This window comes from Plectropomus leopardus, chromosome 6 (assembly GCF_008729295.1).
Source record: "Plectropomus leopardus isolate mb chromosome 6, YSFRI_Pleo_2.0, whole genome shotgun sequence".
NCBI lineage: Eukaryota > Metazoa > Chordata > Actinopteri > Perciformes > Serranidae > Plectropomus > Plectropomus leopardus.
Genome location: NC_056468.1, coordinates 24,789,353 through 25,074,730, shown reverse-complemented (window position 1 = coordinate 25,074,730; position 285,378 = coordinate 24,789,353). Strand labels below are relative to the sequence as shown.

At 38.5% G+C, this 285,378-nt stretch overlaps 17 protein-coding genes, 2 long non-coding RNA genes and 1 pseudogene across 35 annotated transcripts in view; 12 read left to right on the top strand and 8 right to left on the bottom strand.

Annotated features, from left to right (window-relative positions):
• sh2b3 (SH2B adaptor protein 3) overlaps nucleotides 1–2,716 on the top strand; it is a 67,982-nt gene extending 65,266 nt beyond the window's left edge. For all 3 annotated transcript variants that reach the window (XM_042487671.1, XM_042487672.1, XM_042487673.1), the window contains exons 6-8: nucleotides 106–320; nucleotides 633–810; nucleotides 1,449–2,716. In XM_042487671.1, the coding sequence (XP_042343605.1) occupies nucleotides 106–320; nucleotides 633–810; nucleotides 1,449–1,819 (764 nt within the window). In that variant the 3' untranslated portion in view covers nucleotides 1,820–2,716. The remainder of the gene's footprint in view (nucleotides 1–105; nucleotides 321–632; nucleotides 811–1,448) is intronic.
• Nucleotides 2,717–8,596: 5,880 nt separating this feature from the next.
• atxn2 (ataxin 2) lies at nucleotides 8,597–39,821 on the bottom strand. 8 transcript variants are annotated; one of them, XM_042487664.1, is made up of 26 exons: nucleotides 39,302–39,821; nucleotides 37,217–37,247; nucleotides 36,776–36,835; nucleotides 36,275–36,346; nucleotides 34,663–34,813; nucleotides 32,982–32,996; nucleotides 29,582–29,706; nucleotides 29,299–29,390; nucleotides 27,933–28,121; nucleotides 26,833–27,005; nucleotides 25,493–25,741; nucleotides 23,257–23,442; nucleotides 22,368–22,547; nucleotides 22,079–22,186; nucleotides 21,915–21,985; nucleotides 21,443–21,807; nucleotides 21,068–21,131; nucleotides 20,802–20,948; nucleotides 20,063–20,080; nucleotides 19,356–19,425; nucleotides 17,923–18,116; nucleotides 15,774–15,900; nucleotides 14,821–15,012; nucleotides 14,518–14,729; nucleotides 12,662–12,839; nucleotides 8,597–8,934 (listed from the first exon to the last, which is right to left on the bottom strand). In XM_042487664.1, exons 1-26 carry the CDS (start codon nucleotides 39,409–39,411, stop codon nucleotides 8,906–8,908), a joined length of 3,408 nt encoding a protein of 1,135 aa, XP_042343598.1. In that variant the 5' UTR covers nucleotides 39,412–39,821; the 3' UTR covers nucleotides 8,597–8,905. The 8 variants fall into 8 exon arrangements, with proteins under 8 accessions (XP_042343598.1, XP_042343597.1, XP_042343601.1 ...); XM_042487663.1 differs by having other exon boundaries at nucleotides 19,350–19,425; nucleotides 39,302–39,820; XM_042487667.1 differs by lacking the exon at nucleotides 20,063–20,080.
• A 2,869-nt stretch (nucleotides 39,822–42,690) lies between these two features.
• mapkapk5 (MAPK activated protein kinase 5) lies at nucleotides 42,691–64,656 on the top strand. The gene is made up of 14 exons (XM_042487713.1): nucleotides 42,691–43,610; nucleotides 45,877–45,950; nucleotides 53,550–53,625; nucleotides 54,620–54,717; nucleotides 54,846–54,954; nucleotides 55,285–55,374; nucleotides 55,734–55,829; nucleotides 55,957–56,037; nucleotides 56,852–57,039; nucleotides 57,207–57,327; nucleotides 57,701–57,831; nucleotides 58,433–58,548; nucleotides 58,936–59,040; nucleotides 59,312–64,656. The coding sequence occupies exons 1-14, from the start codon at nucleotides 43,575–43,577 to the stop codon at nucleotides 59,404–59,406; spliced, it is 1,416 nt and encodes a 471-aa protein (XP_042343647.1). The 5' UTR covers nucleotides 42,691–43,574; the 3' UTR covers nucleotides 59,407–64,656.
• Nucleotides 64,657–65,910: 1,254 nt separating this feature from the next.
• Nucleotides 65,911–77,636, bottom strand: ostf1 (osteoclast stimulating factor 1). Its single transcript, XM_042488636.1, has 10 exons — nucleotides 77,487–77,636; nucleotides 72,646–72,692; nucleotides 72,005–72,055; nucleotides 71,641–71,704; nucleotides 71,485–71,538; nucleotides 71,199–71,306; nucleotides 70,823–70,872; nucleotides 68,270–68,348; nucleotides 67,956–68,054; nucleotides 65,911–67,060 (listed from the first exon to the last, which is right to left on the bottom strand). Exons 1-10 carry the CDS (start codon nucleotides 77,518–77,520, stop codon nucleotides 67,002–67,004), a joined length of 645 nt encoding a protein of 214 aa, XP_042344570.1. The 5' UTR covers nucleotides 77,521–77,636; the 3' UTR covers nucleotides 65,911–67,001.
• A 961-nt stretch (nucleotides 77,637–78,597) lies between these two features.
• nmrk1 (nicotinamide riboside kinase 1) lies at nucleotides 78,598–84,300 on the top strand. 2 transcript variants are annotated; one of them, XM_042488898.1, is made up of 8 exons: nucleotides 78,598–78,690; nucleotides 80,196–80,286; nucleotides 80,378–80,426; nucleotides 80,985–81,150; nucleotides 81,827–81,898; nucleotides 82,076–82,182; nucleotides 82,392–82,475; nucleotides 83,743–84,300. In XM_042488898.1, exons 1-8 carry the CDS (start codon nucleotides 78,662–78,664, stop codon nucleotides 83,751–83,753), a joined length of 609 nt encoding a protein of 202 aa, XP_042344832.1. In that variant the 5' UTR covers nucleotides 78,598–78,661; the 3' UTR covers nucleotides 83,754–84,300. The 2 variants fall into 2 exon arrangements, with proteins under 2 accessions (XP_042344832.1, XP_042344833.1); XM_042488899.1 differs by lacking the exon at nucleotides 81,827–81,898.
• Nucleotides 84,301–85,482: 1,182 nt separating this feature from the next.
• Nucleotides 85,483–89,676, top strand: LOC121944931 (gamma-glutamyl hydrolase). 2 transcript variants are annotated; one of them, XM_042488897.1, is made up of 10 exons: nucleotides 85,483–85,609; nucleotides 85,696–85,751; nucleotides 85,854–85,968; nucleotides 86,395–86,445; nucleotides 86,547–86,631; nucleotides 87,460–87,598; nucleotides 87,852–87,958; nucleotides 88,571–88,664; nucleotides 88,757–88,894; nucleotides 89,204–89,676. In XM_042488897.1, the coding sequence occupies exons 2-10, from the start codon at nucleotides 85,703–85,705 to the stop codon at nucleotides 89,320–89,322; spliced, it is 897 nt and encodes a 298-aa protein (XP_042344831.1). In that variant the 5' UTR covers nucleotides 85,483–85,609; nucleotides 85,696–85,702; the 3' UTR covers nucleotides 89,323–89,676. The 2 variants fall into 2 exon arrangements, with proteins under 2 accessions (XP_042344831.1, XP_042344830.1); XM_042488896.1 differs by having other exon boundaries at nucleotides 85,484–85,751.
• Nucleotides 89,677–92,054: 2,378 nt separating this feature from the next.
• Nucleotides 92,055–118,696, top strand: rnf122 (ring finger protein 122). Of its 3 annotated transcripts, none has more exons than XR_006105876.1 (9): nucleotides 92,055–92,405; nucleotides 100,256–100,412; nucleotides 107,529–107,574; nucleotides 107,665–107,706; nucleotides 107,855–107,937; nucleotides 109,828–112,537; nucleotides 116,139–116,280; nucleotides 116,996–117,108; nucleotides 118,620–118,696. XR_006105876.1 is itself a non-coding variant. In XM_042487466.1 (6 exons), exons 1-6 carry the CDS (start codon nucleotides 92,381–92,383, stop codon nucleotides 109,940–109,942), a joined length of 468 nt encoding a protein of 155 aa, XP_042343400.1. In that variant the 5' UTR covers nucleotides 92,055–92,380; the 3' UTR covers nucleotides 109,943–113,158. The 3 variants fall into 3 exon arrangements, 1 of the variants encoding a protein (XP_042343400.1); XR_006105875.1 differs by having other exon boundaries at nucleotides 109,828–112,554; XM_042487466.1 differs by lacking the exons at nucleotides 116,139–116,280; nucleotides 116,996–117,108; nucleotides 118,620–118,696 and having other exon boundaries at nucleotides 109,828–113,158.
• A 179-nt stretch (nucleotides 118,697–118,875) lies between these two features.
• LOC121944169 (chondroitin sulfate N-acetylgalactosaminyltransferase 1-like) lies at nucleotides 118,876–126,474 on the top strand. Its single transcript, XM_042487872.1, has 9 exons — nucleotides 118,876–119,238; nucleotides 119,329–119,429; nucleotides 119,550–119,728; nucleotides 120,683–120,899; nucleotides 121,190–121,291; nucleotides 121,954–122,135; nucleotides 124,931–125,025; nucleotides 125,120–125,201; nucleotides 126,191–126,474. Exons 1-9 carry the CDS (start codon nucleotides 118,876–118,878, stop codon nucleotides 126,472–126,474), a joined length of 1,605 nt encoding a protein of 534 aa, XP_042343806.1.
• A 2,336-nt stretch (nucleotides 126,475–128,810) lies between these two features.
• Nucleotides 128,811–135,661, top strand: LOC121944885 (annotated as a pseudogene).
• A 6,578-nt stretch (nucleotides 135,662–142,239) lies between these two features.
• LOC121944834 (ATP synthase subunit alpha, mitochondrial-like) lies at nucleotides 142,240–146,393 on the bottom strand. Its single transcript, XM_042488750.1, has 11 exons — nucleotides 146,259–146,393; nucleotides 145,718–145,793; nucleotides 145,256–145,425; nucleotides 144,804–144,977; nucleotides 144,334–144,500; nucleotides 143,912–144,212; nucleotides 143,522–143,746; nucleotides 143,297–143,404; nucleotides 142,831–142,975; nucleotides 142,569–142,719; nucleotides 142,240–142,446 (listed from the first exon to the last, which is right to left on the bottom strand). Exons 1-11 carry the CDS (start codon nucleotides 146,316–146,318, stop codon nucleotides 142,368–142,370), a joined length of 1,656 nt encoding a protein of 551 aa, XP_042344684.1. The 5' UTR covers nucleotides 146,319–146,393; the 3' UTR covers nucleotides 142,240–142,367.
• A 1,780-nt stretch (nucleotides 146,394–148,173) lies between these two features.
• On the top strand, nucleotides 148,174–165,231 carry rnf165b (ring finger protein 165b). 2 transcript variants are annotated; one of them, XM_042488039.1, is made up of 8 exons: nucleotides 148,174–148,419; nucleotides 152,582–152,909; nucleotides 154,367–154,498; nucleotides 156,068–156,197; nucleotides 156,378–156,482; nucleotides 156,879–156,974; nucleotides 157,542–157,645; nucleotides 161,566–165,231. In XM_042488039.1, exons 1-8 carry the CDS (start codon nucleotides 148,359–148,361, stop codon nucleotides 161,681–161,683), a joined length of 1,074 nt encoding a protein of 357 aa, XP_042343973.1. In that variant the 5' UTR covers nucleotides 148,174–148,358; the 3' UTR covers nucleotides 161,684–165,231. The 2 variants fall into 2 exon arrangements, with proteins under 2 accessions (XP_042343973.1, XP_042343974.1); XM_042488040.1 differs by having other exon boundaries at nucleotides 148,175–148,419; nucleotides 154,370–154,498.
• Nucleotides 165,232–168,030: 2,799 nt separating this feature from the next.
• loxhd1b (lipoxygenase homology PLAT domains 1b) lies at nucleotides 168,031–196,500 on the bottom strand. The gene is made up of 43 exons (XM_042488945.1): nucleotides 195,822–196,500; nucleotides 194,578–194,692; nucleotides 194,346–194,357; nucleotides 193,964–194,044; nucleotides 193,634–193,818; nucleotides 193,293–193,391; nucleotides 193,028–193,176; nucleotides 191,528–191,651; nucleotides 190,974–191,083; nucleotides 189,750–189,890; nucleotides 188,945–189,080; nucleotides 188,079–188,239; nucleotides 187,903–187,989; nucleotides 187,300–187,435; nucleotides 187,048–187,202; nucleotides 186,665–186,825; nucleotides 186,489–186,565; nucleotides 185,429–185,625; nucleotides 184,432–184,624; nucleotides 183,865–184,025; nucleotides 183,188–183,509; nucleotides 182,202–182,353; nucleotides 181,031–181,164; nucleotides 180,809–180,951; nucleotides 180,533–180,637; nucleotides 179,843–179,971; nucleotides 179,604–179,768; nucleotides 177,981–178,162; nucleotides 177,784–177,900; nucleotides 177,407–177,569; nucleotides 175,961–176,115; nucleotides 175,666–175,875; nucleotides 175,414–175,540; nucleotides 174,761–174,969; nucleotides 174,329–174,514; nucleotides 174,094–174,221; nucleotides 173,642–173,759; nucleotides 171,963–172,140; nucleotides 171,650–171,835; nucleotides 169,295–169,465; nucleotides 169,024–169,156; nucleotides 168,593–168,748; nucleotides 168,031–168,511 (listed from the first exon to the last, which is right to left on the bottom strand). Exons 1-43 carry the CDS (start codon nucleotides 196,498–196,500, stop codon nucleotides 168,031–168,033), a joined length of 7,209 nt encoding a protein of 2,402 aa, XP_042344879.1.
• Nucleotides 196,501–197,941: 1,441 nt separating this feature from the next.
• Nucleotides 197,942–238,955, top strand: LOC121943991. Its single transcript, XR_006105886.1, has 5 exons — nucleotides 197,942–198,007; nucleotides 198,661–198,770; nucleotides 214,733–214,819; nucleotides 234,084–234,187; nucleotides 238,883–238,955. It is a non-coding gene; the product is annotated as an uncharacterized LOC121943991 (long non-coding RNA).
• On the bottom strand, nucleotides 216,037–220,833 carry ptger4a (prostaglandin E receptor 4 (subtype EP4) a). The gene is made up of 2 exons (XM_042487627.1): nucleotides 219,781–220,833; nucleotides 216,037–219,080 (listed from the first exon to the last, which is right to left on the bottom strand). The coding sequence occupies exons 1-2, from the start codon at nucleotides 220,567–220,569 to the stop codon at nucleotides 218,511–218,513; spliced, it is 1,359 nt and encodes a 452-aa protein (XP_042343561.1). The 5' UTR covers nucleotides 220,570–220,833; the 3' UTR covers nucleotides 216,037–218,510.
• On the bottom strand, nucleotides 235,109–244,476 carry mrps27 (mitochondrial ribosomal protein S27). The gene is made up of 11 exons (XM_042487628.1): nucleotides 244,392–244,476; nucleotides 243,560–243,637; nucleotides 242,584–242,654; nucleotides 242,397–242,455; nucleotides 241,654–241,768; nucleotides 240,402–240,480; nucleotides 239,369–239,484; nucleotides 239,111–239,213; nucleotides 238,868–239,010; nucleotides 236,967–237,128; nucleotides 235,109–235,587 (listed from the first exon to the last, which is right to left on the bottom strand). The coding sequence occupies exons 1-11, from the start codon at nucleotides 244,462–244,464 to the stop codon at nucleotides 235,339–235,341; spliced, it is 1,248 nt and encodes a 415-aa protein (XP_042343562.1). The 5' UTR covers nucleotides 244,465–244,476; the 3' UTR covers nucleotides 235,109–235,338.
• A 4,803-nt stretch (nucleotides 244,477–249,279) lies between these two features.
• On the bottom strand, nucleotides 249,280–259,331 carry znf366 (zinc finger protein 366). Its single transcript, XM_042487625.1, has 7 exons — nucleotides 259,195–259,331; nucleotides 255,913–256,962; nucleotides 255,661–255,828; nucleotides 254,634–254,784; nucleotides 253,979–254,170; nucleotides 251,338–251,512; nucleotides 249,280–251,251 (listed from the first exon to the last, which is right to left on the bottom strand). Exons 2-7 carry the CDS (start codon nucleotides 256,953–256,955, stop codon nucleotides 250,569–250,571), a joined length of 2,412 nt encoding a protein of 803 aa, XP_042343559.1. The 5' UTR covers nucleotides 256,956–256,962; nucleotides 259,195–259,331; the 3' UTR covers nucleotides 249,280–250,568.
• A 2,778-nt stretch (nucleotides 259,332–262,109) lies between these two features.
• On the top strand, nucleotides 262,110–263,912 carry oxt (oxytocin). Of its 2 annotated transcripts, none has more exons than XM_042488129.1 (4): nucleotides 262,110–262,171; nucleotides 262,271–262,395; nucleotides 262,772–262,976; nucleotides 263,680–263,912. In XM_042488129.1, exons 2-4 carry the CDS (start codon nucleotides 262,276–262,278, stop codon nucleotides 263,823–263,825), a joined length of 471 nt encoding a protein of 156 aa, XP_042344063.1. In that variant the 5' UTR covers nucleotides 262,110–262,171; nucleotides 262,271–262,275; the 3' UTR covers nucleotides 263,826–263,912. The 2 variants fall into 2 exon arrangements, with proteins under 2 accessions (XP_042344063.1, XP_042344062.1); XM_042488128.1 differs by having other exon boundaries at nucleotides 262,122–262,171; nucleotides 262,274–262,395.
• Nucleotides 263,913–265,536: 1,624 nt separating this feature from the next.
• On the top strand, nucleotides 265,537–266,409 carry LOC121944747 (fatty acid-binding protein, liver-type). The gene is made up of 4 exons (XM_042488635.1): nucleotides 265,537–265,647; nucleotides 265,845–266,017; nucleotides 266,151–266,243; nucleotides 266,326–266,409. Exons 1-4 carry the CDS (start codon nucleotides 265,581–265,583, stop codon nucleotides 266,374–266,376), a joined length of 384 nt encoding a protein of 127 aa, XP_042344569.1. The 5' UTR covers nucleotides 265,537–265,580; the 3' UTR covers nucleotides 266,377–266,409.
• A 1,937-nt stretch (nucleotides 266,410–268,346) lies between these two features.
• On the bottom strand, nucleotides 268,347–277,917 carry smyd1b (SET and MYND domain containing 1b). 2 transcript variants are annotated; one of them, XM_042487454.1, is made up of 10 exons: nucleotides 277,665–277,917; nucleotides 276,053–276,229; nucleotides 274,322–274,535; nucleotides 273,251–273,381; nucleotides 273,034–273,072; nucleotides 271,364–271,559; nucleotides 270,225–270,317; nucleotides 269,375–269,538; nucleotides 268,758–268,926; nucleotides 268,347–268,663 (listed from the first exon to the last, which is right to left on the bottom strand). In XM_042487454.1, the coding sequence occupies exons 1-10, from the start codon at nucleotides 277,784–277,786 to the stop codon at nucleotides 268,499–268,501; spliced, it is 1,470 nt and encodes a 489-aa protein (XP_042343388.1). In that variant the 5' UTR covers nucleotides 277,787–277,917; the 3' UTR covers nucleotides 268,347–268,498. The 2 variants fall into 2 exon arrangements, with proteins under 2 accessions (XP_042343388.1, XP_042343389.1); XM_042487455.1 differs by lacking the exon at nucleotides 273,034–273,072.
• Nucleotides 277,918–280,679: 2,762 nt separating this feature from the next.
• Nucleotides 280,680–285,378, top strand: part of LOC121945064 — an 8,631-nt gene continuing 3,932 nt past the window's right edge. The window contains exons 1-3 of the long non-coding RNA XR_006105937.1: nucleotides 280,680–280,829; nucleotides 282,814–282,873; nucleotides 285,206–285,378. The exon at nucleotides 285,206–285,378 is cut by the window's right edge and continues 167 nt beyond it. This is a non-coding gene — a long non-coding RNA (uncharacterized LOC121945064). The remainder of the gene's footprint in view (nucleotides 280,830–282,813; nucleotides 282,874–285,205) is intronic.

The window sequence follows — 285,378 nt, the reverse complement described above, 5'->3', positions numbered from 1 at the left end:
AAAACATTGCTCAGGTTTCAAAGAGTTAATATGAAAGTATTGATTAGACTAGCTGTATGATATATAAAAATCAAACCATTTTATTTTTCCGTTTCTCCGCTCTAGGCCCTGCTACCTTCACCCTGCCCGAGCTTGCTGTCCAGAAGGCCGATCACTTCCTGTTCTCCTACCCCTGGTTCCACGGGCCCATCTCCCGCGTTAAGGCCGCCCACCTGGTTCAGAGCTCTGGACCGGAGGGACACGGAGTGTTTCTGGTCCGACAGAGCGAGACACGAAGAGGAGACTACGTCCTCACGTTCAACTACCAGGGTAAAGCAAAGGTACGTCTCCTCACATCGTTTACACCAACACTTTACTTCACAATCTGAAGTGGTTAACCAAAAAATGTAGTAATATGAACCCACATTGTTCCTATTTTCACCTGCTCACGTCAAACTGGTGACAACCTCGTTTCTTCACATTGGTAAATATTTGAATGAGGAAGAGTTATACAGACACGCAAAAAAGTGTGAATGCTGCCCTGCAGGAAAAAGCAAAAAACAGATCATGCTCTGACTCGAACTGTATAAAAATGTCTTTTCTTGATGTTTTTCTGAGCTCACGCCTCTGTGTCTCCGTCTCTGTCTCTGCAGCACCTGCGCCTCTCGCTAACAGAATGGGGTCAGTGCAGGGTGCAACACCTGCGCTTTCCCTCTGTTATGGACATGCTCAGCCACTTCCGCCTCTTCCCAATCCCGTTAGAGTGTGGAGCCGCCGGTGCCGTCACACTGTCCAGCTTTGTAGTGGCGGGCTCCAGCCCTCCATCACAGGGTGAGACTCTGCCACTCTGTTTACCTCATTGACTGTTTGGGTTTTAGTTTGGGTTTGGGTCAGTTTTAGAGATGTTGATATGTTCTCAGATTTCAGCAAGTAAGTTAAGTTTGAAACCTGAGCACTTGATTTCTTTCAAAATCAAGGGAGGAAGGCAATAAGCAATGTAAGAAGAAATTTCCCAAAAATTGGCAAGAAATTAGTAAAAAGGAAAGGAAAACAAAAAAAGACATTTAAAAAAATAAACCAAAATAAGGACATTTTTATTTTTTCCCTTGACATTTCCCCTAGCTTTTAAAAAAAAAATAATTTTCTAAATTTAGCAATTTTTCAAGTACTTTGTGGAACATTTTTTACCTTTCTTGCCTTTTGTCCCATGTTTTTGAGATCAATCACACCATTTGCTCAGGGTTCAAAGGTTTAAATACTTGTGAAAGGCATCTGAAAGCCGCACAAGGAAAGTGATGTCACTCCAGGTTTCAAAGAGTTAATATTTCCAAAAGTAATGGAGACTAAAATTACAAAAAAGAAGATTTAGAGTCATCCTTTATTAATGACAATAATGACAATCTCTGTGTTAAGTTCCTGCTTAATGTTAGTTACCAAAACTTTAAATTCCTCTGTTTTTTTAATCTCAGGTCAGCTCTCAGGCGCTCTCCTCGTCCCTTTCTCCCTCCATCGGTGGAGCTCTGAGCCCAGCTTGGCTCACTGCAGTCTGGTCCGCAGCTCCAGTCAGCCCCGCTCCTCCTGCTCCACTAGCACCACCACCAGCACCACTTCCAGTCCCAGCTCTGTGTCCCAGCAGGGAAGCCGCCCTTTCACTCGCACCAACCCCGCCCCTGACCCTCCTCCGCCAGCCCCTGCTCCTCTCCGTCGGAGTGAATCTGTGGGGAGGCGACCCCTGCTGCGCCACCCAAACCCTCACATCCCTCAGCGGGACTCAGACTACGAGCTGGAGCCTGACCGAAGTCGCAAGCGGGCGATAGACAACCAGTACATGTTGCTTTGACCCGCTGACTCCTCCATCATTTCTGACAGACAGCTGTCACCTGTGACACCATCACACACACGTGGTACACACACATTTTGTTACCCAGCTTCACACGTGTGTGAGACTCTCAGAGAGTGCTGATGCTGACGCGATTATAGCAGACTCATGAACATGAGCCAATAAGTCTTTGCCAAAACACACTCACACTCACTCTATCTGTGCCGGGAGTGTGTTTTCCAGCATCAGACACCACAGTGAATGTATTTTTGGGAGTTTTATAATAGGTTTTAATATAATGATTATTCTCCTTTTATTGATGTTGAGGTTCTGTGTGAGAGAGGGAGAGCCACATGGTAGCTGTCCTCGAGCCCGGGCAAAAAAAAAGAAAAAGATTTGAGACATGTTTCTACTCATTTGAATTTAGAGGCGCGCTTGATCAACTTCTTTGGCAAGCTGGTTTAATCAAGTGCTCCTTTAAAAATATTTAAGACATTTACCCTTGACACACAGAAGTTTGTGTGGAGTAAACTCCCATAATTTTACACAAACACAAACGAGAAAGCACTCTTATTTTAGAGTGCCGACATGCTCTATTAGATATTCCTCCTCTTGCGTATTATTATATATTTAAGTGCACAACGCTTTCAGTGCACCTTGGAAACAATGTGTATTTTTTTCTATACACAGATTCTTTTATAGAAAAATTTAAAAAATAAGTAGAAAGGGGAAAACTTGGTTAAAGTCAGCTGGGAAGCTCTTATTAAAAAAAAAAAAAAGTAAAACCTGATACAGAGAACCATAGGAATTATTCACACTTTGCTTTCATCAGCACTGTTCTGTCGCTGTTTGGTGTGTGTGTGTGTGTGTGTGTGTGTGTGTGTGTGTGTGTGTGTGTGTGTGTGTGTGTGTGTGTGTGTGTGTGTGTGTGATAATGGTGAGTCCCAGTACACACTGCTAGCTTTTCCAAAATCAGCATCAAGCGTCTTTGTAGTTTCACAAGTTGCATTTCAAGCGCCAAAGGCTTTATGTGCACAAATGAACTTTTAAGTGAACACAGAAATATTTACATTTTCTGCCACAAAATCAAGGAAAATGGAAAAATATCATAACAATTAAATTTAAAGTCCCACTCAAGACACAAATATACTTAAACTAATAATGATTTTGTTGTTGGTTAACCCACAGAACAGATACAAAACTGGATCAGTCAATCAGATGTATGAGGCAACTTTTTATTTGATGTTTGGTGGCTTGTTTGGTAACTGGCGGTGGCTGACACACTAATCTGACAATAATATCTGTTACGTCAGGTTTTGGTAGACAGTGGAGGGAAGCTGCTCACCACCATGTTTCATCAAAACTTCCACTATGCTAATGCTAACTGCTCTGTGAGAAGTCCGCTCTGCGCTGAGATTTCCGGTTTCTTTGCAGTTGTTGTATTGAAGTCTGCTCCCCTGTCTATATACGTTTACTGTATTAGATGGCGACTGGCTTTTGTATTAGTGACGTACATCATTTAGCTTGTACGTTTACATTAGAGATTTTTGGGAAGTGCAAAAACTCCTCCAGCAGAGTAATGTTAAAAACATCTCTAGAGACAAACTTTGCACAAATACACTCCAGTATTGTCAAGGTCCAACATTTTATGAGACATAAACATTAAAGAAAAAAAATTAAGTGGATGGGACTTACACTATTTTTACCATCTTTTATACCATTGGTATAAAGTCAGGTGTGATAGATGAGCAACCATCAGGAAAGCAGATGATTTAAGCTTTTTCTCTGCTTCTCTCTTCTTCTTTTTACTATAATAATTTCACTCCCTTATATTGATTTTGTGGCATTAAAAGTATTGTGTCAACAAAACGAGCACCACCAAGTGAAATTTTGGACACATAAAGCTCACGCAAGCGGCCATCAGAAAAGGTAAACTTGAAAGGCTTCACTCCAAAGAGCGAGAGGAGGAAACACTTCATCTACACACCAAAAACAAGGACGGACTGAATCACTTGGAGGGTCAAAGCTCTGGAAACTTGGGCCCAGGTTTCAGATGAAATAATCTCACATCAAACCTTAAAGGGCTCCTAAAAAATAGAGATGGAGATGTGATGAAACTCCTGCGAGACAGAGGGACACTGAAGTCACAAAAGTGCCTCTGTAGATACAAACATGTATTTTCTTACAGCTTCTTCAGACTTCGTGATTCTGGGAGTAGCATCATGTCTCCAAACATGCTCTTTCACTCATAGCATTAATTATTTTTCTTAGTATTTTCTGCACAGGTTAACAACTGCAGCCAATAGAAAAAACATGGAGGGACTGGGAAAATAGTATGTTTTTACAGGATATATAATAGAACATCCATGTTTTGAATTAGGGACTTTTTGAGGGAGGTTTCGTCTCAGTCAGCAAAGTGTCCAAATGTGTCCTGACATGTTAAACAGCAGCCATCAGTCTTTATCGTCTAGCTTCATGTTTCTGAGCACTTTAATTTTTATGACCAATCAATAATTTTAGGTGCCTTCAGAGTTTGTCATCATACTTTTACAGGTATACTATGCAGGATTTCTTTTTCCAAAAAAACAGTGTTAAGACTCACACAATAATAGGGCTTATTTTCGTTATCAGTTACCCTTATGGGGTTTTTTTTAGGGCTTATTTTCGTTATCAGTTACCCTTATGGGGTTTTTTTTTTAACGATGAATCAATTAGTTGTTTAAAATGTGAATCACAACTTTCCAGAGACCAAAGTGACGTCTTCAGATTGTTACTTTTGTCCAATCAATAGTCCAAAACCCAAACACTTTTCATTTACTATCGTGAAGAAGAAAAGCAGCAAAAAAAAGAAAGAAAATAACTGAAACAACTGACTGATTATCAAAATAATAGGTGATTAATTTTCTTATGATTGACTAATCGTTTATCAACCACTGGTCGCAGGTCTTAAACGAATGTCATCTGTCATCACTGAGGACCCACGAGAAGTGTGTGTTTTTATCTGCAGAGACTGCCTCTGACTTATTCTTATTTTCTTTTTACCGCACAGAAATCCTGCATCCTGCATATTATGTCCTTTAAAGGTTTAAACCACCAGTTTTAAAGCTGCACCGACTATAACAGGCGTACATCTTTCAACTCACGTGTGAATTTCGTTGTCAAGAGCTGAGATACATACATACAAAGGAACACGTCCAAAAATCCATGAAAGTTGCATGTGAGATGTTTCTTCTCATCCACGACCACGTCTGAATTTCCTCAAAAACACCTAAAGAGCTCATTTGTACACCAAAATGTTTGTGTTTCTGACTCGTAAACCTCGTCTCTCCTCACAGAAAAACACTGAATATCCCAGAAACAGTGACATGTTTTCCTCATAAAATTAGTAGTTTGATGCCACTTTCTGTAATTTTGTTTCAGTAGCTGAAGCTTCTCTTGCATTAGTGACAGGGTGCGTCTTGGAAATAGTTTGCTAGGAATTGTCTGTCTTCTAACTTGCTTTAACACTAACTTAAGCAGTTGATTAGCCTCAGTATTTCTGCGTTTAACATTTGGTTTAGACCTGATTCTCTCTGCGCTCTCTCTCTCCTCCGGTGTTTTATTTTTATAACAGAAATACATAAAATCCGCTGTGATTAACTCCTCTCGTAGCGCAATAAGTCAGCTTTTGTCTACCAAAGGAACATTTTTACAATGGTTGTGTAGTTCTCTTTGATCATGATCAAGACTGACATCTTTAAAATGTTTATAAGGGGAACAAAAACAAGGATGTTTTTGGCAAAAGTACGGTTGGTCTTCCTGCCTTTATGTGCTCGAGTCTAAACAAACCCCTCATCACTTCTCTGTTTTATTTCTGCTAAAGGAAAGCAACGGTAACAACTGTTTTGACTATCAGTCCACTCTCTTTGCTGATTTATATATATTTTTTTACTTTTAGGGAGAATGACTGTGCCTTTGCCAGAAAGCTGCTGTTGCTTTTCCCCTTTTCGAAAGCTCAGGGTGTGATGTGGTGCAGAACTTGTGTAGTGCAATATCAGAGAGACGCTCCCAATTTCACACCTTTTATTTTTTTTAATGTATGAAAGAAGCGATCTGAGGTTTCCAGATGGATAAATTTAGTAAGAATTCAATGTTTGCACCTGCTCATAAGACCGAAGAAAATATATTTGATGAATGCCAAAGTTCCCAGAAAAAAATGCAATATTTAAAACCAGGGCTACCACATTTTCCAACTGCTTTTTGTTTTGTGTCATGGTTCAATCTAATTTCTCTGCAAGAATCGAGTTAACGCTCAAGAAGATCTCTGTATAACTCAGGTGTGTTTAACCGTCAACATCCGCTCCAGCAACACCTTTGGGCTCCCCCGTATGTTTATTTTAAAAATTTCCAGTTGGTGAATGTAATGTGTTCTCAATACTGTTCATCCTGTTTGTTAACTTAGCACTGTAAACATTCCCAATCAACCTGACACCACAACTGCTTTTTAAAACCTGTCATTGTGTTTGCATACTTTTCAGTTAGAAGTATCTAAATTATATTAAATATATATCAACTGTATATTTGACTTTTTGTAAAATAAACCTAACCAAAAAAAAAAGTGACTCACGTGATCAGATTGTGATTTCCGTGTGCAGTCTCTCTGAAGTCTCGGCATCACGTTGATCTCCAAACACCTGCTGAATGAGGTCACAGGTAAATGATGCTGTTTTAAAGGGACAGTTCACCCAAAATTTAGAATCAACATTTTTCCTCTTACCTGTAGTGCTGTTATGTCTGTTGCTGAGTGCTGAGATATCAGCTGTAAAGATGTCTGCCTTCTCTTTAATGTAATGGAGCTAGACAAATGGCACTTTGTGGCGCTTAAAGCGCCACAAAAACGCATTTGAAAAACTTTTTCCAGAAATCACAAAAGATAATCCACAGACCTTGTTGTGAGCAGTTTGATGCAGGAACATATGGTCACTTCTGGCTCCAAAAATCCAAGACATCAAAACTTGAACGGATACTTTTAAACCAGGTCTGTCGCAGCGGTGTGCAGACTGCGTGGAGAGATAAAAAGTTTTAAGGTGTTCCCGAGCTCCCCGGCCGTCAACAAACCAATGAGGGACATCACGGTTATTTCCTGCAGTCTGTGGTTTGGATCTTTACAGTGTGCGTGTTTCTCTGTGCAGTCCTCCCACTGTCTCAGATGATGTCCTTGCCAACTTCATGCAGCCGCAGGCCGACACGGGAGCGCCGTTACCTTGATTAGGCTCACCTGGGCCTTCCAGGCTATAAAAGCTGCTGCGGGTGTTGGCTCGCTCTCTCCCTCCCTTCAGCAGGTATCCGCCCTGCATTAATGCTTTTTGGTTTTGCACCTTCTAGCACCTCCGCAGCACACCTGACACACGTCCATGCATATGTCATATGCATGTCGACTGTTTAATTCGCCCTTTGAAACCTGCATCATTACTTTTCTTGTGCAGCATTAGAACAAGGACATAAACAAGTATTCATCAATTGGGTTGTTTTCTTTTGAAAACACAGAAATAAAGACAATGAGCAACTTGGCAAAAAGTGTTCAGCAAATTGTGAGAAATTATTGGATTTAGAATATTATTATTATGTAAAAGATAGAGCTAGAGAGAGATAAAAAAAGAAGCACATTAAGCAAAAATTTTCCAAGTAATTTCCTTGTTTGTTTTTACCTTCTTTTTTTTTTTTTAAAAAAAAAAAAAAGAAATTCAGTATATTTTTGGTAATTTTGGATTATTGAGTGATTTCTTTTTAAGTTGCTCATTGTCTTCTCCCCGTGTTTTTGAAAGAATCAAACCAATTTGCTAAATAAATCTTTTGTGCAAACACCCTACTTGTCACAATAACAGAGCCAGTTTGTAACTTCACCCAACAGCAAACTGATATTCACCCACACTGTAGAGGCATTATATCTAAAACTCATGTCTACAGCATGATTTCTGACTTTTCTCCACCTATTTAAGTCCAGCGGGACAATTTCTACTCTTTTGTCTCAGACATAATTTTGTACATCCTCAGTGGAACCAGCCACGATACATCGAGTACACTTCATATATTGCCTACCACTACTTTACTGTAATGCAGCCTTTAAAACCAGGAAAAAACACATTTATTACAATATCCAAAATCTACAATATTTACACTTGTATCATGATATTGATGTAATATTTACATATTGCCCTAATGTTAACATGTTCTATAAGAAACCCAAAATACAAGCATGAACCTAAAAACAAGCATAATATAAGAGCTTTGGACAGAACTTTAGTGCCTATGTTCATGTAAAGAAGCACCAGATGCAATGCAACCACAGAGCCATTCAGTTTTTAAAACTTTTTTATTGTTTTTAAATTTTTTTGCTCATTTTTTAAATTATTTATATTATCTACAAAGTAAAAGTTTTAACTTAAAAGTTACATAAGGGTCAGGTGAGAAGTGGGATCTGATCACCTCAGCCATTATAATTTCATAAATAACGTTTCTCCTGTCCTCTCGGCTGCCGAAAACGTGTTTATTTCACAGGAAGCTTCTTGTCATGTTTCGTTTTTAGTTTGGTTAGAAACCTGTCATGTAGTCTGGAAACAAACGCAGCACATAGCAGCAGCAATAAACAGTAAGATTAATACTGTCTAACAGTTGGAAGATTTTTTTTTTCTTCAAAACAAGGTGCAGACAAAATACAAGTTCCAGTTGAATTTTCTTATTCACTCTCACTGATTAGTTTCTCTCATTCTCTCTTTCACTTGGCAAGCTGACTCATGTTGCAATTTGGGACCCCTGTATGTGTGTGTGTGTGTGTGTGTGTGTGTGTGTGTGTGTGTGTGTGTGAACAGGGGCTGAATAAGAGGAGTCTTGCCCATTGAAACTCTCTAGCTCGTTAAAACATGTCACTGCATCAACCTGTTAACATTCTCTTATTGCCTAGTCTGGGAGGGAGGGAGGGAGAGAGAAAAGCTGATGTGAAGCATGTCTGGTGAGGATGAGGAAAGAGAGGAGAGGGAGGGCTCTCATTCTCTTCATCGCCTGGTTATGAAGGCTCTGGTTGAGAAGCGGGACACAGAGCGGGTCCCTCGGCTCGCTGGCGCCCTCTATCTACAGCTGCTGCTGATGATGAGGTTGCACTGCAGGGACGAGACAAAATGGGGGAAATGTGAAGTTAATGGATTGTTTACAATTACACAGTAAAGGCTGGGTTCCTGCAGCTTCAAGAAAGGTAGATTTAAGACTATTTTAGCACCACTCAGAATTGAGTTTAAGGCCAATTTTCTAATAACCAAACTTGAAGGGCAATTTTATTTTGCCCAAATACTAATTGTAACATAAAACATGACTTTTGAAAAAAAAAAAAAAAAAAAAGTCAGATTGTCTATGTCGAATGCTGGAAAAACAACCCTTAGAGTGGAACACATGCAAGACAATGAACAAACTACATTATCATTTAGTTTACAGACAGAAGGACGATTTTCTGGGAAGTTTTGTGTTTCTCAACCTGCATGTGAGATTCCACTATTTGGATTCCCACCATGACGAGTTTAAGAAAAAGAATTTCTTAAATTATTTAACAAAAAAAATAGATGTCACCAATTCTTTTGAGAAACAATGCAACAATTTATAAAATCTTACTTCCCATGTATGAGCATTTCTAAGACTTTTGAATACCATTTATGGTCTTATTTTTAGATTAATGAATTCAATGCCGATACTTTTTAAGAATCTACAGGAACCCTGTAAAGGGTAATGTATGCAAAAGATAAAATTTGGGGGGCATTCACTTTATGGGATAGATTCTCATTTTTTAACGTGTCTCTTAAGGTAATAGCAGGGTGTGTGCGGGTATCAGACACTTAAATCTAAGGCTTTTGAAGACCCTTTGAAGACACTTTTTACCCAAATTTAAGACGAATAATCTTTTTCTTAATCAAGTATTGCAGGTAGGTATAAAGGTAAGTAAACATGCTGCCTGTGCAGAGGCAGGTTTTCTGGAGGAATATGGTTACTTCAGTGAATAAACTATATTGTGCAAACAGGTCAGTGCAAGCCTGAACTAAACAGACAGTGTATGTCATGTTTTAGTGGAAGGTAGGAAGGTATTTGTAATATCAGAAATGTGGACTTCACGAAGAAGAACCAAACAAATTTAAACAAAAATGACTCAAAAGACTGATCAATAATCCTTTTTCAAGCATACATGAAAGCTGGACTTTGACATGTACCTGAAAGATTAACCATGAATTTTAGGGAAATTAAATTGTCACTTTTACCATCATACACATATTTTTGCAATTTTTTATATTACTTTAATTTTTAAATGTTTGTTCTTGTCTTGGTTTGGATACTGATTTGATTTGCAGTATTTGTTTTGTATTGTTCCTGTTTTACCAACTACTTTTTTGTTTCTTCTCCACTGAATGAACTACATATTTACATCTTTTCTATCTATTCAATAAACAGATTGTGGAAAAGCTGCAACCCGATGCCCAACACTTGCTGCAGCTGATGAGCTACAAATAAAAGTTGAACTTGCTTCGACTTTTTTCAGCGCTCCAATGATGCTGACACTCAGCAAGCTTTATGTGCATTGTGGCACACGCAGGGCGACGAAATATCATATTAAAATGAGGCACAGACAGTGATCAAAAGCAAAGATACTTTTCTGATTAAATACAAACTTAGATGGCTTTCGGTGCGTTGCTTTGTGGTAAGTAGCAGACACACTCAGCCCTGTCAAGACTTGACTACATTAACAAGCGTCTGAGCGACACATCAGCTGCAACTTGGTGATAATGTAGCCGGCCATGCTGTTACTGCAGTGTGAACAAAGCATAAAGCTTCAGCAGCTTCAGTTCAAAAATTAAGTGGGCCTTTAGCAAGATTCTCTCTTTTTGTTTCGTAAACACTGTCTGGAGAAACAGAGGGAATTACACACCATAAATACAAACTTTGGGCAGTGGATATGGACAGATTGTCAGAGGAGAGTCCACCCACAGCTTCACCTCTTGATAATATCTCGTCAATAAATACTGCCAGCACAAATTAGGCTTTTTTCAGTCTGTTCCTCTGGTGGATGTGATTGTTAGATCCGCTGTGAGATCCAGTTAGCCATCTGGAGTCACAATGGACTCATAAATTGTGGCTGATCAGCATGGACTGTAAATTTCTTCTTACTGGGACTGTCAGGGCTTAATTTTGTCTAATGTAAGGGGTTTGTCTATATTTCAAATAACGACTGCGTCTATCCAGGTCAAACCATCTAACTGACATCTGTATATTTATCACATGAAAATAAAGTAACGAGGGGCATTAATGACCAAGCATTACTGTTCCACATGACGAGAGCGGTTTCAACCACAGGTGCTTTTTGCGTGCACATTTGTTTTCTGTCTCCATCACTAGCACCCACGACTGTTTCTCGTTGTCTGAGTCGACCACACAAGGTAGCCTGAGGGACCTCAAGTTTTACTGCTGCATCTCATTGGCTTGTTCTTTTTGGCAGTTTGTCTAACGGCTCAGACACACCTAACCAACTTTAAAAAACTAGTGGTGACAAAGGCTGACTGCCTCACATCTCCTGTGTCACGGCCAAAAATTGGCACCTGAATACACCGCAACCACAGCCAACAGCCAACTAGTCTGTATTTGTCATTCAAAAAGAGAAACAAGACGACTGATAGGAGGGATTCAAGATGCTAGTTAGCCAGTTTGCACGTTAAATCACCTTTTGTTAAATAAAACCAAAACAAACGCATCTCATTTAACAAGTGTGTTTTCATCTCACATTAGCTGTTTGTTTAGTTTCCTTACTTCTACTTCTCTTATGTGCTGAGTGTAACTACCAATCAGACTTATCTCTCTCAAGCCTCATTCCCACTGCACAAAAAAAACACCCACGAACATCTGGTTTATTAATGCAATCAGCATTCACACCCAGGTCAAATGACTCTGCAGCAGACACGGTTTTTATCGCCTCCAGCTCCGATCGGCTTTGATGGGAACATAACACCCAGATGAACGCAGTAATTTTAGCTCCTTAACTGAAGAGATGCAATGATGTGCTGTCACTAATTACTGTCCTTCTCCTCCTAAAGCAGTGCTAAAAAATCGATCCAAATATATCTGCACCGAGTTTGCAAGGGGGACGAAGAAAAGAAACCACTGAAAGGTTTTCAAAGATCTCTGTTCCTGCTTCTTTCTACTGTTTACTTGTTCTCCTGCACGTCTGTGATGTCGCACAGACAGACCAACAAAGCAACACACACACACACAGGCCAGCTAACAGAAGGGCAGATTCACTCTCCAGAGGTGTTCAGAGGCAGGGAATGCAGCAAATTGCTCATATTTAGCAGGTTTACCCGTGCTTAAAAAACCTGCGTGCACATGCTAATTTTAGCGGTAAAGCAGTATCACTGACGCGGTAGGCTCTGCAGGCTCTGATGCAGATTCAACATGCTGGAAAAAAAAGAGCCACCATCTGTTGTCGTTTTTTGAAAAGACCCAAAATGTAAACTGTATGCAGATTATTTGATTACTATAAGCAAATTATTCAAACAGCATTTGTACAGAAAATCGATCTTTTTGATATAAGAGGTTGATTACGATGTCATGATGTGGATATCTTTTGCATTGTGCAAAAAAATGTATCTTCATTGATCAATTTGACATTTCAGCCAGACTCGTAAAGGGTTAATCACTCAGATGCCTTAATGTGCATGTACACAAGTATAAACAACACCTAGTAAGAAACAATGACAAGCGTATCATGCAGATCCCTTTACTTAAGAGGGGGAAAAATAGTGCATATATCCCTGACTCCACCCGGCTGGAGTGTGCTAGTTAATAAAATAAACTTACCTTGTGGATGTGCCAGGTAGGAGAAATGTGTGGTGGAGGAAACGGGAATGGGGTTGAGGGCAGTCTGGGGCATGGGAGGCTGCGGACCCCCTGGAGGACCCTGGGTAGCCATAAGCATCATCGTGGGATGGGTCTGTGCCGGGTGGTGAGACTGCACTATACCAGACTGCATATGGGCCTGCGTGTGACAGAAAGTGTTAAAGTGTGTGCGACAGCAAGAGCAAAAGTGAGAACGCCAGTGAGAGACAAACAGTCAAGTTAATAATAAAAAAAAAAGACGAGCATCGAGGCCACAACATTCACAGCTCCTGTCTGTGTGTTACTGACGGCAGCAGCATGAATGGAAACTGTGGTTAAGACCTGTGGACAATTTCTGTGTGTGGATGACAAAATAAAGCATGACGCACACCATCCCTCTGGTGATAAATAAAATGATAAATAATCTCTGTTCAAACGACAAATTGAACTGCAGAACTCAACAACATCAATCCATCAAATACAGTAAGAACAAGTCTGCAGGCATTCTGCTCATTTTTAACCACAGGCAGAAAGATGCATTGTTACTATTTAAAAGCTCTGTAAGGAATTTTGGTTTTAGGTAACAACATAAATATATTGTTTGAAATATTTTTCAATGCCAACAAATGTACAATTGTTAAAAAGGTCAATAGTTTGACAAATAAAAGTGTTTTCTCTTTATAAATTTAGATACAATCAATATTTGTCTCATGTTTGTGCAGCAAGAGTCAGAAGACAATTAGCCAGCTAAGCGTGACACAAGAAGCAGAGAGAAGTGACAAGTCTGGCTCTCTTTAAACTTAGCTCACTAATTAACAGGTTGTATCTGATTTGTTCAATACATACACAGAGAGAAATGTAAAAAAAAAAAAAGAAGAAGTGATTTTTGTGTTTTTAAAAGGAAGTTAGTGCTACTTTTTGTGTTCCCACATGCTGTGCAATAATATTTGTATACTTGAAAAAAGACACTGACGCTTTTAGTCACCTCTCTGTTAGCTCTGCTTAGTTTGTGCTAAATGTATGCTCGTGTCTATTCTGCAAAGGTGGGTGGTGCTTTTTGTGGTTGGCTTTCGTCAGGGTGGGTTCCACAACCAGGAACCACTGATTCCCGGAGCCATCCGGAAACTTGGACAATTATAAAGCAGCAGCCAAAATTGTAAGAAAACACAAAAAAACGACTAAAACACAGTGTACAGGTTAAAGGAACTGATGGGGGCACATTTCACTGAAGTTTCACCTAATATAGTTTCCATGTGACAAATAAATGACTGATTAATATTTCTACATTTTTTCGACAAAAATACAACACACCATGTGTTTATTAAAATTATCATGTGTAAATATTAATAATGGACATACAGCATCTGTATAATAAATGTTTTTATAATATATAGATATATTTTTTATTATTTAATTGAATCCGTTTTTGTCCGATTTTTATCCTCATTTATAACTCAATCACTTTTTTTCCCTTTTTCTCTTCTGATTCTTGAGTGGCTATGAATTCCACAATGTGGGATTAATAAAGTCTCATTTTAGCAAATAATAGTTTATAAATCTGTACAGCATTTTTGTGCAGCAGCTCTGTCTGTAGCGTGGATTACAGAACACAGTCAATGAACTTAGGTTCTGGTATACAGGCTCTCTGTACAGGCACTAAGGCAAAATACCTGACAAACTCACCGAAATGGCAAGACTGTACAGAATCTCTATGTACGCCTGTTTGTTAAGAAATAGTTGTGCTACTTGTTGTCAGATTTTCACTTCTGTCTATGTTCAGATTAAACAAAGATACAATGCTCCAAGTAGTTAGACATAAGCCAAAGGCTGTGACCTACCTGCTGCACGTGTGCCATGTGGTTGTGGTTGTAGCCGTGCTGCACCTGCTGCGGGTGGATATAGACCGTCTGCTGGGCAGAAGGGAACGATGCCTGGGGAGACTGAGGATTGGGCCCCGGGGTCATGGAGGGGGGAGTGGGGGCCAAGGCAGAGTACATCTGCTGCTGCGGGGCCTGGTTGGCCAGGTGGAGGGCCTGGGCTGCTGCTGCCGCTACGACACACAAATACACACTAATAGAGACACAAAACTACTATACAACAGTACTGCAGTGCTCTGTTTGAAACAAGGCAGGACAGGTCACCTGCTGCTGCCTGTGGGTGCTGTGGGTGCTGGACTGGGCTGGCAGCTGGGTGGTTAGGAGGACCTCCATGTTGTGGGGGACCACCCTGCTGGCCTTGGCCTGTAGGCGTGGCAGAAGGCTGGGGGTGCTGCGCGTGAGGGTGCAAGGTGGCGCTGGGATGGGGGTACTGCTGAGGCATTGGCCCTGGAGACACTGTGAGACACCAGTCAGTTTAACACTTTAACATTCCTTTGACATACTTCATAAATATGGTAATTTAGTACATTTCTTTTAGACAAGTTGGAAAACCTAGTTGGAACAAATCAACTTGTATGAGTTGTAAACTTAGAAACTTGTGTTTATAATTATGGCAATAAAGGTTAAATTACCTTATCTCTGAATAAAGTTTTTCACATTATTTAAAAGGAATTTTGAGGTGTTCTGTAGCGTTACTATAATTATAAACACATGGGGTTTTTTTTTTTAGCTTTTATTGCCTTTAATTGACAGGACAGTGTGAGCGTGAAAGGGGGAGAAAGAGCGGGGAGACATGCAGCAAAGGGCCGAGGCCAGACTTGAACCCGCGGCCACTGCGGCGAGGACACAGCCTCTGTACATGGGGTGCCGCTCTATCCACTGAGCCACCGGGCGCCCCATGAACACGTTTTTAGGTTAATTACTAGGAAAAATTGCACTGGTCCAAAAACTTTCCGCTTTATTTAAAAGGAATTTTAAAGTGTTAAAGTGTTATGACCTTTTCTTGTCATTTTTAGTATTAGGCGATTTCTGCATTAAGATTATTCGTCCATTGAAATGAACAGAAAAAAACGTGACTACAAGTAAAAATTAAATTGGTCTGACAAAATTTCCACTTTATTTAAAAGGAATTTTAAAGTGTGATGTAAGGGTGAAAGGTATGAAAACACATTCTGGCGCAGTGCATGTGAGCATACACACACGGTGTGCTGACGTACCATACATGGTGTGTGTCTGCTCTGGGTACTGTGTAGTTGAGGAAGAGACGAGGGTGGGTTGGCCGTGTGTGGGAGGCGCCATCATCCTGGCACTGCCCTGCATTACTGGACTGAACACATGCTGCGCCTGGAAGACACATGAGGACAGAAGACAACATCAGCATCAGAGTCCGTGTGTGTAACTCAGTCATTTGAGCATGGTTTTGTCCTTGCCTATGGCTCCGTATTAGTGATGCAGACTATAATGAGGCATCCAGCATCAAATACTGAAAACATCAAGTACCAAAAAATGATATTAAACACCTGGTTTGATCAAATATTTCCTGATTAAATTCAAATGTTGCCATTTTTAGACGGTATTTTATCACAGCAATGTTCATGTGTGACTGTGTGTCAAGACAATATGCAACATCTACGGAGGATGGCTCCTTCAGCTTAGGCTGCTACCCCCGCGACCTGACCCCGGATAAGCGGTAGACAGTGGATGGATGGATAGCTTCTTCAGTGATGTTGATACGTTTTTGATGCAGTCAGTCCCAGGGACCCACGCGTGGTCATTTGAGTGAGTCCTACAGGGTTCACACCCATTTTCATGGACAAAATTTCAAAACTTTTCCATGACTTTTGAATGAGGGGCTGAGAGAGAGCGACAGAGCGAGAAACCTATGGATGGTAAACGAAACGTCACATACTGACACATTAAAGCCAAATTATGCCGACAGAAACAAGTTATCCACAGAAAATGACTGAAACAATTTCATTCCACTCAACAAATCCCATGACTTTTCCAAAACTTTCAATAATTTTTACTAATTACATGACTTTTTCAGACCTGCAAAAGGTGATTGAGAGATTCCATGACCTTTCAAGGTTCTCCATGACTGTGAGAAACCTGGTCCTAGGGAAACTGAGTGGCTGCATGATTATGGCCAAAATGATCATTTTCACGTTATGGTACATTCCTAAGGTTCTTTCTCGCAGTGCACCTCCTAAAAACAGAATATAAATACAACTGTACCAAAACTTTATACTAAAAATTAAATCAACAGAGTTCTGCTTTGAATTTTTTCACCTGAATTCACTGCACCTCATGGCAAATTATAAAAACAACTGCACCTAAAATATAACCTAAGTAGAAATAAATATGCTGTGACAGAATACAACCAATTGAAAACAGTTTATTGTACAAACATCTAATGCAGTCACAGCTGCATGTGACTGCATTAATTATGTTCATCTGTCTTTGGAGCTAGATGGATACAGTGAAGCACTGTGCAGCGTCACTGTTATGGATTTTGGAGTCAACCCTGGACAAGGACAAGGATTCAATGACGCAATGCAAAGTAACATTAGTGACGGTCGGGCAGGTGATGAATCTGTGCAAAGCACTGGAATGAAAACAATGACACATCACCGATAGCACGATTGTAATATTCAAAACACAAGATTCATCAGTGGTGTCTGTGACAAAAGAAATACTTTCAAAATAACACGAGATGCCATAGTTTCTATGATTTCAACATGGATGTGCTGTTCACAATGTAGTATTGTAAGAGAAAATAATAGGGTGCCATGCCCCAACACATCGACTGTGAGTTTACTGCATCTTTTTGTGAATGTCAGGGACAAAGATCGCATACCTAGCAACATCAATGCTTCTTTAAAAAAAGATACCGTAGGAAAACCTGCATACATCTCTCATAAGTGTTTTAATACCTAATTAAGTTGTTTTCAGTTTAATCTAATCTCTTTTTCCCTCCCTCTTTCATTATCTCATCCTATTTCTCCCACTTAATTGTATAGTAAGTTTTATTAATGTTAACGGCAATAAAGCTAAATGAAATTCCATCACTTTTTAATATGTGGTCATTATGTTTCCCTTTAACACCCTGAAGCCAGTCTCCTAACTGCCTCTTTGTTCCTGCACTTGTTCTGTCACAGCCTGCTTTCAAACAGGTAACAGCACTCCAGATATCAGATGTGAAGACAAACTGGCATGTTGTCAAGCTGCTGGACCGCAGGCATCTGTCAGACTAATGGCTTAGTGGTGAACAGCTGGGAGAGATAGAGACTGGCAGCACTAGCTGACAGTACCAGAATCGCTGTAATGGTTACATGTGGCGCCTGCTGGGCTGAATGAACTGCTTACCTGTGACTGGTAATGCGTCATCTGCTGGACCAGCGGCTGACTGGTGAACTGCTGAGGGCTGCAGGTGAAGTACTGAGCAGAGTAGGCGGGGCTCGGTGCTACTATAGGGGGTCCTGCAGCCGTCGCCGGGTGCATCATGGTGGGCGTGCCTTGTGGGTGGTGCTGGTCTGACCTCTGCTGGGGCATGTTGGGTACTGGAAAGTCATGAGGATATTTCATGGGGAAGAAGTTTTGTTTAATATTGATAAATCTGAACGAAGCAGAATTGTGGAGGAGTTTTAAAAAAAAAAAAAAAAAAAAAAAAAAAGGGTACTGCTGGTTTTGTAGCAACCGAATTGTCCAGAATGTAATACAACTGGTGATAAGAAAAATAGCCGTTTTTTAAAAAATATGGTTACATTTGGAGAAATTTATGAAGAGAAGTAAAACTTGATCAAAAACATCCAATGTAACGTATGTCTTTTTTTAAACCAATTAAAGTCTTTGCTTGATGCATGCCATAGATTACACATTCATCCAGCTCATCCAAATTAGCAGCAACTCTTTCTTTATTCAGTTTAACAGTTCTTTGCACTTAAAACATAATGCTACTCTATGTTAAAGATAACTTTTATGAAAATAACATCTGTCATATTTGATCAAACTCTCACTGCATCCACACACTAGCGTCAGTGCAAGAGACGGAAAACGAAAAAAACTAAGATCTTTCTTATGCTTCCTGTAGCATCTGATATAATCCACAGCACATGAACGAACCCAATCAATCATAGAAGAGGATTCTGTAACGCAGCTGTCCATCACATCAATCGCTGCTCATAAATTGCGTTCAAACTGTCAAACTAGGCAACGCTGGACAAAAATGAGTCCAGATTCTGTTACTGCATTGCTTATTTCTTACCTCACGTATTTGAACATATTTTACTGTACCGTTTAGCTGTAAAATGCGAAAGTTGATGTGACTTTCTCAGCAGAAGGTCTCTCCTCTCTATCCCCTATGTTGCTGCCTATATGTCCACGCAGCTCCTTTTATCAAAGAGTGGCATAAAAGTCAAGAGCACTCACTCGGCAGTAAAATCTGAGGATCAAAAAATCTCCTGAAGTACATTGCACAGAAAAAAAAACCGACTGCTCGACTTGAAGCAAGCTCAGTCAACTTACGGGTCTCCGACTGATGATTTTAATCTCCGAGTTTCAAGGCGTTTTACCAACTGTAGCTTTAATGTGACCACTAATGGACCAGAATTTGCTACATTCAACAAAAAAAAAATCAGCTGATCCTCAAATATAATATGATTACAAACATAATATATAAAAAAGGTCTTACATTAGGGCCAATACAGTATTTTTTACACCAGATTTAGCTTCAGAGAAACAGCAAGAGAGGTGCGGGTTGGAGGGAAATGAGAGAAAGCAGTGGTTATTCTCACCTTTACCTGGTCTGTAGGGTTTAGACTGGCTGACTGTCATATGAGGCATCTGAACCTGGTACATAGCTGCTGGAGACTGGAGTGAGGAGGGGCATGAGGATGGCAGATGAAGAAAACAAGTTTATACTCAAACTTAAGAATAATTTCTACAAGAATAAAAAACAGCCCTCAACTAAAAACAGGTGAAATTTTGTGTGGGACTATTCTAAAAATCGATCTGTTGGGGTGGACCCCAACTATTAGATTTAGAAGCTAATCCCTCACAGAAGACATACAAAAACATTTTAAAAACACATATACACGTGAGATTGTGGGAATTATCTCTTACCTGGGGCCACATGCATTTTCTATTCCTGTCTATTATTGGCCAGATAAAAGGTGTTTAACAACTATGACTCAAATGCTGCTGACTCAAATCTTCCATTCCTTAACTCTTTAACATTATAGACCATGCATTTCTTTTACAAACAGTACTGCAGCAAAACAAAGAGGCACCAACTCCTATTAGCTTACAGCCATTTGTCTGGTAAACCGATGAAGCCAATAGAAATAAGATGAAGTTATAAGTCCATCTGTGATGACAGTTTAAGATGAATTGCAATAAGAAGTTGGCAAACCAACATCTGATGGCATTAATTCAACAAGCAAGCAAAACATCTCAGTACTGATTGGGCTTTAAAAAAAAAACAAAAGGATTTAAAAAATTCACAAACCTTCCATATTATGCTTTTCTAATGGAGCGAGAGACAGAGGAGGAGGGGGAGAAAAGGAAAAAAGAGCCACTCTTTAGTTGTTCACCAAGGTACTTTATCGCTTACACGTGTCTGATGTTGGATCACCAAGTTTTTCTTAAAGCAACACAGGAAAAATATATAGATTTACGACTACAAATGTAACAGCTTTCATCAACAATATGCTTAAATCCTCTTATAAGTGCTTTAAGAGTGCTTAAAAAATTCTTTTGACATCATATTGTATACAAATGTCATATATTTCCTCCTTTCTTTAAACATATGAAGCTTGTTAACCCAAATATTTAGCTAAACATGTTACAGATAATTCAGCAAAAAGAATTCAGATCAATAACAGAGTCTGGAAGATGAAAGAGGGAAGAAAACTAATGACAAGAGGGGGTTAATGTTCTGCAATTAAGATCTACAAAAAAATACAACAAAATGTATAATGCCTATTAAAAATAAAATAAAGAAAGGAAATGGGGGACAGTAATGATGGCAAGCACAAGAGATTAATTAAAGCCAGAAAAAAAAGCAGTAAAAAAGGAAAATGAGGACAAAAATAAGCAGACATGCTGGGAAACCTCATGGTGATGGTTGTTAGTTTTAATGAACTTTGCATTTCATACTAATTCAATGTGACGCTTGAGGTGATCTGCGCTGAAAAAACAAACACATCTGTCTACTGCACATCTCAGCATGCAGGCGTGTGTCTCACCTGCACTCCGGGGCTGACTGGTGTGAGTGGATACATTTGGGGGAAGCAAACTGTCTGACCGTAGACAGTTGGGGGCTGCTGGACCACAATGGAGGGGCTGGGCTGGCCCTGAGGCCGGGGAGGCGTCGGGGTGTTGGCTGGTTTGGGCTGATGAACGAGGATATAAATGGAGACAGACGCAGTCAGAGATATATGAAATGAGTTTTCAAACAATCTCAGTTTGTTGTATTTAAAATGTGTAGTGTGTAGTATCTGCGCACACTGACCTGCGTATTGAACCTGGGTTTGAACTCATTGGCATTTGGGTTCAGAGTTGATTTTCTCACTTGACTGCAGGAGGAGAACAAACAGTTGAGAGGTTTAACATTTAAATTATCCATCTGGAATTACTCTTGAAAGACTCGGCTGGGTATTGTAGTTTTTTCACAAAAGAGAAGGAAATCGTGCATTAGTTGAGAATTATTTTAAGCAGCAGACTAAAAGTCATTTTAAGCTCTAGTGAGTATTTCCAGCAGCAAGACAGCAGTAAATGTAGGATTTAATTGGGTAACTGTTAATTTATCAGTTCTTATATGACAATTATATGAGAAAGAAATCTGCATCACAACTTCCGTCTCAACCATATTGTCTTGTCCACTCACTCTTGTACTGCCTCCTTTTTCTCCTCCTTCTCTTCATGCTTGGATCCGCTGAACGCGGACGTCGCTGTCGTCTGCACTCCCTGTGATGTCACATCCAGCCCCGCCCTCTTCTGGTCGGGGGCTGAGGGAGATGGGGACAGTGCAGCGGGGCTGCCAGGCTTACTGGTGTTTGTGGTGGTGATAGATGGAGCAGGGGCACCACCAGGAGTGCCAGCAGATATCACTACAACACCGTCTTCGGTTCCCTCACGCCCTGCTGAGGAGGCTTTGTCCAGGGGAAGGTCTTTCGGCTTGTCCGCTGTATCTCTGGGAGGCTTGGTCATCATCTGGTCAAAGGCAGGGTCTGGGTTTGAACTAGACTGCAACTGGGAGAGGGAAGATGAAAAGATGAGTTAGAGGAGGCACATAAACATGAGGTTAGTTATGTGAGATTGTCAGCATTTTTATTCTGTACAAATAAGGAGACACTTACCCTAAAATCAACACTAAATTTCTTTAAATTATCTATTTGTTTTCTGTGGTCTGGTGCCATAGAAGGGGGTCCTGTAAGGTGAGGAAGGACAGAGATACAGGATTGAGGGCTTCAGTGATTACCAAATGGATTCAGTGAATACTGCTGTCCACTGTCTTCTGTACCTTTACAGACTGGTCTGGTGATACTAGGTGAGCTGTCCAAGGGCTTAATGTTCTCCTTGTTTGCCGTGGGGGATGTCTGTCTCGTCTCCTGGACACGACACTCTTTTGCTGCAATAGAAAAATAGTCTGTAAGCTCGCAACACAAAAGAAGAGCAAGGATTTGTGACAAGTGCTTCTGATAGTTACCAAACCAAAAACATCAAATCTGCACAAAAATCAGATATATCTTATCATATGTAGTATTCTTCAATCAGTCTCAGTGAAAAGTGTGAGTTAACTTTAACCCTACCGTCTCCTGCGGGAGAGGCGACCATGTTGGGGGCGGGGCTAGCAGCAGTAGGAGAGGAAGCTGATGTTGCTGTGGCAACAGTTTCCACAGGAACTGTTCCTGTCTGGGGTGCTGGGAGGGAGGAGGAGCCAGAGGAGGCTCCACCCATACTGTTCTGTCTGGGGGAGCGAGGTCTGTGAGCTGAGGAGGGGAGGAAGAAATTCAGGCGATTACACAATGAACTATATTCTGAGTTACAACAACTAGGGGTGTGCCATATCATATCATTTATGATAATGCTGGTATAATTTTTAATATGACGAAAAATTTTATATAATGATGATGGCAACATTGCAACTTGTTGACATAATAACATCATACTGTTGCACCCGAATATTTCTTCTGAATACTTGAAGGCAAACAGTTACATTTGCAAATGACTGATTTTGTTGCAACTGTATATTCTTGACATCAATAATAATTGCTTCTGTATATATTTTTCACTATTTTGTCATATCATCAAGAAAACTGTTATACTGAAATATCACAATATTATTTAAGGGCCATATTGCCCACCCCTACCTACAACTAACTTCCGAAATCTTGATTAATTGTCTATCATTGGAGGATAAGTAGTGAAAGAGTTAGGGTTTCACCCACATTTGCACTCATCATACCACAGAATGGTGCTTACTTACAAATTATACACAAATGCAGAAAAAGTTGATGAATCCTTTAAGTGCACTGCAAGGTCCTTTAAAACATACTAAACCATTACTTATTTTCTCCTTTGCAAAGCTGTTCTATTGTGTGATATTTCAATGAAGCAGAAATGCTCATGCAGTTGGAAAATTATCAAAATAAAAATACACAAATATAAAGAAATGAAAAGAAAGAGGAACTCTTTTACCTCCGCTAACCACCGAGGACCATGTCCCCCCAGAGGAGCTGCTCCTGGTTGGTGGAGTTACTGGGACATCTCCGGGGGCATTGTGGGAAATTAAGTCCACTCCTGGAGGGACTCCAGTGGTCCGGCAGGGTGGCACTCTGTGAGCACGAGGTGTCCGCTGGGATTTTGGAGACATCCTGGGTGGGCCTGTAGATGAAGACGGACAGAATTCCATTAACAGGTGAAGGTAAACACACTGAATAGACTGTGTTTCCTACCATCCTGCTGAAAAAAATTTCACTTTCAAACTTTTTCTTTCACAAAACCTTTAAAAAAACCCCAAACTCCTGCAACAAATACATCTTAATCTAAAGTTTAAATGTCTCATCACACAGTGTTGTTATTTGGTGACATGCATGTTAGTGGAGAGATGCTGCAGATGATCCTGTAAAGTGATCAAACAACACACCACACTCTTCAAACCACAGCCAAGTGAGGTCAGAGATGAGAGATGGGAAAACAGAAGAGAGAAGGTGGAAACCCGTATTTAAAGAATTGACTGTTTAGCAGAGTTTGTGTAGTTACACTAACTGTGCGTCTTACAGGTGACAGCCCAGAGCAAAACTGATCTTTCACTAAACATTGGTTGAATATTTCACCTTTTCACTGTAGAAACATTTGAAAAGTATAAAGATGATCCATAAGTGGTACTTCAGTATTTTAGCTCAGTACTCCAGCTTAAAGGATTTTACACAAAAAAGGACTACAAGGTTCTGAACAGAGGACGATTTGTCATTAATAAACAATGCTCCACCCAATTTTGGGACAAATTAAAAGAGAATCAATGTGGAAGATAGTGTTGACTCTACAACTCTGGTGTTTTAATTAAAACCATATATTAGACTTAGAAGGTTTTTTCCTTAACTTATTTGTATTATTAAGTCACTGTTGATTGCAAAATGCCCTGGCTATATAAAAATTGACACCGTAAGTGTTAAGACTGGTTCTCTATTAGCCTCGCTTTAGCTACGTAATTCTGTCTGCTACTGGGCACCACCTCCCAAGAAAAGAGGGCTTGTTTTACAGCACAAAGGAAGTGTGCCATCCATAATAAAACGAGGATATCACTTTTGTTTTCCCTCGCAGTTATCAGTGGCTATCCTCAATTACCAAAAAGTAACAATATATGTTTTCTGCAATTACTATCCCAATGTTCTCAACTGGCTGAAATAATGTGAGGTTGTGAATGCAGGTTTAACATATCACACCTGCTGGGTGTCATCAGAGTTCACTTAAATCAGTCAAAGTGTTTTAAGCAGAAAAGGTCAAACAACAGAATGGCAGAAAAGCTCAGCAAGTTAAGTTACTCTTTAAGTCTGTTCTCTTTTATCAAATATCGCTGGTCTAAAACTAGAAGGCCATGTATAAATAAGCAAGACTTTCTTCACAGTCCATCCATTATTAATGTAAAAAGCATCATATTAAAGCCGAAATGTGGTTATTTTAACCTCACAATCATTGATAGAATACAAATCCAATGTGCTGGAGTACAGAGCCAATACAACAGAAAATGCTACTGTTAAGCGCTGTTTGTAAGGGCCAAACGAATAAGTGGTGGTAGCATCCTTAAAAAATGGCATAATAAAAAACTTTTGCGTGTATCTTTCACATGCTTCATTGACATTATTGCATCAGTCTGTATTTTTTAAAAGAAATTGCAATAATGAGTCCTTTGAAATTTTCAAGGCTGTTGTAATTTTTTGTGAGGTAAAAAATTGTTTTTAATTCCTTAGCAGCCACAACATTCATAGTCAACTAAAATATTACGGTGTTTGCATAGATCTCGTTGCTGCTTTATCAGAAAACAGCTGAAGAAACTGGTGTCCATGTGTTTTAACTCTTGCTAGACAGAAAGCACAGCACACATCGTGGTGCACCCACATGCCAAGGTGAAACTGCCTGACGCACTGAGAAAAGGATCAGCTTTGTGGCTTACCAAATCCTAACAATTCCCATTTGTATGGAAATTGCAAATCTGATCCCAAATCAGTCTGAAGAAGCAACTTCACCTATTTGTGTTGTTCCACACTAGACCTGGGCAAATGTATTTTTGAAAGTAGTTTCTTTATTTAACCTTTAAGATGCTTCCAACATGATTCAAAATAATTAAAATGAAATATCATTTCCATATTAGACTCAATTCATCCACCTTCTACTCATGCCTTTGCCCAGGTCTACTCCACACTGATGTGGGTACCTTCTGAAGACATGCGTTTGGGCAGAGTGGAGGCTGGAGACGTGGGCCCATGGTGAGAAAAGGAGGATGAGGAGGAGGGATAGGAGGGGTGGGATGAATGAGAGGGAGGCCTGGAAGGTCGAGAGGGGGGTCTGGAGGGTGGCCTGGTGGGCGTGGTCGCCCGAGGAGGCAGGGAGGAGGGGCCAGACTGGTAACGAGAGGGGGGGCGGGAGGAAGGAGACGGACAGGGTGAGGGCCAATGGGATGAACCTAAAAGAGGGAAGGACAAATGATCAAGATGGTAATGCCAGGTTACAATCAGTTAAAGGGACAGTTCACCCCTAAATATAAAAAGTACATATTACCTGTAGTGCTATTTATAAATCCAGTCTGTTTTGTTGTGAATTGCAGAGTGTTGGAGATCAGCCGTAGAGGTGTCTGCCTACTCGTCAATATAATGGTACTAGATGGCATTTAGCTTGTAGTGCTCAAAGCAAAAATAAAAATAAAATACATAAATACAATAGAAAAACTTAACAGCAATGTCTCTTTCCAGCAATCATGACCCAGTTATTCAAGGTAATCCACAGACCTTGTTGTGAGCAGATTCATGTAGGGACTATTTTCTGTCTGGCAAACTATCTGTGAAGAAGGAATCGTGCACCTACTCATGCACGAGAGAACCGTGGTCATGACGACACAAGATCTAAACATTAATGGTGTCCTTCTCAGCTGAGCTGTGACGTTAGCAAGCTTAATGGTACCAGGTCAGCTGGCAGCAAGTCCGTCTGCACAGTGATAAGGTTGACGGATGTGTTAGAAAGAAGACAGTTGACAAATGAAAGTGCTCACAATGTCTGTGGTCTGTCTCCTGGAAAAAGACACTGCTGTTGAGATTTTTCGAAGGGATTTTTTTGGCACTTTGAGCACCACAGGCTGAGTGCCATCTAGTTCCATTATATTCAAGAGAAGGCAGACATCTCTACAGCTGATATCTCCAACACTCAACAACTCACACCAAAACAATCTAGACTGATAAACAGCAGTACAGGGAAGAGGAAAAATATGTATTTTTGATTTTAGGGTGAAATGTTGCTTTAAAGTAGGGAAAACAAAGGTGTAGCAGGGATATAAAGAAGGGGGTATTAATAAATATGAGAAAGAATGGCAAGGCAGAAATAAAATTGTTCAACTGACATAAGTAAAGAACAATTTAAAAAAAAAAACAGCAACAACAAATATGAGCATCCCACAGATTCAGTTAAACACTACAGGAAGACAGAGGGAAAAGCATGTGCTTCTGCACCTCTGTATACATTTTGTATATAGATTTAGTTTAGTGCGTGATTTATTGAACATACCTCCATTCACCACCCTCTGATCGGCCCCGGAGCTGGGACTGTAATCGTGAGGTCCTGGTCGAGGAGTTGAGGGTCCAGCCGAGCCCTGAGACAGACGAGGTGAATTCTGACGTCCCGGTCCCCAGGACATCGCCTCCCTGTTCCTCTGACCTGGAGGAATGTACTTGTTCTCTCTGCAAAGACACACATGCACACAGACACACACATAAATGCAAACAATGCAGGCAGATGGTTCAGTTAAATATATCCAAGACAACAGTCAAGATAATAAAGGGGAGGAGATAATTCTACACTCTATTACATTCAACTAAATACTTCTCATCAGCCAATATGAGCATGTTTTCTTTAATTACCAAGAAAGTATTTGTTCTGGGAACAGCCGCTGTCTACTTAGTGAATTTGCTGGAACTACTTTGTCTCTCTTTTAAGCTCAAATATGCTTCTCAAATCTGTGCCTTTCTGCTACAGAAACATGCTGTCTGCAAGCATCATGTACACACAGTAAATGTGCTTGTGCTGTCATCCTTACACAAAGCTCAAAGCCCTTCAAAAATAATTCTGATACGTCATGCTACCATAACGAAAATGTAAAGAAATATATGGTGCAGGCCATGTTGGTGCATAGATCCTTCTCCTTGTAAAGCCTTCATATACCAGTACCTAACTTGCTAAGAAAAGAGTAAAAGGATTATTTAATGAATCATTAATAACAATAAAACATGAATGACGTTTGTTCCAGCAGATCTACAGGTGGTAAAGTGTGCAAACATTAACAATAAAGCTACTGACAACATTGTCAGGACAGCTCCATGACTCCACCGTATGCACATTTAATAATAATTATTATGAGCACAAACAAAGTCCCATTACGAGACTGTAAATGCTGCGTTTTGTTGTGCTCCGGCATTTTTAAACGAGCTGGCATTTCAGCACAAATTAGGAGCCAATCACCAACGATGAGAATAGATGAAATTTGATAGGCACATGCTGGTTGTGAACACAATCTATGATTATATATTTAGAAGGACTGTACGGACACACGCTCACCAGCACAAGAACAGTGTATTGGCCCACAGTTTGTATGTGTGTCCTGGTCTCACCTGCTAAGTGTGTGAGGCTCCCTTTCCCCTCGCACCACAGCAGTATATTTCTCCTCCTCAGAGCGCTCATCGTTCTCTAAGGCCACTCGGGCCTTGTATGTGGCACTGGCCTCAATCTCCTCTGCCAGCTGGGCAGCACGCGCCTCCCTCTTGAGGAACTCCTCCGAGTTGTCCCGCTCCAGGGGGACCCTGGGAAACAAGCGCAGGTCAGACAAGGGCAGCAGGGTGATTGAGTGACTAAGGAAGGCCTGACATCAAGTTTTCATTTTTGTCATATGAGGTCACACTAATGCTGCACTCAAATGGGAGCATGTTTACGGTGTTCCCAAAAAGAGTCCATACAAAGTGGAAATTTCCTGAACGCTGCCAGTCCGTGTTCGCTGATGTTTTAAGAAATGTAAGTGTTCAAGGAAATTCATTTTTTTGGTAAATGGCAAGTTAATATGTAGTAATTGTAGTTGTACAGTTTTTCCTCAGGAAAATGTTGATATTCTCAACGACCTCTCTCTCTCTCACACACACACACACACACACACACACACACACACACACACACACACACACACACACACACACACACACACACACACACACACACACACACACAGGGTGTGCAGGGTATGATGACTCCACAGGTGCTCTTTTTAGCATCCTTAGGGGGGCTTGGCCTGACAAAACTTGTATGTGAGCTCAAACTGACGATGGCCGATATACAATTGAGCTTCGGCATATAGAAAGCATTTGTTTGTGGTTTTCTATTACAGATGTTTTTGTTCTATGACAGTGTGTCAACTATTGACCCATTCGAACGCTGCAGACCAAATTTCCCCACACGTGTGTTGTATCCCAACAGTGTGGCATAAATTGTTAACATCTGTGGTTTCTAGATGCAGACACTAGCGTTCATGTTGCCGTTGCCTAGCAGTGGTGTTCTCACAATTTAACCCCTTGAACACCAAGCATATCGGATGCACTGCTTCCTATGTTGTAACCACAAGCTCACTTACATTTGAAGGCAACATAAAACAAGATTAAAAACATAGGTCGAACACCAGAGATATTAAAACTATTTGCAGAAAAATCTCTTGAATTTTAAATATATATACTTCACTGGGAATATGATATGTAGATTACTTTGATGCAGGAAAATAGGGGTGAGTGAGATGGCTGTAAAATAATATCACGATAGTTTAGTGATAACAACATTCTTGAAAAAATGACAAAAATATTGAGAATATTTTATCAGGATATGAATTTTTCTTATCATATTAAAAATGATACCAGTATCATCGTGGGCGATATGATATAGCACAAAATGCAACAAAGATGAACATATTACAACAGAGACAAACATGGAGAAGCTTACGTATATGTGGACAGGCTGCTGTCATATGTAGACAAGACTCCATACTTCTCCTCGTTGTACTTGAACATGTCATTGGGGTCCCACCCATTTGACTGATACAAAACCAGAGGAGGAGAGAATTTTACAAAATGTTTTTTAACAAATTATCAACGCTATGGATCAGATGACACAACCATACTTACTTCTTTTACTGTCAAATTTCAAATCATCAAAATCAAAGCTTTTGCAGGTTTTATTCTGTGTGCTCGCAAGTGAAGCATCAATGTTACTTTTGTTTTCTCACCACATCTGTATCCAGAGACTCGAGGCTGTCAGAGTTGTGGGTCTCTCCTCCATCCCAGGGCTCTAGATCTTTCTCTTTGTGCTCGCCATTGATCTTACCACTCACTGCTGCATCTGTGAAGTTGTCTGCGGCACACAAAGAATACATATTTATGCATGGCACACACACAGACACAGACACAGACACACCACACACACACACACACACACACACACACACACACACACACACACACACACACACACACACACACACACTCTCAGAAGCTCATGATGGTATATAATCACATGGCTGCACTCTCACTGTAAATGCAGGGAAGCGCTCATGCCTCAAGAGCTTCTGCCACAAGCTCTCACAGCAAAGGTCTATAAAGAGGTAGTGGTGTTTCACCAGGCACACCCACTCACAACCAGACATGGGTCCAATTGGACTGGGAAAAAATCCTTTCAAAAAAGAATGAGCTATTTCTTGAGCTGGCCTTGGTAGAAGCTAACAAGAATAAAATGTTCTGACAGTGGGAGCGCGGGTATGAAAACACCTTTGTAAAGAAAGCCAAGAAGCTAGTCCCCAATTACTGCCTTCGCCTGAAACAAAACTTACTAATTAAATCAAGAAGAAAGGCTTTTGGCTGGCAAACTTTCATCTGACATTAGGGATTACAGATAGCCCTTTTCCATACACACGTGGTGGCTTGGCTCCACTTGGTTTGACTCGGCATGTCAGCCCGGCATGGCAGGGATTTGCATCTCCATACAACACTTGGTGGTCTCTAACTCACTTGTGAACCAGCAGAACATTTGTCTGTCCTTCCCGCTGGTGTTACAGTCTTAAAAAATGTTTTCTTTTTTTTTTTTAAAACAGTTGTCTGTGTTTTTTAATTTTCTTTGGCACTGCACCAACCACCGGACGCCAATTTCCTCCTGCTCGCTTGCAATGTTTTGTAAATACGGTGCTGCAAGAGCACACTGGACATATGCTCCAACACGTTTTTTTCAAGTGAGGAAATAGAATATTTGATGTTTGCATAATCTGTTTAAATTCATATTAATTTTTTAAGCACTTAGAAATCCAATCATCACTAAAGCGCATGTCACACGAGAGAGCCGATAACAAATGTTATAGCCAAAGCTACTGTATTGTATTATGTTGACATGAAAGGTGCGTTGACTGATTCACAGCTACTGAATGAACTCATGCATCCAGTAACATACAAGAAAAAATTCTGCCTCATAAAGTTGCTGGTAGCTGCTGCTTTTGAGCAGCACAGCAACTTATTAATCTATTATCTTAAGGCAATATAGCTAGCTAACTGTATTTATGAAACATGCATCACTCTGCTGATTAAGGGTGGGGAGAAAAAAATGATACAGAATAGTATTGCAATAGTTTTTTGTGACAATATCATATTTACACAAAGATGCCAAGTATTGATTATTATATGAATTATTAAAAAAATACATATTTAACTTTTGGTATTCAATTAGAGTAATATAATCTCCTGCTCTTACAGGCCATTAGATAAAATTTGCTGCAATGAAATTGAAGTGAGAAGAACAGACTGAAAACTTTTATTTTATTAGATTAAACATATGTTAAAGTTTTCATTTTTGGACATAACTTACAGTTGAAAAGGGTAAACTGCAATTTTATCCCAATATATTTTATTGCAAAACTTGAAATAATGCAACACGTTGAAAATCGCAATAATATTGTATTGTGACTTAAGTATTGTAAAAAACATTGTATCATGGGGGCTCTGAGGATTCCGTCTCCTAACTTCTGTGGGTGTCTCTATTTGCATTGTCTAAATAATGATGACAAAGCCCACCTCGTGTCACGGCAACCCGCTTGGCAGGGGGAGGGTGTGTTTTGGCACGACTCGTAATATGGTCCATCTCGGGTGCGACGCATTTAAACTGATAGCGTAAAGGTGGCCAAATGCGGCAGTGAAAAAGCTCTTCGGGTGTCTATGAGGCCTGTTTTTTTTCTCCCCTTCATTTATTACAGATTACTATGACAACATCTTATAAACAACATTCAACTACTTGGGGCTGATGATGCACATTCAGAACCATTCAATATGCTTAAGCAAACTTACAGAATTCTTTGGTTGGCTCAACTAAAACCAGGGATAGGCATGCTCAAAGAAAACCCCCAATTATATTTGAAAGGAAATCTGATCTCACGTCAGCCCAAGTCTGCACTCACATTCTCAGAACTGACACCAATGGACTGCGTGCATTAAGCATATCAGCCACCTGGAGTTACATAACTCAGCCATCACAACTCAACCCCAAATACAAAGTGCATTTAAGCATTTCTGGCACAGAGCAAGTTCAGAGACACAAGATTGGCACCATGCAGACAGCTGGGCTAACAGGCCTGAATTATATTAGTAGAGGTGGTTGGTATGCTGCTCAATGCATTCTGTCCATCAAGGGAATCGCACATAGAATAGGGAACATTTACAAATCAAATGTGGGCATAGTGAGGGCTAAGCAAACATGCATTTAGATTGCAGTCAATTATATGACCTCAAAGCACTTCAGGGCCAAACCAAATGAAACATCCTGACATAATCCCATTTTCAACACAATGCTCAGAAAGCAAAATTAAGGTGCTGGTGCTCGACATGAGTTATCAATTTGTTGCTTTCAATGGAATCATACACATAATGCTTATAATGTTCCCTTTTCTACCTAGATCTCATTTGAGCTGGTGCATTAAGGTTTGAAATCAGCTGCTGCAGCAGAGCCCCACGTGGCAAAAAACACGATGCTCTGAGAGATACATTTTTAAAAATTGTAATAGCCATATGCTTTCTCCTCTAAGATAAGACATTGCTGCAAGGGTGCCATTAGTGGCTGGCTACATACAAACTCCAATTGTGCTTGAGCCTATAAAATGATAAGCTAAAACGATGGATCAATTTTTTACATATAACTTCGAAGGATATCTTAAAATGAAAACTATTGTTAAAAACAAATAAAATGACTATTAATGTTATTTTAATACATTTTCCAGAATTATTCTTTTAACACATGTTCAGACTCCTCATATGTAAACCAAAAAAGCCATAATTCCCAAGGTCATTACCAGGATAGGCTTTACCAGCATCTCAAGATCTCTTAAGTAAAAGGTGAACTCAACAGTGTATGATGGAGCAAGAGGCAACTCTTCCACCGAAAGCAACATCCAGTCAAAAGGTAACACCCGGTAAAGATAGCTGGTTCTTATTCTGAGGTTATGTGAAAGCAGTGACCCCCAAATGTTATCATCAAATTGAAATTAAAAAAGCAGCAACAGGTGGCAACAGATCAGACCCAAGCCTCAGAGATCCACAAATTTTGTTTTGAGTGCATACAGAGATGTGCAAGAGGAGAAAACAGCCATATATTACCTGTGTCAGAGGAGACTAGACCAGTGGAGAGGAGAGACAGACAGATGACAGAGAGTCAGAAGATGGACTGACAGACAGAATGACTGACTGGCGATCATACCAACAGTTCATTTGTGTGTGGTTTAGTAGATTTAGTTAAGACATGTCTGCCAGAATCTCCACATTTCAGGTATTAAACATGTTCCTTCTAAACAAAAATTCAGGGTTCCCACACATTGCAATTGACAAAATTTAAAAACTTTTCCATGACTTTTCAAGGACCCAATTTTTCTGTCTTTCCCAACTTGCCTGGGCATTCAAACTCTATTCAGACATAATTTCAGCATCCCATTATTATGTGTTCAAGGACTATCAGAAATTTGAAAGAAAAAGTGTTTCACAGTGTCTGTCTATTATAAATGGTGTCAATTTATTAATTTTTAAAAAGAAAATATTCCTATCAAAAATTAAAATCAAAAACATCTGCCCCAAATTTTAAGTTTTCTTGAAAAAAAAATCACCAAAAAATGTTAAATAAAATAAAATCACCAATAACTGAAAAAACAAGAAACAAATTGCCAAAACAACACATGCCTTCCAGACTTGTTTTCTTAAAAATAATTAAATGTAAAGAAATATATGGAAGGGATGTTTTCTATAAAAATCGGCGAAAAAATAAATACAAAATACAGCCATTTAAAGTTGTATGCCCCTCCCTTAAGCCAAAAGTGCTTAGAAAATATTTGACATGCCTAGTGACAGAGCATGGGGAGAAAAGGAAGAATCTTTCATGATGAACAAATAGAAAGAAAACATAACTAAAACATTGTTACATGTCATTGCATAGTAGAACTACATTACATCATCAGCTGGAGAAAATAAATTCACTGTTATGTCACATAAATGTAATTTAATTTATTGCCTACAAGAACATTTCCATTGTTTGTCCAAAACTGTCAATGATTTTTACTAGTTCCACAACTTTTCCATCTATGGCCATGGGAACGCTGAAAATTTGTTTTCTTTTCAAAAACTATCCATTTAAAAACACTGACGCTAACTGCCTTATTGACTTAGTAGCATGAAATCACTGACACCAGCAGTGCTGTTTCAGATATTTTACTTTTCTGCAAAATGTGAAGTCAGTTCACAATTGCTCGTTCTAAACAGGAAAAAAAGAAGTGGCCCCACTGCTTTACCATCTCTGTGAAGCATGTGGTGATGAGAAGCCTTACACCTCTTCACCTGTTCATTGTCAGAAAATAAAACCCTCCCACACAGTCCATTATCACTCAAAGAAGAATTGTATGGGTCAAGATTAATTAGATGAAGAAGACTCATTCAGCCTTTATTGAGTGTCCTTGCTGTGCCAGGGCAACCTTTGGACCGATCAATAGATCACATTAGTCTTCAATGGCCGGCCACTCAGAGCAGACACACAAGATTTAACTCACGGCAAAGCCTCTGTGATATCGAGGTAGTGAATACAGACTGAAAAAGACAATTACGTTGTGTGTATGCACAGATGGGATGCCACTCTGGCATGGGTTTATTTTTGTGAATATGCAATGAACACAAAGAGACAAATTCACCTATTTACATTGCGTATGCTTTGTGTATTTTTAGTATGTACAAGACTAGATCTAAAGACTGCTGTTTATGTGCCTGGATATAATATTTTCAACACAAATGCCCTCAGTACCTTTCCTGGCGAAATTCAGGTCCACATCTTTGAAGGTCACCACTACGACATCCGAGGCCTTGAAAATGATGCTCTCCACAATATCCTCTTTTCTGGGAGCTATGCTCGGCTCTGGACTCTTTCTGTGGGCGGCATCCAACACCAGGTCACACTGAAGGAGAAAGTTATGTTAAATTTGATGAAAAGGGAATCCTTAAATGCAGCAAAAGCCTAAACTACCTAGAGAAGAGAGGAGGAAGCATGGGACATGAAGGACTGCAGCCAAGCATTGTCACAGTCCAACCATACGCTGCAGTAGTTGGACCGACAGATAATGAATTGGCAACCATTATAATAATCAGTTAATCTTTTAAGTAAATGTATGAAGCAAAAATGACAAGCATTGTCTGGTTCCAGCTTCTCATTGAAAATGTCCTGTTTTTCTCTATAATATCTCATTGTGAATTCAATGCATTTTCATTTTAGACTGTTGATCAGAAACAAGAAATTTGGAAAAAGAAGAGATCAACTTGGGCTCTGGAAAATTGTGACAGACTCCTTTCACTATTTTCTTGAATTTTATACACAAAACAATGAACCGCTTTATTTAAAAAAGGTGACAGATTCATAGATAATGGAAATAATCCTGATGAGCACGACCAGAGAGAAGAGGAGCAAGTTAATTAAATCACTTAGCATGTTTGATTGGAATGAAAAACCTGCAATCTTGGCGCAGCATGGCACATCAACATGCTTGCCTAAGGCTGAACTACAGGAATCCTTTCTACCTTCTTTGGCTGACAGCATATTTTAAAAAAAAAGTTTGACTGGCATCAACTGTTGGAGTTCTGCTTATTTAATAGAATACTTGCCAGATTAAGGAGCTTGTGACCTCTGATTTCCTTGAAACAAGAATTTACACAACAACTAGTGTAATATTGTGATAGAAAACTGAAAAAACAAGCCCTGCAATCAAACATTACATTGTTGACTAATAGTCAGTGTACAGAGGAGTGGTGAATTTCAGCATGCCTGACCACTCATGTTGCACACACTGTGGTAATAAAAGCCAAATGTGATGTTTTGTTTTGGTCTAAAATCAAAGTGGTGTGTTTGCCTGTGCAAGCACACCAGATTCAATTCATTTTGGAGTATCCTGCCAGCCGTGTTCACATTTCAGTCACATAAGCTTAGAAAGGAGATGGGAGATTTTAGATACATAAATATCAACTCTGGTGTTTAGTGAAAACAGGTTATGTATGTTACTGACGTCACATCAAGAGTTAAAACCGAGCCAAGCCTCTGCCAAGTGGACTGGACAGAAACCGACCATTGCTCAGGTTAAGCTTTTCATTTGTGCAAAATGAAATTTTCCCCACAGGGGGAAGATTGGAGAATACTTCAGCCTAAAAGGGAAGATGAAGGGCCACATACCTCCTCTCCATAAAAGGGAAGATAGAAAGGGCAATCTTTTGCCCATGCCACCTCAGGGGTGAAGCAGCTATTGAGCGCTGGCTGGGCATTATCTTTACAGCATAGTTAACCTCAATCATTAGCACTGATGCAGAAGAAATTACAGATCTAGCTTCATATTAACACCTTTAAAGAACATTGCATTATGTATGATCCTTACCTCTGGACCATATGTTTTAAATACTCCTTCATAGACTGCGCCATTCTTCACTTTCAGCTCGCACTTGGTCCCCTACGAATAAATAGGCCTATTATTATTCACTGTATGCAACACTCAATTCAATTAAGTGCCAATGTCAATTTACACATTCAAAAAAACAAGTTTAGAAACCCATCTGTTGTGAAATAGACAAATGATTGATCAATCTCTTCTTTGTTTATGCAACCAGCTGTCTCTACAGATCACACAGGCTTTGTTTATAGCTGCGTAGACATTTTGAAGAAACAGCATGTGGTGAAAGACAGACTGCAGTACATACTGCTGTTACAAATTCATTTACAGTTAACATGATTCACATGGTCGTTTCAAACAAGACCCTTTTTTGGTGACTGAGCTTATTTCTCTATTCATTCTTCAGGACATTCTTTTAGACATACTACTATCTACTACTATCTGAAACATCATCTAAAAGAACTATAGTCAGACACACAGTAAACATACCACAACTGAAGTCAAGACATGGACCATCCTCATATTTGCATATACACCATTGAAAATGACCTAAAGAAAAAACACAGTTAACATTTGATGCTTCCTATTTGCAAAGCAATATTGTGCTAAATTGGTTCTCATGGGCATGTTATACCTACTGGACCATTCATAATGCATATCAATAAGAAGCAAATACTCAGCCACTGGTTTATGCTTTCTCTGAGGTCCATTCTTTGCAACTGTTTAACTAAACTGCATGCCTTACAAAGGCTTGCCACTGTATTCAAGTGACTCTGCACAGAATTAACAAAAAGAAGCATTAATCCAGTGAGAAGGCTTTCATAGAGCAGCTTCCCCTCTGTGATAAATTACTCAGGTTTACCAAACTTCTGATGATACATGCCTATGTGGTATTAAAGCTTTTTTCCACTGACTTTACAAGTTACTTACTGCTGCAGGACCTTTACCACTGTGTCTTCCCCTGAAAGAAAAAAAATGGCATTGTTGTCAAACTCGCCATCATCATTTTCACTCTGGTTCTTGCAAGAATACTGAAAAAAATTCTCTCTACGGGGGGCAAGTGTACGACTGACTGGTAGAAATCTCAGGAGGTGGTAATGTAAAAGAAGATGATACAGTCAGGCTTTTGCAGATGTTAGGGGGGAATCCTATTAATCGTTATCAACACAAATTATGCACTTTATTCTACACTGATATGTCTTGAAAATGAACATATTTGAATGCAGTGACAGTACATTGCTTAAATCTTAGGCCAAGGTTAAAATGGTCTTCCATATCAATTTCTCAGTTAAATCTTTACTAAAACACAACAGAACATACAGGGAATGTGTATACAGTATTAAAAACACAAATGTTTCATAATAAAACAACTTCAACAGGCTAAAGTTGCAAGTATTAAGTGTGACCTTCCTTTCCACTTAGCATGTCATGAACTCTCTTGGGCAGACAATATGAGATTTATAATACTAATCTCCTGGTGTATTGACCAGGTTGCATTCAAGACATGTCCAAAGCTCAATATTGATAGTTTGAGCTACCTTATGTTATAGTCGTACTTTTTTAGTGTTTCACATTTAATATTGGCTTCAGTCTAAAGAAGCCATCTTACTCTGACATTTTTGTGTTTTAATATATTCAACATGTTTTCTATATTCTGTGTTTGTATCTTCACAAAGAGACTGAGAAATACACACACACACACACACACACACACACACACACACATACATATATTCTCATAACAACTTTACTAAAACAACCAATTTTTGGTGGCCTGAAACTTTTGCACAGTGCTGTAGATTCTGAAATTTCCCACAGATTTCAAGATATTTTGCAGGTTGTAATAATTTACTGGAGCTTCCAGGAAAACGCCAGGTAGCCAACATTTTTCCAAGCATGTCCTAAAATGCACCTTGTTCAGCAGCTGGCACATGGCCAGGCATTCACACTTGATTTGATGTAGGCAATGCCACTCTCTACATTACATGCGTTGTAGTAAACGAGTAATATATTCACTTATGATCAGTCAGCTGTACAATAGCAAAACAAACAGGCTTGATTTGTGTGCGTCAGCCCAACCATCGCATTTTACAATATCTCTGCACGGCCTTAATGGATGAAACCTACGCAATGAATGGGACGTACTGTCCTAGTGACCGGTGAATAGAAGCCTGACCACATTTACACCCCCAAAATTCACAATACGCATGCAGCTTCTGCACTGACAGTACGTGTAAGCGTTATCTCAGGAGGACTCGTGCGGTAATGTCATGCTTCAAGGACACTATTTCACACGAGCAGCAACGGCAACGTCAAGGTTGAAAGCCCGTCGGTCTATAATTCCCCCCTTCTCCTCCTCCTCACCCCAGTCTCCACACCCGCCCCTTTCTTTCGTGCGCCCACACGTTTACAATTTCTTGGCAAACCCGTTGCAGCAATGTTGCGGTAACGTACAGGTAACAGTCAAATGAAACTGCTGTTTTATCGCAGTCCCCTGAAAAAAGAGTCACCAGGCTGTCCCGTTAGCTAGCCTCTGTAATACTAAGTGAGGCAAGTGCACTGAATCACAAGCATGGGCTGTCAAACGGCTAATTAACGCTAGCTAAATTGACTCCAGGCTGATAGTAAACTGATATCAGCAACTTGGCAAGCAGCATCACTGCCACGCACATGTGAGACAAAACGTGTCCACTCTAACATGCGTGATGCAAACCCAGATCTTTAACCGGTTTAATTTGCCGTGCAAGAGGAGGTAACGTTACGTCGAAGTTGCAACATTATTGGGGCAAGCAGACAGGCCTCGCTAGCTTGACTGCATAACGTTACGCTAGGTGACCAACACGTCGCAAGGCCCACTAAACGTCCACAAACGCACACTAGTTTTAGACCACTTAACGGGGATGTCATCTCTCAAATCGGCCACTGTTGAAAGCGACCGTGTCCAAGCACTCAAAAACAAGCCACATTTACCACCACTGCTGTGTTTTTATCTTGCTAAGTTTCAATTTCACAGACCTGCCCAGATTCTGTCTTCCACCGCCGCTTCCTCCGGCACCGGAGGCGGTGGCACCAGCCGTGTTGCCACCGCCGGGCTTGCTGCGATTTCCACCGGCCTTCATTGACATGGTGATCCCATAAAAGACGGCGTCTTAAAATGACCAGCTTCACACCGCAATTTCTTGACGACGAAGACGACGTGTGATTGTGTATCTGCTCGCTGACGTTAGCTAAGATATAAGCTAGCTAGCAGGCAGTGTAATGTCAACGTGCCTCTTAAAGGAAGATGCTATGCTAAGAAGCTAGCACGCTAACAGTTGCTATCTAAATTAGCAATCTGTACAATTCCTATTAAAACGGAGAAAAAATAATATTTAAAAAAGACAACACGCGCCAATCACTCTTCCAAAATAAACACGGGTGTTACACCTCTTGTCAATTTGTTTCGCAATCCTAACAAAAATATTCAATTATCTCAAAATAGGGTTTACAGCTATCTCGGGTTCTTTCCGTTGCTAACAGCGAAAAGACCAAAACAGTCTGAAAGGGGACAAAAAACAGCGGAGGGATATATGACAGGCGTAGCGGCGTACAACATATCACAAAATATACACACACTCTGTTCTCTGACAACCATTAAAATGCTAAAAAGACAAATGTGGCCACATTTAATCTAGAGCGACAAAAGAAACATGTACGCACTCATTTGTTTTGCACAATTACACATACAATATGGCACTATTTTCAGGAAGTCCATGAATCTTCCCTGGCTGTTTTGTGGCATCCACGTGAGCCGGCGAACAAACTACACACACAGGCACTCACTCATAGAAACACATTGTTTGCACGTTGCATGTGTGTGCACATTGATGTCAACTACACTTACACATTACAATAAGACTGCCTGATAAAGATGACACTTTGTTTCTAATAATTGGTCTGACCTCTACAATCCCGATAAACACATATTGAGATGAGAGGGGTAAATTGCATTGAAATATATATTCGTTCAATATATATATATTTAAATATATGAAAAACAAAATTTATGATTTTTTAAGTGCAATATAATAATAAAACGTGCAGCTGGGAGAAAGGTACAGAATTCCTATTCACTGCAGATGCAATGAATGCACTGGTGTGTAATACATTTATTTCAAAACATTAAATGACATGACAGGTATGATTGATTTTGACGTATATCTAAATGTAAAATAGAACCCCCCCCCCTTTACTGTGTATATATTTTGTGTTTTTGTGTATTTTTGTGTATTTATTATTATTGTACTGTCTGAATATAGCCTACAATTTGAAAGAACTGACAACTATAAATAATATTTTATGATTTCATGTGACAAATAAATTGATTGATTAAAATATATGTGTGGTACTTTAGATGTATCTGTTTCTTTTTTTAAAAATAAAGAAATGCATTCTATTTATGCTATGAACAGACTAAATAGTGTAATCATTTAATGAATGAAATACACAATCAAATAAAAATGGCCCTTTCACAGTTTTGGGTCTACAAATTATTTTTTTCCCTGAAATGACACAGCCTAATAATTTTCATTGCCTTTGAAAAAATCCCAGTAACATTTAACAACTTTCCCAGATTCCAGTCAAACAAAGGACTGTGTGAGAAAATAATGTCCATGTCAGATGCATTTTATAATTTTCCTTGACATCTTAATTACATCTCAATCTCTTTCTCTAAGAGTTTGTTTTCCACTCAAAACATTGATTCATGCTTTCAGTCAGTATTTGTATTAACATGAAACTCACAGTAAAATACCTACATTTGAGTTTTTGTATTTTAGAATTGACAAACTCAGATGGGATTCCATGGGACAAATTACTGCATGCATATTTTGTCCCCATCATGTGGACAAAAGGGGTTGAACAAAATGATAGAAACACTTCTCAGAATAAAGATTTTCCACAAAATGCCACCAACTAGAGCTTAAAAATGGGTTACCATATATATCTCTCACTCAATGTTAACAAAAACTGATTATGAAATGGATGAAGATGGAATTTATTGCAGGACTGTTGCGATATATTGTAGATTTCAGGTGTAAGTGTTCTTAATGGATGTCATGGTGTTTGTCTTGCATATGACTTCAAGTCAGTTTCTCACAATTTCACTGGCAGGTACATGGGACTGGAAATGACTTTTAATCACAACTTCTTTACACCATATAAGATGTTTTTTCTGGAACAACAGATGAGTTGTGCACAGGGAAAAATCCATGTATTATGAGGAATAAATAGAGAATAATATCTGGTCTTTTTTAGATGACACGGGCAATGTTCTCTCTTTTGAAAACTTCTGTTCAAAATATAATTTTCTTTTTTTTTTAGAATTTATTCTAATTTTATTTGAATGTGGTATGCAACAATATTTAAATGCTGCATTTCAAACTTGTTTCCTTTCCCCAATACGGCTGACTCCCCAACTGAAAAAAAAAATTGTTTCTTGCCATGTCTCCAAAACAATAATAATGCCCTTTTTCAACAAAATATTAACTCTATTCTATTTCACAAGTCACTGCATATTGGAATCGATTTGTCCTCATAAATACCCAATTACCTTTTTTGGCATTGTTCTCACACCAAGAAATTCTAGGATAGGAGGACATACATACACACACACACACACACACACATACACATATATATATATATATATATATATATATATATATATATATATATATATAAAGACTTAACAATCTTTTGGTAAAATTGTGGTAGGCTATTTGGCTTGCTTAACTATGCAAGAAAGGAATTTTTTTTTTTTTTAATATAATTGATTTGGTAATGATTTCAGCAAAGTACCTCAAACATAAATGTGAGTTTAGCAATTAAAAACTAATATTGCTGCTGTTTTTTGAGGGATATTGAAAATTATAAAACTACTCACTAATTCAACTAACAAAAAGGCAACCGGAACACTTTTATTTAAATATATATAAATTTACTTTATTTACTTACTTTTTTGTTATTGTTATATTTTTGTCTGTAAACTTATGACTGGATTTTTGTTACACTCTGCTCTGTAAATGAAAAATAAAATTAAAACCAAGCTTGCCTTATTGTTTGTGCAAAAAACAAATTGTTAATAAAGTTTGCTGTTAAAAAGAAAACTGGGACCTTACTAGGACCCACCAGTGTCTGGCCATTTCCAAACGCATTTGGTCAAAGTTCAAAACAGCTCACTTTTCATAATGCATTTATAAATACACGCGTAATACTTATAAAAAACAAACATTTATCGACAGAAAAACAACACTAAGTCATATGTCGTTGAAATTTTCCACAGCATGTCGCTGATTTTGATCAGGCGTTCAGCTCGGACCTCTATTGCGTAGTGCCGACTCTGGGTTGTGTATTCCCTCTGACAAACAGCTATGGGATTAGCAAAATAGTCCGGAGATGTTTTTATCTCCTTGGTCACATCTGAAACATTATTCACACACGATCGCCATCAGTGAAACGGTGACACTGTTTCCTACGGTCGCTGATTTTTACTACGCCGTCTTGCGCGAGAATGTTATCATCCGTGGGTTTGAGTAGAGCTGGAGAACGAACTTGCCGCCTGAGCTAACAGGCTAAGCGCGTTAGCAGGTTCAGCTCGACGACATAACAGTGCTGCTGGGAACACGGTGTGCTCGTCGTGTCAGATCAACCCAGCGCTCATCTGGGACAGTATCGGCGATTTTCACATCACGTTACTTTAAATTTCACGATCGCCTTTGCTGTGTAACAATCTGCCCTGACCGCGGGATGGAGAGGCTCTCGCTTTCTTGCTAGCGAGCGAGCAGTCCCCGCAGTGTTAGCAGAGCTCTGCTCTCATTGCGCCGGCTAAAAATACACGTCTCATGCTCAGTGCGCCTCCAAAAGTGGTGGGCTCGTCCAGATCGGACTTGTCGGCTTTTCTGGTCACCTTGCTCGGACTCTGGCGCTCTACATGGTCTCCGCAGTGGCTTTAAGACGACTGGAAGAGCGACCCCGAGGTTGTGAGCCCTGCTGGCCTGAGATAACTCTGCATCGTACCGGCTGCTGGGCGTCAGGACTCCAAGTGAAGGAAACTCAGCTTTGGCTGATCGGCGGCCGAATATCATTTTGCTCCAATGGCCTTGATCTGTCATCAGTAATAATATAACAAGCCTTGGTCCAGCCCAGGGTTGCAAAACTTTGTGAAGGTCAGAGGAAAAAAAAGCCTTGTGTCTACTGTAAACTATCTGAGACTGGCGAGACAGACCTCATCTGTCCAGATCACTGCACCATGTCGGAGGATAACAACGCAGACAAGTTCATCAAGGTAATTTTAACATCAGACCTAGTTAGTTATTAGTTGTACCTTAGCCACGCCATGTGTCATTGCTCTGTTATTTTCGTGTGTAAAGTTTGTGCTCCATGCCATAAGCTAAATAAATACTTGAAATTAAAAAAATGGAGATTATCACAGAATGACAACTTGAAGCTGGCTTTACACACCTAATTTTTAAAAAAATATTTGGGTTGGTGTTTAACTTAATTTTCAGTGGTCCTTCTTTGGGCTTTGCTGTAATAATGGCAACAATGAAGACTGCACTTTAAAGCACACTTCAATCTTGTTTGAGCTGTCAAATTGGGACGGCATCCATTTACTGTGCAGGTGTTTTGTGCAGCTTGCGAATAGTAGAAATGTGACTCATGCACAATGTGTTATGGAAAGTTTTACCCTTGTTAAACACTACTGAAGAGCTTGTATCTATCTGGGATGGTCATGCTCTTACCCGCAGTATTTCCATACACCCTGGCTCTGGGATTTGTTCCAGACCTGCTCCCCTCAATGTGTCACTGCCCGGGCATCTATGCTAGCAGTAAAATGTGATCTCAAGTGGCCCAGGCCCCCTGCTTTCACAGTGGGGTCAGAATGTACCCAATGCTGGGTTAACTGGGGCGACAGCACTGTGAACTGGAACATACACTGGGGCTGATATCATGAAGAAACATTCGTTAGTAAGCTAGATATCTTTGTGCTTCACAATTCTCTCTGGTATCAAGACTCTGGCACACTCCAAATGAAATGTTTAGTCATCAGCTTTTTTAGACCCATTGTTTAGGATCACCAATGTTTGGCACAGTGAAGTCTTTCTAAGAAGTCAGTTTATGGTGCAGCAGACCCATGGGGCTGAGGCGCCCCTCGTCTTATGTTGCGTAATCATCATGAATCCTGATTATCATCAGTCTCTTTGTGTTCACAAAGAGCAGGTTGGACTGGCCAGGACAGTGATAGGGAGGAGAAATATGGTGCCTGTTGGCAGCGGCACACGATTAACTGCATGGTGCTGGCTAAGACCAATATTTTCTCAGGAAAGAAGGAAAAGGTCTTGGCTAATTTAATAACTTTCTGATCTTAAAGGTCCAGTGTGTAAAATTTAGGTCGTTTTAGATGCATCCAGGAGTGAGGACCGAAGATTGCAGTCAGCTGAAACTTCTCCCAGTTAGAATTTGTTCAGTGTTTGTTTTTCAGCAGGATTTTAATGTGAGCCAAATTATCAGCAGAGGTCTCTTTCCCTCCAAAACAAACAGACCAAGTGATTTAAAGTGGTAAAATCACTGAATAAAGCAGTTTCACTTTTAAAAAAATCTGTTTTTTCCAACATTTTCTCTGTGCAGCATTGGCATTGGCTGAAAACAGAACTGGCCCTATGTAGAGTTGTTGTTTAGAAAGCACTACCAACACATATGTTATATGTCACACTAATGGCCGACACTGTTGTGTTACATGTGACGCCCATCATGCCTCTTTTGATTGTGGGATGTCAGGATGCAGTGTATAATCACACACTGAAGTGGAATGATGCCGCTGTCATTTGGTTCTGTTTAAAAATTCAAAGGAGGCTTAAAGAGGGGACTTAGTAGTGGCTCTATAGTTCATTTATGGTTCATTCTTTACATAAATACAGCACAAAAACAACACACAAGCATTAAATACAGGCCAAAAAAGTATTTAAATCCAGCATGTCTGATTTTAAGAACTTCATTCCAATATTTTTCTTGTGCCTAGTGCAAATATTTTCTCTCAGAGCTTCCCTCCCTCTGGGTGAGCGTCCCATCTTTTTTTGTTAATCCTTTTACAGGCAGCAGTGGCTAAACCTGTCCGGACATCTGTGTTTTATAGCAGCCAGGCTGTCCCTTTTCCCCAAGGATAATCTGCATTAAGGATAAGCACTGTGGTGAAACTAAACAGAATGATAATGGATAAGATAGCTATTATTCACCTCTGAGCTAACACAATGGGGAACAACAGAACAGCACTCTGAAACTCTTACAAACTCCTTTTGTGTCTTTTGAGTTTTGTTTAAGAATCAGCTGAAAAGTCTTTAGTTTTAGTTCGTACTCCAGGTACTGACGATGATTTGGGAATAGTCTTTAATACTTTTGCTTTGTGATGGGGGTGGGTGGCAGTGGGCTGTTGAGTTAACTGCATGATATAAACTGTGCTAACTGTGAAGAATACAACTCACCATTTCTGCACAAAAGTTTCCTCTCTTTTTTTCATCTGATATACTGTTTGGTGGGGTTTCTCTTCGCGACAGGAGACATCCATTCTAGACGAGTACAACATAAACTGGACACAGAAGTTGGGAGCCGGCATCAGTGGACCTGTCAGGTGAGTGTGTGTGAAAGAGAGTGCTTAAAACAGTACTTTTCTCCAGTCTCCAAACATGATATTTCCTACTGTGTTTGTGCTGCATCAGATCGGTTTCGAACTCGTGCTGCTGGGTCAGTGTTGCAGTGATGGAACTTGGAACAATTTGTTTTTTAAACTAGGACCAGGACATGCAGTTTTGTATAACCAGAAAATATCATCATGGTATCTGTTTGTGGTTGGGAAATTGTGAAATTGTTTTTGGTGTTTGGGTTTGACTGGCATTGTTTAGGAATGCAGAAATCCTACTGGGAGAACTCTGATATGCTGGGTTAAGCCCAGCTGTGAGAGCACAGCCAGCGTCAGTTGAGATGGCTTTCTAGACTTCTTTGTGTGTGAATACTGTAAATATTCCACAAGGGTAAAAGAAAGAGATAAATATTGGTATATTGCCCAGCCCTTAGTGTATGACAAAAACAATTTTATAAATGATGCTGTGAGCAGTGGTTCCCAACTGGTGGGTTGCGGTCCACACTGGGTCACAGGTCCATTTTAAATGGACTGAAAGTGACTTTTGAGCGTGTCAAGTTTGTCAAACACACACTTTAAGTACAAGTCAATTTCTGGCACAGATCTTTTATTTTGAAGTGCTGTTTATTTTCACAATGTTTAATTTTTTTGTGTTCTGAGCCAACGTGTTATTTACATTTTGTGAAAAAAAACTGATAATGTGGTTATTTTTAATGTGTGGACCTTGAACTAATGACTAAGGAGAAATCTGGAGCCCATGACTCGAGCGGTTTGGAACCACTGCTGTAGAGTAATGGTGGGATTGTTGCAGCCACTGTTTGTGGCCCTCCAACTGTTGGACTCAAGCACAATGTCAGAGCAGACGTAGATTATTTGCAAACTGGGCTGTCGAATGTACAAACTTTGCGACTGCTGCCAAAAATTCTTCCTACATGTTATGTCTCCTGTGGTTTTATTACATCGTGTTGACTGTGGCACCATTTCACCAGCACAGTTTGACTTTATCCTTGACACATTAACACTTATTGAGAACACGAAGGGGCCAGATGCTTGTCACTCGACAGGGCTTTAACAGACTGGACCAACCACTAGTGTGTAACACCGGCACAGGTCGAGGCTTAATATGGAGATGTCTGGCACCAGTACCATTTCTGTTGTAGTTGGTGGGGGCTCATTTGCCTCAGATACAGCCTGTGTATCTGCAGCATCCTGGGCTTGAATCCAACCCCAAACTTTTGTCCCTCACAACCTTGAATGTCAGAATTTTAGCCTGTTTTTGAAAGCCTGTGTATTTTTGTCTTTTCCCTCAGCTTAGTCATGTTTGAGTCCACATGATATTGATGAAATTTTATGCAAAGCAGCTAACCTTTTGAGAAGCTGCACTCAGTAGTGGATTTTTGTGGATGCATGGGGGAAATCATTGATAAAACTCAGCAGTTTTCTTTTATATTTGCATTCCTCTCTGCATTCTTCTCTCAAATATCTTCCACTCAAACACACATTTCTGGAATACTAACAAAAAGCAGCAATGACTTCTGCACCTTTTTAGGTTTCACCGATTAAAGGGATAGCTTGGATTTGTTAAAGTGGAGTTATATTAGGAATTGGCCTATAGTCAGTGTATTACTTAAAGCAGATGTTTTTTTGCCTTAGTTTGGCGAATCGGCAGGTGAACCGCCATACTGTACTGCTGTGATTGGGGGGTAAAAGCAAAAGTATTTGAACTACCTTAATAAAGTCCTACCTAACAAAAAATACGCAAACCATTATATAATCTTTCAGTGTATGCCGTGATGAGTTTTCAAAATCTGAAGGCGCAGCATGATTTGAATAACAGAAACTTTTATATATTTCTCCAAGTTTGGCATCATGCTGATAAATTATTAAAGGTAAATAAACAAAAGTATCAGGACAATATTTATTAAAAGTTTTCATAGGGGCTTATGTTATGAACTCAAACCAATATACCAAAATACCTTTATATAGGTTTGCAACAAAGAAACTGTAATTTATTGTGTATAAAAAATGGGAAAAGGAGGGAAACCTCAGTAAAACTGAAGAGGAATGGGAGAAGTTTAGTGAACTACAATGGCAAACTTCAAGTCCAATATTAAGGAGAGAGTTTTGTTGGAAAAACCTAATTAGTTTTTTCATTACCTCGGATCAAAAGAGTCACTATCCCAAATGTACCAACTGCTGGAGACGATGTGCATTCTCAGATGCTCATCATTATCGCATATTCTGGTCATGCCCATTATTAATTCCTTTCTGGCAGGAGGTTCACAAAGTTCTGCAACAAGTTTTCCAGCTGGACAATCCATTTGAACTAGAGACCCTATATTTGGGCGCCCTGCATATGGACAATGTGACCTTTGATGAGAGATATCTATTTAGGATCCTAAGCGCTGCCAGCAGAAAAGCCCTAACTAGAAAGTGGTTAAAAAAACAGCAAAATCTACAGTGGATGACTGGATTGACATCTTTCTTCAAGATGAAAAGAGTTACTTTTGCTATTAGACTGCAACAGGACAAGTTCTTAAAAAGATGGGAAAATTGGATGAAGTACTGACACCTGTACACTATTTAGAGTTCATTTATTTTTGTTTTTATTTTAATTTATTTATTTTTATGGTTTTCAGATCCTTTCTTTCTAAATTGACTAAAGTATCATGAAGACAAACCCCACTGTTCTGGTTCTATTTATGAAGTTCATTTTCCCCTTTTTTCAAAATTTGATTTTCTAGATTCACATCTGTACTTACATTTGCTTTATTGGTCCTTTTTGACTTCTGTATTTTTTACTTGCATTCACTTCTTTAGCATCTCTGATTGTATCTGTGATTTACAGAAGGCTTGGAGAGATAAGGCTACTAAGCCCTATGAGACTATCTATTTGGACCTTGTCAGAACTCAATAAAAAGAGAATTAAAAAAAAAAAAGAAAAAGATTGAACCTTTCACTTTAAGAAACAATATTTATGTCTCAAAGTGAATCTAAAGCACAGATTAAAGTCGTCATCAGGCTTTGCAATGGGACTTTAGTCTGTTATGTGGAGAAAATCCAGACGTCACTTGTCTTTTATTGAAACATTAGCCAACTTAAACTGTCCGTGCCATGCTGACCTCGGCCCTCGTCACCTTAGATAACACTGGTGTAATCTCTTTATAGCAATAACTTCTGCTTGCCTTTAGATTTATTCAGTTACTGCAGAACGATACGAAGAGGCAAACAGCTCTCTACGTCTGTTTATACTATGAGCAGTTTCTTCTCTGCTGCCCTGCTGATTCCAGCTCGAGGCTGGCTGTAATATATCAATGTGTGTCACTGATTCCCCCTGCCTATTCTGCACTTTGAAGCTATCATGGCATCATATCTGGCTCAGCCTGTTATTTCCTGACATGTGTAGTTTTGGCCTCAAGTGACAAAATACTGAGAAACTGACTCATCAGCCCTCTATGTAAACACACTCTGAAATTCAGATGATTCATGCTGCTCTCTGGTTCTTTTTGGGCAACTCTTACTCAGCCTGTCTTTTGTTTTGTAACTCTGTACTTCACTCTGATTCATGGATACTCAAGGCATATGCACATTTTTTTTCTGATTCTCCTGTTAACCTCTTTCTGTCTCACAACACGTTCAGGTCTTTTACCGTACCAGCCCCCCTCTGTCTGGCTCTGTGATTCATTACGCAGGTATTCCTTTGCAGCAAAGTGAACTTTGGCCGAAGCAGAATGTTTCTCGCAGTAATGCTTTAATAGTGTAATCTGAGTTTAAGGGCCAGAGGTTTCTGTTTTAAGTGAATATTTGAGTCTATGCTGCATAGAGGAGTGAGAAACGAGTTCACAGGCTTTTCAGAAAATAAATCATATATCTGTACGGTCCATATTTTGTCGGTGTTCTGCTGTTGTAATCCTGAAAAATAGTTTCAATACAACTATTGCCAGAAGATATTCAGATTTTTTTATGTGAATATATGAAAACATATATGACAGACTCAGGCTTTATTTGGTTCTACTCTCATTACAAAGATGTAGACAAGATTAGTATGTCTGTCCACAGACTGTGATGTTGACAAAATACTGTTCCCAACTTCAGTCTTGTTTCTATCAGGCCAAATTTAATTGCGCAGCACATAATACCGACACTTTAATGGAGCCACACTCAAGCACATGGAAATTGGCAATTAATGTGAAAGCTAATTAAAGGTATGTTATACAGGGATTGTCAGTAGGGCTGGGTAATATGGCCTAAAAATAATAATTAAAAAAAAAATTTTTTTTTACACCAAACCTGATTTATTATTTTAATTATTTTTTTAAATATTAATCAATTTTTGTCCTTCTTTAAAACAAACTACAAATGACAAAGAAATTGCTCAAAATGAGTTTTGCTTTTAGTTTAGCAATAAAATTAGATCTGACACTGAAAAACCGAACCAGCTCCAAACGACGGACGAGACTGTGTCTGTTTTGGGAACGTACTCTCAATTGCCATTCACGCTTGCTGTCATGTTGTCGCGTGTGTGTGTATCTCTGGGAGGGAAGCACGGGAGGAAGGTGCAAGCCCACTGTGACTACGGAAGCCCAAAGGGAGAAGTGGAGGAGAAAATCTAGATTTGCATTTTAAAAAATCATCCTGAACCAAAAATTCAAATTAAATGATAAAAGCGATTGTTATTGTTCATTCAATCTTCGCCCTCCTCCCTATGCTGCACACATGGAAACTGCAAGCTACTATTGTTGGAAAGCTACTTTTTTTTTGCTATGGAAAAGTCGATACTTTAGCTAACTAAGCTAGTTACCTGCCTGTCGCAGACAAAAAACAGGCAAACTTAACGTTTGCTCTTCATCCCTATCCTCTCCATCAGTGCTCACCAGCTGGGCCAGCGTTTTCAAAAAAAGAAAAAGCCGGCCCAGACCCCGACCCCCCTGTCTTTTTGTAACAATGTTTGTCCACTCAGCGTGTGCCTTGCAATATTTGTGGGTTTTTTTTTTTTTTAACAAACTTACTTTTGGATGCATGCTGCTACAACCTGGCGGTAGCTACCTTTTTATAAAAGTCCTGAGCTCACCTGCGCGCTGTTTTTGGCTGGGGACCACACACCCATTAACATCCTGTTCAGAATGACATTAGAAGAAAATACAGACGGAGGGCAGAGTCCCTGCAGATAAATTCATGGATACACACCTCTAGTGGATCACAAGTTTAGACTGAGAGACATTTTGTATGAGGCTATTGTAACCCTTGTTACATAAATACAGTGTGTTAAAGTGGACCAAGATCAGAAGACCAGGATGCCTGGAGCCAGAGGTCTGATTATCAGTAAAGAGGCACAACAGGGATACATTTGAAAAGTAGGCATGTAATGACTAAAGCCCCTGCAGGTTAAGTGTACCATACACATTTTTTTCCAATAAAAAGTAACAACTAAAATAAAATAGTGTGTGCTTGAAACACGCCTCCCTTTAAAATGTCTGATTCCAGTCCTTTTGTGTTAAGTCATTGGATCGTTCATTGGGGCCCATCCCAGGTGTGTGTGTGTCTTTGGACTGTCCTACCGCATCGTGAATTGGCGAAGGAAGTCAATCCTTAGATGAAACAGTCTTTACAATCAGTCTCAAGATCTCGTAGATTGGATCACCATCTTGTTAACTGGAACCTCAGGAATCTCTGTTGTTCAATGGGTGCTCTCTTCACTGGGTGCTGGATCGGTCCAAAAACCCGCCTTTTACCTCAACATGACCTACAGACAGGTCACAAATCCATGGAAAGTTACACCTACACATCAGTATCAATTTAGGCTACACCTCACATTGAGCACTTAGCATGAAACATCACCAAGTATCAGTATAACCTTTGTTTCAATTTCCAATTTGCTCTGTTGTACAAAAAAATATTGTTTCTCAGACTCAAATACATTTTAAAATTACTCTTAATGCTCATAATGTAACATATATAACAGTATTTACAAAATAAATCACAATGTTTTAAGGTTGGAGGTAATCCTCATCAATTTACAATTAAGCATTTTCCTACTTTCCTCTATAAGGCACATTTTACTGCCATGATTATATTGTAAACTGTTTGTGTGGGAGAACTAAACTCATGAGTGTAATACTAAAATAAAATGAATGAACATCCATCAAAACTTGCATTAAAGTCATTCTCAGTAATTTAAATACACACTGTGACATTAACAAAGCCACATTTAACTTTCACTGTATCACATTTTGTACTCACACATGACAAAATCATGGCTCGATAACCACGTTTTTCCCCACACCCTAAATGCTAATGCAATTAGCATAGGCTTGTGGAGTTTCACCATTGGCATATATAAATGAACTTCTTTGACTTTTTTGGGTATACAAAGGGGTATAAGGTAAAAGCCAAGTTGATTTTTATTCAGAAAACCCATCATTTTTACGTCTACCTTTATTTGTTTACACGGCAGACCTGCTAAGCGCTGAGTATCATAGCAACAGGCTAACAGCCAGCGCAGCCTCTGTATAAGAAGTCTATGGAGTTTTAACATAAACAGTTTTACATTGCAGCCGTTAGCATCGAGGCTAACGCTAGCTTAGCTAGCCGCTCCCCACTTTTCTACATGCTCATATCAACAGCTAGCGGACTTTTCTTTACTCACCGCTGAACAATTCAGGTGTCTGAACCTCCAGTCGGGACAGCACAGAGTTTAAACTCCAAAAAGACGTTCAAGGACAACGCAGAGCCCGGGTATGGCGGGGGAATACCGGTGAAGCTAGGTAGCAACATGGCCGACCAGCCAGCGAGGAATGCTGGGAGTCTCACCTGATTGGTTAGAATTGATGATCTGCAGTTCACCTAATTAGTCAATCAAAATTACTGACGTGAATACATTTTTCCACTTTCAATTTCAATTGGAATCAAAATTTTCTTTTTCTGTTTTTAACAACAAAGTGAGAGACATAAAATAAAAAGTGTATGTTGCAAAATCATTCATACAGGCGACAGCAACACCAATTGTATGTTTTGTGAAGAGAAACAAACAAAAGAGAAATAAAAAAATGTAATTGAAAGCTAAATAAATTAATAACAACAACAACAGAAGGTCTGGCTGCATGCATGTACTACTAAAGAAAAGAACCAATAGAATCACAAATAAACTATAAACAGTTAAAACTTGCCTTTTTATTGGTAGTCAAAGTGACTAACATTGGTCGAGGGAAAAGCAGAGTAATAACAAAAAGCTCTTGGACTTTATTAGGCCACACATTAGTACCAGCTGAGTTTTGCATTTGTGGAGACTCTGGAATTTTATTGAACGTTTGCTGTCCTCGAAGACAAATTTGTGGTTTGTGGCTCAATACTATTGTGACTCAACTTGATAATGATCGTGTTTCTTTATCATGCAAAGAGGAATGGTATTCAAATGTGTGTTTTATACACTGTGATTACATTTTACAGACAAGAATTTGGGAATAGAAATACCAGAAAATAAAGAAAAGACTACAGATACTAGATGATTGATCTCTGCATACATGATCACATCTGTGAAGCAGATCAGGTGATCACAAGTTGTTTGTTTACTCTTGTTTTCTTCCTGTTTAGAGTTTGTGTGAAGAAGTCATCTCAGGAGCGCTTGGCCCTGAAGATCCTCATTGATCGCCCCAAGGCCAGGAATGAGGTTAGAGCAAAGACTGTGGCGGTTTTGATGAATGCCTGTTGTTTGCTGTCTGTGGCTGTATCAATATGCTTTGTTCTGTCTGTCTGCCTGTTTGTTATCAGTCTCTATTAATTCCTGTTTTTCCTTCCCCCTCAATTTGTCTCCTGGGGCGTCCTCTGTGGGTTTGTGTGGGGCGTCTTTGTCCGTAACAATGTCCTCCTGCAGTGAACACTGTGTCTAGCAGCCCCTCCATGTCATTAGCAGCCTTCTGTTTTGATCAAGCAGCTTATACGGCAGCTAAGCAGCGAGACATGCAGTCAAAACAAGCAGCACAGACTCGCCTCACACACGAGCTGCTGAACTGTGAAAGCTGTCACGGAGATGCAAATACACACCGATTATTACCACTGAACAATCTATTCTTCAGGCACTTTCATCATGTTTTGTTATCGAGGGTGTACCTTGATACATGCTGTGTTTGGAAGATGAGTTATTGTTTGCGTGCAAGATAATGATCAGCTCAGTTCACATGTTTGGTAACACTCTGGGTCTTGCAAAATTGCCTTTTTGTTTAGTCTTAGGTACATAAATTGCTGTTTTATTTCTAGAATCTGTTATTTAACAGCTTAAAATGCAGATTCATTCAATGAAAAACATGTTTCGACGAAGGTAAAACCTTTTTCTGCAGCAGTTCTTGTTTTTGCAGGTGTTCATTACATGTACGTGTACATTACACAATGCGGTACAAATCTTTAGTTTTATTTCCCAGCTCTTTGGCACTGACTTTCATTTCATTTTCTGTTTTAGCTCTTTAGTTTTATTGCCATTTTACCACTCAAAGCAATTTTACAACATAAATAATAAACCTATTAACCACACATTGAACTTGTCTGTCTATAAGCTATCTCTAGCATATGCCAAAGCTACAAACAAACACCCAGTGTTACATGGGTCCCAGTGACTTCAACACATTTAAGTGAATGACATTACACACACTGTTTGATTCTCCATGCAGGTGCGTCTGCATATGATGTGCGCCAACCATCCAAACATTGTGCAAATCCTGGAGGTTTACGCCAACAGTGTCCAGTTCCCGCATGAGTCCAGCCCGAGGTAATGAGCTCTTTGTGTGAGAATTTTTAGGTGTGAAATCACATGCATTTTATTTAAACTACATATCAATCTCCCGCATTTGGCTCTTTCCTCTGACATATCCGCACCCCCTCTCTCGTTTCTTACAGAGCGAGGCTCCTGATCGTTATGGAGATGATGGAGGGTGGCGAGCTGTTCCACAGAATCAGTCAGCACAGGCACTTTACTGAAAAGATGGCCAGTCAGGTCACTAAACAGGTAAACGAAAACACACGCAAACAAAACAAAAAAAATTTGTTTGTAAGTCCTCGGAATGTAATTTTCTAAATGATTATTTCTGGTCAGCCAGTCTTTGTCCACTGGTGTCTGTTTACATGTTTTTGTGTGTAAAGCGTCCCCATGTCATTAGCAGCCCCCCTGCTTAGATAAAGCAGCACGTCAGGCAGTAAAAATCGAGACTTGTGGTTAAAAGAGACAACACACACACACACACACACACATCAGCTTAAATCAAGAGTGTTTAAAGGTTGCTTTGTCCCAACACACACAAACAGAGCAGTGTCTCAGTCTGATGTCTCTCCCCTGCAGATCAGTCAAGCCTTGGAACATTGTCACTCCCTAAATATTGCACATCGAGACCTGAAGCCAGAGAACCTGCTCTTTAAGGATAACTCTCTGGTAAGTAGCTGAAGCTGCACACAAAAATACTGCAGTTTTCAAAGTGTACCACTACTAATGCTTTGGCTACAAAGAAAAAATAAACTTTGCTGGACTTTAAGGCTGCAGCTTTACTTTTTGAGACTGTAGCAAGAAAAATGTATTGGCTGTATTTGGTAGAAAATGGCCCAGAAAATGTGGAGGATTTGAAATATCCAACTGGTATTTTCAGTCCAAGACTTCAAAATCCACAAATACTCTGGCAGCACCTTCAGTGATCTTCTCTGGAACCTGAATGTAGTCCTGTATAAAAAAAATGTCAAGTTAAACTCAAGCCAGAAATGTTTCTGTGCTTGCTCCACGTTCATGTTTCTCCACAGGATGCACCTGTGAAGTTGTGTGACTTTGGATTTGCTAAAATTGATCAAGGAGACTTGATGACCCCTCAGTTCACTCCCTACTACGTAGCACCTCAGGTAACAACAAGCAAACACAGAGATCACCCCAAAAGTACCTGTTAAATGAACACACATTTGTCTTAAATGTAGCAATATTGAAAGCTTATTTCCACGATTTATTCCTTCTGCCGTTCTTTCTGTTCAGGTACTTGAGGCTCAAAGAAGACACCAGAAGGAAAAGTCTGGAATTATACCTACCTCACCCACTCCTTATACCTATAACAAGGTGAGACTCAAACCTGTTGGACATGAGTTTAAACGTCCTGACTAAAATTCTGCAGATTTAGAAAAAAATAAGGCTGAGATAGACTTTTTTTCTGCTTCTTAACAGTGAGATAAAAATGAGTACAAATACTGTTTCAAATTAGTTATTTATGGTCTCAAATTTGGAGTTTTTCAAATGATCAGTGTGTACTCGCAAATCATCCTTTAAACTTGTCAAAAACCCTGCTGGATAAATGCAGGTTTGTAAATGTATAGTCATTATTTGTAGTTGCATAAAAATTGTCTAATTCTGCAAGAAAATTTGCAGAATCAAACCATTAAATTATAGCCATTCTGATTAAATGTTTATGTATAATTGGTCAAAGTACAATATCAACCATTTTTTTGCTCACTTTTTATACAAAGTCGGGATTTTAGATAATTTATTCTTTCATTTGGACAGAGTTCGACATCTTCATTCTTCACTGAATTGAAGAATGCCTATTTTAGTTTTATCTAATTCATTTAAAGACAAAAACAACATTTTGACAAAAAGTAATGGCTAAAAGTTGACTAAAATGTAATGACTTAAGTTTACTTAACTGCATATATTTGTTATGTCATCCACAATAACTATGAAGGATAAAAATGAATAATATCTTAAACTAATAAGCATTTTCATCTAAAGACTAAATGAGAAATAGCTTCTAAAATTACCATTGCTTTGACTCCCCGTGGCAAGTATTTTCCCCCAAATATCACGGCGAATATCTGCTTTACGTAACAAGAACATGTTTTTTAAATCTTTCTTTTCCTTTTTTTCCATCGTTCCTCAGAGCTGTGACTTGTGGTCTCTCGGTGTGATTATCTACGTGATGCTGTGTGGCTATCCTCCGTTCTACTCAAAGCACCACAGTCGCACCATCCCGAAGGACATGAGAAAGAAGATTATGACGGGCAGCTTCGAATTCCCTGAAGATGAGTGGAGCCAGATCTCTGAGATGGCCAAGGATATCGTACGGAAGTGAGTCTTTTTTTATTCCCCTTCTCTCGTCTCAGACACAATTCTGACTGCAGATTTCTTCTAACTTCTTTCTCACGCTTTCATTCATACCATCCATCTGCACATTTCTTCATGCATCCTTCTGGTTAATAATTTGCACTCCCTCCCTCCTCATCTGCCCCCTGCAGGCTGCTGAAGGTGAAGCCAGAGGAGAGGCTGACTATCGAAGGAGTCTTGGCTCACCCTTGGCTAAACTGCACCGAGGCCCTCGACAACGTCTTGCCCTCCGCCCAGATGATGATGGATAAGGTGAGTGGGAAAGAAAAGAAAAAACAAGTGTGTTAAAAATAACTGTTAATAATTCTGGGGTTTTTTTTTTGTTCATATTATCTAATAATCGCACCCAAATAATTTTCAGGTCATTTTCTTGTCACCATATACTGTTTTTTTTAAGTATTTGAGACATTTCTTTGAGACATTCCTTTTTCCGGTGATTTCAGAGGAGAAGTAACCGATTTTCTCAGGTCTCAGAGGTTTAAATGCTTGCTCGTCTAAATGCAGCATAAGAAAACCGATGTAGATCCAGGTCTTAAAGAGTTAAAGCTTACTTATTGTATTAAAATATACAGCATGTTTGTGTCCTCTTTTTCCTTTTCTCACTGTCTGTCCTCTCGTCTTCCAGGCGGTAGTCGCAGGTATTCAGCAGGCTCACGCAGAGCAGCTGGCCAACATGAGAATTCAAGATCTGAACGTCAGCCTGAAGCCCTTAAACTCTGTCAACAACCCAATCCTCAGGAAGCGGAAACTACTAGGGTATGACAGCTTTTATTCAGGTCTTTGTATTAACTTTCTTCATTTTGTGTTTTTGTTGTTTTGCATTTTAAGTAGGGGTCCACAGATATTGGTTTTTCAGGGTCAATACAGATTATTAGTAGTTAATGAGACCGATAAATGATTTTTGGAACCGATATGCATTTACAATAAAAATGAAAATCTTTGTCAATATTTAGAATTTGGAATATAACAGATTCCAACGCACAACTTTGTTTAATGCCTTTGGCACGTGTATAATCAAAACAGAGACTTTCAACATGATACACACTAAGTTCCCCGCAACTTTTTTTAATAAAGTCAAGTGAAAATTTAAATTTAAAAAATCAATGAAAAATAGCTCTGTGAGGTTTTACAAAGTAAAGTGAAAGTACCATGCCAACACTTTCTTTGCACTTTTTAAGAATTAATTTTTGCGACAATAATTATAATAAAACACAGATAGATAATCGGCAAAGTGCCAAATATCGGCCCCAATAATTGGGCAGGCTGATTATCTGTCGACTTTTATATTTAAGGGCCCTCGTGTTTGATGAGATATTAAAGGTTGGTCTTAAATGTGTTTTTATGTACATGTTTGCAGCCCCAAGCCCAGTGACGGTTTCTTCATTCATGACCCAGAGAACGGAGGGGAAGACTCCAACGTAGCGCTGGAAAAATTACGAGACGTCATCGCACAGTGTATACTACCACAAGCTGGTTAGTACACCTACACAGATCCTGAAATTTCAATAACTCTGACTTAAAACAGACATGCAATCCGCATTTGACTGAATACATAATAGTATATATTGCATATAAGGACTGGTAAAACCTGCTGCGATACAGTACGCCACGGACGACATATCTACATTACTTCACTTCTATTCAACTAAGAAGCATTTTGCCGACTGAAGATTAAAACAAAACAGAGACTGGCTGTAACTTAACTTTGCTGTGAGCAAAACAAACCCAAATACTCAGTCAGTTAACCGTTTTTAACAGGTATAATGAGTAAACATTAATGGACTCTTAATTTAGCTGTATACTAATGAGGCATGACTGTGAAGAGAGTGGCTTTTGACATGAATATTTTGGTTTGTTCAGGAGAGAACGAGGATGAGAAGCTGAATGAAGTGATGTACGAAGCCTGGAGGTTCAACAGAGACTGTAAACTGCTGAGAGACGGCCTGCAGGGGCTCAGCTGGGACGGTCAGTAACATTTCATATTTGTCCATATCTGGCAAATGTCTTCTTTATTCCTCTTCTGCATTAAATAAATGAAAACCAAAACAGATATAATTGTCCACCAAACATCAACAGAATGAATATATTCTGTTTGCCAATAGTCACCGTGTTTAAAGACTAACAGATAACAGATTAAAAGAAGGCTTTCTGGTTAAAAGCATGAATCATTTACTCATTTATGGTAGGTAGGTTTTCTTTGTTTTTTTATGTTTAAAAAAAAGCTTTTTCATTGCAGGACGATCCTTCTCCGATAAAGTCGACCGCTTGAAGTTGGCTGAAATAGTGAAACAGGCCATCGAAGAGAAGACGAATCTCCAAGAATCTCATTAGCAAGCGCTGTCTTTCTATCTTCTTTTTATATTGTTTATTATGACCCTTTTTAACCCATATCTGTAAAGAGGCTTTTTTATGTAAAATGATGCGCAATTTTTTTTTTCATGAATCCACTTGCAAGACCTATTGTACAGCTGTAGATATATTTCAAAGAGGACTCATTGGTACGATAATTTTTTTTAAATGGACACTTGCAAAGAACATGGAAAAAACTATATTTTCATTTTTGCAAAAAAAAAAAGAAAAAAGTGAAAAGAAGAGAAAAATCAGTTGAAGAAATTATTTTCCTGGAGGGAATTTTTATTAGCTGCTTGTCCAAGGCGTCGGGTGTTTTATCCCAGTTATTTCATTTTATTCTGTTTTATTTTCTTTTAAACCATCCTAAGAAGTTTATTTATTTAAACAAAATTATTTTATACCTTACTTGTAGCCTGGCAGTGGGCTCTAAAGTCGAGAGAAACTGTCTACGATGTGATTTTGTTTTTCCACACACACCCCGATTCTCAGACCAAGTATAAAATATATGAATCTTTGTTTTGTTTAACTTTCCCTTGACCTTTTGTGTTGTGTGGAGATTGAGGTAAAAGAAAGTGTCATAATATCAATGAATGCAGCCCAAATTATTTTGTGTCACAACTCCTTTTTTAAGCTGGTAAGAGATAACACTAAATACACAGAAGCAGACTGAATAGGCATGAACAGTGTGGCTCATTTAGACATTTTGATAGAAAATTCTTAACCTACGGTCCACTTAAAAGCCTTTTTTTCTGAGCTTTTAACTGTCTCACGGCCTTCTGGAGTTTTTCTCCCACAAATGGATTAAAGCTCCAGTTAAGACTTAAATGTCAAACTGTTTCCAACGTCAAGAGCAAAGTTTCAGGCTCAACTTAATATATGTAGGTTTCACAAACTTTTGAGTTCAGCTCATACACATGAAGTGATGATACTGCTCGTCAGCTCCTGCAGTTTGTGTCTGGCAAGTAAAATGAAGTGAATTATTTTTCCTAAAGGCTTTTTTATGGTCTTATTTCTGATGTGATTCTGTTAGGTCTTAAAGGGACACTTCTCCGCGAAATCAAAAAAATGGATTTTTCCTCTTCCCTGTAGTGCCGTTTATCAGCATAGATTGTGTTGGAAATATCAGCCGAAGAGACGTCTGCCTCCTCTCCAGTATAATGGACCTAGATGGTACTCGGCTTGTGGTGCTCAAAGCAAAAAAAACCCAAAACGTAATATTGATGTCTTTTTCCAAAAACCATCACTTACTCAAGATAATCCACGGACCTTGTTGTGAGCAGTTTTATTTTGCAACTATTTTCTTTCTAACGAACTACACCCCCCAATCGTATCGGTAGAAAGAAAATAGTTCCCACATAAAACTGCTCTCAACAAGGTCTGTGGATTATCTTGAGTAGGCCATGATTTCTGGACATTGCTGTTGAGTTTTTCAGATGTTTTTTGTTTTTTTTTGTCAGAGCACCAAAAGCAGAGTGCCATATAGTTCTGCTATATTGGACAAAAGGCCAATATCTCTAACACTCAGCACCAAAACAATCTAGATGTATAAATAGCACTACAGATAAGAGGAAAAACATGCATTTTTGCTTTTATGTTGAACTGTTAAATTCAGTCTTCAGTCAACGCAACCTGAGCTGCTTTTGCATAAAGAATCTACTGGAATTCAGACCAGAGTCCGTTAATATTTAAGTCATTTTAAAGCGAGTGCTTGCTGCTTGAGCCTACAGTAACACAAACACACCGGGCATTTTTTGGTGCAATGCAGTCGACGTCTTTATGACAGTAGAAAGGATTCAGCATCCATTACCAGGTCTGTCTCATAAAACATGCAGTGCTACTGAACGTGCAATAGTGTAATAATTTAATCAAGTATTCATAGTGCATGCATTTACATGGTAGTAAGATTTATCAATCTGTCAGTATTACTGTCTTCATTTCAGTGGTCTAAATACCAGCAAACGCTCCCTCCCTTCGCTCATCCCCATCCTTTAGTTATAATTAATGTTATTGTTCAGCCAGAGTGAGATTTCCGCTGCACTGTTTTGCTCTCATGCTCTTGTCATATCTGATATTATTTCCTCATAGAGGGGTTGAAAGGGGGGATTCATGTTCAGGTGGCTCAGAGTTCAAATCCTCGTGTTCAGTGCCTGATAAGTTCTTTCACACTGTTTGTTTTGAATGAAATTCCCCTTTGATGATGTCTTAGCGTTAAACAGAACATATTTTCACGTCAAGATTACAGCATTACACAGAGTGTTTTTGACCTTAGTTAAAATATGGGTCTATTCTGGGTTAAACGCAAACATGGGTGCAATATATATTTCTGTTGTCCAGTGAAAAAGTTGCATCTCCAATGTTGAGATAAACTGAACGATCCTTTTATGGGAAACCATTGAAAACTCACTGGATTATCCGTAAAATGCATCGTCACAGAGTTAAAAACAGGGCTTATTTTTTAGCACATGAAGAAATCGATATGTTGGAGACACAGGACAGTGACGATATGCAGGCTGCACCATTTCTAACTGACATGAAGGAAAAAAAGTCTGCATTTCTTATTTAGATTTGGCTTCAAAACTATAACTTGAGCAAAGGCAACCATTACTGACACGATTCTGAGAGATCGTTTTGACGATCTGTCTTAAAATCTTAACAACTACAGATTGTGTTTGAAAAGGCCTTATGATTACATGGCTAAGTTTTACGCTCAAATGTGCCTTGTCGATGGGGCGCCATGGTCATCCTTTGCTGCTCCGTTCAGTAAAAATGAATTACACGTTAAAGGCGAAACGTGGAATCATTGTGAGTAGTGACTGATGATGTTTGTCCTGTTGGCTGTGATTTGCTTTTTTTTTTCAGCTAATGAAATTAATTCTTTCCACAAATTGGTGTATTGGTTAAGCAACATTTGCTGAAATTCATTTATTATAGTTATATATTTGGGGAAAAGTTGGGCTTGTGTCGTTAGATAACCCCTTATTTCACTGCCTACACATTAAAGGAATACTGCAACATTTTGGGAAATGTGCTTACTGGCTTATTTGCCCACAGTTAGTAATTGGTTAGTAGCAATACGACTGGAAAACAAGGGGAAAAGACAAGCTCAACTTCTTTTCATGTGTAACAAAATCCATTAATACTACTAAAATAATAATGTTTATTACTAAAAAAATAGTGGCAGGACACCTCAGCCTGCAAACAAGATCAATTATGAATCTATTTATCATTAATTTGTTGATCTATGGAGATTTCTTCGAGCCCCGAAAAAGACTAAACTAGACACACTACTGCACATATTCAGTGGAAGTAAACCCCAAATGTAGAAACCTTTTGGGCCCATGCATCAGCCGAGTGATTTCATTGGGCTGGATAGGCACCATTTTGGTCTCCTGTATAAAGATCTAACAATACGTCTATGAACCAGGCGTGAATGTAATTTCCTAGGATGATGAAGGCATGACTCGCCCTATTCTGCCTCTGACCGGCTTACTCTGATACTTATACCCTGAATAATCTCACTCCTTTTCTCTAAATCTAACCTAACCTGGCTTTGGATGTAGAGGTCGTCCATTTATTGGGAAACTGGTGGTTCAAGCACCCTTGGGCAAGATACTGAACCCAAAATTGCTACAGATGGCTGTTCCATTGGTGCGTAAATGGTTACCGAGTAGCAGGTGGCACCATGTACAGTAGCCTCGGCCAGCAGCGTGTGAATGACTAATACTGTAAAAGCACTTTGCGTGGTCAGAAGACTAGAAAGGCGCCATACAAGTGCAGGTCTGTTTATCATTTACCAACCCAAAAGTAGGACCTGTTTTCCATCCAAGTAATAAAAATCTCACAACCAAAACTGTCCTGAAACTTAAAGCTGCAAATTGTTGTTGGGTTATTTTTGAGGCTATAGTGTGACAGGGGGAGAGAGAGGGGATGACATACAGCAAAGGGCTGCTGCAGCAAGGACATAGCCTTTGTACATGGGGGCGTCCGCTCTACCAGGTGAGCTATTAGGCACCCTGCACATCGATTTTCCACTACATAAAATGTCACATCTTGTTTGTTCTATAGGAATTAATCGTTGAGTTTCAAAGAGCTCGTGCCTTTTCTGTTTAACCAAAAATACGAGAGCTACCAGTCATTCTCTGCCACAAGAGAATTAAGCATATTCCCCAAATGTTGAATGTTTGCTTTTATGTGCAGGTTTGTTTTTTTGTCTTATGTATCATCAGTAATGCCGAATGAGCAGAGCTTCTCACTAAAAGTGGGACCTCTTGCTTTTTAAATTTCTGTGTGGATGTGTGACATCATGTGATGTGCGTACACTTGTTCTTGTGTGGTTCAGTCTGTACGCTGAGCTACTTTGTATTACTGGAGGCCTATCAATGAATCAAAGCTGCTTCCTCTAAAACTCTTTTCCACCAACAAATAACAGTTTATATCCTCTGCTGCCCGAGTGAGCATTACTGTCAAAGGGTAGTTTGTTAGTATTTTGTACTGTAAAGTCGAGGCATGTAACTTGATATTAATACTCCTGACAATGAAAACCCAGAGGGAAAAATCCACTCATGCTCAGACACCTGCTGTTTGCTGCTCGGTCTGGCTCAGTGTTACTAAAAATCCCAGAGGGGGGATACTCTTACTGAATATCTGTTCCCGCAGGACGCCCTCAGACTGACATTCAGGATAACCCAGCTTTAGACATATTTCACAATTATTAAATAGCTTCCTCTAGTCACTTTCTGTTTCAGCAAAGAGAGACCAGATTTCAGATTTTATAGAAGGAAACAGGCGAGATATCTTACATGGATGCTGACCGAGAATAAATAACTGTGTCCTTTTTTACCAGCTCATTATAAATGACCTGAATGGCAGAAATGGTTTAGTCAGCACTTACTGCTCTTGATAAATACCAGTTGCTTGCGTTTCCTCTGCTGTAAGTGTGCTCGTTTCGTACGGAGAGGTGGTTTTATATATTTTTGAGTCATTCCTGTTTATGTTGATAAGTCAGGAAGAAATGTTGAGGAAAGGAAATCATTTCAAGGTTCGGAGCCTTTTCTCTGCTTTAACGTTTCTTTTTTTTCCCCTCTGGTCTGGCAGTTATGTAGCATGTACCTGAATCCCTCATGAAAGACTTGCTGTATTTCTGTCTATTTTTCTGCCCTTTCTGTCTTCTTTTGAACATCATCAACATGCTGACTTTGTAATAAAGGAACTCTTTGACTTTTGAACATATTTTTTCTTGTGTAGTTTTTTCTTTTTTCTTTTTGAGTCTTACAGGGTTTCCATGTATGGAGGATGAAAGTCATCAAAATAAAAAGAATAAATAAATGAATGCCTTTAAATGTACCAAAATGTATTATTATTTAGTTAGTTATTTAGTTATTTTTTAAATTAACTTTTAAATGTATCGATTTTTATGTATTTGTATGTATTTTTAAAATTATCATTTTTTGTTTATTTTTTAATTTATTTATTTAGATCTTATTTTTAAATGCATTTATTCATTTTTAACTGTATTTATTTTTGATTTTTGCAGCGTCCATCATCCAAGGTCATGACATTCTTGGAAAAGTTCTGAAATTAGAAAAACTGTTTTCCAGGCCTGGAATTTCACAGAATGTTTTGGAAAGGTTTTAAATACACATTGTTTTTTCTACCTTTTAAAATGTATTCTATAAAAGTTACTTGAAATAAGTTGTATTACCAATCTAAAATCAAGTACTGCGTTCAGCAAACATTGAAGGGTAACTAGTATCACGTGATCGGTGTACGCAGATAGTTGGTGGCAGCAATTCCTAACAAACGAATAAAATTAGCAAGCACTAGCAGTTTGCTTATTTGTGAATGTCTGGCAAGTGCATGTTAAAAAATATTTGGCTATATTATATATATATAATATTATATAATATTTATACATGACTCAAGAGAGGGCAGATCCTAACTATGCTGGATTTCGGCTCTGCACAAAAATGTTTGACGTGAACAACAACATGGGCGAAGCAGACAAGACAACCAGAAGGCCGCTAAACAGACTGCCAGCGTCGACACATATTTCACACCAGCTGTAGTCAGGCTAGTTAACTTGCATTACCTATTTTAAACTGCTAAAATAAAGTCATGGGTAAAGTAGTTCAGAAAAAATCCACTGGTAAAAATGTTTGGGAACCCTGGTATTTTTTTGTATGCATGCCTGCACAGATTAATGTACAGCCCGCAATCGTATTACTTTGAACGTAAAGGACAGGTTTGTTTGCACACTTTCAGTTAGTAGTGAGAGGAATTTGGCTTTATGTGAGAAGCTTTGAGTAATAACTTTTAATCTCTCTCAAGGCTTCTGTAATTTGGGAAAAATCTAAATCCTGACGCAGCTTTTAATCCAACACTTGCATTCTTAGATCTGTTTGACAGACAATTTTTGGTTTTCTCCAAGCCATGTCAGTGCTACTTATTGTTACCCTTTTTAAAAAGTGTCTACTCAATGCGATATTTTAAGTTAAAAATCTTTTATTGTAGATTGAAGATGGCAGATAGAAATCTAGAACAAAATCTTAAGGAATTCAACCTCAGAGGACAAAAGCAGGTTCACATTGATACATAACCAAAGACACACTCGCTATGGTACACATATTTAAGGCACTTTGTATATATATATATTTTTTTTATGTATAAAATTTGTTGGAAAGCAGCAATAAACCAGAAATTTGCTCCCAGGATGGAAATCACACCATCAAAAGCTTGAAAGGTGAAAGAGTAATTTAAAGTCTGTTTTATACGGGGCAGATTTTTTAAAATTACACTTAACTGATATTTCAAAAGCAGTGGAAGTGTTATAACACAGACCAAAATACAGAGAGTAACAGGCGAGTTTTATGACGTAATGAAGGAGAGGGATGAAGATCTATAAAGTTATAAAGAGAAATATTTTCGCCTTTTAAGCTTGTTTCTACACATTGCTGACACCTTCAATTTGACCAAGATAACACAGGTGAAAGGGGAAACATTAAGGTTTAATTTACGTTGCATTGCCTCCCAATTGTACATAAATAGATCTAAACTGTGCCCAGTTGTGAAAGGGCTCCAAGCTTTAAGAGGTAATGTGTTTATAATTCTCTTTAAGGTGATGCAGTGGTTCAGTAATTTAAATGAAGCATTAAAACTTAACTAGACACACGTTAAATCAGTGTTTTAATCTGCACTGGCACTTTAATGCCTGGTGTAAATGGGTTAAACACAATTTGTATGTTTGGTATGTGTTTCTTAGAGCTATGGTCCGTTCTCCACTACAACACATATTCTGCCCCTCAGTCCACACTGTGCAACATTCAAGACAAATCCCCTTACATGTGGAAATGCACTTGGCAAACTGTAAAACCTATCAATTCAATGCTTTGAAATTCACCCCGACGTGACACAGAGGGCCGAGAACTGAGGTGTTTGAACAAAATAACGGACCTAAAATGGACTTACAGTTGGAAACAGAGCAGCAAATCCATTTTAGGTCTGTAATAAAAATTCTCTGAGCTCCATGGCCCCACTAACCCAATGGAAGACAGCGATGATGTCTCAGCGGCCCCGGCTCAGTCCGAGTCCTCGTCGTCCAGATACTCTTCAGCGTTGCTGAGTGTGCGAGTGATGTCTGAGAGAAGAGAAATTAGCAGTTAATGACAAAAATACTGCAATATTTCACTAATCATATTTATCTGCGAGACCTCTGCACCAAACTTTTGTCAAAACAGTGCTGACCCTCCCAAGATATCAAAGTAATTACATGTTATATCCGTATTTCCTGTGAGTCACATAAATGTGCAGCTGTTGTCTGCATAAAGTGAGCTGTGGCAATAAATAACTTATTGTAATAGCTTCCATAAACTGGTAAATGACTTAAATGTCAATTTTACACACATATATATATATATATACTGGCTTATCTCATATAGTATTTTTAAAACAGAAATGTCATGATCTTTACTACTACACAAGTATTTTTTCTCACGCATGAAGATTTCATTCAATTTGCTAACATTAAAGCTTAAAAAATATTTCGGTTTGCTGCTTGATGCAGAGGCTCAGTTACAATTCGTCTCCACACAGTTTTGTTGTGTGCGTAATTTTTCTGCACGTGCATTTACAAAAAAAACACATGCAATCTATTCAGAATTCAGACGTGCGTTTCATTAAAATGTGCACTTTTTTAATGTCCCATTCAATTTTCCATGTTATCAATTTTTTTTAATTTTCCCATTTAATTTTCCATTTTATTCATCAATTGTATTCATTTTCATATTTATTTGCTTATATATTTGTGTACTATTTTTCACTTGTGTATAAAACCCCAGATTTATTTAATTTCCCTTTTTATTTTACATTTTACATATTTATTTATTCATTCATTCTTAAATTCATTTATTTGTGTAATTATTTATTTATGACATTTTCATTATTTATTGACACATTTACCATCCCTAACCCTCCACAGTGACACTGTATGTGTGAGTACTGTGAGGCTGCCCCCTAGCGGCAGCTGTACTTACTGTTTCCCAGCTTCCTTTTGAGAAGTGAAGCACACGGTGCAGTGGTGGCCATATCTATAGCCAGCTTTTTCTCATTGTTCCTGATGTCTGTCCTTGAATCTGAAATAAACAGACTCACACTAAGAGACTAGAAACTACATACAGAAAGACACAAAAAATGACAAAAAACTATGTAATCATGAGGGCAGTCAGCTGCTGTTTCCTCAATCTGGAACAACATATTCTCATAATAGGTTTGATCTGGTTTTTCATCTCTGTTCAGAAATAAAGAACTGGCTGTTTTTTTTAATAAAACCAAATAAGCCAACACTTACTCTTCTTCAGCAACATTTCCACAATGTCAGAATAACCCTTCCAGGCAGCAGCGTGCAGAGCGGTGTCCCCAAGTTTATTCTGAAACACAGAACAGTAATCATCACAGACAATTAATGGATGCATTATTGATAAATTCATGTATTTGCTGTTTTTTAGTTGTTGTGTTTTTACTGTATATGTATTGTTGTTTTAATAGTTTTTTTATACTGCAGACACTGAATGTAACTGACAGGCATCAACTTCGACATCATTAACCTTAAATATGTGACCACAGCCCAAGGTTTGACAAAAACTCCAGACATAAAATTTTTGAAAGGTCCAGTATGTAGGATTTGTTTAATTTGATTACATTTTGTTTAAATCTTGAGGAATCATTGAGGCCAAGCCCCCATTTTCAATGAGTACAGAAAACACAAAATGCATAGAAAACACAAAAAAGTACAAACAACAACAGGCCGAACACCATTAAAAACTGTTACATTCAGAAGAGGACTAACTGGTTATCATGGTTTTAAGCTGCTTCATTGCAACTAATAATAACTAATAACTAATGATGCAGCAGAAAAACTAAAAGTTGTTTTTCCAAATGCAGTATTTGACCGGGAAACATTAAGCATTAAGCAACCAGCTGAATGTGTAAAATAGTTACTGTGACCAGTTTAATAAAGTGCTGAGGTATGGTGGCATGTTACCTTTCAAGACTTTAAATGAGAAGACGATAATGAAATAAATGATAATTGAATAGAAACCATGCATATCTCTTCTGACAGACTTAGGGCAGTGTTTCTCGTACCTGTCCTCAAGTACCAATAGTCCTGCATGTTTTCGATCTCTCCCCGCTGCAACACAGCTGATTCGAATAATCGGCTCGTTAGGAACTCCTGAGGCAGCCTGATTATTTGAATCAGCTGTTGCAGCAGGCAGAAATCGAAAACATGCAGGACACGTGGTCCTCGAGGAGAGGTTTGAGAAACACTCATTTAGGGGATACATTGGCCAAAATGGAATATAATATAACAAGTATGTTTTCTTTAGTTTATAATCACCTGAAAATAAGAATTGTTGTGTTTTCGTTACCTTAGAATGAGCCGTTTGTTTGAGAGTGGGTCCTTGTCTACGGAGACTGCTATGTTGCACTGCCATGTTTTTACAGTAGCCCAGAACGGACAAACCAAACATTTTACATGACACTGCTTTATTCAGTGTTTTTACCGGTTTAAATTTTGAAGTGGAAGAGACCTCTCCAAAACATAACTGGGCTCCTGGTAAAAATCTCCTGAACGTCTGGGTTTTAAGTCATTAGAGAAAAAAGGCGATGCAGAGAAGCAGGTGCTAAACCAGCACATCCTCTCCAACATGCCAAACGGCATCACAGAAAAAAACTGATTTGTGATAGGAAACTGCTTTATTCAGTACTTCTACCAGTTTAAATCCCCCGGTCCGTTTGTTTTGGAAAATTCGGCTCATGGTAAAATTCTGCGGAACAATTAACACCGAAGGAATTCTAACCTGGAGAAGTTTACCTGGCTGCAAACTACAATCCTCACCACTTGATGCCACTAAAGTTAATATTTTTGGTAACAAGTTTGTTACAAAGGCACATACATACAACATCTTGCGGGACAGTGTTTCAGGAGCACGTCATCCTTCAAGATCAAAGAAACAAATCTCACTCTAGTCTCCGTACCTTCACCTCTATATAAACTAAAACTAAAGCTCTTTGGGCTTCTTCCTGAAATTGTTTAATATCAGTCTGCAGTTTGTTATTCCTAACATAGACTGTCACATGTCACATTAGTCTATTTGCATACATGAAACTGCATGTTTTTAGACTCTTTACAAATATAATCTCACTTCAAACAAACCTCGTTGAAAGCTGAGTGGAAATGCAGCAGTACCTGTACTGTCAAATGTTGTTGTTGGAGCTGTTTGGTGCTACCTCAGTTAGGGCTGATGATGGTTTTTCAGGGCCGATACTTAGTATCAAATATTAGTAGTTCATGAGACTAATATGTCTGTTATGTATTTATTAAAAAAATGAAATATTTCTGTCAATACTTAGAATTTAACGAACTCCAACAAAAAAATTGGTTTAAATGCCTTAAGAAAATGCTGAATCAAAACTGAAACTTTCAACATCATATACATTTCCCAGCAGCTTTTTTATATATAGTCAAGTGGAAATTAAAAAAAATGAATAAATAAAAATAGGTTTTACAAAACAAGCTCCTTCCATGCTGGTACATTTTTGCACTTTTTAATTAATTTTTATCAGCGATTATTAAAATAAAACGCTGATAAGGATAATCGGCAAAATGCCGAGTATCGGCCCCACAAAACGGCCAAGCCGATAATCTGTCGACCCCTAACCTAATTAACCCAATGACACTAACTAGTGCTATAGGGTTCAAGATGCCAAAATTAAAAATGCTAAATTGCTAACTGCAAATCTTGCAATATGAGGTCGACTAGGAATTCAGGTAACAGCATCTAAAGTTTTTGACCTGTTAGTAAATTCACACCTGAATGAGTTGGGTTTGTTTTTTTCTCACCTGCTGGTTGAGCTCCACGTTGGGCTGGCTTAGCAACACCTCCACCACTTCTGTTACAAAAAGACAAAAAAGAGAACTTGAGTGACAGTTTGAGTAACAATATAATGACATCAATCACGCAGGAACGACGCAGGTACACAGGAGAACTTGGACACTGTCATCCACAAAGTTCCTGTTTTTCTGTACTTCACCTCTCAAATCTGCCAGTGTGCCACAATTTAAGATTTATGAAATTACGTTCAGTCACTGTGTCAAAGCGCTGCAGACAATTTGTCAACACAACAGTTTGACTCATCCACGCCATGAATGCCTTTCTGTGGTCCTTAATTCATGCAATGTCCACATTGAAAAGTAAATGCAACACATTTATTGTTACCTTTATGTCCTCCATGGCATCCCCAGTAGAGGGCAGTGTTTCCAGCTTTATCCAGCCCATTGATTCCAACTTTGTTGTCTATACATTCAATCAGCCAGCTCAGATTGCCTGTTCAAATCACAAATATGTTCATATACACACACAAACCCACCGCAGAGTTGAATACTAATGATGCAAACAATGTTACAGCTCTTCAGCAGAAACAGAGGCGTTATCATGGTCAAGGCTGCTTTATTGTCTACAGACAGACAGAGAAATATATCACAAAGAAAGGTAGTTGTCCCACCTCGTTTGGCTGCTTCGTGCATTGGGTTGTCAACCGACTCTGCCTGCTCGACCACTTAAAATAAATAAATAAATAAACAAGACTTTATATAAGATTCACAATTACAAGAGACAAACGTCTGTATTATTCTCATTTAACAGGAGCTTGTCTACTCACCATAATTACTTGGAATTAGTCCTGTCCTTCCTCGGCATGTCCCCTTCCACCAATTACTGTCACTCTGGGGATAATAGTAATGCAGGAATGCTTATTTAACAAATACAAAAAAAAAAAAAAATACATAAGCGAAAATGCGTACGGACAAACGTGACAAAATGAATGCAAGTAAAATAAAAAAGGGAAAGAAAAGTGCAAATGAAATGCAGACAATATTAACCAAAATGTGGGAAATGGAAATGCAAAATGGAGACAAAATCCAAACAGTGCAAAGAAAGAGGAAGAAGAAGTGCAGATTCAATCTGAACGGGACGCGAAGACTTGAAGAGACTGACAGCAGCTAAATGTCTGAGCTTTTACTCACCGTGTCAGAGATGTACAAGTAGTCTCCTTCTTCAAAGAACAGCTCGTCTGGCTGAAAAATAAAAAATGAAAAATGTTACTCCAGGCTCACTTCATGTCGACACAGTATTCTTGACTGATATTTGTTATATTTCACCCCTTTCTGCCCCCCAATCTTTCCCTTTTTTCTCCACTGTTCACCAACAACTGAGACATTCGTGACTAGACTGTGGTTTCACCTAAAACTGTTGATGGAATACACAAAAGAGGGACTAGTCACACAGCGGGTAACACATTTTTGGCTGTATGTTGGTGGTTAAATCTGAAATGATAATTTGATTGATCAATTAGTCAATCCACAGAAAATTAGTCCGCAACTTTTTTACAAATAATTAATTTGTAATTTAAGTCATTCAGTGTTTACAGCATCTTGAGGGTGTGTGATTTGCTTCTTTTTTTCTCATATTTGATAGTTAATTATCCGATATTCAGACCTTTACTTTACATATTTATTTATCAACTATTTATTTATACATTTTAGTCTGTTTTACTAGGTGGTATATTATTTCATTTTAAATCTTTAACAAAGGACTCAACAAAATAGTCTCCACACTCTGAACATATTACAAAAACAATCCATGTAAACAAACAAAAAGCTCATACCGTCCTGGGGTCAAAGGTGTACTGCGCTCTGAACACCTTGACTTGGCCTGCAAAAGAGAAACACAAATTTCATGTACAGACTGTTTGTGGCAAGTTAACCGCAGCATGAGAGTGGTGAACAGAGCACACAGAGCACGCAGTGGTAAACTGTGCAGCATTGTGTTTGAGGGCATTGAGAAAGTGAGGTGAAACTGCACATGCTGCCACTTCACAGCCCCGCAGAATAACAGCTTAGGTTCACTGCAACGAGCCTGCACGCGAGCGCTCCCGAATGCAGCTTTAATGCGGTGAATTACACTCATACAAAGTGCAATAAATCACAGAAGTGTCAACATCATCCATCACCACACTCAAGAGCCAACTGCATGGCACACACAGCTTTTAATGTCTGCTTTGAGCGCCTGTGCTCACTAAAACAACTCTGCTGCAGCCAACAACAATTCATATTCTCACATGCAGTGCAGGGACAGAAGCACATAGCTGGTCCTTGTGTGCGTGCAGCCCTGAGGTAGCTGCCCTCGGGGCCTGGGATGGCTCGCTGTCGAGCCTGGCATTAACTCCGCTGCTGGAATGCTACCAGAGTGGTTGTGGCTTTAGCAGGCAGCTGAACTAGTTCATGAAGAAAGACAAAAAAGCTTAAAGAAGCAGTGCCGTATTTCACATTTAATTATTTTACACCTACTTATTTATTTCTACCAACTGTTGATTTTTTCAGGACTAAATAGTTGTGTTCAGTATGTTGTGTTGACTACATACACATAAAGTTTACTAAACAGACTAGTTAGCTGGATACACTGAAGGCCAAAGTACCACATTTTGTTTTCAGTTATCCAATTTCATGCAAAGCTGATGTAGTTATTCTGCTTTGCATTAGATTTGTAGATAAAAGTCTCTCACCGCTTCAATCTACTCACTTTCCACTCAAAGATTTGTCTTGTTGTACACACCCTAATTGGATATGTCCATAACAATCCTTACAACAAACACACTCATCACATACTCAGTCATGTTGTTTGTTTTTTTCCTGTCTGTTTGAAAGACATATCAGGTGAGGCAGCCTGGAAATTAATTTTATAATCAATTTGATTGTTTTTAACAAAGGTGTTTAATCATGGCTTACAGAGAAACAGCATTTTTCTCACACTTAATACCACAGTAGACACACATGTATTTTGTGCATGATGTGGATGTGTGTTATGTGTTTGTTTGCTGACATTTGTTTGGGGATTTATTTGTGATATTTATTTTTTTTTAGTCTTTTTTTAAGCCTCTTTTGGACAGTAGTTGCATATTAGCGTTTCACTACAAACACTAAACACGTAACATATGGTTCTTGTGCATAAATGTACATTTCTACTGCTACCATGATGTCCATACCAAACAAACTAAGAGATTATACAAGATTAGATGATGTTTTTACAAGCTGCAGAGTATTTTGTTCTCATGTATTCTTATTGTGTGATTTAAATGGTGCTTGTGTTATCTAATGGTTTTACTCATACATAATTAACATTTTTACATGGTTGTTGCTTTTAAAAGCCTACTGAGGTGTCGGTCCCCATCACGGCAACAAGTGTCATCGGGTCTTTCAGCAAAAAGGGCGTTTATTTCCTATCATTATTCTGTGGGCCATTAAGTATTCAAATGCAACAAGACTTCTGTCAGTAGGCAGATTGAATATTAGAAACACAGCATTGTGGGCAAATGACATGATGCTAAATGACTTATATCACCACCAGTTCAGCTTTTATGGGGTTTTTTTTGTTATTTTTTTTTTTAACATACACCATCACACTGTAGACCCCAGTAAAATGTCAGGGAGATATGAAGCTATATAACTACATACAGCCCAAGCTTAATCACTACCTATGTACAAATGTTTATGTATAGCTTGTTTCCTAGTAAAATAAACAAAAAAACAGACAAACATGAATAATCTTCATGGGCCAGAAGCCCCTGAAGAGCTTCTCTCATATCTGATGCTGATTAATTTCCTGGTAATATGTGACATGCATTTGATTCCTGACACATAAGACTGGTAGCTGCTGACTGTTTGAGCTAACAGGTCTAAATGTTGGGCGGCTGTGACTCCCCTCTGCCGCAGGGTTTCTATTTAGCTAACACACTGTGTCAGTGTCTCAGAATGAGAGCTGCTGCACAAGACCCAGCTCTGTTCAACACAGCGAGCATGTCGACTCTGCAGGTCCGGTCATGTCGCTCAAAACACACAAAAGCCTGTGCAGACGAGTCCACGTTCTCTTTGCATTTTAAAGCCTCTGGCACATGCAAAGATTTATTCTAGCTAAAAAAGAAAAAAAAAACAGAAAGAAGAAAAATGTGCTCAGTGTGAGCAGAACATTGTCAGTATATTTTGTTTGCTTGTGGCGATTTGATGATTTCCAGCTGTGTTGTTTTATTACAAGAGGAAAAAAAACATGCCTGATCTTGGTGGTGACTCTCCATTCCTGTTTAAAGTTCCACCCATAAAACTGAACCATCTAAGCCTCCCAAAATATGATACTAATGAAGAGTCATTAGTACAGAAACTATAATGTTTTACACCAGAGAATGCACACAGCTCTGAAGCACTGCCCTCTGAATTTCTGGTTAACACAAAGCTGAAACCTAACTCCTCTCATACAGAGCTGATTTTAAAAGAAAGAGAAGAGAGCACAAAAAATGTACCTCACAAGTCTGCTCCTGTTAAATGTGTGTTCATTGTGCAGGGTGTGTGTTTGGCCATTACCATTACCAAAAAAAGTATTATGGCACGTGTAGAGCTTAAGATCTCTAAGTATCCACTGGAAAAAAGACAAAAAGGTTTTAAGTATCATCTCTGAATAAAAATATATTTAAAAACATCCATCAGAAGGACAGTTGCAGCAATCCTACAGTGGAGAAAAATTCATTCAAAATGACTTTGGACGGACCAAAATCATCCAACATAAGGGTTTGGGCCTTCAGTTAGGAACACTACATGACTACATCAACATATTTTTGAAAGCTCCTAATATCCAGTAAAACTCACGTAGGCAGTGACACCTCTGCCATGTACATGTACTGTCTCCACATGAATTACTGCATCAGTTGGGACCATGTGAGCCTTTTTACTTTGCCTCATAAGACTGAAGTCTCTCCCGCAGCACACCAACCAGCCATCTGTCAAGACAGACGATCTCACCTGCCGTCACACACAGGTGTCGTGGCACTGACTCATAAATAAACATGAAGAGTATGAATAATAACGACGCGTCTGTCATTTGAGTTTTGTGCTCAGTTTTCAAAGGGCCACAGCTAGAAGGCAAAACATGACATACAGTAAAGACGAAATGTGCAGCTTTTACTTCGGATGATAACGTGTCAGTTTTCCTTTTTGCTTCTTTTACACATAACCTGATGCGCACAATATGATCTAAAGAACACACTCAGCTGCCAGTTTATTATATAAGTACACCTAGCTAAGGCTGATGCGGTCTAACACCTCCTTCCTGCAATAAATCCTGCATTCATGATATTCAATTTAAGTTGAATCTGTCTTAAGAGAAGTGTTGATTCAACTTAATGGTCATTTAGATCTGTTTCTTTTATCGTCTTCATCTCATTTAGTGTATATAAGTAGATTACATAATTGACAGTATAACGTGACGCAGTGCAGCAGCACCATAAACAACCTCCAAAATTAATCAACACATCTTTAAAACAGTTTCAACATTATAATCTTTATTAATACATACTCCTCAAAATCTACTTTAAAGAAGGTTTTTTTTTACAGTAAATCTGTTGCTTTTCTAGTTTCTATACTTCTTTTTTCTTTTTTTTCTATTTATTTTTATTAAACGCTGTTTTACCTTACTCTAGCCTACAAATAATGTTTTTATTTGTTTTTATTTATGTTATTGCTGTTTTTATCTTGACGGTGAGTACTATTTTATCTTGTTTTGTAAAGCATTTTGCACTGTGTTTTCAAAAGTGCTAAATAAAGTTCATTAATTTAGGAATTATTGCAGGGCAGCTGTATAAGACTGCATCACATTTAAAAAGGTGGACCTATTAAACTGTGATTTCTGCTTCGTGCAAACTTACAACACTGCCGAATGTTGCTTTAAAATGTTTATTTTATTACAATTCCAGCACAAATTAATGAAAATGTTTCTACTCGTGTAAGAAAATAGACATTTTCAGGAAGCGTTTTGTGTTGCAAGTCCTCCAGTGGCAGAGTCTAGAAAGGTGCGGGTGTGTGTGTTTTGTACACTGATAAACTGGCAATTGAGTGTAGGTTTTACTGCAGATCTTTTAGTTGCCTCACACATTTTCACATTTGGAAAACCATGCATGCACATACATAGCATGTTATGAAATCCCCTATGATTTTGTGCGTAACACACATTTCCTAATCTCTGGGACAGAGTTACCAGAATAGCTGCACAGACTGAGTTTGCAGGAAGTTAGCCTGATGTCACTGAGGATTCATCATCACCGTTTAACCTGCGACCTTAAAGCCGCTGAATGACAGAAGTCTGCTTGCATGAGTGATGGAAATAGGGAAGTCACAGAGGCCTGCTGCTGAGAGCTGGATCACCCTGACAATCAACTTTAAACTCCACTGTAATCCTGAACCACTCTGTAATAACACATATTGATATCAAACAGAGTTTGTGAGCTTTCTATGCACTGTGAGATGAAAGTTTCATCAAAAAAGCGAGAGAAAAACTCACTTTTTGAGGTGCTCACCGTCCGCCCATTAAGCTTTCATCGCCAACAAGGTGTGTAGTCCCTCGCAAGACACGCAGCTGAACTTTTGGCTCATTTTAAACAACAAATCTTCGTAATATTGGTCTTACCTGGTTTGGCCGGCTTAGGAGGAGGCTTCGTCATTTGTTAAGCTCGGAAATAAATTGAAATGAAGCAAGCTGGGGGAGTTTCAGTCACAAACGTCGCTGGAGTGTGAACACTTTGCTGTCACTGCCAATGAGGAAGTGCCGTAGCGCTGCACAGACTGGGCGGAAAAGTTCAGCTGCGCATGCGTGAAGTTTAACCTGTAACGGACACTCTATTTTATTTTATTTTATGTCATTTTATTTGTTTACATACTACATCTTCAATGCATTGACCGAAACATACATACATAGATAGATAGATAGATAGATCATATATTCCTACATATATTTATTTCTTCTTCTTCTTCTTCTTCTTCTTCTTCTTCTTCTTCTTATTCTTATTATTATTGTTGTTATTATTATTATTATTATTATTATTATTATTAGTTAGTAGTAGTAGTAGTAGTAGTAGTAGTAGTAGTAGTAGTAAATAGTAGTAGTATTAGTAGTAGGCTAGTAGTAGTGCTACCGTTGTTGTTGTTTGTGTTATTCCATTGTACCTTACATAGCTCAACTTTTGTAAACATCTTTAGCATGTTATAAATGTTAACTCTGCACAATAAATATGTGTTATGTTATTCTTTATAATACTTAATATCTCTATCTTATCATGTATTAAAAATTATTTATTTATTCCTATTGCATTTTTTTAGATTATGTCTTAAATTATTTACATTGTTGTATGTTACATTGTATTATTTAGTGTATTTAATAGTGCTATGTTGTGTTTTGTTATTATGGTATTACTTTATTTTATCTAATCTATTTATTTACTTTTTCACTCTGAACTTTCTGCACATTGTATCTTAATTTTGTTTGTTTATTATATTTAATTTAGCTTACTTGTACTTTATTATGTGTTCATTTTAAATAACTCCGCTGTAACACTATATTAATTTAACTGTTTATCATATTCTAAATGTTAAAAAATTTCTAAATATTCTCAATGTTTGTCTTTTTTTTCTCAATGGGCAGGTCTTAAGTGACGTAACATCCCATCAGCCAATCACAAGCATCCAATAGCGGAAAAGCGTCAGTACAAAGTTGATATAGCCACCAACATGCCCTCGCACTAGTCAAGTATGCACACGAGCCGTTTATTATTTAGCTTTTAGCAGTTTTATACAATAAAAACTGAAATGAAGACAGTGGTGGTTGGAGTTGGCGGGTAAGTGAGTCCTGAGGGTTGTAAACATTCACGTGTTGCCGTGGTTACCTTCCTGCATGCTTTTTGTTGCTCTGCCTGGGTCATTTTGCCTCCAGATAGCCTGTTGGACCTCAGATAGCATTTTGCATGCTTAAGGTTGTCACACCACATTTATAAATATAATATAAAGTGAATACACGTGTTTTTGTAATAACATTCTGATATTGTTTATTCAGATATTTGAGTTTCAGATTCTGAAATGTTCCTTGGTGTTTTATTGTGTGAGACTACAGAGAGACAACACAACGAGTCACAAAAAGACACTAGGAAATGCATTATCCTCCTATTACTGAATGACCTGTTAATATTGGCTAAAATACATGCAGCGAGGGCAGTAAGGGAGCCACCAGAGCATGTGACAACCATGAGGCAGATAAGACTGATAAGAGTCTGTTTCTTTGAAGTGAAAAACGCACTTATGTCTGATGTGTGTGACAAAGTCCAGCTTTTGTTTGTTTTAACATACATTTACTCTACAGATGTGCAGGTAAGTGTCATGAAAAAAAAGAATATGGGCCTAAAAATTTTATTATTATTATTTTTTTTTACCTTTGCATTCATAGTTTGTAAATGCAAACATCCAATAGAAGTAGTACACAAATATTTAAAAACTTTAATGTCAAATTAAGTGTTGGTTCATGCACACCCTGCAGAGAAGTGTGCAGACTGTAGAAAAATTAAATCAGGGTACCTGACAAAGGTGTTTGACCAAAATGTTGCACTCTCAGTAGATTTTGTGCTAACTTTGTTCTGAAATTCTTTAATCTTTTTTTGCAGTTTGGGAGTGATGCTGGTCGTTCTGGTTTTAAGTGTGTTGCACTTCTGAGTGTAGTTAGGTTGCACTTCTGACCACACAACAGTAATGTCACGGGGTACTGACAACAGCCTGACTGATTTTTTTGAGGCTCAAATGAGTGTTGAGTGTTTCAAAAATTTGGTAATATGGGACAATAATTATTTTTTTGCACAAACTAACATATTTTAATTAGAAAACAAAATATATACCAAGTGTGCGGCCTTAAAGTTAAGCTTGTCAATTAGAGCCTGACTGATATAGGATTTTTGAGACTGATACCCAAGAGTGGAAATTCTGATGTTATCGGCCTATATATTCCCTTTTCATTTACAACATAAACATAAAATGTCTTAACTGCAATATTCGGTACAATGTTTCAGTCACGGCAATCATCTTTGCAATTATTTAAATGTGCAATATCCTTTAAACTCTTGAATGTAGGCTATATTTATCACGTGACACATATTGCATATATTCTTATTGTCTTTCTTACTTATGTAGTCTATGTTGTTCATTGTAGCATTGCACACATTTTTATATTTTACTTGAGTACTAGTTTGTTAATCTATTATTATAAAGGAAGCGGGTAAAAATAGTAACAATTCAATGGTGTATGTGCGCTTGTGCAGCTTTAAAATGTTCTTAGTGATGTGCACTGTTTTTCTTTCAGGATGACCAATGGAGGGAAATCTACTCTTTCTACAAGTCTTCACCAGCAGATATCCAACAGCTGTCTGATTGCACAGGATTCGTATTTTAAGGTAGACGTCTTTAAATCAAATCATTGCTTTTTACACTTAATGCTGGGAACGTGAGAGCCTGTGTGATCACAGTGGATGCTCTTTTCTTCAGGATGACTCTGTGGTACCAGTGGACAGCAAAGGGTTTAAGCAATATGACAGTAAGGACACTTTTTTAAACTTGTTTAAGACATTTTGGGTGCGGCTGAAGTGTTTCTACGTGAAAACTGTAGATAGATTTATGGTTGAATGCAACAAGGAGAAGTATTCATTAAGCATGCTACGGTCAGGTCCTCAATATTTTTTCTGGGAATTTGAGAGTTTAAGTGACCTGGAGAGTTTTTTTTTAATATGCAAATGGATATTTTCAGTATAAATTATGTGAAATTGAATACTTTTAGGCCAAAAAAGACAGAAAGAAAAATTTCAGAGTAATAATTCTGCATCAAATTTAAGAAAAAGAAAAGAAAAAAACTTTTAAACAGCATTTAGATCTTCATCTTGGGAAATAAAATAAAAATGTTTGGAAATTATCTAAATGAAAAGTTAACTGAATAGATAAAAACAAAATCTAATAATTAATTTAAAAAAAAATTGAGAAACTGGAACCAAGACTGATTGGCATTTTGTAGTTAAGTTACCTTAATATTGAATCAATTATCAATATTGCACTTTTATGATTGGACAAAGAAAATCTCTCTCATTTTATTCTGTTGAAGTGCTCGGTGCTCTCCACATGGACAAGATGATGAGCGACATCAACTCGTGGCAAAGAGATCCTGAGTCGTTTCTGCGGCAGCGAGGTCCAGAGCACGCGACACCGTCAGTGGGTGAGGAGGAGGTGTATGTGCTCATAGTGGAGGGCTTCCTCATTTTTAACCACAGGTACACGAGAGAAGTTACTGTATTTATTTAAGTCATAATTTACATTTTATTTAACAGGCTTATAATTTAGAGAGAGTTCCAGAGAAAATGTTCCTATATGCTAATTTAAGAGAAAACTGCAGTTGGTGTAGGCTTCTAATTTATTAATTCTAACAGATACTTAGCTGAATATTCAAAAACTGTATGTTGGCAAACATACAAGTCAACATGCACGAAAAACAAGTAATGTAAGGTTAATAATTCAATATTTAGGTTCACATGTAGCATTTCTTTCAGTGGGATTCTTGCGGAAATCAACAACACAAACTCTACTAATTAGCACCAAATTACACCTCCTCTCTTGGAAACTTTATGGGAAATTAGTATTAAATTAAAACCATCACTGAAAAATAAAACGTGCACTTTCCAAAGATTATGTCATAAGTATTGGTTGTAATAATGATTGCAGACCTGAAAAGACAAAATCATTCCAATATGCAATTATAATTTATATGTAATTATTTTCTGCGAGATTTGACCTATATCCACCTTTCTCTTATCTCTTACCATAAGGTTTAATTGTTCCACAGGATATATGTAATGATATTACAATTTAAGGTTTAATAATATTAATATTACATTCCTGGTCATAATGCTGTATCTCTGATGTTTTTTAATTCATATTTTACCTTTCCAGGCCTCTGAATGAGCTATTTTGCAAAAGATACTTCATGGAAATACCTTATGATGTCTGCAAGACAAGGCGAAGGTGTCAGATTTTCTAATCAATAATACACTACTTTACGGTTTTGCCTTTTAATGGATTATGTTGCCATTTCTTTTTCCTGTTTTACATGTTTGAGCTGCAGTAAAAAAAAAAAAAAAAAAACAGAGAGAAAGTTTAGGTCTTTGTGGTTTTACCTCAGTTTTTGTCTTTGATTGGTAGTTCGAGAGTGTACACACCTCCTGATCCTCCTGGATACTTTGACGGACACGTGTGGCCGATGTACCTGAAAAACCGGCAGGAGATGGAGAGCATGGTGTCAGGAATTGGTGAGCGTCCAGTCATGTACAGTATACGATGCATATGAGATAAAAAGTGTGACATATTTCAAGCAGTTATGGTATTCATGTGGTTAAAACCTCAAAGATATGATGATGATGATGATGATATGAGATGATATATGTAATAAAATTACTATTATGTAGCATATTCACTCATATTAAATGATGAAATACATGACATCTGTTTTTTTCTTTAGTATATCTGGATGGACTGAAGCCAAAGGAAGAGCTGCTGGCTGCCGTGTGTGAAGATGTTTGTCAGGAAATAGAGAGACTCAGGGGTGAGTTTCCAGAGATTTACTACATTTTATGTCGTCCAACGTCTTTCTTCTTACAAGCATTCACATATTACTTACACTTCTTGCAGCTGTTAGAGATTTAATTCCCCTTGCACATTGCATTTTGTTATAAAAGTGTACATCCACAGCACACTCATTCTGCATATTGACATTTTGATGATAAACATTTGCTGTGCGGGTATTCTGTGTACTAAAACCCTGTATATAAATATATGTAGTTCTGTGTGTGTGTGTGTGTGTGTTGGGGTATGTTTGAAGAGGGGAGAAAGGTGGGGATGATTGTGGATGTGGGAAGGGGAGGTGCTGTGTGTGGGTGTTGGGTAGGATGGAGGCGGAGGTGCGAGTGGAGGGATGGCTTGAGGGAAAGGATGGGGGTGGGATGAGGAGGATGGTGGGCGTGGAGTCGGGGGTTGGGAGGTGCTTTGGGAAAAAAAAACCGGCAGGAGATGGGAAGGAGCATGGTGTCAGGAATTGGGGAGCGTCCAGTCATGTACGAGTAAAACGATGCATATGAGATAATATGTGTGACATATTTTCAAGCAGTTATGGTATTCCCATGTGGTTTAAAACCGCAAAGATATTTGTGATGATGATGTTGATATGAGATGATAATATGTAAAAAAATTTCCTATTATGTAGCATAATTCACCTCATATTAAATGATGACAATACAAGGACTCTGTTTTTTTTCTTTAGTATATCTTGGATTGGACTAAAGCCAAAGGAAGACTGCTGGCTGCCGGTGTGTGAAGATGCTTTGTCAGGAATTTAGAGAGACTCAGGGGTAGTGTTTCCAGCGATTTACTACATTTTATGTCGTCCAACGTCTTTTTCTTCTTACAAGCATTCACATATTATCTTACACTTCTTGCAGCTGTTAGAGATTTAATTTCCCCGTTGCACATTGCATTTTGTTATAAAAGTGTACATCCACAGCACACTCATTCTGCATATTGACATTTTTGTTGTGTGTTTCTTACACCTCTGAAGTTTCTTTGTCTCATTTTGCCTCTCATAACACAACACTGATGGGTGTGTGTGTGTGTGTGTGTGTGTGTGTGTATGTATGTATGTACTACAAAATACATTAACAGCAAAATAAAAGTTTTAAGTAAGTGTGAATATTAATGAGATAAGGAAGGGTTAGGGTTAGGAAGACTTGAACTTCATGTCTTTTTAGTAAGTTACTTTAAAAATACTGTTGTTTTTTTTAAAATGCTGATTTTTGTTTATTGTGTTTTGTTTGCAGAGAATGACTGATATGGTCAGTTGTATTTGTTTGCCTTTTGAAGATGGAGACTACTGCTCTCATTATTGTCAGGAAAGTAATCTTTTTTGACTGTGTGACTGTAATGTAATACTTAAAATAGTTTATAAAGCTAACAAGAGTTTTAAAAAAAAACTGTGTGAACTTACTGATGCTGTAGCTTCTGAAATTGTTCAGCTGGATACTGAATAGACGACAAGAATCACAGTGAACTTGAGTTCATACAAATGGACAGTATTTTTAAAAATAGATGCACTATGAGGGACCTAAACATATGAATTTTTGTGGCTTTATGAGGTTGATGCTGAATTTAACTGACATCAAGTATGATGTGATATTAAACAATGTTTAACCTCTGGCTGTGTAGGTTTTCTTGTAACACATGCAGGATATTGATTTTATCTAACCACACATACACATACATATACATGTAACCTGGACTTGTGATGTAACGCATGATAACCAAACACAAAACGGTCAGTTTAAAAGACTTTCTAACTCATATTTGAACACTACAAATATTAAACATTGACCATTGCATACTGTGGTTTGATGAGCATCTTTCCTTGTTTGTTTGTCTTACATGATTTTTAAAAGACTGTTGATTTGTAACATTGGCGACAGTTTGTCTCCATCTGGTGGTTCAGTCTGACACACTGGAATAAGAGACAGACCAGTGAGCAACTTCCTGTTCTCCTCTGTGCAAATACTCTGTCACCTGAATACAGAGCTCTATTTTGCTCTTATCAGCGGCAAATGATGAGGACACATGGTGCATGTTTCTCTGTTAGCCAAGTAACGGAAATGGCATGCAGGGACTTATCTGTACAATTGTTAATAAATAATATAAGCAATACTTAAGACTAATTGTGGTCAAAGACGTTCAATAACAGTACAAAGGCAAAAAAACAACAAACATTCCTTCTGTTTTATGGCCCAAAATTGTTTGTAGTTTTAGCAGTTAACTCAACAAAAAAAGTTTTGCAAACATGATTGTAGTTAAACTGCCAATAAGCTTAAAAATGTAGTCAAACTACTAGTTTAGTTCACTCCTCCCAAACACATCTCACAGTCTACATTAGTGAATGAAGTTTGCTCATTTGTTACATTTGTCTCCCTCTGTCATCACATCTGTGTTGAAACCATGTCCTTTACAGAAACTGCAGCGCTTTCAGCATTTTTTAGTAGGCTAAGTATTTCATCAGTTAGATGTCATTTTGCTTCCCTGCAAAGATTTGCACATAATGATGTCCAAAAAATAAAGATTTTCAAAAGATGTCAACTCATTAATTGATTTAAAATAGACAGAACCTCCTGGGTTGATGTTTCAGGAGTCTCTGTCAGCAGAATCAGAACCCATTTACAAAGTTTGGCCCCAGTTTGGCCTCATAGTTTGTGCACATATCAGCAATAAAGTCCCCTCCCTTAAAATCCTATAAATAGAAAGCCTGCTTTCAGTTTCAGACAGAAACCTGTTTCACAGCTCTTTGAATGTGTAGAGTGAGCTGAGAGCTGCTCTCATAAATGCTCTCGTGTAATTTCTATGAACTTAATTGCAAAATCTTCCTCTGACCAGGAAACTGGCAACATTTACCACATTCTAAATAATAAAAATTTTGCCAAAAAGTCCAAGCCGTCAGCAGAATATTTGTTTACCTCAGCAGTCATCCTGCCTGACCGGCATGTGCAGTTGAGGAGTTATGACATGTAAATCTGGGCATTCCTCACTTCCCTGTACTGACTATATCCTCTTCTAACTCACATATATAAGACTGCTGCAGCTTCTTTCATAAAGCGACACTCTCTAACAACATCCTACTCGTTTCAAGACTGATTAAGGCGTTCATTGGTCAGTGGAAATCGGGGTGAAAACATGTCCAGCACAGGATTTTCAGCATATATGTGGTTGTTTTTTACATGCTGCTTTTGTTGCAGTAAAGCCATGCCGATTAAACCCACCCAGGAGGCTGTGAACGACAGACCAGTGATCGGTAAGTGAAAAAACAGAGAGAAGAAGAGAAGTGGAGGTTATAAATACATTTGAAAATTAAGAGTTTTTTGTGGTGGTAACACTGTTGAATTTGATCCCGCAGGCATTTTGACTCAGATCGTTACAGATGATGTCTTGCAACCATTCGGGAGGACGTTTATACCTGCTTCTTATGTGAAATTCACTGAGTCTGGGGGCAGCAGAGTGATGCCTATCAGGTGGGTTGAGTCCTCTAATGTTGTTTGTTAGTCAAGATAGACAACATTATACTATTTTTAACTAAAACTTTGTGATGTATGATCTGTCATTTTCAGAAGCAGGAAAAAAACTCACAATTATGAATTAAATGGAAGATAATTTACCTCTTAACACACATTGTTTTAATATGCAGAGTGGAAATGGTTACAGGGCTTCTTTGGACAGCAGCACCAGACTAATATTAAGTTATTGTTTTAAAATCTTTTAAAATGACAGTTTGTTGTTATCAGCTTATGATTTTATCTACTATTATGTCTCTGTTGATTCTTGCAGCTTTTATTGAAAAAGAAGAAGTGGCATTTTTGTCACCTTTTGGCATTTGTGCTGTCTAAACAATGTATAATGATACACTAAAGGAAGTATTTTTTCTTGTTTGCTTCCCACAGATTGACTCTTACCACCGCTGAGTATGAAGAAATCTTCCAAAAGATAAATGGGTGAGTTGCGTCACTATAAATGTGTTGGATAAGGAAAATACAATAACATTTATATGTTAAATAAATCCACTTATTACAGTCTAACTGTTATGTCTGTTTAGTTTGCTCTTTATTGGAGGAGCAGCAGATTTGGAGACGTCAGACTTTGCCAAGGTGGCCAAGATCTTTTACAGACTTGCTTTGAAGGTTTGTACAGCAGAACACTGTTTCCATATATCTTCTTTTTTAAATACTTTTGATGCCTTTTTTGATTTAATTGATCTTTTTAGTCTTTTAAAGGGAAAGCAAACAGCGTATTTACTCAAGTATTGTGTTTAAATACAGTTTTACGAACTGTTATTGCTCCTATCTTGAGTATCTTTATTTTATAAGACTTTTTTTAACGTCACACTAATGATTAAAGCTTAAATAAAGTTAAAGACTGCCAACCTTGAGTTGGTAGTCTGACCGAACTGCCCTTCTGAAGCGTCTGTCTTTCACAAACTGGGTATCAGACTCAAGCATCAAATGTCTTTCTTCAGAATTACAAACTGCACCTTTAAGTAAATAATTAAATGTTTTACTTTACTACATAAATAATGCTATTGTGCCCACTTTGCATACTTAAATTTTTCTGTTGATATTTCTACATGCAATAACATTTTAAAATATGCTGAATTTCATACCAACTAACAGTATGTGTAATAATTTAACCAGCTCCAATTTTAAAATAGTTTTACCAAAAAATATACTATTTTACTATCATAAATCCAAAAAGCATTAAATATTCAGGAAAGGAATTAAGCTTTGCACTGGAGGCTAATATATTGTATAATTTTATAATGTTAAAATTTTGTTAATATCATGGTACTTAAGTTCAATTTTGAATGCACTACAATAACTCTAACTGGAAATTTCCTCTTCTGCTACAACCCCAACAAGGTTTTGTCTTGATATTGTTAATAGAGCTTTTCGGTGTTGCTTTATTGTTTTAGATATATAAAAGTAAAAAATCTGACTATGTGTGTGTGTCAGGCCAATGATGAGGGCGACTTCTTCCCTATCTGGGGTACATGCATGGGCATGCAACTGCTGACTGTCCTGGTGGCCGGCGAAAATCTGCTGACAAAGACCCCAGCTGAGAACATAGCGCTGCCCCTCAACCTCACCACAGGTCAGAGCTCACTGCTTTATTGTTGATGCGTATCTTTAGATGAACAGCTTTTGAGTAATATGTTCTAAATAGGTCAAAATAAAGTGAGTCATTTTATTGTTTAGCAGCTGGAGAACTGCATGTACTGAGTCGTACCACTTGGTGTCAGCAGACGCAGCAAATCAGAGGGTGTTTTTTCATGTTGTAATAATGTCACTGTTTGATGAAACCTTTTCCGTTTGGTTGGTTTCCTAATATCAGTTTCTTCCTGCAGAGGCCGGCTCTAGTAGGATGTTTGAGGGTTTCCCCAACGAGCTCATGAGGGCTTTGACCCAAGAACCTCTGACTGGCAATTTTCACCGCTTCGGAGTCACAGTGAAGGTACAGCTGATCCTTTCAGTGATCAGTGATCAGTGTCACTGTACTGTATGTTTCACTTCCTGATGGGTTTTTATGTTATTGTGCAGAGAAATAAAATTAGAAGCATCATGCTTCTCAGGAGTTTCGGTCACACAGGACAAAAACGTGGGACTCAAAAAGGCCTTAATGAGACATGCAGTACAGACATAAATTAATCATAAATTAAAATGATGATTACTTCACATTTTACATAAGCTGTATGGTTAATCAAGGTTTGATTATTACCCAAAGGGCCCTAAAAATGTGGTTTACAGTGTGGCATTTGGGTTGTGGTAATTTTATCAATTATGTGCTCCAAGTTTTTGCTTATAGTAAGCTTATAAGGTGCATACTTCTAAATGAATTTGTGTTTAATCAAATTTTCCACACTGCACATCTGATCCAGAATAGATAACTAAGATGAGCTTGATTGATGCAGAGAAAACAATGTGTCACTGCATCAAAAGAAAGCACAAGAACGCATGCTTAGTCAGGTGACCTCAAAAACAAAGAACTGTTTTAAATCTAATTAAATATGGAACATTAAAATATAAATAAATATTACAATGTGTAATAAAACAAATGTACTTCCAGACCTTCCAGGAAAATGAGAAGCTGCAGAGTTTCTTCTCCATACTGTCGACAAACATTGCAGAGAATGGAGTCCAATTTGTCTCAACTATAGAAGGTTACACAAGATTATTTTTCTCGTAGTTTGACAGACTTATAATCATTTCTTTGTAACAGAATTATAATAACAGCAATTTACATATCTACCAGGTAAAAGGTATCCTTTCTATGGAGTCCAGTGGCACCCAGAGGTGAATCGTTTTCAGTGGAGCAGAAACCGAAACATTCCTCACTCTGCTCATGCTGTTCAGTTGTCCTCTCTGCTGGCTGGCTTTTTTGTCAATGAAGGTAAGATGAAAAACTTAATCAATAATAATAATCATAACAGTAATAATAATTCTTCTTATTATTATTGTAAATCATGTAGTTAAGTTAAGTTAAGAGAGTTTGTTATAATGCTGTCTTTTCAACAGCTGAATGTCAAGAAAATTCACAATATCACAATATATATTGATATTGGAATATAAAATTAGTTTAGCAAAACATCCCTGAATTCAAATGTTTCATTAAAGAGCTATCCTGTTCGGCCCCGTTTCCCATCGAGATGATTAATCTATTTAGTTCTAATCACATGCATCTCACTTCTGCTTTGTTTAGGAAGGAGAAGTTTACATCAGTTTGACAATCCTGAGGAAGAGGATGCGTCACTGATCTACATGGACACGCCTGTCTACATTGGGAACATCACAGGATATGAGCAGGCCTATTTCTTCTGAGCGACTCCGTCTTTGTCTCGCTCTGTGCATGTACAACACTTTATATATTATGGTAGGTTTTATCATAGCTGGGCCTCGAAACAAGTACTTGTATATAGTTTTACTGCCAGTTAAGTGTTTTTTGGGCATTAGTTAACTCAGATTTTTGTCATTTTGGAGACTTCAGATGTATGTAGGACTCACATTCTCTGTATTATTTCTAGATATTTAGGAGTTTTAGTGACCTCAAGGACATTTACAGTCTGCTATTAAAGACCAACATTTGGTGGATATGACTAATTATTAAAGGTTATCAGTATAATTAAATTTGACAATATATTTACCAATAAAGAGGTTAAGGTTTTTCTGACCAAACTATCTCTCCATCTAGTCCATCCTGTGGCTGTTCTGGAGCTTTAAATCACACCACAAGATCTTGCAGATGTTCATATTTTCACTTTTTTGAGCCTTTTACATGGACTTTCATGTAAACTTGAAATTGAAAATTCATTGTTGACCCTGGAAATGGCACCCTGCCAAACAATCTCACATCAAAATGTCTATTCAGTCTTTTCAAGGTCAAGAATGAACCCTCTCAGTCTCAGATAAAGGATTCATTCATTCATTATTTCTCTACCGAAATTTTAGCCTTGACTGTGAAACAGCATGTAAACCGTCATGCAGAGAAATAAACTGTACAGACAATGTTATTGTTAGAAGTTAACTGATTAAATAAAATGTATAAAAAAAGGCCTTTAAGAAAAGGTTAAATTAATCAGAGCTTAATCAAATGATTGCCGCAACTAATAATTACCAATGTCAGTCTGACATTGCATGAACTTTAACAGATTTCCACGGGGAGGAGGTTTGATCACAAGAGATCAATGTGTCCACCTGAATCTAATGTCAGTTTAAGTCCACACCATGGCCATGCCAACATACTCGTTTTTAAAACAAGTCACGATGTCAGGGGATAATGAGATGTAATGTTGATAGAAGAACAGCCCCGCTAGCTGATTTGTCTACAGCGCTCGCCATTGTTGTAGTGACTCTTCAGTGGTTCTTGAGCACCTCTTGAAAATGCTTTGACAACAGCTTTACAAAGGAGTGCTGTTGGCTGGCTGATTGTTAATCCTCCTGCAGCACTCATTGGATCGTTTTTTATCTGCTTTTTGATGTGAAGATGTCAGACCAATCAGTCAACTCAGGCTTGGTGGAGTTAATGCATTCAAAGGTCTGGACCCAGGAAATTTCATTTTGGTGTTTGGCCAAAAAAAATGGTGACAAATTTATGAAAAATTGCTATCATAATCTCTGAGCCAAAGGTCTTTACACAAAAATATTCAGTTCATAGCCACATAAGACAAAGTAAATACAGAAAATGTTAAGGTCGAGGAAACAGGTAATTTTGACAATAATTGATCTTTAGAATAGTTGTGTATTACTTTTCTGTTGACTGACTCATTAATCGTGTAACTGTCGTGTAGCTCTACATTTTTGTAACAATCATGAATGGATTACTGAATGGGCCTACCGACCTGACCTCTCTCAAATTTACATCTAACAAACAGGAAGAGACAAAAAATGTCCACAAAGACACACAAAAAGACATCAAAGCAATGCAACGGAACTGGCTCAAAATATCTACAAAAACAGGCAAAACAACCACAAAGCAACACAAAATGACCTCATAGGGACACAAAATTACCTCAATAAGACACATTTTGTTAGAGATGCAATAACCACAAAAAGACACAAACCATCCAAAAAGAGACATAAAATGACTAAGAAAAGATCCAAATTACCTCAAAGATACGCAAAATAACCACAAAGCAACATAAAACAACAAAAAAGGCATAAAATCACCACATAGATGCAAAATTACCTCAAAAAATACATAAAATGACATCAAAGAGGCCCAAACAACTACAGCAAGAAGTAAAACAAGCTGAAAGAGGCATAAAATTACTTTTTGAAAAAGACACAGAATTACTTGAAAAATATGCAAAACTACCACAAAGCAACACAAAACGACCGAAAAAGACAAAATTATCTCATAGAGACACAAAGTTACCTCAATAAGATACAACTTAGTCAAAGACCCCCAAACACCTACAAAAGGACACAAAATGACTCCAGAGACACATAAAACGACTCAAAATAACCCAAAATTACCTCAGTAATATGCAAAACAATGTTAAAGAGACATAAAATGACTAAAACATATATACATACCTAACTAAGACACAAATTTACCTCACTCAGAAACCCAGGCAACTGCCAAAACAACACAAAACAACCTCAAAGAGACAAAATCATCTCACTGAGACACAAACTGCTACAAGGAGACACAACAAAGAGACAATTTGGGGCTCTTTGTATACCTGTGCTCAGGGGCCCATTTTCTCATAACCCATCCATACAAAAAAGTGTTGAAGAAAAGGGGGACAGTGGGTCCCACAAGTCAGTTTTCTCCCAGGGCCGTCCTATAGGTGCAATCCGGCCCTGTAGAAGACCAATTTAGTGGGTTTTTTTCTGTCCTTGCAATTAATTAGCCTCTAAATCACACATGCATTAGAAAATTGTGAAATGATGACAGCAGTCTGAGGCCGTCACAACACACACAGAGCCAGCCGGCCTCTCCATTGGTCTCTTCGCACGTCAGTAGCGTCTGTGGGGGCGGGAGGGGGCAAATCCAGCCAGTGCTCCAGTTTCTCCCACAGATGCTGCTGCTGGGCCAGTGTTATGCCGTCTATTAGTAATAACAGAGGCAAAACAGCCACAGCGAGGAGAAGAAGAAAAGGAGAAGGAGGAAATCCACATCACCGTTTCTCCTTTTTTCAACCTGCAGTGATGAACCGAATAATGTGACATAACCTCACGGCAACTTTCGACAAAAACGCTTGTTATTCGTGCTTTTTGCAGGTGCCATTGTCACGTCCACCTTTCACACTGCTGGCAGACAGTCACTGGCTCTGCTCGGGGCACTTTGTTGCGGTCATCCATCTGCACGGGCGGCTGCGGCTTGTTGGTAAACACGAATCGGATTCCGCCGGCGAGGACTCCCTCTGGTGCATTGATGCACCCGTTTCAGTGGTGTAACGGTGAGCAGTCATTTTATTTTATAGTCAGGCCTTTGAGATGTAATGTGCAATATACAGCCTGTTATTTCTGTGGAGTCAGTCTCTCATGGCTGTGATAGTACACAGCAAGCGCGTAGTCTCTGAATCACTCCAGCGTTTTCTAAATTTAGACATTTTCTATTGTGAGAAAAGACAATGTGTGGCACTGTAAAGACAAACAAAATCACTCCCATTAAGACTTGCGTGGACATTTACAGTGACTTTAAAGTGTCCTACACTGTATTTAACATCCCCAATTTAGAATTTATAAGCAGCATATAAACATGTCACATTACACTTTAATATAGGCTACTTGTCTTGTATACAAGTTTGTATTTGTGAACAACTTTATTTCCTCCTGTGTGAACCCATAGTCGAAGATCTTTATGTCTACTTAATGACAATATGGTAAAACACAGTTGGAACTAGTGTGGGAAAGTAATTAACTACATTTACTCATGTATTGTACTTACATACATTTCTGAAGTACTATTTCCATTTTATGCTACTTTATACTTCTACTTCACTACATTTCAGAGGCAAATAAAATGCTTTTTACTCCACTTCATTTATTTGTTACTTTGTGGATCCAAACGATAAATGCAAAATATAAATCAATAAACAGTAACATACTAATAAAGGTTCCTCCATCCAGCAGAAATTCGAATGAGCTCCACCTCTGCCAGCTTCAACATTGAAGTGATGCACACATAAATATAGCACTATTTATAATTCAGTAATATCATATTATTTTGAAATGGGCCACTCTGTTTTTTGATTACTTTTACTTGTGGTACTTAAAGTGTATTCTGATACAAATAGCTTTGTACTTTTACTAAACTAATGTTGAATGTAGGACTTTTAACTAAAACAGGCCATGTCTATTATGTAATACTGTTACTTATACTCAAGTAAAAGGTCTTACTACTTCTTTACTGTTCATAATAATATAAAAAATGACTACATATTAAAAGTTACAATTGCTGAGAAATAAGTCACAAACACCTAAACATGTCATTGTGTATAATTACAACTAGAGCTGTAATGATTTATTGATGAATTGATTGAGAGAAAATTAATCACCAACTATTTTAATGATTGTTTCATACTTTAAGTCAGGGTATTTATCAAATGCTCATATATGAGTTATTTCTTTGTCATATATGACAGTAAAATTTTATATATTTGGACTATTGGTCAAATAAGACAAGCTATTTGAATACAACCTTTTGCTGTGGGGAGTTAAAATGAGCATTTCTCACATTTTTTTCACAATTATAAACACAACGTGTAATAGAGAAGCTTATTGACAGATTTTTTTGAGTGAAGAATATGTTAAAACAGCAATCATTTGACTGTTTAATCATTTTTTTAAACAAGTTTTTTGATTGCTAGAATAAGAAACTGCTTAATCAACAGAAGCCTTTATTTCCATCCAAATTACTTTCAATTCGGGAGCCACACAAGGCCAATCATTGTGCTCTCTGTGTGACATTTTGCCTCTCTGGGTGATCTTGTTTACACTGACTGACTCTATCTGTCAGTCTTTAACTTGCGCTCTCCTTGGCCTCGACCAATTATCTCCAAAAAAGTCTGAACAACTTTCTGTCTTGTTTTAAAAACTGCTGTTTGCGTACAAAGGTCTGTCATGCTTTAAACAAAATGGCAGTGAAACCGTGTGTCAGTGCTTCGTTGTCTCAGTGAGATCTGGTGAAGATGATGGTTTAGTCATCTTTTTTTTTTCTTCCCTGGCTTTGCCTTTTTGAGTGCAGCAGCCTCCTCAGTGGACTGTTGGTGGTGCTCAGACAAGAACAATTACTCCCTTTGTGCTGCTCAACTCCCCTGCTATTCATAGGGGAAATACACACACTCACACACACGCAGTATCAAAGAGTGACATTCTGCTGAAAAATGAAGCAGTATCAGGCAGCCACAGCTCAGCTCCGTGTGTCAGCGTATCTGTGATCATGCCCACTGTGTTTATGCGTGACACATGTAGCGCTTTCATGCATGTGATGGCGAGTTTTAGATCCAACCTACTTTCCTCAGCAGCAGTCATGCAGGCAGGCTTGAGTGTTACCCCCCCCATGTGAACTGTTGAATATTTGATGGAAAGTTCTGTCTTTAATGCGAGCAGCAGCAGCGGCAGAAGCAGCTTTGTGTGTGAACACGGCATATATAGGACAAAACCCCAACAGGCATCTCATAGGAGCTGTCAGGAGAGCTGGCATTGTCGAGGTATTTTACAGCTCTATCGAATCACGGAGGGACTTTCCTGCTTTTTCAAACAACAACACGACAATCGGTCTGACAGCAGAAACTCAACACGACGACTCAGATTCTCTCAAAACGAGAACTTTCGCCATAGCTAACCATCCTTTCTTCCCTGCATCCGGCTACATCCGGATACATTGGGGCGCCTCCTTTAGTGTGCCAATATATAGGTCAGTGGTCATGCAAGGCTCCACCCAGAGCAAAATATCACATATAGCTGTCTGCTCTACAAAGGTGGAGGAGGAGGATGAGAGCATCCATCCATACAGACAGACAGATGGGAAGTCGTGTCATGACAAACACACACAAAGACTTGAATACAAATGACCCAGATTCAGTTTGTGAGTCTGCAGCAGCTTCACAGGTGATTTGTGCCATCAGCTGTGCAGTGACATGAATACAGGAACATACACGCCCCCTCCTCCGTGTGTGCGTGTGTGTGTGTTTCTTTGTCTGCTGACGATCTTTGTTTGACGTGATGTAAAGATGACAGAGAAAATGAGGTCTATGAGCCTGTTTGACTGCACGATCACATCCTAACATTTGTGCTATACTGATGCATATGTTTCACATGTTTTTTTAAAGGCTGATTCAAATATCAAACATGTTTTATGGAAGAGTAGGGACTTTCTTGCACAAATTCACCTACTGTACTTCAAAGATAAATGGAGAGGGAAGTCCCTCAAAATCTACCTTAAAGTACAGAAGTATTATCAGTACACTGTGCCTAAAGTATTAAAAGTGAAAGTAATCATTCTGCAATAAATTTACCTCTTTGACTGATTTATTTTTGTATAACATTATTATAATGTGTAATTAATATTGGTCGCTAGTAGTAGTTCAGCTGGTAGAGCAGGCGCCCCATTTACAGAGGCTAAGTCCTCGCCGCAGTGACCACAGGTTCGATTCCAGCCTCGGCCCTTTGCTGCATGACTTCCCCTTTCTCTCTCCCCCTTTCATACTTGAACTATCCTATCTGAATAAAGGCAAAAAGCCCCAAACAAATCTTAAAAACAAACAAATATATATATGTATATATATGTGTATGTATGTATGTATATATAGGTCACTAGTTTCACTGTTTAAGTTTTAAATTACGTTATCCAGTAATGTGGAACTTGCCTCTAGACAAGCCAATAAAACACCAATATTTGCTGCTGATATATCAGTTTCAGGTGTTTTAATGACAAGAAATTTAAGTACATAAATGCAAAAGATGTGTTTTAAAATAGCATCACCAGCATGTGGTCACGTGTTTATTTCCAGAAATCCGTTTTACCTATTTGTTTTCATTTTTTTTGATTATTTTTATATCTGGGAAATTTTTGTGAAATATTGGTTAATTTGCTAATGCCTTTAAACCCCTTGTGACCTTGTGACGTTTAAAGGAAATCAGTATTTTGGCGGTACTGTTATCACCTCATATATATCTGAAATGTGACAAAGGACCCCCAACTAGACATGACTCATTGTTAAGGGTCACAAGCGTGAGCCTGTGTGTGTGTGTGTGTGTGTGTGTGTATTGTCCTGTTGTGGGAACTGCCACAGAGGCCACTTTGAGTATTCTTGCACGTGTTTATATGTGTGTGTTGTCTATCTGTGGACAGATTTTGTGAAAGCGATAGCATCAAAACTGCGCAAGTTGAGTCACAAAACTTGAGATCAAGTTTTTACTTGAGATCACAATAAAAGATGAGTTTGAAAATTGGTGTTGTCCAAAAAAGGGGGCTGAAAGTAGGGGTGTAGGAGGTAGGGAAAGGGTCATAAGCCCCTTATGTCCCAGGCTCACTAAACTTTACAGGTGTGTAGCTGAGATCACAATGAAGGCTGAGTTGGAAGATTGGTGTAATCCAGGCAGAGGCACCAGAAGTAGGAAAGGGGCCATAAAGTTTATTGGAAATATAACTGTACGGTAAAGTAGAAACTAAAATGCAATTTTTTAAATTTTCTCCATAAATATGGTAAATGGACCTACCTTTGTATGCACTTTTCTTGTCGTGTAACCACTCAAAGCACTTTCACACTACTTGACCAAGGCTATGATACAATGTGCCATTTGCACAAGTTTTTAAACATTCATACACAATCATACACCGATTTGGAGCAATTTGGGGTTCAGTATCTTGCCCGAGGATACTTCGAAATGTTGAATTGGGTGCCAGGGATCGGACTACCAACTTTACTATTAGTGGACAACCTGCTCTACCTCCTGAGCTACAGCCACCCCACTTAACACTTTTACTTTAAATCAGTGTGGTTGGTGGCTGCTACTCAAAGTTTCCTTTTAGAAAAGTAAGAGTTTTGACTCATGACCTCTTGATTTATGAGATCTTAGCTGCACAGAATATGTCCTTCAGTTTGTGTTTATTTTACAAACGCAGAGGTCTCTGTTAGTGACCGCCTCTCGCTGAGTGAAGTCATATAGCTGTGAAACTTGAATGTGTAGTCATCAACGAGCCACAATAAATTGAGCATCACTGCTCATTCAGAGAGAGTGAAACTCAGTGGCGGGAAGTATTGATCCTCTCATACTCCAATTTCCACTGTGAGGCCGCAGAAATGTCAAATAGAAATGTCAACGTGTCACTTTGGCTTCAGGAGAGACTCGAAATACCAGGATCTATAAAAAAAAAGCTGTGCCACAAGAAAACAATACTCATCAGAGGGATATGAGACTGGTAAAGGTCTCCATTCATCCATCCATCTGTTCATTCAGCTGTGCATTAATCCATACATCCATCTGTTTTTCCACACCCCCATCTGTCTGTCCATACATCCATTTGTCCATCCACCAGTCCACCATTCATCTATCCATTTTCTAAAACTCTTATCACCCATTTAATCATCCATTTGTCCATCTATCGTGTGTTCATCCACATTCGTTCATCCAATTGTTCTCCAACTGTTGTTCATCCATTCATCCTCTCCTCCATCTGTCCATCTTTCTGTCCAAGCTTCTATGATTTCATCCATGCATTTGTTTTTTCATTCACCCATCCATCCCATTCGTCTGTGTGACCATCCATCTACCAGTCCAGCTCTGCATCCAGTCATGCAGCTGTCTCTCCATCCTTTCATTTGTTAATCTATCCACCTGCTCATTTGTCTCTCTCTTTCTCTATCTCTTCATGCATTCATATGAAATCCATCCATCCATCTATTCATCCATCCATCCCTCAGTGGACAGGTTTGCTTATTATCTTAGAACCAGTAAACAGAGACAGACGACACATTCACACCTACAAACTATTTTGAGTTTCCACTCCAGCTGACCTGCATGTTTTTGGACTGAGTGGGAGGAAACTGGAGCAGAGAAACAGGACAAACATGCAAGCTTTACACTAAAAAATAAGAAGCTGTTGAATTTGCTCTTGGCAAATCTCTCAAAGCCATTATTCACAGATTTTCAACCAGCTTTGTGTCATAACAATGTGCGTAGTACGTGTAAACTGACTGTGATAAACTTTCCTCCATCTTGCCAGTGCTCTGATCTCCCTACTCATCTCTCAGTTGTTTTGTTTTTGTTTTTTTGCTTGCTTTTGCTCTTGTGCTATGCTCAAACTACAGATATTCTGCTTTTTCGTATGCCCTCCACCACGGACACAAAAAGTATAGAAGCGGATAGAAAGTGCCACCCCTCTTTCTCTCTCATAAACTTTAGGTAAAACGGAAAAACTCAGCAGTGCTCATCAAATATAAAACAAGAGTCTACCTATTTCTCACCTAAAATGTCTTCAGAAACCTTTTTAGTGCACTGTTTGGCTGCAATACGAGAAGTTCTCGGCAGGAAGTGGGCATCATGCTGCTTCCCGTCTTGTGAAAACTAAAACAGAAAAAAAATAGATCAAACAGTAAAACAAAGCTGTGCTGATCAAATATGGCTAAGATTCTGTCACTGCCTTTTTCTCAACTCAAACGTTTTCAGAAACATTTTTTAGGTCATTGTTGTTATACAAGATTTTTGTAACCATTCGTCTGACATATTGTTTCGTGTGTCAAAACGGACAAAGTCCTATCATGTCTTTCACCAGCAAGAGCATTTATTGGTGCTATGCGGTGCAGTGCATACTGGTAGTTGTAGGATTTGAATCTTTTAAAAAGAGTTAATGCCACAGCCCTTTTCTCTGATGTCTCTCGTTATGTAGCACCAATTTTTAGAGTATTTGTCTCAGTTCAATGCATCAAAAGCCCAGTTTTATAAAAACATCACCTCTGCAGCTGTAAAAGACTTTATTTACTGTGCAGTTTCATCCAAAACAGTTTGTTTGTTCTATATAAGTTGCTGCTGTGTAGCTTTGATGAGTCTCCCTTCAGACAATACACAAGCTAAACTCGCTCAATCAGCCCCTCAAGTGTTTGATCAAATTGAAAACTTGCAGACACTCGGCCTCCTCCTCCTGTTCTCATGTGGAGAGGTTCATATCAGCAGACTGCGATGAGTCCTGTGCTAGTGACGACTCACTATCGCTCTCTGGGTTAGTGTGACCCCGATCTCACAAAGCCCCCTCTCACATGCAGATACTGACTTCTCATTACTCATGCAGACGCACAAAACACAAATGTGCTCTGTGTATCTCTTTGTCTATCTAATCTACAACTTGCGTTAGTTTCTCCTTTGCAATCAGGGAATTCAGGGCTCTTCTCACTTTATCTATGAAGGATAAATAATAAAACACACCCAGTAAACACTGTAAATTGCATACACAAAATGCAACATGTTCAGCACACACAGCCACAGTTGTTCTTAAATCTTCCCCCTCCCCCCGCCTCTCTACCTCTGACCTTGACTGCAGACGGCAGTAGTGCAGTGATAATCTATTTCTTGGTAAAACAAACACACAGGAGTGCAGCATTGAAGCAAGTAGGATGAGACAAAGGGGGGCACCTTAAATGGGAATACCATCTGTTTGGATTGGAGCACACTGCAAAGTTTTTCCTCGAAGCACCCAGTTCAAGATGTGATAACAGTCGTTATTGGTGTTTATCAATGATTCATGTCCCTGTGCGAGAAAACAGATATCTTACTCAAAAAAGTCAGTTTTATGCTGCCATTATAATCAAATTGCACCCATTTTTTACTATTCACTAGATTTAAATTCCACAAAAGAGGGCTTGGCAAAAATAATCTTTTTGTCTAACTGTCCTCAGCTGTCCTCGCATTAATGCCTTCTAAAGACACCGACCTGTAATCAGACAAAGACGTGTGAATCTGCTGTGTTATAGGAGACACAACCTGGTTGCCTGGATACCGCATTAAGAGTGTTTTACATGTTTAAGTAGAACATTGACAAAGACTCATTTGCTGTCACAGGAAAGTGCAGTGGCCATCTTTTTCTTTACCTCTTTCCATCTTTTGCCTTTGTGTATGTGCTTGTGTGTGTGTGTGTGTGTTTTGACTTCCATTAGAGGTGGACACAGCTGCAGGTCTGACCGTCAGCTGCCCATGAATAAAAGACTACTATCTCATTCAGTCCTGTTTTAAGACATATTTTTCTGGCTTTTCAAGCATATGTCTTTTTGTAAATGTATTTTTAAATCTTCCCTCTGTCCTTGTTTAGGGTGCTTCTGTGGTCTGGGACTGGTTTACTCCAACAAGTCGTGCACCATGCCGCCCATCACCTTCCAGGACCTGCCTCTTAACATCTACATGGTCATCTTCGGGACAGGCATCTTTGTCTTCATCCTGAGCCTCATCTTCTGCTGTTACTTCATCAGGTGAGGGCCAACAGAAACAGATGTGATCAAAAACAAGAAATGACCTGATGATTGCACTAAAGTTAAAGTCAGAGAATCGCCAAAATTGTACGTCTTCATCCTCTGGGTGACATGAATGTGGCAATCCATCCAATAGTGGTTGATATATTTAAGTCCAAAAAATAGCGTTGTATTGTTCGACCTTTCCATCCAAAAAAAATCCACAGTAGGGAGATTGTGTGTGTGTGTGTGTGTGTGTGTGTGTGTGTGTGTGTGTGTGTGTGTGTGTGTGTGTGTGCAGGCGAGAAACACAGTGAGTGAGGGAAGGAGGTATGAAAAAAAAGAGGAACAGGGTGACCTCTCCTGCTGTTGACTGTGAACTCCCTGATGGGCTGAGGGGACATTTGTGTCTGAAGGACGGGATATGAGGCAACAGGAAGCAGCCCGCCACAATGTGTGAGGACAGCAGCGAGGAAAAGTGCAGAGAGTCTCAGAATAAACATGACCTGAATAGCACACAGTGGGAGTACGCGAAAACATCACACATGACCGTCAGCAGTAGACAAAAACTCATAAGGGAACGTCAACACCTGCAGTAGGGGTTGTTTTTTATGTTTTGGATGACTGAACATCTGTATTTGGAAAATTACCCAACACAATGTTCTATTTCTGGTGTTGTACATGATTTTAGTCTATCAAAATGTCAAACATTTTTAAAAACTTGTCCATCGACTGGAGACATAAAGACCAGTCTGAATGGAGAAAGTGGGATTCTTTTTGCTCAATTATGTGCATTTGCCTCCTGTGCGAATAAGAATTTTGGCAGCGAAATAGATGACAAACTTTTTTTGACAAACTTTCAATGCCTTTGAAACAGTCGATTCTTGATATCAAAATACCAGTTGACAAAAGAATCTCAAAGTCTATTTTGCAGCTTTTCTAAAGCTTTTAATCACATTATATTACTATTAGAAAATAAAATTGTTTGGATATTTTACAGGCAGATTACAGTATTTTCACTATCAGTATCAGTTATCAATAATTTCATAACAACGTTTGTGAATACAAAAAAAATGGGGTTGTTCATAATGACAAATAAACAGAGAATTATCATCTCAATCTGCAGCTTCATGGAGCTCTATAGTGTGATTCACCCCATTGTTTGTCCATCCCTGCAACTTAAGTCTTTTGGTTCACTGTCACCACACAAAATGTATTTTTCGGCTACAGTAGACAGCTGTTTTCAGTGAAAAAAGCTCTCAAAGCAACTGTGCACTACCTGCTCTGAACCCAACAATTTCAGGCATAGTTGACCACTTGCTGGTAAATGCATAACAGTTTGGTTCAGGTTTAGGTAGTGAGTCACACACATTTAGAGAAGACTTTGACGCAACACCAGCAATAGGACTAAAATTGAGCCATCCATGCGGGTCTTGTATTTCCATTATTGCCAGTCAGAGGTGGTTGGAGACGATTGGAGCTGAAGCCAATATATATCCGTGACCACTTCAGAGTCATTTGTCCCAGGAGTGAATGTTGCTCTGTAACGGCTGGGGTGATGATGGCGTTCCCATCCTGTTTCTGCTGCCCCTAAGTGGCTTAAAAATCTGTCACTGACTACTTTTTTGGTCAATAAATAGAGGATTTGTCAGAATGGTCTGACCCCATTCAGTTGCTGTTCTAGAGTGTCAGATCACACAATCTTCACCAGCACATGGAGTTTGTCTAATTTCAAATGCTGACTTGAAAACAACAACGATCATGTCTCTAAATGAAATTCGTGGTGAGATTATTTGTCAACTGCTCTGTCAAATGTCATAATGAACTTGGGACTTTATTCCATAATTATTTAAGTTTCCAGAAACAAATGGAATTTTGCATATTAACAGTTACAACAAAGACAACAGCGCAAACCCCATGTGATGAGGAGCTGCTGAGAAGCTACGAAATTGTCCATTTTAAATTTTCAAGATGCTTTGAGAAAGTGATAGGATGAATTTTGTCTAATATTAAGTGATCAAATCATTTGTAGTACATAAAGAGAAAAGTAACACCTGCACACTCACTCCATGCCGCACAAATTTAATGAAGACATTTTGATCTTACTTGGATCCTCATCAGGTCAAAATGTTTGCAAAGATGAAACCATAACTAATTATACATGACGTGCACCAGTAGGGTGACAAGTTCTATGGTGGCAAGTGTGGTTTACCATCTGAATATCATTTATAGGTCAATTATTTGGAGAAACACATGTTTCTACTCTCAGACAAAGCTGAAGGAAACGCTTCAAAAGACAGAACAGGCATCACTGATTTTTTTATTCTGGGATATTTTTACATTTTAGTTACTAATTTGAGAAAAGAAAATTTTGCAGGTACGTTTCTGTTATGATGAATATTTTGTTTGACTGGAGCTGGGCACTTAATTGACTGTCAGAAAAGCTTGTGAAAGCCTGTTTCTCTTAAAGCCTATGAATCACAACCAGTGAGTCACTTCCTTTCATCCCCTTTGACATGCTGAAGGTAGTCTCGGGTAGGAGTATGATTGTGAATTAATTTTTAGACGGGGTGATTCATCAGATGAATACTGAGTGATGAATGCCACTCTCTGTTGGGGGCAAGCTTCCATTATTCGCTCAGACGGGCTCTCTCGCTAAATCCTGCATGTCGGGGAGTTTGTGATGATCGATTTTAACGTTGTAGAGACTTAAAAATCTCATTCTGTCTCTATTTGTTTATTTGAGAGTTCTTCTAATCATATAAAGCAATTATATCGAGTCTCCTAAAAAGCCTGGAGATCTGGAGGAGATTGGCAGAGCAAACACACACACACACACACAAACACACACACACATCTTCAGACTTTATATCCAAACTGTTCTACTTGTGGCACAAACTGGGGGTGTTCACAGCAGTACCTGCAATGTATGACTATAAAACCACAAGGGTGCCAAAAGCACACACCAAAAATATTCCATCTTTAATTATACCCCAATGTGCTCCAACAGCAGCAGGTCTGTTTTCAGTTTAAGGAGCTGAACAGCAGCTATACAGATGCTATGAGAACCAAAAGGAGCATCTGAAGGTGTTTAAGCCCGACAATTCAGCCATGGTGGAAAGTAACATTTACTCAAGTACTGGGCATGAAGGGTAACCTCTGTATTTTTCAACCCGGATGCTATTTTCCCATATTTTTGTGTCTAAGTGACTAATGGAGACAACATGTCTTCAAATTGGACCTTTATTAAGCGAGAACACTGCAGCCACGAAACAGGCTTCAGAGTAACCAGTCTGCGGGTGTTTGCACTGTCAATTTATGTCTAATAAAAGTGCTTATTTTTGCTACTGACAGGCTCAGATTGTTAGTGTGAGTTGTGGAAAATATCATTACAGAGAGATCTTTTTGATTAAGAATAAGAGTATCCTTTTTGTTTAACCAGAACCAGCCTCATAATTGATATCACCAAACTACTAAACACCAGACTCTATTTACACAAACAGTAGTTTCATCATTGTAAAAGACATTTTATTGACTCTTGGGTCGTCTTTTCACTGTTTTAACAGTCGCCTACTCTTGTTTAGGGGGAATAAAATCTTTATTTATCCAGTTAGATGTGAAAATATTCTGGCTCTAGCTGTTTCCACTGCCGCTTTTCTGATGTCTGGCCTCCCTCTTGCTCCTCTCTGGATATTTTCATGGAAACATGAGAAAAAAGATCCAGGCTGAAAATAGAGAAGTTTAAGTAAAGTTTTAAGCATAGTATGAGTATTTCAATTCTGCTATTTCATACTTCTACTCCTCTACATTTCAGAGGGAAAACTTTATACTTTCTACTGCGCTACACTTATCTGCTTAATGTGTTCAAATTTTCCAGTAATATGATTGATATACTGCGTATACATTTAACAAAGATTTAAATGCAACACCTTATGTTCTCATTTTATAAAGGTAAAAATTAAAGAGCTAATACTGTTTTCATGTACTCAACCCAAACCCAAGAGAAATATGTCCATAGAGTGCACATTAAGCCACTGGATCCCCAAATAAGGACTGTCTCATTTATTTTACTGTCAGTAATCCTTGAAACTGAACCAGTGAAATCCCCTGAAGGTCCAAATCCCAGAGAAGAGTCTAAAGTTTGACACAGCTGTTCATTTGCCAACAACAGGAAACATGACCGCTCAGTATGCTAAAACTGGTAATTATTAGAAGCGCTTTTTAAATCCTGCCACAGTACCATGAAGCTGTAAATGGTCTTCCAGATACCATCTCACCTGCAGTGAACTGGGAGGCAGACAGAGATTTGGGAAAACAAAGTGGCAGTTCATTTCACAATGTTTCAGTATCAGAAAGGGCAGACTGGAGATCATCTTCTATCACATGCGAACACAGAGTCAGCAGTTTATCAGGCGACAGAGAGAGAGAGAGAGGCGTTTAATAAGGTGATTAAATCTGTGAAAAGTTTCTTTCCAAAAGAGAGACTTCAGGCTTAGAAAAAGTTGTCTCTATGACGCTAAATGAGTTTATCTGGAAATAACATTGAATATCAGCAAACAATAAATGTGATTGACTGAGATCGATGTTATATCATGGTTAGATTTCCTCTCATTTTAAGGTAGCACACTGCTTATACAACTTCAAAATAAAAAGCTCATGGCTTCAAAACTATTCATGTCAAAGCTGAAAACAAATAAGTTGCAAGATGGTGAATAATAGTCACATAAGTATGTAGAATAACAAAAAGCTTTTTTTAAGTCAAATTTGGGTCTTTCATTATTAAATTAAATTCATTAGTTAATTATTCTGCCTAGTCTCAATCCCAGGTCATCGAATAGTGACACTTTGGCCCCCCTCGGTGTGTAATATCGATGCGAAAGGCAGCCTGTGGTGTCTTTATGACGCACCAGGCTTTCAAATAACTCCAGTATAAACCCATCTGTAGCATTGCTTGACACTCAGTACGCTTAAAATGTACCATTATTCCAAAAAAGACAATGTTACTACAAACTGTTTTACATATCTGAAAATGAATGTTCCACTGAGGAAATAGAACATTTTGAGCTGCTTGTTAGCTAATTAACTAATTGTTAGCACTCTAATACGGGACACACTGAGGGTAATGAAATGAAATAAATATCCAGGACGTTGAAATGTTGATATGGAGCCAAATATTGGCTTATACCATTAATCACAGAAATGATTTTGTATTTTAAGTATTTGGACACAGAATAAAGTCTGTTAATATTCTTAGAAAGGCACTGGTTTTCTGCACTTCTCATTATCATCATTCACACCTGCTGAATTCATTGTTACTTCATACAATGAGAACTGGTCAGTAGTAGCCGTATGAGGATTTTTCTATTCTTGCAGACAAGGCACAATGGCTAAGTTGAAACACTGAAATCTCCATCCCTTTCACCCACTTCACATCATTCTCCCGGCATGGGAAACCTCAACACATGTAAAACGTGTATCCTCACATTGTTCTGCACCGAAGACTGTTAGCGGCAATCAGTGTAAACAATAAACCAAGTGACAAACACAGCAAATAACTATCATTTCCTTACTTAAATCAACAGCAAGATATGATTTTTTTGTTTGTTTTATTAAGAGGGGGATCAGATCAGAAATAAGCATTCATCTTTCATCTCAGCTTCCCTCCCTGCATTTAGTTTCAGGCTCAAATCAGACAGTGATAGACATTCGGGTCTATGTTTAGTTGTGTAAAACAGGAGGCCAAAAATAACCGCCTGAACAGACGCAGCTCGCCAAGTGATAAAGATCTCCTCTCTATTGTTGGTTATGAGGGTGGTGCAGGGACTCAAAGACGCAACGTGCTCATTAGTCGTGTTTGTGTATATATGTGTGTGTGTGTGTTAGCATTTTTAGTGTGTGCACAATATGTGTGTGTGCTTGCAGGGGAACGTGTGTTTATGTGTAGATGTGTAGCTGTTTGAAAAGACAGTTAATTATCAAAGCTAACCCTGCAATTACACAGCCTCTGTTACTCACAGTCCCATAATTTAACCACACAGACTTAAAATCTCCTGAATCCAACGAACTGCTGTTATCTCTTAATAAACAAGTAGAAAGTGGTGGAACTAAGTGTTTACTCAGGTACTATACTTAAGTACAATTTACTTAAGTATATCCAACTAATGCCACAGTATTTTATACGTATTCCACCACATTTCAGGGGGAATTTTTGTAGATTTTAGCCTTTTTCAGATTTCGAATTGTTGTAGTTTTTAGTATTTTTTGTCAGATACTTTAGTGTCATGTAATGCAGAGCAGGTGGACCTAAGTGCACGAGATTGTGGGCAACAAGATCAAAAAAGTGATCAAAAAGATCACTTTATTTCAAGGAAACAGCAGTTGATTATTGCATGACCAAATCGAGGATCCAACAGAAACTGAACTGAAAAGCAGGACTTTGCTATAGATGGAGTGCTATTTTACTATCTATTTTTACTAAATGTAAAGATATGCTTCTTCCACCACTGCAGTACAGTGACTGAGTGTATTAATTGATCTGCATTTATAATTTTGGTCCAGAAGTATGAATAGAAATGTGTACTTAAAATATTAAAAGTAAAGTACTCATGCAGAGAAAATTCTCCTCAGTTATCTTATTAAATTGAATTAATTTGTATTATTAAATCATCATTAATGATACCTCTATGTGCTTAAGTGGCAGCTTTACTGCTGTAATTGGTCCACGTGATGATAATCTTCATAAATGTTAGGTAGTTTATTTAGAGAACATTTTTAACATGATTATTACGTTTTGTACATAAATTCATAATCTGCGCTATTGTAGATATAATCAAATACATGTAGTGGAGTAAGAGGAACAATATTTCCATCTGAGATAGTAGAGTAGGCTGGAAAAAAACTCAAACCTGAAATTTAGTACAAGTAATTGTTCCACTGACATTGGCTGACTTTGAATGCAGGACTTTTACATATCATGGAGTATTCTTACATTGATTATTTCTATTTTTACTGAAGTAAAGGATCTGAATACTTCTTCCATCACTTAAAATAAAAGGTACAAGCAAAGTTTGTTTAATTAAAGATTAAACATATTATAAATAAAGTTATTTATGTATGTTTTTCTCTATTAATTCACAGCAAACTACGACACCAAGCCCAGAGTGAGCGGTTTGGATACAGAGAGGTAAAGTCTGATGTTAATACACTTTAATGTCTACATTTTTTTTTTTTTTGAATCTCTCTTAAACATATTTTGTATTTGTCACTCCTGCAGGTGGTTTTGAAAGGAGATCCAAAAAAGTTGAATCTTCACGGGGTAAGGATGTGATTTACATGACTGCAAAGCTTATTATGACCCTTATAATGTGAAAAACAGCACAAAAACGATGCACAATAATGTCATCAAATGACCGTCCGTCCTCATTCTGTCCCACTCACATCCTGTCTGTCACTCACTCATACAGCAGACGTGCGCCGTGTGTCTAGAGGACTTCAAAGTGAAAGACGAACTGGGAGTGTTGCCATGCCAACATGCTTTCCACAGGAAGTGAGTACAGCAGAGCGCAGTGGAGTCTCTCTGTTTCTCTTGTTACCGCTTTGCACTCGCATGGGCTCGTTAAAATGATGGTGGTCTTGTTTGATCTGAAGTTCAGTGATTAAAGGAATTACACAGATAGCTTGGGGTTGATTTTTCCTGATAGCAGCGTGGCACTACAGGAGCAATTGATCAACAGCGCTGACATTCGTTCACTTTTTCTGCTCCTCGTTATTCAGGATAACGGAGGAGTGCTCAGCACAATATTGTATCTAAGCATGCACCATGCAGAATTTGTGCCAAGATCTTGTAGGGAAGCATTCTTGATGTTTATTACGTCTATAGAATTGTGATTTTATCGCAGTCATCTTGAACACGAGGAGCAGTTTTTATATCAATCGGGAGAGACGAAATGAGTGAGAGGCACAAAGAATATTGAAATGGACTTAGTCGACATATTACCCACAATAGGAAAAATTGAAAGACACTGTAAGCCAGTTTTAACCGTTACTCTCAAACTATATTAACCCTTTAAAAACCTGGATAAACATCACTTTTCTTGTGCTGTGTTCAGATGCCTTAACAAGTTTGCAAATTGGTTTTCTTTCTTTTAAAAACATTGTAAACAGCAATGAGCAACTTGACAAGAGATGTTTGCAAATTGCAGGAAATTAGTAGATTTGGATTTTTTTACAAAGATAGGGGAAAACATCCAAAAAACGTTATTTAAAATTATATTTATTTATGAATTGGAATTATTTTTAATAATTGTTTTTTTTTAATTTACTTTTTCAGTTTTTTTTTTTTTATGTTTTGTTGTTGGTTTTTTTGGATGCTAATTTTCAGGTAATTTTCTTGTACTTTTTACAATTTTTTAAGTCACTCAATGAGGTCTTCCCATGTTTTAGAAAGAAATCAAGCAAATTTGCTCAGGTTTCAAGGGGTTAATAAGAAGAGATCAATTGAAAGTGTATCAAGAAAGACATAAGTGATGTGAAGCATACTCACTGAGCGTCAGCCTCTGTGAAGATGGGAGACAGGACAGGATCTCCTGCACTCGACACACTGATGGTACTGGTGGTGCAGTGAAGCCAGCAGGCAATTGATTGAAATTCTCCGCTGAATCTCCCTGAACATCCTGGAGGTGGTACATTGTGCTGTAGAAGGTCTGAAAAACATGAGTGTTACATTTAAAGATCGGCTGCAGGAACATGGGCAGAAAAGACATTGGTTGGACTTTTACAGCACAAGTATTGGAGAAAATTAGAGATTTAAGAAAGGAGAAATGAACTCATAGAGGACTGAAGGAAAAACATGAGATGAAGACAGTCCTTAAAGAACTTCATATAATTACAGGGCTCTCACAAGCTCATGCAGGAGCAGTGGTATATGACAAAGTTAATTTTCTCAATTATATTTTAAAGGCACAATTTAGATCAAATTTATTGCACAATGTAAGGGCCATTGGTATTTTTCTCATGTAATTCTTTCTGCCTCGAAGTATTATCGCTTGGCAAAAATGAAGGCTGACTGTCGATTTAGTCAAGCCGACAGCTTGGAAATGTCTCTATCTGTTTTCATGTGCCCATTATGAACTGAATGAATGAATACACTCACTTTTGTTCTGTGTTGTTGGTAGTTGCTACTTTGACCAAAATGGAAAGCAATCTGGTTGTCTTTGCAGGAGCGGTGTCTGTTTCTACATGTAAAATCATGAAGGCAGGCCTTATAACGTTACATTGCTACATTTACTTAAGTAAAAGATCTCATTAATTCATCCACGTGTACATGGATCTCAAGTTTTGGCTTTTGTTTTGACTGGTGAAACGTGTCAAAGTGAGAGACAGGAATCAGGATCTCATGCTCTTTGATTATCTCTCTCCTGTCTGATCTCCTGCTCAGGTGTCTGGTAAAGTGGCTGGAGGTTCGCTGCGTCTGCCCCATGTGCAACAAACCCATAGCCGGCCCCCCTGAGCAGCATCACAGCATAGGGACTCTTCTGGATGAACTGGTGTAACCTCTCAGTCCCTGACAGTTTGGGTGGGATGCCGGTGCTTGTGCCAAACCAGCTGATATGAAGTTAGCGACCAACATGAAGAGGGACACCGTTTATGCTGTTAAAAACACAGCAAACACACCAACATGATGATAATAAGTTGGGGTAACCTAGATACCACCCGGAGAAAGACTCTGAAGGATGCTGTTGCCTAGCAACCATCTCAGATATGGCAACACGACACCTTGTGGTGTCTGAGAGATTATCTCCAGCCACCCACACATCACTCCACCACTCTTCTTTCAGCGTCCCCCCTCTCCACTCATCTTCTCTTGTTGCCTCGAGTCAGGTTGAAGGCACCACCGAAGAAGAGTCTCATTTGTCACAGTGGGTGTTGAAGGATGACAGCGCCGGGTGGGAGGTGCCGATCCCCTTCGAGCATGTGTGAGTGTCGTATGTCTTGGTGGTCACTGATATGAAATAATATTGTCTGAGGTTTTAAACTCTTTCAGATGAGAGATTTTGACACAAAACCACAGAAAAAATATTTTCTGCTCAATATCCTGACCAGTAACACAAGAACATGTTGAAGAGTTTTACTGCTAACAATACAGTCAAAGATTTATCAAAAACAGCAGGTAGAACAAGGGTTGAACGGTCCAGTGTGTTGGATTTAGGGGAATATATTAGCAGAAATAGAATATACAACGAACAGACAACACTTTTGTTTTTTGTTCCCATTTTTCAGAGGTTTGAGTTAAAGACAGTGTTTATGTGACAAACCTGGTTAAAGTCATGGCATTTCACTCACAATGTCCAGGCCTGGAAAAGTCAAGGAATTTTGTTATGTGTAACAAAATTCCTTGACTTTAGCATATATTTCCACAAAGAGAAATTAATTTAAAATAAATTAAACATTATGATTATAATTCTATGTACTTTTACTATGCTAGCAGGTCAGAATCACTCTCAACTTTCATACATTGAATTATAATTTGAACATTTATTGATAAGGTGATATTCAGTTAAAGTTGGTGACAAACTGACGTTGCGGTTTTATGATTAAAAGTGAGGGTTAACCAAGTTAACGTAAATGTCACCAAGCGTTTGTTTCCAAAGGAAACCTGTCAGTGTCAGTTAGCTCCTTTACAGTTAGATAACGTTAGCTAGAAAGTAATTTTCATCCAATATTTTCATGGCACATGATACAAAGCACCTGTTAGCACATTATCCTATCAGCATGAGTTAAAATGAAAAGTTTTCACTCATGAAAACTAACATGCATCACTTGAACTAATATAACGTGACTTTTCCTCCATCATGAGAAACTAATGGGAGTCCCGTTTTTTTGTTTTTTTTGTGTGTTGTTGTTTGGCTCCAACTACACAAATAGTTCAACTGCTGGAAGTGACAGCTGTTGCCTACCAACACAAAACTTATTCCTGCAAAATAGCAGGAAAAAACTTAAGCTACTTAAGGAGTCAGGTCTACATGTTATGCGAAGTGCAGCTGCTTAATATCATCTTACAATTATCTGTGTGTTTCCAGTGAAATAAGAGTCTATTAACTGTAGCAGGCCGTTGTACATTGTGTGTCTCTTTTGACTTACTGTCTGTCAAACATTTTAAAAGGGTCCTCGTCCTCGCACCACATCTTTGTAACGTAGTTAGAAGCACCACGCGGAGGTTAGCCAGCTAGCCGTACTGAAGCAGCTAAGCTAAAGACAACAGCACGGCTAACGGCTCCACACCTCCGTAAAAAAGCCCTCACAGCGGCTTGTTGAAGAGCACTGCTGCCACCAATGAGCCGAGCGTCCTGGGTTCACCTAACTGGATAACTAATAAAACAAAAAACGAGACTGAAGACAGTATGACAGCTCCAACTGGGACCGTTGCCCATTTATTTTCCTTCACCAAAACTCCCACAAACGTGGCATGAGCCCTCAAAAGAGTGGAAGTTCCCCCCATTACTCTTTTTTCCTGCTAAAGGTAAACACACAATAGGCCTCCAAAACAGTCTGTTACACTAGTTAGATAACTACCAACCATTAATGTCCATCTAATCAGAGCAACTGAGTGAGTGATACATGAAGAGTTGAAAGTCCCAGTGCTAATGTACTATATATACAGGCCTCTCGACCAATGGGTTGGGCTCTTGTATTTTGTGTATAATCACCTGAAAATAACAGTTGTTTTTGTTACCTTACAAGAAGCTGTTTATATCTAAATGGGGTCGGGTTTATGATGTCTCCATATTAGATGTTTCTACAGTAGCTGAGTTCATTATTATTCTTTTTTGACATAAAACATCTTTGGGGGCCCTATGAGACAAACAACACTCCACCACTGTCCCAAAATAACCACATAAGACACCTTTAAAATAATCAAATGCTTGGGATTTATTTTAAAAAAAATTGTGCAAAATAGTCAATAAAAATCCCAGCAAAACCAGCAGTCCCAGCAGCAGAGGGCTCTCCCCTCTGCTGCTGGAACAGGAGCTCTGAGCAGCTCCTCCTCAGTTCAGGTGCACCTAGTTAGGGATTGCAGCACACCTGTGCAGAGCTGCAGGAGAGAAAAGGGACAACTCAAACCTCTGGATCTTAATTAGAGAAAAAGGGTGAGCGCACATTTGCAGTAAGTAGCTGCGACAAGTAAAATAGCAGAGAAGAAATGTTGCTTTATATCATGAAACTGCCTTATTCAGTGTTTTTACTGGTTTAAATCAGTGGGTCCATGCGTTTTGGAGGAGAGGAGATCTGGTTGCAATCTCAAATCCTTACCACTAGATTCCACTAAATCCCCCAAAATCTTACATACTGGACCTTAACCAAAACCTACATAGGGGTTGATTAAAACTGGCATAAAAGAAATTAAAAACTTGTTTAAAAAGATTTGCTCCTAAGATTCTAAATTTAAGTCACTCTGGTTAAAAAACAATGTAAAAGGTGGATTTGGGTGTCATTAGTGGGACCTAAATTATTCATATTGCTTAGAAGAAGCAGCTTGAGCTGTCATCCACATGTAGCAAATTAATAAAGTAAGTAATAAGTCAAATTGATTTTCTTGCTGAAACATGCAACTGATAGTGATATTGGTGCCACCTCTACAGTGATATCATGTGTGTTCTATGTGTTATTTTTTTATTGTTCAGACATGTTTCATTGTGTAAATATACTGTAGATGGAAGGAACTGATGCCTGCCTTTCATTGTAACAGTTTGGTCCTTTGTTGAAATGTGTTGATTTTTTTTTTTTTTTTTTTTTTTTTTTTAGATATTGCACTTTAAATTCACAGAAAAACATGCCTTTGTTCTTTAAAATGTTAAACTAAAGTTTGAATGCAGCAGAGCAGGGCCCTTGTTTTCAGTTGTGGTGAATCTTTGATAAAAGTCTGTGAAGTGTCCAAGATGTTGCTTCATCTGACGCAAAGGTTAGCAGCAGTGCAGACGCTCATTGTTGTTGTGTGAATTCATCTGGGAAGTATCTAAATCTCACTTTCATACATTTCTGTGGCATTATTGCTGCTGAATTTACATTCCTCGGTCAAAGTTTTTTTTGTGTGTGTTAGGGTGATTTATAGTGATTCAGAAAGCGAAACACTGCCTAGAATTGAGCACAAAACTCACAAAGCACATAGTCCAGATACTGAAGGCACCTGCACTGTAATTAAAAGCCAGACAGACACATACACACACACATGTGAGGCTGTTAAATTCACGAGTCTGCGTGCCAAAAAAAAAAAAAAAAAAAAGAAAAGTCGAAGAGATTTGTTCACTCTGATTCTGGCCACATTCCACATTTTGTTATTCAAACAGATGTAAATAACTTGAAACAATAATAAATACAGTTGTCTGTTTTGTTCAGCTTGTCTTATTTTTTTTTTGGTAGTCATACAGAATATCTGGCGCCATCATCAGGTCAAATAATATACTAAAAATATATTGATCTGTGACCTTTTTGTGACCCTTTAAGGCAAGCAACACTTTATTTTATCCAGCACATTTAAATTTAAGTGGAGGCACAACATGCTACAAAATGCTTGAGCTACAACAGAAGTCGCAGCAACAAATACTATTTGGACACAGAGGTAGGTAGAGAAGTAGGAATAAAAATTAAAATAATTGGATCAACAACCAATCAGAAATAATTATTTAGACATTTGAACCATTAAAAAAGCAAAAATGAAATAAAATTAAATCAAATACAGACCAGCAGTTGACCAATAACAAAATATTATATACATGAAATATATATGATAAAATACTAAAGTAGACATTGTGAGTATAGTAAGACTGGCTAGTCAGACTGTAAGGCATTGCTAAAAGCCAAATAAAGGCCTACTTTAACCCACTGCCACAGACCCGCGACAAATGATTTAACCAATTTGTTTCCTTCTCGCATTGTGTAATCTAAGTTAGTTTAATTTATGAGTGTTTTGGACAGGCAAAACTCTAGTAAATCACAAGAAAAAAAGCATTTCTTCAAAGCTTTGCCCTGCTCTTTTACTGTCTTGTTAAGTAATTCTGAAACTAACCATTATTTAAATTTTTGATTGATCTACTGTTGTTTATATAGTACTCAGAAAATGTCAGGAAGTTGTTTAAAAAAAAAAGTCCTTTATTAGTTGCCGAAACTAAAGGTGACTTCTTCAAATTATATTTTCTGTCAGCCCTGAAGAGGTTCCAGTGTTGTTATCTCGTGACTGATGACCAGTGAGAAAGATGTTTAGGTATTGAAAGGTCAGATAAGACCAGACACATAACATATGATCTCATTTGCTTGTTATGATATCTAATTACGCAGACAGTTTTTGTTCTTTGGCTTTTTTATTTGCCCCGAGTTTGAGAAATATGTCTCTGAGATTTATCATTTGCAACCAAAACTGACTGCAAGGCTCGGTAGCACTGACGATAATTAAGAAAATGTTTGTAGTTTGCTTTAAATTTTAGTTAAAAGTTAAAGTGCTAAAAATGTGAACCTATACTAACAATGTGTGTTTGTATTATTTATGTCCTCGATACACACCAGTAAGACTGCTTGACATAAAAACAGACATGAAGCAAGCATAGTGAATAATATAGATAAAGCCATAAAAAAGGGAAATTTTTAACAGCGCTGAAAGAAGTATTCAGCTTCGTTATTCAAGTAAAAGTACTAATACCACAAAGTAAAACTATAAGCTAAAGTCCTGCATTGAAAATGTTACTTAAGTAAAAGTAAGTAAGTATATTCAGAAAAAATGTACTTAAAGTATTCAAGTAAAAGTATCCAATGCATGTTTTTATGCAAAAATCTTTGTAAATCAGCTAAAGCGTTCAGATAAATGCAGTAAAGTACAGAATTTCCCTCTGAAATGCAGTGGAGTAAAAGTACAAATTTGAATGAAAAGAAAATACTCAAGTACAAGGACCTCAAATTTGTACTTAAGTGCAGTAATTGACTAAATGTAACTAGTTACTTCCCACCACTGATTTTTAAAGGACATAAGGGTGCAATAAAGTGTAAATAATTATCTTAGCTTGAGATACAATTCACCTCACATTAGCTGAAAAACACCCCACTAATATATAGAATAATATAGCAATAATATACTGTTGTATCAATAACCACATGTTCTACTGTTTCCCTAAAACATTTTTCCTTTTTAACTTGAGTTTTAAACCATGTGACTGCATAATAACACTCAAATTTCACTTATTAAACCTTTTTTAAAATATCAATAATAACAATGAATAATCAAAAAAGACATTATAGTGAATGCATTCACTAAAATCTTGTTTAATCAAGTGAAAATGGCCTGAAACAAAGCAGGAAACGAAAAAATTTATAGGGAGTCAGAGCTTAGGAGTCGACATCTGAATGAAAACAAGGACCATCTGTACGCCGCCTCATTAAATGTGCAAGACCCCGTCCTATTGGTGGGTCCGACCGGTACCTAGCTATTTCTCTGCAGCAGATTGCAGGTGGCAGAGCATCGAAAGTCTGAAGGGCATTCCTTACTCCGGGTGCCTTCTAATTAGACTTAAGGGCAAGGAGGAGCCTCCGGAGGACCTGAAAGGGGATTCAGGATGGAGGCAGATGGTGAGAGATCTCATGTGGATGGAAATGAACACTGAGTCTGATAGAGAGGGAGAGAGGGAGGTGCTGGGAGGAGGTGGAGACCGAGAGGATAGGAGAGAGGAGGTACTCTGTTTGACCACTTCATCTCTCAATTTTTAGGATTTTTTTAAATCATTGAATGGATGAGTAAACTTCTGTGCTGACTTCCTGCAACAAAGCAAAAGCCCGCAAAAGAAGAAGAGAGCAGCTCAGGATGATGGACATCACGGTCGCAACTTTCCTTTGAGACTCACAGCAGTTGGTAATTATTTTAAAAAATCTTTTTAAAAATGCCTGTCCTTAATTACAGCTTTGTAGAGTGTTAAATACATGATAATGTTTGCATGTTTCAGCCTTTGATCTAATTTTTTTTGTCAGTCTCCTAATAATTTCTGATGATGACCCCCTGTGATTTACCGCCTTCAAGGTGTTCGACAGAGATGATGAAAGCTCTGCAGTCATTTTAAATAGATGAAAGGTTTTTATGTGAACCACAAGAGATGAAAGATTATAACCAAACTTTAATATTTAAGCTGAAGAACTCATGATGCTGTAGAAGGATTTTATCAGAGTGCACGATTTTTTTTTTTTTATTTAAATGACCTGAATTTTAATGGTAGAATGCTTTAAAAGGGGTCTGCATGTATGAACACATGCACACATGCATCAACACTCTCTCTCTCTCACACACACACACACACACACACACACTGCTTGGGTGGACCTGGAAACATAAGCAAGTCTTTCATGAGATCAGCCTCTACCTGAGCAATAAAGAGCCATCTGTGCTGTGAATAAACTGATGATGGCAACACACACACACACACACACACACACACACACACACACACACACACACTCACAGGGTGGAGAGACACACAGAGAAATGCTTGTTTCTGTCACTTCCCACCTTCAGCGTCGTGGCACTGGAGAGTGAATGTAAGGTCAGGTTATTTCTCTTTCTGTGCATTTTAAAGCAGCCAACCTGAACCTGACCAGCAGTCCAACAGCAGCGATATGAGGGAAACGGACTGGAAGTAAAATAATCTGCTTGCAAAACACTGAAGCACATCAGGACGAGACTGACCAGGTTGGTTGGTTTACTTTATCTGGTTATCATTCGATTCGTTTCTTGGAGACGTTGTGAGATTTTCTTCATGTTTTTTTCTGTAAAGTCCTGTGAGACTTCCTAATGACAATATGCTGTTGCTGTTATTTTCACAATAAGTGCACAATCAACCAAATTGAATCTGTCTCCATGCGAATGATTCAACATTTGACTAATTAAGACAGATGGCTCATTATTTGTCCTCAAGGGATAATTCTTTTGTATTGGTAAACAGTAGTTACCTTCCAAAGGGTCAGGAACCCCCAAAGGGGTTTCCAAAATAAATGTGAGGTAACTTCTTTACAACAAATTTAAAATTATTTTATCTGACTTTTCTCTACGCTTTGATTTGTAGGCCTAGACACAAAGACAGCATGACTCAATGCAAAGTCAGTCTGTTGGGGTCATCCCCATGTTGCCAGGGTCCTGTGTCTCTTGATATAAACTAACATTATAAGAGATTGGTAAGGGTGTCTCAGTTCAAATTGCAAAAGAACGAAGGGATATGAACGTTTACAATGCAATCTGAAAGGTAAATATCTGTTCAGCCACTGTGAAGATATAAAAACACACAAATAGAAGAAGCTGACATGGCACTTCACTGAAGTTGTACTTTTAAGATATCTGATGACAAATTATAAATTGATTAATAATAAGTCGATTTACTAATTGGTTGAAATATAAAGTTCTTATGTCAAAAAAACTGTCTTTCCCATACATATGAGGACATACGTTTCGAAGAGTATAACATATAGTATAATATAACATCAGAAGGCTATAAACTGTAGGTGGATGATTTCAACATATTGACTCAGGTGGAAACATACATTGAACTTTCAAATTAGGCAAATATATTGCTTAAAACTTGCCTTTGGATGGTCTCCTTAAACAGTCATATTAAGAGTATATTAAGCTGGGGGACATAGATAAGCTCCTGCTCCGTCTGTCACTCAACCACTTTGATCCTGAAATATCTCAACATTCAGCCTATTGGATGAATTACTGTGATTTTTTTGGCACAGACATTCATGGTCCTCAGAGGAAGAGTCATAATAACTTTGAAGATCCTCTAGTGTCACCATTAGGTCAAAACTTGCTTCGGTTTAGGAAAAACCTCTTTATAATGAATAAAATTTCTGTGTTTAGAGCTTATTAGCAAATGTTAGCATGCTGTTTGATGTGGTGAATATTACATCAGCCTGCTGACGTTAGCATGTAGCACAAAGCACTGCTGTGCTGAGGTGCAGCCTCACAGTTTTGCTAGCACGTCTGAAGACTCGGAGTTTTGTTTCCTTGTATGGGTTAAAGGCCTCAAAAAATCCTAAAAATGAACAATCTGAGACAGAAAAGCCCTTGCTGGTTGAACTGCACACAGTTTGTGTTTATAACCTGTATTTAGGAGTCAAAAGTAAACTTTTTAATTCATTTTATGGGGTCAGAAGTCTAAGAAATTGGGAAGCACTGCTTTAAAATGTATATTGTTGTCATTGTAGGGAGTTTGAGTGCTGTGATGACCTTTGCACTTCCATGTGAAACAAACAAATTGGCCCAACATTCAAGAGAAATGAATGTTTGGACATCGGGTGAAGATGCAGCCTGAGGATGATACGGACAATATGAGAAAACCGGAGGACGTCTTGAAACCATGGACTGCTCATCTTTTTGTGTGTGCATCTCCACATGACAAAAGCACGGTCATGTTTTTATTAGCCTCAAGAGTTTGAAGACTTTTTAAAAAGACAATCTGCCATGCTTAAACGGTGGCTTTTAGCCCTGCTGGCCCGGGTCGGCCTCATCGTGCTGGGCCTCTGCTGCTGCCTGTTCCTGTTCTACCTCCTTGCCTGTAAACCGTTGGCTCACAGCAGCCAGCAGTCCCCGCTGTGGTCTGGAGCGGCCACCAGTAAGGAGGGATACATGGCGTTGTTGCAGGAGAGGGAAGACTCTCACAAACATTACATCAACAGCCTGACAAAGCAGATAGCGCAGCTGAAGGAGGCTCTCCAGGAGAGGACGCAGCAGCTTCAGGAGTCCCTGGAAAAAGCCAAAACAAGAGGGATTCTGCCTCAGGGTCTGGAGAGCCTGCACAAAACCCCGACACAGACTGACCTAAAGGTAGGGAAACTTGACAGTAACATGTGCTGATGAGACAAATGGAGCGAGGCGTTAAAGATGTAGTAGTAAATGTTACATCATGTCCTGCAGGAGTTCCTACGCTCCCAGCTGAGCCAGGCGGAGGTGAACTCAGGTGTAAAGCTGCCCAGCGAATACGCTGTGATTCCTTTTGACACGTTCACCCTGCGGAGGTGAGTGGGACAGCCATTCATCGGTAAGGACAACAGTAGTACTACAGGAGTGCTTCTGATGTCAAGTCTTACCTCATGCCTCTTCATAGAGTGTTTTATTTTTCATGTCCTGTCACTCAGGGTGTACCAGCTGGAGACGGGGCTGACCAGGCACCCAGAGGAGAGGCCTGTGAGGAGAGACCGCAGAGACGAGCTGATCAGCACAGTGGAAACAGCTCTGCATGTCCTGAACGGACCTCAGCAACACACAGACAACACCAGGCGGAAACACACATACTCCCCTTCAGACTTCATCGAAGGTGAGAAAGATCATAATCATTATTATGCTGTGCTATGTCATGTTATATTATATTATATTATAGGCTTTATTGTCCTAGTGGGAAACTTGTTGTCTTTTTGCATTTAACGTAAAGCATCGTTGAGTACTTAGAAAAGCGCTATATAAGTCCTGTTATTGTAGTATTTATCATCATCTTTAAAACATTTATATTCCAAAATTTCCTGATAATTTCCAAGAAATGTTTTGTGAAGGACTATGCGATTAGGTTGTAATTATACAAAAGACAGAGACATTGTAGAGAATTTCAATTTAGTTTAATAATAACAACTGTTTATATACCAATTATTTACAAAGTGCTAGAGGAAGCAAAGGTAGGAATTTAGGGAATAATAAAAATAAACATCTACAAATATGTCCAAACACAAAAAGGTCAAAAAAAGTAAAACAAAAAGGCAAAAAAGAAATATGTATACAAAGGGTCAACAAGAATAAAGCAAATAAAAGGAATATAATTAATAAAACTGGCAGATCTTGAAAGGCAGTTAAAGTACTAAATAAGTAAAATTTTAGAATCTAAGACTATATGCAATAAAATACAATAAAACAAATATAAAAATAATATAAGAAGATGACATCCCATCAGTGGGGACTAAACAAAGATAAGAAGATAAAAACAAGAGATAGATGAACAAATAAATAAATGAAAACATGAAAAGATGGTAAGAACAGGACATAAAAAGGATAAGGTATGAATAAATACAGTTAGAGCAGCAAAATGAGGAAAAGACGTAAAACTGAATAAATAAATAAATAAAGTTAGTTTGCTGTATTGAGTAAATATGAAGAAAGTTATTTCAAACTTAACTTAATATGCAGTAATTATCCCAGTAATTAAATTTTCTAAAAAAAAATGTAGTGAAATCATTTTTAATATACCAATAAATAGATAAAGTGTTGTCTGCCTGTGTGATAGGGCTGACTCGTACGGAGCGGGACAGAGGAACCATTTACGAGCTGACGTTTAAAGGCGACGGCCCGCAGGACTTCACACAGCTCGTGCTCTTCAGGCCGTTTGGTCCTGTGATGAAGGTGAAGAGCGAGAGCGTGGACACGCACAGCACGCTCATCAACATCATCGTACCTCTTTCCAAGAGAGCAGAAGCATTCAGGCAGTTCATCAACAACTTCAGGTATCATGTAGAAAGTGTATTAACGCACCAACACCAGCTGTGATTGTATCAGAACATTATTGATCTCACACTTAAGTAGAGCGTTTAGAAGTGCAGAGTGAATCCTTATCTTAATAGAGTAGCTGGTTTAAAGCCAAAAAGAGTCCTTTACTCCTCAGATAAAATGGGAAGTTTAAACATGTGAGTCAAAGTGTTGTCCTTATCTGAAAAAAATGGTAGATACTCTCTTGATAAAGCATATAAAGTTGGGACTAACACATGTTTATTTGTATAATCTGTGTTCTGTTCAGAGAAGTGTGCATCCAGCAGGACGGCCGGGTTCATCTGACTGTGGTCTACTTTGGTCGAGATCAGATAGACCTGGTAAAAGCCATGCTGGACCAAACCACCAGGTAATACAGTCAATTTACAGTTCAATGGTGTGTTAAAGTAAACAATAAGTTCTTCCTGTGATCTTGGAGAGGATTATCACCTGTGCTGTTTAACCCTTTGAAACCTGGAGCCACATCACTTTTCTTGTGCACCTTTCAGATGCCTTAACTCTTATGTAACCCTTAGAAACCTGAGATATCTGTGCAATTTCTTTCAAAAACATGGGGACGAAAGGCAATGGGTAGCTTGGTAAGAAAAGATTGGATTTAAGAAAAAATAAAAATTAAAAGCTTGGAAAAATGTCTAGGAAAAAAGAAAAAAAATGGGAAAAACTATATTCATAATTAAGATAATTTAAAGATTACGTTACATAATTATTATAATATTTTTAAGCATTCTTTTCAAATATTGTTTGCTATTTTTGTAACTTTCTATTTAATTTTCTTTTATTCTTTCTTTTTTCTTTCTTTCTTTCATTATTTTTATTTATTTATTTATACTAACTTTCAGATACTACAAATTTCTTGCTAATTTTCAGGTTATGTCTACTATAGTCCCTCATTGCCTTTTTTCTGTTTTTGAAGGAAATCAGCCCAGTTTTCTCAGGTTTCAAAGGGTTAAATTGAAGAACATCACTGACACAGATTCCCCATAAAAGCCCTCCTGTCTTCCTCTTCTTCAGAGAGACTCGTTTCAGGAGCTTCACTTTGATCCAGCTGAATGAGGAGTTTTCCCGTGGTCGGGGTTTAGACGTGGGCGCTAGAGCTTGGAGGCGCAGCCAGAACGTCCTGCTCTTTTTCTGTGATGTCGACATCCACTTCACCGCTGACTTCTTAACTTCCTGTCGTCTCAACTCAGAACCTGGTGAGAGAGAAAGTGGATGTATGAAACATTTACATGTGAGGTTTTTCAACATCATGCAACATTTACCACATCTTGCAGAGATGTCGTACAGGCTTGATTCATACTGTAACCTTTTTCTTTAAGAATAAAACAACTTAGAGCGAATAATAATAACATTGACCATAAAATATCAAATAATACCTGTTTGAAGCTACTGCAGAAAAATAAACTTTTGTAATATTTGGTGAAACTGTCAATATCTACTGATATTATGCATGCATCTCTTACAAAGCTGTCAGTGATGTCAGTCACTCAGTTAACTGCAATCAAACTGAGTTTCTCACCTTTTGTTTAGTGCACTGTTTAAAGGTAAATCATTTAAAATGATGAAGTTTTCACCTGCTGGTGGGCGCTTCTTCTACTACAGCTTGACTGTTTTCTAGCATGGCAGCAGGATAACAAACTTCCTCATTTTTTTTAGCTAAACTGAGTTTTTGAAAAGATGTTTCAAAAGATTTGACTTGAGACATTATCAGGCAATAGGCAATGGTATGAGAGTCTAAATTTATATTTAATAAGTGCTGCGTAGTTTGACAGTTCGACTGCAATTCACTTGCAGTGATTGACATGACTGACAGCTGCGTTCAAGATTCCTCAAATCTGATTGGTTGCTTTTGTCCACACGCCTTAATGCAATTATAACCAAAACAAGGGGGCACAGGAACATGATTTTATTTTGTTTTTCTTTGGCATAGACTATATAAAATAATGGTAGCTACCATGAGACCCTTTGGTTTGTGGACCCATGTTTGAGGCCTTAACTATGGCATTTTGGCCATTGCCATCTTGTTTTATTTGAAGTCAGAAGTGACCATATTTGGATGAGAGGGTGGAGCTGTGGAGGAGCGAGGGTTGGATAGACTGTATATAAAGATGGATAACATGACAATCCCCTCAAAGTGCAGTTTTTCAATCTCGATCGCCCCCTGGTGTCTGTCTGCAGCATAGGTCATAAAGACTGCCCCTCCATGTTAGTCAAGGGACATAGGCCGAACTAAAAGCTCAAAGTACACGCCAGATAAATTTTTCCCAAAGATGGTTTTTGTCTCTGAAGGTAGTTCTTATCACCCTGATGTTTGTTCAAGTGTTTGTTTTTATGATTTGGTTCGGTTTTTGTAGAGTTATCAAATTCTGCAATCATTTTCTGCCATGATCGACAGCTGTGACAGCCAATCCATGCATTCGCATTCAGTGGGGCTGCTCAGGATTTGTCGTACAGGTCTCAGCTCCGATTGATATCACCAGCACAATATGGTAGTGGCTGTATCCTTGATATTTTAGCTTTACTTAAGCATAGTGGGGGTAAGTGACCTCCCGCAGAAGCAGACAGCCTGTCACTCAGGCGGCCCCGCCCTTAACTATGCATAACTTTTGGCCTTAATAAAATGTAAACGGGTAAGTTTTGAAAAATCATCCATCCTGCAGTTGTCATGAGGGTTGAAATAGGCCTTTCTTACAGCAGACACCTGAACTTGTTATAGTAGAAAAAGCAAAGGTGTTACCAATAATCCAAACGATGTTGTGTTCAATGCTTCAGGGAGTGTGACAGTGAGCAAAGGATCCTGAACTCAAAGCAGCCATACTATATACAGTTCCTACTGTGACAGTTCAAAATGTCAAAATGTGACTTGCTTTTAAGGCACACCACAATCATCAGCCACCTGAGGTTGCTGCTTGTTTGGGTTTTTTCCACAGTTACATATCTTATGTACTTCTGTCTGGATATATTGTGATTACATCAAATATGACAGAAACGTATTTCTCTAATAGTTACAAACTGTAGCTGTAAGTCATATTGTCTCCACCATCTGTTTCACTGCATTATTTAAAGGCCCTGCACATCCCCACAGGTGTTTTCAATTACTCCAACTGATTGGACCTCTGCTCAGGTTGAAGCTGGGCACAGTTATGTGAGGTCAGAGTCCATGTCCTATTGAGCCAATTCAATTTGTATGCCATATGGAGTGGTCTCCCCTCCATTTCAATTGGGCACATAAAATTACACATGCTGCTTATGTTGGCCTGCACTGACTCTGTGCAGCAGGTACGAAATGTTCAAATGCTGCAACAGCTTCATGAACAATGAAGACAATGAGGGAAAATAAGCACATATTTCATGACTTCTTGTTGCTGAATCATGTTGTACTGTTTCTGCAAAAAAGGAAAAAAAAAATCAACATCTCCAACACTTTCTGCTGTTAGATTCAACATCACACCTGCCGCCAGCTGTCCATTTCAACATATTTTCTGCCCTCGCTGCTGTGTCAAGGAGCATGCCAGAACAGGCCATTGGAGCTCTGTCAACCTTAGTCATAGCTATATAAGATTTACATACACAAAGATATCATGGAGTCAGGAAAAGGGTGGATAAGAGTGTTAAAGGTGTAAGATGACAAACCATAAAAAGAAGAAGAAAACTAACTGCGGAGATGCCAATGTCTGCACTGTACTTACCAGAGATCAGTTAGCAGTCTGTTAATTCTCTGTTCAGGCCTGATGTTTTTTGCAGCTCTTCCTCTTTTCACTCCAGTCACACCTCTGCTTGTGCTGCCAGTAATGAAAAATGCATTTTCTTGCTGCCAGGTGTAAAACAAAAGATGTGCTTACTGCAGCCTGATGGTGTTTTAAAATATCACAAATGACGATAGTTTTCATTATTTTATTAGTTCTTCTTTACAAGCTCTACTTGTAGAAAACAAACCACAATAATAAATTAATATGACCTTTTGTCTCTTTCACCTGTTTTTTGTCTCTAGGTAAGAGAGTGTACTATCCAGTGCTCTTCAGCCAGTACAACCCATCTATTATCTACAGTAACCAGACACTTCTACCCTCTGTTCAACAGCAGCTGGTGGGTAAAAAATTACAATATACCAACAGCTGCATGTAATAAATTACATATGTGGTCAGGATGTAAGAGACTGATTTGTTCCTTTTCGTCTCAGGTGATAAGGAAGGAATCTGGATTCTGGAGAGACTTTGGGTTTGGCATGACATGCCAGTACAGGTCTGACTTCCTCAACATAGGTAATGGAAAAGCTTGTGTTATTGTATGTTTTGTGAGACAAAAAACAATTAAATATCACAATACACATACTGTATATGGCAGTAGATGAATGCATTTTATATAAAATTTCATTATTTTCCTTTTGGTGATTCCCTTAATGTCGCAACAGTAATTGTACATGAACAGCTAAAGTCTTTCACCCCCTGATATCTTGTTAGTTTGCAGCTTTGAATGATCTCTCTCTGCTTTATGCCCTTTCCTTGTTTAAATACATCAAGTTAAAGTTGGGATAAGTGATTTCATTTTGGCATCACTTGGCAAAAATCCCATAATAAGCTGACAGAGAGAAAACAGACTTCTGCACCTCATCTTGGCTCTGTTGTCAGGTGTTAGAAAATCAGGAACATGATGGGCGACTTTGGCCAATCAAAGATCATTTCAAAGAGAGGGTGTCCTGCAAATGCAGATACTCGTGCAAGTCCATTTGGTGAAAGCCTGATTCAGTGGTGAGGAATCCTGCCTGCTTTTCCAGCAGTGGAAACAACTGCCTACACTGCAAAGTTACCCGAAAAAGGAAGACTGATTTATCAAAAGAGATTGTGTAAGAGAGTCTGGCAATAAACAAAATAACACACGTCTCAGTATTGGAGAAGTGTTTCAGAGATGGGGAGAAGATATGTGATATGAAGAGATGTTAAACCATCTTCTGTGAGAACTAAAGAGTCACAGCTGCGGCTTAAACTAAGCCCAGTGTGTCCTCCATTCATCCTCCCCGCTATAAACTGTTTGCCAGGAGGACAGCGGCAAACAGTGGACAGGAGGAGGATGTATTTTCAAAATGTGCCATTTTATTGTTTGTTTGTTTTTTTGTTTTCTTTTTTTACCTTTTTGTGTTTCTGCCTACCCCAGCTTTAAGGAAACATTATTCCCCTCAACTGCTATTTGTGACTAAGATTTTTACTCAGCAATTGAAAAAAAACCATATTTAAACTTTTTTGCTTCGTTGCAGGTGGTTTTGACCGTAACATTAAAGGTTGGGGGTTGGAGGACGTTCACCTGTACAGGAAGTACCTGCACAGTAAACTGATGGTGATTCGCTCTCCATCTCGGGGCCTTTTCCACTTGTGGCATGAGAAGAACTGTGCAGACGAGCTCCCTCCAGACAAATACAAGATGTGTATGCAGACCAAAGCCATGAGCGAAGCCTCTCACGGTCAGCTGGGGGAGCTGTTCTTCAGACGAGAGATTGAGGCTCATTTGAGCTCCCAGAGAGGGACAAACAGAGCAACATGATGAAGACAATAAAAAGGACAATATAACAGGGCTTTGGCGATTTCAGTCACTGCTTTGTATGTTCCTGTTGTCATGATAATTTGTGTTTGCTCACATTATTCAGCTTAAAAAAAGATGATTTACTGTGATTATTGTTCTCCATAAAGACACATAAACAAGTGCAAATAAAGACTGATAAAGACACATAAACAAGTGCAAATAATGACTGATAAAGACACATTAACTTGTGCAAATAATGACTGATATATTTTGTGTAAATAAAAAAGTTAACTGTGTGACCTATTTGTATGTTTTATTCCCACAGGGGAAAAATGTTGATAGTTTAATTGTTTTAATTTTGTGTCCTTAATAAAAAGCTGGTATTCCCAAACTTTTTTAATTCATAACCGCACTGGAAGCAGCAAAAAAAAAAAAAAAAAAAAAAAAAATCCCCTTGTCTCTTTTCATCAACCAGTAACATTAAACAGAAAATAAAATAATCAATAACTTGAATCACGTGGATTTTCATCGATCTTTCTCTTCAGTGTCTGTTGTGCAAAAGTAAGGTAATCTTTGCCCAAATGATCCCATGCAAAAGAACAAATATATTCTTGCTTTTTGGGGGTAACACTTTATGATGAATGTGCAACTCATATTCTTATGTAATGCTTCACTAATGCATGACTCATCAGGATTTTATGCATTAATGAATCATGCATTAGATATGATTTGTACCCTTATTATACATTTTTATCCACATTCAAAAAATATATAGGAATGACATATTTGCCTAATAAGCATCACCATAACTCATCAAAAATAAAACTGTTACACTGATTAAATTACACTCATATTACATATTGTGGCCTACATATTTTTGGTGTATATGTATATGTATATGTGTACATATACACATGTATGATGAAAATACCATCTAAAATAACCTAAAGAAACATGGAGGAAATTCTCACACAGTTATACCTTATCAATGTGGTGTATTGATATGGAGACAGTGAGCTCTCTTCTATTAATAGTAATGTACTGATGTCACCTTCGCAGACGCAGGAGGAGGAGCAACTGCGCATCGGCCGACGGCTGTCGTAGCGTCAACGCAGGCACGCGATAGGCCTGAAACTCCTATTACCACTTCCTTGTCTTGTGATGCATTCATATACACCTCGGAATTTTAAAACTTATTGGATCTGACCACTGGGAGAAAAGACCTCTCACTACACAGTCATCATGTTTACTTGACAAACAGGACTTTACTCCGGTCAGAAAATCTAATCACTGGGGACCAGACGACAAAGAGCTGCCTAAACAATAATAAATGTAGATACATGCACACTCAAAACCGCATGTAACTGTGTTTTTTAAAATTTACTTATTTATATTTTATATAATATTCTATATTTACTTTTTTAAAAACGTTTTTCCCCAACATTATCAATGGTAATATAATGTAATATGATTTAAACCTACTTTTACTTTTGATACTTTAATGTAGATATTGAAAATAATACTTTTAAGTAAAAATTAAATACATGGCTTTTACTTGTAACAGAGTACTAATATACTGTGGTATTACTACCTTTTTTAAGTAAAGTACTACTTTCACTACTGGCTAACACATGTAAGTATTCAAAAGAAACTCATAGTTTGATATTATAAAGAAAAAAACAGAAACCAAGATAACTCATTGAGGAGTAAGTGAAAATATTCATAGAGATGAAACACTAACTTGCCAGATATTTTAAGGATATAAAAGAACATATACATATAACCCCCAATAATATTAGGACGGGTATTAAAGTGCAGAATGTTTGTTGTGTTTGTGATAAAATAAATAAATGATAATAAATATACAACTGTTTAAAATGCACACTTTTGTTTAATTATCCATTGTGATCACAATCATCATTATTGTGATGTATTGCACTTTTATTATAAAACCCTCTCCACCCACTAAACGTCACAGCTCTGCAGCTCTGAGTTGCACATAAAACTACAGGTTGCCGGTTGCTGCATTCACCCTAAGTGCTTATTTTTCCCAGCTGCACGTGAAGGCAGCACTAATCACAACGGCACAGGAGCGCCTGCGGAGCTCGTGCCTCACCGGTGAAGCGTCTGTTATCTGAGGACAGGGCGGTATTATGAGCTGAAGAAATCCTGCTGTGTTATGATGATTTGTGAGCAGTTGAGAGGGTGAGCGGCTCTTCACTGTGTGCTGGTGTTAGACTAGATTTAGACTATAGTTCCGTGTTTTCTTTTTCACATTAGAGTAGTCTATAAATATTTTTTAATCCCCTTTAGCTCCTCGGACAGTCCCGGAGTAGTCTGGTGGCAGCACAATGACTCTGTTTTAATTTGTGCTGGAATAGCGACACATGTGCGGCAGATAGGCTGCGTCTCGTGTCACCTAAAACCAGCAGGGACATCCGCAGGGACGGGACATTTTTAACACAAACAGAGACCAGAAGACAGAGACGCAACATGTTTGAAGCTGCAGGGATCCCTCTCATCGTGCTGGACGTTATCTGCCTCATCCTCGGTACGTAAACCTGACCCACCGTTTGTTAAACCAACCTTTTAATCCGTTTTGTTTATTTATAAAGACATTTAAATCTCGTTAAAGTTGTCTTTCTTTGTAATCAAACTCCCACAGCTACTGTTGTGGTACAAACATAGTCTGTTATATGAAGTTTTAGCAAATCAGATTATTTGCATACGCGTCATATATACATACACACTAGGCGGCTTGAGGTTTTAGTGAACCGGGCAGGAAGATGGAAAAAAAGAGGGCAACAAAGTCCCACCCTGTGTGTGTTTTTTTCCAAGCAAAGCTGTATTTTTAGCTCAGTGTTTGTAATGTAATCACAGCACAGAGACGAGCTGCAGCGCTGCTAAATGTAACTGACAATACTGCAATTAAAAGAAACCTTTGTACTGTCTGGGAACACGGCTTAGTTTAATAGCTGGTAAAGACAGAGATATAGACACAGGCACACACACGCACGCAGACATTTTTCCCTGGGCTTAATCTGCACTCATCACTTTGCTTAGTCAGGGTCTTGTGGTTGGCCCGGCTCTGACTGTGCACCAATCCTCCCATTCTGTTTTGGAAACCAGAAGGTGTGAACAATTATTTCCAGTCACCTGTCCTCTGTTTAAAGTGTAAATATTAGTCCAGTTTAATATTAATATTTAATATTAATCCTGTCCTCTGTTTTGTAAACTCTATTATGCAGTATGTGGGACACTCCTGTAAAATCAGTGCTGGAAAAAGTATTCACATCCTTTACTTAACCCTTAAAAACCTGAGCAAACTGGCGTGATATCTTTAAAAAAACATGGGAATAAGGCAGTTAACAACGAAAGAAGAAATTACTCCAGAAATAGCAATAAATTAGTTAAAATTACATGAAAAGGGGTTTTTGAAAAATTAAAAAGAGAATAAAAAATACTAAGAAAAAAACAACAACCAAGGAAATCACCTGGAAACGTGATTCAAATGATAATAATTTTTTGTTAAATAATTAAAACAAAAATGTAATTATGATCAATATAAATGTAGTTTTTCTCTAGCTTTTCCCCCCTCATTTTAAAAATAGATACTTTTTTTTCTGTCCCCTACTTTCTTGCAATTTGTTGGACATTTCTTACCATGCTGCCTTCTTCCCATGTTTTTGAAGGAAATCTCACCAGTTTGCTCAGGGCTGAAAGCAACACAACAAAAAGTGATGTTCCAGGTTTCAAAGGGTTAAATAAAAGCCAAAATACCTCAATGTAAAAAGACTCAAAAGTCTGTCATCCAAGAGTGCGCTTAAGAAAGAGTAGAGAAGAATTACAAGGTAAATGTACTTCAAATATCAACAGTAAATATACCCATTTTGCTGAAAAAAAACCCCCCACTGTTTATGCTATATTACTCTATATTCAATTCAAATGCCTTTATTCACATCTAATATTATTTGATATTTTCTTACTGATTTATCAATGTGTAAGCAATGTTTTCCTGTTCATATTTGGGGTGGAGCTGATTTTAAATAGATTATATACTCATGTTGTTTTCTTATAACAATGCAACAAGTTTTATGTTTACATTTATATTTAGTTAGTAAACAAAACTACAACTTTCAAATAATTGTGATGGGGTAAAAAGTAGAATAATTCTCTCTGAAATGTAAAGACAGTAGTGTATAATGGTAATACTCTAATAAAGTATCTAGAGAAATATACAGTATGTGAGTTAATGTACTTAGTTACCTCCCAGATTTTTTATTTCAATGAGGCTGTTTCCTCGTTGTACAAAAGTCACATAAATATCCCATCACTAATTGATTACTTTTTCTTTACTTGTTAATTCACATATATGTACATCTTGAGCTGTGCCACACAGCTGTTTTCATGATGTGATTTCTCTTTTCGGTGTATTTATACTTTTTACCTAATCTGCTTTCTGAGAACAATTTCAGTTATTCGTTTAAAATTTCATGTTCCTTTCTATCGAAATTTGATAGACTTGAGTTCTGAAGCTTAATCCTCAGATTATTCTGTAAATAAATTGTTTTACAGTAAATAATAATTATATTAACTATGATCATATCACTATCCTCTGGTCAGCCCCCATCCAATCCAGGTTTAAACTTTACCCGTTTTAAGTACACGTACGGATAAAGATAATTTAGTTGTTTGAACAGATAAAGATAATTGTGCACTTGCTCAACCCTTCTGTCTACGTATACCCGTTTAATAAGCTAATGGCATTTTTAAATGGCATATCTGGATGTAAGAAATATGTTACACTGAGAATTCACACCCAGTGATTTAATACCGTCCAAACAAAAATATAAAAATGCAGCAAATTGTCAGCTAAAATACAGATATCAAAAAAAGACAGGCGAGAGAAGGAATAAATAAAATAAACTGAAAAACAATAAATCCATGGAAATTATTCCTCTTTACTCATGCTCCTCTCTTTCCTGCTGTTTATGTTGGGCTGCTTTTTAAGTGGAAGACGTATAAATCAAAGTAGTAGTTTCAACGATTAATTATATTACTAGTAGAATAACTCTGATGTCTTTTACAGCCAGTTTGTGTTTATCCAAAATTTCAAAGGACAGCAGTCATCGTAATTTACACCACAGTAAGTTTAAACAAACAAGCCTAAACAAAGTTCTGTGACTCATTAAGCCAAAAAGCATAATACGCAATGATCCAACCTGGAGGAAATGCCTTTCTTCCTCATCTCAATGTACCTCTGTAATACCAAAGCCAGTCAGAGCATGTTTTATGTGATGTGGTTACATATTAACACCATAATTGGTCTCTGCAGATAATCACTCCTGCATTGCTCCACTCTCAGATACATGGCTTTTGCAATATTGCTCTGTAGTAACTCAAGGCCTCAAGCATTTCATCAGTTATCAGTTATTGTGCAACTTGAGCAGAGTGAATTTTTTCCCCTCTTGCAGCTAAATGAAACACACAAGAGTCACCAGCTTCTTTGTTAAGATAGGATACCTGTGTGATGCCAGCATATCATGTTCTCTGTGACTAAATTGTTAAATTTTTAGCATTATGTAATAGTGGTGATCTGACAAAGAGGTTGAATTTATGCTAATTATCTGCCGATATTCATTTCAACAGTTGGACTGCCATTTTTTATTCTCACCCCTCAACACAACCCTTTCAAACGGGGCTTCTTCTGCAATGATGAGTCCATCAGGTACCCCCTCAAAGAGGACACCATATCCTACCAGCTGCTGGGAGGAGTCATGATCCCCTTCACGCTGATTGTGGTACGTCAGCAGTCGTCTTCTTCCACAAGTCCTCTGACCTTTTAATGTCAATCGTTGAGCTTACTCATTTGATCTGTTGCAGATCGTCTGCGGCGAGTGCCTTTCTGTTTACCTGTCTCGCGTCAAGAACCAGTCTATGGGGACCAAGTATATGGCGTGCGTCTACAAAGCTGTGGGGAGCTACGTGTTCGGAGCCGCCGCGAGCCAGTCTCTGACAGACATAGCCAAGTACTCCATCGGTCGTCTGCGGCCGCACTTCCTGGCTGTATGCAAACCGGCCTGGAATACCATCAACTGCAAAGCTGGTGGATACATCGAGAACTTCACCTGAACTGGAGAGAAGTTTCTGGAGGCTGGGGCCAGGTAATAGTCCTGAAGATGGAGTAAACCATGAAAAAGCTACTTCTTTATTTTTTAGGAGGGCAAAAATTCATACATTGCCTTTTCTTTGACTTGATAATAACTGATTTGTTAGCAATATAATCTCACCTAAAGAAGCCTGATCATTTAAGAGTACCCAGATATTTACATTATTTTGCAATATGTGTAATTTCTGTGGACAATATGGTTAAATGTCATCCAATAAAGCTAAATGTAACTCATAGTTTCAAGCTGGCATTCCTTAAAGGGATACTCCAGTGATTAAAAGAGCTCTATACAATATTCAGAATTAAAGATATAGTGCAGTAATGGCGTCCTGAGCTGAGAATTAAGTCATGGTCCCTCTGTGTGTGTTGTAGTCTGAGCTTTTCTCTCCGTTGTGGTGGAAAGTCCAGCTGCATTTGAGTCTCTGTGTGTGTATTCCACCTGTTAGCCTATCACCGCTGCTCTGCACTGTGCTTAAACCGCAGTAACTGCTGATATTTGGATGCCATCATTGTGGAAGTGTAATGTTAGTTCTGCAAGCACTGTTGCTTTAAGTATTGCAATTAAAGTTGTTCTCGTAAGAGACAGATTAAAAGGAAAATAGTCAAAACGGATGCAGTCAGCTGAGATCCATACCTGATAGACACCCCTTATTTGTGTTTTCTGTTGAGATAACACTGATGATGTAGAGTTATTTTCTCAGAAAAAGCTCCTGCTAAGTCACAGCACACATTAAAGATTTTCTCTTTAATCTATGTGTAGATTTATATCTTCGTGTTAAAAAAAGAGTGATAGAGTTTGATTATGATAAACCCTCTTTTTTATTAATTTAACTTTAATAAGCTGATGATGCCTAATTTCGTTCTCTCTTGTTTATTTTTTGCAGACTGTCCTTCTACTCAGGTCATTCATCTTTCTCTATGTACTGCATGATGTTCCTTGTAGTAAGTACATTGTTTTTACTGTAAAACTAGTGTCTGAAATGCAAAAAAGGTCAATTTCAATCTACAGTTTTGCTTTATTAGCTTTATTGTCTATATCTGGTTTCATAAGCTAATGCAGTCAATTTTACTCTAAAAACTTTTTTGGTCACTGTTTAAACAGACCATAAACTATACAACTCTGCAATTGCTGCCACCACCTGTACTGTAAATATTGCCTTGGGCAATATAAATTGTATGCCTAGGTGTGACCCCACAGCTTGTTTCTGTTATTGAATCATTTCCTCTTCCTCCTGCAGCTGTACATTCAAGCCAGACTGAGGTCAGAGTGGTCTAGGCTTCTGCGTCCCACCATCCAGTTCTTCCTGATCGCCACTGCGGTGTATGTGGGTCTGTCCCGAGTGTCAGACTACAAACATCACTGGAGTGACGTGCTCACTGGCCTCCTGCAGGGAGGTTTAGTGGCTACTCTCACAGTACGTTTCATGTAAAGGCACAATGTTTTTTTCTGAGAATGATCACAATTAGCATTTGAAAAAGTCAAGTTTATTTATAAAGCACAGTTAAAAAGAGCACATTGGCTGCTTTTAAAATGTGCAGCATGCAGTTTTACCACTTTTGTTTCCCCCTTAAAGACCTTAAAGGTGGAAAAAAAATCATCTTACAACGTAATGTCAAACAGTGTGATACACTATAAATTCTGTATCAGCTTGTTCCAACTATTCATGAATTATTTAAACCCAAAAGCTTCATATTTGATTGCTTCCCCATTGAAATCAAGTGGAAATATTCAAGGCATGCCACTAGAACTGAAAAACAAATTTATTTGGGTTTGAACAATAAATGAGTGTGAGGCAGTGATATTGAATCTGTCAAAAATACTAAATAATTATAGAATAATGAATAATTTATTAAAAAGCAGCTCTATTTGTATGAATACAGATAGATTACAATAAAAGGGTAAAGAGATTAGAGATAAAAGGTAACTATTCATCAAAAAGTAATTATGTAGTTGCAAAGGTGATTATAATTATATATGTATTATTTAAATTTAAATAAAAATCACCTTTTAAAAAAGCAAAAAGGCATTAAAGAGTCTATAAGCAGGGGTGTTTTTAATAATGTTGACTCTACTTTAACCATGTCCAATTCCAGTAATACAGTAGAATGTATTTTAATTGCATTGCTTGCTTCTCTGCAGGTCTTCTGTGTGTCCAATTTCTTTGAACAGCCAGTGGACCCAGTGGTGTCACAGGAGGAAGGAGCCTCACACACCAGTTTACAGGAAAACCCGTCCAATGGGAACCACTATGGCAGCACTGAATGAATCTGAGGCCTCAGAGACAATAGTGTAAAGGACCTTTATCCCTTAAAATGGTCAGGGAGGACCTAAAACACATCAATGAACTGCAAATGTTAACTGATGGGCTTTTTCTGTGCATTTCTTCAACTCAGTTTGCACAGTAGAACCGACGCTGCTGCAGGATTTAGCTGCTATTTTTGGTGTGGTCGGTAAACTTTGATCAAAGGAAGAAAAGTGCACTACAGAAGACAGTTCTTGCACTTTACTGAGATATAAAGAAGCAGAACTTTGTGCCGGTAAATCCAACATAATACAGCTTACTATGAATGACAAAACAAAACACAGCATGTTGTGCTTACCTCAGAAAAAAAGTGTGAGCTTGTTGGAAAATGTTGTTTCTAGTGTATGTTGGTCTGATGTTGCCATCATGAATGAATGAAATTCCTTTTGCCCAGAATATAATGAGCGTCTGTGTGCGCGCTGCAAGCAGGCTTGTAGAGAGCCTGGCACCTGTGAACAAGAAAACCTGGACTGTCCTTAAGTTTCAAATGGAGACTGAACTCAGAAATAATATATTTTATGTTGTTAATGTTGCTACCTGCTGTTATGTCCCTTCCCTAATGTTATTTTATGTATGAAAAATACAATGCATTGATTTTTTCCCCCTTTTTACAGTTTTCATCAAGCTGTGTATGTTTTTGTCAATGCAAAAGCTTTAAACAGTATTGTTCTTAGCAGTACTGGGAAAAAAATGTGTGAATAAAGAGAGCACCGGTTTGCTACTTTGCTACAAAGGAGGGAAATGATTTCTGTGTGATATGTCTGCAGAAACAACAAAGCAGATATAATGCAAGTGAGTGGAGCCTTGGGCACGCTGTTGATAAATGAAAGTGTAGATTTTCTGCAGCAGAATAGCTGATTTGTGTTTTTCCAGTAAAACTGCAGCCTAAGGCACAGAATCAGGGAAGAGAAACCAAAGTGTGATTCAGGTTCATTAATGCAGACCATTGGAAAACAAAACACTGCTTTGGGCGGGTCATTCATGGTCTCTGCTGACAGACCAAAGGAACCACAAGCATGCAAATGTCCCTATTCTAATGTCAATGAAAAAAACGTGTTTGGAAAAAGCCGCCTTGTCTTCACCAAAGGAAATAGTCAGCAGACACGACGCTGATCCTTGGCTGCTAATGTCCGAGGTGAAGATCTGCTTTAGACTTTAAATCCTATTACAGCGACCGAGAGAACTAGGTTTAGATTAACGCACAGTGACAGCAAAAAAACGCACTCATCAATGTCAACTCAAGTCTACAGGCTCCTGGCAAAACCACTTATGTGATTCTTCTGCACTCATTATGTGTGTAGGTGCTAAACACATTTCCAATACAGGTTGAAGACAAGCTTTGGCCTTTTAAGTCTTAACTGGAAGCAATGTCAAACTGTGGAAACATTACTGGACAACAATTTTCATTATAGTGATATAGAAATATATTGTAAGGTGATTAAGTACGCAAACAGTAACAGAAAAACTGAATTCACAAGTAGTATAGATTGTAGAAGATGTCCTTTGAATCCTGAGCTAATTGGTTTGGTTTTTACAAAATGAGGGACTTAACAAGAAAAGTCTCAGAAATAAGCATGAACTAAGTAAAAAGTTATAAGAAAATTTCCTGACAATAAGCAAAAAAAAAAACCCAAAAAACAAGCAATTGATCAAATCGACAACTCTTATTCCAGGTTGAAGCAGGAAAGAGCAAACAGAAAATCACATGACCAAAACAAGGATCCAATAAAGACTAAACAAAGACAATAAAGAACCAGGACTTGAATACAAACTAAACAGATGAGGGGATCATGTGCAGGTGGAGGAAAAGGGCATAGAAGCTCAGGTGAGGGGAATAAGGTGATGAGGCAGAAGAACAGGCAGGAAGCTGATTGGCTGAGAGAAACTGGGGAGCAGGAAGGACTAACGAGGCTGATGCAGAGCAGGTGTGTAGATGGTAAATGAGGGAAAGGCAGCACAGGAACACAGGAGGAGAAAACACAGAAACCAAAAACCAAGAAAACAAAATCACTAATAATCTGACCAAGTGAAAACAGAGACAGACTAACTCATGATACAATTGGTCCAATCTTCCCAAAAGTCTGATGAAATCAGGACACAGCAGACTGTGACACCTTGTTGCTTCTACAATTTTGTAAGTACATGAAAACCAAACAAACATGGACGCCTCACATCAGCCTTGTGGTTCAATGTTGTTTGACCTATTTGACTGTAAATAAAGATATAATAAGAGATATAGTATAATATATTAAAAGATATAACGGTGTCTTTATTTACAGTCTATGGTTTAACCCAACATGAATAGACATGATATAAAATTTTCATCTTTCTTAACCTTAATATGGACAACTTTTTTGTAGACTCTTGCAGATGATTACAGTAAACAGTCTCTGAACTCAATCCTCTCTGTACAAAAGTGAATCTGTAAAGCGGTGAAAATTTCAAAATGCCAAAAAGTAAAATGTGATAACATTAGGAAATGTACAACGTTTACTGTAAATCTTTATTTGTAGTTTTTCCTCTGTTTTGCTTATATGTGCAAGGTAGCGGCTCTGCTGACCAGTTTGTCACTGTCATGTTTTTTCTCTTTGGTGTTGTGCACAAGTTAGAAATTTCAACTTGTAAATGAAGAACTCCGACTTTGAATGGAACACAGCATAATTGTCAAAATAATAAAATACATAACAGTTTGCCCAACAATACTTACAGTTAGGCAAATTTGAATGTCATATTAGCGTCACATTAGCCTCAGACAGCTAGCGAATGGCTAGCTTGGTTAGCAGTTAGCGCTACTGGATTGCAAATCAACAGTCACAAAAAATAGCTACAATAAAAACAGAACCGACAAATAATTTATCTGTGGAGTAGCCATAGACTGTAAAAAAGTATACATAAAGTAAATATATATATACAGTCTATGGGAGTAGCTGAAACATGTCTATATTTGCTTGGTGACAGGTCTGACAAGATGGCGGATGTAACATCATTTAAACTTTTTAATTAGTAATGGAACTTTGTGAGCAGTGGTTGCTACAGCAACAGAATGTGCAGCTGAAACCACCTGCTGGGATCAAATTACTCGATCCAAATTTCATCCCGAGCTTCGTTTCACTCTGTTGTCTCAAGTGAAACTGTTTCCCAGTTTCAGTTCCTGTTAACACTTCACTTATTCTCAACCTCGATTCAGAAATAATGTCACGCATACCTCAGCATGTCATTTTGTAAGAATATGTTGATTTAGGAAATCCCTCAGAGACACTTGCTATTGTCTCTTTATTGACAAAACTCTGCTGACCCTATTGAGCAAATGTGATTTAAACGCCACCAGCACCACAGTTAGTAATACCTTGGGAGTGATACAAGAATGGGTGTTTCTTTCCAGACACTTTAATTTCAAACTATGCAAGTGATGCATAAAGTGAAATGAGCAGGAATGTAGAAATAGGCTAGGCCTGAGTAAAATTTCCTTGGAAACTACAAAAGAAAAACAAAACAAAACAACTATTTAACCATTTGAAAACTGACCTTTGACATGTGAAGAGGGCAATTGGCAACTTACAAATAACCCAAACAATTAAAATAAATTAGTGAAAAAATAAATGAATAAAAATAACATTAAAAAAATACAAGTCAGTTCTAAAAATGTATATTAAAAAAGACCCTCAAATGTAAAAAAAAAATAAATAATAATATTAATAATAAATAAATAAATCATATCACTTGTAAAAATGGCTCAAACAATAATAATTCTCTAACATTATAACAAATATATATCTGGCCATTTTTTCCCTAGTTTGTTTAAAAAATATTGAATAAATCTACTAACCTCTTGCCAAGTTGCTCACTGCCTTTTCACCCATGTTTTTGAGATACAGCGAACCGATTTGCATAGGGTTCAAAGGTTGCGAAACTTGTAAAAGGTGTCTGAAGAACAGTGATGTCTGTACAGGTTTGGCAGGATTAAAAACAAAGCAGTTTATATACATTAAGGAACATTCTACTATATATTGATGAATTGTTTTGAAAACCTTTGCTTAATCATTGCAAACACCTCATAGATACTGAATCATGACACCAAGTCTGTTCTACTGAAAAACTGCTCATCTTGCTTTAGTGTCACCCCTTCCTCCCCCATGTCTGAAATCTGACCGGTCATGTTGTCTGTTGCTCCACAGAGCGCTCTCTTGTTGTCACGCTGACCTCGACAATAGTCTTTATTGAAAGCAGCTCCATTCACGCTCACATGTCACATGTCTCACTTCATCTTACCAGGCAGTGATGCCACTGCAGAAACAAGCGACTCAGAATGCTATGTGTGCAATACCAGCTTTTAAATAACTGGCACTGAGTGTTCATAAATTGAATTTTCTCACACAGCACTTACTTATTTTCCTCACACTTTGCTTGCCCACTTCTCTAGAGATAATAACCAAATAAGCTTACACTCGTATATTTCTAAATCCGGAGAGACAATAGGACAACTGAGGAGAAAAATACTGACAAGAGGATCCTGTTAACAGTATTGATTATTTAGAAAATCAAAGAGTGAGAAAGTAATGGATGCAAATGGATCCTTAAGTAGTCTTGAACTCCACCTTTTAACATAATGGAGATGGAGTAACCCAAAGAGAGCAAAGTACTCGACTTGAACAACAGCTATCCTTATCTTCTTCCTGTTTGTGAGCAGACAAAAAACAAGTACAACAGCACTGAGAAATGAGAGTGTGAATAGCAGGGTGGATCTCTCATGAGGATTTAAACTCACATGGTGGTAGTTGTTGTATTATTACTCTCAACATGGGTAGACAATGAAAAAATGAAACACCTTTATTTTTTTCTATTTTATCTGTAGCAGCTGATTATGTAGTGAAGAAAACTGCAAAATTTCACCAGAAGTCAAGTAGAATAATCTACCATCTTTGTAAGAGAAGACGGAGCGCCATTCTAGAGCAAATTATAGTTTTATGTAAACAAACCCCACCAAAAAACAACTAAATTGTTCCTTATATGATTTATTTATTTGGGTTTTTTTCGTTCGTATGTCTTATTCTCATGATTAGAATTAAGAATGCTTTGAGGGAATTTCTCCAAATGTGGCACTTGAACAATGACCTGATTAGATTTTGGTAGTTAAAGGTCAAAGGTCACTGTGACCTCACATGTTTTTTTCCATGACTCTGGAGCTCACATGCAAATTATGACAAAATTTCACATATGTCTAATATGATAAGATGATGAAGTGAGAAAATTTTATACACCATAAGATCAAAGGTCAAATGACGTCAAAATCTTCTGTAAAAACATTTTCTGACCATTTAAGAGGAGGCATTTGGTCAGATACTGAATTAATAGCACTAACCTTGAGTGCAGATTGTGTAGATCTGTGATTGTATAGATGTGATCTGCACTGTCGGCTATCATGGCTTCAAATGAGTTTGAACAGACATGGATGTAAACTGTAACTGCAACATGACTGTTTTGTGCAGGCATACAACCGTTAGGTGGTACATCCTCTTTTTTTCTCCTTCCCTTTTAAAAAAATTTGAGAAATATAACTTACAGCATACAATTTAATTCCTACATCAGGAGATAAAAGTAGATAGTGAGTTAAATGGGATTCAGCAGCTTTGCTCATTCTCCTGTTTAAATGCTGGGATATGTGGTCCAGAGTGGCATGTATGTATGTTGGTACAGTTGATAACGTTATCGCAAAATATAGACTCATAAATTAATTTTCAAAACTACATAGCAAACACAGCAAGGGACAGATGCAGTCCACTAACAGTGACTCATGCTGAAATGACCTTTGGTTAAAAGATAAGGTTGCAAACTGTTGTTGAGTCTGAGTAGCACAGCCTTCTTTTTGGCATCTATGGCCACCTACTGGACATGGATGATACAAAGGCTGCACCCAATGTTACATTGCCCACAGTTTGCTTCACAAGTGCCAATTTACACATTCAGAAAAACATCAGTTTATTGTATAGAAAATAATTGGGTAACTGCTTAGATAATCATTTCAACTAAATATCAAAGATTCGCTAGTTAGAGCTTTGCAGGTGTGAAGATTTGGTGCTTTTCTCATTTATTATTTTAGATTAACTATCTTTGGGTCAGACAAAAACAAATGATTTGAAGTAGTCATCGGTATTTTTCCCCAACTTATAGCATGATTAGAAAATAAATGACTGGGCTCAAAAGATTATGATCTTGGTTGATATTTGTCATTTTGCCTATTATGTGCATGAGTGATTTATTTCAATGAATGCAATAAAATTAGTTAAAATTAGTTGGTTACACTCAACCAATACCATGGAGGGCAGTCTGCAATACATACAAAGTGTCAGTATGGGAGGAACGTTCACCTTGTTAAACCTCAGGAAGCTATTTGTATTTATTTATTTTTCACTTAACTTATAAAAAAAAAAGAAAGATGCTAGGAACTTGCCATTTATGATGCTAAATGTTTCAGTTTTGATTAGACAGTTGCTAAAGGCATTTAAACAATTATTTTGTGTTGCAGTTTGTTATACTCCAAATTCTAAATTTCAACATTTTTTATTGAAAATGCTTCTCGGTTCCAAATATTAGTCTTAATTATTTCTAATAATTGGTATAGGTATCGTCTAAAAAAAACAATATACGTCTACCCCCATAAATAACATGCAGATTAATTTATTATAAAAGTTAATTGTTTACTATTTAGGCATTTTCCATCATCTTTTGCAGAAAAAATGCCAAAGCTCTTGCTCCATTTCAAATGTGTAAAGTAAAATGTGCATTGATATCACTGAATGCAATATAGATGTGACAGGCCAGACCTCAGCCACAAATATTTCTCTCTGTACTAACTTTACAAAGTCAGTGGCTGGGAGCACAGCCTCATGGGATATAACAGAGGACAATACAAGCTGGATTTGATGTGACAATGTCACTGAATTTATTACCATAGTATCAAACATTTCACCCCAACACGCAAAAGCACAGCTGAGAAACTGGGCTTACAATTCAGTCCTTCCATCCTCTGAAAACAGTGAGGAGCAAAACAGACACTTGTCCAGTCTAAACAATACTCACTTCCCTCTTAAATATAATGCTCTTATGAACAACTTGTTACAGTAAACAGAATTATGATGGTGGATTGTTTTGCATGTCACCTCTAAGTTTTGGTACACTGACTTACTCAAACACAAATTCAAGCGTTGTGTGTTTGTTCACATTTGTCTTCTGCCGCTGGTGAGATCTGCTCACAGGGCACAAACCTAAAACACTAAACTCACTGCAGTTATGTGCACAGAAGAATTTTACAGCTCGTTAGGGTTGTAAAATTTTATTTGGAGAAATCTGTACATGGAGGTTTTGGCCTTCAGTGTGTTCACATATATAAGCGTAACGGGGACACAGACGGGTAGCGCACTGAAGATCAAGAGAAGTGCTATCCATTACTCAAAACTGGACAGGAAGGTCAATACAATCTGCTTCAGTTTAGCGTCTGATGCCTCTGAGATTTTGCCGTCAGCCCTGAAACAGAAAACAAATCAGGTCAAATTAACACTTTTCGAACTGCAAATAAATGTTTAACTTGTGTTTTGCTTTTGTGGATGATTCTTCAAACATGTTATGGCTGAGAATTTGTTTCTCACCTGATTGCAGCGAGCAGGTCCTGGTGCTGGCTGAGGATGTGCTGCAGGAAAGCCTTCTCGAACTTTGTGATCTTGCTGGGCTCCATCTTGTCCAAGTGACCTCTGACACCGGCGTAGATGACTGTGACCTGCTCCTCGATGGCCATGGGGGCTGGAAGAAGGGATGTCAGGTTAGTTTTGAATTTTAAGACATAAAACACCAGCTTAGCATTTCTGTTTTACTTCTTGGGAAACAGAAACTGTACAACAGGTTGACACTCACAGTACTGTCCCTGCTTGAGCAATTCAGTGAGCCTGACACCCCTGTTAAGGAGCTGCTGGGTGGCAGCGTCCAGGTCAGAGCCGAACTGAGCGAAGGCAGCCACCTCACGGTACTGAGCCAGCTCCAGCTTCATGGTACCAGCCACCTACAGGGAAGAAATAATGCATAACATTAACACACATTTGTCTGGACTACTTCAAAAATTGCAAGCTCTTTTTATTCTAAATACTGAGAACATTTGCACGTCCTCTAGAATATTTTTTTTTCATATTCCTGCCTAGCTCTTTCATTTTAAACAGTTATTTAAAACATCTTCAGTCTAATTTTTTCTGCTCTTTATATGCTTTTCTGTGCATCAAACCACAAAGGAAATCACTTGTATGCACAACACAACTTTGTAATACAACCAGTTCTGAAATTGAGCTAAAACATTCAGGTGATATCTACATTTTAAAATAAAACCCACCTGCTTCATGGCTCTGGTTTGGGCAGCAGAGCCTACTCTGGACACAGACAGACCCACGTTGATAGCGGGGCGGATACCCTTGTAGAACAGCTCAGTCTCCAAGAAGATCTGCAGCAAACACATGAAAATATTACAATGTAACTTTTACTGAAAACAGAAAATTCAGCAGAATATTTCAATTTTGGGCCGAAACCATAAGCCATAACCAAGAATATGAGTACAAACCTGTCCGTCTGTGATGGAGATGACGTTGGTGGGGATGTAGGCAGACACATCACCGGCCTGAGTTTCGATGACAGGCAGAGCAGTGAGGGAGCCGCCACCAAAGTTGTCGTTCATCTTGGCAGCTCTCTCCAGCAGACGGGAGTGCAGGTAGAACACATCACCAGGGTAAGCCTCACGACCGGGAGGACGACGCAGCAGCAGGGACATCTGACGGTAGGCAACAGCCTGAACGGAGGAGGAGGAGGAGAGATTTTCTTTTATTATTATTTTTTTTAACCAAGACTGCACTTAGCAACACTGCCTGAATTTACCAAGACATTCGTGAACTGATCATCTCACATTTTGAATTTTTTTTCTGGTTTACTTTCCAAAATCTATCTGGGTCTTTACCTGCTTGGACAGATCATCATAGATGATCAGGGCGTGCTTGCCGTTGTCTCTGAAGTACTCTCCCATGGAGCAGCCGGAGTACGGGGCCAGGTACTGCAGAGGGGCAGCATCAGAGGCGGTGGCAGAGACCACGATGGTGTACTTCATGGCATCGGCATCAGTCAGCCTCTTCACCAGCTGAGCCACGGTGGACCTCTTCTGTCCGATGGCGACGTAGATGCAGTACAGCTTCTTCTTCTCGTCAGTTCCATCGTTGAAGCGCTTCTGGTTGATGATTGTGTCAATGGCAATGGCGGTTTTTCTGCAGAGTGGAGATTAATTATTCAGATAGCATACTTTGCTTTTACAGTAAAACCTTAGCTTTGAGAATGACACCATGTCCAAATAGTCAGAAAAATATCCATCTATGACCAAATATTTACCCGGTCTGCCTGTCACCAATGATCAGCTCACGCTGGCCTCTGCCAATGGGCACCAGGCTGTCCACAGCCTTGATTCCGGTCTGCATGGGCTCCCTCACAGAGATACGGGGGATGATACCAGGGGCCTTCAGACCCACACGCCTACGAGTGCTGGAACCCAGGGGGCCCTGAGTACAAAATTAATGTGCATTTTAAAGATGAAACCATATATCAAGGTGCCAACAAGTGTGCTAACAGTGCGATTTAACATCAACAAGTAACAACTCTAATATTTCAATTCTGATCAATCAGGAATTTTACGTCTCATTGGTGTTAAGACAGTTACACATCTACTCTAATCAGGAGGGAAAAATCTATATTTATTCTTGCTTTAACAGTCCTTTCAGCTCTTCTGAATGCTCAAAACTTAAGTTTCATCAATAGTGATTTGATATTTTTACTTTAACATAAGTTAAATTGGCTCAAGTGACCTTTCCATCGATGGCGTTTCCCAGAGCGTCCACCACACGGCCGAGCAGCTCCTCACCAACAGGGACATCCACGATGGCACCAGTTCTCTTCACGATGTCGCCCTCCTTGATCAGCTTGTCGTTACCAAACACCACAACACCAACATTGTCGGGCTCCAAGTTCAGAGACATGCCCTGGAGGAAAAAATTCAATCATATTAGCAGAAATTTTGTTTTATTCTGTTTTTTTTACATATAAAAAGATAAAAACACAGTTAAACTGAAGATGCTGGTGTTTCCTGTATCATTTTAAAAAAGGTACACAATGTTCTTTCAGTTTTATCAATTCAAGATGACTGAACTTTGTGTGAAAATACTAGAATTGGTCTTTAGTGTAGCTTTAAATCAGTGCATTTAAAACTTAGCCTGCGGAAAAAAACATCTGTGTTTTATAAATATCCTTTCATACATACCTTAAGTCCAGAGGAGAACTCCACCATCTCTTCTGCCTGGACGTTCCTCAGCCCGTACACTCTGGCAATACCGTCACCGATGGACAGCACACGTCCGGTCTCCTCCAGGTCTGCAGAGGTGTCTGCTCCCATGATTTTCTCCTCCAGGATTGAGGACACCTCAGCTGTGCCTGTCAAAGACAACACATGCAAGTTATAAATCTTATTATTACAGACTGTTTTTGTTGTTTTAAAGTAAGCTATATATTTGAAAGTCTTTACAAACATATTTATAAATACTGATGAGCTTGTCTGACCATTGATTGCAGGTAAACATATGAACCTGTTGAATGCTATTATGTAAATTTGACTATGCATGTTCTGTAAAAATAGTGCAATCATTGACCTTCATCAGTCACCTTTGAGAAATGACCTACAGTGTGCAGGATAAAGTTTCTGTCATGTTGTTTTTGACTTTCTCACCTGTCTTCTGCAGCCATGGTCTGTGTGTGTGGAGGTGATTGACCCCAACGCAAGCGGCCGGAACAGCCTTGGACACCTGATTTAATAACACGATCGATCGTTAATTGCAAAGAAAAGTCAACAACACATATTGCGGTGCCAGTTAAAAACATGCACTTTAAAAAGCAGAGCTGGTGTGACTGTGTGCAGCGGAGCCGACATGCGCTGTCAGGCTTCCTGACCTTCAGAGCGTGGCTGAATGAGCCGTTAGCTGGTAGCTAGCATTAGCTCGCATGCTAACTTTAGCGCCGCTTGCTGCAGGACAAAGACTGGCGTTTCACAAGGGCAACTTCAACAAACACATTCAGTACGTCGATTTCAATATTATTAACGCGATCTTTCGTTCAGGAGAGCTTAGCAGCGTGCAATGCCGCTTTGAACCGATGACAAGTTAGCTAGCGGCCTTAACATTACCCTTCACGCCCACAAGGTTCACGCGGATATTTGATAAACTTGCTGCAACATCCTCATCAGAAATAGATAATTCAACTCAAATACTTACAAATCCAGCCCTTCTTGGCAGGGTCCTGGCCAAAGCTGCTGCAACTCTCACGGATAACATTTTGTCGGGTTGCTAATGACCTGTCCTCCAGCACCAGCGGCTTCGACCTGACTGAATGTAATGGCTGAATGAACTCTTCTTCTATTTATGTGACACTGACGTTAAATCTCATTTACCGCTCAACTCTGCCCCTGCCGGCACGGAGATGATACTGCATGCAATATTTTTTTTAACTTTATTGTCAGTTCACAACTCAAATTCAAATTTAAATTCAAAGAGGCTTTATTGGCATGACCAGAGTGAAACAGTATTGCCAAAACGCATTTTAGCAGCTGTTTTTAACAGAGAACAGTACAAAGTACAACTATACCTAATTACACTATACTATAACTTATACTATACTATAACTTGTTGATGTATATTTTATTATTCCCTGAATTCCTGCCTTTGCTTTGTCTGTTGTAAACAGCTGCTTTTAAATGTGCTGTATAAATAAAGTTATGATTGTTATCATTATTATTATTATTATTATTGTATCAACAACCAAATATAATGCAAACTGAGCAAATGGATGGACATCAACAACAAATACAAAAAAACCAATAATAATAATATAATGATAATGATAATAATATTGCAAATAATAAAATAATAATAGTAAACTGTGTGATAGTGTGTGTGTGTGTGTGTGTGTGTGTGTGTGTGTCATAGTGTGGCAGGTAAAGACGTATTCTGCTGCCAGGCTGCAGCTCTCTGTGCTCTCCCATCAGGAATGGTCATTTGTTTATGTTTGTAATGAAGTCACAATTAGGATGTCTGTGTTTGAATTGGGGGAATTTTTTGTTTGGACTGGCTCGAGTTTTGCACATTCTGTTAGGAATTGCAGCTCTGTGTTGATTTTGTCTTGCTTGCAATGAAGAGCTTCTCTTTGGGGAGCCATGATTGTTTGTATCGGCCTGTCTCGATGGCCAGGTGGTGCTCACTAAGTGTGTGCTTTGTCAGTGTAGTTCTGTGTTTAATGTCAGTCGCTGTCGTCAGGTAATCTGCCACAGTGTACTGTCTGTTTAGGGCCAGATAACGTTGCATTTTGCTTTGTGTTTTAGTTTTTGTGACCTAATGGGTCATGTAGTTTTGCTTCTGGTGTGTTATAATTTGGCTTACTCTGATTGGTTTGTTCTCAACTCTACCACAACTCAACAACTATAGATACTAGTGGTCAAATAGTACTCCAATACAAGTGGAAGTATCTAAGTCAAACTGTTACTGAGTTAAAGTACTGGGGTATTTACTTTTAAATATAGTTAAGTATTCAAAATACTTAGCTATTTTCAGTATAATGCGGCCCAGTTCAACACATAGCAGTGTTTCAGATTTGTAAAGTAAACAATTTAAACTTGTTATGCTTTAACCTATATATGAGAACATCCTTTATTGGTAATAAATTCCAATAATAAAAGAGATTCAATAAGATTACGGGCACAGTTTCCACAAGGGACAAAGGCAATAAGACCCTTTATTAAGTTAAAGATAACCATGGGAGTTTACAGGTCAAATATGTTTTTGATGTAGTATTTTTACACATAAAAAGCGTTGTATGTCATTTACTTACGTTTATAGATCAGTTATTTTCTCAGACTGTTTTCTTGTGCAATATTCTTTTGTTGGATTATATGTTTATTGTCTTGGGCAAAAAATAGAAAAGTTTGCCATCAAAATCTCAATCAATATGAGTTCAAGGATAAAGTTTAATATTTTTCAATGTAGTGTCTGTGTAAGATTTTCGTCCGTTCATGAAACAATAGGCGATTTATAGGCCTATATACATTTTTTTTTCATCAGAGTGAACTGAAAAGGCTGGATAGTTAACCTAAAGATACCTCCAGCTTTGGTGCCGCAACATCGCCCTCTTTTGCTCCGGACCTTAAATGACATGTCTGCTTTTGTCAACGCCAGCCGAGCAGCGAGTCAGACGGTCGTTTGGGTTTGCCTGTGGTGCTAACCAGCCAGCAACAACCAGCCGCCTGAATGTAGATCCGCATGGGCTACTACTACTCTTTCTCTCCAAATAACCCGGCGGAATCATAAGATAAGGATCCCAGGATGGTCTTAGTGCATGTCGGATACCTGGTTCTTCCTGTATTCGGCTCAGTAAGAAACAGAGGTACGGTATTAATATTCATATCGATCCAAAACATGTGCCCTGTTTATCTTAATATTCACTGCAGCTGTTGGCTAGCTAGCTTGAGCTTAGCCGTCGGGTTAGCTCTGAAAACTAACCGTCAAATTAATCGCGAAACTGTCCGTAACGTGATATTATTTTAATTTATATTAACTGCGCATGAACATAAACAACCGAATGATGTTGTTTGCCGGGTGAAATTTACCCGAATTTTAAGAGAAATACCGCCGCTGAAGATAAGCTAACTGGCTCGTTGGCTCAGACTATGTCATGGAACGGAAACATTTCTCACAAAGGATTTCACATGCACGGGGCGTGCTGTCCAAAAAAAAAATGTCCAAAACAGACGTCCCCGCTTATGTCAGACAATGTTAATTTAAGATGCATGTTATTGATGCGACTTTTATCTCAGTAACACTATAACGTGTTGTTATTTAATCCGAGGCGCTATCGTGCATTTGCACTGTAAAAATACCGCAAAATAGACGTAGCCTTTCCAGCCAGTCAGCTTATCTGTGCCTGGATGATGTCATTTGAAGATCATCTGCTTGTGCTCGCGCTCGCCGTCTTTCCACCGTGATTTCAGTATTTATTATCCGTGTCAATTGGCCAATCGATACATGGCCAATTGCCCGGCGAGTGTGGACTTCCGAGCCATTACAGTCGCCTATTATTTTTTTTTTTTGCATTATTTGCTAATTGGCAATTCAGCAGCTGTTTGTTTGAAGCTGCCGAATTGCAAAAAATGACCCCGAGTCACAGTTAAACAATAAAGCTACAGTGTAACATTAATTTCATAACAGTGGCATCAATGATTTCATTGTGCTTTTATTTCTGTTCTTATTTCCCTGTTTCATAGTATGGAGGCTGGCTCTACATTCTGCATTTATCAGATCTTTGTCGTCCCCCCCATTGTGTAGCTAATGATCATCTGCTGCTGTGTGGTGTGGCGTGGCCTCTGCCTGTTCTCTGCATTTAGCTGTATTGTGAATCCCTTCTTCATTTCCTCTTTCCATCAGAAGACGACATTGGTATTAAAAAGCACCCCCTCCCGAGATGTATTCAGCCATAGACTTTCCATGTTAAGCAGACTAAAACAATAGCTAACACGTAGTACAGAGCACCTTTTTGTCCTTTTTTTCTGTCAATTTGCTGTAGCACTGAGTAAATACATTTTAGCTCCTTTTTAGATATCAGTTGAATGTCATTGTGTACCTCCCATCCAGTCTTGATAGACAACATGCTGTAAATTCCTGTAAAGTGGATACATTTTGCATGATCTTAAATACTGCACTGCATCGTTGAACACCAGAATTTGGCTCATCTTCCTTCTCTTCACACAAGGTGCAATGTACATGACTAAAGTGACCTAAATTAAACAAATGAACAAAAGAAAAGCATGCAAATTGGAACCATATGCATGCCATTTTTATTGTCAGCATTTGATCACTTGAAATGACTGAAGGTACACTGCACCTGCACACAACAACCTGCCATAACTGTCTCCATTTTTGTGTAATCCTTTTGTTCCCTTTGCAAATTTCAAGCTTTGAATCACACTGAATTGTCAGGGCCGTTTGCCACTTAGGGGCAAATTAAACTCTAAATATTTACGCAAGCAAAACATGCTCACTGGTGGTTCATCACTTCCCAATTTTCCCCACTAACATGAGGCCAAAATGCTATCCATTTCACAGGGATGCCTATTTTCCTGCACTGCTAAAGAGATCCTCTATTAGTAATAACGTCTTTATTGTTTGGTTGTGGTCTCTCTTTACCTTTTGTTCTGGTAATAGTACTTTCAATGCATGGTCACATTTATGATTCATAATTTTTTGGTTTTTGTTTTTCTACATTGACTAGTGAAAATCCAATGTAATCTTTCTGTAGTAAAGATGTACCCTGCTGTACTGAAATCATGTGCTGTAGCCAACACGTCTGCTCATTGGATGCCGCTTTTGTTCTTTTTAACCCTATATGGAGCATGGTGGGCCTTGCCTTCAGTCTATGTTGTTTATTTTTGTTGCATGGATTTATACTATTATTACAAACAAACAAGAAAAAAACTACACAAATTCCACATATACTAATATTTTTCAATAAAGAATATAGTGTTTTTCCTAACCTTCAGTGTGCTTCTTGCTGATTTCCATTTATTGTCCTCCCTCTCCCTTGTCCCTACCTGCCCCCCCCCCCCCCCCCCCCCCCCCCCCCCCCCCCCCCTCTCCGCCCGTTCCCACCTCCTTTCCCGCTGTGACAAAGATAGACAATTTCCACGCTTCCTCCATCACAGGGCCTGAATGAGTCTATCTGCTGTCATTCATGGTGATCGTTTTCACTGAGACGCTTGAAAACGCAGTGTGCTACTTACAATCTAGACTTGAGCTTTTTTTTTGACCCCGCGGCAGCAAGGTCGCCCTCTTGTCTGCCCGGCAACACTGACGACCTGAAAATATTGCTGGAAGGTCACACTGCTTATTTTTTGCTGTGTGTGTTTTTGAAATCACACTGCGTTTTTCAAGCGTACTTCAAGTAAATGCAATGTAGACTTTGCCTATTTCCTCATGATTTTTATTAAAAAAATCACTGTTTACAGTAGAATTCATGTCTTTTTCACTGTTAAAGAAGATTAAACTCAAAATGCACTGAAATCTATAAGAACTGCACAGTTTTAATATCTGAACTGGTAGACTTATGTAAAATTCACTGCTTTAGTTTCTGCCAGATGGACGAAACAGAGCACAGTATATTGAATCCACTGCAGACCTAACATGCCTTCCTCTAGCCGGGACTTCCTCAAAAGTTTCTAATCAAATCTGTTATTGCATTTTCTCAGCTTTTCCATAATCAGAAAGGTCTTTTGAAAGCATAAGCACAGTATTAAAACCATATTGCACCATGGCACAAGAAAGTCTGTATTCTCCCTGTTGAGTTTCCACAGCAGTCTGTTCACTGCAGTTGCCAAATAGCTGTGGTTGGAGAGAGTAAAAAAAAAGCATTCAAGCTATTTCCTCTCTACTCCTGAATGTTCATATGGGAGAAGAACAAGTAGAGCTACACCGTATGTGTCACAAAGATATAGTAGGTTTCAGTGAAGCACAGATGTGTAGTAATGCAGATTTACTGTCTGGTTTCTTTTTTAAGAAGGAAGGAATTGTTCTTTATGGTTATATAGATAGAGACTTGGCACCTGTAACAGTTTAATTATCTTATAGACAGCCAAGTACTAAAGGTTTTACTCAGGGTGCACTGACCCACTGTCAGCTGCAGAATTTACAAGAACTGAGCCGCGCTGAAAACCGTATACTGCACTGGAAAATCTGACAAGTTGATCTTACTCAGAATAATCTTGGAAACCGATTGCCTTAAAAAAAGAAAAGTAATCACAACTATAATTTACTTTGTATCTAGTTGTTAAGTGTACTTAAAATGTAGCTGTATAGACGTTATTTTGTGAAATTATTGCAACCTAAAAATGACAAGTGGAATGACTTTATTTGCATCTTAAGTAAACCAAGTTCATTTGACTTTACTTGATCATCACAAAGAGGATTTCAGCAGTGATGAAGTTAGGTCTGTGAGCTCTGCAAAACTTGGTTTATTGAAGTTGCTAAAACTTGGAGAGATTGATTTGAATTAACTCGTCTTATTTTAGTTGCAACAACTTCACAAAAACTAATAAAATATGACAACATTCTAAGTAAACTAAACAATTAAAAATAAAGTTAACATAAATCAAGACTAATAGTATATTTACTATAGATATTTTTAAGGCAAATGGTTTCTTAGATTTTTTTTAAAAGTGAAATCAACTAGACACATTTTACGGTGTGGTAAATTCATCTGTTCTGATCCAGTGTGAGAATCAGAAGACCAGGAGTCGAACCAGAGGTCGGAAAATGCAATTAAAGAAAGGAAAAGCTCGCGTTTTGTGTGCAGGACCCAAAAACGGTTGTCATGTTCATGGTACTTGTGGTAACCATCATTTTCCCACCCCCACAGAAGTATTTTTCACCCTAGGTAAGAGGTAGGGCTTCATTAACATGCTATATCACACACACAGTGACACCACATTTCACCCACAATTAATTCCAGCTAATCTCTCCCCTCGGGTGCCTGACAACTTCTGCTTATCCCCCCACAGGATCCCATTTCAACCGGCAACAGCAGCAACAGCAGCAGCACAGCCATGCTACCTCTTGCCGGCACTTCCAGTTAGGTCCTCAGGCCCCGCTGCCCATGGACTTCCCCATGCCCCACCCAGGGCAGCCACAGTCAGGCATTAACCCCCACCTGGCCCCACCCGGCCACCAGCATGGCCCTCCGCTCCACCCGCCTCTCAACCCCATGCCCGCCCCCCAATTCCAGGACATCCCTGCCCCTCCCTTCCTACCTCAGGCATTACACCAGCAATACCTCCTCCAGCAGCAGATCCTCGAGGCCCAGCACCGACACATCCTGCCACCCTCCAGGTATCCACGCACAGTTGCAGGGGAATTTAAAAGTACAAGAATAATTTAAGTTTAGATTTTTTTTGTAAGGGGGTTGTATGGGGTACACATACATAGGCAGTATATTCAGGGTTCCCATTGGAAAACCTAGAAAGGTCATGGAATCTTGCAATCACATTTTCCAGGCCTGGAAAGTCATGGGATCGGTGAAAAAAATCATTGAAAGTTTTGGCAATGTCATTGTTCCAGTGATCCTCAGTGTTGGCTGTGGCCCAGGAGGCAGAGCTCTAATCTGAAGTAGGGTTTGGGGAAATGTTTTGAAGTTTTGATCATAAAAATGTGTAACCCTGTGTATTACATACAGTAGATTTTGGACAGTTTGTATACGAAGGCTGAAGTCTGACACACAAGCTAATCAATGTACTGCTGTGTAGGGCTCAGCAACAACATGAATTTTAGCCGCTTAAAAAATCAATATCAGTTTGCTATATTTAGATTATTTTTACAGCATTACCTTAATGTCAGACAGTATTTTCCGTCTGGGAATTGGAGCTGTTATATTGCACTCTTTGAAGCCAGACTCCATTGAGAAAAACAATGATTTAACATCACTGAACACAGAATCTGCTGGTTACTTTGTGTCATTGTGTGATTTTGGTGTTTTACAGGGTAAGCATGGATTTACTAAAGTCAAACAATTACACAAACTAACTAACTCTTTTCTTTTTTGTCATTATTGTAAACCAGTTGTTATCTACGGCATCTTTTGCATGTCTGCCCGTCCTGGAAGAGGGATCTCTCATTATCCTCTGCCGCTCTTCCTGAGGTTTCTTCCATTTTTCCCTCTTGTTTCAGGGGTTCTTTTTCGGGAATTTTTCCTTTGGCGATGTGAGGGTCTAAGGGCAGAGGGATGTCGTATGCTGTAAAGCACTCTGAGGCTAGCCATGTTTTGTGATAATGGGCTTTATAAATAAAATTGACTTGAATTCACTTGACATTGAACAGCAGTAGAGCAGCAGCTCTGTGTTAAATGAGCTAAAATTACTGTTTTTGCCAGTGGATTCGGGTGGCTTTGGTGAGAGCATAGATTGGCCACAACATGCTGTTTGACGAAAGGTAAAGTGGTGACAATATTTTAATGTAGTGTACACTTTAACTGATACTGATTTCTTTTTGGCTAAAATATGTTTTGCTGCTGAGCCCTCCACAGCAGTGCATTGCTTTCATGTCGGTACTCCAGTTTGCTTCTCCAAACTGGGGGCACACAGACCATCATCTACTGTATGTAATACACTGAATATATGTAAGTACCTCATACAGCCCCACTTAAAAAATCGGAACTATCCCTTTAATGACAAAATGTTTCCAGTTTCATGGTTCAAGCAGACTTTTGGAGACTGTATTATATCGACCATTTCTTCTTCTTTCTTCTTCTTCTTTTTCTGGGTTGTTTTCAAATGCTTGTTTATTTGTCTCAGTAGACGCACCCCAGAGAGAGTTCCTCACCAGCCCCACAGACTGCGGCCCGGCTATGAGTTTGCGCCCCCTCTTCATGTCCCTCCTCAGCCTGTGGTGCAGCAGCCCCGCTACCTGGCTGAGGGCACAGACTGGTAAGCAGTAAACATATATAGCCAGGCCGCTATATGTCATTTTCTACATCAATTTATTATAAAAGTAGATTGTTATGATTAAAGTTTCGATTTTGTACCAACAAACTCCTAATAAGCGATACAAAATAATATAACACTCATTTTCACACCACTGATAATTTAATTTGAAGTAGAAAATGAGCCCAAAGCAAATCAACTCTTATTAGTCACTGAAATTGGGAATAAACACCGTACACATCTCACCAAATGTAACATTAACAGATTTTCTTTTGCACGGTAAGAAGTGTTACAAAGGCAAACAATACCAGCTACTTTGTTTTTGCACAAAGTACATTGCATATTTCTGCAGCCATGATACTTTAAGGTGGACATCCTTTTTTGTTAGCTTTTTCTTAGTTTGACTGCTCCAGACTGCTGTCAAATCTGGGTCAGGACCAACTGAAAGATGTCTAAGACCAAGTTGAAAAGGATCCCAAAGAAAACCATTCTCACCATAAGTGTCATTGGCAGTAAACACTGCACATGTCTTGCTAATGTTAACAAATTAGGAGTTTTATACTGAACAGGTTAGATGAGCTGTAGCTACCCACACCAACCTCAGAAGACTGAAAATAAAAAATGATATAATGTTTTGATACAATAGTGGTTGGCAAAATGTGAACAACAGACAATATATCCACCAAATCACAGATGTAAAAAGAATTCTGGAAAAAAATGTTGTTGTTTTTTTAATCGCTTTCATATTACGTGGGAAATGCTCCCAGACGTATAGTATTTTATCTCTTATATTTCTCTCAAGACTGCACTAGGAAGCAATAGATACTTGATTAAGATGCTATAAATAGCAAACAAATAAGCTATTACGTGGAATTGGGGAAAGTAGATCCCACTCACAGGACCAATGGCTTGTAACTGTTTAGGAAATCTTGATGGAAAAATGTAGACATATCTTAAGGCCTCCAGAGGCACAACTGAAAATGGGGAAACTGACATTTCAAGACTCAAAACAGTAAAAAATTAAATGGTACCACAAATGAATCCAACAAATGTAAATGTGTTTCCAGTGACATCCTGAGCAGAGAATAAAATCTGTGTGTTTTCTCTGTTGTTTGTTGCGGTGAGCCGGTCTGGCTACGTGTGCATGGTGGAACGTGTGTGTATCCCACTGGCGAGCTTCTCTCTGGCACTCTGCACTGCGCTCATACAGAGGTTACCACTGATATTAAGATGATGTTGTCTTGGAAGCATAGCGCCCACCCGCGGGTTCCCCCTCGGTTTAAACTGTAGTCTGTAATTTTTGTAAAACATCTTACCAAAACTGCTTCGATTTTTCTGCCTTGCTTGATTATTTTCATGCACTCTCAACACACAGCCCACTTTTTCAATTAGTTGAGCTTACTCCACAATTGAGTACCGCTGGTTGGGAATCACAGGCCTAAATACTGCTGTTGTTGTTATGAATGGCCACTGTGCTACAAAGAAATCACTGGTATAAAAAGACAGTTTGTCAGAAACATGCAATAACAACTTGTGTGCCATTGGCTGACTTGTTTTTCGGTTTCTGTGCAGGGATCTAAGTGTAGATGCTGGGCTGCCCCCCCACCAGTATCACATCCATCCGCTGCCGCAGCACTATCAGCACTACTTGACCTCTCCTAGGATGCACCACTTCCCTAGAAACAATGCCTCAACACAAGTGGTGAGCTCCTTCTGCCTCAGCACAATCAATCATGTTTGTCTCGATGAACTCCCAGCGACTCTCCTCTGGGCTTCTCAGAATAATCTCGATACCCAGCAACCGGGGATAACCTGAGTTACAGCTTTTTTCTGAATCCTGCTGCAGAGCTGATTCTAGCTCCTTTTATCTGTCATCTTCCAGGTTGTCCACGAGATCAGAAACTACCCATATCCCCAGCTGCACTTGCTGGCTCTGCAGAGTCTCAACCCCTCCCGCCACGCGTCTGCTGTTAGAGAGAGCTACGAGGTTCGTGCCGCTGCTTCCTCTCTCTCTTTCCTCGGCAGACACACCAGTCTACACTCATTTATCATTGTTTTCTCTGTGACCAATGCTCTGGACAGGCTTGAGTGTGTAACTGATTTTCTTATTTCCAATTACTGCGGCTTCCAGATGCCTCAAATGGTCCAACTGCCTTTAATCTCCTGACATTTGTTTTCATTTTAACAAGATGCAATTGTTTTCTGAGAGCCTCTTTCCTGTTCCTTGAAGCCACGATTTAATTTTAGTATTCCACGCTTGTAAGCCGTCTGCATTTGAATATTTTATTATACAAATGTTAATTTTGTTTATCTTGGCAGGCAAATGCAATGACTTTGAACCTACCTACCTAAAAGAATGAAAAGACATATGCTTCCTTTGTAGGAGCTCCTGCAGCTGGAGGACAGGCTGGGCAGTGTAAACCGAGGAGCGGTCCAAACCACCATAGAGAGATTCACTTTCCCTCATAAGTACAAAAAGGTAAAAAGAAAAGTAGTCAGCTTTTTACTTTCTGAGCTGATCATTTTTGATGTGGCGTGGTGCAGATGAAGGCAGTGGGCAAGAAATAAGTAGAGCTAGATGTGAGAGACGGGGCTGGAAAAGGGCAGCGCTGGGTCGAAAGGATCAAAGAGCGAAGACGAGAGTGGAAAGAAGGTCATGATTCTCGCAGCAGTTCAAAGGTCAGACTAATTTCCGTTTGCAGATTAGTGAGACAGGTCTGCAGTGTGCACAATTCAAGGCGAGGGATGAGTCATCCAGCTGTCTGCAGATATGTGCGTGGAATGAATTTAAAAAACCGTCTACACAGAATATGACCCAAATACTGTGGAAAGAGTGTCAGATCATTTGGTACAATGTGAGTGAGAAGAAGTAATTGAGTCTTTTCCATCTGATTTTTTTCCCCCCTCTCAGATGCACGATGAGGTGACTCTTTTCTTCTTCTTGTCTGGGCTGACTCAGAGACACCCGTGGCATAAACAGCTCCTAACACGCCGCTGCACGACACACTTTAATAATTAAAGTCTGTTTGCCTCTCGCTCTCTGCAGAGAATACCCCAGGACCTGAAGATGTGTCTGGATGATGAGGAGCTGGACACCGATGAGAAGTGCACCATCTGTCTGTCAATGCTGGAGGATGGCGAGGATGTCAGGTACAGCTATGTGCTCATCTTTTGTTTGTTCAAAGAGGGAGAATGCTGGTTATGCAGATGTGAACACAAGCTGTACATGCAATGTGTTGTTTTCTAAAGGGGAGATATTTATTTCACTTGTCCTCAGTTACATGCAGCTTTCAGCAGTTTTAAAGCATTGGTATGGCAATGTCAGACCGCTGGTTATTTTGTTAATGACTCAGTCCATGACTCTATTCCACTCTGAAATGTCTTAACATTTACTTAATTGATTGCCATGAATTTTTGCACGACTTCCTGTAGTGCCACCAGCAGGTGACATTTGTGATTTGTGGTTTTTCAAGTTGGGATGTCCCAGTCAATTTTTTTGCCCCCAGTCTCTGTCTAAGTCATTTAATATTGAGTATTAGTTCTTACTAATGAGTCCTGATCCAATACTTTTCTAGATGATACATTTGCACAATACATACTTAAAGTACATCAAAGTTATGAAAATGAATCAAATGTGATGCAATGCATTAAGGAAAATGCCTGTATCCAAGCTGTTTCCTCCTGTTTAATATATATATATATATATATATAATTATTATTTAAAGAAAGGCTTTTTAGTGCAGCATTGTTTTTTTGGTTTGTTTTTTGTAACCAAAAAAACCTCGTAAACATATTAGAATATGTCTTTATAAATAGCTCTTATCAGTTAGGGTAAGGCAGGGCACACAGTGGCACCAAAAGCTCCAGCTGACAGCGTCAGCCTGCAGTCTCCGCCACAGCGATGTGCTGGTCATCCAAAGTGATGAATTCTGTTACCGTCTCTGTAATCTTGTTGGTGTTATTGCCCTCTCGTGGAAATGTCTCTTTCTTTTCCTTTAAAAGTATCCTCCAGTGTTTGTTACTTCTGTGCAGCCTTTACCTGAGTTACCTGAGTGAACTCACTCTGCTCTGTTTAGTTTCTAATTACCATGTTTAATTAGCATATTTGTAGCACTGAACGCAGCTCTGTCACAATCACCTCGGAAAATGTGGTTGCAGTATTTCCACAGGTCCTTAAATATTCTTAAAAGGAATGAATTCATTAATCTAAAAAAATAAGAGCTTAATTGGTATTAAAATCGCCTAAATAAATCTTTCAAAAGTTTTAAAAATACTTTGATGTTGGCTCATGTTCACTATTATTATTACTTTTTTTTTTTTTTTTTAATTCTGGTCGTTGTAAACTTAGTTTTAAATTTGCATCCTAGTGGCATTAAAGAGTCTGAAAAAGTCTTAAACCTCACTTGCCCTAAGCCTAAGCTGTAGGAACCCTGTGGTTGTTGGATTGCTTTAGTTTCACAATTTAAAATATGTAGTAAACATTTTAGATGCATCCTTCTACAATTTGTTCTCTCCCTTTACAATACCTGCGTGACAGGTGATGTAAAACAACAGACAAGCTTTAGGTTCAAGTTCAGTGTAGCTGATACAGATCAGTCAAAAATGCCTTGATCGGATGATGCTGAGCTTTGAGACTGGATACAGACGTCACTAGTTTTTGGTAAAATATCGGGGCAGTGGTTTAAGAGATTATCATGATATTTAGTTCAGACATTTATTGCCTCCTTGGGATGAACTGTAATAACTTCAGGTCAAAATTTCAATGTTTAAAACTTTGGTTCAGGGGTAATTTTTCTGCAAACCTAATGGCACACCCTAAACCTCAGCTGTACTTTGTTCATTAGTCTTGTTTCCCAAAAAGGATTATTTTGGTGAGTTCGTTGTCGATTAGAAGATTTAAATTTTTTTTTTTTTTATATGTTTCTTGTCTGGTGAGGCTTTGCATTGGCTTGAAATCCTGGAGACATTATGGAATGTCTCATTTGTCCACAATATTTGTTTTTACGTCCAGCCTCTACAATGCGGTGGACTTACACAGTATTGTGACCAATTACTGTTTCAGGTTGTTTGGGGGAAAGCTGCTTGAGGTCTTTTGTCTCCTCAGACAACATTTGCTAATTTATATATTTATATTCACGCCGCTTTCCGTCAGAATGGATGCACAGTCATGGCGTCTTAGCAGTTTTTAACCGTAAATTGGTTCTGCCATGTGAGTTCAAAGCATCAGGTTTGAAAATCCTATCACAGGATTTCCTCCAGCACCTCATCGTGAAAATACCGCCTGAAGGCAACATTAGCATTTCACACAATCTTATGATGTGTGTCCAGTGTTGTGATTTGCCGAATTGGCAAAGTGACAGAGGAAGTTATTTTTTTACTCTGTGAAGGAGAAAAGAGAGGAGAGAAGAACAAAGATGGTCAAAGCTTCAGGTTTTCGGGGGTCAGGGGTATGTTTGTGTTTGAAAGAAGAAAAGGAACGGTGATACAGTGATTACAGTTTTCTTGTTGATTGTTTGGCAGCCTGTTGTGTTGAGAATCCAAAAATTCTCTGATCTTTCAGGCATTTATCATTCATGATGTTTCAGGCTTTGTTGAGTTCACAAGGTTCAAGTTAAAGAAATGTGAAAAGAAATGTGGATTTTAGCAGCAGTAGCAGTTTCCCCACAGATAAAATCAAATGTAAAGTAAAATTTGATCCCAAGACGTCACTTGAGATGCATTCTGGTGTTAAATGTGAACCACAGTTGGACAAGTCAATCTATTCACAACACAATCTGGATACTGAGCATGTCAGCACCCACGAATCACATGCGCATAGGATATTTAAAGGGTATTAACTTACTAAGCAGAGCATCCGCAGCTGCTTATGACCATCTTTAGAGATTTTGTTTCTTGTCATCTCATAACCAGCTCATATAAAATACAGTATATTAGACTTTTTCAGGGACAGAACAACTAAATCTCAGACTTATTTCCATCATTGTTGCTGGTGTTTACACAGTGCAGCCAACTTTATCAAGACAGAACCAAACATCCAGCGTCTGATATTGAAAATATTAAGAAGTAGAAACAAAACAAGGAAAAAGAAATTGATTAATAAGAACAATCAACTGATGTTTTTCTTCAGGGAGCAGGCAAACTGTTATTTTCAATTCATCTGCAGATTGCTTTCTTGTCTAAATCGATTGTTTTGTCTATGAAAATTCAGAAACGTATGAAAAAAAAGAATCTCAGGTTTGTAGATGACCTAATCAAATTATCCAATCAGCAGTCTTGTGTTATCCAATCAACAGTCCAAACCCCAAAGATAATTAGATTACTATCAATCTCTATGTGAGGAAAAAAAATCCCCAGAGAAGCTCAAAACAGAGATTTCTTTGGCACTGTTGCTTAAAAAAATGACTGAAACTATTACTTAAGTATAAAAATACTAAAAGGTTATTTTGCTGTTAATTTAATAATTTGATTAATGTTACAGCAGAAATGTTAAAAAATACTGAAGACAGAAAACATCAAAGCTTTAAGACAACAGTTTGACATGGATTAGTCTCCAAATATAAATGAACAAAGAATCCAATCTTAAAGATTATATCCTAATCTTAGAGACTGCTTTGTAAACACACTTCTCTCCAGTATAAATAAACATGAAATAAACCAAATAATAAATAAACTAAGCTAAATAAGTAAACCAAATAAACTAAAAAACAATTTATTGGATTATCTAAAAAAAAAAGAAGAAAAAAAACACTGTCACAAATCTTGAAACACAACTGTTTATCTTTGCTCATGTAATTTTCCGTTTACATTGAATCAGGCAGAAGGTAGATGGCAAAGTCTTTTTTTTGCTTTTTTTCCCCAGGTCATTTCATTGTTTTTTTCTTTCAATTTCTCTTTTTTTCAGGTTATTTTCTTGTAACTTTTTTAGTGATTTCTTGCTAATTTTTGGGTTATTTCTTGTTAAATTTCTCATTGCGTTTTTCCATGTTTTTTTTTTTAAAATGAAATCAATGGCATCATTTGCTTAGGTTTCAATGAGTTAAATCATGACTGTATCTCTTCTGTGTCCCTAGGAGATTACCCTGCATGCACCTCTTCCACCAGGCGTGTGTGGACCAATGGCTGGCCACCAGCAGGAAGTGCCCCATCTGCAGAGTGGACATTGAGACCCAACTGACCCCCGACAGTTGATAGCTCCGGTCGACTCCCGCAGCTTCGGATCTGGTCTTGTGAATTCTCCATTGCCTCCCGTCCGGGGGGGGGAAGCTCTGCCAAACACCCCTCTCTTCCCCTCTGCATCACTCAACGAGCCTGCCTTCTGAGACAGCTGTGACAGAGGGATCAACAAAGCACACTCACCTACAAACGCAGCGAGGGATCGAGGGGTTGATGCATCGATATGCGGCTGGACTGAAGGTTGCTGTGAATGGACTGTGAAAGGTAGGAGCGGATGGACAGATGTGCTGAGGCTTCACACACAGATTCTGTGCACCCTGTGTACATGTCTCCATACCGCCATCGAGAGAGGACACCCTGACAACCGACCTCCCCAGCTCAGTGTGGCGTATTAAGGCCATTTCTCCGCCACTACATCTCTCCCCCCCTCCCCAGGCCTGTGAAAAATCCTTTAAGCTGCACTCTGCCCAAGCCCTCAGCACATCTGTACAGAACATTATCAAATGATTAGCATGAGGTTGTTTGGTGTGAACTCTCGTAGCTGAACGCTTGTGGTGTAATGGAGTATAGTACTGAATAAGTATTTACAGAGTAACAGTGTTGTGTAGCAAGCAAAAGCCTTTTGAGAAATATGTTTGTGAAAAATAAACCTACAGAGAGGGTGAATACAGCTCAGATAAAAGGGAGAATATTCAGCGTGTTGATTAATCATGAGGAAAGAGTTAGCTGTGTTAAAAAAAGAAAAAAAAGAAAAAAAAAAGGCCAAAAATCCCTCTTTCTTGTCTAACATGGTTTTGGATTTCCAGTTAGTAGATGCCATCAGAGTTGATGCTAAACCCGCTAACTGCAGGCATGGCTTCCAGTGATCTGTGTAGTGTCGTAGTCGGGCCTCTATTATCTAGAGCAGAGGCCTCAGATGTGCATGCTGTATGGCAGGCTTGGGCTGTGTCGTTAATATTGTGGAGCAGTAGAAACAGGGACTGTGTCTGTGCATGTAAACCGTATACTATGACTCTGATGATCCCACTCATTCATAGAGGAGGACAAGAATGCACCTAATACCCCTTTTCCCCCCTCCCCACTCCATCCGAGTAGACCAAAGTTGCGCTCAGACACCGATCTCAGACCGATGTAGCATTTCTCTCCTGTTGGGATTCAAAGAGCTGCTTGCGGATCCGTGTCTAACCGCAACTCTTCTCTGTTGCCTCGCTCATGGCATGATCACATGCCATGAGAGGCCGGCATGGGCTTGAGGATGCAGTGCCTGAGGTCTTGCCATCCGAGTGACTAAAAATCCGACATTACCAGAACCTTATTGCCTATCAAACAAGCACATGTGATTTCTATCTACAGCGAATCGCCTCTGTCGTGCTCCTTTTCATTTCAATCTAAGTTGCTCCCACTGTTTGATCAAAAAGAAGACTGTGTATCTGGTGTTACAGGGAAAATACAAAAACTAGTTTGCCTGTGATAATGTGCTAGAATGTGTATGATTGTCCCCCACTCCCCCTCTTCCCCCCATGGTAGTAGTGTATGGTATTGCTAGAACAACTGTGATACGTTCAGTGATAGAAGCCGTTTTCTCTATATCATGCATGAACCATGTCGGCGTAGTTCACTTGAAGGAGGGTGAAAGGGAGAAAAAGCCATCCATTTGAAAAATACCAAACAATTGTTCTTAATTTTTATTTTCAATTGTCTTTTTCTGCCATTTTCTTTTTCTTCTTGTATTTTTTTTTTTTGCTCACATGCCAATTTGGACATGGTACTAATATGCCGAGTCCTTGTCCGTTTTAACCATAGTGAAGAAAAAGCTGCAATGCTGCAAAAACATATTTATTGTTGTTATAATGTAGCTTGTGTTTTGTAAATGCACTATAATATGGAGTTGCCTGATTTTTTTGGTTTGGTGGCGTGGGTTCTTCTTGTCCTAGATTTTGTGTTTCGATTCAGTTACAAGTATTTTCATGCTTCCTTGTGTATTATTGGAGGGTAACTTGACTGTTTGTGTTGCGTTTTTTTTTCTTTTTTGTATGAAAACCTCCATCCAAAAAACTACAGATGGATGAAAATGGAGGTTTTGCTAGTTCACATAGAATGCTGTGATTAAAGATGCCTTAAGTATTTAACAATCATTATTTATTACTAACTGTAGCTAGCTAGCTATCGTGGTGGAATATTTAATGTCTCTATCTCATAACTTTGCAATTTAATCAATATATTTATTTAAAATAACACAAAATATTAAAAAAAAGAATACCTCATTATGCATTGGTCGGTGGGGATGCTTCTGCATGCCGTCTGTGTTTTCTTTTTCAAAGGAGAAAAAAAGAAACCTGTTGAAAAATTGACTTGGGGGGACGTTTTCCCAACACATTTTCTAGCCAGCATGGTGCTGTTGATCTGGATTACATTCCATTCATATCACTGCTTTATTTGACTTATTTTCATTTTAAAACATCACCCCTGCTTTGATTTAAAGCAGGCGACGGGGTACAACCCCCCTTTTTTTGTCTTAGTACGGCTTCACAATTAGCTTGCTTTTTTGTTATGCGCTTTGTTTCCCATAATCAAGTCATATTCAATTTTTTGTTTTATTTTGACCATGCTCATGATATTCCATCATATCTGGATCTCAATTTTAGAGCTTATTCTTATTTTAGGACCCACATAATGAGCTGTATTATTTGTCCTTATGTATCGCTGGCAGTTGCTTTGTGTGGGATATTTGGGAAGTATCTAACATGCTAACTTGAGCCATTGGTCTTATTGAGCAAATTTCTGGTGTACTGTGGTTATACAATATAGATAGCGTGTTTTACACCTGGGTATAATAAGCTAACTACGTTTTCGGTGTGCATTTCTTATTAATACTCTACTAATCCTGCAAATTATTACTATAACATGTATTGGATTGGAATGAAGCTGGCTGGTCTTACTATTATTATTATTATTATTTCATTTCGTGCTCTCACTGGCCTTACCCCATGTCCTCCACAGTGTACCCCAATACTCCAGAGCGAACTGGACAGTAGCCATAGTATTAACTCAAGCTGATGAACCGGAATGAACAGTAGAACTTAAAGCACAAGCTTTTTAATGCATGTCCTTCTCAGGTTTTCCTATGTGTATGTGGGAGTAGCTCTGTAGATGTGTTTAATATGATGCTGTACCTTCTTGAATATTTCAGATGTTTCTTTGCTGCTGAAAAAATGTTGATTATTAACCTGCCAGTGAAAAAGGGAAGTGGCCATCTTTGTACAACACACTGCTGTTTTGCTGTAACCGCGCAATGTTTTATGATCTTGAGTATTTTATAGAAAAGTAGAAGTATGTATCAATAATATGAAAGCAATAGCTAAATCATAATGAAGAATAACATGATCAGTGAATATTGTGGAAAATCTTTAGATTCACTCTGGGTGGATTTTGTACTGTATTTATTACTAATGATGATGCAAAAAGTTGCATAGCTTAACCCAAACTGTTCTGTCTCTTTTTTATTTATTGTCTTGTATATGATCTTTTTGTATGTGTTTTTCAAATAAACTGCCTAAAATGCTGACAACTCATCTACTTTCTGGTGTTATTTGGCGTCCTGTTCGGACCTTTGACTCTCTGCACGAACTCGATTTGACCTGACCCAACGGGTTTGTTTCACTTTTCAAGTTTTTTTTTTTTGTTTGTGTGTTTTTTTTATTTAAAGCCCACCTCAAACAATTCTCCTAAAACACGTATCCAAGGTGTACATGGACAGCTGCTCTTGTCCACTTATTAGCACATGTACATGCATAGTCTTTAGATAAAATTGCAAAGTTTTTTCTCACACAGTCAGAATCACTGTAATTCTGTTATTGCGCTCTGTCGGCTTAAACACACTGAAATAAAATGTTTATTTATGTTTGCCTCAATGTTTTTTTTAAAAAAAGATACTGCAGATAACTAGAACTGGAAAGTATTAGCTGGAAAAACAATAGGACCATAATATGAAGTCTCACATAGTCCAAATTCACCATAGATAATATCACAGAAAATAAACATTTTAAACATATGTTTTAAAGTTAATTCCTGGCTCTTTGAAAGAAAAAAAAGAGGATAAAACAATGTACTGAATGTGTAAATATGAAGAAGAAACTAATCAACACAGACATAAATGTCTATTTAGGAGTGTACTGTATATAAAAACACTTCTAGAAAACCTCGATTGATAAGAAAAACTGTTTTTTTCCCCCTTGAAACTACATAGGAGCCATTTATTTATTATTTCTATACATGTTTTACAGTCTGTTATGCAAATAAAGGGTTAAAATGTGTGATGGAGCTTCTGAGTGTCATTTACTACTTACTTTTAAATCACGTCTGAAAACGTACTGTTATAGTAAGGCTTTTCCTAACAGTTGACAGTATTGCGTGCATGTATGTTTGTCTTTGTGTGTATATATAGGTGTACTTATATGCATATGTCTCAGAATTATTGCTTTTGGTTTTTGGACAGCACTTTGTGTTTTCGCTTGAAAAGTGCTCTGCAAATAAAGTTTATTATTACATCATTTATTATCATTATTATAACACTAAGACCCATAAGTCTTGGGCAATCACTGTGGCTTTTCCTGCCTTAAAACTACAGCAAGTTCTGCTCTTCAGCTCAGGCCATAATTTGGCTTTAGGTCTCTTAGCAACCAAATTCAAAGCTCCTGTTGGTTCAGAGAGCACTGAATTGAAACCTTAAGTAAGAATTCTTGCGTTTATCAATCTGAACAAAAGATAAATAACATCAATGTTCTGGATAGACACTATCTGATGTTGTTGACTGTGTGATAAATTTGCTGGTCTTTAGCACACTGGTGCTTTGTTTGACCGGAGTGTGTGCCTAATCACTTCATTGATTGCACCTGTGACAATTATCAGCCTTTGTATCTCTGTGAGCTGCCAGTTGTTTTTACATGCCCTGATGACGACTGGGAGTTGAAAAGTGTAGGCATTCAGCCCATATTTTAAAAAAAAAGGCTTTTTAACTTTTGCAAAACAGTCTGCCTTAGTATTTTTATGGTTATGACTTATTGAAAGACTGCAAGTCTAACCTCCCCCTTTTTTGATCAAAGTTATGGAAATATGAATCTTTCAAAGATGCAACAGCAGTTTGTGGATATCCATGGATGAAATAATGAGCTTGGACAAAATATTTCACTGAATTTAGATCATCTAGATGTTTGGGAGTCTATGAGCAGCATTTCTGTTAGAAAAATGGCAACAAATATGAATTTTTGGATCACAACAACACTTCAAAGGTGAGTAATAATTGTTATTTGGTTTGTGGTTTGACAGAAGGTAGTGGCACTGTGAGAAGTGTAGCTTTCAAAGGATGGCCTGTATGGCTATACCACTTAAAAAACGCAGAATTACACAGATGTTTTATGTATCATAATCAACAAAAAATCCCCTTGCTTGTGGACAGGCCTTACAGAGTGGTGCAGGAAGGAAAGAGTCCTAAAAACATGGAAAATAGATAATATTTTTGCACTTCTAGTTCTGTAGACACACACTTAACCCTTTAAAAGTATTCAAACCTTTAAACCCCAAGCAAACTTGATGAGAATTCTTTCGAGAACAAAAAAAGGCAATGGAAACCTTCCAAAAGATTTATATTAATTGATTAAAAAAAATATACTAGTATATATATGTGTGTATATATTATATATATTTATTTATTTATTTATTTTGCTTTAGAATAATTTCTACTTTTTAAACACTTTTTTCCAGGTCACGTCCTCATGACTATACCCTCAAACAACTTCATCTGTGAGCTATAATTTGAATTTATGAACATTAATTCTAATGCAAATTCTTTTGCAAATATATATAGAATTGTGACATTTCTGTAAAATTGGTTGTAAAGACTCTTTAGTGAAAATACTGTTCTCATTTGGTTTTAGTGGTGTCATAAATGCAATGACAGTTCCGTGGGACTATTTTTTGGTTGTCTTTGTCTCGTGTATGTGAAAAACACAATAACATAATGCAAAAAGACTTGACCTTGACAAAAAGCTAAACAAAGAAAGAGCAATTTAAGACTAAATGTTTATTGTGTTAGTTTATCTGCTTTGGGCAATATTCAGGTCTGTTTAAGTTTATTGTTTAAATTGTTCAAGAGAAGGCAAATGGCTTTTCTGCAGATAAAAGAGGGGCAACCTAAACAGTTGGCACAAACTTAGAAAAGAACATTGGTGTTCCTTTAAAAACTGACTTTAAAGTACATTCAAGTCTGTTAATTTAAATCTTTTTCCTCTTAAATCTTGTCTAACGTGCAGTAAAAAAAAGGTCTTTAAAGAAATGCTGCTCACCCACGCTCTGTTTCACGTGTCCTAATATCTGGGGTAGAGCACTCGCTGAATCTGCCCGTCGGCCTTATGAGTGTCCAGCCACTTTCCACACTGGAAGATGGTCGTCACTGAGTTAGCTGTGTTGGTCACCTCCACGCACTCCAAAAACCACCCACAGTTGGAGTTGCTGTTGTCGTGCTCCACTTTGACCCTCAGCAGCTCCCCGAGGTCCAGCATCTCCAGCACAAAGCGGTCCGTTCGCCCTCGCTCGAAAAGGTTGCGGAACTTCTGCCGCAGATGACGCTTGCCCGAGTCACCGTTGACGCCATAGATGGTGATGAAAACGTTGGCGTCTGTGCCAGCTCCTTTCACATCCCCGGTGATGACAATGATTTCATACTTGACGGGCACCAGGTTGCGGACTTTGCTGGCGAAACTCTCGACGGACTTGAAGCACTCAAATGTCAGGAACTGGTCCTTTTTGGCTGCCAGGGGGATTTGTGCATCACAGTGGAAGTAATACCTAAACAGGATGGAAAGTTTAAATACACATCAGCGTAAGATTTTATATAAAATAATGCAGGATGGGTGAGATTTAACTCACTTGTTTCCCAGCTCTTTTTCTGTCACCACCACCTCCATAACGTGCCAGAAGGCCTCAGCCTTCACCTTCTTCCCGTCTTTCGTTATGTGGCCAATGCAGATACCGGCGATCTCCCCCACGTGCTTGGACGAGAACTCAAACGTGTCGGTGGCACCGCTGAGAGAGGGCAAACAAAAGTTACATGCAGAGTTTGTACAAGGTTTGATTCTGAACACGGAACAGTTAAATTCGCCGGTTTGCCAGAGAGTTTCTCTTGTGTGCGTCTCATGGGATTAGCTCTCCTGAGAGCAGAGACTCGGAGAACAGAAAGTGAAGCTACAAGATAAAAGAGGGTAGAAAAACAAAACATGTGAAAGAGAGGAGATTATGTAAGGCCACATAATAGGGTTTTACCGTGAGCCGAGGCACCTAGACTCTCTTTGAAGACCTACCATAAGAACTTCTTTTTCTTATTCTCCAGAACAAACTCCTTGGAACGAGCTTTCCTCCCTTCCAACACAATCCAGACATTTTCCGAGGTGGAGGCATCGTCTGTGTTAGCGGTTGCTGTGGCAATTTCATATTCTGTAGGCAATGCACAGACAGGGATTGTAGCACTATGACCATTTCACATCTGGCAAATGGTTGTAATTAACGGCAAGTCATTTGCGACAATTAGATAGCTTGTAATTATGCCCACAGACTTCCATTTTTACTACTAACTGGTTTTGTCACTGAGGTCTACAGAGTCGTTGTTGGCACAGGCCAGCTCCCTCATTGTCTGCTTGTCGTCTTCATTTTTAGCCAGCCAGCGGTCGCAGGGGAACCTGAAGGTCTGGTCCATGGCCTCGTCTTTTACGTCAATGTACTCCAGGTGCCAACCAGGAGCTGGGCCTGTTCAGAGCAAGAGCAACAAAGTCCATTATAGTTTCATCCTTTTAGTACTTAAAGATGATAAGTTTTTTTCTTTTTCTTTTTTTCTTTTTTTTTTTTTTTTTACAATGTAAAGATAAAAAAATATGCTCTACATCCCTCTGTGCATTTGCATCTATGAATTAGTGATGGGAGGAATGACACTTTTCATAGTATCTGTTCCTTTGAGTTTTTATATTTTATATTTATATAGAATCTTCAATCTTCAAAATGTGCAGTATGCTTTTAAAATATGGTTTCAGATTGTCCATGACAGTCTATCATAGTACATGCATATTCAACAGCTAGTGCTGCCCACTCCATACATTTCTTACCAACTGCATTACCAGACATCAGTTATATGTTGACATAAAGATGAAGCATTCATTTTGAATGCAGGGATTCAGGTTCCCTCTTGTACATTGGTAGGCTTTATAAGCTTTATAAGATGTTGCAGAAGTGTGATTTGACTGTATAAATTTGTCATTCTTCCTGAGGAGAGGCAGGCATCCCACTGAGAGTATGTTTTGTTCAGTCTCGTTCACTGAATGTAGCTGCCGGGCTGTCTGGACATGAGTCCGACTGAATCGCCTCTTGTTCGAGTGGGAAAAGTCATACATTCATGAGCATTTGGAAGTCCGATTGACTGACCAGGTACAAACCACACACTAAAAAGAGTTGTTAAAAAAAAAGAACTTATTTTCGCCCATCACTACTATTAACTGTGATTCTGCATGCAATAGCCGATACTAAATTAGCAAACAATTGTTTTTTTAGTTTGTTTGTTTGCTTTTTACATTTTTGTGAAATACCTTCGCTCACTCTCTTGCAGAGAGTTGGATGAGAAGATAAATGGTGATGGTGATGGTAAATATGAAGCAAAAAAGCCAGCGGCTGGTTAGCCTATCATACAAAGCGGGTTTCCATTACAGATTTGCGCCAAAGTTAAGCAATATTTTCAAAATGTCAATAAAACACAATTGCAAGATGACTGCGTTTCCATTGAGTGATGTTATGCGACTTCTCCTCTCGTGTTAACTCTCTAAGAAGCTTGGCGATGGATATTCAAAACATTGGCAGGTTTATTCCTGTTGCAGCCACCGCACTAGCCGCCATTTTTTCTAACTGAAGGCGAGGTAGGCATCTTATGCGAGCAATAATGAAAAGGCAAGCCCCTTATATGTAGGAGCGGTCGAGTATGAGGGCTTTCTGGGAAGTGATAGTCCACAATTTCACAGAGTAATTGTGGATCTAAAACTTCTGGATGATCCGCTCCACTTTTGAAAAGTTTTGCGATGCAATAACACCTCTCTCAGTGCCAGCTGCATCATGCCCCAAAGGAGAAAGTTGTGACTGGAAAAAGTGAAAAAAAGTGCTTCCATTGCAGTTTTGCAAAATATGTCTTTTTTTTAATCATCTAAAATACCACCTCATGTGACGTACAAACGTTTTTTTTCTATTTTTTTCGAAATTGATGTGTTTCCCTTAGGTGTATTTTATATTCGCAATTCAAATTTGCGCAATTTGTTTAATCCACATAAAAAAACTAAAATATAAAAAGACATGTTGCAGTATCACAGGGGGTTATGGATCAAAATATTTCCCGGCTGGAGAGCACCAGGCTAGCTAAGATAAGTTAAACGGCTGCTGGCTCCAGCTTCATGTTTAAAATATGAAGCTGTTTGCTAAATAATTCAGCATACAGATATGAAAGTGATATTGATCTTCTCATCTAAGTCTCGGCAAAAAAAAAGCAAGGAGGTGCATTTCCCAAAAAGCTCCAAATATTCTCTTAATGCTAGAAAAAAGTATGTAAAAAGGGAAGATTCTGGCATTTTTTGTTGATATGAGTGCTAACATTTGGAATCAGAAATAAAAAATAACCTCCATTTAAAAACAAGTGAATAAAGTTGTAAATACAGTAAAAAAAAATATAACTACATTTTCTCAGATTCAACAGAAACAGCAGCAACAAAATAATTTATGAATGCAATGATTTTCCTTCATGTAACGTATTGTTTGACGAGATGGTCTCAGACATGTGAAAGAATCCTTAAACTTCCTGAAATTGTAATTAAACAAGTCTTGAAAGAACAAAACAAAATGCCAAATCACTGCTACAAATCATCAAAATCATGTTAATCCTGCTGTTTCTATTCTCCTTACCTGTGTTATCGTGCCACACTCTGACCTTGGACAGTTCGCCCAGACTGAGCATGTCGGGAAACCTGAACACATCTTTCATTTTACGCTCAAACTTGTTCCTGTTGGTGCTCTCCTTCAGAGGCAGCATCCCAGTGTCCCCATACTCTCCAAAAATCATCAAAAACACATTGGCATCAGTGCCGGCCCCTAAAATATCAGGAAACATATCTTTAAATATTTGCTCAAAATAATAATAAAATGCTCAAAAAGGCTCACAAAGTCTACGTCTTCTCCATCTGTGGCAGAAATTAAACAAGCAGCTCATGTGACCCACCTGTGACATCACTGGTCTGGACTTGGATGATATACGTTGTTTTCTCCACCATTTCCTCATCATCCACCACTGCTGCCAGCTCGCACACCTTCGTCCTCTTCGGCCCTTTTGTCTTTGACAGCCAGTTCTCGTAAGTAAACACATACACTTCCTCTGTGTTCAGGTTCCGCATCAAAATCTAAAAGCATATAATTACACTGTTATGGAGCAATGAAGTAACATGTTTTGACCACTGAAGTTATACTGTACGTTTTCTGCGTGAATGTCACTGTTTAGCTGCAGCAGAAGAAAAAGAAATGACAGAAACAGACCAACATTAGCACTCTGAGTGACTTTGGGAAAATATGTAATTGCGATTTTTCTGACTATCACTGCAGTAAATGATATAAAATTTAACTATGAGCCTGTATTTCAGGTCTACATAGTGCTTAACAAGATGTGATTGTAATCAGTAAAATAAGGAAAGTTGCTTTATAGATTTTAATTTATGCAAAAACAACAAATCCTTTTTATGTCAAAACTGCAATTTATTTAATTTCAATTATATTGTTTATGTTGTTTCTACACTCGCTGCAACACAAATTGCCCTCTGGGACAAATGACAAATTGAACTGAATTATAACTTTACATGACTGACACTAAATTAAGAGTACACTGATTTAAATTTCAATTAAATTAAATTAAATGTCAATTTCAAGCATTTCTATTTTTAATATTAAAAGCACCTGATTGCCTGTATCTGACAGAATGACCTGTGCCACCTATCAGGATGACCTATGCCAGATTTATACAGGAAGCAGTCCACTCTGATAGACATTTGTAATTGAAAGAATGAACTTTCCCACCTGACAAAATGACCTATGCCTCCTTTAACTACATTTATACAGGAAATACTACATCTGGATAGAAATTTCGTGTCTGACAAAATTACCTACGCTACTTTTGACTCCATTTATACAGGCAGTAGGTCATTCTGATAGACATTTTTACCTATCAGATTGACCTACTTTGCATTTAACTCTGTTTCTGAAAACATTTATACCTGACAGAATGACCTAAGCTCCCTTTAAATGTTGGTTTTTTGGCATGTTTTCTAAAATTCTACAGCATAAACTTAAATATGCTGTACCATAAGTTTAATTGGCATCTGGAACGATTACTTTTTTAAAACGTTTTTACTGCATGCTATAGTATATGGCATTTTTCAAAATATCATAGTCTGAGTTTTTTCACCATTTTAAATGTTGACTTTTTGGACCATTATTTTGACATTCTACATTAGAATATTCTTTTAAACTTTTATTTTATTTTAAGTTTTATTGACATCTGGAACAATAACTTTTTCAACCATTTTTTCCCACATGCTATAGAATGGCTTTTAACTTTTTCCAACTTTTTTAAAAGTATTTTTGGGGGTATTTTAACATTTATTTATAGGGCAGGTAAACGTTTAGTCCTCAGACCAAACTAAAATGGTCTGAGACATCACTTGAGGCAGTTTGACAGACTCCGCGCAGCTCTCTCTGGAGCCACAAAAGCCTTTGTATAACTCTTTTTTTCACATGTGCAGTAGCACTCCACATACCTGTGAAAGACCTGTGAATTTTATCATTCTCTACTACACACTTTATATGAAAGGGGTTAACAAACGATGGTCGTCCCAGTGGTATTTGAATTACCCTGTCAAGAAACCAGTCAGGGCGACTCCCAGAGCCATCGATCCGAACTCTGATCTTTTTCAGAGGAGCAATGTCATCAATCTCCAAACTGAATGTGTCTTCTTGGCCCCTTTCAAACCTAAATGGAAACCATACATATATCATTTTGGATTTTATAACATCTGGACTGCAGATCTTAAAAGTTCTGTGTGCAGCATTCAGAGCTGTAATAAAGGAGCAAACTGCTATTTGCTGTGTAAATTAAATTAAAAATTCTGTCTATAGTATATAGAATATTAAAATATTATAGTATATCCTCGTCTGACACACTGTTATTATGAAAATGGCGAGTAAAGCTACTTTAATTTTTTTTTTTTTTTCAAGAAAGCAAATACAAGTATTTCCTAAAACACACTACTTTTCCTTTTATAAAAAAGTGATCAATACAATCAAGGAGTGATTGGAAGACTGACCTGTCCTCATTTTTGGGCAGTAGCATTTCCTCTGTGCTCCCATTGGCTCCGTACACAGTCAGGAAAATGTTGGTATCAGTCCCTGCATACTGAGTGTCACCTGTGACAACTGTTGCCGAATAAATAACCTACAATATAAAGCAGATAGCAGTGATGAGGAGGAGACTAATTCTGTTTTTGTACAAGATCAACAGAGCATTTTCTGAGGATTCATATTTTCAGTGCTGTGACTCACTTTGCGGATAATGTTGATTGTGCTTGAGTCCAGCACATTGAAGAGTCTGGCAGTCAGACCATCTCCCCTGTCTTTAGCAAGCCAGCACTTACATGGAAAGATGTACTTGATACCTTTGGTTGGCACGGCAACCGACAGCTCATCCACCAACCAGCAGCTCTCTGGTGTGACACCATTATGGCCAAGCTGAGGAGGAAACGGAGGGAGGAGAGAGGAGGGAGAGGAGACACAGAGAGAGGGGGAAGGTAGAACTGGGAATTGATATATCATTTGATTTTGTTTGATCTAGGTACCAGAAGGCACAGCTAGAATTAATTATTGCTGAGCTAGAAAATGGCTTTATTTAAATTTTTAACATCAGCACATCTGAGGAGGCAGCAGAGAGGAGACAGTTTCACAGATTTAGAAACAGAGACAGTCCCAGATTCTCACTTCCACCCTCTTGATCTCTCCTACGTCAGTTCCATAACACACAAAGTGCTCCATGGTGCCAGCTGTGAAGGATTTCTTTCCCTCTGGCAGGTCCAGCCACAGACGGTCCGTCTCCACGTCGTTGGGGCCGATGATGATGACGTAGACCCTGGCTGTAGTGCTGGCGTCACGCTCCACCCCGGTGGACAAGGTGAAGTGATAGGGGATGACTGGGTGGAAGAGAAGACTGGTTACACAAACAGTAATATTAATACACTCATTCAGTTTGTTTTCAAGACGATTGATACTACAAGTGCTTGTATGTCTGTACAATCAATACAAAGCAACAGCCAGCAGTAGATTAGACTATTTTGGCATAAAGACTGGAAACAAGGGGAAACAGCTAGCCTGGCTCTGTCTGACGGAAACAAAATGCTCCTACTAGCAACTCTAAAGCTCACTAACACTTTATATCTCGTTTGTTTGATCCATCCAGACACAGTACTTTGTTGTCACTGCTAGATCACCAGTAAAAAGCAGAGACTCCAATGAGTTACCTGCGGTCAAAAAATAGTCCTAGATCTATGATGGACATTAATTAATGATCTGCACATTGTTTTCATCATACTCACACCTCACCCTGAGAAACATGGAGATTGGTTTTATGGCCTTACTTGGACCTTCTTCTGTCGCTGCCACCTTCTTCTTTTTTTTCTTCTTGTTGGCGTTTCTGTCCAGCCCCAGTTTGGCTTGAAGCATCTTCTTGGAATTTGGATCAATGTTTCTTTCACCTTCATACCCCTGAACAGGACACATGACAGACAAATAATCTACAAATTTCTTCCTCATGACTAATATAACTGCAGCAGCAGCCAACATGATGAAAAATACAAAAAACAAAAAGTAATAACCCAAGTTTAACAAACCTTGACGAAAAAGGTCCTCTCTATGCGTTTGTCCTCTTTTTTCGTCGACAGCCAGCGCTCACACAGGAACATGTACACCTCCTCTGTTTCATTGTCCAGCACCTCCACCTGGTCCAGATACCAGTCGGCCCCTATCATGGAGTTGTCGTGACGAATACGAATCTTGAACACCTGACCCAAGTCCACTGCCTCAATGGTGAACTTGTCCACCTAAGAAGCAAAGACACATTTTAATACTTTCAGCTACTTTCAGAGTAGTGACACGGCACAAGTCGTCACACTTTTCCTCACGTACCTGTCCTCGCTCAAACTTGTTCTTGTTGTTTTCAGATTTGGCGAGTTTACGCTCGCCTGTGTCTCCCAGGTCTCCATAGATGGTGAGAAAAACGTTGGCATCAGTTCCTGCTCCATACATGTCACCTGTCCGCACAGACACGTTGTAAACATGAGCTGTGATTGAAGAAAAAAAAGAAATATGAATTAGGTAGATGTATGATTAGACAAAGGAGAGCAAAATAAATGGGTTGACTATTTAAAAACAAATTAAATAAAATTACAAAATAATATAACAAATAAAATAAAAATACAGCAACAGATCAACTATGTCTTCTTTCCATACAGAATCAGATCAAGTCTAGCTGGCTAGGTCGTGGTCAGAGGTCCATAAAAGGTTCCCATATTTTCAGAGATGTGTCCAACTTATTTTTTAGTTATAACCTAAAAAATAAGTTGGACACATCTCGCTGTTCAAGACGTAAAGTTTCACTCCTAATTTGTTAAAACAAACTGAATTCTGGTGGCCTTTGGTGGTTCCAGCTCAATAAGATGCATTTCTTTGCCACAAAGGATGTTATGACTCACAGATTTTTTAGCAGACGACAATTTAAACATTCCTGCTGTGCACTTAAGTCTCTCTGCTTATATGAAGTAAGTAGCATCCAATCAAACAGTATGTGTGTTCATGCAGTATATTAATTATGCTAAACAATGCACTGAAACTCACTATAAAGCTCCATAAAGCTGAGGGGGGCTGCAGATTATTAACTGTTATTAGCAAAGTGTACTTAAAAGTACAGGCATCAATAGTAAAAATGCCCTTTATGCAGAAAGCAGCCAGTTTGAGTGTTTTATTTTATTTTATTTTTGCCCTGGGTGGAGCTAATAAAGTGATTTAATTACTGTTAGATACATCTAAAACCACATCAGATCCAACAAGTTTGATTCATGTTTTCATTGAGTTGTCTTAATCTGTAAAGTCACTAGTGTCTAAAGCTGCTATCTCCCTTTGAACTGTAGTGGAGTAAAAGTATACAGTGGCATGAAATGGAAATACTTACAAGAATAGCTCAATGCATAATAATAATAATAAAAAAAACATATTTTTGCTCTCATCTAGTGCTTTTTATTAGACTAATTAGTAACCGGGTAATGATTTCTGGAAAGAGACATTGTTGTTGAGTTTTTTTGGCGCTTTGGGTACCACAAGCCGAGTGCCATCTAGTTTCAAGATATTCAAGAGGGCAAACATCTCTATGGCGGATATCTTTAACACTAGGCAATTCACACCAAAACAATCTAGATTGATAAATAGCACTACAGGTAAGAGGGAAAATATGTGATTTTGATATGGGGCTGAACTGTTCCTTTCAGTGAAGTTCAAGTACCTCAAATTTATACTTATGTACAGGGTTGAAGTATATGTACTTAGCTACATTCACCACATAAATCCGGGTTAACCTACTTTCCAAAGCGTCCTCCACCTCAACTTCAGTCGTTTTCAGCTTCCCATCCCTGAGGAGTTTTTCTGTGATGATTTCCGAAGGGACCAGTTCCCTCACCGTCTCCCCATCATCTTCAGACTTGGCCAGCCAGCACTCACATGGGAAAATGGTCGTCTCTGAGCCCTACCATTTAAAAAAAAAAGAAAAAAGAAATCCCTTAACTGGGCCTGTCTGTGTCTGTCTGACACTGAAGAAAAGTATATCTGACTCTGAGAGATGTGTGAGCCAAAAGGTGTTACATTATTAATCTGTTAATAATTTAATGAGGGCACAGACAAGGAAACTCTTAATGATGCACTTATCGACGCAGGTTTAATTTCAAGGGGATTTTTACGACCTTTCCTTTCCTGAGCTGACGTCTTATCTCCACTCGGTCGAGGTGCCATCCCGGGTTGGTGCCCCTGTTGTCATGTCCTATCCTGATTTTTTCAATAACATCACCGACGTCCTCAAGCTGTGAAAAAAGACAACACAGTTTCTATAGAGCTGCAGACGCTGGCTTTAAAGATGTAAAGTCCAAATCAACACACTCACCTCTACAATAAACATGTCCTCAGCCCCCCTCTCAAAGTACAGACGTCTCTCTCTCTTGTTGACACACAGGGATTTCTGCTGTGTGCACACTCCCTTACGTCCGTACAAGACGATGAACACATCAGCGTCTGTTCCCGCACCAAACACATCACTGGTGTATATTTTGATCTCATACGGCACAACTGAGAAATCAGAGAAAAAGGCGACAGCTTTGTTTTGTATGACACAAGTGAGACGGATGATATAAACAAACAATTTAACAAAACGTTGAGAGTTAGAGAGGTCACAAACTACAAGCAGTGAAGCACTTCAGTGCAGTTTCTGCACTTTATGGAGCTTCTGAAGTCCCAAAAAATGATTTTCACCAAAGACATTTTAACTTGTTATAGCAGCAAAAGAACAGGGCATGCATTTTGTAAAAACTGGCAGGTTGATTTTTTCCAGTTGAGCTTAGGGGTCACACGATGTATTGAAATGAATGCGTGAATGAAGGAATGCAAACTGATGAATATTAGTTTTTTTTGCTAGAGTCACACAAGGTCGAATTATTCTGTAGTCTTTTAAAAGTAAAATGAAATGTGTGCTGTTTTAGTGTACTTATCATTGTATTTTCAGTCTTTAAAAGCGATCGCAATGCAAGAAACAAAGTCTCTGAAACAAAAACAGGGGGGAGGACTCGAGACCCCCGGCTTAAATTTAAAAATTGTCTCAATTAGAGGTTTTAAAGTTTCCAATTATAAATCAGTGACATCGTTGCTTTTCCTACTATGACACGATGAAATATCTCCTGTGACAAAGGCCTACTGTTAAAATCTTGTGCACAAGATAATGTGAACAAGAGAAAAACACCCTATTTTGGGTACATCAGGAGCTCTGTAGCACTTATACTGGGGGCTTTTACATTTGATTGGTATTGACACTTTGGGAATTTATCATTTTTTACATTTTAGAATATCCCTTCACCATAATTCAGAGAAAAATATTTCACATATTGTAAATACACAGTTTGCTTCCCCATTTTATTTGATGGATGTAGTAGTCACTTAATACGTTATGATCCAAAAAAAAAAAAAAAGATATTTTCTAGATGCTATGTTATAAGCAATCAGGGGTTGCAGTTTTGGTGCCATTTTTGTGTCTTTTACAAAGTTCAGATTTCTCAGTGTAGAAGAATGCAAATTAGTCTTTATATTTATTGATTTTTTTAATTTATTATTAGGTATTTTGGAATTATTATGATTTTTTTCAGAATTATCAAGGTTAGTTAGATAATGACGATGGCCTGCTGTAAAGGAAGCTGAGAGGCACGATCGTAGTTTGTTGAAAGTGGGAATAAAACAGTTTCTACTACTGCAGCATTATGATTTGGACTGTTTCACTTGCATGTCAAGAAGCTGGTTAGTGCTGTTGTGGTGAAGTTTAAAAGGCAGGAAATTAACACACTTGTTAAAGGCTGCATCAAAGAGACGATGCTCTGACAAGCACCTCTGCACGTCTCTGCTAATGCTTCCACACTTTTATCTAAAGAGTAAAATTTTGCGTGAAGCACTTTCACAGGAAGGTTCCTCAATCAGCGCACTGCTACTTTCACTAATGGATCTGAGTACACGGCTGTTCACTCACACGGCATGTAGAGTTCAGTCTGTAACTCAGCGGGATACAGATCCCTCACAATAGCCCCATCATCCTCTCCTTTATCCAACCAGCGGCCACATGGGAAGCGTAGTCTCTGACCCTGTGAGGCAGCGTCAACCTCGACCCAGTCCAAGAACCAACCAGCTGAGCCCCCTGATAGTCGAAAAACAGTCAGGTTATTCAGTGTTCTACTTATTTTTAATCTGTAGAGCTTTTACTTTCCTCACCTGAGTTATTGTGCCCGATTCGAAGCTTTTCTAGCTCGCCTAAATCCACCGCCTCCACAGTGAACTCATTGATCATCCCCTGTTCAAACTTATTCTTATAGTTCTTACAAGCCTTTAGGTTGATAATCCCTGTGAATAAATTCAGACTGGTTTTATTTAGCCAATAACATACAGCACAAACAATGCCAGGTATCATTAGGAGTTGACTGATATCGGTTTTTCAGGGCCGATACAGTTATGAACTATGAGTACTTCATGAGACCGATTAACGATATTTGTAACGGATATGCATTTTCAATAAAAATGAAAAATACTTCTGTCAAAATGTAGAATTTGGAATATAAGAAACTCAAACACAAAACTGAAAATTTCACCATCATATACAGCAAGTTCCATGCAATTTTTGTTTAGAAAGTTCAGTGGAAATTCAAATTAAAAATGAATGAAAAAACAATATAGCTCCCTGAGGTTTTAAAAAAGTAAAAGTTCTTCCCATGCTGACACTTGCTTTGCAGGTATTACAGACTACCACTCCTGGTGTTGGTTGATTGTTATGTGCACACTTTTTCATTGATTAATTTTATCGTTGATCATTAAAATAAAATGTCGATACAGATAATCACCAAAATGCCATATATTGGGCCCAAGAATTGGCCAGGCCGATAATCTGTCGGCCCTTAGTTATCGTACCTGTGTCGTCGTTTTCACCAAACAAGATGGCAAAAACGTTGGCGTCAGTTCCGGCGTACTTCTTCTCTCCGGTTTTAATTTTGAGAGTATATGTAGTAGACATGGCTGTAAGATAAATTCAACAAGTCAGTGCTTTGATTCTTTCACTTTCATGCTAATACATAAATCCTTTTATGCTTCTGTCTACACCTGCATGTTTCACCGGCACTTAGATTAAATACTTGACTCCCTTTTATCTCGTCTCTCTACTAAGAGCTTGCTTTAAAACTGTGTTACATTTCTGCTCGAGCCCCAGAGTGGCGCCTGTCCCCTCCTCATCATCCTTCTTCATGAAAGCCTCATCCACAGGAACCAGCTCTCTCGCTATCTGTCCGTCATCCTCATCCACCGCCAGCCAGCGGGTACAAGGGAAATAGTACCTACGAAAGAAATACCTCTATTTATGTGAAATTACATGATTGACAAAACCCACTCAAACTGTATGTTTGTTTCACCTACGTCGTATCATCCTTTGTGTCCACTATCTCCACACGGTCCAGGTACCAGGACGAATGAGGCTGACTGTTGTCATGACGGATTCGTAGCTTCTTCAGAGGACCCAGATCGACAGCTGTCACGATGAAAACATCCTCCTGCAAAATACAGCAACTGGAAACACTGTTCTGTAGCAGGTAAACATATTTTTGGGGCATTTTGCTGATGATTATGAACCCAGTGCCACTTCATTAGGTACAACTGTACAATGCAGGCCTGCTATAACATCTGTCTTTAATAATAGTATTCAGTTTAGGTGATTATGACCTCAGTGTTATGACATATACATAAATTAACTCCATGACAGTGTCAAAAATGAATAATGGAAATACTCAAGGAAAGTTGAGTTGCTTTGAATGCAACAAATATTCTCATATTTCAGATTTGTGTGATTAATTAGTGATTAATCCATTTCATCAGTATTTTGTTGCTCACTGAAATTTGAAATAAACACAGTATTTGTGGCTGTTTTTGTAAACAAACATTCCCACCACTGAGCAGCATCGGCCTGTTGTTGCTTCGATCTGCGGACACAGCGTTTGTGTTGCTACAGAGCCAGGTGTAATGTAGAGTTTAATAATTCACAGGTTTGGATTAAGTAATGAGTAAAAGTAGGACAGGTTCAATGACACAGAGGACTCCTCAGAGCTCCTCTCAGTCACAGCTGGCTCGCCGGCAGGAGAGCTTGTAATCCTACCAGAATACACTCCCACCCACACCTGGGCGCGAGGCTCGTGTTGCGTGGAAGTGCTTGAGTCTTTGACTCTCTGCTGGTTAATTTTCAGCAGAATACCTCTCCAAGAAACAGGCCAAAATTGTTGAGCTCTAATTAAATATTTTTTTCTTTGAGATTCTGGCTCAAAGAAGCATTTCTAACTTTGTCTGCCAGAAAATGACTCCATGGCTAGCTGCTTTTTATGTCTCAAAGTTAATGAAAGAATAATTATAAAAATGTGAGCCAGTCTAATATAAATAATGTGTTTTGCCTTTTTAATGAACCAGTGTTTTTTTCAGCATTTGCTATTTTCAATAATGATTTTTTTAAAAATCTAATGAAATACATTCCTTCCTTTTATCTTCAGCTCATTAAAAAAAAAAAAAAAAAGTAGTCATCTCTTTGTTTAGAGCATCATACCTGCCCCCGCTCAAATTTGTTGAGGTTGTCCGAGTTCTTCAGATAGCGCTCTCCGGTGTCTCCGATTTCTCCATAAATATTAATGAAGACATTGGCGTCGGTCCCGGCACCCAGCGTGTCGCCAGTGAAGACGCACACTTCATAGGTGTTGACTGTCAGACAATACAAGGGATAAATTACCAACACCTCTTCAACCTGACACACATATGTCGGTCAGGAAACTGTGTCAAACAAGATATAAACATGTGTAAAAATATACTGAGTTTTCATGCAACAGTGAATTAAGTTGCACATGAGTTATTTTGCATAAACAGCAGGTGCATAGAGCTGCGGGTTGTATTGAAATTATTTAAGGGTTTGTAATAAACTTGTTATTACCAAAATAAATATTGGAAAAAACCTAGTTGCTTTTGGGGCATTTTCCAATGTGCAGTCAACAGAGTGACAGGTTAGACTTTTGTTTGGTGTGATTTTGCCAGTTCAGTGGCTGCTCAACAGACAGAACTGCCAGGGAAGTTAAACATCCGTGTTTGTACAGGTTAATGCAAGTCAGATTTAAGACCTTTTAAGACTTTTTTAATGCTGCTTGGAAACCTATTTAAGTCCAATTTTACAGAAACCAATAAAAAAAGTAAAAGAAAAAACAACAACAAAAAAACAAAAAGACATTAATAAGTTAAGTTTATTAATTTAATGCATTTTAAAAGATCAAAACAATTGGTAACTTACCATTTATTTTGAGCTTTTAAAATGCATGACAAATGTCAGAAAAAAAATCCCATCTCCGATGTCAAAACATTTTTAATGCCTTTTTTTAAATATTGATTACATTTGTTGCCAATTAATGTTTTAGACTGATTGATTCAATGCCTTTTAAGACTTTTTAATATGAATGCAAATGCTTGAAGCCCTCTGCTTGGCACTCAGAAGTTCAACATTTCTGTCTCTTAAATCCAACATAACACTTGGTTGTATTTATTTCTTACCTTCCAGATCTTCAGCATCCTCAGGCAGCAGCTCCACCACCAGCTCGCCGTCTTCCTCTCCCCCCGCCAGCCAGCGCGAACAGGGAAAATGGTAAGTCAGCACCACTTCCTGCATCTCCTCTTCTCCCTCCTCGTCCTCTTCATCTTCATCTTTCTTCTTTTTCTTCTTCTTTTTCTTGTCCTCCTTTTTCTTCTCCTTGGGCACCAAGGCCATGATTAGACGTTTCAAGTCCACTGTCTCCAGGAACCAGCCAGATCCGATCCCAGAGCCATCGTGGCCGATTCGGATCTTGAAAACCTTTCCCACATCTTTGGCCTCTATCTGGGGAGCAGTTCAAATGTTTCAACTCAAAATTACTCACTTTTTTTCTTTGGCATATGATTTTCAAAATATGCTATGCAATATCTTTCTCCAAGACAATGCACAGACTTTTACAAAAGCAATGCCTTTTGTAAACTTAATGAAAAGATGGTGATGAGGTGCTGGACCACAAGCAGCAAGCATCCCATGCCAAACAACCCCGCAGATATAGAAAGCTGTAACGCCAAAAAGTGAATAAATCTGGTGTTGGCTTTCACTTTCACTGGTGATACAGTTCACAAACTGCAGCCAACAATTCCTGCATGGAAAAAACTACTAACACATCACTGAAAACATCAAGTCAGAGCTCTGGTACCTTGAATATTTCTGTGGTGTTTCGCTCATAGTTGTTGGATCTACTTTCCAGAGTGATGATCTCTGTCTTCCCCTTGTCCCCGTAGATCTGAATGAAGACTCTGGCGTTGGTGCCAGCAAACGTCACATCGCCAGTCAGTACTGTTACCTCATAATTAATCACTGGACATTAACAAAAGACAGATAGTTATTTTTGAAAGTGTCAAATGCATAGACTATGTGTGTGTGTGTGTGTGTGTGTGTGTGTGTGTTTAAGAGCATAAGAAATTAAGACTGAAGAAACTAAAAGACCTTCCAACAATAGTTAAAGATGCTCAACAGTCTTTGAAATGAAGACACTTTTTTCAGAGAAAATTAGAAAATCAATATAAATGATTTTGGCAACATTACTTGGTAAATATTATTGAATGCTCATGCTTAAAATTTTTATTAAAATGACACAGGGATTTAAATATGAATTCCTACTGTTATCTATAGGACCGTGATTCGCCAGACCAGTTACAAAGAATGATTGTGTTTATATATGTTGTTTCTTCTAATGGTGTGAGAGTGTGTGAATGTTGCCTACATTGTTCCATGTCCAAGATCTCGCTCGGGTAAATCTCAACCTCAGTCTTGCCATCAGCTTCATCCTTGCACAGCCAGCGGTGACTGGGGAACATATACTGCTTTCCGTGGACTGGAACCATGACCTGAACACTGTCCAGGAACCAGCCGGCTCGCATGCCTTCGTTGGTGTGTCCGATCATCAGTCGGTTGATCTGGAATACGATTAAATGGAAAATAGTATTTATATTTAGAGAAATAAAGATATAACTCATATTTACTGAGGAGTCAAACAAAGACATGCTCATTAAATACATTTACACATTTTCTTTATTAATTTCTTTTTCAAATTTTTAATTTTTTTTTAACAAATGCAGACTCATTCTTGAACCCACACTAATAACATATTGTTAACCCTTTGAAACCTGGATTGACATCAGTTTTCCTTTTGCAAATTGCTTCGATTTCTTTCAAAAACTTGGGGAAAAAGGCAACTAATTTAGAATATTATTTGTAATATGATTTTTTTTTTTAAAAAAAAGCAAAAAATGTTTAGAGAATTATATGTATAAATATCATAATTATATGTTTAGAATCATTTTTACAGAATCATCATAATTTGTAAGTATTTTTAAAAGGCCATTTAATTGTTTTTATTTTTGTTTTTACTTTCCTATTTTATTTTATTTTTTGTGCTACTTTTCAGGTAATTTCTTGTACTTTTTACAAATTTCTTGCTAATTTCTGGGTCATTTGTTCTTCAGTTGCTCATTGGTGTCATGTTTTTGACAGAAATCGAGCAAATTTGCTCAGTTTTCAAAGGGTTAAGTCACTGTCTACAAATAGATTGATCCCTCTTTTCATGCTGGGAACCATATTGAAGGAAGGAGGCTATGAGTAACCCCAGAATGAACTGAAATCTTTGACAGTGTGCCTTCATTAAATGGTTTCTAAAGCTTCTCATTGTACAATCAAAATCAAATGGAGGAAATCAACATGTTTTTCCTCTATTGTGTCACCTGTCCGATATCAAAAGTTTCCACCGTGAAGACGTCAATGCGACCCGTCTCAAAGTAGTTCCCCAGGTTGTTGTCAGAGACCACCAGCATCGTGGTACTGGTGTCGCCTTTTTCTCCATAGAGCTTGACAAACACGTTGGAGTCTGAACTGCTGCCGGGGATGCTTCCTGTTTTCACCGCGATGTGATAGTCGACATCTGACACACACACAGTCACAAACACACACACACACACACACACACACACACACACACACACAAACACAAACATCAGGGGAAGTTTAAACTTCACCCTTGTGTATACCACCACTTGTCTTAAGGTTCAAAAAAGACCTACATTCACTAAACCCCTAAAATAAAGCAGCTTTATTGAATTTAAACCCAAAGTTTATTTTGCATTAGGAAACACATGTCATTCATCACAAACATTTGTGAATATCTAGGTTTTCCCTCTTTACAGTGCAGAAAGACTGCATTTAATAAGTGGAATTCACTCGTTTTTATTACAACACACCTGTCATAATTGTTTTCTTTACTAAAGTAGAGGTTTATTATTATTATTGCTAAAGGTACTGCATAGGTTTAAACATATTTTTTAGCAAGATATATCACTTGTGTAGCCTAAGAGAGAATAAATGTATTTTGTTACAAGGAAACATTAACAGTCTTGAGCAACATAGCATATTATACTGTGCAATATGAAAAGTGTGAAAGTTTGTGTGCATGGACTTTGCAGATGTATTTCTGTGTTTGTGTGTGTGTGTGTGTGTGTGTGTGTATGGTTTTTGTGGTATGAAAATTATTTTGTAACTGTCGGGCCAAAAATGACCCCTAAGACAATATGTTTACCCTGTTGGTGTACAGCTTTCATGGAAATATAGCAATGTTTCCCTTTTTCTCATGTTGGGGTTCACTCTTGGAAAAGTGATTGAATTTCAAGCTGAAAAAAGGTAATTGAGGGCATCTTCTAAGCTATTTAACATAGTGGTGGGTAATGTTTGACCCCTAAGACCACGTAAGGGTTAAATGTCAGAATAAAACTCAAGATTTCTTTGTCTTACTGTAAAGACGCTGTCCGTCTGAGAGTGGCACTAACTCTCGGACAATCTGCCCGTCATCCTCGTTGCGATCCAGCCACCTGCACAGCAGATTCAGTGAACAAACTCTCATCTGTTGTGTACACAAATCTGTGGCTGTAACATCTGTTCAGTGTTGGTTTTTTTCTGTGTTCACATACCTGTTGCAGGGAAACTCTACAGCGGTGTCCCCAGCCTGTCCCTCCTCTCTTACAATCACTTTATCGAGGAACCAGCCACAGCCTCCACCTTTGCCATCGTGTCCAATCCTCACCCTGCGGACCTGTCCAATGGCCACTGCCTCCACTATAAACTCATCCAACTGGAAGGGCAAAAAAACCCCAAAATACAGTAAGTAGAATCACATTTTGATGTTTTTTTATATGTCAAACAGAGGTATATGTGACAGATATTTTGATATTTTTTATGGATTAGCAGAAGGATGCAAAAACCGAGAAGCATATGAAGAAGGAGAGGAGAAGTTTTACTTTCTTTTGTTTGTAAGCACTGTGAGATGTGAAAATGATGCACGGAATGTACCCACGTTTCCTTTCTCAAACTTGTTGACATTGTTTTTGCAGTTAACCAGCTCCCGATTTCCAGTGTCCCCGTTATCTCCAATCAGATTTAGAAAAACAGACGCATCTGTACCGCTCCCGCCGATAGTCCCCGTGCAAACTGTCACTCTGTATTTGATCACTGCAGAACAGAATAACATCATTTAATCAGGTTCTCCATTCTTGTCTATATTTGGCAAACCAGATTTCTGTTACTCGTGGTGTATGTAGTTGTTTACCGGGCAGCGGCTCAGTGATGAGGTCTCCTGTAGCAGCTAGCTCCCTCACAACCTCGTTATCATCTTCATTTGTGTCTAGCCAGCGCTCACAAGGAAACGTGTACTTCTCCTTTGTTAATGTCTTCATCAAAGTGGCCTAAGTGAAAAAAAAATCTCATGCAGCAAAGCTGTGTTTGATCTGATATGTAAGGGGGTGTCTGCATTATTATTTCATCCAAGTGTTTAAAGACTGAACACTGAAAGCTAATCAACTCTCTGAAATCTCGTCTTCACTTATAAGGGTGGTTAAAAAAGCATAGTTTTCCATAGGACAATTATATGCACATATTCTACATCTGCCTTTTGGCTAAATAAAATATTTATACCTGAAATACTCTATTAATGCCTTCTCATCTCTGTCATATAATGAAGATATTACACTTAGAAACTTTGTTTTATTAAACTAGTTTTCATGTAAACTAGCATATCTACAACTGTTTAGACATTATATATAGATTGACAAAAATGTTAGTTGGAATGCATTTGAGTGAGTTACAACCAGCTTTTCTAAATGATAATGATAGATATAGGTTTGCACAATTATTAGATATTAGATTTCCTCACCTTACCGAGATGCCATCCTGCAAAAGGATTTCTCTTCTCATGCCAAATACGGAATTTGGTCAGTTTTCCCAGATCAGGCAGCTCAACCTGTCAGATCACAGCAAGATAAAAAAGTTGCCACATTATCTGATTGTTGACTGTTATATCACGTGTGGTGTTAAATATGGGAGACTTACCATGAACCTGTCCACCTGTCCCTGTTCAAAATTGTCCGTCTTGTTGTCCAATCTGATCTCGTCACTCTTGCCCTTCTCTCCATACACCTGGAAGGAGACGTCAGCGTCGGTTCCTGCACTGGGCAGGTCTGACGTCCAGATCCACAAGGACCAGGGGTGCTCTGAGGAAAACCAAATCAAATCATCATCTTTGATTTAGGAGCATTGTTGTGGTTTGTCATATCCTAGATCAGATAACTGGAGGCCCATTATCGTCATGATTTGTTTGTTACTGTCACTGAGAGTAAATTTAGTTCCTCTCTTCCTCTGTGCTGCCAAGAAGTGTTTTTTTTTTTTTTTGCACATTTGGGACCAGGAGACTTGAGTCAACAGAAGTAGTTTTTGGTTCCAGTTTGACTACTTCTGCTGTCAGTGGAGCTCCTGAAATGGCATTTTTGCTTGTTAAAAAATCTTCTCAGGGCAGAAACATTGAAGACAGTGATTGTAGCGGACAGCTCCCAGCTGTGAGTTTGTGTGACTGAGACTGGATAAAACTAAAGCCATAAAGTAATACTCACTTTCCAAATTTGTGCGGACAGAGAAAAAAAAGAATGCGCACATTCTGCTACGTACGTTTGTGGACCAGAGGAACTGCATTTACTTTTTCTTTAAAAGTGATATTGGACTTCATTTCACAGGCGATATGAAAAGCAACTCATTAAAATTACAAAGTAGGATGAAGGTAGACCGCCTGCTGAGCCATTATGCAAATGTCTCATGCATATGATGGAGTTTAGAATAGTTTTGCACAATGTTTCAGGAAATAAAAGTGAAAATGACAGCATTTACTGCTGCTGCTGAGCCATAATTACTGACACTGCACTTACTCTTCTGTCTCTTCTGCCTCAGTGAGACCATCTCATAGAGCTCCCTCTCTATCAGCCCGTCTCCCTCCTTCTCATCCAGCCATTTACTGCACGGAAAGGTCTGCTCTATCCCTGTGAATGGACAGTACGCCACCACCTGCAAAAACAACACATCAGCTGAATTAACTCACAGTAAATTGCAAGACTGTAATGTTTGTGTGTGCGTGCATGTGTGTGTGTGTGTGTGTGTGTGTGTGCAGCGTCATGGCCATATCTACCTTTGAGGTCACTAATGTCAGGACCTCTGTATCTTTTATAAGCAAACAGTTGTCTATGGGGACCTTTTGTATGTTATTTTAGGGGACAATGAATTAGACTAGTAAGATTCTTCAGTATTTTTCATATCTAACCGTCATCATAGTAGATCAATAACTGTTTGGGCCTTTTAGTTAATGACAAAGTCCACACCTGATTATGATTATTCTCTAATTTTCTCAAAGAGGGTCCACTCCATTATTATGCTGTGCTCTACACCCTAAATCTAACTAATCTAGAATGCAGGTGGTGCAGAAATGCAGGAAATGTATTTTTAATAATGGGGGTGCTCCCCCAGAAACCCCCCTATATGTTGATTGATTTATGCTACTGCCCACTGACATGGTTTAAAGCCATTTTCATCCAATTGTCTTAAAATGCACATATTCAGATTGGGGAATTGGTGATTGGGGAATTTTTTTTTTAGGAGAGCATGCCCTCAAACCCCTCTAGCAGGCTTGGTTTTGGGATCTCAGTGTTTCTAAAACCCTGCGTACCCTGGTCAATGTACCTTCTCACAGTACCACCCAGCACTGACTCCGTCGTTGTCGTGTCCAATGGTGACTCTGCTGAGAGGACTGAGGAGTGCAGCGATCTCCACGTTAAAGATGTCTGTCAGGCCCCGCTCAAACTTTCCACCCTCCAAAAACACCTGGATAGAAAGACATCGAAGTAAAGTTAAAGAAAACATTGGCTTATCCACTGTTAGAGAGTTATACCCAGAAAAAAATGTAATCAGATTAATTATTAGTGGTCTGAATTCAATAGTTTTGGGTAGTGCACTGCCAAAACACCTAAGTGATGACCATTAAAGGGATACTTCACTGATTTTCAACCAGCTTTTTATCATAACAATGTAGGTAGTTTGCGTAAATGAATTGTGGTAGACTTCCTTGCATGCAACCAGTCCCTAGATTTCCCTGTTATCCCCCCAACAAAACTCCAACATATGACCCAAAACTTGCCAGTCATTATTCAAACTACAGGCTGTATTTCATATTTTCATATGGCCCACATCCATTATGGACACTAAGAGTACATAAGTGCTTTCTCTCAAACTCCAATCAAATGGTAAAACTAGGCAGTGCTGATCAAATATAAACCAATAATATGTTACTACACTGCCTATTTCTTACCAACAATGTTTTCAGAAACATATTTTAGTGCCCTGTTTAGCTGCAATAGCGAAAGTTTTTGTACAAGAAGCAGACGCTATACTGTTTCCTGCAGAGTAAAGATAGAGGCTGAAAAAAACTGAGCTCAAACAGAAACATTAAGCAGGGCAGATCAAGTAGAAACCAATATTCTGTTACTGCATTACCTATTTCTTGCCACAAATGTTTTAAGCAACATGTTTTAGCTTACAATTTAATTTAAGATTGTTTGCTACCAGCTCTCTTGCAGCACAGTGCATTCTGGCAGTTGTAGGTTTTCCACCTCTTGAGTAAAAGCAGTTTCCACAGCCATTTTTTTCTGTTTTCTCTGGTAATGTAGCACCAATTTCAAAAGCATTTGCATCTGTCTGCTGCATAGACTGACCATTTTGAGGAAAAGACCATGTATCCAGCAATGAAATTACTCATTTAGGCACCAAAATAATATCAAAGCAAAACAAAAACAGTCTGGATAATGAGAACATTACAACCTGAAGTTCATGGTCTGTTTTTACTCTGTTTCATACAAATGAAAACTAGTACAATTTATCTACTCAGTGTCTATGTTATCCTCTTGTCACCTTTCCACTGTTCTTCATGCCTTTAGAGCCGTGCATCACGATGTGGATTTTGGAGTTGGTCCCGGCACCTCGGATGTTTCCTGTCACAATCTGGACGTTGTACACAATACCTGGTGGGTACAGTTACATGTCAGGCTATCAGAGGATCTGCCAGCGGGTCGCTATAGTTCACGGCACCCTTACTCCCTAAGGAGCTCAGCAGGAACCAGATCCAAACGTTGACAGTTTGACCCAAGAATTAATGATTACACTGTGAGCCTCTGGCACGATGGACAGAGAACTCATTTTTTGGACTGAATCAGACGCTATTAAACAGCAGATAATCTGTTTCTTGGCAACTGAAATGTTATTGTCTTACAGTCCTTTATGCAATATTTTTCAGATCAGGCAGGCGAATAATGATTCCAAAAAGAGAAAAATAAGTCGGAGAAAACAGCCAAGTATTGAGTTAATTTTCATTCTTGCCATAATTGCATGCACTGACACGTGATTCCCTTCAGAGAAATTGAAAGACCAACTGTATGTAGGGCAGTTCTTCCAAAGTTCACCCTCACCTGTGGGCTGGCTTCCCCCGGCCAAAATGTCTCTCTGAATCTTCCCGTCATCCTCATCCAAGGCAAACCAACGACTGACTGGAAATTCATACATTATTTTGTTTCCTAGATCATCCACAATCACCTGTATGGAAAGAAAAAAAAACAAAGTCAGACTATAATCACAGCCCACATGTGATGGGAGGCCTATTGTACATAATGTTGATAAAAAACGAATGTAAATAAAGACAACGTTCTTTTAAAAACAACATTTTGAACACTTGAGTCATAGCGTTTGTTACCGTGGAGGGATGAAAAGAGACAGAAGACAAAACAGGCTGCCTTTGTTGAAAATATAGTTCCTGAATCTGTCGGGAGTTTTCAGTATTTTAAATTACAGTTCCTTGCAATGCGTTGGTAGCCAAGTGGTTGCAGCACATGCCACATCACCACAATGTCCCAAGTTTGATTCAAGACCTTTCTTGCATGTCCCACCCCCTCTCTCTTTCCCATTATTGTCTGTCTCTACTCTGTCCAATGCCAAATGAAGGCAAGTTGCAAAGTCGCTGCACGCAACATTCAGAGCAATAATATAGCGGCAAAGAACTCCATTTCAGTCTCCCCCAACCTTAACACTGTAGGCTCTGTCAGCACTGTTGCAGTTGTTAGCACTGTTAGCTGGTAGGCCACTGGATTAGCCATCTCCATACTGAGAGCAATGTGCAAACAATCCCAAACTCTAAATAATAGATGTACTGAATATTTGAAGGCCTGCTTGCATAACTTGAGGATTATTAACCTAATTTGATTGTTGCAGTTGTTTTTTATAAGTCAACTGATTCGGAAATTAAAGGGTATAGTTGTATATTTGCAGCTAATGACCTTGTGAATTTTACAAACTATTTTTAAAATTGACTTCGTCTCTGTGTATTTCCTTTGTGACCTGTAAGCTTCAGGCAAAAGTGCAACAAACTGAAATAATAAAGAATTCACTAACATAACATATAGGTTCAAATAAAATTTAGCAGCAATACAAGGAGCACCAAGCTCAAGCATTTACTCCCAAATCCACGTGAACTGCAGCACACGTGAAATGCAAATAGGATATGATTCATGAGTGTTGTCAGCGCTGACTGTTGGTGTCAGTCTGTGCTGCAGTCACCAACAAATCTACCGACTCATCTGTCTGTTTGCTGTAAGGCAATCCCTTAATGGGTCATGGTTTCCCTTTACACAGAGGGTAGAATGACGACATGTGTGTCCCGTGCATCTGTTTGAATCTCTCAGTAACGCACACTGTATGTGTTGCAGGAGCAGCGACACCAGATTCAGATGAGAAGACTGAGAGGAAATAAGAGGATCACATGTCTTAAGTACCTCTGCAGAGGCAGAACTGAGCAGCATGAGGTACAGTACCACTCCACAACAGTTTTGTTTCAAGCTAAGGTTCCCCTTAAGTTACACATGATGCAACAAATGAAGGTAACTTTTGTTGATAAACAATATATGTCTGTTTCTTACCTTGTCCACAAACCATCCTGCTGAGGAGCCTTTGTTATTATGGCCGATGGTGATCTTCCTCACTTTGCCCAAGTTTGGTGCCTCGATGGTGAACTTGTCCTCTGTGCCCTTTTCAAAGTTGTTTTTGTCATTGTCAAGTCGCATTTCACCTAAAAGGATAAAACAGTTTGTAAATTCTATCACATAACAAAGACATAATTAAATCTGATATTCACTTTAAGATAAAGTTCATTTAGTGTGTGGTACCTGTTGTGCTGTAATTTACCTGTGTCTCCAAACTCCCCAAAGATATTGATAAAGACATCTGCATCTGTTCCACTGCCTTTCATATCCGCAGTGAAAACACTCACTACGTACTTATTATCTGGAAAATTAAGACCAAATGCTTTAGAGAACAATTTAAAAAGAAACTTTATATAAATACAGTATGTCAAATATAAACAACCACTGTGTCAATATGAATAAAGAATGTATAATTGCTGTATTTTTATGGCCCTAGAGGAAATAAGGATGCTAAAAATATGCAAATTTCAAAGAAACAAGCAATTTGTTACATAATATATTGATTATAAAGTCTTACACATAGTTACATCTGTGTATACGCACATTTGGGCATGTCCATGGGGTCCATACTGCCCAGCAGGTCTCTGACATAGAGGTAGTCTCCCTCCACTTTACTCAGCCAGTTGTTACAGGCAAAATAGAACCTCAGGTGAGGCCTGATCACATCCGTCACCACCACTCTGTCCAGGAACCAGCTGGCGTTGAGGCCCGTGTTGTCATGCTCAATCCTGAAACAACAGAAGAATAACATTTTGATAAATAAGTCTAATTTTTCTTGCAAACAGGCTGGCCTCAGTACAACAAACAGCTGTTCATATCTGATCTGTGCTGTACTGAAAAAGCACAGCACAGATCAGAAAAAGTCTAACATACCGAATCTTTTTCAGAGGTCCAACATTGTGAGTCCTAATTCTGAACACGTCAGTTTTGGCCCTTTCAAATGCAGTGCGACTCCTGAAATCACAAAATATTTAAAAAATGTGAGACCTATCCTAAACCTCAGCATCTTTTCATCATCAAACTCTTAACTACAAAATAAATGCAGAGGCATCAAACAAAAAGTGTTGACTAAATCTAGGAAAATAACATGACAGTATTGCACATATTTAAACACAAAAGTATGGCAAAGTCTTAGGAAAATCATGCAGAAAATTGTGTCATGCAAACTGATTAAACATCACAATCACAGCACTCAGTACATCGTCTGAGCAGTCCTTTCTTCACGACCACAACCACTGCATTCAGAAATAAATACCTCTTTTCTGTGCTGTAAGTGGAGGGAAAAAACACAGCTGTTAATAAAAGCACAAGAACCAACGCAATTAAATATAGGGTCTGACTGGCTGATGTTAAAACACGTCTCTGGCTTAAGCAGTGTAATAAATAAAAGCTGAGTCTTTGTTGTTAATTTGGTCAACTTTTACCTTCATCTTGACAAATAAATATGTTCATTCATTTAATTTCAATAATCTTTGAAGAGGACTTACTTGCTAGCCAGATGGACTTTGGGAGTGATGCCATATTCTCCGAACAGAGTGATAAACACGTTGGCGTCAGTGCCGGCTCCTCTCTCATCGCCAGTGATGGTCACCACCTCATACACTGAAGGGTGAAATAACATAAAATAAACAGGTGTGTTTTAGAAATGAGATATACAGCATAAGTAAAGCAGGAGAAAATTTGTGACGGGGTCATGTGGTGACAGGATGTTAACAGTTGTGAACATATAGGGTGATATACAGTGTACATCCACAATATGTGTGTTTGTATATATGCTTTTGTACTTCTGTCCTTATGAGAATTAGAAATCTTTAAAAGCTAATATCTATGATACGCGGTATTGTGCACACAAAGTAAATTATTAATTTTTTTATGTCTTTTGTGCAGGTTACTAAAGGATATCTAATGTGAAAACACCCATTAAATCAAACCAGCAAAAGATTACCTTAAATTTGAGTAAAAATTGCTATTGAATTTCAATAATTCTAAATGAATTTCATTAAATTAAAGGCCACTCAAATATCCATTTTGACTTAATGACAAACACTATGACCCTCTGAATCTTTCCTCTTAAACACTTAATACTCTTAAATAAGATATTGATAACAATGCAACATTGAAGAGTTTGAAATAGGGCTGTCAAATGATACTTTTTTGAATCGTGATTAATCGTACAACAGAAATATTTTCATTTTTATTGTAAATGCATATTTGGTTTCCAAATATCAGTTATCAGTCTCATTAAGTACTAATAACTGGTAACGCATCGGCCCTGAAAATCCAATATCGGTCGTCCCCTAGTGTATAGAAATCAGATAGATGTTCAGAATGGCTTTACATTGACAGTTTTACATTCAAAAGTGAGAGCCAAAATGAAACTTTAGGGGACGGTGAAGCCCCTAGTTAGGATGTGAAACCACTTCCTGTGTAGAGTGAGAGACAGGTGTCATATAGCTATAGGTTGAAGATAACAGACTGACAATACACTGATGAGACTTCACTCAGTGTAATGTTACCATGAACATTAAACCAAAGCATGGGTCAATTACTGCTTGAGCCACTCATGATCCCGTAATTGCAATCAAGGATTCACCCCTCCTCTGGGTGTCAGATGTCTCTCCTCAAACACAACTTAGATCAAACTGTCCTTGAATTAAAGACAAAACAACATGATCTCTGAGAGGAATATCTTAATTCTGTCACAACTTCTACAAGATTGAGATAAAATTACCTTTCTTTTTGTGATACTCATCCTCGTAGTTCTCCACTTTTTCTGGCTCGTAGTTGCGAAGCTCATTTTCATAGATTTCAACGTAGTTTTCAACCTTTTTCTTCTTTCCTTTTGTCTTCTTGGTGTCTTTGTCACTGTCTCCATTCACCGACCCTTTCTTCTTCTTTTCTTTCTTTTTCTTTTTCCCTTCCTCTTCATCTTGTTCATGTTCTTCCTCTACCTCCGAGTCCTTCTTGGATTTTTTATCCTTTGCCCCCATCTTATCCTTGCCCGAGGACTTCTTTGATCCTTTCTTAGTGGTCTCAATCACATCGGGGAGTTTCTCTCCTCTCTTTTTGCTCTTGGAGTCATTGTTGTTATCCTCACTATCAGTATTCTGAGAGTCATTGCTCAACTCATCCCCACTCTTCTCTTTGGCTTTCTTCTTCTTCTTCTTGACCTTTTCTTTATCTTTCCCTTTTTTCTTGGAGCTCCTCACATCCGGCCCTGATGTGTCAGATTTGTATCCTTCTTCATCACTGTCTTTAAACGTCTTCTTCAATCTTCCAGCATCCTTTGACTCACTCACCTGCTTACTTTTCTTCTTTGGCTTTGGTTTCTGATCCTCCGAGTCCTCGTCATCTACATCTTTGGTTTCCTCCTCTGTGCTCTGTCTTGTTTTTTTCTTTTTCGTGGGCATCTTTAATTTATTTACTACCTTGTAACCGTAACCTATTCCAGTGTGTTGCGGTGAAACTTGATTAAACTGACCCGAGACGGTGCAGGGGTGACCCGCTGGCTGGACAGGTCAGAGTCAGAGCTCACAGGCGGCTGTTTGACAGACAGCTAGGGAAGCCCCTCTCTGCTGGTTATCCTGACCTACAAAAGCATCAGATGCTCTGACCTCATTAAAAATGATAATTAGCTTGTTGTCACCTGACCAGAGGAAGAAACCCCTCAGGGAATTTAGAGCTGCCAGAAAACTCCAAAGTATCCCTCCTTTACACAATTAACCCTTTCAAACCTGAGCAAATCGGTTTAACTTCTTTAAAAAACATAAGGAGCTAGGGTAATGATCAGCTTAACAAGAAAAGGCCCCAAAAATAATATGAAATTAGTAGAAAATTACAAGAAAATTGCATGAAAATTATATAAAAAAAAAAACAACAAAAAAACAACCCCTACATACAAAAAAGTAAAATGTTTTTAAAAAATGACCACAAAAAAAAATGATAAAAACCGAAATAAACTTTCTTTTTTATGTGACACAATTTCAAATACGTAATTAAAAGAAAAGAACCCCCCAGCTGTTTTCAGATCATTTCCATGTCACCACTGACTAATGTTTTGCACCTTGTGGGACATTTTTACCATGTTGCTAATTGTTTCTTCCTGGGTTTTAATGGAAATCAGTCCAATTTTCTCTGCAACACAGTGCAATAGTGTGCATTACAAGGTTTAAATGCTAATAAAAGGCATCTGAGTGCAGCACAACAAAACTGATGTTTACTCAGGTTTTAAAGGGTTAAACTGCCTTTAGCTATCTACCTAAGATCTAACTATCCAAGATTTTTTTGAAAGTGGTACATATATAAGGGCATTTTCTTTAAATGTATTTTATGAATGTCAAATTTAGCTATGATAATAAGCAAATTATGTTATTTATTTATTATAAATTATGTATGTACTGTTCATTGTTAAAGAAATTTGGATTTTTGAATATTAGAAACAAATCAGATCATTCGACTAAAATATTCTAGCCAATATGTATTTGGAGATCCGACATAAAATCGGTACAGAAAACCGTCAAGTACTTGGAGAATTACGATAAATCTTGTTGCCACATACCGTAATATCGTCTTTTCGACAATCGATTGTTCGGGGCTGCTTGTTGTGCGCACGCTCAGTTCCAGCCTGGCTCGAGTTAACGCTGATTGGACGAAGCTGAAGGTGACGTTTGACGCAGGTGTGTTTAAACGCATTGTTTTTAACTTGAACCGATTGTAGCTGTTAGACCCATGTGAGACCTACGTACTCGGCACGTTTACTCTTTAAAAGTCTAAGTTACGTAACAAATGTCCGCTGTCAGGTGGGAATGATGCACTATTTTTGTTGCCTAGCTGCTTACTGTAAACAACCTTCACAACCGCTAATACGTTACTCAGCGTGTCGCTTTCTGCTCGGCTCCTCACTTCCTCACTAGCCAGGTTAGTATGAGGACATGTTGAATTTTATCAGTGGTGGAATATAACCAAGTATATTTACTCAGATACTGTACTTGAGTGGCCTGTGAATATGAGGTACTTGTACTTTACTTGTGTTTCCTTTTCATGCCACTTTATACTTCTGCTCCACTCCATCTTAGAGGGAAATGTATTTTATGTACTTATTTTAAGTCTTTTACTGAAAAAAGATGATACGTTTTTCCCTATTTGTATTTATAATTTTGATGGGGTTTTGGATGTTTGTTTTTTTCTCACTAATTTCGAGTTTGGATGTGTTTTTTTTCTTTTTTAATAGTTTTTTAGGGTGTGTTGGTGTCTTTTCTTTCTCTAAAGATATGTCTGCCTTGAGTACTTTTACATTAAATACTTAAGGTACATGTTTCTGATCATACTTAAGTGTACTTATTTTGACTTATAAAACATTTTCAGTGCAGGACTTTAACTTGTAACAGAGTGTTTTCACAGTACTAAAAGAAAGGATTTGAATACTCCTTCCTTCACTGGATTTTAACATTTGTTGTATTCATCTTTCTGGCAAGACAGCAGACAGATATGAAATCATGATATCTTCAAATATTCAACCTCTTGCTTAAAACAATTTAAAAACTAAAGCTTTTTTTTCTCCTCCCTTCAAGTTAACACAGAGTGAATAACTGTGGACGGTTGGTCTTGCGGTGAGACCAGGACAGACTCAACTGTACGGACCAAAATGCCAAAGCTGTGATCTACAAGCAACTATAAAGTGGTGAGTGAACAGTTTTGATTTTATGTGGCTTTTACTGTTTGATTCATAGACTATATTTTTATACTGTGTAAGGTTTGACTAAAGGCTGCGTATTTTATTTATTTTGGTGAACTACATTGCTCCCTCGCGCCCATGCTAACGAGCCATTGTAAAAACACACAACGCCATCTTAATAAAAAACATCTTAATAAATGATGCCACTTAAAGTCAGAAAAAGTATCCATGGCCCATTTGAGAATAATTTAGGCATAATTGTATTTTTTTATTTCAATTTTTGATGTATTAGTGTTTAGGCTCACATCACTTTAACGCTGCAGCCAGTAAAGGTGAGGCTAATTTCAGCTACTTGATACTGTAGGGTAGTTCGTGGATTTCTCCCCATCTTAAACTCTAATAATACATAATAATTTAATCTTTGTTATATTGTGTACTATTAATCTAAATCTGCAAAGTAATTAGTAAAAAACATCAGGTTTAAAAATGCAGTGATGTAAAATAGAAGTACCTCAAAATTGTAGGCCTACAGTACTGCAATACTTGAGTACATTTACTTTGTTACTTTCCACTACTTTAAATATATATATATATATATATATATATATATATATATATATATATATATATATATATATATTATACCATATTAATGTTGGCCTAACTGGAAGGTAGTAACTGTATTTTTATTTAGCTGGAAATTTACATCTTTCTGTTGGTAAAAATTTGAGCTTTCAGATTTGAGTGTAATGTGCGTTAGTTATATCTATTTATGTCCTCTGCAGTTTTACTTTAGTGAAAATGTATTAAAACCAGTGAGAATAAAGTAACTTGTGTTAGTATTACCCAGAACATTATTCATGCATTACCAGATTATGTCATTTCATTGTCAAACATACATCGTTTTAGTCCAAATATAGCTCCTCTTATTCTCCTATTTTAGGGATGAACATTACAAACTGTTTATGTAGGATTAATATCCGTGCTGTTTGCATTTTGTGAGGTGAGGTATAGTAAACATTTACTACATTTTACATGCTATTAACTCCAACCTGTTTCACCCTAACAAAATGGCTTAATTATATGTGATAGTTGATAATGCAAAGAGGAATAATGTTAAAATCAGCACAAAGGGAGACAGCATCATAATCCTGCTTGTCAGAGCACAGCAATCTGAAGAGCTTCTGGGCTGTTCATGTAGTATTTAAATGTAAATGAAAATAGGTTGCCTCTGCAGGGTCTTGTTTTTTGTGCAAACGTCATTTTAGCCAGCAGAGGGAGACACCTTCATTTGCATTTGGATTCAAAGTGTATTACATTAGTTGAACAGATGATGAGCACTTGTTGCATCATTCAGATTGTGACGTTCGTGTCAAAAGCAGTCTGATTAAGAGCTTGACACTTGAGATGTCACCTCAGTGGCAAATAAAAATATGCATTCATAAGTGCATTAACTAGTGTATAGACTGTTTTTTTCCATGTTCTTCTGTCTTTTTTCTTTTTGATATCTGGATGTTTGTGAACATTTTAGTCTTATCAAAACCCCAGAGTGAGTCCCCCGCCCTGCTTTTCATGGTCTTCCTCTCAAAGCTTAATTCTCCTCAATGTTTCACATTTGATCGAAACCCTTCCATATATTCTCATTTCTCTAAACACAAAGCAAAACAAGAAAAACTGCACAAAAAATGTTGTTTGTATTTAAACAAGCTTCATGCATTATGTAAAGCTTATTAGCTACATGAAAAAGTGCTTTTTACATTCAAAACTTTGTTGTGTACACACATCTCATTATGTACAGTGTAAAAGATAGTAGCCATTGATACAGCGTACAATAAAAAGATGCTGATTATATTTACAAAGGCTTTGTTTTATGTAAAGCTTTTTCCACAGAGAGCAGAAGTTTAGTCAACTGAAAAATAATTTTATGAAATGCAAAAGAAAGGCCAAATACTATATTAATTTTCTGTCTGGCAAAGTGTTTTTGTCTCCACTTTTGCCCGTTTGACGTTTGCCCAGCATGATTTGTTCAGCCACAATGAATCCCTGGATGCTCTTCCTCTTCCTTGTCCTCATCGTCCTCTTTCTGTTTTCCTCATGTTACCTCTTCACTCTTTGTATCTCCATCCGCACTGTAGACCCGATTCATCCAAAATCAGCACTCTGTACTCTGATCTGTAACAATTTAACGATTAATGTTTGCACCTGAGTGAGTGGTCAGTGTGGCCAAATTTAGCATTTTAGTCTTTTTTTGTCACTGTTGTAGCTTTTGATGATGATCTTATTTTAAATGTTTAAGTGTTTTTGCAGAATGTGGTTAAGAGTGTAGTACCTCAGTTTAAGGTCATTGCATGTGCCAGAACCCTCTGCAGGTATTTTATGTTATTCTCAAAATTCCCTTTTAATTGATGCTGTTCGGCTCTGCAGTCCCGCATACACAAGAAAGCGATCCTTTAATTGTTTTTTGCAGGCGTATTTCGATTCCAAAGAGCGGATTAAAATGGATCACCATGACAAAAACGGTTAGACTAAGCAAAGTAAAGAGTCCTAAATCTATTAAAATTGTACTATTTTTTCAAAATGAGATGACAACTGATACCCACTGCCCCGCTCTGTGACCTCTCTGTTAGGTAAGGAGATTGACATGTTTGTGTGATGCATATCAGTTATGTGTGCAGGAAAAAGGATTTCAATCGAGTCTTTCAAGATGTTTGTCCTGACAACCTAAACAAGCCAACTACAGTTAATCTGTTTCAACTTCTTTTAGAGTGATCAGGAGCGAAGGAAGCGTTTCAGACTACAGAGGAGCAGATCATGGGTGTACACGTCCATAGAGGACAGATACTGCACTTCAGACACACTTTATCTGTAGTGTCTTTGAACATAGATTCAAAGGGGTTATATCCCAAAGCTCCTGTCATCTGTCCGCCCATTATCATTGTAGATTGTACATCGGCGAAAACTAAAGCCCACCGATACAACTCAAACTATATTTGTCCCCTTTGATTTACCAGAATCATCTACGAGCTTCAACTGGGAAAGCGATACCAAAATGTTCAGAATCTGCCCGACTCTGCGGAAATGATGTGTGTTGAAAGTTATTTTTTGACTCACTGACAAACTAGTTTAGAGTTGCATTATGACTTCACATCTCATTTCTCAGTTTCACTTTCATGGACTTAAGACATAGTTGTAATAAGTGGCACCGTTAAAATAAATTGTCCGTAAGTGAGTCTTAAAATGTGTTTAAAAGGAATTTGCTGAGTCTGGTCTTGGATGTCTGGTATTTATGGGAAGCCTTTTTCAGAGTTTTAGGACAATTAAAACAATGAATCAGCATCAATAATGTTATGATCTTTACTCGATGTCTAGGGGAACACAGAAACAACTTAACCAGTTTATCCAAAACCTGTGCAAACACTGGATCAAAATGAAAAGACAAGGCTGCTGGAATGCTTTGTGTGTAACAATGAATGCAACTTACAACATTATTAACAGAGATACGAAAATGAAAATGAAAATTGAAGCAAATAAGTTGCCATGGCCAAAATAATGAACAAAAACCCCACACTAACCAGAAACCAACTCGCTTTATTTACAGAACATCAAAACAGGATTTCTTTAAAGTTTCAAATTGGTGGCGGAGCTGTTGGACTGTGCAAACACAGCCCCCTCTTTCAGGTCAATTTTTTTAACTGTTTTTTTTATCCAAAAACCAGTTGACATCCAAGTGGGCTTTACATTTGGGCGTTCATCTCGTCTTCACAGCCCTACAAACTGTCAGCTGGTTGGCTTTTGTTAAAAATATATCCTCAATAACGCACAGAGCTGACTGTAAACCGGCAGAAGATGCACATTCTGAGTGTACTGTATAAATTTCCAAACAATGCTCATAAATCCAGAATAATATCGACATATCCCACATGTCTTAATCAGAAAATGCTGAATTCAACAAAAAAGGCCTACTTCATAATATCCAAACGGAATATGTTGTTTACATGACTCATTTTAAACTCTGAATATTGTCATATTCAGAAAAATAATGTCACATTATTGTGCATGTAAACAGTGAGAAAAAGCTCCATTCCAAAAAAAAGGCCATAATAGCCAGTGGACGTAACAGATAACTATGAGTCCAAAATGTTGACCTCATCCAACTTATGGTGTCTGTTAAACACTTTGCTGTGAGTGCAATGCTAAATTAAATAAAAAATAACAAACAGCATTGTCTTTCTACGCCGCAAAAAGTTCCAGTGATTAAATTAACAAATGCCTGATTCTTTATCAACTCTGGGAAATGAACTGATTGACTCTGATTTTTTTTAAGTCTTTTTTTAGAGATGAACATCAAGTAGCGATGTAAACTCCAACAGGAGTCTGAAATGTGACTGATGCTGACTTGGGGGTCATTTTGTAGCCTTTAGATTCTAAGCTTAATTGGTTTCCCAAAGCTGTAAATGTTTATTTTCTATCCCGTCCAGAAGGAACTTCGTGATAACATAGCTGCGGCTCTGTGACACATGAAGACGCTCTGCAAAGACTCTCAAAACAAACACACTGCGGGTCTGCGGTTCACGCAGGAAGGAAATGAAGAGGAAATAGATTGTCACAGCAGGATACGTGAGGAACACGGTCACTGTCATGTTGCTCGGCCAAGAGCCGCAGAGTCCACGATTGCGGTCAGATGATGTTATGACAGCGGGATCAGATTGTGGTGAAACCTAAACATTGATTTATTTGACAAGGTGGCTTGTCCCTTCTCACAGTGAGTTGTCTGTGTGGTCGTTATGCAACACAGAGAGGTTGCTGCGAGTGTTGATAGTATTATTACTGCGGCCAACAGGTGACATGGTGAGAAGTGAGTGTGATGCTCAGTGAGAACCGAAGCTAAAGGTGCTATGTCGGCAAGATTGGAGTCCCCTGAAGGCCACAAAACTACACACATCTTTCTCCAATTTGCCCTTAAATGAAACGTTTTGAAATGTTTTTGTTTTTATTACAAGTCTAACCACTCGTGACTATCAAGGCAAAGAATAAAATAAAAATCCATCCCGCTGTGCAGCCTAAAGCATTTACGGTCTGACAATAGGGGTACATTCAGCCCTGACAAAATATAGCAAAATGTTTATGTAAATGAAAATGGGGGTGCATCAAACACCCTGTTGTGTGACACCTCTGATGCACCCACTGAACGTGAGAAAACGCACCTCAAAGCTGTCGCATTGCACACTGTTTTGGGGAAACTGGCAAAATTGTGCACACCGTTGTCAGATTGAACGTGCCCTACAGGTCCCATCGACTAAGTAATTAAACACACCTGTTTGTATTTTTTTCTCAACAAATCATGAAAAAGTAATAAGTAAGAATTTTTTTTAAGCATTGGAAAACAATAACTTCGATTAAGTGTGGCGTTGGTCTGTATATTAGTAGAGCTGTTCATTAATTAGGGAGAAAGTGTTACTGCTGGGTTTACAGTTTTGTTAACATTCAGATCACGGATTGTGTCTTTAATCATCTCTTCCAATTTTGGTTCCCATAACTGCCACATTATAGCATTTTTCCTCCATAAAATGTAGCAGAGGAAATTGTTGTTTAGAACAGCACTGAATCCAAAACATTGAAGGATCACATCACCATCACTTTTCCAGTTGGAGCATACTCGTACAGGTTGTGATGGAAAGTTTTGAACAGCCAAAATATAAAGACTGAACATGTCAGCATCAGTGCACAACCCCATTTATGATATCAAGGCCTTTGAAGCTCGACAGACAGTTATATAAGCATCAGTATCTATTTCAAACTGCTATTTCATCGCCATCTTTCAACTGTCATTGTAAACTTCCTGTTGTTTTTTTTTTTTTGTTTCTAATTAAACTGACAACGACATGGGCACTTCAAGGGGAAAACTGTCTCAAAGCAAGATGCCTGTGGTCTTGGTGTGTGAGGTCAGAACAGACTGGTGCTATAACCCAAACTACTTTGTCTTTCACACGGATATTTGTTTATTTATAAGCTATACAACATATTTTCTCTTTTGATTCAAAGAATGTATTTGGTCTCAGCTATCCTTATTCTTATTTTTTCCATGATTTATTGTACACTTACAGAGAAAAGACAGTGCAGCAACATGCGTTAAGTCAGTAACATGCCATTTCTTGAAGTAGCATTAAGTAGAATTTTGTAGCATCTAGTGGTTAAGATTACAGTTTGAAACCTGATGAATCTTCTCCAATGTGGCATAAGTTAACGCCTGCTTAGGATTCTTTATATATATATTTTAAATATGTAATATCTAGACATTTTCCCTACGCTTTTCAAGTAGTAATTTTAAAGTTTTTAAAAATAACTGATCTACTAATTTCTTGCAATTTGACAATTAATTACCAAGTTGCTCATTGCCTTTTTTTTAAACATTTTTTGAAAGAAATAACACCCATTTGCACAGCGTTCAAAGGTTTAAATACCTGTAAATGGCATCTGAAAGCAGCACAAGAAAAGTGATGTCTCTCTAGGTTTCAAAGACTTAAGATCCAGACGTTTGGGAGAGTTTTATCCGGAGCCATATTATCAGCAGAGATCTCCCCCTCACTAAAACAAACGGATCAGGTGATTAAAGCCAGATCAGTGTTTTCAGGATACTGTACAGGTGGTCGTGAAAGCCTGCTAACTATGGTGATCGATGCAAAAACACCAATGGCCCTTTCAAGAGCCAGTGTTTGGTTTGACCTTTCGGGGCTACTGTAGAAATAGGGTGATGAAACATGGCGAAGTCTGAATGAAGACCTGCTCCCTATGTAGATAAAAACGGCTCATTCAAAGGTAACAAAAATGACAGTTGTTATTTTCAGTGGTTGCACATTAAAGAATACATACTTATTTTGCTATATTACATTTCTGCCAATATATTCCCCAAAATCCTACCCACAGGACCTTTTTAAATCAGGTACACCTGAGGACACAGACTTTAATTGTTTGAAAGAACAGTTCAAATTTATAAAATCAGGCTGAAGGAAAATCAAGTGAAATAACTATTTCTTAAAAGTTATTCAGAAATGAATAAAAAAATATATATGATTATCAAGCCATTTTGCTGTTAGAGCAGCAATACACTTTATTCTAGCTATTACTTAATGTGACACTTGTGTCCGCATGCTTCAGTTAACAGTAAACAGTCATCCCTCACTGGTCAGCATTAAAGTTGGCGAGCTGTCCTGTGCCCACATTCCTGCTCTTCATTAAGCAAAACATAAACAGTTAAGAAGAAGCCCTTTGATCTGACAGATGCCATTTAGGATGATGAAATAGTTTGTTGTCATTTCAAAACCGGAACATAATAATTAGCACTTTTTCAGATGACACAGCCAAACCCAGGACATGTGAGTCAGTCTGTTTCGCTTGCAAAGCGTGTTTCGACTTGTGTAGGAACATGATGTGGAGCTGGTGCCAGCATACAATACAGAGTTGAATTGGAGTGACAAAAAAGGTGCAGTCTGTTTTGAAGACAAATATATGTAGTCTATGGGTGGTGAGATCATGAAAGACATAATGCAGCAGAAACAGATCCAAAGTAGATGTCTCCACTCCACATCTGTACTCCTTTCCACTGTGACGTCTTTTTTGCCTGCAGAAATTGCACTCACAGGCGACATCTGATACAGAGTGTGTGAGTAAGTGCACTTGTTCTCTGTTCCCAGTGCAGGACTGGTAAAACACTTACATTCATGTTGATCCACGTCGCCACCGACAATTAGTGGCCATGCCCCTGGTAGTGGAAATGAGGAAGGCGTCTTTGGTGAGGGGCAAGAAACTCAAGAAACACAAGTGGAAGAAATGTGAGCTGTGCTGTCAATGCCTCTTTAAAAACATATGCAATACACATTTATTATGATTAGTATTCAGACTCATTTAATGCCCCAAAATGCATCGTTCCCACTAATTTCCTGCCCTTTTAAAGTCAATGACATCATAAAACATTTGAGCTTGGCTTAAATTAGCTGATTTATGGCCCGTTGCTGTTGTTTTATCTTGGAAGCCTACGTGACCCCTCCACTAAATCATGTTTCTGCAGCATCTTGTACCTTTCATCAGAGGTTCCCATGCATGCTATTGGCGTAGTGGAACAACTGACAAGATACAGGTTGTTTTCAAATAGCCCACATAAAAAATTATCTTTGCAGCAGCAGCAGCGGTTTTAGACATGCAACGAGTGCACTTACTCATGACTCAAGCTGTGGCAAATTCTGTACGTGAGTAACCCAAAAAGTATACACACTAAAAGGCAAAAAGTGACCCAACCTGGATCGATAAAGCAAAGCAATAACGGGTTAAGTTTAACCAGTAGCCATGGAAAGAAAGCCACCCAGTACCAATGGGTTTTTTGAACCAGCATTAATGTTACTGTTTTATGTAACTGTTTGGTTATTTACACACTCTTTTCAAATGTTTACGTCGCTATTTGTTAACAGCCGCAACAATGTCGTGACAGCTGGTGGTATTATTTTCCACCTTCTGATTCTTTGTGTGTGTGTGTGTGTGTGTGTGTGTGTGTGTGTGTGTCATGGCAAATGTGATCCTGGTGACTGTAGTATGAAACACAGAAGCCATTTTGAGTATTTTGCCAGATGTTTGTCTGTCAGTAGATTTTGTTATTGCAGTAGCATCGCAATGGTGCAAAATGCAGTCACAAAATTTTACAGGTGGTTAGTGGGGGTTAGGGTGGCACAGTGGTGCAGTGGATAGCACTGTCACCTTACAACAAAAGGGTTTTGTGTTCGATCCCACCAGCAAGCGGGTGCCCTTCTGTAGAGTTTGCACGTGGCTGTTCTCCCACAGTCCAAAGATATGCAGGTTTGGTTTATTGGTAACTGAATTGTCTGTAGCTTTGAAAGGTTGTACGTCTCCGTAGGTTTTTTTACAAAGAGATCTTGCGATAGGGCCGCTACAACGTCCCTTCATTATGCCACCTTTGCTTTTTTTATAGAGTATCAAACAACGGCAGTAGCTCCACCTGCTAGATGCCGATCACTCCAGTGTGTGGTTTTAGATACCATGCTGGTGTCCTGGAGGCAAAAACGTTCGATGTGTAACACAGCAGTGGCAGCCTCCAGTGTGACATATAATGTATAAGTTGGAGAGTGCTTTCCAAACAATAACAAAGGCATATTGCAATATATGCCCTGTTATACGGTGGCTGATCTCATCCTCTGCTCGGAGGTTAAGGAGCTCCCGAACCTCATTGACTCCCCGGTTTGTGGGCATTTTTGGGCACTTTTCTTCATCTTTTAATTGGCTGCTAACTGTTGTTTGCTGCTATTTCAATTTCCCTGTGGTGAGCCGCACACGACACGTTGATTACTTACTAATTTTGCTGCTGGCTCAAAGGCGAGACAACTTTGTCCCCCTTTTCTGTGATTGTGTCTTTCATAAAGAATGGTGAGGTGGAGTAATGTCGCATCATTCCCGCCTTCAACAGACAGTGTAACATAAAACTCTGATCAGGCCCCACCCCACATGAACCAGCACAGTTCCTGTCCAAGTCTGACCCGAACCCGACCCACAGCAGCCTGTTTTGAGCCTGATTAAAAACTTGAATTTGTCCTGTAAAAATAGGCCTATAGTATATTACATTTTAAATATAATAAAATAAATATTTTTTACTATATTTTTTTACAATGAAACAAGCTAAGGGCTGTTTCATCGCACCACTTCTTCTTCTCTTCCTTCTGTTTGTCTGTCATCTCATGTATGACACTTTTGGCAAAACAGGCAGTGCCCCTTGGTATTTCTTGTATGCATGGCAATGGTGATGCAGCGCATTGAAGTTGATCCCCCCTCTCCACTGCATGTTATTTACATCTCTTCAACTGCTGAGCTGCCAACCAATTCGCCTGGCGGCCCCCCTTTCTCTTTGTTTTGTTTTCCGTCCCTCTCTCGCCATATGTTCTGTTGCTTTTCCTCTCTTTGACCCACTTTCTCTCTCTCTACCTCTTGATTCAGTCCATTAAAACTTCTACCAAAGTGCCATTAAGCATGAGACAGTTCACAACAGTTTTATAAAAAATTAAATAATAAAAGTTAATTTGGCATAAAACCCCAACCAATTCAAGCCTAAGGGAATAGTGAGAAATTACAGCCTGGCCCGGCCCAAATCCAGCGGGTCGGATTGGGCCCAATCGAGTTTAGGCAGAGAATCAAAGCTCTGGTGTAAAAGGGACTAATGTGTCAGCTCTGTGATAGCCTGGGGACCTCTCCATGGTGTGCCTCGCCTTTCGCCCCGTGTCAGCTGAAATAGGCTTCAGTCCCTCCGCGACCCTGAATAGGATGAGTGGTTACAGATAACGGATAGATAGTTGAGATCAAAATGTAGGCAAGAGTTTAATTATCAGTGAGGTTTGAGTAAGGAGGCCTTTAGAAGGAGGACAGGAAATGGGGATGGGGCTGTTGCACCAACACTTTACTTCCCTGGCCAATAATGTTTTTAAGTTGGGGATCACTGTATTGCCTCCAGAGTGATCCCATTGCATGATGTTATAGTTATTGATTATTAATAATATGCCTTTGCAGTTTTGAATGTTATGTGCACGCTGTTTCAAACAACTAGTGATACATTTGTGACCGTTTTCCTGATAAAACTTGAGCTTGTCTGGTCAAAATAAGCATACCTAAATAACACTGACATTGGGTCAAAACAAATGAATAACTCTGTAAAGTATGCCAGTATTGTGTCTGTTTTTGTACGCAGTGATTTGTAGTGTATTGTTTTTTTAGTGCAGCGTATGCTTCTAAAGACCCTGTGATTCACCATTTTTGCTCTCCTGCTTATACAGCATGTGATTAGTGAGCTGACTTCATACATTCGTCACAGCTAACTCTGGAACACAGAGCAGCTGGCTTTGAGTTATGATGTGCTGAAATCTGAAAACATATCAGGATATAAGCAGCACTAATGCCATCAGTATTGTTTCAGAGCCCCATTTGTCAGAAAACCTCAGACTGAGGCGCAGTAATCTGATCCCCAGTGCAGAGCAGCAGCTCTACTGTATCTGAAGAAGATCTGTGGTCAAATTAACCTGTTTTGAAAATGACTAATTATTGGTGTGTAGAAATGATGAGGGGGATTTTTATTCAACGTTTAATAAGTGATTGCAGGGGTAATCATTGTTTGAGAAATGAAGGAGAAACATACTTTTATTAGGTGGTTGTAAAAAAAAAATGCTGAGCGCTCCAAGAATCACTGACTGAGGAGCAGAGTTGGCAGGAGCAGCGGTGCGAGCTGGGAAACGCTGCTGGCTTCCAGTATGTGTGAGCACGTGACTTTCTGTTGGAACATCTCTCTGTGGACCTGAAACTGTGCGGTTAAACTGTTTACCATCACACTTTGAGCTCAAATCTGACACCAACAACATTTAAGTCACTTTGCTCCCTCTGATGTGGTGGCTGCTATGACCTCAATAAAAGATTAAAGGGGAATTGTTACACTATGCTTTTCATTATTTTCTGTCATTACAATGTTTGTATTAAATGTGGCCAAAGTTTTGAATCAAATGTAGGTTAAAGTAATCTGAAAAACTTTGAGCATTAGACAGTTCTGTTACCGTTTTTAGTTTTATTTTCTTCCTTAGAGACGAGCTGACATCAGCTCCTGACTCATTTTTTTATGCAGTCATCTGTTTCAGGTACACTGCTGCAAATTTTTACATTATGTAGCCTACACTGCTGCATGTAACTACATGCTAATATCAGGGAAACGTAATCTGGGTTGCCAATATTATTAATTTCTCCACAATTTTGTACCATATTTCTGCTGAAACATGTCCAGTTGCAGAGATTTTGGTTTAGACAGTGATGGGCACAGAGATTTTCTTCACAGTTTTGGTTCCTTCATGTTGACACATGTAAATGTATTGAGCCTGTCAAACCTTTGACTTTTCATACTTTTTGCAAAATGAAACTTTATCTGTGACAAGCACATGCATGTTCAACAGCTGCCTGTGCCACAAAACTTATTTTCAATACATCACCAGTCATGAAATTTACAATAATTAAAAAAATCATTGTAATGCATTTCAGTATCCTCAGTATGTGGGTAGGCTATGTACGACACTGTTTTTTAATGTTTTTTAACTGCTTTTTAATTGGTCTTTTTTCATGGTAGAAAGTGCGGCTGTTCTTCGTTGCAGTCATTCCCTGGCTGCAGTGACAATGCAGAGACGGAAGCATTGCATACGTTAACCGATCAGAGCAGACTGACTTTTTCTGTGGCATAAAGAGAAAGGTGCTAAAATCGAGCGTTTCAGACAGAGGGTGAATACAGGTGTTTCAGCAGACAGTGTGAGGGAAAAACGTGGTTTTTGAGCATTAAAGCATGAAATCATGTTCTTATAGAAGTGTAAACCTAAAAATGAGCATATAGGTTAACCTTTAACATAACAAACTGACTGTATTTTTTGAACCTATATGTGCAGCATTATTATTAAATTTATGTTAAAGGAATAGTTTGACATGTAGGAAGTCCAACCATTTTCCTGTTTTGCCACAAGTGAGATGAAAAGATACATTTTCTCATGTGCGGTAAATATGAAGTTACTGCCAGCAGCTGATTAGTCTGGAAACAGAGGAAGGGAACAAAGTGCACCTCTAAAGCTCCCTAATTAACACATAATATCTAGTTTTAATCTGCACAGTTTTCCCAAAACTTCCAGGAATTATTGCACTTGGCAAAAATACTTTGACACAACTTCCTGTAACAAGGTGTTGTTATTCTTAAGTTTTTGTGCAGCTCAAACAAAAATAAATAAGATATAATGTGCTAATGAATGAGTTCAATGTGCTGATAAGTGGATTTCATCACGTATGAAAAACATAAGTAAAGCTTTCTTGTTGCTTTTTGCCTCTTTCTTACATATAAGGGGACGACATATGAGATCACGGCTAGATTTGAACCTGGAGTGCGGGAGGTGCAGTGTCAGCTGACTCATTTATTTCAATGGTTAATGTTTCATTTTGACCCCCTGCAGCCTGTTTCCTTAGTAATATGTAGTTTGAACTTGCGATAAGAATAATCTTGAGGTCTGTCTGATATGAGTCAGTGAACTCTCGACCTCCTGAAGTTGTTTGACTTGAAGTGTGGAAAATACTCAGATAGATGTGACCCTTGTGAATACACCCACACTCGTATGTAATGACACACACATATCAATGCCATCACCAGATGCTACAATGCTTTCACTGCAATCTTACACTCTCCACAGGAGACATTTCCTGGAAAAAAAGCTTTTATATCAGAGCTCTTATATCCACTTCTACACTGAAACACTGAACAAAAACATTACAAACAAGTTTATTTAAAAGTCTATGGCTCTGTGTCTGATTGGTTCATCATCTGACAGGTCATCTCATGTGGTTAAGTTTTTCCTTGTTGCTTTGGTGTTATATAACAGCGAAGATCAAAGTTACCAATTAGCTGCTAATTTCATGGGAACTTGGTGGTGTACATAATTCTGCCTTAAAACCTTTGATATAAGTCGCTGTGCATACTGTATATTTGTGAGGGATTTAACAGAGTCAGCAGGGTGACTAATTCCTAGCCTGGAGCTGTTCGCATTGCCGTCCCCAAACAGACTGAACATGCGGCCATGTTGCACTGAGCTCTGTCGTTACCAGAGATAGTTAGATATATTAGACAATGTTGGTTCAAATGAAGATGTTATAATTAAGGCAAGATTTTACGAAAAAAAGTGGTTTGTTGTTTGGATTTGACAGGTTTCCAACTAGAATTGGATTTGCCTGGTTGAACAAACATTCATTAAAATAATGTAAAATAGATACAAAATAAACTATATAGTTTATAATAAGGCATGGCAACAAATGCGTTTGGGCTTTAACTGTACAGATGTTTAAATATATGCTCTTAGATTTCTCCTACAACCTTAAAAGAGCACTTTTGTAATTTATTGTTGTCTTTGGGTAGTAGAGTTTTAGTCTGAAGTAATGGCCAAAAAATCTGACCTCATCCCTCTTTGACATATTTTGGTGCTTGCGCAGAGGCACAGGCATTATTATAATAACACCTGAGGCAGACTTTTGTGTTGTATCTTGATGCAGAAGTGTGCTGTGGTTAGTTTAGGCAACAAAACTACTTAGTTGTGGTTTGGAAATAATCATGGTTGATGATAATCATGTGAGATGACTCACGTAAGGGGTCAGAAATTCAAATCACTCGGTTATGGATCGCACATGTCGCCTGAAAAACACTCGGCTCTGAGTGGCACAGATATGACTGAAAGAGCACATTTGTCACTTAAAACACATGAAAAGCCAGCCCGTTCTCATTCCAAACTTGTAAAATACCACCATTTTGACAGTGCTTTCGACGAAAGTTTGCAATGCCAAAGGTCACCTTTCATCCACATGAAACACCATTAGGCGAGACAACATTGTTGTGAAAACTTTGGGTGAAAGCGCTGCTGGACAGAATTGGTCATGGCGTTCTTATACACCGACGGGCCGTCAGACGGCATCTGCTGTGTCGGCATGATACGCCTTCAATTGAGAACACGTCCACACATAACCTGTTGTATCAGCATGAAACATGGCAAGGCTGCGTCAGATTGAAACACTGCTGGTAACGTTGTGATTTAAGGAGTTCAAGGGTGCCTATAGGGCGGGCAGGAGGGGTGTTTGATGGGTCCAACAAACCCCAAACTTTCATGAGGAAGTCCGGTATTTTCTTTCTATCTGAATGTGATTGGGGTTTTTTTTCTACACCCTACCATATGCCTCCTTCTCCTAATCCTAACCATACTTGCCAGCATGTGCTGTTGTTGGCTTCACAGTGTCCCACCATGAGCTTGATGCAGAAGGATACCTAGAGCGTGATATGTAGATGCAGAACTCCACTGCAAAGCGTCAATATGTAACAACTTACAAACAAACATGTTTCAAAAGCCACATCCACCTCCTCTCCCACCCACCCTTACGGGACTTGTGCACTACGTCTGTTGTGCTTAGGGTCTCATAAGAATGTGGATGTGTTTACATTACGCTGTGTGTGCGTGTGTGTGCGTGTGTGTGTTTGTAATGAGGGCTTACTGTAAAACATTTAAAGTCTTGAGCGGGATAGGAATAGCGTCCCTTTAAAACAGTGATGGTGAACTGAATTTTGTTTGTAGTGCTCATAGCATTTAAAAAATAATTAGTATTTTTAACTGACTGCAGCTGTGGGCAGTTTTCTTTACAAGCCTTTGGCAAAAATCTTAGATCCTGGGAAATAAAAACCAAAACTACCAGAAGTGACCACTTCAGCATCCAAATTTATCACTAAACAAGGCGTCATTTTCCTGAGAGTACATTAGCACTAAGATCATATTGCTTTATGGGCGTCACATGGACAAAGGATGATCTTGGCACTAATGTGAGAAAAACACACTGTAGAGAATCATGTTTTCTCTGAAATCACATTTCCTGTTTTCTGCATCACTCGGGGGAAGAAGCACACGGCTCTTACACCACTGTCAGACATTCACCAGTCTCTGCATCAGTTCCTGGGCTGGTAGTGGCGTGTTACCAGATGGGGATTGTTCAGTGTTCTTTTTAACGGATTGTGACAGCAGATGTGGAGGAGCAGCAGGTGTTTTCTGCTGTTTATCAGTGAGCACATGAGCGGACAGAGTGTCACTGAAGGACCCTGCTGATGTAAAGCAGCTTCACAGGTTTCCTTCACTGTTCATAGATGTTCATGTCAACTTGACCTAGGAGCGTCTTGCCAAAACATCTCCACCTGTAATCCTGACAAGTCCCAGAAAAATAGCATTCATTTACCGCTAAGTGTTAAAAAAAGACTTGTGTTAGACTCATTTCTAAGAGCTGAGGTCAGTGAGGCTATTCTCATTTGCACTGGATGTGAATGTACACCTGTTCACACAGACTGTAAATATCAGCCTCATTGTTTGTCCATTTATGCATTTAATTAGGTAGCACAGACTGGTGAGGGCAAAGAGGATCAAGTGGAGAGCTTGTTCTCCGAATCACAGTTTCCCGACAGTCCATTCGCCTGTTATGTAAGTATTACATCAACCTTTCTAAAGTGACGTAGTATATAAGCTGACTTTTTTTTACATCTCAGTCTTTACAGCATGGGTTAAAAGGAGTTTGTATTTTTACTGAGACATTGCTGTGTCCAATCAGGATAGAGCCAGGAAATGCGTTTTGTTTTTTTGTTTTTTTTTTAAATAAGATATTGCTGCTTTTCCTGCTGAGATAGTGCCATTAAAAAGTGGTTGTTTTTCACTAAGGCGTTGCCGCCTTAGCATCTTGAATAGTGACATGACGAGTTGTTATCCACAGAGACATTGCTGCATTTCCTGCTGGGAAAGTGGCACAAAAGGTGGTAATTTTTTTAAAGACATCGTTACATTTTCAGCTTAATTTACGCCACCAGAAGTAGTTGTGTTTTTTTCCACAAAGCCATCACTTTGATGCCAGTTTGGATTGTGCCACCAAATCCAGATAATTTAAGCCAGAACATGTTCTTTTTCTAACCAAAACAAAGTGTATTTTTGCCTCAACCTAACCAGACATTAATGCCAACATTTACTACTACTACTATACAGTGCCATTTTTCGCAGTTTAATTATTTTGTGTTTTTCCCAGAGTCTGGAGGATATTCTGACACTATCTTTTAGGCGTCTCTGCAACGTGTTTGTCTAAGCCACTAGATTGCTTGTTTAAGCTTAATTGTGATGAATTGGAGCCTTAGATAGTGTTTATTGTTTCAACAAAGAAGATCTCTCAGCCAGATCTACTTCCTGCGACCCAGATATTTTCCCCTCAGACTAAAACTCTCTGTGTGTGTCTGGCAGTAGTTATTTGACACATTACCAAAATCCAGAAGCTTCCTGTACACTAAGAAAAATCGTAATTTTACGTAACCTTACTCTGTTGTATAAAACTTTTGTTTATTTGTCTATAAGCTTTGGGGCCTTTTCTTCTCAGGGCCATTTGTCAGTGCTAATGGGGGTCATGAGATGATCTCAGCAAACCTTTACAGGAAAAAAAGAGTGTGAGAAACTTAGTGCTCATAATATTAACTTCCGCTTTATGATGACAACATATGATGACATGTCGAAGGTCATGTTTTCTGTGAAACTATAGTCTCGGCATTATTTAAAGTTGCATTATAAAATGTACACATTTGCTTTCCTTAAGTTATTACAGCTCAGTTTTGGCACACATCAAGTCATGTTTACAGATATGAAAAGTGAAACAACAGCAACTATATGTTCACATATTTAATTATACATTACAGTATAAAAAGAATGAAGAACACATTATAACAAAATAAAGTGCATAATTAAAAAATAAAGAATTAAACAATAAATTAGAAGACCTTGTTTAATAGGCCACTTTTTCTGCCAAACTCTACCTTTAAACAAATATAACTGCAGTCTCAAGGGGTGTGATTTTATCCACACTAACAAGCTTGTCTAAAATTAACAGCAACAGGAGAAACAAGCAAGGCAAGAATAAAATCCAACATGAAGCAACAATCTGGAGCTGATTTAATAACAGGGAAACGGAGGCAGTCTGTGTGCTTCAAAGCTGCTGTAGCTAAGACATAAAACTCATTTGAGTGGAAAAGCTCAAACAAACGGGAGTTTAAAAGTTCAGTCTATTTTCTGTAAAGATGAGACAGCAGCTGAAGGTGCCAATTAACTAAATTAAGATATTAAAGTGGAAATCTGCCATTGGAAAAAACGCGTCACAGAATCACAAAAACTGACAATTTTCTGACAGTTTGACTAAACAATTAATGGATTAACAGCAAAATAAATGATATTGAAAAAAAAAAACATTAGCTGCAGCTTTAACAGTTAAAAACCATTTTATGAAGTCCTGATTTTCTCTGTTAGTTTTGTACAATAAGATGAGCATGAGTATGATCTTAAGGGGGGATAATCCCTTTAGTGTTGTGATTTATCAACTAAAACCTTCTCCTAGAGAAGAATAATTTCATTTCAAACAATACTTTACACAACATACATCATCTACAACGCCATTTTTTTCACATGCACAGTGTGTTAAAATATATTCATCTTAATACTCTACGTTAAACAACGTTTGTCTATCTTCACACCAAATTTTCTGAAGCTACAAAAAAAATCTGTGGTTAAATTTCCTGCGAAAATGCCAAATACCAGTTCTGGATATGGCAATTTGTATTTTCACAATAGCCACCATTGTTAGCAGCCCCTTCAAAATGAGGAGTTGTCATGAAACGCTATTTTTTTAATGTGAAACTGCTTTATTCTGAACCTCCTGAACGTCTGGGTCTCAAGTTGTCAATAAAAAAAGGCGAGCACACATTAGCAGGTGCTGGGCAAGTGCACTGTCTGCAACACAGTGTCAGAGAAAGACTGATTTGGTGTGTGAAACTGTTATTCAGTCTTTCCTGATTTTAATCACCGAGTTCGTTTGGTTTAGAAAAAGAGACCTCTGGGTAAAAACTTTCAGAATAATGAACACTGTAGGAATCCCCTGGGTTTATTTATACTAAACTTTACTAACAGAGACCGATAGAGCCTTCTGTCTGTACTCTGCATTCATTTTGTCCATATTTGTGCATGTTTTCTAAAAGCTTACAGACAAAATTGAGTAGAACCACCAGAGATTGTGGAGACAGTGTAGCGTAAGAGAAGTCAACGAAATTTAAACAATGGCAGAAAGGCACAAATCAGTAATATATAATACCATATAGTAATGTATGGTGAAATTGGAGAAAATATTTCTCCGTCCACATGTTGGGATGTATATAATGCCGTATATACCTCCATGGTATCGAGCACAGACTCTGCTTAAAGGTACAATATCATGACCACCTGCACCATCGCCATGTTTGTTGTTGTGTGAAACTAGTGACTCTGCCCTCTAGTGCCACTTATTGGCTGTGTCTATGCCTATGGACAGTGACTTTTACAACATATGAAACAGATGGATCTTTTTTTTTGTAGATAAAGGGAGTATATATGAGCCTTAAGCAGGAGACGTTTCAGCTGGTTGCAATCTGTAACCCTCATCGCTATAGATGCAACTTAATCCCCCTAAATGTTGCACATGGGACATTTAATAACTATGGCACAGGAATTTTTGTACCCTCATTGTAGGATGGAAAACCATTTTTTTTCAGTCATTTGACATATTTGTGTGTATTCCAGGAATAAGGAACAAAAGCGTTTGTGTTCACCACATAATAATACTGCACTGTACATTAGTCATGGAACTAACACAACATGTCCTTCAATAAGCACTGTACAATAGAGTTTGTTACACAAATCAATCGCACATGCCACTGATTACTCATTGGGGTCACAACCAATACTATTTCATTTACTGTATTGGCCACAAGTGTGTGACTCAGTTATTCTTAACAACTGAGCCTGATCTATTTTACAGTAAAGGTTTCCACAATGATTGAGCAAAGTAGATGAAATTAGGAAGAATCACTTTTCCATCACTGACACTTGAGTCATTAAGAAGTGAGTGATCTCTGTTAGACCAACATGTGTTTTGGGCAAAATGACAGAATCTGCACACACAGTCAGAGATAGTCATCACTTGAGGTAGCTTAGTGCTGAACCAGAGAACAACAGGACGATAAAGCTCACAGTGCTTCAAGATCATCTGTCTCTCTTTCTCGCTTCATGTGTCTGACCTCACAAGGAGAGTCATTTATTATTTTTATGTGCCTTAGAGTTAGATGCATTTTTCCTCCACTGTTTGAGTGCTCAGCGACACCTGAAGTGCTGGGTCTTTCGGGCATGGCAGAGCAGAGAGGTCCCTAACTATATTTGTCCCTTCACCACTCTGAGCCTCAACGCTTCCCTGCTCAGACGAATAAGAAGCTTTTGAGTCTTTGACCGATGCAGGTTGTGAACCAGAGAGTCTGTCTGCTTTATGGCAGCTTCCTTTGTACCCTTCACTCCCCTCTGGCAGGTAGAGGAAGGTCTGGGAGCTGCTGGTGAAGTCTCGTAGGTCGTGGGAAACAAGGGAGTGTGAGTCCCGGTTAGAGATGACCGAGGATAGTTGCTGAGCGTCCATACAGTGAAAGTTCCCTTGTCTCTGTTGCCTCCGTGCCCCCATCTTGCAAAATAAGCACTTGATTTTCTCGATGAGCTTTAGAAGAACAGCCTTACGGAGTAGGATGTAGATCCAGGGGTCAAGAATGGGGTTGAAGGACGCAAAGCGTATCGCTCTTAGATCTGGGTTTTTGTCCAAACGCAGTTCCACTGGAGTCTTATACAGCTGGTTCAAAAACACCTGAGCCTGCAAGAGAAGAGAGAAAAAGAGGTTGAGTCGCTTAATAAATGTTTTAAACTCTGTGTGTGTGTGTTTTAAGGAAGAGTGAGAAACACACGACTAACAGCTGAAGCAGAGCAGGGTTGGGAAATCCAAATAGAAAAATGTTTGAACTTTCTCTCTAATCATCCTCTTGGATTTGGATCAAATTTCATGCACTGATATGAGACAATTTCTGAATAAGCGAGTCTTGCGTAAAACGTGCGCAATGGATAGACTGATTAAAAACGATTGCAGTGGATTAAAAAGAGCAAGAAAAAGTTCACAAAAACGACATTTCTGCATAAAAGAGCCGTGGGTAAAACGTGCGCAGTTGATAGGCTGAAAAAAAATGAGTACGGGTATTGAATTAAATAGGGCAAGACAAAGTCTACAAACAACGACAACACAAAGATCTGTAGTAAGTCGTGCATAATGGACAGGATAAACAGAGACGAGAGTACAAGAGTAGAGGTTCAAAAAGGCAATAAAAAAGCCATTTGGGCGTAAAAGATCAGTGCGTAAAACGTGCGTAATATATAGAATGAACAAAAACAAGACTACGAGAGTAGTTATCTTAAAAGAGACGTGGGAAAATTTTTAATTACCCATATTTGTGCGTAAAAGACCAATGCCTCAAAGACAGAAATTGCCCGCAGGGCGCAGGGGGGAAAAAAAGATAACTTACGACAAGTGGGATGGAGCAGATAAGCACCACTGCCGACGTGCCTATAAGAAGAATGACCATCTGGATCTCTGCTCCTGCCAGACGTCCAAAACTGCGTCCTCTCCTCGGCGGGTCCACGTTCACGTTGCGCCCCAGATCAGTTCCCAGCGACATTCTGCGCACGAAGCGCCGGTGCATGCGGATTAGAGCCCCGCACACCAGCACGTTACAGATAACAGTGGTGAGAATAAGAAGAGAGCTGAACCCCGCATACATGTAGGAGTAGGCGGCATCGCTGGTCTTGTTGCTCCTCCACTCTAAAAAACACCAAGTTTGTGGGTACTGTTTTTTCACCTGCCCAAAACCGACAATCGGCAGGGCGCAAAAAAGCGCGTTGGAGATGTAGATCGCCAGGAGAGTCAGCCCCGCCAGTTTTTGGTCCACATAGTCGTTATAGAAGTAGGCATGATTTATGGCGATGAATCTCTCCACCGACATGGCACAGATGATACTGAGCCCCGCCAGAGAGAAGAAGAGCAGGGTGAATCCAAAGTACTGGCACAGCGGGTCCTCTCCGGGCCATGAGCCTTTCACGTAAGTGGCGATAGTGACCGGACTGGCCAGCAGTGTGCCCAGAAGGTCCGTTACCGCCAGTCCACACACAAGCGTGTAAAACGTGGTTTCTTTCTGTTCTTTACGCGTTTTACAAAGAACCACAATGGCGATAACGTTCCCAACCACCCCGAAAATAAACATAATGGACGGGATGGTCGGGACCATCGTCCTCCCTGTCATCGATTGATTATTCATCGTGATGTCCTTCTGCCGCAGTTCAAGGCGAGTGAAACAACTTCTCTTAGCGCCAGTATTTCCAGTCCAGAGCAGAAAAGTTATTTGCACTTGAAAGAAGCAACATTGTCAAAGCAGGAAAAAAAAAACACTTTGTACCTTATCTTAAAACTTAAAAAAAGTTCTTCCCCCTGCAGAGCATCATGTGGCTGCTCCTGTGGTCACCGACGGTACCTATCAGATCCTCAGATGGCTCTGTAAGACATAAGCACATGTATCTCACCGGGACAGAGAGATAAAAGCAGGCAACAGACACCAAGTGACTTCATTAGAATAAAGCTCTGCCTTCAAGCTTCCTGCAGGGTTCAGTCCCTCCCCCTCATTTCACCTCTCAGGCCCCATCAGCTGTTCAGTCTGGTGCATGAAAGCCCTTGGATATACAGTATTTTGTAGCAACATTATACCTAACTTAAAATCACAGCAAAATGTGTTCAATATGGTTTGGCAGTAATACTTTAAACATAATACACAAATTAGATCCTAAAAACTCTTTAAAATATTAAAATTAATATTAAAATTTGTGCTTTTAAAGTAATCATAAAGCCACCAATTGATGTTTTTACATTTTTGGCAGTTAGTTGAGGCTTGTATTCTGAGAGAAATGAATAACCATAAAAGAAAAAAGCAGAGTAACCTACAAATAAACTTGAAAAACAGTAATAAGAATAAATTATAGAATAAAAATGTATGGTAAAAGCAAACAACATAATACATTTTTTAAAAGCTTATTTTGATTAACTTTGAATAGTCTTCCTGGTCTGGAAGTACGAAGTCATACCCCCACAGGTTGTCTGTACTATATGTGCTTAAATACACGATGATGTACCTGTTTTTTGTTTGTTTGTTTTGGTGTTTTTTGTTTTGTTCTGTCACCTGTCTGTTCTTTTCCTTCCATTTCTCTTTACATTTCTTTTGCACCTTACGGTAATAGCTAATATAGATGTCTGATAAACTAAAACATCTCTATAAATAAAGTGTTAAAAAGATTATTTAAGACATGATAGTAAGCTACAGTAGAAATCTGATATTAAAATATGTTTACATTTATACAAAAGACACTCCTGAATAATTCTCCAACTTGCTGTAACAATAAAATAAATAATTCAGTCAAAGGTTATCCTGAATCGATTTCCTGACAATCATCTCATAATAAGATTGATTTGGGATCAAGGCTCATATCTTTGTTTACTCTGTGAATATGGATACAAATCAACAAAAGGTCAAACAACTAATCAACTGTTTACCAAATGTTATACAAATATATTCATAAACCTGTCAGATGTTCTGCTGACAAAAAACTGTTGATAGAGACTGTTTCTATGATGGTGTTGTCACAAGAACATTTTAACAGATCATTAAAATTCAGTCCTCTAACACATTTTTTTTTTTCCAGTAAAAACATATGCAAATGACTACAGCATAATGTGATTTGTGCACGACATTTATCGTAAAACAAATAAACACGCCGTCCTGCAGTGAGACAGCGATGACGCCAGTGTCCCTGACATGATGGGAGGTCCTGTGACTTAAACTCCAAAACAAAACATGTTGTTATTCACTCTATGTAGCGTGGACTCTGTTCATAAAAGAAGACAAAAGAAGCTGAGATCTCCTCCATGTTTGATTAAATCCCCTTAGGGTTGTGAGATTAATTTAAAAAGCCACAGGTGGACCAGAATGAAAGGACCCCTTTGAAAACATATTATGTTTATCCTGAATATAAAAGCATCATTAAGATGAATCAGTTTTTTAACACTAAGCTATTTATTTTTCACCATGTTTGATTGTGATTATTGCTGTTACATATAAACACCATCAGCCTGTTCTCACTTCCAACTCATCAACCACCGACACTCTTTACAGCGTTATGATACCAAACACAACTGCGGCTGTTTCTGACGCTGCAGGCACCTGCTATACTATAAAGGGCGAGAAACTTTGTCTAACCTGCCCACCCGTCTGCATAACAAACTCCAGACTTTCACCTGGGAGCCCACTGTTCATTTCCCATGTGAAACCAAGTCTATGTGACGTGATGTTACATTACATCAGTAACAACTGCACTTAATTTAAGTCAAACCATGATGATTTATTCTAAACCTAACCAAATGCGCTCAGTGCCTAAACTTCAGGAAGTAAACCTAAAAATGAAGCGTTTTACAAACATTGTAAGTTTATCTTGAGAAAAGATTGCATGCATAGCTACCAAGCACAAACTGTACATCTCCTGTGAAATTGTGTATTTTGAAAAGAGGTGGTATGTGATGAGATGGGAGTTGAGATTGCCTTGCCACAATTTGTAATTAATAACAGGGTTCGCATGATTTCATAAATTATCCACGTCTATGACAATTGGCTCAAATCTTTTTAACCTCTCAAAATCCGGCAAAACCTTTTGGTTTACATTTTGTGGTTCAACCAACACCAAATGTTTTGACACACACAAAAAAGAAAAGCCACTGACCACTTATTTTGCGTCATTCACAGAGCCATATAGAAACTTTGATTTGATTAGGCACCAAATGCTGCAGAACTTCAGTCAATGAGTGAGGAAGACATTTTAGGCCATCTTTGATTTCACATGTCTCTATGTGACTTTTTGCAACTGTTCCACTGTTTCCACTCAATTTCCAATTATCAATGATCATCTGAAATGTTACTTGTGTAAAATTTTCAAACAATTCATAACAGCATGGTCAAACACAGGGTGGTCTATTAAATACCATTATCAGAGAAGCTTGCACAGCCAATATTAGTAGTAGTAGTAGTAGTAATAGGCAGTAAATATCCAAGTGAATTACTTTTTAGCTTGGCCATCACCGCTGGTCACTTGACCCTCGTCCTGCAGGTTGTTATGCTTTGCTGATAGTTGCCCAGGAATCACCACCACTCAGTTCGATTTAAGGGCAAACATGAGGCAAACACACACTGACCTGACTAAACATCCTCTGCTTTCTGTGTAAGCAGTGGACATTAGGTGACCGAAAACTATCCATTTTATTACTTTTGCAGCTTGAGGTTGTGTTGAACTCAATTCATGTTTTTGTTGTTTAATATCTGAGTGACTAAAATGTTTGCATTCCTCGTGATTTCCATGACTGTTAAATGTAGTATGACAGTTCTCGATCATGACTCTCTGACAAACAAACCACCATCATCACCATGTTCATGTCAGCAGGGTTTAGCTGTGCTGATGATGTCAGCAGTGCGCTGGGCCCACGTGTGGCTGTCTGTGGTCTGTGTGTGATTTCGATATCCCTGAGCGATCTCACAATTGCATCACTTTTGAAAGAGCAACATGGGCTTGTTGTCAAATTAGTGGGATTAAGCTTTGTACTTACTAAGTCCGCTACTTCAGGGTGTTTCTTGCATGTAGCTGGACTGTGGCTGCTTTCGCAGAACATGTTGAACTCTGAGGAACCGAGACCCTGAGCCCTGCTGCCTGACGTCATCCCACTAGACTGACCCTGTGCTCTTGGAAAAACACACTTGTTGTTTTCTTTGTTGCCACCTTCTGTTATTTATTTTAACACAGAAAAGGGGGAAGCCCGCCGTGATTATGGGCGTAGTATATCCTTGAAAAAAATTATATTTTCCTACGCATGTCATTCACAGCAGACTAATTGGCCTTAGCTTGTCAGCCCTTTGAAAAACAGCTATTACATAATGTGTTTGTGTGCGTATGCCAGCCTGTGCATACATATAAAATATGATTTCAGCCTCCTGTTGTGTTTTTCTGTATGTCTGGCTTCAAGCCTTGCAGAATGTTCTGTAAGCAGATTTGAAAGATTAGGCTCCTCATGAATGTGCTTTTCCTGGATTTGTTTGTTGAAGTCAGATAACCTGCAGCATGGTTGCACTGCAGACTCCGAGCAATGACCACCGGCACTGCTGAAAGAATCAATCTTCCTGTCAATACAACTTCTCTGTACTGTGGAGAGACAATCACACTGCCGAGTGGGTCTGTCTGTGTGTGCATTTGTTTTTTTAGTAGACTTTGTAGTTTAAAGAAAGCAAAGGAAAAACAATTTCCCAAACACAGCATTTCTTCCAGTGCTTTAATTCTTGTCCAAACAATCACTACATTGTGTCTTTGTTGGCACTATAGACTCTTATATCCTCAAAGTGGTGCCAATTGATGGAAAACACTCAATTTTTCTCCTGCGGTAGCTCTGAGGAATCTGACTTTATTTCTTAGAACAAGAGGGACAATTACAACGAGGGAGGAAAACTAGAAATGCAATCACAGGTGTGTGGCACTTTGTATTTGCCACAGTGTTTATGTGTAGTTCTGGATGACTTCCCCTGCAACAATGTGTCTGTGTTTTGGTTTAATGCTTGGGTTGAGCCTATGATTTATCGCCTGAGATTACGGTTTGCCACAAGCCTTTTTGTTTAGAAAAAACAACAGCTAACTGCACAGTAAAACATGATCTCTGTGGACGTGCACAGACACATTCTGTAGCTTGTAGGATTGGTCAGAGGAAACTGTCTTCTTTCCAGGTGTAATTCTGCATGTGTGCCGGGACGCTCTGCTTTCTGTACACACCCTCACATTTAATACCTTACAGAATGACTCTGTACAAGCACAATTTACATTTTTGTCAGTGAACAGACTTTTATGCTATTGAAACTTTAACAATAAATAGAGAAGACATAATATTCACTGTGATTATAGCTGTCTATCCATAATGTTACAATTCTCATTTTTTTATGAGCTCCCAATTGGCTTAAAGGAATAGTTCAACATTTTGGGAAATACATTTATGCTATATCTTTCATGTCTGTACAGTAAATATGTAGATGGAGCCAGCAGCTGCTTAGTTTAGCTTAGCATAAAGACTGGAAACAGGGGGAAACGGCTGGCCTGCTTCTGTCCAAATATAATATAATATAAATATAATATATAAGTCCAACTACCAGCACCTCTAAAGCTCCCCAACCAACATGTTACATCTTGATTCTTTAATCCGTACAAAAAACAAAATCTTTGCTGAAAGCCATTGGTGGTATCGACTTATGGAAGTTGCTGGTCCAAGCTTTATGGTAAGCTACAACATTTACAGAAAATGAGTTCAATATTGAGCTAACTTTTGGCATAAAGGGAATAAGCAGCATATTTCCCAAATATCAAAGTAGTCATTTGAAAATTTTGGTTGTTTTCAAAGCTAAAAATTAACTTTTACCTAAAGTTTCAAGTTGTTTATCATATTTAGTGCAACTTAATCACCATAAAAAAATGTTAGCATTGTTCATTTTGGCAAACCACAGATAGGCCAACGTCTCTTTGTACGTTATCATGTAACAAATACATTCAAATCTTACATTTAAACATTGCTGTGGTTCATGTGTGGTTAGAAGGAGTAACAAAAAACGCTTGGCTATGGTTAGGAAAAGATCATGTTTAGGCTTAAAAATTCCAGCTTTAGCTGCACAATAATGGCTCCCTTTTCGAGCCATTATTGTGCCATTGTCTCAGTAAAAAAAAATATTGCTTTTTGTGGCTCTGTCCCAGCAGGAAACACAGTGATGTGTTGGTTAAAAAAAAAAAAAAAACACTTTTCGTAGTACAATCCTGTCAGGAAACGCAGCTTATCGTGGTACTGTCCTTAAAGTAAAAATAGCAATGGGTGACCAAAAACAATCAAGCTTGGAGACTAAGCTTTGTAGTGAAACAAATGAAAACACGTAGCAGCCTGGAAGGGTGCAAAACACCTATTCATTTATTTATGACCTATATACATTTAAATAACAAAAACAAAACAACCTTGCTTCAGTAATTGTCCGTTAGTAAATTAAAGCAGTTAATGGGTTAAACCATGCAAAAACACTGGTCTGGTCATTTAAGGCTGTTTAAACTCAGTATATGACGCGAGCACTTGTTTTCATGAACCTTGAGCATCAATCCAGATGAAAATCTTGTTTATGTCTTTATATTAAGCATTAAACTGTTGGGTTTTTTTTCAAATAGAGCGGTTTACAAAGACTTTATATCAGACTACTGAGTCACCTCTGTTGACTTTAGTCTTGGATTCCCAACATCTTCGAGCCCAGGTGGACGTGTTGTTGTCCTTGAGCACAGCTTGTATTATTAATGTAAAGTTTAGAAAGAGTTTAGGCGTGTTTATTCTGGGGTCTGGTGGATTTGTAGATAACATCCGTCTATGCGATCTCACTCAGCATAACAAAACCGCAGTGCAGAGGATCAGATGTAAACTGTTTGAACTGGCACCGAGTTTGACATTTGATGCCAGCATGAAAACAGAAACACTTTGCTTTTTGAGATTATTCACGGCAACATCTGATTAAATTTTTGGATTAATTTTAAAAGGACTGCTGAGTCTAAAAAATCAAATTGAATCATATTTAATCTCTAACTCCTCAAAGATATATATCAACTGTAGACAACTGCTTTAAGTATGGCCTTGAATGACCTGAGCATAAAACATCCACCTAATGTTAGCATCTCTGTTAACACAGTTATTGACAGTCATCAAATCAGGAGAGGACAGTTTACCCTTGAGGCTGTTGGGCTGCAAAGCCTTCCACATTACAAAATCTGGCTCAAGCTGATTCAAGTCAAAATTACAAAGAACACCATTATGCACTTTGTATTTGTATGCCCAATCATTTTCCTGACCCTCCAGCAGGTTGGTTTATCCTTAAAGAGGCCATGACTCATATTGTAGCAACAGTCAAACAGCAACACAATGGGAAGTTGCTTTAAACGTGTTAATCCATCCAAGCAGTTGAAATTCTTTGGAAACTCTGAGTCCTACATCACTGCAAGTTGCTGTACCAAGTGTACCATTGATTGTGGACATTATTGTAGTAATCATTAACAGGGAGAGAGTCTCAAAGCCAAATTAGGGACATTTACTGCTAATCTTAACATAACCAGACAACCCTAGCCGCCCATTAGAACACAGTGGAAAAAAAGCACGCAGGATGTTTTATTGCTGATGATGTATAAATTAAGGTAAATGGTGCACACGTACCAACCAAGGTGCCAAACAAAAACACATGAGCAAAGCCTGACCAGCACCGTGTTCATGTAATCAGCTCATTTATATTCCAGCTACTGAGTTTGTGAATTAGTTTCGGACAAACTGTTTGTGGACTGCTGCTGCGTCAGCACATTGAAATGCAAGAGAACCTTCAGTTCCAGTCAGATGGCTGACGTCAGACAGAAAAGACGTTTTGTTTTTTGTGTTTTTTGTTTTTTAAATTTCATGACCTGCAGTTTCAATAACATCTTTTTAAAACCGCCTCTGCCAACAGCGGGTGGGTTCAGTTGAACGTTCTGTTGTCATAGCAACCAATGATGGCACAGTTTCGTAGCAGTTACAGTTTAACTCACATTGTGACTTTTAGACATTTTTCAGATATGTGACCAAACAAATCTACTGCCACCCAGATACCTTTCTTGTACCATTATCTGTAGGTGCAATTTTATCATAGCTGATGTTGTTTATGTTGTTGTTTTTTCTGCTCTCAGATCACCACTAATCAAGCCAGCCAGTATATTAGCTGTCTAATGCTGCGTTCACACTATGAGAAAGTCATTTTCAGCGGGCGCCGGTGACATGAAGTGAGAAATTGACACCCGACAGTGATGGGCATGACACCTTACAAACGAAAGTTTAGCTGGCCTCAACATATCATATGTTTTTGTTTCTAGCTATGGTACTGTGTTATTTAGCTTAAGCCTCATAGTTAACACTCACTAAGATCTGGCCTTTTAATGCAATGAGAATGCGTAAGATCGGTATTCACTCCCGGGTCAAATGACTCTGCAGTGGGCACAGGTTTTTAACGCTTCCAGCTGCACAGGCATTGATGGGAATGCAACACCCGGATGAACGTGGTTATTTCAGCTCTTTAATAGGTGAGATGCAATGATGTGCCGTCACTATTGTCCAATTGTCTGTTAAACAGTCCCGACTTTGTTTTTTGACTTTACCAGTGTTTCAGTTTCTCTTTTGTTAATTCCAATTTCTCTTTTCTTTTTCCTTTTTTTAAAAAAAAATCTTTCTCCTTTATCCTGTCCATCTTTTCCAAACACTTAACCCAACCTGTAAATCAAAATTCACAACAAAATATGACATTTTGAAAAGGGACATCACATCATTTGTCCCATGCAGCATTCAGCTGCTGAAGAGGCTGTGATCACATGATCACACATTCATGTCTCTATGGTTAATATGTAGCTGGAGCCAGCAGCCGGTTAGCTTAGCTTGACAAAAAGACTGATAACGTGTAAACAGCTAATCAGGCTCTGTGTCAAGGTAACAAAATCCTCCTATCATCACCTCTAACACTCACCTACATGCAGAGTGAGGGTTGAAAACAAATATTCTCAAAATCTTCTTCAGTTTAAATTTTATTGCTTGTATTTAAAGTCAAAGTTAATGTAATCTTTATTGTCAATTCCTGTATGTCTAACAAACATACAGGAATTGATACTGCGTTTCTCTCCATGTCCATGGTGAAAATAGTAAAAGGACAAAAGAGAATAGAAAAACAAGGAAAAAAAAAAATATGTGGTGTATATACATATATATATATATATATATATGTGTGTGTATATACATAAATTAAATAATTGGGCAATAAAAAGAAAGAGAAAATATAGACATGGTATTTATGCATACCTACATACAAACATATGCTATGGACATATAGACATATTCACATGTCTCTTCATTACATATTTCTTCATTAACATTATATTTAACTAAATTAGATTTCTTTCAATTTCATTTTTTTGTACTGCTGCCTGATCTGATGACACTGCATTATGAAACCCCCTTTTAAAGGAATGTTTTGTTATGTGAAACTCCTTTTGTCTGTATGTGAACACTAAAAGACCTGCATTTTCTTGTATCATGATTCATATGATGATCACAGAAGAAAAAAATGTGCAAAACTGATTGAACTTAATAATCTCGTTGGCTGCTAAACTGTGAATTATGAAACTAATATCTTACAAAATAATTTCTCTCTGATGAAATATCTAAACAATCACATATGATAAATTGTTGTAATTAGTCTTATCTTTTGGTTGGTTTCTCCGGCTTTTAACAGTGAAACTCCTGCTGGCAGGTTTTCATCAGCAATCCTCACACGCTCCTTTTACTCAAAGTGAGGGAAATGAGGATTATTTGTTTTGGATGGGTGCTTTTTTTAACAGGATTTTTAGGACAACATTTTTGATTGTTGGATGTGTCAGTGTCATGTCCAGAGCTACAGCACTGCTTCCAGTGCGACAGCTGTGATTCGTCTTGCCTGACAGTTACATCATCACTAAACACTCAGACATGTGGTTTATCCACATCATCACCTCAGCGGTGGGTCAGTACTCTTTTACAAAGCTTTGTAGATTAAATGTCGTGACATTGAGTGGTCAGAGGTTGAGCAAGATACTGGAAAAACTTCCCTCTATCTGCCGACTAAGAAGTGATATCCACATTGTTTGCTTAAGATAACTTAATTGCATTAAGATGTCTAGTGACCAGTGTTACATTTTTTGTTGAATTGTGGACTTACCATTGTCCCAAACATTTTCAACAAGGATAAAACCTGGACAGAACTGTAATTTTTTAATCAAGGACACAGTAAAGGACACAGTCCATGCCATTTGGTAGCCATCGCCTGACAGTGGCATCATACCCGCTTCTGCATGCATCAGGGTTGTGGTTTCCTGCCACAAGCAGTCATGAAATGACTTTTTATCTATTTTTAATCCACATTTTAATGATGTTCTTTATAGATCTCTGTTATTTTTAACTATGTTTTAACCAGATGAAGGATTTTAGTCACTGAACATCTGGTTCATAAGTTATCAGAATGACAAGCCGAGCAAACATTAGTGGCAGCTCTGCTGCTGCCTTTCTGTGCTGAACAGCATCAAAGAAACACTAATTTTTAAACGTGAAACTGCTTTATTTAGTGTATTTAAAAGCTTAAATCAACTGGTCCGTTTGTTTTGGAGAGAAAGAGACCTCTTTGGATTATTTTTGCTCCTGAAAAATTTTGCTTAACTTCAGGATTTCAAGTTATTAGAGAAGACAATTGTGAGCACACATAAATTTATCAGAGAAAAGAGGAGGGCATCTCATTAGCAGAACCCCTCTGTGACAAGCCACACAGCACAGGATTTTGTATTTGTATGTTTCTGTATGTTGTTTATTTATCTTTTTTAAACTCTACTATGTTAAGTGTCTTTGGGTCTTGTGAAAGGTGCTATATAAATCCAAGTTTTTATTATTATTATGTTTTTACTGGTTTAAATCACTGTATCTGATTGTTTTGGTCAGGAAGAGACCTCTGCAAATAATTCGGTTCCAAATAAAAACCTCCTGAACAATAAACACTTTTGATTAAGCCCTCTAGCGGCAGAAAATTACATATTGAACATTGAACATAAAAAACTAGGCTAGAAAATACTTTGTTTCACCATCGTCATATTACAGTTATTCACTTTTAGCCACAAATAGAATCTACGAATCTTGCAAACAGCTGTGTTTAAAAAACAAAAATGGTATACAGTGTGTTGCATTTCTTTCACCTGCTTAAAAAAAATGCACTTGCTAGCCAGACCAAGATCTTTACGGCACAAGGAGGCGGGGCTTATAGAAACACTACCGTTTTGGTCCACAGGGTCCGCCAAATTAACACAAAATTCAAGTTTTATAAGATTTATAATAATTTTATAAGTTTTTTGTTGCAAATGTTTTGAACTGAAAAAATCCTAATGCTTTTGCAGCATGGATGCAGTCATTTTAATAGCTTGAAAAGGTTAAATATATCAGTTGATGATGACAAAATAAGAAATGAATCGGACAGCAAATAAATCCAGTTTCTAATCACCATTGCACCTCTGCCTAATTTATAACTGTTTAATATGGGAGCAATACACCAATGTCAGGACTTATAAAAACCAAACACACCCTCAAAACGAACAGGCAGATAAATTAAACATCATTAGTTTTCATTTATTTCTTTAAAATGTTAAATATGAAGCGGCTGACCTTGATGAATAATGAAAGATCAATAAACACGTTTCCCCGGAGCTGATGGCAACACAACCAGCAACATCTCACCCTGTTATCTGCTTTACAGAACGGGACGGACACAGCTGTCTCAGATATAAATCACACATACAAATCCAAAACTGCGACAGCATCCTGTTGACTTAAGTTAAAAGATAAAAGAAAAAAAAAACATAGTTTGTATTTACATGATAAGAGTAAAGTGCATAAATGGGAAGATAAAACCTCTGCTAGTGGTTAAATATTGGCAAGCAGGGCATTTAGTGGAAGGTACTGTTCATACTAAACCTAAAAGATTAGATTAGGATGTGCTGCCTTTACTATAAATTCTCTCCAGCTATCTCCAGCTAAAGTGTATTTATTCTGCAAATATGGTTAAGTGGTTTGTATAGTAGCAGGTGTTATCCATCTACCTCAACTGATAATGACTAATGCATTCCCTTTGCTCTCTCAAATTTTGTAATATTTACATATCACAAATAACCCATGACACAGTTGCCCTACGAAACCTCCTCTCCCCGTCCACTAAAACACACACAGGTCTTGTTAAAACACTAAAAGGCTCTGGGCATCTGATCACCAGTGATGTGTGGATGTTAAACTTCCTGACTTTTTCCCCTCATCGCATCTCACCTGATTGACTTACCAGCAGTGTTAGCACACCTGTCTGATTCTTGCCCAAACACCCGAAATGATGGCCCAAAGAACCTTAAAGTGAGAAATGTAAACACTTGTGTTACTCTTGAATCAGTGATTTTAAGTTGAGCCTGAGGACAAGAAGCGGACAAAGAATGATGAATGACCCATTTTTACTGCAGATTAAAATTAATTGTCTGCAGATTTTACAGTCAAGCTTTATCAGTGAGAGCTACGTATCACATGGGAAAATGGCTCATGTTAAGACTTTACTTGTGTAAGACTAAAAAGACAGTTGCATTTTTCTCCATGGGAATTACCATGCAGAGCCAGATGTTTTAAACATACAGGCCATGAGCCTGCTTCCCCAAAACGATAGTTGCAAAGTAAAAAATTCACATGTAGCCTATCAAATATTTCTCTCACTGTCTTTATCATTCTGAAACTATTACATAACAAATATTAAGGATGACATATTTTCAGTCCTGTAACCTAAAAAGAACCAAAAATGTCTGACTGATTATCTAAACAGTGGAAGATATTTCAAAACCCTAAAGATTAGGAGTCGACCGATATTGGTTTTTCAGGGCCGATACAGATACAGATATAGATACAGATACAGATTATTAGTAGTTAATTAGACCGATAACTGATACTCAGAACCGATATGCATTTACAATAAAATTTTAAATCTTTCTGTCAATATTTAGAATTTGGAATATAACAAACTCCAACACAAAACTTTAAATGCCTTTGGCAAATGTTTAATAAAAACTGAAACTTTCAACATCATATACAGCAAGTTCCCACCAACTTTTTTTTTTTTATAACGTCCAGTTAAAATTTAAATAAAAAGGAATAAATAAAAATAGCTCCCTGTGGTTTAACAAAGTAAAAGTTCCTCCAAAGCTGATGCTTTTCTTTTGAACTTTTTAATTAATTAATTTTATTGTCGATCATTAAAATATAATGCAGATACAGATAATCAGCAAAATGCTTAATATTGGCCCCAGTAATTGGCCAGGCCAATAATCTGTCAAACCCTACTAAAGATTTGAAGTTTCTGCACGGTTTCCCACATGTTTGTTTATTCGCGGCAGCCTGTCATGATATCAGCATTTCCTGACACACATTGATTTTTTTGTGCCTTTGCGCCCGTGATAGACGAGGCCAGAGGCCTGATGTTTTCGGGTTGTCTGTCTGGTCCATTCGTGTTAAAGTGATATCTCAAGAACACCAGAAAATTTACAAATGTTAACTTGGACTTGAGGATGAACTGATAACATTTTGGTGGTCAAAGGTCAAAATGTCCACTTGGACTCAAGACTGAACTGACTAGAATCTGGTGATCAAAGGTCAAGGTCACAGTGACCTCATAGAACATGTTTTTGGCCATAACTCAAGAACCTTTGGTGTTTACCCTAAACTGCTGATTGTATAGATCTTCTGTGTGTTGAGTGTCCACGTTTTCACTGACATGGATGTAAACAACTTGAGAAGTGTGCAGAGGAATACAACCATATAGCAGCATATCTGATTCATTTTTGGGAGCAGGATTGTTCATTAGGAGCACTGATGGAATATGTACATCTTTACAGACGAAGACTGTACGTCTGACAGACGACACAGCAGAGCATCAAGCGCAGTGAAACTGTTAATTCATTTTAATGCTATTTTTTTACAACAGCGCTTTCATTTTAGTGTTGTCATTCATTATTCTCGTGGAAACCGTGCATACCATAGTCCAGCGCTGGGTTTTAAAGGTTGCTTCTCTTGCTTCTTCAGCAGATGCTCCTCTAATCCATCAATCTGATGTGATCAACTCTGACCCATGACTCAAACTCAACAAACTGCCAAACTCAGAGAGGGGACAAAGACTGATAACAAAGGTAAACACACACACACACACACAAAACACTGTTTGCTGTCTCAAAATGAATACGCTAAGCAGACACTGAGTTGAAATTGTTTTATCAACTGCCTTTTCCCAGGTCAATTAAGAAGTAAAAAGTCCCAAATATGACATTCAAAAGGGACTAAATATTAGAAACAGTGTTTTCCAGCAGCTATATTAAACATCTCATAGAGCTGCTTTCAGGAAAGCAGTCAGTAAGGAGCCCTCTTGTTGCAGCATTTTCAGCCGCTCATTCATCCTAGGCTGCATACCAGGCGGTTTCCCAAGACCATGCTCTGAATACTGAATAGCTGCAACATAATGTGGAATGAATGTATTATGTGTACAACCACAACAGCATTTTCTTCTCCAAAGATCTATTATCTTATCTCTCTGTAGGGTCTAAACAACTCGGGCTTTACTCTATTGCCCAGTTAACATGCAGTTTTTACAACGAGTGCTGCTCATGTATTAGCTGATCCGCTCTCATGATGATATTTTCACTCGTAACAAACACAGAAGTGCACTTTGTGTGCACTCTGGCTGTTATCAAGGCCTATACTGCATGATTTATGTTTTCCTGTGTGAACAGAAATGTGTCTGGCCATACAGTAAATGCATTCCTTTCCATGCAGAGAATTTGGTTTTCTTTAGATTGGCTTATCAGCAAATTCTTCTGTGCAATACCCCTTTCAATCCCTTCTGAGAAAACTTACAAAGATGCTTTTGACAGACACTCACACAGACGACTGCAAGCAGAGGAAAAGGAGTGGGAGGATGTGATGTGAAATATTCCCCAGCTTTCCCTTCTTTTTGCTTGTATGAGGTCACCCGACCATCAGGCTTCACAATTGATGTGTGTATACGTTCCAATAATGATATCATCCCAGAAAAAAACACTAAATGTGACACACAATTTCTGACACGAATGAAAATTAATTTTATTTTGACAATATTTGCCCTATTTAACACTATAAAAACAGAGCAATACTCATCACATAAGCACACAATAACGGTTATATACAACTGATGACACAAGCAGATGTAATATTGACAATGTTTCACAAATTTAGAGACATCAAACTCATATTACATTAATGTGCATACTCAGTGGACAGTTCAGTGATTCAGCTCCGTCTTCATTGTCTACGCCTGCTGGGCTGCAGCCCTGGCGGCTAACCGCTCCTGTTTCTCCAGCTCTGCCTTCTCCCTCATCTCCTTCTCTCTCTGGATCAGCTGCCTTCTCTCGGTCTCCCAGGCCTGCACCCGGCTCTCATACTGCTCCACGTCTGATTTCTCTGCAGCAGCCAGGTTCTGCTGGGCCAGTGCGGTCACTAAAGCCTGGAAGGAGGCTGAGTCCACTTTACCCTCCGACTCCAGCTGGCTGCTTAGGTCCTGGAGAGGCAGGGGAACAAAAAAAAGATGTTGAAGCACTCAACAGTGACCTCTACACTTCATTTAAGTGACTCTAGTTAGGGCAGCCCCTTTAAAGTTGGAGATTCAAATCATCAGGCAGAGACCCCTCAGCCGACTGACATCTCTTCAAGTCCAGCAGCCGTTTGTTTGTTTTTTGCAAGTCAGTGTGCTGCTGGGGACTGTTTGTTCTCCACATTTTGCTGTGGAGTTCTCTTGACTTTCTCGCTACTCTTTGGAACAAGCAGCAGCAGCTGCGTACATGCAGACAGCAGCACGGAGGAGATACTCAGGATGAAGGGAGAGATGTGAGATGTGAGATGTGAGATTACAGCTCACAGCAAGCTATCATGCTGCAGTCTCTGGCTTTTGTTTGATATCTAGTGTCGATAAAAAATGCTTTTGCACATTTGCGACCCATCGTTAACACTGTTACCTTGTTTACTATATTACATCAATACCGCTGTCACACTGAATGTCCCGCTGAGCCCCGTTCAAAACTTTGAAATTTTGTGTGAAAAAAAATAGGAATCATCAAACATTTGTATTGAACTACAGAATCCGATTCTACTGATATAATTCTGAGTCGGGTACAGCCCCAACTGGAGTGAAACCCTCCAAACCAGTGAACTCTTTTCATTTTAAAAAGAGACTGATAATCTGGAGTCCCAATCTGACAAAACAATGTCCAGTAATTAGTGCTTAAAAAAGAGAAAGAGAAAATTTGCCTCTTTTTTATTTTAATTCCTAATCAGTGTTGATGGTAAATGTACTGAAGCATAAAACTCCTTTATGCGTGCTATACTGACACAGAAAGCTCATAGATCCGTGCTGGCAGTGCCTACATGTACCAGGATATTTTGTGGAAGGACAGATTCTCTTTCTCCCGTCGTCCTGAGTATCTCCTCTGTGCTGCTGTCTGCATGTACGCAGCTGCTGCTTGTTCCAAAGAGTAGCGACAAACTCAAGAGCACTCCTTCATCTTACCTGCAATGCTTGGATTAAAAAAGACAATTTGTCCAAAAATAAGTCTAAAATTTGATCAAAACTTATCTCGAAAAGGTCTTAAAAAGCATCAAATTTAGAGTCTGATACCTGTTTGCCAATTTTACTTTCTACAGATTATGCATAATGCAGCATGTCTTCATTTATCTTTGATCAAAAATACTTTTGTCATCACAGTGATTTAGTCAAGACTTTTGTTTAAGCTACGGTTACCATTCAATTAAATTTAAAGTATGCGGCCCACTCAGAGTCGTGACAGGTTAACATTGTTTATCACATTTAGTGGCTCACCCAGACAAGGAAAACTGATGTAAATTCTTCTGCTACAAACTAACCTGCTGCACACAAACACCCACCTTGAATCTGTTGGCATACTGAGGTAGCTTCGCCCGCTCGGCCTCATCATCTTCATCTACAGTTTCTTCTTTCTTGTTCTCCTCACCTGCTGATTCTTCTCCAGAGGAGTCGCTGTCTGAGGTGGCAGACAGCTCCTGCAGCACGCTGTCCACGTAGTCCAGCTAAAGAACAATGATTATCAACGTTAAGTATGTAGGAAGATTATTTTTTTCATTTATTTTGTTTGCAAAATCAATATAGTGTAGTTCTGAAACAGCTGTTAATGCCTGATAAGTCTTCATCTGATTTATATTAAATTACTTGAATAAATGTTACATATTTTTCACTTTTGAAGAGGATGCACTGATTAGATTAAATTACGTGCCGAGCAGGCATGTAATGATGAAAAAGGCCAAACGCCTCATCTCTTAATCTTAGGAAGAAGTAAGATTAACTGTCACCTGAGGTGACAGTCACCAGCACCTTCATTTGAGATGTAATATTTCCCCTCTGTCCTGCGGCGTTATCTGCTCTGTCTGCATTATTGCTGTGCTGCTGCCTGACACAAGCCGTTTAGTTCCTGTTGCGTTGATTCTCACAGACACCCTCTGTGCTCCAGGCTCTTCAAAATCTCATTAGACGTGGACAAAGCCGGACTATTGAACTGGACAGCACAGACCGGATTAGAGGCGCTACACCCGACTGTGCGTTTGCGCATATATGTAAAAATAACAGCAATATGACAGCGTGCGTGTGTTTTATCTCAGCAGACGAAGACTGTGTCATACACCCCACCTGGAAAGTAACAACAGTCTAACTGTGCGTGTGTGTGACAACAGAATCCAATTTGAAAGAAAGTTAAATCCAAATCACTCTTAACACTCGGGAATTGTGTTTGTTTGACGTCAAACCCAAAGCGAGAGGGAGGATTGATAACAAACACTGAGACTGATTGCTTATTTCCAGCAAAAAAGAGAAAATATGCCTTTTACCTACACATACCTGCCACTTTTGTTTCATGTTTTACAGTATTTTATGTGATATGATATAATTAAGGATCTAACTTTTATTCTCCTGATACCGATGACCTTAACTCAGGGTATCCGTCAGTGCAGTGTACTAATCTGCATGCACTTGGTTACTTAACTTGCCGTTGAACATTCCCGCTACCAACTATTTGCATATGCCAACTGCCAACAGACCAGACCAGCACAAACAGGTACTTCTAATAATAAACTAATAACTAATAAATTAAGGTTGATTGGCATCATGTCTTGTAAGGAGATATTTCATGCATATGTTTGGATCATGGCACCTGGTGATTCAATCAAATGTGCATATTGGATTGAATCACCAGTGAAGTGTTTTCTGTAAATAAACAATCTGTTAACAGCCAAATGTTTGATCTAGGCTGAGATTTAGTCTGCTGATGGTATACTGTATGACTTTACTGAAGCAGCCTCCCACTCAAGATAACATTCATCATTCCATCAGTAGTGAATGTCACTAGAATCACAGAGTTTTACCGTAATGACTGTGATAATTCAGTATCTTGCGTGCCATGAGTCCTGTTATGAAAGCCTTGGTGAACCTGCAACATAACAGCTTTTTGGCTGCATCTTCATGTTTTGCTCTTTATTTGACAGCAGGTTTGTTATCCCCAAAAGAGGGGTGCAGCCTGGTGTAAGTCTGGTCTATGTGTATCAAGTCATATTAGTGACGTTTTAACGTTCACACTGTGGTAGATTTTTTTAATTAATAATACAGAGAACTCATTTCACATAACAATATGTTTTGGGATTTTTATTAACTTATTTTAAAAGATTAACAAAATAATACATATTTAAACTGTTTTTTTTTTTTTGTTAATGTCGACTACACACACAAAAACTGAAATGATATTTGATTTTGTGTTCCTTACTGTGTCTTTGGCCAGCTTGACGTCACCAGAAGCAGCAGCCACTTTCTCCATGACATCCAGCGCTCGGCCCAGATATCCATGACCCCAGAAGAGAGGCATCCCTTTAAACACGGCATGTATGCCCTTTGACATCTCCACCTTGCCTGGATGGGGAGGTAGGTGCAGAATAAATGAGATACCCAGCAGAAAATTAAAATTATAAATAAATAAAAGCCCTGTGGGGGAAGAAATTCAAACACACACCTAGCAGAACATTGCCAAGCAGCTGAGCGCTGAGGCCAATAGTGCTGTCTTGCGTCAGTCCACAGATGAGCAGTGATGCTCCCAACGCCCGCTCCTCTGACACCTGAACACAGTGAGGAACGAGTGTAGGCATCCTCTATTTGGAAGCATATATCTGCTGCAACATTGACACAGTCATGTACTCTATTTCCAACCATAACAATATATTATGATCATCTGTTTTCATGACGCCTCCCATGTTGGTGCTGTTTCACTCACAGAGAGTTGTGGTCTGGTTGCTAGGTAACTGCTCAGGGCGTAGAGAGACAGGATCTGTGTGGAGGGAAGGTTGAAGGCCTCCTGAAGCATCACCTCCTCAACCACAGAGCAAGCCCCTGTGCAATTACAACAAAAACATTACGTCATTTCAACACTTTTGTTTGCTCGCTATAACGTATTTGTTGTGATTCCTTTTCATTTATTCTTTTAAGAGGCAAGTATGAATAATTTTACGGATAAGTCCAAAGTAAAATATCTTTTTTTTTAGCAACTGCTAAAACTAATTGTTAGCCAATATTACAGGGATTTCTTCTTAGTCATCATACAGTTGAAAAAGTCAGCAGGGTGGGCACTTTTTGAAGATTAAGTTTTAAAAATCACAAGCATTCGACATGCTTTTTACGTAAAAAAAAAAAATTAAGAAATTCTGTTGTTATTTTGTATTTTTCTTATTGTTAACAAATGCCATGAAAAGAGCAAAGCTAACAACAGCCAAGTTTCCATCCAAATTTGCACAAATTTTAAACTATTTTTTCAGAAAATGAAAAGAAAAATCTAATGCATCACCTCACTATAACTGTTGAACATTCATCAGGATAAAAAGCTGATAGTGCTGATTCTCCACTTGGGTGTCATTAAGCCTTTGAAACCTGGAGCGACATCACTTTTCTTGTGCCGCTTTAAGAAACCTTTCACAAGTATTTAAATCTTTAAATCTTGAGCAAATTGGTCTGGTTTCTTTCAAACACAGCAAAAGAAAGGTTTTGAGCAATTTGGTAAGAAATGTTCCACAAGTTGCAAAAAAATATTAGATTTAAATTTTTTTTTTAAAAAAAAGCTAAGGAAAAATGTCAAGAGAAAAAAGATAAGGCAAAACTATATGTATAATTATTATTTGACAGTCTGTCGGTTCCCACTTCTGGAAATATTTAAAGTCTTGTGTCTGCAAAGATTTCACTTTATTTCAGTCCGTGTAAACATTATTTTAACATTCAAAATGTCTGATTGAAAACATGCTTTAAAAAGGTCTCACTTTTTAAGTCTCCATCCTTAATGTAAGAATTGATCAGTAGGTTGAAGGTGAAGTCGTCTGGGAATATTCCATACTGGACCTGCACACACCAAAAACACAATTTCTTTGCATTATTTATCTGTAAAAATTGACAGTATAACCCCCCATGATTTGTTAAAAATGGTGCACAGTATATTACACAATAACACAACTGCTGGTTCCTAAAGCATCACTGACATCGAGACCTCTTATCTCACAGAAACATGAGACCAATCAGAACAATTTCAGAGGTGTCAGCACTGACTGAGCACATGCAGTTTTACCTCTTTTGGGATAATTCTGTAATTTCCAAGATACTAAAACTCATTCAAAAACAGCACACACGCTGGGCTGAAAATGTCAAACACGTCTGATGTTATTTTTGCTGCTCAGATCGGTTTGTAAATTCATCTTGGTGTTTGAGATTCGATCACGCTGCCAGATAACTGCGGTTGTCAACTCAAATTAAGATCCTCTGATCAGACTTCCTTTCTGATTATAAAGTTGTGCTTACTTTACATCAACCAGTCTTCTGTATTCAAGTTATTATTGTAAAGAAGTATTTCACTGCTGGAAAGATGGTCTTTTTTAGAAAACTGAGCTATATATGGGGCAGAAAGACACAAATATTAAAAACAAAGGAAGCAGCCTGTAGCTTTTGCTTAAAAGGTAGAAAACCTACAACTACCAGAATGCACTGTGCCATGATGGACCAAAAAACGTTCCATCTGTTTGGTGATGTAATGCGAGTTTTCGGTTGGGTAACAATATGGCAGCCGGCCGGTAACAAATGGTCTTCAATTACAGTTAAACAGAAAGCTAAAATATGCTTCTGGAAACATTTTAGGTGAGAAATATGTGACATAATAACACAATCTTGGGTTCCTATTTTTCAGCTGCTCTGTTTTACAGTTTGATCTAATTTTGTTCAGCCTCTGATTTTACAACAAAAGAAACAGTTTGGTGTCTGTTTCCTGTTCACAAATTCTTGTGTAACTGCCAAACAGTGCACTAAACTTTTAGGCAAGAAATAGGCAATACAGTAACAGAAGTTTGGTTTTAAGTTTGATGAACACTGTCTAGTTTTGCTTTGGATCATCAAACAAACAGTGAGTAAAACCAAAAACAGCGAGTTGATCATATCTACCTTGACATCTTTGATCATTGGGCTATTTCAAGCTTATTTAGTATCAATGGTATCCCTTAAGAAGGAGGAATTTAATTTGTTATGTACCTTGTTTTTGAGTGTGTGCAGGGCCTTCTCTCTGGCCCCGTATTTTAGACACTGCCTGATCCAACTGTGAATGGTCCAGTCTTTCAGGTACCAACAGTTTGGACTGTGACGAAACCTGGAGGGATAAAAAAATAAATAAATAAAATTAAGTTTTCTTTTTCATACATTTATCACAGTTCTGCTTTATTTGTGTGAAAGATAGAATGATAGGACAGATGTGAGGAAGAGACTGCAACCACATCTGTCACAATAAACTATTTTGGTTGCTGCACCACCAGAGGACAGAGTAGCAAATTTGACAACTTCAACCTGAAAACTCATCACTAAAAAAACAAACACAGTTGAATGTATTTACAACAACAATTACTATTTACAAGCTTCCCAGGGTGGAAAGGTGGCTATAAAATCCTTACCAGGTTTTGAAAATGAATGCACCCTGAACAAGGGTGTGATTGGGAAATATAGTAAATCTTGTAATCAGAAGAATGGGTGCAGATTCCAGAGGAAGGAGTAAACAGGAAAGGTCTGGAGTTGCCCCGCACAAAGAAAAGCATGTGACCCAACATAAACCAAAACAGACAAACTAAACAGACAATTCATTCCAAGAAAAGTACACACACAGACAGACAGACACACACACACACAACTTGATACCACACAAAACCAAGGAAGATGCCAAAATCTGACACAGACATAAAGATGCAGAAATTGATGCTGAAAGAGTAAAAAACTATCTCTCTTACTTGTAAAGGTAGTACTCTGCTTGATCAACCTCCTCTCTAGATGAAATGTTGTCAACAAACTGGAACAGAAAACATAAATAGCTGTTAAAAACTTCTGCCATCAAATCCAAACTTCCATGTTGACTTATCAGTGACAGGTTTACCACAAACACAAACAAAACACAGGCTATTTAAATTTGGAGCTTACCCGCGACACAGTCAGAGAGCTAACAGGGAGATTCCTTTCGTATGTTGTGTCCATATTGGTGGCCAGTGCAGCTGTAAAAAAAAAAAAAAAAGACTATTATACAGTTTATCAAGTCATAAACAAACTACTCAGAATTTCCTTTACAGTATAGCATGCCGGTATGATAAACTGCCCATTGCAGGATGTGTGTAATTATATTCACACTATTGAACAGTCAGCAGTCAGCGCATCATGAGGCTGCAGTGTTACACTGCCATCATGTGTTGATTGAGAGCACTCACACTAACAGTCTGTGCTCAACTGTTGACATGAAATTGCCAATAATCAATACTTATGGATGTGGATATAAGTCAGCTACATGGCACATTTCATATTATGTGTAACAGGTGATTTCAGTGCGGCTATATATTGATAGCAGAGCTATATCTTACTTCATGGAAGATTAAACCGCTTCAATAGTCTGAACTTCAGATTTTAAGTTTGTATTAATACTAATAATAATATTATTGTGTTTACACAAAATTGAACACCCAATATCAAGCTGAACAACATTAAACTGGCAAAAAAATTAAACTGTAGATCGGGAAATATTTGATAAAAAAATAATTGTCAAGTCAGGTCAGTTTTCATCGTTTAGCCCAATGTCAAAAATCAAAAATGTGCCTCAGGGTGCTTAACGATCTGTACAGAATATGACACCCTCTATCCTTCTTTTGGATAAGGAACACCAGTCTCAGTGGGATAAACCTGGTTAAATAAAGGCTAAACAAAAATAAGCATATAAAAAATCCCTTTTTAACAGTTGCCCCTAGGATTACATTCTTGAACACTTTCTTCATTTACGATACGTTACAGTATAAGTTCCCCCACATAATACCCACAAATCATTACCTCTATTGGAAGCTCTTGTTATTATTGAATGGACTGTGAAATATAATTCATGTGAATATTAGCTTTAAAAGCATATTTGTCTTACCCAGGTTTTGAGGATCTTTCTCTCTCGCCTCCCACACTTTGGTGTCTGTGTAAGCTGCTGAGAGCAACCATCTTCTGGCTGCAAAGACAGTCAACCAGGTGATGTAGATACAAGTAATATATATATATATATATATATGTGTGTGTATTATATATATATATATATATACACACATACATATTTATATATACACACATATAAATATAGTCCTATGAGGGAAATTGTTTTGTTGCAGCAGCAAGAGAGCAGCAAATGAAAGAAATATTCTTAAAAAGGGCAAAAAATGCAAATAAATATATATGCAAAGGTAGGCACTTCACATAAAATACAATGCAATAGAATAGAGGGAAATGACAATAATAATATGAAGTGTGCATATATAATCATTATACAGCATACAGGCCAGAGGTGGGTGGAAAACAAATAAAAGAAATATAAAAGAAGTTTTAATAACAAGTCAAAACAGCAAAAGGGATAAAAAGCATAAAACCTATTTTTGGGAAATAACCCTAATACTATAAAAAAAATATATATATATATATAAAGCAGGTGGAATGAGTTAAAAACCAGCAAAGAAATGGATCTTGAACGGCTTCTTAGATCTACAGTACTGAGTATTAAATGTTGCAGCAGACTGCGTTTTTAAACCTGAGTTTTGCAGCTAAGTTAGCCGGTTGATGTAGCTTCATTTAGCTAACAACATGATCTGGGGACATTTAGCTCCTAAACATCCAAATAACGACACAGAAGAGCGAGGAAGGAGAAATTATGCAAAGAAATATAACGATATGAAGCTATACTTTTATCGTGGTTGGATTAAGGATGAGTTTACCTGAAAGAGAAGGAGTTAAACATTTAACTTTGACAGCTGCAGTCACACATCGCTTCAACACGGAGGCTGCCATCTTTGGACGAAACCATTGTCAGCCGGGACGAGGGGGTGTTTGATATTTCCACTCAAAGTGATACAAGAGGGTTATACCACAAGTGAGACCTGCTAAACATAGACGCAAATAATCTTTTTAGACTATACATCTGCATAGAAAAACGTATTTCGGCACCTATTCATGAACAACATTGTTAAAGAGCAAAAAGAGGCTGAATCTGCAGTTATAATTATTTTAAAGTACATAGAGTCTATTGAAGTCCAGTCTTTAAAGCTAATTCTAAAGTTAAAATCAAACCAAAATCGTCAGAAATATATAATAGAATAGAATATATTGCTGAAGTTCCTACAGAAATATAACAAAATGATCAAATGCTTGGCAGTATTTGGAGAATGTGAATTTAATTTTCTTAAAATCCGTCTATAAAATTGGGTATAATTAATCATAAACTAGTATAATCATGGAGTGAAAATTGACTTCTTTTTCTAAATTACAAAAATGTCTAGTTTGTTAAGTATGTAGCTTAAATATTAGCAACTCATCAAAATACTTTTTATACAAAATGAGTGCTGTAATAAGATATAGCTGATATGTTGAAACACAAAACTTAACATTTCACGAGGATTTTTCTGTTCTGTTTTTTTTTTCTCTAATTTTCTTTATTCTTTTGAGGGGATAGATCTTGCCAACTTGCTCATTGCCTTTTCCCCATGGTTTCTAAAAATCCAACCAGTTTGTTCAGGCTTCAAAGGTTTAAATGAAAGGCATCAAAACTAATGTCAACCCAGGTTTCAAATTGTGAAATAAACCCAAATCAATTGTAACATTTATAATTCACATATACATGTTTACTTTAAGTTATGCTCTTGAACAAAATTGTTGTCAGGTTGATTGACAAAAGTAAAACACTAGTTGGCTGAGGTGAATTAGAGTTACTCTGTTGCAGGAGTGTGCTTTGACATAAAATTTAAAAAGAAGTCTCTTAAATGTATATATTTTTTGATATCGGCCTAATAAAAGGAGAGCAGAACTTTTGAACAGTGCTGTTGATGTGACGATGGAGGGCGCTGTTTAAACACAAAAGAGACAGACCAGATAAATACACCTAGAAGTGTGGCAGCTTTACTTTGCCCTGTGGCAATGCACAGAAAATTCCTACTGTTTGTTACTCACCATCATGAGTGACTGTTTCCTGGAGCTTGTCAGGACAGTAGATTTGCTCAGTCATGGTTGAAAGATCGCAGACGATCCCTTAAAATGTTAGCACACCCTCAAAATGAAGCAGGAGGGTTCATGGCATCCTAAATTAGGAGCTAAGCTGTTTTACTTTTGCAAAATTCACCTTAAACATGTGTTTATTTGTCAGTGCACAGCAGGGTCATTGACCTGCTGTCCTCTCACCTCTCTGCCAGTGCTTTTGTTTTTTTATTAAGAGGACAGCCCTCAGCTATAATTACAGTAAGTCTTCTTGGCAGTGAGTCAAAGGAGGTTACAGGTTGGGACTGGGTGGGACAGGTTTATAAAACAAAACGTGGAAGAATTTTAGCACCATCTCGTTTTCTCATTCGCCATCAAAACAGGAAGCTCTTACCGAGCTGCACTATAGAGAACTGACAGGAAATAAACATTTCTACGTGCACAAGTGGGGATACAGCCATCTTTTCAGGAATATACTCTGACTGTTCTTTATTCTGTGCCAATGTTATGATTTGTTGTGTCCTCTTGTTGGTCTCCTTTGTGTCAGTACTTAGTGTACAATTAATTCAAATCAAAAGTCCTCTCTGAAATGTCTCCACACTGTATCCTCCATGCTCGAAAAGATGTCTGTTGGACGAGGCAGAGCACAGAAGTCAGATGTATTTGTTTTATGTATCACAGTTATGTGCATTTCCTGTCTGCTCGCATTTTATTTCATAGCATCATATAGTATTGGAATAGGTAGGCGGCATGTGATACAATGTGTTAAAACATGATGATGATCTTTTTGGTGGAGTACTTTTTGTAGCAATAAGAACAGTGTTGTGTGTAGGGAGTGCCTATAAATATATTGCTGTGCATGAACAATAATGCTTCTGTGAGAAATACATGTCACCCAATCAGTCAGATAGTCAGAATGAGGACCAACAGTCAGAGGTCCTGATGACACCAATTGTAGCAGGAACTACAGCAGAAGCTGTTTTGAGCATTTTGCCAGGTGTTAATATGTCTGTCTGTCTATGGACAAATTTTGTCAACACAATAACTTCGCAGCCATGCAAGATGCAGTCATGAAACTTTATAGGCGTGTAGTTGAGATCCAAATGAAGGCCAAGTTTGAGGATTGTTGTGGTCTGAGCAAAGGCACCAGAAACAGAGGGGTACAAAGTCATGCACTGGGCTTTTTTGTCTTTATTTGACGAATGACGGAGCAGACTGGAAACAAGGTGAGAAGTCGACACATATTGGTGCTTTGCAGTGGACTTCAGTGTGTACATATTCTGCTGTAGGTATCCCTCTGTGTCTGCTCTTTACAAATGTCCATGGTGAGCTGACGCAGCAAGTGATTATGTTTAGGCAACAACAGCACATAGCAACAAATGTTTGGATGGGAAGGAGGCACATGGTGAAAAAGACCATCACATTCAGATGGGAAGCGAACACTGGACTCCTGTATGAAGGTCTCAGATTTGGTCCATCCACTGCCCCCCAACGGACCTATAGCGCCCTCATGCTCCTTATATTGCGTCATTACAGCCAGCATTTCAACCCGACGCGTCATTCTGCATTTCATGTTGACACGACGGTTCTGTCTGGACGTTTACTCAAGTTACGGGTATCATGCAGATGCGCCAAGTGCCCTCTGACCATTCCACTGCGTTCTCACCTGACATTTCCAGTGTCTTTTTATGCGAACATAAAAGGTGGCTTTTGGTGCTGTGCTTTTATGCCAAAAACACTGTAAAAAGTGACCATATTTCATAAGTTCAGAATGAGAACAGGCTGGTAGCCTATGACACACGACAAGGTACCAAGGCTGGAATCGAACTCAGTGTACAGACGTGTAAAGTGGCGTTCACTCTAACCCATCAGCCAGGTGCTCCAGGGGTCCATAAATTAAGGTAGGGTAGTCTGGTAGTCTGGTTAAGTAGAAGTGAACATTAATTTTACAACTGTTAGAATTATCTGATATTTCACCAAAAAAGGCAAATATTAGAGAGGAATCATCTCATGACCCTTCAGATTAATCTTGTATCCCTTTAAAGGGTTAGAAACGAGCGGAAAAAAGACAAACTAACATTAAATTTGTACTGTATATAGTGTAGTCTTGTTTTGAATCACATTTCATATTTCCTGTTTACACTTCCAAATGAGGTATGGGTATGCAGGATAGAGACGACCACACCAACTTGAGAGATGGAAGTGAAAACCATTTTGTATCATTGGCGCAGCTTGTAATGAGGTATCTTCTGTTATGGAGTATCTTTGCTACTATTAATCAAGAAGTTCAAACTAACTTTGCCATGACCGTTTACAGCAATAAAACACTGCTTACACATTGATGCATCGCAGTATATAATGCAGAATGACTAATATTACTTTGATGCTTTAAATACACTTTAAATATATACAATATATTTTACTTTTTTCTTAAGTAACCCTATTGTTTTGATACTTTTGCTCAAGTAAAGGATATAATTACTTTTTCCACCACTGATATCTGGAGCCTGAACATCAGTTATTTGCTATAGAAAAGCAGAAAATAATGTTTTTATTTATTTATATGTTTAAGGCCAACCACAGCATGTGTAACAGTAAATGTGTAACATCACTTCATTGACCAGTGTGTATCACAGGATTAAACTTCCCATCACAACAGCATCTACCCGTTCTCCTGTGTGTCTGAGTGATCTTTGCGATCTCATGATATCTAAAGTTTCAGTTCGCGAAAAAGCACACAGGAGTGATAGAATTACTGCATGAAACGCCATCTTTCATAAAGTCTCTGAGGTGTGGTCAGTCATGTTGTTCCTCAGAGACTGCACAATATGATGCTGCTGAGAGGGGCTGATTCTTGTTAGGAGACAAAGATACAAACAGTGTATCCACCCTCTGTAGTTCCTCTCTGGAGCTGGCGGTCAGGATTGAAACGTGTAGGTGAGGAAAGGAAAGGAGAGGAGGATGTGAGAACTTCCTCAAACTGTTTGCAGTTTCGCCCTTTAGGGCACGGTGGTCGTCACTGGTAGAAATAGAGAAGCTGCTGTTCTGCATTTTATCTGAGAAGAAATGTCTCAGTGTTTACCTGACTGGTACAACAGACCGAAGTATAATGTGGTATTGCAGCCTAGTGAACTTCATGTCTTATTGAAACAGAGTTAGAGATGCTTTAAATGACCTTTTGTTGAATTACTTTAGGATATGATATTTATATCTGTGAGATATCCCACATGATGCATTGTTTGATAATGTATCATCTTCTACTTTGTTATAAAAAAAAAAACTCTTTAATTCCAGATAGTATTTCTACTTTCAGCGAGGCTTCTGCAATGAGCAGAAACAATGCTTTATTCTGAGTCATACAGACATATGAAGCCTTTGTCTGGGACACCCACTGTGTCCGTCACTGCTGTTTGATCGCAACCTAAAAGAGAGAAGGGGAGAGGTGTTTTCTCTTCCTCTTCCTCTGCTTTGAAAGAGAAGCAGGAGTAGAAAGGCAAGTTTTTTGAAACTCACAGCAATCATCTCTGGCTTGGTGAGGTACGTGTCTGATGGAGAAGACTGAGATTTCATATATGGGTTTTTAGTGTTTAAAAAGGCGTCTAAAAACAAAAACAGCAGGTTCATTGCACCAGTTCATGCGTTCAAGCTTTTATTTTTTATTTATTTATCAGAATCGCATTCATTATATTGCCATACAATAAAAACACAACCACTGCAAAAAAAAAGAACTAACAAAATCAAAAAAACCCCAAACATTAGACATTAGAAATAAAGACGCCTGAAGAAGAAAAGCCAACCATTGTCACATCTGTATTTGTCAAAAACACAATGTCCCACAAAACAATTAAAATACCAAAAATAACCCCGAAACATGCGCAATGGTTTTAGAAATAACAGTGGGTTTTTTTTTATATTTTTTTATTTTAATCACATATTTACACATTTAAAAGAGTCAAAGTTGATGCAAATTGCATATTTTAGTCAATACTGCAAATTATTAAAAAACAAACTATTTTTGCGTTTATTCACAAAAAGCTACTCCCACATCATATTCTTCCACTCATAAATGCACATTAACTCTCTCTCAGTGACTTTTAAATCAGTGTATGATATGTTCTGTACATGCAGTATGCTTCACAGCTTTGTATTTGAGTTACTTCACTTAAATCTTCTGCTTTGTTAAAAAACACAATATGTTCATCTTTCTTTTTTTGTTTGCTAAGCTACAATATCAGATCCTCCATAATCAGTTTTATATAGAGACATGCTTTCCTTCTACTTCCCTGTTAAGAACACTTGAGCCTTCTCAAAAAAAACAACTCAGTCACCCAAAAAATGTCAATATTTTATGTTTCTGCAAACCACATATATGTTACATTTTCATGTTATTGAGTAGCATTTATGCTGACATTAGCAATAATGCTATGTTCAGTGTATGGTTAGGTTTAGGTACAGACAACACTTGGTTATGGCGAGACAAAGATAATGTCTTGGCTTAAAATACCTAATTTCTGGGGTACACCCTGCTTAAAAAAACATTGATCTCTCTGTAATAAACAATAGCTTTTTGTGCTACTCTCCTGCTGGAAAAACTGCGACGGGTCACTTATAAATTTGGCGTTTAGCCGTTGATTGTTAAAAAACCCCTGAAAACGCAGTTATGACATTACAAAACAACCGCTATTTTTTTGTTTGTTGTTCTCAAAGTGGTCTGCAGCAGTCTGCAGTTTGGCAGGTCTCTCACCAAAATGTCACCCCACCTACCATCCCCTCCACCCCCCGATCAGCTCACATATGATGTCACTTAAGAAACATTGATATGATATACGTATGAAACATCCAAATGTAACACAATGGTTTGCAGAGATGTACAATGCCAACATTTTATTCTAGCAACTGGGCTGCTTAAAACCTGCATCTTCTTCTCATTCTTCATCTACTTCTTTTAATTCTTTGTCTTCTTCTTCCTCCTGTGATCCTGTAACTCCCATAAAGTCAGTAGTGCACAAGTGTTGCACTCTTTCACCTGTCTCTGCTCTGCTCTGACTCGTATCTACTACATCGATGTCTGCATCACTGAAATCATCCGTCACCTGTTTGCTTTGCTCTGCCTCGTCTAGCTCTTCTAGTTCTGAATCAGAACAGAGCCCTGTCTCATGGTGGTACTCCTGGTCACCCAGCTCTGACTCAGACTCATAAGCCATCTCTGACGTCTCCTCTGACTGTAAGAGGTGCACCTGATCACCTCCTTCTGCTGCTGACTCCCTCTGTCCATCTAAACTCTGCTGATAGATTTCTTCCTGCTTCTCCCCTGACCTTAGATCAGCTGAAGACTCCTGTCGTCTCTCCGCCAGCTCAGGGATGTATTGGTCCTCCCCAGCCGGCTCATGTTGGTCCATCTCAGGACTATACTGGCTCCTTCTGTAAAAACTCTCCTCATCCTCCTCCTGACACGAGCTTCCAGGGACGCTCTCGCCATCAGACTGGGAGAGGCGGAGGCTGGGCAGACCCGGGGGCTTCTGGGACAGGTCAAACGGCTCCTCTTGGCTGAAGCGGGTGAGGAGGTCCATGGGAGTGGACAAGCAGAATCGCCCTCTTTGCCGAAACACTGAAGTCAGAGAAGTAAGTCATTACATTGAGCAACTTTTGGAGCAAAACTAATGAATATACCATCTACAGTTTGTGCATCCTTACATCTTTCATCCAGCCCTCTGTCCATGACGCCATGTTTGACCTTCATGTGCCTGGTGAGGTTCCCCTTCAGCGTGAATTTGCTCGGGCAGTAAAGACATTTGAAGGGCTTGCTGTCGGAGTGGAGATGCATGTGGCCCATCAGGTTGTGCATCCTATTGAACTCCTTCCCACAAAGCTGAAAAACAAAGTTTCCGACCAGGTAAGTTCCTATTAGATAAATGAGATTTTTAGCTTTGACCTGCAGCTTTAAAATTGGCACTGTTGGTTAGTTGGCCCCCGAATTTCACCACCTTTTAGCAGCCACAGTTTTTCCCCCAGCAGGCTGATATTAAGCATGGGGGTCAAGTGTTTGTGTGTATGAAGGTTTGTGTCCCTGCTTAAGGGTTGGGGGATGGGCAATGGGAGCGGCCTATCACAAAAAGCTGCAAAATTTTCAAATTGATACACAAGGACAGCTGAATGACTGCTCACACCAACTGGAAAAAATGGGCAACACATGGATACATGCACAAACATGGCAGCATCTATGTCAAATTTGTGCTTGTTTTTTTACACAACATTAACAGTAATGTGTGTATTATGATTCTGAATAGCTGACATAAAACTCAGTTGGGCACAGCGACCTCCTGGTTGCCTTAAAAAAAAAGGGGGGGGGGGGGGTCAGAAGTCTTGAATTTGACTTCATACCAAGACATTTCATCCATCTGTAGTTGAGGAGCTTGAGTAAAAATTAAAATGTTTCCCTCTTAAATGCAGTAAAAGTACAACAAACAAGCAGCTCAAAATGGTATGCGAGCACAGTACTGGATTACTCTCCAAAACTGGTTGTAAACACTATTTGAGGACACAAAAACAATAGGCCGACACCATCCACCTATTATTTTTCTTTCTCTGCCAAATCTCCTTTGTTAGATGACTGATTTCCACAGACTGCTAAGTTGTAGAGCAACACGTAATCATGAATGAATGTGCAGGCATTCAGATATACATAGACACACGCCCTCTCTCCCTCCTCCTGTCCTTGTTTTCCTCCTTTCCTCTTTGTCTTCCCCTCTCTCTCTCACTCCCCGACACACACACACACGCACACAAACACAAGAAAAACAGAAAGAGAGAGGAAGCAACATCGAGACAGGGCCAGGAGGAGAACAGGGAAGGGCAACTCCTGCGCTGTCCTTCCTCTGCATTCTTTTTTATTAGGGTGGTCCTTTCCTTCAGGAGGAGAGAGGGACTGTAAACTGTCCAAGAGGACCGTGAGAAAACAGGAAGCTCCCTCCAGCACCAGAGAAAGCGAGATGAAATCTATTTGAGGGCCCTGTTCTCCGGGGAGGCTGGGGGGCCATTGTTAGAGAGGCAGTTTGTGTGGCGATATCCTTCCTATGGACAAGGAGGCTCCTACTGCCAAAAGCCTCTCTGCTATCTGGTCATCGTCTCAGTCCTAAACACCAAGGTCAAAACAGACACCCCAGAAAAGTGGGGAAATCCTTTAATAGCAGCTGCTACTAAATATTAAAGCTTTGGATCTTGGCTGACTTTATCAGTTTATACACATAGGTTTATTTAGTTTATAATAAAAGCGGCACCTGGAGGCTTGATGTCTTTATCCAAGCAGGAGTGAAAACTAAAGGAATAGTTTGACATTTTATGAAGTGAGATGAGAGAAGTGATCACTCTCATGTCTGACACTTTTTGTTTTTGTACAGATAACAAATAAAAAAACAAATAATTTGATCTGATCTAAAACATTATCCGGTCAAGGCGTGCTGTAACTGATTGGGATCGGGAATATATAGCTCATAGAGCATCCAATCCATCGTTTTATGCCATCTGTCACACAGATGTTTTCACTTTCATGCACAGCAATACAGAACGCAACCTTCGTCACCTCTGCTCCACTAAGCTGTCTGTCTCATCTGCTGAACTTAAGAACAGCGGCTGAGCTTCGCCTACCACGAGATCCCACACACCATGAACGAATACACAGTATGAGGCTGTTTATTTGTGTTATTTACTGAAGTTATAAGCACTTGTTTCATTTTAGCTCAGTGTGAGAGCTTGTGTTTCGCCTACAACTATAGTGCATGGTTATTCTCCGCCCTGCACCAAGGAGACACAGATAGCATTGCTGAGTTTACTACTCCAGCTGCAGCTAAACCTACTTGTTGAGTTCGGCATTTTTGTCATTGCCACCTTGTTTTTTTAGTCAGAAGTAACCATATTTGGACAGGAGCATAGAGCTGTGGAGAGGTGAGGTTTTGATATGACTGAGAACTGAGTACCAACTTGTCACAAGATAGTCACGCCCTAAAGCATACCGTGCTTTATCAACTATTTTACTTGAAAAAGGAAGATAATTTACAAAATGAACACCATGCTATACTAAAGAAGACTATAAATACTTTACTTTACTTTTACTGAGGTAATAAGTGACAAGAAGGGTCATTTTCTCTATACTATTGGACTTCCTCTTGCAACCAAAAAGGTTGACCCTTGCTGGCAATTAGAAAAATGCAGGTGTAAGGCACTTCAGACCCAGAGTTTATGCCCACTTTTTTATGTCATCTTAATCATTTAACTTACGAAAAACTGAAGATAAAACACAATGCAAAGAGCCACATCTGACAGGTTAAATATGACCAACCTTGCATTTATAGGGCTTGATGTCTGAGTGGACGATCATGTGAGCCTTGAGAGTCTGTTTTTGGACAAAACTCTTGAAGCACATGTGGCACTGGTAGGCTCGTATATTGGTGTGGATGAGGACGTGGCGCTTCATGTTGGCCAACAGGGTGAATTCACGACCACAGATGCGGCACTTGTGCTCCTTCACCCCCTAAAGAACGAGAGAATGTGGAAATAGTGGTGTGAGAAATGTGGTCAATGGCCGAGTTTGTCTCCTGCTTAAAGTTAAGGTTAGTTCAATCTCTAAAAATCCTATTGATCTTTATTTTGTCATGTTTGCATTTTTATTTATTGATTTTGTTTACTACAGCTATTAAAGTGGAAAGAAAAGATGAAAACTGGACGTTAGGGGGTTAAAAATAGCTTCAGGAGCCATAATTTAAGAGGAAATTGCTTTGAGACAGCTGCCAAAACAACCTGTTAGGCTATTGTCCAAACTCATTCAGCCATCTTCACTATCTAAAATGTGCACAAGGAATAATGGAAATGTCTTGATGTGACAGCAAAATTGATAATTCTATTTGATGCCAAAAATCCATGCTTTTGCTTCCAACCCCTCAAAAAAACTTTGACAAAATGCCGTCATTTCTCTTTGTCCTCCTAATTAAACCTACTTTGTGAGTGAGCGTGTGCTGTTTCAGGTGGTGCGACTGGATGAACTCCATCCCACACTCGCTGCAGATGTACGGTCTGATGTCTTTGTGTTTCATCATGTGGTTCTGAAGCTGGCTCGGGTACTGGAAAGTCTTCTGGCACTCAGCACACCTGCAAGAACAAAATGTGTACAGTTCACCTCATTATAGAGCCAAATAGAGAACTGAAATGTTAAAGCAGTAGTTCAACATTTCGGGAAATGTACTTGTTCGCTTTCTTTCCGAGAAGATCAAATACTGTAATTCCCGACAAGAAAATGAATAAGGGTGAGACTGAAAGTATTTCACTGTTAGAGAGATGGTCCTTTCATATCACTGGGCTTTCTATAAAGTACAGAGATGCAAATACTTTGGAAATCAGTGCGAGAAAATACAGGAAAAGCTGGGGTATTTGTTTTTTCTCAAGAAGTAGAAAACCTGCAAATACCAGAATGCACTGTGCTGTGCTGAACCAATAATGCTTCTTCTGGTGGGTGACGTAATGTTGCTTGACAGTTTTCACCATGGATGTATTAACTCTCTGAAACCTGGAGCAACATCAGTTTTTTTGTGCTGTTTTCAGACACTTTTTACAAGTATTTAAACCCTTGTATTGGTGTGATTTCTTTCAAAAAACATGAGAAAAAAGTAATGAGCAACTTAGTGAGAAATGTTCCATAAACTGCAAGACATGAGTAAATTTTAGAAAATTATTTTTAAAAAAACAAGGGAACAGCTATAAATATAATTATCATAATTGCATATTTAAAATTACGTTTACATTCTGTTAACATTTTTGTAATTTTTAAATGCTTTTCTGGGTCATTTACTTGTTTGCTTTTTGTTTTACTTTGTTTTTCTTTTTCTAGTCTTTTAAAAAATAATTTTCAGGCTCTTTTTTTCAAATTTTTGGGTAATTTCTTCTTTTGTTGCCAATTGCCTTCTTCCTATGTTTTCAACAGAAATAAATAAATAAATCTGCAAAACCTGAAACGATTTTTGTGCTTACCTGTATAGGGTGGGGCCACGATGGGCAGTCAGGTGCCTCTTCAGCTGTGCCAGCGTGGGGAAATCCAGGCCACACTCAACACACACGTTCTCCTGTCCTTTCTCATGCTTCAGCTCATGGGCGCGAAGCTCACTGGGGTAAGCAAAACCTCTGCCGCAGACACTGCAACTGAAGGGGTGGATAAAACGAAAGTTAAGGATAAAAAAAAAGAGGACAGTTGAAAATAAAAATCACCTCTTATAAAACATCTACCTGTATGGCTTGACGTCACTGTGCTGCATCATGTGTCTCTTTAGGTGGCTGGTCTGTGTAAAGGCCTTGTGGCACACCTGGCACTTGTGCGGCCTCATGCCCTGGTGGGTGAGCAGGTGTGTGTGCAGGTGGCTCAGCTGCTTGAACAGCTTCCCACACAGGTGGCAGCCGTGCGGCTTGATGCCGTTGTGCCCCAGGATGTGCGTGACCAGGTTGTACTTTGAGGTGTAGGACTTCTCACACATACGACACTTCCACCTCTTTTGGTCTCCACCCACGTCGACGTAATAACTGTCGTCCACGTGAACATTTAGGCCGAGTTTTTCTGCACTGGTTGTCCCTCCACGAGGAGGTCCGTCACGGCCACGGTGAGGTCCGTCACGGCCACGGTGCCCAGGGCGGAGCTCCTCTCTTGGGTAAAAAGAACCAGGCGACAGATGCATGACGGGGCCATGCATGAAAAAGGGGTACGGGAAGAGGCTGTGATGGAGAGGTGGGAAGTAGGGTGGGTGGAGGAGGAGAGGAGAGGGAGGCCAAACTGGGGAGGGACTGAGAGGCTCCTGTTTCACCTGCACAGGTAGATTCATACCTGGCGATCTGGGGTGAAGCTGCAGTCTGTTTAGCTCGATCATACCTGGGATGGGTTTAGGAGACGGGGACGGAATTGGACGAGGTGGGAGGGAGAAGGGGATGTGGGAGAGGTGCACCGACTTCTTACTGCTGCTCTCGTCTGCCTCCTCTGCTCCTCCGTCAGGAGATTCACCTCCCTGAGCGTCCATTTTGAAAGGAGTTCTTTTGCGTTTTTGGGATCCTTCTTTTGGAGCGTAACTGGGGCCAAGCATAGGAAAGAAAGCAGGAGAGCTGAACGCACTGAAGGTGTCTCTGCTAGGTGATATGCTGGGGTATCGAGGAGGGGAGAATTTTTGGGGCTTGATGTAGAGCGGAGGTGGGTTTAGGTAGAAACTGTGCTGAGATGCTTGTCTTAGCTGATCTCTGAGAGGAGGACTTCTTGCTGGCGAGAAATTCTCTGCATCTGTTTCCATCTTCTTTCTGTGTGCATTTAACAAGCGGAAACATTTCTGTAAGAATGAAAGTTTATTTTGAAAAGACATGCATGTAGTGAGTGCAAATTGATATGTTGTCCCCGAACGGCAAAAACTGATGTTAAAGGGGTAGCTAAGTGTCACATTTTGACGTTTAGGGCCACTGACAAAGTATTTGATGAGTTGGGAGAGAGAATGTTTTGAAAATATTGGATAGTTTTACTTTTTTGGGTCTCGATCAATTAATTAAATTAAAATACAAGATCTTTATAAGAAAAATGTCTCTTTGGTAGAACTGCTAAAACTCAGAGATATCCAAAACACAACAGGAGGCCCCTTTTTGGTTGCAAGCTAAAGCTTTGGACAAAAGTTCATCCAATGACTCCTCGTCTGGTTTCTATTTATGATACGAAACGGTTTCTGTGGAAGGAGAGCAAGCGGGCAAACACACGCGTACAGTGTTGTGTTGACACCCACACCTTTCGGTGTTCAACCTGAAACCTTTCACTTCTTTCTTTCTCACAGATCTCCTCCTCTCCTGAAAGTAGGAAGTTATCTGTGAAATGTTCACCTCTACCCCCCGCACACTTTTCGCTTCTCCATGCTTTTTTCTCTGCTCTGTTCATCTTTTTTTGTTGTTTTTTTTGATTTGCACTGATAGCCAGAGAGAACTTCCCCTTTTCTCCTCCACTGATAACACTATGTGATGTTCGAATCAGTGTCTCTGTGAGCAGCCTGAAGTCTGAGGTCCATTAAACAACTGATAAGCTTAAAACTGTAATATGTTAAGATGTCATATGGCCATAAATAACATCTCCACTGCAGCGTCTTTGTGCACTCTTTAGTGCTGATGATGGACATGGGTGAAAAGACGATACTCAGGGGGGAACTGTCTTACTTCTGCATGACATCTAAAATGTGCTCGGCACTGTTGTACATATCTATTCTATTCCTGTAAACGGCTCAGTGCTTATCAATGAGAACTGCTGCGATCAATATCAAACCGCTGTAGCATGACCACTGCTTTTATTGTCTGCTGGAGCTTCAACAAACCCTTATTTATATTAACCTGTTCATTATTTCCTCAATACATCGATAACTTGTTTGGTCAAAAAAATGTCAGAAAATGGTGAACGTCAATCAGTGTTCCCCAAAGGCAAGGATGATGTCCTCAAATTGTTTTGTGAACATCCCAAAAAATCTTTTCTTTTTTTTCAGAGAGAAGTGAAGACATATTCACATTTAGTTTAGTTAGTCACAGATAATAGTTGACAACAAGTCGATTCATCATTGCAGCTGTATTGTCTGTTACATGTTATGTCTCTTTTGCAGATGGAGCAGCTACTCTTTCTATAGCTTAATTATTATAGTCTATTATTTTCATGGTCAATCAATATGCAGATTATTTGCTCAAATAACATTTTGACGGTATTGTTCAAAATTTAAAAAAATGCCTGTTACAAATTTGTCAAGACATATTGTTTTGTCTGAACCTATATATATTCAGTTAAAGAAAATCACCAAATTCTCATAATTTAAAGGCAGAATATTAAGGTATTGTTGTTTAAAAATGTCTTAAATTATTTTTTCATTCCAGAATACCTTTTGTTGATTGACTAATCAATTAATTGACTATTTCAGCACTTGCATCCAGATTCACACACATGCAGACAGTTTATTATGACTGAATCATTTCTAAGTCATGTTGCAGTGATGACGGCAACAAGTGAGGATGACAAAGGAAAATAATGAGGTGAAGATCAGCGCAGAAATTACACAGGAATTCACATTTTGTTCCTGCAAAAACTTAAAAATTTACACGCAGTGCAACACACACTCTAAAATCAGACAATATTACTTTCCAAAAAAATAGAAATACACATTTCAGGGACATTGCAAGCATTTAGTTGTAAATTATTAGTGATATATTGAAAACATAAAGGAGAAGACTGTTATTCAGCCACTTCAAAAGATTTTATAACAGTGTCAGATGCAAACTGAAATCAAAGTTTTCCTTTCAGACAGTTTCAAACACTCCTGGATCTGATCCTGTTCTTTTATCCTCTTCACCTCTCCCTCTGAAGGTGCACTGTGCAGAGACCCTGGACTATACTTTGCCACACCATGCATTCCAAACAATCCATTAAAAACCGAAGCCCCTCCTCATATGCCAGCCCGTGCCATGTAAGTGTGTGAGGCTGCAGCGAAGTGTGTGTGTTAGTTTGTGTGTGTAACTTACCGCTTGAGTGTAGCAGAGTGTGTTTTCTGTGATGCTGTTGGCTCAAGTGCTGCTGCAGCTGCTGCCGTTGTACCTGTACCTGCGTTTCTCTTCTGCCTCCTGCTCGCACTGCAACTCTCCTGACAATGAGCCGCCCGTCCACGGATAGCATTTGAAGTGACTTAAGAAAGAGAACAGGAACAATCACTTTGTTCTCATTTTTCAGATGAGTACCTTCGGAGAGAAGGAAGGAAGGGAGGGGAGAGGAAGTCAACAAGCCTAGTGCCTTCCTGCAGAAAAATAAGGAAACACTAGATAGACATCTCCATTTCTCTATGAAATAGGGATTTGCACAGCTTTTGGGGGAATGGCGAGATCTGATGTTGCACAAGAAAACAATACAGTTTGAATGTTTAACAGCTGTGAAGTGGCGTGCATTGATGGGAGATGATCTCAGTTCTTTCGCTTTGTTCAGTGCAAACAAATGCATGCTCTGAATGACTGATTTCACATGCATACATTAATAAAAATCTTTTGTTTTTAGATTAAATGTGAAAAGATTTTGAGCACTTAAAGAATGACAATTTAGGACATTTCAGGTATTTTAGGCTGCAGATGATAAAGTTTATAGTTTTATAACGTAAGTTAGGTGCATAGTATCACAGAGGGGCTGTGTGAAGGCTTGTTTAAACATCCAAGTAGGGGGGTGACATATTACATGGGTGTTGTGATCCTCTGCCAGAAAAATTTGAGCATTAAACACTTAATTTCTTGCATTTGTGTCAATTTTCTGCATTTTCTGCATCACTTTATGGTGTATTTAGCCAAAATAAAAGTCTTCTGCTACTTTCATGTTTTTATAAGGGGGATAAATGCACATATTCCCCTGCGTCCCCTACATCTATAATATGAATACTTACGCAATCCAAAAAGAGAGAGAGGAAAAAAAGATGCATAGATCTGGCAACTAACACCACCTTTGTGACACTTGTGTTATTCAGGGTTTCTTCCTTTTTAAATGGTTGTGTTTGGAACCTTCCTCAAAGTGTTATCAAAAGTTGCATAAGTATTCCTGTAATTTTGTCCAACTCTGATAAAAGCATGACAGATAAAAACAGTAACGGACAATGAAAAATTAACTCATAAACAGGTTACATGTGTCAACACAGCCACTAGGAGGCAAGAGTGGCCCACTGTCTGAGTGACACTTCATGACATCTTCTTATAGTGACTGCAGTTATGTTTTATGATCTGTGGGTGGATGTGAAATCTATATAAATTACGTAAAATAAGTCCACGTCTCCATGTCCCACTCCTCCCCGTTGGAACAGAAGTTGGCGAACAAAGTCGATGAGCTGTTATGAACTTATTTTTAATTGAGATGAGGTGGCAGTTACTGCATCAGGAGGGAGCAGCAGTAATTGAGCTCATATCATTGGGACGGTGAAACGGTCTTGAATGGGTTGTGGGCGATCATTAGCAACGTTAATTAGCTCATGAGCCCAATTAACCTCAGACCTGGACAATGTGTGCGTCAATTCCTGTGAGGAATTAAAGACTATTAATAGAAAGGAATATTTGTAGGTGCGCGTATGTGTCTTTATCATCAACATGTTTTTTGTTTACAAACATTCAAAAAAGTCAGCACATGTGAGGCAACATGAAGACTCGGCAGGTCGAAACTGGCTGTTTTTTTTTTCTGTCTTTCTCCGATCTGTCCTGGAAAAGATACTTAAAGGAACAGTTCTCCCCAAAATGAAAAATTCGTTTTTTACCGCTCTCCTGCAGTGCTATTTTCTTTGCTGCTTTCCTGGCTGCTGTAACAATGCGAATTTCCCCACTGTGGGACTAATAAAGGATTATCTTATCTTATCTTGGCTTATCTTATCTTATCTTATTTATCAGTCGAGATTGTTTTGGTTTGATTTGGAGATACTGGCTGTAGAGATGTCTGCCTTTTTGTCCAATTTTGAATAGATGGCACTTGGCTTGTGGTGCCCAATGCACCAAAAATACAATTTGAAAAACTCAACAGCAATGTCTCTTTCCATGGATCATGACCTGATTACTCAAAATAATCCACAGACCTTGTTGCGAGCAGTTTTAATATAGGTACTATTTTCTTTAAACCAAACTACACCCTATCAATGCACAGAAGGAAGTGTGCATCCTTACAGTTTGGCCAAGGAAGATGCCGTTAGCGTTTACATCTTGCACTGTCACGTACAACAAGCCTCTTGTCCATATCAAGATGCAAACTTCTTACTGTGCAGCAGAAAGAAAATATTTCCTACATGAATCTTCTCACAGTAAGGTCTGTGGATTATCTTGAGTAACCAGGTCATGATTCTGAAAAGAGAAATTGCTGTTGAGTTTTTTTCTAATGTAGTTTTTGGCACCACAACTCAAGTGCCATCTATTTCCATTCAATTCCACAGAAGGCAGACATTTCGACGTCATCTATCCGCAACTCACACCAAAACAGTCTAAATAGACAAATAGCACCACAGGAGGGAGAAAAATATCTATTTTTGATTTTGGGGTGAGCTGTAATAAGAAGAATCATTACAGTGTATCTCCTTTTTTAAATAGAGGCAGATCAAAGTTGTACTACACTCGTGCCACTTATGCGTTGAATAATTCAATCTCCTCATTCACTTCCTGACCTCTCTGACATTCCTGTCATCTCGAACATGCACGGTCACGCACCAGGAGCCCTTCTGTAATAATTCTCAAAAGCAAGACCTAAACTAGGCCGCAGAACCGCCTGGCCCTTTTGACCCAGCCTGCCCAGTGGTCAACTTAATTTCCGGAGGTGATAGTAACTGAAACGTGGCTCATTAATGATCTCTAAGTGGCTTTTGGGTTTCTGTGTCACTCTTTGAAGAAGCTCTTCAAGTATATAAGGCATGTCGGAGGCACCAAGAACAGAGGAAGCATCCAGGAGCATCTGGAACCAACACTTCAAATCTACTGTCATCAGGAGATTAAGCAACAAGTGAGTTTTGCTGCAGATTCAGCTTTTGTGGTGAGTGGACTTTTAGTTCAGTACATTTGGGCAGTAACTAGTTTTTCCATCTTTCTTTCACTCTCTCAGCAGACATGACTGGAGCTGCTGTGTCCGCCTGCCTACTTTTTCTCTTTTCTGTATGTTCAGCGTGTTATATCTCTAACTGTCCTATCGGTGGGAAGAGGTCCATCATGGACGCACCGCTGCGCAAGGTGAGCTGCTTTTACCAGCATTTTACTAAAAAACTTCTTTGCAAACTGACAAATGTCTGGCAGATTCAAAAATAGTTTTTAAAGTCAAGCACATTTTATTTATCAAACTCAGAATCACATTTAACAAAGGGTTTAGAATCTGTGTAATCTCTATAAACAAATACTGTATGTACATACTGGAATATGTTTGCCAAATATGTAAACAGTTGGATGAGATTTTGGTATTGAAAGCGTTACAGGCTCAAACAGAAAAAAAGGTTACGAATCTGAAATTATTTTTAGGAAACACAAACCGCTCACAATAAACACACAGTGTCAATTTCTTTGACATACTTTCTGAATAACAGCAATAATACTCAATCTTTTCCTCCTGTAGTGCATGTCCTGTGGCCCTGGAGACAGGGGCCGCTGCTTCGGCCCCAGTATCTGCTGCGGGGAGGGCCTCGGCTGTCTGCTGGGCTCCCCGGAAACAGCTCACTGTGTGGAAGAGAACTACCTGCTCACCCCCTGCCAGGCAGGAGGGAGACCCTGTGGATCTGAGGGAGGACGCTGCGCTGCTTCAGGACTCTGCTGTGATGCAGGTCAGTCATGTCCGGAAATACAAAGGAGGAAATACACTGTTGATAGAAGTATTCAGGTCCTTCACGCAGTAACAGTAACTCTGGGCAACAAAAACATGAAATAGAGTAAAAAATACAATATTTCCCTCTGAAATGTAGTGGAGTAAAAGTGTTAAGTTGCATAAAATTGAAATACTCAAGTAAAATACAAGTACCTCGGAATTAAGTTAATGTACTTACTCTCCAGCACTGCTTAATTTATCCAGTAATATGACTTTCTTTTATATATTTAATTATTATATTATATTTTCTTTTTTTTGTTTTACTTTGCATTCTATTAGAAGCTTTAATTTGGCTATATGAGATAAATCATTGCTTCTGTGGCAGAAAATGTTGGTTTCAATCCCTAAAAGTTTACAACATTTTTATGTTATTTTAATAATGTAGCCAGAATGAGAAGCTTGATTCCTATTAGAGATATTTTAAAATGCAGTATCTCTCAAGTACAGATAAATAAGCAACATTGTCTTTGTATCTCAGTTCTGCTACTTCAGTTACTGTGAACTCTGCTTTGATCGTTTGCCCTCTTGTTCTGAAAAGGTTCATGGTCGCTGGTCACAAACCTGATAACAACACATTGTAAAGTGTACAGTTGCAACAACTTACTACCGTGTTCTTAGTGACAGCTCCTCCTTTATTTGTTTTTGTCCAAACTCCACCACAGAGAGCTGCACCACAGACCAATCCTGCCTCATCGAGGAGGAGGGAGACGACCAAAGCAGCCAATTCGAGGGCAGCGACCCCAGTGACATCATCCTCAGGCTCCTGCATCTGGCCGGTCATACTACTCCTCATCGAGTTCACCAATGAGCTGCTCCTGAAGCCGAGATCTCATGGGAAACTCTTCATCCGACGAGCCGACATGGGACTTGTAGTTGTAGTTCATATAGTTGTATTACTATGTTTGTCCTTTGGCTCTTTCCCCTTCTGTAGAGTGCCTTTGTCAATATATTTTTATGTATGAAAATAGGGATGAATACTGACAGTGGTCATCCAGATATCTGCATGTTGAAATAAAGTTTGAGAGAGTAAATCTTGTTTTTTAACATTTTATTGACTAAAAGGTATGAATTGTTTTTCCTATACGGTGAAGAACAAGTCAGCACAAAGCTTATCAGGCTGCAGTGTTATACTATATTCCACTATCACCAAATGTACTAAGCCTACAGCCGTCTTTATCTTTTCAGACGTTCATCTTTGCACAATAACTGTCCTCTGTGTGAATCCAAAGGATCCTCACATGACAACAAGTGTGTGTTTTCGTGGCAAGTCCGGTGACACAATATCACTGTTGCAACAGTTATGACAACAGTTATCTTGTACCGTCGTCATGCACCTTTGATCTAGTTTTTTGTAAACTTCGGGGTAACAAGCTCCTCTTCTGTACTAGTTTTGAACGCCAGACAATTTAGTTAGAAACACTGCAGAATCAGAATTCACACAACAGATGAAATCTGTGTGAAACACAGATGACAGATTATCGGCATTGTGCTTGATTGAATCATTTTGTCGTATCTTAGCCTGCTCTGTGAGCTCTCTTTTTTTCCATAATCTTATCTTGAATATTGACTTGATTATCAGAGTGAAGTACCTTTGTAATGAATGAAGTCACATGCAATGGGTTTTTCCAAGGTGTTGCAGCAGCAGTAAAATGCCTATCTAACCTGTGCTGAGCCTGAAAAGAAAATATTTTATATATTATACAATAATATTTATGAATTGGGGTAGGAGTACTGTGAATATAACACAAACATGGTGGTGGAAAACTTTTTTCTCGTAGAAATGTTATTTGTGTTTTCTCCTTTTCAGACAAAATAAGGAGAAATAACAATGTTAAAACTTGAATAATATCAGCATATCCCACATATCTTACTTGGAAAATGCTTTTATTTGTTAAAAAAGAAGCCTAATTTGGAAAAATCCACAAGGAATATGTTGTTTACATGACCTGCATCAAATTTGGAATATTGTCACATTCAGAGTAATTAGAGGTAAAAGTGTAAAAGAGTGCATTTAAATGTAGAAAAAAAAACATCTACACATTTTCAAGTGAAAACATACAAAACACAGTAAAAAGTAATGAGGAACAAAAGACAGAAGGGAAGATATGAAATAATTAGCCAAAGGAAAGACAAAAAAGAGAGAAAAATGATGAAAAGAAGGAACAGAAAGTGGAGGAAGGAAGAAGGATGAAGAAAGAGAGAAAGAAAACCCGACAGCAACTGTGTGTCCAGTCAGCAGCTTTTGGAAGTACAATTCATGCAATGTCATCAGATGTTAGAGTGACTCTGAATGAGATCATTAGATGCATATTCCCATGCATGAACCACAATTCTCCACAAGACTCCAAAATACTGCATAAACACTTACACTACTTCTCTGTGTGTTAATGGTTGTCTAACTTTGGTCTAGTCACCCTGCACCACTTCTATCTCTCTCTTATCTGTTAGTGGATCTTGAAGTGGGCCGGAGTTGCCTTAATTTGCGACACCTGGAGTTAATGATTGCAGGGCTGTGAGACTGAGAGTATAAAAGAGGCAGCAAACCACCTCCCTGTCTGCCACCATGTCTTTCTCTGGAAAATACCAGCTGGAGTCTCAGGAGAACTTTGAGCCTTTCATGAAGGCCATCGGTAAGATTAAACTTTCTCACTTTAACTTCTTCAAATCAGTAGCTTTAATTGTGTTTACACAGTGTTTTTCTTTTTTTCGTGTGTTTGTAGCTGAGCCTTTCCTTGACAAAATTGGAACATGTTTCTGCAATTAAACATGGACACATGAAGACTTGCAAAACTACTTTTTGTTTTAACACATTTCTTTTCTGTCTCAGGTCTCCCTGATGAACTCATCCAGAAAGGCAAAGACATTAAGAGCATCTCTGAGATTGAGGAGAACGGTGACAACTTCAAAGTGACGGTCACCACCGGCTCAAAGGTCCTCGTCAACACCTTCACTGTCGGAAAGGAGGCAGAGCTGGAGACCCTCACCGGGGAGAAGGCCAAGGTAGGATGGCACACTAAACTTAATAAATTTTATAATAAATGGTGCACTAAAGTCATTAAATCTTCTGGTATCTTGGTCAAGAATTTCCTAACTGTCCCAAATTAAAACTCATCTCATATCCTACTACTTTAAGGCGGTGGTTCATCGTGATGGCAACAAACTGAGGGTCTCCCTGAAGGGAATTGAGTCTGTCACAGAACTGGTGGATGGGAACACAATTGTCAATGTGAGTAGACAAACCTGATTTCTGCACTTATTGCATAACTTAACAAGTTTCTAAAGCGGCTTTTTTTCTTTTTCCTCCACAGACTATGACTCTTGGCAGCATTGTATACAAGAGGACGAGCAAACGCATGTAAATGTGCACTTGGGATAATAAAATGTGAAAGGCACTGGGGTCTTGGCTTTTATGTACTGAAATTGCACAGAATGTTAAACTAGATGCTGACTAGTATAAACAAGCCAAAATGTCAAGAACACGATCTACTAGAACATAGGAAAGTCCATTAAATCAATGTAATGAGTCGCTTTTTTGTGGGTTAAAGCATGTGTGGGTGTGGCAGTGAACTGGTGAAAGGTCACTTTTGTGAGAGCAGGGACTGAACTAATTACATAATGGGGAAACATATAGTTAAAGGGGCTACTTCAATTGCATTGCAAATATGTAAACTTAGAAATTGCTCACCTGGCTTGTGGCAGTGTGGTTATGGTGCCATAAATGTCAGTTTTGGAAGTGGAAAGCTCAGCAAGATGAACTAAACTAACACTGCGTCAGCTCAAGCTGTGCTGGAGTATTGATCTGAATGGTATCAGGGTGCAGAAACAGACTGCAGGGAGTCTGACTTGCAAAGAGTGTTGTGGTGAATTGTGGACAAACAAGTGTTTAGTTTGAGTCCATAGGCTGAATTATGTTACCATTGTATTCATTTAATAGACCCCCCCCCACCATATTTTTAATTTTCTCCAACTTTTTCAATTACAAAAAAAATTTTAAATGAACTTTCTTACCAAACTGCTCATTACCTTTTTTCTTACATCTTTTGAAGGATATCACAGCAGCTTGAGGTCCACAGGTCTGAATACTTAAAGGCATCCAAAAGCAGGTACAAAAGTGTCACTCCAGTTTAAAGAGGGTTAATGTAGAATTTGCTTAGTCTTTCTGCTTAGAAATTGTCCTCATTACACTGCCCACTGTGTGGACATCTTATAAATGGGCAGGATAACAGGGAAATCTAAACCATATTTTTCATGGTCAAAGTGTAATCACCCCAGAGTAAGTAGTACAGTGGGGTTTACACTGCTCTTGGCCCCAAGCTAAGGGTGCTCATCAGGGTGCCTGATGCAAGATAATTTACACTTATACAATAATAATACGTCACAAGTGGGTTACCCCAGCATAGCATGTACTGGCCCTGCTCAGGAGCAATATTAGCTAAATTTTGCAGGATAATCCCTCTTAAAATGGACTTAACCAGGGGCTAAAAGTTGCTGCTGTCAAACGAGGTAAAATAAAGTTTTGTAATGTAAACTTAGATACATGTTCCAACTAAAATTTAACCTACATGGCCAGAGAAGTGCAGTGTGAGTTTAGATTAACACTGAGTCAACCATCAGTTCACTTACATGTTCAAAATAGTTTGTTTTTTTTAAAGATTATTTTTTGGCATTTTAGCCTTTTATTGGATAGAACAGATCAATAGCGTGAAAGGGGGGAAAGAGAGAGGGGACAACATGCAGCAAAGAGCCTCAAACGGGAATCCAACCCGAGGCTGTAGCAAGGACACTGCCTTCATTAACGGAGCGCCTGCTTTAACCACCGACACCCCTAAAAATATTTCTAGTTTTTGACCTTATTCTCAAAAACAAGTGTTTCAGTGTTTCAAACTGCTGTAAAAACCTGAATGAGAAACACATTCTGAATGGATACAATATGTAAAAAGGGAGTGCAAAAAATTAAATTTATCCTTAAAACAAATGACTGAAAAAACCATTATTTCAATAAAATGTCACTATTTCATTACATGTGTACAGGCAATTGTTTTAAATGCTGGAGGCATTTTTCTTGGGGTAGTGGGATTCAGAACTCTTATTCAGGGTTAAAATTTTACAAACTGGTAATGTATTATATGCTCTGATACATAATGGGAACCAACCATTAACCAATCACAAACGATTTGGTTTCATTGACGGCCTAACTGTGCCTGCTAATGAGGTGCACAAGTACACTTACTGCATATTTAAAAAATGCAACTACCTCTGTTTATTTCTACACTATAACAGTTTTCTGTGATTTCACCAGGGTATGAGTATTGACAATAAAATGCACAAGTTTGACGTGACATATTTTTAATGAAAAGCGGTACTACAAAAGTGAATGAAACAGAAAATGATCATGTGACTAAATGTGTATCGACTCACACACCAACACTCAGAAACCTAACAGTAAACAATTGGAGTTTTTTCGTCTCTTTGATCTGATAATTACTTCCTCCGGTGGAAGAGATTCTTGAATCCCTCCTCCACAGATGTGGGTTCATGCATCATGGTCATTGGTTTGTTCTTCAGAGCCGCCTCTCTCATATGGTGGTAAACGTACTCGTTCTGCTTGAACATCCTCAGCTCCATCTCTGTCTGCATTCGCATCGCCTGTGGAAGTATCACAAGGGACACTTAAAATTTTGCCTAAAAAGTGAAACCACATCCAGACTTATATGCAGATTTTGGGATTAAAAGGTGTTACCTCCAGGTCCTTGGTGATGGGATGTGTTGGGCCGTGGGTGATCATGAGGATGGCGTAGGCCTTGCAGATCATCCCATGGGCGATCTCTATCTCCCCAGCTTGCCAGTGAGTGACTCCTGCTCGCATTGCCGCCATACCGAGACCAGCGTGGTTGGGATGGTACAGTTTCCTATCAGGGGAAGAGATTTGATTTATTTAAGTCTTTTCTTTTGTTATCAACTTTCTTTTTTTTTTAACATGGAGAATAAACAACAAACGCATTAATACACAACACTACCCCTGACCCCTGGCAGCACCCCCAATCACATTATAATAGAGAATCTACTGACAAATAAAATAAAGAAATTAATAGGCAAAAAAGAGAAATAAGAAAAAAAAAGAAAAATGTCAACATTAATGAAAAGTAAAAATAATTATGATAGTAAATAAAGTTACATTAGACACACAGGCTCTATGACCGCGTGGTTGTGCACACAAGATCTTTCACTTTGTAGATTTATTAAAGTATTAATTTGCTGTTTTTTTTTGTTGTTGGTTACTTGTTCTACACTGTTGACTCAGTGTGTTTTCACTGTTGACGTGGATGCGTCTCACAACAGACAGCTCTCTGCACTCACATGTATCCTTCCACCATTTTGCGGGCGTAGTCTGCAGCATCGTTAAAGAACTGCAGGTAAGCTTGCACCTCGCTCAGAGTGCTCCACATCCTCAGCTGGTAAATGTGAGTGTCAGCCAAAACCGGCTCTGTTTTCGCTATGCACTCCTTGCAGATTTTTACCACCTGAAGAGAAAAAAAGAAAATCTGGTAAGAACTAGAATTACTGCCACATGGTTGTTTGCCTCAGTGAATCAGTCAAGTTGCAATTATAGTTTATATCTGTAATGTCTGTTTAGGCTCATATGTTGCTATATCAGTGGATAATGCTTCAAAGATGGATGTTGCCTCAAAGAAGCTACAAACTCTGAAACACAGATCCAGCACACATCTTTCTCCAGGCAGCAGAGAGGATCTATACAAACATCAGAGTTTCAAGTCGGGCACCCGAGATTAGTGTCACCAATTCAGTCTGACATAGTGTTTCTCCTTCTGTTCATGAGTTATGGCATTTAATAAAAGCCATGAAACTGTTTTTGCAGAACATCATGTTTTCACAGTGAGGATGACTTTTGACCTTTTGGAGATAAAATGACATAACTTCATCATTTTATTTTGTTAGAGATTTGTGTGAAATTTTGTCACAATCAAGATTATAGTGACCTTAACCAGACGGATAAACCGAAAACATAGTGCCTCTGGTCATAGATATTGCTGGCATGGAGGCATAAATATCTTTTTAAAAAACATGGAAATATTGGACAGAGCGCCTTTCAGGTGAAAAAGCAGGCTTAAATTATGTTGTGTGGTAAAAAAAACAAACAAACAAAAAAAAAAAAACAGCTGGTTCTGTTGGTGAGTTGATAAAATACCTCATGGTAGTCGCCATTTAGTCGAGCCTTGTCCATCTTCTCCAGCATTTGATAGCAATAATCTGTTGCCTCTTTCACCTGCTCCTCTGTGGGCTGTGGGAAACATTGATCACAGTTAAATGAGGAAATCAAACACAGTCCTTAAGTATTAACAGACTGAGTGACCATTACATACACCATGAAAGCGGACACCCTATTTATTTTTAAAGACAGGACTTGTTCGCCTTGTCTAGGTCCATGAAAGGGAAGGCCTGATGATTTTTTTATCTTAAGACCTTTGACCTGCTGAATGGGCCCTGTCAAAGATTTTAATGTGTATTTGCTAATAACAAACCAGATTTCCTGTTCCTAGTTATTATAGTCATTATCAAGCAGCCAGATCTGGCTTAGCATAACAGTTGTGGTCAATGTGGTTTAAAATTAAGTAATAAACTCCTTGAAGTTTTTATCTGCTGATAGTTTCTGACACATGCTATTAATAACTTCTGACCCACATATACAATTTACAGTTCACTACACTGGTGTGTGTGTGTGTGTCTTGTGTTTCACAGATTGGGATAATGTCAAGTCTTATCACCCAAGGCCATGGAGTTGCTACACCTTTTATGGCATGTCATGCACTGATTTACACATCTGAGAATATTAAATAGTACTGATCGTCTGTAATTTGAAGTTGAACCACAAATTATACAATACTGTTTAAAATAGATAAGATAACTCCTGGTACATGTTAAAACACTGAATTACATTTTCTGCTTTGAAGTATCCATGACACAGAGGGTTTGGGGGTCCTCTGCTGAAACACTTTATTTCCTGCATTCTGTGGTTTTTTATGCACAAATTTGTGCAGGGGAACATGTTCCCCTCCTCCGAAATCCACTCCTATGACCTCACATGTGTGAATGCCCACCCTTACACACACAGTTTGGAAGCCGAATCCTTTGGGGGTTATCTTTGCTTAAAATAGTCACAGCGGCTCTGCTTCTCATGTTTCCCGTCTGTCCTTATCACCTGTGCCACAGTGCTTGTAAATGTAGTGAGAGGTTTTGTTCTTTTCTGCCTTGTGCAATATGAAATCCTTCTCATGGTTTATGAAAAGCAACATTAAACTCAACACAAAGACAAACAAAGACACAAACCTTGACTCCGTCCACTTCACGTCCTGCCAGCTTCAGGTCATCTTTGGTGCGGTTCTTGCAGTGCTCACACATGCAGTCAAAGAAGTATTGTGCTTTCAGCATCCTTTGTCTCTCCTCTGACAAATTCAAGAAGTCCACGTATGAGACTGTCAGCTCCTGTCCCTCTTCGATCTTACCTAGAGAGCGCAGCTCGATCCTGAAGAAGAGAAACAAAAATTAAATGCGAGCAGAAAGATTTTATTCTTTTAGTCTTCCATTTATAGTTTGTGTTTAATGGTGAAACCCTGTTCCATCCTGTTGCTTTCAGTTCACTCAATCCAGTTAAAGGATTGAAGTAATGGATGTTAATGATTGTGATAATGAAGATTATTTCACACTTAAGCCAAAATTCAGTTTATTAACTCTGTGAATGTACTACTTTTGTAAATCTAAATGTATTATCTATAAAGCAGCTGAATATTTTATACAAGTCTTGACCATTTTTAGTAGATATTTTCTTTCATTTATTGTTCACCTTAGTTAAGTTTTCCCTGTTTGATTCCTAAAGAAATGTGGGATTTATTTCCACATTTAACAAATGTTTGACATACCTATCATATGGTGGCTGATAAGGGCAACAGTGGTTCAACGACTGAAAACATATCCATTGAGGTAGCATGCTGCAGCTTCAGAGACCAAATCAAAAACACACAGGGCCTCGAAAACATATGAAACAGCAAAATGCTGCATATTCAGCCAACACAGTGGAAGTTCTCCAGGCCTCTAGGGGGAGTGCTCAGTGGAAAGCCTTGATTTTTGTCCCAAGAGATAAAGAACAGACAGGAAAGTGTGTTTGTTTTTTAAGCATGAAGAAAAGTGGAGTAGGGCAACAAGAAAGGTAGGTTTCCTTTTTTCTGCATCTGACCTTTGTCTTTTATACTATTAGTGTTTGCTGTTGAAGTGTTTGTTTTGGCTTTTTGCAGCACATTTTTGTCTTTTCATTTGCAGCAAGTTTCTGTTGTGTTTGTTACTGTTTTTGAATTGTTAGGTTGTTTGGTGTCTAAAGCTGCAGCACATTTCTCCTGAAGGAAATATTCTTGGCTGCTGAAGTGCATTTGCTCTTGGCCACTGCATTATTCATATTTACAGGAGTGGATGAGGGCAAACACGCTAGTGAACATTAAAAAAGATATAAAAGGCTTAAATGTGAAATAATTAGGGATATTTAGCTTAAACAATACATGGAAATATTGTTTCAGGCTAGTGTAACATGGTGTTAGAGGTGAGCTAATAGATGTTATAAATGAAAAAAAGCTTCTAATAGACACCAATCAGTGATATGATGAATGGACATTGCAGTCACACATGGACTAGCACACAAAGTGACAATCCAGCAGCACACGATGACAAAAACTTAGATGACAAACAGATTAATATCTGCCGGTGAAAAATGAGCTTTCAGCGAGTGAAGAAATGTGAACTCATAACAGCCTTTAAATGAAGGTTAGAGCATTCAAGTAGCATGTCGACATATAAAGCCTACAGTGCGCACTACAGAGCACTACTGTGAAAATACTTTTATTTTCCACAAAGGATGGAGTGGGAGAGAGGATGGCGGGAATTTAATATCATAGTCTCAATGGTGCTTTAATAGATAACACTCTAAAAAGGCTCAAATTGAGGTAACGCACCTCTGTTGAGAATGAAACATAGTATTCACAGCCGATTGACTGAAAGACAAACAGGAAGCAGTTTTACACCAAATGCAACCTGGCAAACACACATCTGCACACAATAGCACATAAACACACACACACAAAACTCTCAGAAAATTTATATTTTAAATAATCTCAATACAAACTACATTTTTTTAAAAGTGCTTTTTTTTCTTTCTTTCTTTTTACTTACTTGCCGTGGTTGAGTATCACAGTGCAGTTTGGCCAGCAATCATGATTCACTAAACACAAATTTGGGAAAAGACCAACTCCCACTGCCTGAAGGCCCCTCTGGTCGCTCACAGTGAAACCGTTACAGTTAATCTGAAAGGAAAAGAGGGGAACTATTATGTGAACATGCAGAGCTGCAGCTTAGGAGAGAAATAATGGAGAGGTTTGTGCAACGTGTGCATGTTAAGAATTAAAAATAAAAAACAAAAATAAAGAAAGTATGCATTTTTTACTGTTGGCTGCAGCATTTCCTCTCATATTCATATTCATATACAGTCATTATGTAGTTCCCATTGTTGTACACAGAGTCACAAGATGACAATCAGGGTATCAAATAAGAACAAATGTTTCTGAAACACAAATTAATCTTTAATTTTTGCCTTTTTCACTTGTGAAATACTTGAAGCCTCTTAAACAAGTTCAAATTAAACTATATTCAAAGGGAATATAGCTCTTCGATTGAACTGATACTGTACATGATACTTATATTTTGCTTCGCTTTGTCACAATAATAATCAATGGTTGGGAAGCACGGATTGTTTCATTGTACCCCAGAATTTGAGGTCAGTGTCAAAGGTTAATTTGGTCAGTATTTATAATCTCAAGAAATCTATTTAATATCATTTCAGATATCAGACGACTACTTAATATTCACCAGGCCAGTAGCAGAGCAGGTTGTGCTTGTTATTGTAAAATCCAGGACATATTTCCCATCCAGATTTCAGCTATAACTTTTGTGAATATTTAACATTTAATGATAGCCAGGTGCATTGTGTCCCAGCTGTCCCTCCAGTATTTAAGTCAAAAGTCACAACTTGTGCTAGAATCACAGGTACTGAGGAACTTGCCTGAGTCATCGTGAAAATATTTGATTTGTTGAGTTGACGAGGATGAGTGAACACAGTAGTTTTGGTGTCTGGGAGGCCTGACTGTCTAATTTTGAGCTCACTGTCTTTCTGTCCTCGGAAGAAAAAAAAAGTCCCTGATTTGGGACAAACTGTGGAAACATGAGGGATAATACATATAAACTCACCACTCCAAATATATGTGAGACTCTGTCAATCGTGTGCTGCTTGCTAGTGCGCGGCCAGTAGTCCAGGAAGTTGTGGATGTCCACTTTGAAGTCCTTTAACTCGTCCTCTGGCATGTCAGCAATGTGGTCCTCCAGCTCCTCCACTGTGATCAGCTGCATGTCTGACATCATGCTCCCCTCTTTGTCAATACGCCACAAAATGCGGGCCACCAAACTGACCACAAAAAAAAAAAAAAATACAAGAAGACAGGTGACATAGAGGATCACCATATAATCAGACACACATAACCAAGACTAATTATTTATTGACACTGACCTTTTTTTCTAATACATAACTGGGCAAAAACAAAAACTCACTCATTCTTGACTTGCCCAGTTCGAACATTATATCTCTGCTAAACCTTTGAAACCTGAGCAAATTGATTTCTTAAAATGAAAAACATGGAAAGAAAGCAAAGAAGAAATGACCCAAAAAATGGCAAGAAATTGGTAAAAAAAATTGGTTTAAAAAAGAGAAAAAGAAAGTTTAAGAACAAGAAAGTGTATAATAATTCTGTAACATGATTTTTTCCCTAGCTTTTTTAAAATCATTTTCCAAATCTCTAATTTCTTGAACATTGTGAAACATTTCACACCAAGTTGCTCATTGCCTTTTCCAACATGTTTTTGGACACCTATTTGCTCAAGTTTCAAAGGTTTAAATAAATGAAAGTGATATCGCTGCAGGTTAAATAGGTGTAAGTGGCAGTTATCAGTGTTGTAGTTACAGAATAGAAGGCTCTTGGTGCACCGACTGGCATGTTCAAAATGCCGTTATCAGCTTTTAAACGTCATTGTTTCTTGTTATGCAGCGACACGTGTATGACGTTGTCATCACGAGGTGGAGGGGAAGGTGTGGTGTGACGTCCAGGCTGCCAACAAGCTGCAGACCACAACTGAGACCAACAAACAATGCCAGGTATTCATCTGTGAGACATTTAGGCGTTGCCAGTGGATTCTGTGCCACCAAGTGTGGGAGTTTTAGGTCAAAATATGATCTTTTCTCAAACATAAGCAAGTCATTTATGTGCCTAAATACTCATTAATGGCAGCGCTGTTGAAATGTAAAGAACATAAAGTTTTGTCAATGGCTGTGATCAACTCCATTCTGAACATACTAGTCAGTGTCTAACTTTTGAGCTGCTCAAGAGCAACAAAGGTGTGGATGGATGGATCAAACACACACAGGACTTTGACTCAGTAGACCAAGATCATGTCATCACATCACGCCTATCATGCTTTTCGCTAAAACTAACTAATAGAGGCACTAATTTGTCATGTCATACACACAGCACTAAACAAGGACATGTTGCTTGATTAACTCCTTGAAACTTTGACTGACATCACTTTTCTAGCTTTCTAGCTGTTGCTCATTACCTTCTTTCCATGTTTTTGAAAGAAATCAAGCCAATTTTTCAGGTTTCAGAGGGTGAAATTTGGCATTATGCATTTATATTTTCTTGATCAAAATCCACCTTGCACCAAACCAGCCTTGTCTTTTCTAATTCAGTCGGATGGGTGGTGGGAAACAATTTAAGAAACCGCCTCGCAGGACAATAATAGAAGTCTTTCCTTACATGGGTGAGTTCATTTGGTTTTTTTTGTTGTTGTTTTGTCAACAGAAAAACATCTAAAATCAAGCATATTGTAACACCTTTCTATCACTCCCTAACTCTTCTTCCTTCCACTCACCGGATGTTCTCGTTGGGTGCTTTGCCATAAGCTTTGATGGCGCTACATTCTTGCTTGTGTTCGGCCCAGCCGGCGCGCTGGCAAGTTCGGTCACAGTAATGAGCAAATTTGCACTGGCCGCACCTCTGTAGCTTTTCTTGTCTGCGGAAACAGCTGTGGCAAATACGTTCAGCTAGACTGCAGAAAAAGAGAGGAAACAGAAAAAAGAAAGATGTTATGGTCCATATATTACAGCCCATGTTTAATACAAAAACCTAAGAAATAGTTTGGAAGACTTTACTTCTGGTGGCCAAATGCTCCGTTATTTTTCTCCTTTTTATATTAATTTCTACCATTTCAGGCTGTTCTCCTGGACTGCTCATACCTATGAAAAATAGTGCAAACTTTTGGATATAACCAACTCAAAAATCACATGACTAATGCTCATGGGGTGTTAATTCGTTAGATATCATAGGATCTGTTGTATCAAGCTCCGTTGACGAGTTTGAAGACAATCTTTCAGATGAGCATTAAAGTTAATTCTGTCATCGCAAAGTATTCTCAACTTGAGGTTCCCACTGTTTCTCAGAAAAATTAAAACTAGGATTAGGTGTACTTCTGACAGTAATGTCTGGCCTGTCATTTTATATAAACACACATTTTAAAACATTAAGTTTTCCTCCTTAATTTTCAGCCAAATTCACACTCTGTTCTCTCACAGAACAGCGTCTTTACGAAGATATTTTCAAGCGATCCCATAAAAAATAATACAATTAAGCATTAAAGTATGTGCGATACAGTTTTCTAATGTCATAATTTTGTCTTTTTGATTAGAAGACAACAGGCCCCTGGGCACAGATATGCAAAAGGCCCCACCTCCTCATATACCGGAGCAAGACGCACTCTTTCGTTATTGTATCTTTTACCTCTGTTGCCATTGTGCATTTGTGGTTCTGTGTCCTTTGGGATCGTTTTGTGTCTCTTTGAAGTCATTTTGAGTCTTTTTTAGATGGTTTTGTGACCCTTTGGGTTTGTTTTTTTGCATGTTTTTTGTAGTTTTAGTCTCTTTACGGTTCCTTTGCAATCATTTTAAATCTCTTCATGGTCAGTGTGTGTTAATTTTGAAGGACATATTGCAGGTGAAGAGGCCCCTGATGCTTTGGGTTCCTGGGCCTGTGCCATTCAGTAACCCATCTAAGCACAGTCTGTGTTTGGTTTGTCCATTTCACAATCCATCACAACACATGTATGATGACAATATGTGACAAGGTGATGCATCCCATCTTTGTGTTGAAATGATCCCACAATTTCAAAGCCTAAACATGATGATTTTCTCTTGTTGTTCCAGAGAGGGTTGTAGTCATTTAGTGTTTGCTTGTTTTTTATGTGATCAGTAGTTATTTCACACTTTACAGTTACATTAAAATCTCTTAGGATCAGATACATCTAAGTAACATAATTTATACACCAATACTAGAGTAAAATCAGACTCTATTGCTGTCCAAGGCAGGAAATTGCAAGATATTGTGGATAAATTGTAAATCTAGACAAAAAATAAAGAAAATATATTGTTTTACTGCCCACATTCCCCTCCACTGAGCTTTCACATCCATTTTTTCCATCATCGCCTTACCTGTCAAACACCACAGCTGCAATACTGGGTTCAGCAAAAATGACGTCTCCACCCCAAAACTCCTTGGTCGCCTTCAGCCCCCTCCCCTTTCCAGGTGAGTCAAATATTGCCACGTTCTCCATGATATCTTCACTGGTTCCTGAGATGCTGGTGAGCGGTGAGTGAACGGTGAGAGGAGTGTTTCAGTGAGAGAGACGCTAAATGCAGCGATTGGGTATTTGAGGAACTCGTAGACCAATCTGTGTACTCTGTGTCCGTCAGTGACAACTGCACATTCCACACCCGAGGTACTAAAATAGCCGTCCACCTCTTGAACTGTACCAACACACACAGAGAAGGGGTTGCTGCTGATTTGTCTCATTAGTCCACTGAGGAATAAAATGTCTTGTCCTTTCAATAAAACCAACCAACCTCATTTAAAAGTACCACCTTTGAAATTGGCTGTTGTTCTCTCATATTAATATTTTAATTTGTTGTTACTTTTTTTTTTTTTGCTGTCAGTCTTTTTAACAGCCCCCTCCCCTGACCATGTGTTGGTGAGTGCTCAGTCCCTGAGGGTTATTTTTGGCCCTCAGTTGGGGCTGTCTGTCAAGAGTCTGTGGTGATGCTGGACAGCTGCGAGAAGTTTGACAGTAACAGGACTGATCAGTCTCCCTGCCTCTCCCCTGTTCTGGTGCTTTCTATTACTTACTCTCTCCTTCTGTATTTGCAACATGAGTTATGACATAATACTGTGGGAGGACCAGCTTTGGGCTCCTCTGAATGCACCCAGACCCCACATACATGAGTGGACTACCAGGTTTGGGTCCTCCACAAAGGAGATACACACATATGATGTATAAATCAACTCATTCCTGTCCATTGGCTCCCTGTTTGTTTTAAAATAGATTTTAAGATTTTCACTTTTTGAGCAATCATTTTCCATGTGCAATCTGTGGGGTTTTTTTTTGTGTTTTGGTTTTTTTAACTTTTGCATCTACTATATGTACTGCTCTTTCTTGCTCTATTTCTATTTGGTTTTCTTTTTCCCTCAATTTTTATTTCTAGTTTTGTGTCTTGTTTTTTTTTTTGTTTGTTTTGTTTTGTTTTGGGTTTACCATTTATATTGCTGTTTTTGCTCTATTTATCTTGTAAATCCTTGCTTTGATATCCCTTTGCTGCTGTACCAATGCAAATTTCCCTGTTGTAAAGGATTATCTTATCTTTTCTTTTAAAGCTTGTCTGGGTCTGGCCCCAAGCTACATATCATAAATGTGTACCCCGTATGAGCCAGTTCGCAGCTATATAGATCCTCAGGTGGGGGACTTCTGGCCGTTCCAAAGTCGATGCTTAAAACCAAAGGTGACCGGGCCTTTGCCATAAGGGCCCCTCAACTTTGTAACGACCTGGCTGAGGACATCAGGCTCGCAGAAACAGTGACTTCTTTTAAATTATTTCTTAAGCCCATCTTTATAGACTGGCTCTTGTGTGATGTCGTCTTTTCATTCTGTCTTTTCATCTATTTTTATTTATGTTTTATTTATTTTACTGTCTTTCTGTTGTTGTTTTGCCTACTGGGTATCCCATTTCCCTTTTTTGCTGTTTGTGAAAGCACAAACACTTACACTTGTAAACTCTGTTTTTAAAGGTGCTGAAACACACCTTTCACAATGTTTTAAAGAAACATGTCATTTAACTTGTAAACCGTAGCAAAACAGTGCACACATTTGAGACTGAAAATGCTCATGAAGCACAGGTGTGTCAGCCTCATTCCTGATCTGTGGGCACTCCTGTACACATGCTTCCCTGGTGAGCCAAACAAACTGTGCTTTTTTCACAGAATTATTCCATTGTTATGTTAAATTAAGACTACAAACACAACCTGAGACACTGAATTTTTTTTTAAATATTGAATTTGTTGTATTTTTTATTGCAGATTGACTGAATTGTGTGAAGGGTCCTAACAGGCCAAGAGGAGTGGCAGTGAGTGGCAAGGTATGAGAGTGTGTTAGATTAAGATTAACATTAATCCACAGAAAAAGTGCTGGTTGTCAGTTATTTTACACTACATTTTGCAATTCTCATTTTAAATTATTTAACCTGTGTTGTAGTACATGAATTTATAGTTTTCTCTCTTTAAACATTGCAGTTGATGTTAGCCTCCAGAAGTGGGAGCGACTGGTGCAGTGGGGGTCCACCTGTGGAGTTGTGGTGATATAATATGAATTTTACTTTTTAGTTCTGAATTTAATGTTGATTACGCAATGTAATGGCTATAGAACAATGAAACAAACAACGGAGTTAAAATTGATTTTCCATTAGCCTTGCTTTTACTATGCAATTCTGCCTGCTTCTGGGTACGATTTGCGGCACAAAAGGAAGTGCGTCGACAAAAGCAGGAAGAGAACTGCAGTGTTTGTTTTACCAGCTCCAATGCAGCTACATGCAGCAAAGGAGTAATTTTTGCAATGAACAATTCACTTTCCAGCAGTAAATATGGAATGAACATCACATTTTATGAGCAATTATTATTGCATATGAATGTTGACAGAGTCAGAGTCCATAGTCAACAGTCAAAATCAAGTAACGCTAGGTTACATAAACTATCGGTTTCTTTCATTTTAAAATAAATGAGATATAACTAAAATCATTATAAAATCAATTCACCTCTTCGGTGAAAATGGTTCTTCTCTCCTCAATGTTGTGTGTGTTGTTTTGTGCCGATCGCTTGTCTGTGGCTAGTCTTTGCGACAGTAATGCCACTTAGAGGCGCAAGGTTGAAAACTAATCGCTTATTAGAAATACCATGTGTTGCCATGCATACAAGATGGTTAAATGTGGAGGTATAGTACCTTTCAGCTTCTTTTTTGCTTTTTTTCTTTTAAACCTTTACAATCTTCTAAATGGTAGCTAGCTAGTAGATGATTTTATGTAATTTAAAATAACTTAATAATTTCACTTGTATGCTCGTGTACAGTACAGTCCAGTCACCAGAATAAAATATTGGCATTGTTCGTTTCTGCAAACCATGGAAATGTCACATTTGTACGTTTCATTTGTGATGTAGTTCAGAGCTGTAGAGCTCAGTTTCTCATCAGGAGGTGAATGTGGACGAGAGGGTGGATGGTATGAAGAGGCAAGATGGCTGCCAAACTGCAGAGCACTGCTGGAGACAAACGAAGGCAGGTAATTTTTAATGAGAGTTCTGGAAATTTCCAGCTATGTTAGTAAACAGTGACAAGAAAACTGGCTGAAAAAGAAAGGAAAATTGTCCAGAAAACTGCATATGTAATTATTTTAACCATATATTTAAATTATGTTACAGAAAAAAATATGTATACATATATTTTTCTTTTTTTAAATTTTTATTTTGTAGGGCATTTTCTTGTTTATTTTGTTGTTTTACTTTTCTTCTTGTGTGCTTATTTTCAAGTAATTTCCTAGCTAATTTTTTGTTTTGTTTTTGTTTGGGTTTTTTTTTTTTTTTTTATTAATTTCATGCTATTTTTTTTTTTTTTTTTACTAATTTCATGCTCATTTTTTGGGCCATGTCTTGTTAACTTGCTCATTTGCTTTCTACCCATGTTTTCTAAGGAAGTCAAACCAATTTGCGCAGGTTTAAAATGGTTAAAGGACCAATCCTACCACACCATTTAATGTCAATGTAGTAATAGCAGTCTTTGCCTTTAGCGATATTTGTGGGGACAAAAATACACAGAAAACTAGAGCCGAATTTATCTAAAGTGGGTGGTAGTGCCCCACAGTGGCCAAAGGGTGCCAGATTCTTCTTGGAGACCTGAGAGATTCAGGTACTCCTCACTGCAGTGTCTTTTCCCACCATGCTTACTTACAGCAGTGTTGCAGCTGTGAAAGTCCCAGTACAGACAAATACACGACACCAGTGCCCCCTCGTGGACAGTAATGCAAGTGAAACAGAAAAAGAGGCCTCACAAATGGATATTGTTCTGCAGAACACTTCATACATAACAAGGGTGAAATCAGGTAAAATGGGACTTAAGGTTAAATTAGACAAACAACGTTTTACATCATGCACTGCAACCAGTCACCAAACATGTTTTTGCTACAAATGTTCTTTAAACAACATTCATTTTTATTGGTTTAGATCATTAGTATGGGCAGAGCAAAAAGTCAGAAATCCATTGGTCCCAGACATGTGGCATGTTTATTGTCTTATGTGGGCAATAAGTACTGCAGCTAAAATAATAAGAGTTTTAACAACAAGAACGGTTTTAGGATGTTGCTTGCTGTTAACTGTTTGACTTATAATCAAAATATTTTCACAATACACTTCAATTTTTATAGGAAAGGGTTTTGGTCCAGTACTTAATGCATGCAGGTCAAATCAAACAAAAATATTAAGCTAAAATGGGACATTTTTATAAAGTAAAACCAGCATGTTTTTAAGCAACCAGGTGCCATGAAATTATGACTTATGCTATTGTGTGCCATTCTATCATGACATTTTTAGTATTTTCATCACTTAAAAAATATTAAATCTGTGAGTCCATGCCATCTACAATACTCAATTACTCAATTACTTAACAATAATTGTTAGAAGCAGGCAACAAAACAACGGGGAAAGCCTGGCAGAAAATTCAGATGATCCTTTTTAGTAAATTACCACAGGTTGTATTATGATTTAATGCATTAATGACTGAACTGATAAATGGATTCAACCATTAAAAAAACATGTTTGTCCCATTTTACCTAAATATGTTATCAGAGTGAGGTCGAGGCTCTTGACATATTTAAAAGTCCAGAGTTTCTACATCATTTTTCCTACAACATATTTTCTCCATAGAAATATAGAAGATTATCATAACAAGTTATAAAAGTAAAACTAAAGGTAATCTGCAGAATTTTAAGTGTTTTTCTTGGTAATCTACCAAAAATTGACCACAATACCTGACTTCACCCTATAGAAAACTGTTATGGGGGAAGTAAATGCATCATAAAAAAGGATAATGCAGTTCTATAACTGTCCTCTGAGAAGTTTAAACCTGGACTTAAATCTCCCTAAATTACACACATACTCCTGTAACCGTGGCATGTTGTAGGATGTCTTTCTACAAAAGGAAGTGCTTTGTTAGGAGTTTTGGATTTACTCATTTGTGCTTTTGGCCCTGGATGTTCCTTTCCCATCCTGCAGGGGGAAGACCAGCGCTGCTCACCACAGCAGGAAAAAAAGGAAGAAAAAGAGAGAAAAAAGGTAAGACCAAATGATACTATTACTGCAGAGATACAAATATTTTTTTATTTCAAATGCTGAAAGACAACAGTAGAAAGCACAACATGAAAAATATGAATTTCAGGCAAATTACAATTGAAACGTGAATCTATAGCAGTCTATTACGCAATGGTTAAGGTGGAGTAGACCTAGAGTTGTAGTTTTGTAGTATTGTTGTGTCCTCTTATCTAGTGATTTAGCAGCACTGCCAAGAGGTACAGACACAAAAAAACAAGAGAATTCAGTAAAGCTCAAGTGTTTCTGCCAAAAATGATACAAAGACATTAAAAATGTGAAGAACAGAAGTTCCACAATGAAAGACCGGATGAAAGCATTTCATTAAGGAATTGTCCATTGTTGTGTCTGTGTGAAAAACACCAAATACTAACAAGTATTAGTCTGGACAAAACAAACCTGGAAATAGAGGAGAAAAAAGACAGTTGAGTTAAGGAAACTGCTATCTAACAAAGGTCAGGTCATGCATAAAAAAGACAGAATGCAGAAAAAGTGAAGGAGGCATCTAGCAAACGCAAAGTAAAGATGACAAGCAGTCACAACACACTGTGACTGATTGAGGACTGACACGTCTGTTAGAGACCGCTGAAGAGCAGACGGATCCTTCTTTTGTACACAAAACCAGGATAACCTACCTAATATTGAGTTAAATTAAGTTGAGTCAAGACATTTTAAGTAATTTCTATAGATACATCCATTGATTACACTTTACATGTGGGTAGTTTCGACTGAACAGAGTGTTTACTAGGCAGGTCCAAGAAAAGACACTGTGGAGTTGCATGATGGGAAGTGTAGGATCCAGTTTATTTGTAGCTTGACCTATGTCAGGAAATAATAATCAGGATGTTTTGCACTTTGCATCGTTTTTTTTTTCTTTTTGTTTTTTTGTTTTTTACTATTTAAAAAAAAAAGAAAAAAAACTCACCAGTCCACCAACTTTATGGAAGTTCAATAGTAAATTGTTGGGGTTCTCCTCTAAGTATGGTGGAAGTTCAATCTGAAGCACTATACTTAAGTACAAATATGAGGTACTTGTACATTACTACATTACCATGACAGCTTTAGTTACTCTACAAACTAAAATAGATTTTTGCATACAAAGATAAAAATAGCTTTTAAAATGTTGTTGCTTTGTTAGAAACTAAACTACCCAACAGTTTATGCAATTACAGCTGAAATGATTAGTTCACGAAAATAATAGTTGCAGTCCAATGTAAAACTGTTCAAAAATCAGTTCCACCTCAACCAACTAATCTAATCATGTAATATCTAATAGTCAAAGGGGTCAATTTTCTGCAATGAGTACATGTACTTTCAAAACTCAAGTAACATTTTCAATGCAGTACTTTTAATTATAGTAGAGATTTATGGACAACACCAAACTGAGATGCTAAGAAAGACTCAAAAAGTAAATTTACTATAAACTAGAGCAGGGCAATTAAAACAAAACATATTATCTGAGTAAATAAAGAAATAAAACCAACAAAAATAGTATTAACCCATTCTTCTACTTGCTGTTGTTGTTATTGTTCTTCTTCTTCTTCTTACTTGTCTTGGCTGAGAAATAATAATGTGAAAGTAAAACAGTTTGTAGCGTAAACATGTCTGCCTGTTAAATTCCAATATGTAAATAAAGTATTTCCTAAATTAGAAATTCTTGTTAATTTAACAAGAATTTTTCTTCTTGTTAAATTAATAATAATAATGCTAATAATAATACACAAATAAATATATTCTAAATAGAGCAGTGTCATTTAAACAAACATATTTTCTAACAACAACATGAATAATCACCCCACTCCATAATAATAATAATAATAATAATAACAATAATAATAACAATAATGGCCCATTAACTGAGTTGTTAATATACTACAGGGTAAAAATATTAATTAAAACGAGCATTTTTCTGGTGATGCACCCAGTGGACTTCCATTACTGTATCCATCCATCCATCCATCCATCCAAGCTGTCATGATTTATGAGTGACCCCAAACTGAGATGCACGCAATTACTTAAACACTAAATAACTCTAAACAAGAGCAGGGCCATTAAAACAAAACAAATATTTCTAAAAAAACAAAAAAAAACAAAACAACAACAAACAAAAAAATTATGACAACTATTATTATTATTATGGCCCATTAATAAAAATAACTCAGTTATTAATATGCTGCAGGCTACAAATATTAAATAAAACAAGCATTTGTCTGGTGATGCACCCAGTGAACTACTACTACTGTATCCATCCATCCATCCATCCATCCATCCGTCACGCGGACTGTATATGACTCTATAGGCTTTTCCCGAGGGAGAGCACTGGATGGATGCCAAAAGGGGGCGTTTGTCTCATGCAGCCGGAGGGGCGGGACCAGAGGTGGGTGTGTGTCTCTCAGCTGATGCGCGTATCAACCGACCGACTCCATCATCAGCATCCGACGCTGACAGCGGTCGAAGACAGCATCCCTAATG

What these genes read in the sequence shown, in the direction of transcription:
- smyd1b (XM_042487454.1), bottom strand. Translation starts at nt 277,786, where the DNA reads ATGGAGAACGTGGCAATATTTGACTCACCTGGAAAGGGGAGGGGGCTG. An exon ending in GCAGCTGTGGTGTTTGACAG is followed by an intron (nt 276,230 to 277,664) that starts GTAAGGCGATGA and finishes CTTTTTCTGCAG; the next exon opens with TCTAGCTGAACGTATTTGCC. An exon ending in ATGTTTCATTCTCAACAGAG is followed by an intron (nt 271,560 to 273,033) that starts GTGCGTTACCTC and finishes TCTCTTCTTCAG; the next exon opens with GATCGAGCTGCGCTCTCTAG.
- oxt (XM_042488129.1), top strand. Translation starts at nt 262,276, where the DNA reads ATGACTGGAGCTGCTGTGTCCGCCTGCCTACTTTTTCTCTTTTCTGTA. An exon ending in TGGACGCACCGCTGCGCAAG is followed by an intron (nt 262,396 to 262,771) that starts GTGAGCTGCTTT and finishes TTCCTCCTGTAG; the next exon opens with TGCATGTCCTGTGGCCCTGG. An exon ending in AGGACTCTGCTGTGATGCAG is followed by an intron (nt 262,977 to 263,679) that starts GTCAGTCATGTC and finishes ACTCCACCACAG; the next exon opens with AGAGCTGCACCACAGACCAA.
- rnf165b (XM_042488039.1), top strand. Translation starts at nt 148,359, where the DNA reads ATGGTCTTAGTGCATGTCGGATACCTGGTTCTTCCTGTATTCGGCTCA. An exon ending in CACATCCTGCCACCCTCCAG is followed by an intron (nt 152,910 to 154,366) that starts GTATCCACGCAC and finishes TATTTGTCTCAG; the next exon opens with TAGACGCACCCCAGAGAGAG. An exon ending in ACAATGCCTCAACACAAGTG is followed by an intron (nt 156,198 to 156,377) that starts GTGAGCTCCTTC and finishes GTCATCTTCCAG; the next exon opens with GTTGTCCACGAGATCAGAAA.
- loxhd1b (XM_042488945.1), bottom strand. Translation starts at nt 196,500, where the DNA reads ATGCCCACGAAAAAGAAAAAAACAAGACAGAGCACAGAGGAGGAAACC. An exon ending in ACAAATTTGAGCGGGGGCAG is followed by an intron (nt 181,165 to 182,201) that starts GTATGATGCTCT and finishes TGTATTTTGCAG; the next exon opens with GAGGATGTTTTCATCGTGAC. An exon ending in TCTGGGGCTCGAGCAGAAAT is followed by an intron (nt 180,638 to 180,808) that starts GTAACACAGTTT and finishes TTTATCTTACAG; the next exon opens with CCATGTCTACTACATATACT.
- LOC121944169 (XM_042487872.1), top strand. Translation starts at nt 118,876, where the DNA reads ATGCTTAAACGGTGGCTTTTAGCCCTGCTGGCCCGGGTCGGCCTCATC. An exon ending in GACACGTTCACCCTGCGGAG is followed by an intron (nt 119,430 to 119,549) that starts GTGAGTGGGACA and finishes CCTGTCACTCAG; the next exon opens with GGTGTACCAGCTGGAGACGG. An exon ending in GTCTGACTTCCTCAACATAG is followed by an intron (nt 125,202 to 126,190) that starts GTAATGGAAAAG and finishes GCTTCGTTGCAG; the next exon opens with GTGGTTTTGACCGTAACATT.
- ostf1 (XM_042488636.1), bottom strand. Translation starts at nt 77,520, where the DNA reads ATGACGAAGCCTCCTCCTAAGCCGGCCAAACCAG. An exon ending in ACTTGTACATCTCTGACACG is followed by an intron (nt 71,705 to 72,004) that starts GTGAGTAAAAGC and finishes TATTATCCCCAG; the next exon opens with AGTGACAGTAATTGGTGGAA. An exon ending in GCACGAAGCAGCCAAACGAG is followed by an intron (nt 71,307 to 71,484) that starts GTGGGACAACTA and finishes TGATTTGAACAG; the next exon opens with GCAATCTGAGCTGGCTGATT.
- atxn2 (XM_042487663.1), bottom strand. Translation starts at nt 39,411, where the DNA reads ATGTCAATGAAGGCCGGTGGAAATCGCAGCAAGCCCGGCGGTGGCAAC. An exon ending in GTCCTCGGTGGTTAGCGGAG is followed by an intron (nt 22,548 to 23,256) that starts GTAAAAGAGTTC and finishes TCCCCTCCTCAG; the next exon opens with CTCACAGACCTCGCTCCCCC. An exon ending in AATTTAGTGTTGATTTTAGG is followed by an intron (nt 21,808 to 21,914) that starts GTAAGTGTCTCC and finishes TCCCTCTCCCAG; the next exon opens with TTGCAGTCTAGTTCAAACCC.
- LOC121944931 (XM_042488896.1), top strand. Translation starts at nt 85,634, where the DNA reads ATGTCCAGCACAGGATTTTCAGCATATATGTGGTTGTTTTTTACATGC. An exon ending in GAACGACAGACCAGTGATCG is followed by an intron (nt 85,752 to 85,853) that starts GTAAGTGAAAAA and finishes TTGATCCCGCAG; the next exon opens with GCATTTTGACTCAGATCGTT. An exon ending in GCCCCTCAACCTCACCACAG is followed by an intron (nt 87,599 to 87,851) that starts GTCAGAGCTCAC and finishes TTCTTCCTGCAG; the next exon opens with AGGCCGGCTCTAGTAGGATG.
- nmrk1 (XM_042488898.1), top strand. Translation starts at nt 78,662, where the DNA reads ATGAAGACAGTGGTGGTTGGAGTTGGCGG. An exon ending in GTGGTGGTTGGAGTTGGCGG is followed by an intron (nt 78,691 to 80,195) that starts GTAAGTGAGTCC and finishes TTTTTCTTTCAG; the next exon opens with GATGACCAATGGAGGGAAAT. An exon ending in GAGCATGGTGTCAGGAATTG is followed by an intron (nt 82,183 to 82,391) that starts GTGAGCGTCCAG and finishes TTTTTTCTTTAG; the next exon opens with TATATCTGGATGGACTGAAG.
- ptger4a (XM_042487627.1), bottom strand. Translation starts at nt 220,569, where the DNA reads ATGAATAATCAATCGATGACAGGGAGGACGATGGTCCCGACCATCCCG. An exon ending in TCTGCTCCATCCCACTTGTC is followed by an intron (nt 219,081 to 219,780) that starts GTAAGTTATCTT and finishes CTTCTCTTGCAG; the next exon opens with GCTCAGGTGTTTTTGAACCA.
- mrps27 (XM_042487628.1), bottom strand. Translation starts at nt 244,464, where the DNA reads ATGGCAGCCTCCGTGTTGAAGCGATGTGTGACTGCAGCTGTCAAAGTT. An exon ending in TTTAACTCCTTCTCTTTCAG is followed by an intron (nt 243,638 to 244,391) that starts GTAAACTCATCC and finishes CTGTCTTTGCAG; the next exon opens with CCAGAAGATGGTTGCTCTCA. An exon ending in GAAAGATCCTCAAAACCTGG is followed by an intron (nt 242,655 to 243,559) that starts GTAAGACAAATA and finishes TTTTTTTTACAG; the next exon opens with CTGCACTGGCCACCAATATG.
- LOC121944747 (XM_042488635.1), top strand. Translation starts at nt 265,581, where the DNA reads ATGTCTTTCTCTGGAAAATACCAGCTGGAGTCTCAGGAGAACTTTGAG. An exon ending in TCACCGGGGAGAAGGCCAAG is followed by an intron (nt 266,018 to 266,150) that starts GTAGGATGGCAC and finishes TACTACTTTAAG; the next exon opens with GCGGTGGTTCATCGTGATGG. An exon ending in ATGGGAACACAATTGTCAAT is followed by an intron (nt 266,244 to 266,325) that starts GTGAGTAGACAA and finishes TTTCCTCCACAG; the next exon opens with ACTATGACTCTTGGCAGCAT.
- znf366 (XM_042487625.1), bottom strand. Translation starts at nt 256,955, where the DNA reads ATGGAAACAGATGCAGAGAATTTCTCGCCAGCAAGAAGTCCTCCTCTC. An exon ending in CGTGGCCCCACCCTATACAG is followed by an intron (nt 254,785 to 255,660) that starts GTAAGCACAAAA and finishes TTGTTCTTGCAG; the next exon opens with GTGTGCTGAGTGCCAGAAGA. An exon ending in CAGAGGGCTGGATGAAAGAT is followed by an intron (nt 251,252 to 251,337) that starts GTAAGGATGCAC and finishes CTCTGACTTCAG; the next exon opens with TGTTTCGGCAAAGAGGGCGA.
- rnf122 (XM_042487466.1), top strand. Translation starts at nt 92,381, where the DNA reads ATGCACCCGTTTCAGTGGTGTAACG. An exon ending in AAAAGTTGAATCTTCACGGG is followed by an intron (nt 107,707 to 107,854) that starts GTAAGGATGTGA and finishes TCACTCATACAG; the next exon opens with CAGACGTGCGCCGTGTGTCT. An exon ending in CAACATGCTTTCCACAGGAA is followed by an intron (nt 107,938 to 109,827) that starts GTGAGTACAGCA and finishes TCTCCTGCTCAG; the next exon opens with GTGTCTGGTAAAGTGGCTGG.
- mapkapk5 (XM_042487713.1), top strand. Translation starts at nt 43,575, where the DNA reads ATGTCGGAGGATAACAACGCAGACAAGTTCATCAAG. An exon ending in ACGCAGACAAGTTCATCAAG is followed by an intron (nt 43,611 to 45,876) that starts GTAATTTTAACA and finishes TCTTCGCGACAG; the next exon opens with GAGACATCCATTCTAGACGA. An exon ending in GTGTATACTACCACAAGCTG is followed by an intron (nt 58,549 to 58,935) that starts GTTAGTACACCT and finishes TGGTTTGTTCAG; the next exon opens with GAGAGAACGAGGATGAGAAG.
- LOC121944834 (XM_042488750.1), bottom strand. Translation starts at nt 146,318, where the DNA reads ATGTTATCCGTGAGAGTTGCAGCAGCTTTGGCCAGGACCCTGCCAAGA. An exon ending in TGCCAAGAAGGGCTGGATTT is followed by an intron (nt 145,794 to 146,258) that starts GTAAGTATTTGA and finishes TTATTAAATCAG; the next exon opens with GTGTCCAAGGCTGTTCCGGC. An exon ending in TCTCCATCACAGACGGACAG is followed by an intron (nt 143,405 to 143,521) that starts GTTTGTACTCAT and finishes TGTTTGCTGCAG; the next exon opens with ATCTTCTTGGAGACTGAGCT.